We start from the raw sequence: 288,358 nt of genomic DNA, 5'->3' as shown, positions 1-288,358 counted from the left end.
TTCGTCGCGGGGCATGATGGAAATTAGTATGGTTTGGTTTACCGACGAAGCCAACTTTCATTTCGATGGGTTCGTCAATAAGCAATATTGGCGCATTTGGGGGACTGAGAATCCGAATTTCACGATCAAGAAGTCTCTTCACCCTCAAAGAGTGTCTGTGTGGTGTGCAATATCCAGTAACGGAATAATCGGTACGATATTCCTTGATGGCACGGAGACCACCGAAAGGTACGCGAAGGTTTTGGAAGATGATTTCATCCCCTTTATCCAAAATGACTCTGATTTCGACACGATGTGGTTCATACAAGACAGGGCTCGATCCATCGAAGCAGGAGAGTTTTTTATGCCCTGTACGAGCGTTTTGGGGACCTCATTCTGGCTCTAAGGTACCTAGAGGCTACTGGCATGGGCCTCGATTGGCCGCCATTTCTCCGGATCTGAAGACATCCGACTCCTTTTTGTGGGGCTATATTAAAGGCAAGGTGTACAGAAATAAACCCAAAACCAATGCTGAATTAGAAAAGCGATAAAGGAGGTCATCGACAGCATCAGTGTTCCGACACTTCAGTGGGTCATGCAGAATTTCGCTATTCGTCTGCGCCACATCATCGCCGATGATAGCAGGCATATCGAACCTGTCATAACCTAACCCGAATATCCGTAGTAACATTTACATATGGAATAATGTGTTTGCGCGCCGTAGTTTGTAACTAATTTACGTTTTTTCATATAGTTCAATAATCGTCACCCTATAGATTGTCATGCTGAAACATAGGGTGCTCCGTGTCTGGACGAACTCTTAGAATTCATGTTTTCAGTTTTCCGTGGTTAGGAACCCGCTGTTTCTCATGCACTAACATACGAGCAGTTACGTGACACAACGACATATCACGCACAATTCGTAGCCCTCTAGCCGCACAGAGATACAACTTGTGGCAATGAAGTGGAAAAGTCGACCGAGTAGTATGCATGACATGTAATAACCGATACTGAGAGGAGAATAAAAAATTTGGAGCAATTACTTTTCAGCATGTCCTTGTATAACGTCGCGTTAAAGACCTATGTATTATTTAATTTTGGAATTTCCGTATAATTTATGGTGTAATGAAGTTAAGATATTAAAAAATGATAGTAAATGGAATCATTAAGGTCTTCAAAATGGTTTACTAACATCACTATTGTTTAAGATGAGATGCATCTCCATACAGAAATCAGTATTTCAGTTGTAAGTAAAAGTAAATATGTTCCATTAAGTTTCGGGTGTGTAGCCGCAAGAATTCTCCTACTTCTTCTAATATTTCGGCTGTATAACGTTCAGTCATCTTCAGAGTGAGCCGCAATATGTTTGTTTGCCAAATGCAAGATAACATTAATTTCAGATACAATGATTTCCCGCAATACGTCATTAACGAATAAAGTTATCCGAAAAAGAGTTTCCCCAACTTCAACTAAGATATACAAGTAAGTATTTACACAGGGTGGTCAGAAAAAGACTGAAAAGCTTGAAAGGGTGTTGCAGCGTAGGATGTACTGAGAAATATCTGTTCAGGAAAAAATCCGATCCGTTGCGTCATTTCCGAGTTAATTAGCAATGAAATTAGCCAGACAGACAGCTGGGCACGCAAATTAAATCGTCCCGCCAGATACAATTAGTGTCAATTTTTCTCATAGGGTATAGGATATGGCATGTGACTGCTCAGCCCTCAGGTGGGGTACGATCATTACTAACGTCCTTCGTCCAATTGTTGTATCGCCCTCTTGTCTGAGTTTAGGAAACCAAACGAAGAACATATTTGGTGACACTGTCTCCGATGGGCTGCTTGAACTTTCGCGCGCAAAGGTCTGACTGGCTAACGGTAATGCTGATTGACTCGGAAACGGCACGACATATCGAATTATTTTCTTAACAGTTATTTCTAAGCACAACCAACCCTGCAACACCGTTACAAGCTTTACAGACCGTTTTTGACCTCTATGGGTCGTCGGGTGCATTTTCTCTGGTATTTCGGCAGATTTCTGCAATTTTGTTTCTGAAACGTGTAGCTGGAATCAGCCTAAACAAATAATAATCACCACGTTTTTCTTCCGAACCGCCGAGTCGACAGAAAGAGTCGGTTTATTTCCCATTATAAACAAAATTATGTTTAAATCGGAGTTTTATCGCCCATTCGAGAGAGCGGTCCCGAAATAGTCTAGTGCTCTAGGTTTATCGAAATGTATTAACAGGAACAGTAAAATACGAAGAACAATCGGTACTCCACCAGCGACTGAGCAGCACGTCTGCATGGCAGCAGCAGTCAGCGGGAGCCAGGGCGGTGCTGTTGCTGCCGGAGTATTAGGGCCTAGTTATTTCGCGTGTTTTACTGTTCCTGTTAATACATGTCGATAAAACGATTATCGCACTAGACTAACTGGGACCGCTCTGTCGAATGGGCACATAAAATTTCAATTCTAAAATCATTTTGTTTCCAACGCGAAACAAACTGACGCTTTCCGTCGACACTGGGCGTTGCACGAAAGACGTGATGAGCAGTATGTGTTTGGGCTGACTCCAGCTACACGTTGTAACAACGAAATTACAAATATCTGCCAAAAAATCAGAGATAATGCGCCTGACGACTCTTAGGCGACATACCCTCAATACATGATGCGTCCAGATTTAGATAAAATGAGGTACGGAGAGAATCACCTTTCCAAGAAATCGACGTCACTTGAAGCTGCCATAAGTCTGCTAACCATTTTTATAAAAGAATGTTGGAAAATTAGGGTTTAACGTCCTGTCAACAACTAGGTCATCACAGTCATTAGGGACGGAACACAATCTCAGAATTATCCAAGGAGGGAGATGGAAATCAGCCCTTGCCCATTCGAATAATCCATTCCGACATTGCCTCATTTGTCTGGAGTGATTTAGTGAAATCTTGAAAAAGATGAATGTAGATGGCCGAACACGGATTTGGACCATCGTCCTCTCGAATACGATCCCTTTTGATCCTCTCGGGTAGCTGCACGCGTTAGGACGTCGCTTCCGGTATTCGGGGATGTGGCCGACCCCTAAACGAATCCACTCGGAGGATTGACGATGAGAGCCGGTGTACCGACCAACCTAGGTGTGGTATCCAGATGGTTTAGCAGGTCTGACTTGGTGAATACCGGGCTGATACCTACGTTACAGAATTCGTAAACATTTCGAGTAAGCGTTATCACGCTTTCACATGGGATAACGCTAGACACAGACAGATGAGTTATACGAATTCCGTCTCGGAGCGGAACGGATGGGGACAGGAAGGATATCTGTCCACCCACTACCACTAAAAATGCACTCCATCGTCAGGCCACGAGTGGCCTACCGGGACCATCCGACCGCCGTGTAGAGGATGCGGATAGGAGGGGCGTGGGGTCAGCACACCGCTCTCCCGGTCGTTATGATGGTATTCTTGACCGAAACCGCCACTGTTTGGTCGAGTAGCTCCTCAATTGGCATCACGAGCCTGAGTGCACCCCGAAAAAAGGCAACAGCGCATAGCGGCCTGGATGGTTACCCATCCAAATGCCGACCACGCCCGACAGCGCGTAACTTCGGTGATCTCACGGGAACCGGTGTATCCACTGCGGAAAGGCCGTTGCTCACCCACTACCACTAACATTGCCAAATCAAGAATAATACGCCTAAAGCGTGAAGATATGGGTAAGACCAGGAAAATGGAGTAGTACGATACCCCTTGTGGTGCGGGCATGTAGACTGCGCGTAAATGCGGCCCTTTCGCAACCACAATTATGGAAGGTATCAAAAAGAGACATGACGTAACTACTACTACTTTGATTCGAATGTCATCATTATTCACAAAAAAAAGAAAATCGCTCTAAGGAAATAGGGCGAGCTCTTGGAAATACTCTCTTAGTTGTTCCTGCATGAGCGAGGAGACAGAATTACTTGTAAGGGAAGAGTTGTCACCCGGGGGGTGCTGATTAGACTCGCCACGCGGGTAGACTGGAGGGCGGTGCCCATCGATTGCGCCGGCCGTGCGATCGTTACACGAGTAAGCTGGCTCGCCTCGCTTGCGAATCACCTCTCCCTCAAAACTCCGTACCCGTCCTTTGTGCACAACGTGATCATCAGCAGAGGTCAGTTCAAAAAATTCGGGAACTTTGTTCAAAAAAATTTTTTCTGCGCTTACCTTTCACTTATTATGCATGTTCTCCTTCGAAATACTCTCCTCCACAACTGATACACCGTTCTCAACGCCGTTTCCACTTCTAGGAGCTTGCTGTATCGCGCGAAGCGCCGACTGCGAATTTCCTTTTATCTCGTCTGTCATTACAAATCTTCAACATTTCAACTGGGTTCTCAACTTTGGAAATAAAAAAGTTAGCAGGGGCCAGGTATGGAGAGTACGGAGTTGAAGGCAGCACAGTGATTTCACAGACGAAAATCTTTCTGGTCTTGACTCATGAGCCGTGGGACGACTCTTTACAAGATGCTGTGTCAGGATTACATGACATAATCCAACTGAAATATTACTTTCTTCTGCAATCTCTTGGACAGTCGGTCTTCGATTGGTACGCTCAATTTCATCAACATTCCTGACATGAGCGTCGTCGGTAGAAGTCGAAGGTCATCATTATCTTCCGTCCGGCCGATTTTAAACCGTGTGAACCAATCGTAACACCGAGTATGATTTAAGCAGTCATCACCGTTAGCTTTCTGCAACATTTGGTGTGTCTCTGTAAAAGTTTTCTTGAGTGTCACGTAAAATTTAATGCAGACGCGTTGCTCCGCAACTCTGCCATCTCGAAACTTGCAAAATATGTGACACAACGCTCTACTCAATGCAGCAATGAACAATAACTAACAGACATACAACAATGAAACTTCCGGCACTTACACAGTAAACACAAACTTCTGCAGGGATGCCAACCACATTTCGTTCCATCACACCATTGGCGCAAAATTACCAATGTTCCGGAATTTTTTTTAACAGACCTCGTACACGCGTTAATGTCGAACCACATGACTCCTCTTGTCTCTCACTTATTTAACTTACTTCTACAAAAACAAGGTAGCAAATTGAGCGTAGTGGAGTGGGGGTGGTACGTGGGTGCATAGTAATGTGGCGTCGAGTTTCAAAGTACACTGTTTTTTATAGTGTTACCAGTACGAACAATCAGCTTACATACAGCTTGGTAAAAAACAACCAGATAACAAAATCAGAGCAAAATTTACTAAATAATCTTACATCGCAAATGCCATTTTCAGGAGCTACGGTCATCAAAAGACAGCTAAACAGCGATAATCGCGCGGAGAATTTCTTCCGTAAATGAAAGAGTTTTGACGCAGTGAATAATGTTCACAACAAGACGACACTTTTCGAGACCGTGCGCCAATAATCTCTCCGACGATGTCAATTCTGTAGCGATGTTGGAAGTCGGTATTTCGAACATTTGCTGTAAAGAAGGTGACATGTGAATAAAATAATTTTTAAAATTTAATTTCTCTTTATCTTGTCACCCCCGTCTTAGTTCACAATTAATGTTCTACTATAATTTATAGCACAAAAGTTCATTCGTGCTCTTTGTGCATTACCATAAATTAAACATGTGTCCTTTAGATTTCATCACTCGTTACATTGCACCTTACAGTGTCACATGTCGAGTATCATACTGCAATGGCGTTTCTACAGTACAGCTTACTATCTTAACGAATTAATGGCATTACGGTACTTTTAGTGCAACTGATTTAATAATCAAGCTTTACCCAGTAAACTTCACAGAACATTTGCGTCTAAGTAACCAGCAGTTGATACGAATGGTAGGATTTCTCAAGTTTGAATTTTCAGTTAAAATCATTATCTTCATCTAATTTAATTTGTAATTGAGCTCTTCAGCATAACAGGTATTAACTGGTGCAAGTTGGTTGAAATGCACGCACTTCCTTACGCTCGTGGCTTATTGGTTGTCCTCTTACATCTGTAACTCCACATCGATACACATCCAACCTATTGTTCTGTGGTTAATTTTGTTCTGTCCAACGTCTCTTATCCAGCTCTCACCTTTTTAACAGTTTAATTTTCTCCTCGCTGTGTGCAACTAATTATTGCCACATAATTTTTACGTGTAACCATTTTCTAATCTTGGCCATAGTGTAAGTTCTAATGACAAACACTAAGAAATTGCCTGATTCTTTAGTTATGTCACTTCTTGGGATGATAAATACTGAAGAACAGTACGAATTACGTTCAGATCTTGGGTATGCTGGAAATACCACATAGAGCAGAAAACTTTTCCATTTGCGTAATTGTACTCTCCTCCAGACAAACTGTAAAGTTCCATACAAACGATACAAAGCAATAAAAGTGTATTTGTATGATTGTTTAATGCAGTTAGGTCGAAGAACCGATTCGCAGCAATCACAGATTTTTCAACGATAAGGATGTCTACACAGCTGATTCCGAATGGGTCCGTGACCAAACAGCGGATTTCTATCGTAGACAAATTGAACAGTTGGTAGAACATTCGACCGCTGTGTACAGAGACTTGGTGTTTGTTTTGGGAAATGATCTCATATATCTGTGTTGGATGGAAGAGTAGTGGAGCAGTCAATAAAAGTTCCTTAGTCTGCCGTAATAACGTGTAATTTACTTCTTAAAGTTGATTGCAAAGCTAAAATGGATAGAAGATAAAGTGTCCTTCTGTGGGGTGGCTCTTTTTTGGCCCTTTTTTATAATTTTTCTTTTGCTTCTTCCCCCCCCCCCCCCCCCCCATACACACACACACACACACAGACTTTGTTGCCATTCCATATAGCAATAAGCTGTGTGAAATTATTTGGATTTCGTAGGATAAGGAGAAGAGGTTCCCCTGGGCCTTCAAAATCCGAGATCCATAAAAATAAAACCATCATCTTCACAAAATATTGCTTCTGCATAAAAAAATTCATTCATTTCCCAATTCAAGCAGTTTTTTATCTCGTTTTCTTATCTGAATGCGTTCTCATTTCCTAGATCACGCTGATTGGTTAATGTGACCGTACAGCGGCCCCAGAGAGGTAGAGAAAGAGAGAGAGCAGCCTGACTCGAGCCGTTCCCTTTCGACAAACTCAGAACACCGCAGTAGCGTTTCTTCGTCTTCGGTTCGTTTACGGGAGATGTTGGACCCAATTTTCTTGCCTTTCATGGCAAGACATTCTTGGCTTACATTTCAGCAAGATAATGCCCGCCCGCATACCGTGAGAGGTTCCACTGCTAGTTTTCGTTCTTACCAATTTCGGCTCCAGTCGGATAATTCCTTCGTGGTGCGTCGCTTTTTTTTTTCTTAAAGTGTATATCGAAGTGTGGTTCTCTCCCCCTTTTGCAGCCATAGCTTCGTTTGCGGATTTCAGATTTCTTTCGAAGCTTTATAAATATCAAGTTGCCGTTTATGGTATCTCTCGTATGCATCTAAAGAAACTGAAAAATCGTGTATCGTACTTGGTTCCTGAGTCTGTCGCCTTTACAGTCCTTGATCCTAAGGTCCATAAGTAGAAAATATTAAGAGTTCAAGTATGAATCGAAAAAATCCCGGAAATCGTCAATCGTGGTATCGAACAGTTTGTTACCAAAGACTATTTTTACCAGGGTTAATTTGAGAGACAAATTTCCCAGAAAGATTTTTTGCAGTGACGTGACAATGGAGATTTCATCAGCGCTCTACACCTAGTCAGTAAAGTGAAAGTTGTAATTTACGAAGAGGCGAAGAATCACTAAGAACAATAATAAGTTATTTATAAGAATCGAGAAATAGGGGCAGTACGTGCTTCAGGTTGTATCCAATTATTGCTGTGGGTTTAAAGGGCACAAAAAAAGAGACTTGATCAAAGATAAGTATCTGTAAAAGAAAATGTGATTTCCTCATTTTAGGCTCACAATCATAGTACTTTATAGACTAATGTTATAGACTGAATTATTACAGTTAATACAACGAATTTCATAATTAAGTTAAAATTAATTAATCAGTCACTTCTTTGAAATATTTCAGACATAAAAAGTAAATGAAATTTTTATCCGTTTTTTTCCATTTCATGAGTATGCACATAGGGATACTACTTCTCTTGTCCCTATAGAGACCAAATTACACGCGACTCATTTTTGCGTGCAATTGAATCAAACGAGGCGGTACCACAGCGAAAAAACGAAACTTGAAAAATAAGTCGCTAGCGAACAGTCCCGTATCGTAATCGAGCCATCTTTCAAGACAATTGGCTGGTTGTCTTCTTCAAATATGCTTGTCATAATCAACAAAAGGTGATTTAGACAAGTTCGTTTTGATATATGAGCATTTCTATCATAGTCCCGAACGCCAGATAGATATGTAGCCTTACATATTATCCGTCTCTGAAGGTTTCTTATAACTTATATGAATCCTACACATTCGAGCCGTACTCTGGTATATATAATAAATGTAACTGATAAGTAACTTCCCCCTTAATAGAACTGCCTATTTCCTATACAATCTGAATAAAACGAAATCTGCCACGTTATTTTACATACTGAATTGTTCCATTAAGTAGTTAGTAGTAGCGGGTATTTCCATGAGATGACAGACTGACATTGAATTCCGTGAAAGGGAAAGATAACTACGTTTATATGTTTAGTAATCAACAGCTCTACATGTATTTCTTACATTTAAAGATAACTGTTATTTTTCAGCCCTGGTAAGAAACTGGTCAAAATATGACTGTCCTGTTGGACTATTTCCGACTACATCTGTGAATAAGTACGCCAAGAGTAACATCTACATCTGCAGAAAATACTGTGCTTTGTGAAAATAAATATCAAAACAAAAGGAAATAGTAAAAATTAAGTGTTGACAAAGGCCTCCGTGGTCTACAGCTTATCAAAACTCGAAAAAACATCTTTTTTTACGACAGATAACTACTATGAAAATACTTTTGTTCTAAAATTATCGTTCTTGGAAGTCTAGTTCGATCATGCTCATTTAGGATTCCATCCGTTTATTTAAACACCCTGCGTTGAATGTAGTTTATTAGACCCAGTTATAAAAATAACTCCTCAACTATCCTCTGGCGTAGAAAGCTAGAGATAAAGGCAGTGAGGATTCAGTCCCTGTATCAAGGGAATTTGAAACCGAATATGTAAAGAGCAATGGCTTTGGCGTCCATTAGGCAAATGTACTGCAGTTCTTTCAAGTCAATGTTTCGCTAATTCCATACATAATTTTCCAAAACACGATGCTGACGATTAATTATAGTTCGTGAGAAGCATTCATGCATATTGACACAATCCACATTTAGAATAATCCGGATAAAACTGTCAAAGAATCTCTTTTCTGTAATTGTCATGTTCTGGTGTTTCACACAAAAGAACATCTTAATATACTTGTTTCTATTCGTACCCAAGAAACTAGATTTGAATGTTTTATGATCAGAATGGTCTCGAAAGAATGATCGGGGGAAAATTTAAATGTAACATTGAAGAAGAATATACTAACAATATTTAGAGCTTTAATTCCCTGACTGATCGCAGTGGAGATACGACATCGAACCTTATGTTTCGAAAGTTAAACAGATGAAAGACATGATTATCTGAATCTTAAAATTTACATTCAACTATCAAGCATGATGTAAATTTCAATTTTTATATTTAGACATTTTTACAAGTTATAAACGTAATTGTCTATACGACTGGTGTGTAGTACAAACGCTGAAATTAATAAAGTTGAGAATTTGCGTCATGGAAATAGCAAACACGCTAAGCTTCAGGTATTAGTAGATTATAATATATTTTGGCCTGTTGATGTAGAGTTGAAAGAAAAACAGTTGAAATGCGTTGAGTGGAACCTGCAAAATCGTTGCTTCTCCTTCAACAGCAAGGTAAGAGACTCGTCTCGGCGTAAGAAAATAAAAATCATACCTGCGGGATGTTGAGGTCTACAATGGAAAATGTGAAGCTTCACCTGATCTACCAAGCTAGAGGGCGGCGTAGTTTAGGCACTCAACTCGCATTCGGGGGAAACAAAATTCAGATTCTCGTCTGACTGTTTCCCTTTAGGTGTTTTTGGTTTCCTTAACTCACTTCGCAGGAATGACAAGATCGCTCCTGTGATCAGAATGCGGCCAAGTACCTTTCCTACCCTTCTTCCACACAACCTTGAGCACCATCTCTAATCATACAATCGTGAAAGGGACGTTAAACCAAATTCTTCCTTTTATTCGTTTAATTTTCGTCTGAATATAGGGCCTATGTCACTCATTTCCATATGTTGGAAACGTTCGCTAAATAAATACAGCTTCTTATGTATAAAACGATTGCATGAAAAATACTTCTTACCTGTTTACACTATTAAAGTGTTAGACAAATATCCACTTTCGATCAAAAAAAAATCCAAGTAAATTAATCATATTTTTATGACTGATTGCCAAATACTGTCTCGTTTTGCCATACCTTCTGGGCGAGAATAAATTTCATTTGCACGAAAGAAAGAAGAGAGTTTGCTGTCAGCGAAGTACTTTTTACGAAATTTTAATTTTCAGTCATTCTGCTTCATAGACTAAGGAAAAAAATGTAAATCTGGTTTAGTTATCTATGTTATGGATTCAAGCCTGTTTAATAACAACAGGAAAATACTACGTTGCAAAGAAAACAAAAGCCATTCAGTGAACTTTTTTGCTAAATTAAATTTGTATTTAAATATTTTTCGGCATTATTTTTCTTTATTATGTCACACAACGTACAGATATGACAAACCAATATCCATAAATAATATTTACAACTGTTCTGTTGGTGGAACGACAGCTTACTGATTGCATATAACATGGAACTGTAGCAATCTGCACATGTAGCACATTTCGTAAGCAGTAAATCCACGAGATTTCGGCGAACAACTCTTGACAGATGCATACCGAAACTATGCACTGCAAAATGTCAGCATTCAGAAATATTTCCTCCTCGAAAATAAACAACTTTACTGAAATGTCTTTATATTTTTCGATAATTTTTTATGTCTGCTATATATTTTAAAGACGTTCGTAGTGCTACTGTAAGTAGTATTCAAGTATCGGCTGATTTTCGATTTACTGGGTGTTCAGTAATTCCTGTTACAAACATCTAGGACTTGTAGAGGAAAGTTAGTACATAATACTTTGAATAGGAACCACTTACTGTTTCTGTTATATGACGGGTTCAGTTCAGATGTTTAACTCATCCACTTCTGCTTGAGGAATTGAATTAGGCGTGACGCCGTACAACGATTAGGTAACAATTCGAAAGGAAACATAATGAAACATCCATTTATCACTTAAACACATTTTTTGTATTAACACTTAAACATTGCGTGTTTACATTATTCCAAAAGAAAAAAGAACCCAGTATACTGTTCGTACAGAGCAGTATTGATTCATTACTATAGCGGCTCTAGGTGGCGACTACCAACGTTGCTACGAAGCATGTTCTGGTACACACTCTCCATCCCACCTGGAGTCTCTTCATTTTCTGGTACAGCGGCCACAGTTCGTGCCGGCATATCTTCTTCTCTCTCTACAGGAGTCTCATAAATTAAACTTTGCATGTGACCCCACAAGAAGTAGTCCACAGGAATTAAATCCGTTGATCGTGACGGCCACGTGGTTGGACCATATCGGCCTATTCATTTTTCACCAAATCATGAGTTGAGATGTCTCCGAACCTCACGTGACAAGTGAGGTGGTGCACCATCTCGCAGCAAAGCAGACATTCAGTCATGTCAGGTGACTGTCTGTCCTTGTACACATCATCCTGTCAACTCTATTACATACAAGGACAAGCATCTCTGAGACTTTTCTCTTTCCCTCAGCAGACGTGAACGCGTTACGCATCCGAATTGAAACCGTCGTAGAACGGAAATTGTATGTTTCTGGACATGGGTTCCTATTCAAAATATTATTTGCTCACTTCCCTCTACAAGCCATAGAAGTCTGTGACGGGAATTTCCGGACACCCTGTGTAATTTATAACGTGTCCTACAAAAAATATCGTGGGTTGTTCTTAGTGATGGCTTGTAAATATACTGTCTTCCAGAAGTTCAAAATAATCAAGAATTATTAAATTGAGATCCGATTATCCGCCTTGTTTCATCTAAAATACGTTCACATTTTTCAGTATCGAGTTTTTTGATACGTCTTTTTCATGCACTTAAGCTTGAAGTTTGCCACTCTAACGGCCACAAGAAATGTTTATCTTCAACACTGTAATTACTATTGATTACAGCAATTTCTTTAGTAGTCCACGTAATTATTGGGGAATAAATGTTTTGAATGCTATGAAATTTCTTTGTAGAAGTAATTTCAGTCCTTCACAACTAGTATATTCCAATGTTGTAGTGACAGCCACTGTTGCTCATGTTGATCCGACATGATGCTAGTAGTGAACTGACTTCAAAGTGGCATCCTTTGATGAGCACATTAGTCGTCTTGCAACGGTACTCGGTCTCATTCACTACCTATTTTTCACGTGGCTGATCTGCAAAGGGGGTTGGTATTGAACGGTTGCACTTGCGCCCCTAATACTGAGTCATGTATTGGCTAGCATTTGAACAGCAGTGAATTGAATACACCATTGTCTATACCACAACCTTGCGCAAAATGACGTATAGTAGACAAGTTTAGATTGAAATTTATTTATTTAAAAAAAAACACTTCTAACTTTGCGACCATGCATATTAAAGGTTGCCGGCCGGAGTGGCCTTGCGGTTCTAGGCGCTGCTGTCTAGCGGTCGCAGGTTCGAATCCTGCCTCGGGCATGGGTGTGTGTGATGTCCTTAGGTTAGCTAGGTTTAATTAGTTCTAGGTTCTAGGCGACAGAGAACCTCAGAAGTTAAGTCGCATAGTGCTCAGAGCCATATTAAAGGTCACAAATAAATCCGATCTGCATAAATGATAATCGGTGAAATTCGTACACATGGTTTATTGTCTCGCACCTACATACTTTCACGTTGTTCCTTCACAATTTATTCGCATACACTGGCGTCCATGCTTACACTCGCGGCACTTTGCAGCTCCGAGCTTACGACCACAACGGACAACGACCAAAAGCCACAATTTTACGCTCATATCCCCAGTCCTGAGTCGGGTCACGTGACACTACATTAATCAAAATAATTCCTAAACATGGCCATAATTCGTTTACAATTTTAGAAGATTTAAATACTTAAACCTAAATGCATTATATAATTTTACACACATTTATCACCAAATAAGTTTATAATTCGTTGCAATCTAAAAGAACAAAACACTATGCAACGGAACTACGAACGCATATCAAAACACAAAACAAGTATTTTCATGTTCATTTTGCATTACACTATTTTCACTCTGTATTTAATACATAATTTTATTCTTAAGCACGGAAAATTAAAATCTATACTTATTTATGTCACGCTATCAGATTTACATAATTAGGAATAACTCAATGTTTTGTCACAGTTTCACCCCTCTCCCTTCATTTAATGACGTCTTTGCACGAAATATGAGGCATACAAATACTTGTTTGGCACTACAAAGATCGAATCTGAATGGTGTCTTCATAATAAATGACTTATTTTGCAGTTGTTCTAAACATATTTATAACTTAATTCTACTATGACACGTTCTGATTAAAGTACACCAGCCCAACATATTATTTCTGCTGCTGTGCTTTAAATTTAAATTACGAATTATTTGGAAGAGCTCGTTTCCGTATGACTTCTATTTCAATGATTAGGTACCCAGCAAATCCAAGGACTCACATTAGAAGCGAACCCTACATTATTTACTTTAGTGCAAAGTCATGCACAATAATTATACGCAATTATATAACCAAGTAATTTAAACCATCTGAAACTGCTGAATGCTGCCTTCTCTTTATCAAGGAAAGATGAGTCTGTAAATGTATTGACTTGTGTTTGTGCCTTTCACATCCCATCCATTTTTCCATAGCAGATATTTCCATTACCAGCAAAGCTGCTGTATGGCCATATTATCCCCCCTTACCTTACAGTCTTTCCTTTATCACATAAGCTGTCTACAAGCAGCTGCTGACACTAGGATACTAATTTCAACAAAGATTCTGAGTTATTATGGGACTCCGTTCTTTGTAAGACGTGAAAGAGACAATGTTTTGAATAATTATTGTCAGCTCTAATAATTGTGTAGACATTTCTAACGGTCATTCAAGGGTCATTAGGAAGTCGCTCTGTTGAAGGTACATTTTCTTAGCGACCTGTAGAAAGACGTATCAATAATGTACATGAATCTGTCTGCGTGATACTGTCAGTTCTTCTGATACGAGTGGGTTGAAACAGGGGGAACTCCCTTGGCTTCTCTGTTGTTTTCCCTGATCGAGTACTCAAGATTCAGCTACTTTAAGACTTTACTCTGTTCGATGCTGAATTATACTCGATATTGAGGGTACTGTAACAGATGAGATGTACTGTGATTTCTAAATTCCTCGTCTGTTCCGACTCCCGAAGTGCCATTAACTCTCTACAACACTTGTACCCAGCCAATAAAGTAGTCCAGAATATCCAGGAGTGCAGGGCACATGGGTATTAAGATAAACGAAATGGAAGATTTAGTAACGAGGGGCAGTTGCGATATCAGAGAGATCATTGTGTTATCCCCCAAAGTGCTATCACCTCACTGTCGTGGTGGAGAGTTATACGTAGATGGTAAGAAGAGCGACTGGAGATGACAGACAATAAGCTGCGTCCGGTAAAGTTAACAGTTTAGCATGGCGTGCTTCATTCGACCCATGAAGATGGGATGAGGTCCTTCTCGCTCGACTTCGCACAGGACACAACCCTATGGCGCATGATTTTTTGCTCCAGTGGGAGGACACTTCAATGCGTGGTGCTTGTGGCGTACAGCTCAAAATGCACCACATATTAGTTGTCTGTGTTTTATATTTAGACAATAGGGCACCAGATAATTTACCTACAGATTTTCCCTCTAATTTATCTATTTTAAGAGTCTGTGGAGTGCCCGACTTTTCCCCTAAAATCTTAGGGAGAAATTTTCAATGGTTATCAGCGTGACTGGTTCAACCACGTATTTTGTAGATGATCAGTAACAAATCCTTGTGCAATTATTGTATTTCACCTCTTGTCTTACTTACGTTTTGGTTGACAGTTTTAGAACCTCTGACCACTTTAACGTGGTCTTAGGGGATGTGAAACAGTGTGATTGTGGGAGTGACCGTGGGTGAGATCGAGAGAGTGTGAATGCAATTTTATGTCAGAGCGCCTCTTGCTTCATTCATCACATTATCATCGCTTTAACCAGATTCGTTTCTACCAATTTTCGTAAGGTGTAAGGGGTCCATAGGCCCTTACTATAACTTTGCACTTAGCACAGGTCGATAGGGCGAACAATCGATTGTGACGTGTTGAGAGAGCGAGTGTCGAGATGCGCCAGTGTGGTTGGCGGGTATATATGTGTGAAGGCCATTGTTGAAATACAGGGTCTTTAACCGAGAAGGGTGTCACCATCGCCGTGGTTAGAACCCTAAGTAATAGATTAATATGGGAAAGTGAAGAAGTATCTCTATGAAAGTGATCAGTGACGTTACTAGTGCCGATATTTGGTTTCGCGTCTACCGCGCCGGCCTAACCTTGGTTTGCAGTGTTGGATGCAGTGATAGATTAGCGTGTGACGATAATGGAAAATGAAGAAATCCTGTGCTGAGATTAGCCGTAATTACATACGTATGACGAAGGCAGTGGCTGTCTCCTTTTTGTGTTTTGAGAAGAATATAAGTTCGTAATTAGTAAAACTGTATTGGTGTTCCTCATTACCAGACATTCAGTATTATAGTATTGAACAGAACGAACTGGAAAGTAACAACTTCCGTAGCAGTCAATTCCGATTACCAGCCCCATTAGGTTCACGGTCATGTTAATAATAAATATTGGGCTGCTATTCGATCAGATCAGGTCGGGATATAAATCGGAGGTGTTACAAAGGGCACCCCCTAAACAGCTAACATGCACACAGAGATTTCTTTCGAAAAACGTCTGTTCAGCACATCTTTAGCCTTGCTTAAATTATATAAGAATTCTTTAGAATATCGCTACATCTACAGCTGAACTCAGCGTAGTACCGAAAGGTGTGTAGTGTAGAGTACTCGGTGTATCAGAATTATTTTTCTCCTTACTATTTCATTCAAGGATGGTGAGTGTAAAGAAGATTTTCGATATCACTCTACATAACCCCGAATTTAAATTGCCCTCGTGGCCACTACACGAGATATAAACTATAGAAATGAGATGTGGACTCTCGAAATTTCTGTCCTATGGCGTCTCTCAATGGACATTGTTAAGAGTTCCTCTAACACTCCAGCGATGATTACACTAACATATCACCTGCAAGTATTTTCACAAGGCGCTGTTCATCTTCCGATATTCTTCAGTTTTATAACATTATTTATCGATGTGGCCCTTCTTCCCTCTGTGCCTCGGGGTCATCTGTGTACGCCCTCAGAGAACTACAAAACTACATTTGTCAGATGGTTTGTATATCTAATGAACAGTAACGAGCTTCCGAAACACAGCAAGACGCCACTTTCGCTTCTGAAGATGTCTTCTTGTTACGAATGTGTTACTGGGTTCCGTGTGTTGTCAACATACTTAACGTAAGACATTCCTTTTGATGGACTAGGTATCTCGTAAATGAGCCTGTTAGTTATTATTTTCTTCTAGCAGTCTCGTCTCAACACAACTATTAAACTGCGAATAATCGTTTCAATTAGACACATACGTTTATAACAAGCTGTTAGCATGGGGACATCACAGAATTTCTGATTTTTTATGTGACTGGGTGTGATAAAGGTTCCGGTGAAAGTTCAAGTATTTATTTATTTGGTGCATACTGTCCCTATTTCGCTGCAATACAAAACGTACTACCCTTCTTTGAGCTTTTTCAATGTTCTCCGTCAATCCTATCTGGTAAGAATCCCATAATGCACAGCAGTACTTCAGACGACGACGGAAAAGTGTAGTGTAGGCAGTCTCTTTAATACCCCTTTTACGTATTCCAAGTGGTCTTCTATTAAAACGCAGTTTTTGGTCACCTCCCGCACAACGTAAATGAGATAGTTCCAGTTTAAAGTGTCCGTAGTTGTAGATTATAGGTATTTAGTTGAACTAGCAACCTATAGATTTGTGTGATAGCCGCGCGGAGTGGCCGTGCGGTTTGAGGCGCCTTGTCACGGACTGCGCTGCCCCTCCCGCCGGAGGTTGAGTCCTCCCTCTGGCATGGGTGCGTGTGTTGTTCTTAGCATAAGTTAAAGTAGTGTGTAAGTCTAGGGACCGATGACCTCAGCAGTTTGGCCCCTTAGGAATTCACACACATTTTTGAACAATTGTGTGATTTATCGTGTAACCGAAATTTAACGGATTCCTTTCAGTACATCTGCTAAAAATCTCAGAGGGCTGCTCAGATTGTCTCTTAAATGTTTATACAGAGTAAGAATAAGACAGGGCCTATAACACACTCCTTGGGAAAGTCGAATATCACGTCTGTTTTACTCAATGACTTTCTGCCAGTTACTACGAACTGGGCCCATACTGACAGGGAATCACGAATTCAATGGGTCAACTCAGACTATACTCCAAAGACACGTAACTTTATTGGAAGTAGATTGTGAGGAACATGTCAAAAGCCTTCTGGAAATCTAGAAATATGGAAGCAGTTTAAGATCCCCTGTCGATAGCACACATTACTGCGTGTGAATAAAGAGCTTGTTGTGTTTCGCAACAACAATACTTTCTGAACCCGTGATATATGTCAATAGGTCGCATTCGTATCTACAACGCGGTTTGAAAATACAATGATATTTGAAGAATAACAGTTCTAATGTTGAAACGTCCTGGCAGATTAAAACTGTGTGCCAGACCGAGACTCGAACTCGGGACCTTTGCCTTTCGCGGGCAAGTACTCTACCAACTGAGCTACCCAAGCACGACTCACGCCCCGTCCTCACAGCTTTACTTCTGCCAGTACCTCGTCTCCTACCTTCCAAACTTTACAGAAGCTCTCCTGTGAGGACGGGGCGTGAGTCGTGCTTGGGTAGCTCAGTTGGTATGCCGGCACGGTAGCTCAGCGTGTTCGGTCGGAGGGCTAGCTGCCCTCTGTAATAAAAAAAAAAAAAACTGAGTTAATGGATCACCAACGAACTAAATCGGGTGTCTTTCGACGTCCGCCCAGAGCAGATACAACGAACGAAAACGGACAAAATGAAATTACAAAAAAAAAGTTGGTAGAGCACTTGCCCGCGAAAGGCCGAGTTCAAGTCTCGGTCCGGCACACAGTTTTAATCTGCCAGGAAGTGTCATATCAGCACACACACTCCGCTGCCGAGTGAAAATCTCATTCTGGAGTTCTAATGTTGGTTTATACATCTTACCACTACTTAGTTTAAAAGATTTAAACCTTGTGGAAAGTTAAAAAAATTAAACCAAAATATAGTAAGAGAATAGAAAGAATAGAAAATAAAAAAAAGTAAGGGTTAGGTTCCCATCGCAGTCGTCGTTTGTTGTGGCATTGGTATATACATCGAGTCTACACCCGACGGTTAGTTGCCTACATATTGTCGTTTTTTCCACTGATATGCTGTTCTGTAGATGTGCCCTAGGCTTTGACTATCTGGAATTCCTGCTCGCAGAGCCGTTTTTAGAATGACTAAGCAGATGCAGGACGGCAGTGGTAGGTAGTAGTTTTGCTTTATCTACGCGGCTCCACTGGTCATGGTTTGTTAATTTCCTTCTGTCTTAATTGCTGCCGCCACCGCTAAATGAACACAAGAGCTAAGAATATGAAGTGTGAACTGAGTCCTCCCTCGGCCATTGGTGTGTGTGTTGTCCTTAGCGTAAGTTAGTTTAAGTTAGATTAAGTAGTAGTGTGTAAGCGTAGGAACCGATGGCCTCAGCAGTTTGGTCCCACATGACCTTGTCACAAATTTCAAAAAAAAAAAAAAAAAAAAAAAAATTCTGTGATCTGAGGTAAGGGGAAAATTTGAGATTACTGATAACAAGTCCTGGGTGATTCTTGAAGATGTTGCTGAAACGAGGGAAACGTATTTCCCTAAAGCAAGACACGATGGAATTACTATTGGTAATAAAATCTTACCGGCGTCGATAATTTAAAGCAGTCGTCTGTATGTCATTTCACCATTTATAAGGGGACGTGATGTACACACACCTTACCTTAGCGGCAAATATCGATCGATGTAACACTATTATTACCTCTCTGTATTTGTATTCTATTATCAGTTTTCCAACGCATTCTATTACGTATCACAGTTGATATTTTAGGCATACTGGGCAGGTCTAGTTGTTCTGTGTAGCCTGCCAATGTGGCCGCGCGGTTGTAGGCGCTTCAGTCTGGAACCGCGAGACCGCTACGGTCGCATTTTCGAATCCTGCCTCGGGCATGGATGTGTGTGATGTCCTTAGGCTAGTTAGGTTTAAGTAGTTCTAAGTTCTAGGAGACTGATGACCTCAGATGTTAAGTTCCATAGTGCTCAGAGCCATTTTTGTTCTGTGTAATGATCTGTCCTGCCTTTCGCACAGGGAACAAGTTTCATGAAGCTACATAATGAATTATGATCACCGTCATTAGAGGTGTCCTAATCGATCCGTAAAAGGAACGGTTTGTCTGTACCAATTAAAGTAGTTACCTATTCGATATCATATTAGTTGTGATCACAGTCAATGAAGATTACTAACAGAACAATCGAAAGAAACAATGTACCTATAACAATGAACTAGATTCCCTATTATCAAGTAAATGCTTAAAAATCTTGTACTAACTCTTCAATGTCAATGCTCTGGCATTGGTAGGGCAATGCACAAAATAAATTAACGATATGTCAGCGAAGTACTGGTAATTCAGGAATGATTTCAGTAGTTCTTATACTCTTCTGTTAGAGGACGTATGGGACAAACAAAAACAATTTGAATAAAATTATCTCATTAATGGAAACAGACCAGAAAGTTAAAAAGAGCCAAAGGCAAAATTCGTTCTATAATAAACTTTGTAAACATATCTATTTTCATGAACAGAACATAGTATAGTACAATAGTTCGCTCATTTTTCTCCTATAATTTTTGACTGAAAGAGTGGTGTAGGTCACTTGCCAATAGTGTCAACACTGTACTAACCGTTTCGCCCCTAACCATAGTATGAATTTTTTTATGGCACAGATGAGCTGTTTTTGAAAACAGTTGAAGCATATGCAGAGAATCAGTCTGGCAAACAAATAATGGCTGTAGAAAACTGGATCTTATTCATATTCACATCCGCTTTCTCCCTGCACCAGATCACGAGTTTTACATCTGGTTTAACTCTGTGGTGGTATCTAACGGTTTTTTGCCGCGTAGTTGATCTTCTAAACAGCATTCCATACGAACATACTAGTTTTGACTTTGCCTTATGCTGCTCCCACCCTAGGTAGTTGGGCTATGCGCGGTTCTATTTAAAAAGAATAGCTCGCTGTAGTGTTAGGGTCGAGCCGCGCACACCTGCTTTCATGCCCTGTATCTAACTCGCTGCAAATTATGATCTGTAGCTTTGACCCTGCAGTCAAACAGTCTATGCATTGACTAGAATTGTAAATTAATGAAATATAATACACAGAAACGTAAAATAAAAGATAAATCAATAATTTAGTAAGAAGGTTTCTCTTCTCCAACGTCTGTAATTGGTGTAGACGGCAGAGATTCATGTTGAACAACTTTTATTTGATGAAGTGAAGCTCAAATAAACGGAAATTTGTCGGAGGATAATTATGTATAATACAAACAGAAAATACCGTTATCAAATGCTGTAATGTTAAGTTGAGAGCATTGCGAGAATCGGAGCAAAATCTCCAAACTAAATAAACATCGCAGATATGCGAAAACTAAGTCCATTTCGTGGTTACAATACACGAAACCATCACCAGCACAGATAACTCAAGAGTTAAGCATTACGATTTACAAAACATACGCAATACAAAGAATAGTAACTCATACTCCGTCTGTTCATAGTTCTGTAATACAAGTGGAATAAGTTACAGTTCTATACTGCAGCACATTCAGACTTCTCGAAATATAAAATCCCTTCAGAAGTTAAAGCATGGAAACGGCCATTCACCACCGCAGCCAGTCACTTACACGACCAGAAGCTCAATTTAGAACCGGTAGGTCTGCTTTTCAAGAACTCAATATAAAGTGTCCAGCATCCTTGAGCTATTCACTCGAAGAATTTCAGTCGCCATTTGACTAATGTAGTGTTCCAATACTGTCTGCACTTCCATTGATTGAAGGCTGTCGGCATCAAAATTACATTGTTCTTAAGTTCTACAGACATGATCTAAAGCAACTTCACCACTTCCCAGACTAAACTAATGTATTATAACAATATTTAAATAAAGAAATGTTATAATAATTCAGTCACACTTAGAACATCTACAATGAATGTAAATAATGATTTGTTCGTAAATAAATGAGCCAGCATTGTTGTGCAAGTGTGTTTACATTAACTAACAATAGGCTGTCACTAAAAAGTGTTTAAACAATTATTTATGCCTGTCTGACGAAAGCGTCTTTTGGCATTCTTAGCAATAGTACTGTCAGCTAACACAGGTGGCTGACCACATTCCAGTACTGTCTGCTCTTCCATTGACTGAAGGCTGTCGGCATCAAAATTACATCGATCTTAAGTTCTACAGACTCCCCGTACTGTGATTTACCCACATTCGGCCACCATGGTTTTTTAGTAGTACTTGCAAACAACATTTAAATGAAGTTACTGGCAAAATAGTAACTGTTCATTAAATAAATAAACACGTATGACAAAATGTGAGGTATTCTTGCTACAATCATTTTCTGTGTTACTGTGGGGAATATAATGTTCTGACAAAGATTTTCATAATGAAAAAGATATAAAAACTGTTGTAAATCGATAAATAAAACAGATACATATATGTAGCTTTCAGGAATGATAGCTGTAGCACAGTGTTATCATCAGAGACATCGTTTGTGAAAATCACATGAAGCGTTTAAAAGTTGTTAATTCAAAGGTTCGTTGTGTATATGTTGAAAAACTGTAAAATATTAACTTCTGTAATTTTAAAGATATTGAAATATTGTTGTATCACTGGATGCGCCTTATTTACCTGAGATCGCCGATTTATTCAGATTTGCTTTAATACTTGAATGAGAATTATTATAATTTATCTAAGAGAATATAATAATTCCAATCCCAAAGAAAGCAGGTGTTGACAGATGTGAAAATTACCGAAGTATCAGTTTAATAAGTCACAGCTGCAAAATATTAACGCGAATTCTTTACAGACGAATGTCAAAACTGGTAGAAGCCGACCTCGGCGAAGATCAGTTTGGATTCCGTAGAAATATTGGAACACGTGAGGCAATACTGACCCTACGACTTATCTTAGAAAATATATTAAGGAAAGGCGAACCTACATTTCTAGCATTTGTAGACTTAGAGAAGGCTTTTGACAATGTTGACTGGAATACTCTCTTTCAAATTCTAAAGGTGGCAGGGGTAAAATACAGGGAGCGAAAGGCTATTTACAATTTGTACAGAAACCAGATGGCAGTTATAAGAGTCGAGGGGCATGAAAGGGAAGCAGTGGTTGGGAAGGGAGTGAGACAGGGTTGTAGCCTATCCCCGATGTTATTCAAATGGTTCAAATGGCTCTGAGCACTATGGGACTCAACATCTTAGGTCATAAGTCCCCTAGAACTTAGAACTACTTAAACCTAACTAACCTAAGGACATCACACACATCCATGCCCGAGGCAGGATTCGAACCTGCGACCGTAGCAGTCCCGCGGTTCCGGACTGCAGCGCCAGAACCGCTAGACCACCGCGGCCGGCACGATGTTATTCAATCTGTATGTTGAGCAAGCAGTAAAGGAAACAAAAGAAAAATTCGGAGTAGGTATTAAAGTCCATGGAGAAGAAATAAAAACTTTGAGGTTCGCCGATGACATTGTAATTCTGTCAGAGACAGCAAAGGACATGGAAGAGCAGTTGAACGCAATGGACAGTGTCTTGAAAGGAGGATATAAGATGAACATCAACAAAAGCAAAACGAGGACAATGGAATGTAGTCGAATTAAGTCGGGTGATGCTGAGGGAATTAGATTAGGAAATGAAACACTTAAAGTAGTAAAGGAGTTTTTCTATTTGGGGAGCAAAATAACTAATGATGGTCGAAGTAGAGAGGATACAAAATGTAGGCTGGAAATGGCAAGGAAAGCGTTTCTGAAGAAGAGAAATTTGTTAACATCGAGTATAGATTTAAGTGTCAGGAAGTCGTTTCTGGAAGTATTTGTATGGAGTGTAGCCATGTATGGAAGTGAAACATGGACGATAAATAGTTTGGACAAAAAGAGAATAGAAGCTTTCGAAATGTGGTGCTACAGAAGAATGCTGAAGATTAGATGGGTAGATCACGTAACTAATGAGGAGGTATTGAATAGGATTGGGGAGAAGAGAAGTTCGTGGCACAACTTGACTAGAAGAAGGGATCGGTTGGTAGGACATGTCCTGAGGCATCAAGGGATCATAAATTTAGCATTGGAGGGTAGCGTGGAGGGTAAAAATCGCAGAGGGAGACCAAGAGATGAATACACTAAGCAGATTCAGAAGGATGTAGGTTGCAGTAGGTACTGGGAGATGAAGGGGCTTGCACAGGGTAGATTAGCATGGAGAGCTGCATGAAACCAGTCTCAGAACTGAAGACCACAACAACAACATACACTCCTGGAAATTGAAATAAGAACACCGTGAATTCATTGTCCCAGGAAGGGGAAACTTTATTGACACATTCCTGGGGTCAGATACATCACATGATCACACTGACAGAACCACAGGCACATAGACACAGGCAACAGAGCATGCACAATGTCGGCACTAGTACAGTGTATATCCACCTTTCGCAGCAATGCAGGCTGCTATTCTCCCATGGAGACGATCGTAGAGATGCTGGATGTAGTCCTGTGGAACGGCTTGCCATGCCATTTCCACCTGGCGCCTCAGTTGGACCAGCGTTCGCGCTGGACGTGCAGACCGCGTGAGACGACGCTTCATCCAGTCCCAAACATGCTCAATGGGGGACAGATCCGGAGATCTTGCTGGCCAGGGTAGTTGACTTACACCTTCTAGAGCACGTTGGGTGGCACGGGATACATGCGGACGTGCATTGTCCTGTTGGAACAGCAAGTTCCCTTGCCGGTCTAGGAGTGGTAGATCGATGGGTTCAATGACGGTTTGGAAGTACCGTGCACTATTCAGTGTCCCCTCGACGATCACCAGTGGTGTACGGCCAGTGTAGGAGATCGCTCCCCACACCATGATGCCGGGTGTTGGCCCTGTGTGCCTCGGTCGTATGCAGTCCTGATTGTGGCGCTCACCTGCACGGCGCCAAACACGCATACGACCATCATTGGCACCAAGGCAGAAGCGACTCTCATCGCTGAAGACGACACGTCTCCATTCGTCCCTCCATTCACGCCTGTCGCGACACCACTGGAGGCGGGCTACACGATGTTGGGGCGTGAGCGGAAGACGGCCTAACGGTGTGCGGGACCGTAGCCCAGCTTCATGGAGACGGTTGCGAATGGTCCTCGCCGATACCCCAGAAGCAACAGTGTCCCTAATTTGCTGGGAAGTGGCGCTGCGGTCCCCTACGGCACTGCGTAGGATTTTACGGTCTTGGCGTGCATCCGTGCGTCGCTGCGGTCCTGTCCCAGGTCGACGGGCACGTGCACCTTCCGCCGACCACTGGCGACAACATCGATGTACTGTGGAGACCCCACGCCCCACGTGTTGAGCAATTCGGCGGTACGTCCACCCGGCCTCCCGCATGCCCACTATACGCCCTCGCTCAAAGTCCGTCAACTGCACATACGGTTCACGTCCACGCTGTCGCGGCATGCTACCAGTGTTAAAGACTGCGATGGAGCTCCGTATGCCACGGCAAACTGGCTGACACTGACGGCGGCGGTGCACAAATGCTGCGCAGCTAGCGCCATTCGACGGCCAACACCGCGGTTCCTGGTGTGTCCGCTGTGCCGTGCGTGTGATCATTGCTTGTACAGCCCTCTCGCAGTGTCCGGAGCAAGTATGGTGGGTCTGACACACCGGTGTCAATGTGTTTTTTTTTCCATTTCCAGGAGTGTACATAAGAGTTGTAATTTAGCCATCTTTCAGCTTATATCATACTCTGTCATGTTTCGTGCATCTCCTGAACAAAGTCCTCAGAAGTCCCCGTACTGGGATTCACCCACATCCGGCCACGCTGCTGGTCTTTGTACCTGGCTCACCTAGCCGGACCATCCGCGAAGCGCCCTCGGTGCTGGGGCCTCACAGCTAGTCCTCAGCCGCACGTACATATTCACTTCCCCTTATACCAAAGCCAGGGGACCGATGATCTTGCTATTTGGTCCCCTCCCCCAAATCAACCAACTAACCAACCAAATCCAGGAGGCCAAATTGCTCGCACACATACGCGTAACGTTACATCTCCTCGCTGGCAAACGTGTAGCACCCATTTGCTACTGGAACAGAGCGACACGATTTTCGTTTTTCTTTGCCTTTGTTACTTCCGTTATGCATATGACCAAGGGCAGTCTTATTACGGCAGGCCACTGGCATGACTTACATATAACTCCTCTTCCATTACGATTAAATATTCTTCACCCAAACTAAATAGATAGAAGAAGGTGCTAGTAACGACAGACAGAAAGTATCTGCATGTCTCATTTCGTTTAGATGGTACATGCAACATTTAAAGAAAGATATAGGCTCTGAATTGAAGATTACTACATAAACAAATTTTCTGTAAGCGATAACATGCGGTAAAGTATTATGTGGTACTCAGCAGCGATAATCTTCTAAATACTTCTTTCATGAGTTTGGTATTTTAACCACAGTTACAAGTTACATCTCCAGGAAAAAAATACAACACCTCAAGGGCTATGTTCAGCGGTACCAGGGAAAAATATGCGTATAATCTGGGGTTCCAGTTTTAGTGATATTTGTCACAGTCATCGGCGATCGTATGGTGCTCAGGAGGCTGCACCCTCTGCTTTCACTTAACAAGCCGTAACTGTTCTGAATTAGAGGTGAACAGTGTTTGCAACATTCAGTTTAGAGTACAACCATGCCCCACCAACGAGTACGTACTCCTATTCAACAGCTTCAGCCATTCAACTGCGGTCACATTGTGCGCCTGCGGGAAGCTGGCGGGATGTGTCGATTGCTCCACATGTTGGGCACAATATGTCGTCGGTGAATCGCTGCTTGCAGCAGTAGTCTGTGGAATATTGACACATCTGTAGACCAGGCTCTGGACACCCGCTTATTACAGCCGCAAGTCAAGATTCGACGAATTGTGCGAACAGCGCAAGCCGACCAAACATCATCCAGGAACGAAATAAGGGGCATATGTTGCATTTTCTGTGTCATCAGGTAACATTGAGAACCGTCTAACTGCAGTACAATTACGATCGAGTGCCTCTGACAGGCTGCCACTGATACCATGACTCCGCCAAGCATGGCGACCCTAATGTTGTGGAAGAGTTGGCTGGAGAATGGAATAGCGCTGTGTTGTCTTCATTGATGAGAATAGGTTCTGTCTGTATGCGAGCGATGGATATAGACCTAGTGAGCTGCCTATTCCGGAGTGCATTCGACTGTGGCACACATGTCCCATCATAGGCTTTATGGTGTGGGGGGCACATTTGGTGTACCTGCTGGACCAACTAAGGCGCACTGTTAAAATGCACAGGCTATTATCCCCGCTCTACTTTAATTTCTTGGACGGGAAGGGGATGCACCTTTTCAGCAGGACAATGCGCGTCCACATTCGGCTGCAACGCAAAGTGCTCTTTGTGGTGTGAAACTTTCCTTGCTACCAAGATCATCAGAGTTCTCACCAACTGAACATGTATGGGACATGATGTAGCAGGAACTTACCCATTCTCCCAGGCCTGCAAGAACCACTGCGACATTGCAACCAAAGGCGCAAGATGCTTGGGACATCCTATCGCAAGATATCCTTTGACACCTTTATAGACGTTTCCATGAGAGAATACAAGCCTGCGTTGCCGCCAGAAGGAGGTACACTGTGTATTGATGCGACTGTTTGGGCATCCTGTACTGAGACATGTGTGTTTCATTCGGTCCGAATTTGTTATGCGCATATACTCTTACAATGATGAACTACTTATCACCACACTTGTCAGTAAAATGACCTACTCCCTGACAGTGTTAAATTTTTTCCCGGCAGTGTATGTATATTCTTTCGCGGAATTTGAAATTGGTTAGCAGAAGGGACTCCTGTGTCCACACTAACAAAAATTATAAAATAATTGCCTCACTCCTTGTAATTAACAGTAACTGTAATCAGAATGTGGTGAATGATGCTGTTAAAAGAATTGGACGCCGTTAATATAAAATGCCTGACAGACATCAAAACAAAATCTTCAAAAATTCTATGAAATGTACATACATACTGTACCTGTTAGCAAACAAAATATTTTTATTGTTCTGCAAACACACCTGTACATTGTTAGCACGGTCGAATCTTGCTTTTAATCAAGTAAAACATTTTGTAAACTAACTCTCGTCACGTCTTCACGATATAGCACACAAATGAGCCGTAGATAGCGTAACTAATTAACGTCGAGTTCACTGGAGACCATCAGCTGGGCAAGGCTGGGGCAGCGGCCAACGATCGAACGCTCCCTTTTTGGATGCGGATGACACTTAGTTTTCTTTTTTCTGCCTTTGTTGTTCTTTAACCAACTTTATCGTACCCTGTCTCTTTTGGCACCAACCGTTTCTTTCCTCTTACTTGCATTCAGAAGGGAATTTCTTATGCTGTAGGTAAATTAAGAGCTATTATCTCATTAGTTCGCCTTCAGGAGAATGTTTGGACCGAAATATATTATCTTTTTACCCATTCGGGCTTCAGGAGATAATCTCAGCAGACATTGTCAACACCCTATTTCCAATGTAGCAACGTTTTTCAAGATCCGCTTGTTTCTGTAGTATATGGCCAGACCAATCAGTGTTTGATAAATCTTCTGAAGGAAGGTGATTTCTCTAGTCATTCGACATTTTTAATAGATAATTTCAGTCTCAATAAAATTAAGGAAACCGTTTGTCAAGGACCAGAAATATTTTGCACGTAGTTCTGTGATCAGGAAGTTCTCACGGATCCTTAAGCCGATCCTAAGAAATTAAGAAATGAATTAAGAAAAGCGAATAAATGTTTGAAATACATTCTCTTCGGTAACATGTATAGCTTTGGGCAGTAAGATCAGAGTCTGGCTGACGTCGAGTTCATTACAGACAATGCGTTGCCTCAGTTAGAACACTACCGAAGGGGAAATCGCCATGGCTTTGATGAAGGAACATTCCCAGCGTTAACCTGAAGTGATTCAGCAAATTCACGGAAAACACAAATTTCGATTAACATAAGGGAATTTGAACATTTGTTCTCCAAAGCGCGCTTTTATCGAAGTCCATTATCTCGCTCGTTACGTCGCTGGGAAATCCACGGCTGAAGTACACTACAGGCCATTAAAATTGCTACACCACGAAGATGACGTGCTACAGATGCGAAATTTAACCGACAGGAAGAAGATACTGTGATATGCAAATGATTAGCTTTTCAGAGCATTCACACAAGGGTGGCGCCGGTGGCGACACATACAACGTGCTGACATGAGGAAAGTTTCCAGCCGAGTTCTCATACACAAACAGCAGTTGACCGGCGTTGCCTGGTGAAACGTTGTTGTGATGCCTCGTGTAAAGAGAGAAATGGGTACCATCACGTTTCCGACTTTGATAAAGGTCGGATTGTAGCCTATCGCGATTGCTGTTTATCGTATCGCGACATTGCTGCTCCCGTTGTTCGAGATCCAATGACTGTTAGCAGAATATGGAATCGGTGTGTTCAGGAGGGTAATACGGAACTCCGTGCCGGATCTCAACGGCTGTCGAGATGACAGGCCTCTTATCCGCATGGCTGTAACGGATCGTGCAGCCAAGTCTCGATCCCTGAGTCAACAGATGGGGACGTTTGCAAGACAACAACCATCTGCACGTGCAGTTCGACGACGTCTGCAGCAGCATGGACTATCAGCTCGGAGACCGAAGCTGCGGTTACCCTTGACGCTGCGTCACAGACAGGAGCACCTGCGATGGTGTACTCAACGACGAACCTAGGTGCACGAATGGCAAAACGTCGGATGAATCCAGGTTCTGTTTACAGTATCATCATGGTCCCATCCGTGTTTTGGCGACATCGCGGTGAACGCACATTGGAAGCGTGTATTCGTGATCGCCATACTGGTGTATCAGCCGACGTGATGGTATGGGGTGCCATTGGTTACACGCCTAGGTCACCTCTTGTCCGCATTGACGGCACTTTGAACAGTGGACGTTACATTTCAGATGTGTTACGACCCGTGGCTCTACCCTTCATTCGATCCCAGCGAAACCCTACATTTCAGCAGGATAATGCACGACCACGTGTTGCAGGTCCTGTACGGGCCTTTCTGGATACAGAAAATGTTCGACTGCTGCCCTGGCCAGCACATTCTCCAGATCACTCGCCAATAGAAAACGTCTGCTCAATGGTGACCGAGCAACTGGCTCGTCACAATACGTCAGTCACTACTCTTGATGAACTGTGGTATTGTGTTGAAGCTGCATGGGCAGCTGTACCTGTACACGCCATCCAAGCTCTGTTTTACTCAATGCTCAGGCGTATTAAGGCCGTTATTACGGCCAGAGGTGGTCGTTCTGGGTACTGATTTCTCAGGATCTATGCACCCAAATTGCATAAAAATGTAATCATGTGTCAGTTCTAGTATAATATATTTGTCCAATGAATACCCGTTTATCATCAGCATTTCTTCTTGGTGTAGCAATTTTAATGGCCAGTAGTGTATTTTAAATGATCAAGTGTAAGAGCCGAAGTACATGTTGAACCAGAAACGGAAGATGCGCATCCCCTGATCTGAAATGTATTCTCACTGGGAAGGTCTTCGTATAAATACAGTTGTGTCGACGGGCGGTGGACTCACGTTATCAGATAGGTGATTTACTGAGAGCACAGCGGAGGTGACAGTAGTGGGTGTCTTTGTGGCGCGCGCTGTCGACGATTAAGTGGAGATCTTGCCCGCGACGTAGCGAAATTCTAGAAGGTGAGCGCGTTATGAAAGGTACACCCTGTTGTAAAGCTCCCGCCCGGTATTGGGGCGGGAGCGAAAAAAGCCAGCTGCGAGGCCGGGAATAAGCTACGGGCGGCGGTGCACGCCTTTCGCAGAGGATTTCCGCGATTTTTATCGCGGCCGCCAGGCGAGGCGCGGACGCAAAAAGAAGGCGGTGGAGCCGTGCTCCGGGCTGCGGGTTCTGGACTCGCTCTGTCTCTCTCTGCGGACCACACACAGCGCGGCCGCGGCTGCAGCCGCAGCCACACCTCCTCAAATAAAACGACGGCCTCTCTTATTATAACGGCCCGGATTTATATGATCTCTCCAGCGCGCTCCTCAGCCTTTAGTTACTGTTATTTATTTGTACCTCTTCGGTAACCGTAATATGTTTATTGCGACGATTATCTGGCTAAAGGAGACACGCGCTATTAAAATTTTGTGATCATTGTTACTCTTAGGCCTCGATTAGTCCTTTTTCTCGTTAGATTCTCTCGAGAGCGTTGTCGGAATATCTCTCACGTATGGTGGCGGAGACCCAGACTAAAAAGGAATGAAAAAAGATCAAACAAAAGTCTGAAAAGGGTCTCGTCCTCATCTTTCCCTCGTTATCGGTGCTGTATGCAACGACGCGATAGATGAATAATGGATGTTCGTTTCATATTGCTGGAATGATCCACAGGCGCGGGGAAACGGAAGACTAACAGATGGGTACGAATTGGTTGTCGACATATTAAAGCTGTTACCACTGCATCCCGCGCTGCCAGCGGCGCTGTAGTTACCAGAGAAAATTTGGAGGCACTCGACAAACCTTGAGACGAATCTTTATCCTCCCTGCCAGCTTTTTACTGCTCGTGCAGAGTTTACTTTCCCTTAGGTAATACAACAGAGCTTACTCCGAATTTCCTTTTTTTTTTTTTTTCAAAGGAAATCACAGTGTAAGTAGTGTATACTGGCAGTGGCTTTATTATTTCCTTCTGCACATGAGTTTCTGCTCTAATATTTTCGTCTACCAACTGGAACCTCATAATAGCAAAAAACTGAGTCTGTGATAATATATTTTTACTTGTTTATTGGTTAGAAGGCAAATAGCAGTATTTGGCTTCAGTAATTCGGTTATCAGCGTTAGCTTGGGTCCACGAAAATAGTTTTTTCAGTTCACTGTAATTGTTACCATTTTCAATCAAACGACATAAAATACTGTGTTAATATACAACGTCATTATTTTGGTATGTAGGTAGTGAAATGAACCAAAGAGGTATAGCCAAAATACTTAAAAATTAAAAGTCAGTGAAACAAATTCAAATACTGTTCAGTTTACGTTTTTTTATTTAAATTGCTTACTTAATGTTACAATGTAAGCTTAGTTACACAATATAGTATACTCACTACGCAAAGGAGAAAACTGGCTTTATAGGCGATACATTGTAGCACCTACTTAGGTGTGTGAAATCCATACAATGTTAGATTAACGGAGCTATAGATCGTGTAGCATCTTTGGCTCCCAGAAGCGCTTCAAAATTCTGAAAGTTCAGGCGCTTGAAGAAAGAAATTTGATACTCGTACATCGTGAAAACTTATTTCGAAAACTCTAAGAACTGGTCGAGAAAACAGAATCTATCTATGCACATCACCTGGATCCTTTCAACATATTTTTTCCGAAGAGAGCATGAAGATAAAATAAGACTGCAAAAAAATCGTACAGGAATACACAAGCAGTCTGTTTTCTGACGGTCCATCCTTGAATGGAAAATTTTCAAAATAAATCATATATTTACATAAAATACGATATTGTCATTGTGCAAATGTTGCAACTTTGTGAACTGTTTTTCCTACAGCTAGCTAAGTAGTAGTTGATAGATTCAGTGTAGAACGTCGTCTTTAGAAGCTTTTCATTCATTTCTCAAAAATGGCTTGTGATGAAAATGGAATTTCCACCAAGACACTTCAAACGGTTACAGCATTCCAATCAATCCCTTGTAACAATTTCGTGAGTACTCTTCTTTGGTTTCTGTTGTTCGTTTATCAAGCTTCCAAATATAGATAACATAAGAACAAAATAAACCTTTAGTGAAGGGAACAATTGCTTTTAATATGACACTGCCTTACTAGTCAAGCTCCTATTGGAGATAGAATGTTATTTCCCCTCCTAAGAAACAAGAACTCACTCACCCAGTCTGTTTTAAGTGGGAAAATTTGTTATGTATCACTGCCAGAGTGCGTTAGAAGAAAATTCCTGGGTCTCAGAATACGTAGTTTCAGAGTGAACCAACTGAATTACTGACTCACTCTCAGCTTCGAAAACGGCACAATTAAGGTTATTTGTAACGGAGGTATTTGGAGACATTGATTGTGAACCATAATGTTATTATTACTTAACATTTGACTCACTAATTAGTCGAAAATGCAATGTGAAACATGCTAGCGGCATAATAGAGCAGCAAATTAAAATTCATGTTCACAGACTTTCTCATGTATTGCTTGATCCTCATTTTACATTTCGTATTCTGCCCAATTTAGAAATTTGTGGTAAGGTCTTATGGGAACAAACTGCTGAGGTCCCTAAGCTTACACGCTAGTTAATCTAACTTAAACTAACTTACGCTAAGGACAACACACACACTCATGCCCGAGGGAGGACTCGAACCTCCGACGGGGGGAGCCGCGCGGACCGTGACAAGGCGCCCTAGACCGCTCGGCTACCGCCCCCGGCGGTTCTTCGGAGGGGGCAGGAAAGATGTTGCACAGTCACGCCAAATGCCTCAAACGTCGTATGTAGTATCCGTGTAAAAGCCGGCTTGATGCTCACTCTAATGTTAAACGCAAGCCCCATTGGGACTCGTATTCCGATATATTGAACAGCGATGTTAGTGATCAGCACTTTAGCATTCCGCATGTAATAGACAATACATCAATAGATCAAATATTAACCAAATTCGAAGCAAGAAAGAAGAAAGAAACGTACACTGCATTTTTCGGACTATAATTTAATTTGTTCTAACCGCTGTGGCAGTATGAAGCAAAGAGTCTAGAAAGAGAGCAATGCTATATTTGCAACACAAAACAGTATAACTTTTTATCGCAGCCGTATGTTTCGCACATCGGCCAAAAAAGTCTCAGTGCCATGCCACCTTATGTTATTCTGCTTACACATCCCAATCCTATGCAGCAAAAGTGAACTTAGTTTACACACATTTAGTATATATTGATACCGTCAGTAAAATGGCAAAGCACTTGGCTGTTATTCAGGATGAGCCGGGTTCAGATCCGAGGAAGCGTTTTCTGAAGATCTCTTGAATGTCTCGTAAGCTTCGGGACGGAGGAACTGTTTGTGTAAAAATGACAGCCCAGATTACAAATAGGCCAACTAATCGTTACAATTTCAAAAGTGAAATTTTGTCTCTAATAACACAGTTCACAAAAGAGTATTAGAGAAAGTAGAACAAATATTAACTCATGGTAATATTCATGCATCTGCTTCTTAAGTGAAAATATTTGTCTCTTTCAGAACGACGAAGTCAGCGACGGGATTCGTGCTCCTCTAGTCGAAGAAATGGAAACAGCAAGCGGAAATAGTACTTAGAATTTTCATATACACATTTATTACAGCCTCTGAAGTAAAAAAATTAAGACATGTAACGAGAGAAGATAACCAGCAAAAGTCGTTGCTCCGCACTTTAAAAAAATTATGTTTTCATGTGACTGCGTTGTGGTTCGGCTTAGAAATTTCATTTATATCCGAGCTTCACAAACACTAAGGTTGCTCAAAATGCATTTACCCCATAAGGAGATGGAATCATAGCAGAAATTCATAAAGAGTATTTTCTGTAGAATAGAGCGGATAACATTGGTGACGTAGCCGACAAGTACATGCCGACAGTACATGCGCAGTATGATTTGTGTGAAGCATAATAAAAATTATAGCTGATGCTATTGGACCAACACGTTCTAATTAGGCGTCGAACCCACTTTCCAAATAGTTGATATGAGCGAACTAATAGTTAGCTGAAAATAAGACCGCAATCGATGGAAGGAAGAAACTATTCGAAATATCACTGTACTCGAATCAAACTTGAATGAGAATCATAACATGGCACTCATCAGGAAGAGTGTGACTAAGTATAAAAAAAATTGTTGAAATCTTGGAAAGATTAGTGTAACTCCTTGTAGAGTGTTAGCCTATTAATTATGATATTATTCTTGAAGAATCAAGTTTGTCAAGATCGCTAGTAACTCTTTTTATTACTATTACCGGTTTCGACGGATCTACGCTGTCATCGTTGAATCTTATAATATCATTAGATATAGATTTTTTTACTACACTGAAAGTCACACAGTGATGTTGTATCAAACTGTAATAAAAACTGACAGATAACATTAACATGTCACAAATGAAATACCATACAATCAAAATTTATAATATGTTCTGTTGATATCCCAGCATACACTAATCGCTTGACACCACAAAGTCGCCATTGTGGTATCATGTAATTAGTGTATGCTGGGACATTAGCACATTATGTTGTATGTTTTAATTGCGTGGTATTTTATTTGTGACATTCTGATGTTCCCTGGCAGCTTTTATTATAGTTTGACGGAATATCACTATGTGACTTTCAGTGTTATGGAAACCATATACGGGTCTAATAATGTTACAAGATCCGATGATGACAGCGTAGATCTGTGAAGCGCATTTGCTCTGGTGTTCCGGCAGAGATTTGAAATTTCGTTTTCAAACTGTGTACCTAGAGTCAGCCCATGCAAATACTGCTCATTGCGTCTTTGCTGTGACGCCTGTTATAGATGGAAAGCGTCAGTTTGTTTCCTGTCCCAAACAAAACTACTATCAAAGTGGGATTTTGCATGCCCATTTGATAGAGTGGTCCCGATCCCACATTTGTACTGTGATAATCGTTTTATCAATATGTAATAACAGAGACAGTAAAACATGAAGAATAACCAGTACTGCAGCACTAACAGCACTGTCCTGGTCCGCGCTGACTACTACCGCCGTACACAGCGCTGTTGAGTCGCTGCTGGAGTACTAGCTATTCGTAACGTTTTAGTGTCACTGTTAATACATCTCAACAAAACAGATATCACAACATACTGAATTAGGACCGCACTATCGAATGGATACGTAAAATCTTGCTTTAAAAATCATTTTGTTTATAGCGGGAATCAAACCAACACATCCCGTCGACAACGGGTGTCGTATGAATGACATGATCAGTAGTATCCGTTTCGGCTCATTAAAGCTAGACCTTGCAAAAACGGAACTGAAAATATCTGCCGAAACTCCAGAAAATATGCGCCTGATGACGCTTAGGAGAGATACCCAGGATATACAGGGTGTTTAAAAGTCTTTGACTCAGACGTCTACGGGTGATAGATCACTTCATGGGGCAAAACTTTCGTTAGAGACAAAATGTTTGCTGACGCTTCCTAGCGAAGCTAGGTATCCTGTTGAGTTGGCCATGGTCCTGAGAGACTGCACGCTGAAGCTTGCATTTATCTTGCGTGTTGCCTATAATCTAGTCATATGCTCCATATGAAAGGGGTCAGGCTGAGCAAAATACAAGTTCCACATTCGCTTCTACAATATCTCTCTCCATTTAGAGACACTCGTTCTTAAGACCTTATTGTTGGAAATCACTCTCTGACGCAGTAAATCTAATTAGTGGACCCTGCTAGTTCAGTGAAATCTCGTCGTCTAAGCGTCAGCGAATATAAAAGGACGCTTAGTGTAGCCGCGAAGCATTAACAAACATTTTGTCTCTAACAGAAGTGGTCACCCGTGCCCCATGACATGACCTGTAACTCATATACGTTTGATGCCAAGACTTTGTAGCACCCCGTATATATAGCTGTTTTTAAATGTGTCAAAGCAGTAGATGAAACAAAAAATAAAATATAAATTTAAGATATGGTGTTTCCTATCGAGTAGTAACGAAACAGTACTTAAATATAATCTTAATTAATTATTTGTACCGTGTTAAGTGAATAGAAAAGAAAATTAGAACGTTAGAATTTAAAGTCTCGTCGATGTCGATGTCTTTAGGGGTGGAGCGTAACCTCGAAATGGATGGCGTCCTTGATCATGCACCATTCGTAGAAATTGGTCATTGCGGTTATTTGAGAAGTATAACCCTGCCTCAACATGGAATTTCAATAGAATAAAACAAAGTGACTGTAAGATGGTTCTGGGGAATTGTGTACGCTTAAGGACTTCCCCAGTAGCAGCGCAACTTCCATAGCATCATAAGCTGCTTTGCTTGGCCTTTTTATGTTTGCAAACACAGCCGTTCCCTGAAATAAATTACCCGCCTTGATTCACTTACGACATAAACGGAGGCGTGTCTTACATACTCGGTATATGACACACGTCTAGCGAATGGAGGAATGTAGTGAAGATCATGAAACATGTCAGCTATTTTTGCGATAATTAATTAATTATTTTATGTATTGTACTGCTGTTTAAAGGGATAATTCCTTGAATTCGCGTGGGAAATTGGCCATTGGTCATGATACCTTCAGTCAACGGCAAATAGGCTGTCGTTCCAACTCATTCATTCTTTCATAAAATCGATTGGTTCCCCATAAAAACTGTTTTGCTGATGAGCTTCCTACAGGATACTACGGCTCATTCCCCACATGTACGCATTTATCTCTTCGCTAATGACAACTACTCATATTTTGAGACTGTACATTATACATGTCGTTAAATGTATAAGTCGGGATGTACGTGAGTTATTCGGTTCGAAGCAAGTGTTTCGTATCCTGCGTCATCACCATCTTCAAAACCTATTCTGAATTCAGTTCATGGGGCGTGCGGTGGTAATTGCACGAACACCATCTGCAGCTCCGTTGGTTTGGGAGGAATCACTACGCTGCGGTGCTGGATGTAAGAATCCCGTTCGAGGCTGTGGTCTCCAGAACAGATGACGACTCAATTATCCTGGCAGTACTATAAAAACTGGAGAGAGGAGACGAGGATATTTGTTTTCAACTGTATTTCAGTATCCATCGTAGTATTTGTCTCATGTGATTTAAGAAAGTTGTCTATTAACCTAAATCCTGAGGATGGACGGGATTTCAAACCCAACTCCTCCACAATGTGAGTCCTGTGTGTCAGTAACAGATATCCAAAAACGAACTTCACTAAAATATTCTAAAATTATATTTCACATATATACGACACATAGGCTAAAATAGCGATAGGTAAAAATTTTGATGCTACTCGTCCAAAGGGTACTGTGTAGAGGAACTTGACCAGCTTCGCATAATAATTAATTACGGAGTGTGTGCATAAATTCAACTGGCGTCAGTATTAGCATTTGGGGCTTATGTGAGCAAAAACTCAGCAGTGAAGTTTAAGGGATATCTATCCAACAGCCAGAAAGATCCGTTCAATATCTATTTATCTTACACATTTTACGTCTGCTGTGAACAGAAAATGAAATGTTAACGATTGCTGTCCCAGTATGACATTTTGATTTGAACTTTGAATAATACATGAACAACTTCTAAGCAAAGTTCAGTTATAAAGTAGATCACTCGAACAATTACATTAATGTGACGTCTAGAAAACATTTTAATTGCTTAGGAATGTAACCATGTATACCGCATATCAAGAAACAGAATGTTAAAAACAATGCAGATATATAAGGAGAAAAACCAAACCAAATATCTAGTCCAATCTACTATTCCAAGATAGTAACACTTATTCTTTGAATACTGCGTTCATATTTTTGTATAGTTTTAGAGGTTTAGACCTTGCAAGATAAGGGAACGAGAGAGAGGATGGACGATTGCTTGCGAGGATTACTTTGTTGTTCTTTTCTTTCCCCATTGGGCTACATGCAACAATCAGGTCATACAATATACATGCTTGCTTAAATCCCTGTTCATAAAGCAAAAGTTAGTCCACTTGAGAATCGAGGTGGCGTGAGCAGATGAGAAGTATCTGGAAGCCACCATGAGAATCGCCGAATGCTGCCTGTGTCCCACGTTTGGTATGTATAGACAAATCGTGTGCTAATGAGCTGTGTGGAGATAAAATCTGAAAAAAATTGACATTACGGCAAATGTAAACAGTTACCATCATTTTATAGCAACGATTACTCTTCGCAAGGTGTACGCTTATTTAAGACCGCAGCAACATTTTAGAGGGAATCTTTCGAATAATTTTTACACGTACTTACGACATGTGAAGGCTTTAAAATCTTGTTGGCAATAAGACACTTAACAGTCACGTTTGCTACTTTCCCATGTTTACAAATTTTGAGCAGTTCTTATGTTAAACTTCCGTCGCAGATTATTAACTGCATTTGTGATATCACATCCCCAGAATCTATTTGTGGCATTCGTTAGCCAAACGTTTCACAATTCCACTGCAAACCTCAGCAGTTTATCTTACTTGTTCAGCTGTTGGGAAAGGACTACATGTTCTCGACTAAATCTGTGCGACAAACACTAAAATAAGGGTGTTCGGAAATTCCCAAACTTCTGGGACTTGTAAAGAGGAGACAGTATATAATACTTTAAATAGGAACCCAAGTCCGGAAACATACCGTTCCCATTCTACGAAGATTTCAATTCAGATCTGTAATGCGTCTACGTCTGCTGAGGGAAAGAGAAAAATTCAACTAGGAGTACGAGATCACTAGTTCAATCTTCAGTAAGGTTCATTTGGAAGTGTTGTCTTAACAGTTACGACAGGAAATATATTAGCTGCTAATGACTCACCACGCGCATCAGGAGGGCGACGGAAAATGAGTGTCCGGGAAGAGGAGACATCAGCCTTGTGTGGGATGTAGCTATTACACTTCACAAAATAGACATCGTCGACATTAAAAAAAAAATGTTCACAATAAACTATTAACTTGCACCAAGAACACTGAATGAAAAATGGCGCGCCAGAGTTATCACAAAGGTTCCCAGCGTTAAGATCGAAGATGAACTCATTGGCAACTGCAAAACGTACAGGACGTCCCGCTAGGTACACACTCTTCAAGAAAGCATATAGAATCATATTGATGCAATGGGCCAATGTGAACTTGTGGAATCTGATGGCAATCAGCCGAATGCGAAACATTCGGTCGTGGGGCTTAACGTGAAGCTGATTATCCTTTAAGGCATAGTTACTGTTAGAGCGATAATATGGTTTATAGGCTCGGAAAAAACAAACATCCAGAGGCTACATTTGTCCATTGGTTATAGGTGGTATGAACTGCAATGCCTCACACTTTTCAGGAGAGATTGTTTGCTCTATGATTTTTATACCCCGACCAGCTATCAACCAAAAGCAAATTATTTTCACCAGTTATTGATCAAAAGCAGCGCTCATACCATAGTTGTAGTTCTCTTACGTCCATTTTTCCACTCTTGCTTGACGTGACGTAAATATTCCCTACTGCGCTTGCAAGATCACACACACGAGATAGAATCGTATGGGGTGTGGCACATCCAACTTCTCGCAGCACAATAAATAAATTTCCAGCCAATTTACCGTCCAGATTAATAATCATTATTATTTTATACGGATACGTTGAGGCATTGATGTCACTTGATCGTGATACAACTCTCTCGGTAACTCTAATTTCCAGCGCTCCTTTCATATTTATTTCTTCTTCAAACCCCGACTGGTCGCAGCTGAAATAAATTCCTTGCTGAATGATGGGGCAGTTTGTTTATCTCACCTATACATTTTCACGCCGCTTCCGTGGTTTGCTGTGCGTCGTCAAGTTGACGCTATATTTGAAAATTCGTTATCCAACGTCTTCCAGTTCTGTAGCACTGTTTGAAGTTACGCAACCATCCACTGCTTCCCTTGAAAACATTGTAATCTATTTTGCGCGCTATCTGATGTGCATATCGTAGTAGGTAGCTATCATGCACATCCTGTAAATTGTGTCGAGCATCCTTGAAACGCGTGAACACCAGTTTTTGTAACAAGTGCGCCTTGTCCTCCTTGAATATCCGTAGTTTTCCGTACGCACCACACGGCCTTATTGTCGAAGACTTATTCGAAGTCTGTTCATAATTGTTCGATTTTTTTTCTATGTTGAGGATGATCTTCCAAGTAATTATTTTTAGTAACCGTTCCTTGGACAAAAAGTGTCCTTTACTACGTTTCACTGAGACGGTATTTCTGGTTCCCTGTCCGACATGGATGATGAACTATATGTCTCGACATCTATTTCATTATCACTTTCACTTGTTAAGCACGTATCGTCATCACTGTACTCCTCACGTACACTGTCCGCACAGTCGATCGTATACGACACCACACATTCATGTACACCTGCGTCCGCATGGCTACTGTGCAAGTCACACTTTAGTGCCTGACAGATGATTCATCGAACCAACTTCACAATAATTCTGTTACTCCATTCTCGAACGGTACGCGGAAAAAACGAACTTCTGTATCTTTTCATGAGAGCTCTGCTTTTCTTACTTTATGATGATCGTTTCTCCCTATGTAGGTCGGCGTCAACAAAATATTTTCGCATTCGGAGAAGAATGTTGGCGATCGAAATTTCGTTAGAAGATCCCACCGCAACGAGAAACGCCTTTGTTTTAATGATGTCCACCCCAAATCCTGTATCATGTCCGTGACACTCTCTCCCCTATTCCTCGATAATACAAAACGTGCTGCCCTTCTTTGAACGTTCTCGATGTACTCCGTTAATCCTATCTCGTAATGATCCCATACTGCGCCGTAGTTCTCCAAATGAGGATGATAAGCGTAGTATAGGTAGTCTCTGTAATAGATCTGTTGCATCTTCTAAGTGTTGTGAAAATAAAACACAGTCTTTGGTTCGTCTACTCCACAAAGTTTTCTAAGTGTTCTTTCCAATTTAGGTTGTTCATAATTGTGATTCCCAGGTATTTAGATGAATTTACGACTTGATTTATCTTGTAACCGAAGTTAAACATTTTCCTTTTAGTATTCATGCGCCGGCCGGTGTGGTCATGCGGTTCTAGGCGCTGCAGTCTGGAACCGCGTGACCGCTACGGTCGCAGGTTCGAATCCTGCCTCGGGCATGGATGTGTGTGGTGTCCTTAGTTCTAGGGGACTGATGACCACAGATGTTAAGTCCCATAGTGCTCAGAGCCATTTAGTATTCATGCGGGCAATTTCATAGGTTTCATTGTGTAGGGTCAATCCAATTCTCACACCATACAGATATCTTACCTAAATCGTTTTGCAGTTGGTTTTGATCTTCTGATGACTTTACTAGACAATAAACGAAAGCATCATCTGCAAACAGGTGCTCAGGTTGTCTCCTAAATCGTTTATATAGATAATGGACAACAGAGGTCTCAGGCGCTGCAGTCATGGACTGTGCGGCTGGTCCCGGTGGAGGTTCGAGTCCTCCCTCAGGCATGGGTGTGTGTGTTTGTCATTAGGATAATTTAGGTTAAGTAGTGTGTAAGCTTAGGGACTGATGACCTTAGCAGTTAAGTCCCATAAGATTTCACACACATTTGAACATTTTCTTTTTTTTTTTTTTTTTTTTTTTTTTGACGGCAGTAGGTGTATAACACTACCCTGGGAACCGCCAGAAATCACTTCTGTTTAACTCGCTGACTTTCCATCAGTTACTACGAACTGTGATCTCTCTTTCAGGAAGCCACGAATTCAGTCGCATAACTGAGACGATATTTCATAAGCACGCATTTTGATGGCAATCTGGTCGCGCGGTACGGTGCCAAAAGCTTTCTGGAAATCTAGGAATACGGAATCAATTTGAAATCCTTTGTCGATAGCACCCAGCACTTCCTGTGAGTAGAGTTAGTTGTGTTTCACAAGAACAATGTTTTCTAAATCCATATTGACTATGTGTGAACAGACCGATCTCTTCGGAGTTATAATGTTCTAATATAGAAAATGTTCCAAAATACTGCTACATATTGACTTAATGACATGGGCCTGTAATTTAGTGGATTACCCGTACTTCCTTTTTTGAACATTGGTGTGGCCTGTGTAGCTTTCTAATCATCGGGTACGGATCTTCTGTCGAGCGAACGGTTGTATATGATTGTTAAGTATGGAGTTATTGCATCAGCATACTCTGAAAGGAACCTAACTGGTATACAATCTGAATCGAAAGACTTGCTTTTATTAAGTGATTTAAGTTGCCTCACTACTCCCAGGATATCTACTTCTAAGTTCCTCATACTGGCAGCTGTTCTTGGCTCGAATTCTGGAATATTTACTTTGTCTTCTTTGGTGAAGGAATTTCGGAAAGACGTGTTTAGTAACTCTGCTTTAGCAGCATTGTCATCGATAGTACTTCCACTGCTGCAGCGCAGTTAAGGCATTTATTGTGTCTTGCCACTAGGATACTTTACATACGGCCGGTTTCTCTTTGGATTTTCTGCCAGGTTTCGAGACAAAGTGTCGTTGTGGAAACTGCTGTAAGCATCTCGCATTGAAGTTCGCGCTCAATTTCGAGCTCCCGTAATAGATGGCAGTCTTGGGTGTTTTACGTTCCTTTAAATTTGGCATGCTTGTTGCGACAGTGTTCTCACTTGTTTTATGTTCCACGGAGGATCAGCCCCACTCAACTGCTGTCGATACTATTTCTCTGAATTCAAACCCCACTTACATTGTTAGTTTGAAAGGGGATGGAGATTGTCTCTCAGGAAGGCGTCAAGGGAATTTGTATTTGATTTTTTAATAAACATGTTTTTCGTTTATTTTGGGTGGATTTGGGAGTTACGATATTCAATTCAGCTACGACAATCCTGCGTACACTAGTCCATGTATCCGTTTTTATGCTCGTTATTATGTCAGGATTATATGTTGCTAAGAGGTCAAGTGTATTTTCACAAATGGAAATGAAATGCAGTGGAAATGAGAGAATGGCATTGTTGGTCGGGAGGCCCCATCTGGGGAATTCGGCCGCCACGAACAAGTCTTATTGAGTTGAGGCCACATTGGGTGAAGTGCGTGCCGGTGATGAAGATGAAATGATGAGAAGGACAACACAACACCCAGTCCACGAGCGGAGAAAATCTCTAATCCAGCCGGGAATCGAACCCGGGCCCGCTGCACGGGAGGTAAGCACTTTACCACCCAGCTAAGCAGGCGGTCTTTCACAACTGTTTACTGCCGGCCGGAGTGGCCGTGCGGTTCTAGGCGCTGCAGTCTGGAACCGCGAGACCGCTACGGTCGCAGGTTCGAATCCTGCCTCGGGCATGGATGTGTGTGATGTACTTAGTTTAGTTAGGTTTAACTAGTTCTAAGTTCTAGGGGACTAATGACCTCAGAAGTTGAGTTCCATAGTTCTCAGAGCCATTTGAACCATTTTTGAACCACAACTGTTTACTATACGAGAGGGCTCATGAAATAATTCCTCGAAATAATTTTCAGAAAATGCGTTCAGCACAATTTGGATGATGTTCAATGCGTACCTCTGGATTTCAATATGTATTTTCGCCAACATATCGAGGGTAAACTGAAGTCACCAGCAACTGTAATTATATGAATCAGGTAGGTGTTTGCAATTAGACTCAGGTTTTCTTTGAACCTCTCAGCAATTGTATAGAGACCCTCTAACCTAAAACACCACCCAGTCTACGCCACACAGCAGCCGCTACCCGAGTAGCTGCCTCCTGCGTGTAGGGGCCTCCTGACGACTCAGCGGAACCCGAAACCCAACCACCCTATGGCGCAAGTCGAGGAATGCGCAGCCTGCACGGTCGCAGAACCGTCGGAGCCTCTGATTCAGACCTTCCACTCGGCTCTGTACCAGAGGTCCACAATCGGTCCTGTCGACTACGCTGCAAATGGTGAGCTCTGCTTTCATCTCGCAAGTAAGGCTGGCCGCCTTATCACTTCTGATAGCAGCTCGAAACGAGAGGCTCACATCATTGGTATCAACATGAGCCACTGCCTGCAGTTGGCTGCACCCTGTACTGTGCATGGCTTCGGGGAAGACCCATTCCACATCTGGAATGTCTCCACCCGGTGTGCACACAGAACGCACACTGGCTTTCTTCCCATCCTTGGTAGCCATGCCCCTAAAATGCCCCATAACGCGCCTAACATTGAGACTCCCAGCTACCATTAATCACACCCTCTGGGACTGCCCGGATCTTGAAAGCTGAGTAGCGACAAGCGACTGTATCTGGCTGAGGGACTTTGTCAGCCACAGATAACACCAGGAACCTGCTTGTCAGACTAACCAGGGAAGCTTTACGTTCGGCCTCTGTGAAGTCTTTTTGCAGCCTCCCGCGTCTCGAGGCGACCTACGACTCGCCCATGGATGAGGGGTCAACCGCAATGCGCGAGCTGGAAATTTTTGTAACTTTGTGGTAAGTTACCATGGGACCAATATTGTGGTTGCATAGTAGACAATATGTGGGCCTCCGAGTGCCGTAAACATATTTGGCCTTTTGCGACCTCGCACTCAAGGGGTTCCTTGTCACAACTGGTTGTCCTGGTATGCAAAACGGTAGACCGAGCGACATGTACTACGTCAGTCCATCACCTGATGTCACATAACGTCTGCCACGCTACGAGACAGAGGAAAATCTGGTCGGTGCACTAGAAATTGAAGAGACACCAGCTGGGACGGAGCGTGTTTACTAGAACAAGCTCGGTAGCCACAATGTCTGTAACACCGTTGATGGTCACCACATCGAGCTGCTGTTGTAAAGTATCAGTACTCTTCTGTACATACACTATGTTGGGTTCTTTTTTGTTTCGGAATATTGGAAACACGTCATGTTTAAGTGTTAATACAAAAAAACTGCGCTTACGTGATAAATGGATATTTCGTTATGTTTCCTTTCGAATTGTTACCTAATAATTTTACTGCGTCACGCCTAACACAATTCCTCAAGCAGAAGAGGATGATTCAAATACCTGAATTGAAACTGTCGTTTCTGGAAATGTGTTCCCACTCAAAAAATTATGCAGTTACTTCCCTCAGCAAGTCTTAAAAGTTTGTAAAGGGAATTTCCGAACAAGCTGTATAACAAAACAGCCGCTTAGAAATAGGATATTTAAACTGAATAGTGAGAAGTAATTGGAGAAATTTGCAGCTGTGCAACGCTAATGCTGATTTGCAGTGGAATACTTACTAGTAGGTTAGTTTACTAGAAAGTAGTTGGGTGGATGGAAGGAAAATTAGATTATATCGCCCCGTCGACGACGAGGGGTGGTGCAAAACCTTGAACTGGACAAAAATGGCAATGCACATCAGCCATGTAGATTTCAATGGGCAATGCCCTCATCCTAGAGAGGACATTTATGACCTTAATCTGAATGACCAAACGTAGATTTGAACAACGTTCCTCCCGAATGTGTCTTCATCGTCTCAGTCGCTCAACCACCTCAGTCGGTGTGTATCCAGATGGAAATAACCATCATGTTGGACAGTATTCTTGGGTGCCTTATGTGTTCCCTCCTCTCGTCATGTGAGGGCACGTCCAGAATTGTCGAGCATGATCGTTTTTGATGGTCCAGATATTAAGGTGTTGGGAGGCATAATGTAGTATGGATGTACAGAGCTCCAAAACTTTGAACACATTATTGTGACACTGTACTCCTTCCCCACGTTCGTCTTTTGCAGGGGTGAATTTGGCCCTGACTTCATTCTTACGAATGGCAATGCGTGAACGCATCGAAAAGGGCAGGTGGAATAGCTCTTGAAAAGAGAAGATATACGGCGAACGGACTGGTCTGCCCGTTGCATCGACTTAAATCCCATCTAGCGTGTGTGGGATGCGATGGGGAGAGGCACAGTAGCACGTCCACATGCAGCAATTGTCAACCGCGCTGGTGGAGAAACGGAACGCACAACTACAAGAACTGCTTACCACACTTGTTCCCAGCATGCAAACACGTTACAGAGCATAAATCGCCACCCTCGTTGATCGCAAACTCTATTGGAAACCATGTCCCGCCGTTTGTAGTGTCCATGGAACCATCATGAGTCGTAGTGACTTGAGTGTAATTATTATCCTAGAATAAAAAGTCAGTTATGTTCGTCTCATTCGTAGACATGGCAGTGTACCAGTATCCAAAAGCTATGAATGGGTAGAGAAAACAAATGAGCCTTAAGAACAGACTGAGAATATGAAGATTCTCTACACAAGATGTGTCAACTGTGTTCGAGTAGGAAACAGAGACAAGGACAGCCCGAGCTACAGCTACGCACACTTTAATTTGCCCAGTTTTACAATAATGTAAGGTGCCTCCTTTGGGACAAACAGTTATCACAGAAGGCAAAACTAAACATCCTAGTACCTATTATATTCCCATTGTGACCTACTCACTGGGGATCTGTACTCTGACACACACAGACACACACACACACATATACACACACACACACACACACACACACACACAGGGAGATAGAGAGAGAATAACTAAATCCAAGCAGCTGAAATGAAATTTATTTCTTCTACGCTGAGGCGAACTGAAAATGATGAGACAAGGAATAAAAGGGTCTGTATGGATGCGGGTGTTAAGCTCAGTACACCGTAAAAATTCTTCCAGTCTAGATGAAGGTAGTATGGTCATGTGAAACAGGTGGAGGAAACCAGGGTAGCCAAGAAATTCCTTGAAATTACTGTAAATGGGAAAAGGCATGTTGGACGTCCAAACAGCATATTTGTCTACATGGTTAAGAAAGGCATCGACTACAGCGGATTTCTTTAGAATACGCTCATGAGGAAGAGCTGTACAAGGACAGAAAAAATTGGAAGAGGCTCGTCACCAGAACCCAGCAAACTGGAGCTGTGACTTGAGGATGATGATGACTTGTACTATCATCTTTTTTTACGTAATGCGAGTGCGACAACCACACACTCTCTGATCCTCGCGCCGTGGTAGACAGCGACCTACTGCCTAAGAGCGCAGTGTTCCCGGCGTTGGTCGTTCGCGACGTTGCCAAACGATAAGTGGGGAGTGACTTGCGAGCTGAGGTCGCTATACCAAAGGCCTACAAGAAAAAGAAACAAAATATTTTTAACTAACTTCAGCTGTGAAATATCTGCTGGGTCAAAACGGAACTGCACTCTTCTCCCGTAACGAGTTTCCATTGTGGTTGGGTGCTGGTGGATCGACTGGTGTTGCAAAGTGCCTGACACACGTAGGTGGGCTGCGGCTAGTAGGGTATCAGGCTGGCGGCACTGCTCTGGATAATGTTGCAGTGTCTGCGGTTGAGACGTGGTAGGTGTTCTGCATCTGGTGGAGACCTACATTTTATTGTTTTCTGCACTTAGGTAGGCTGGCTTACACCAGTCGATGGCCGATACTGTGTCCACCCCTTTAATGCGGAGAGCAATTGTCCTACCAATGAGCCCCATATCTGTGTACGGATCTTGGTAGGGCAGCTCCAGCGATCTCTGCAGTGGCATACGTTGGTGGAAAACCTGCCTCGTCGTAGACAGATCTCTGAATACAAAATTATCGTGTTTTTCTTTCTTCATAGTTTCACTCGGTCGCATAACGTCCATTTTCATCCAGAGTTTCACAACGAAATCCTGAGTAGAGCTCGGAGGGCCGGGATGTGGTTTGAAAAACTTTACTAGTAGAAGCAGAGGTTCACCATACTACGGCTCCGCTGGCCAGGCCTTCGGGTATTATTTTAATGCATTACGCAATGCCAACACTACTACTGGGAGAGTGTCAATTCACGAGTCCGTCGTATGGCACGTAATGACGCCTTCAAGAAACGGTGTTGGCTCTCCACAAAGCCGGTTTTGACTGTTTGATGCTTCAAAGACCTTGTCATGTGTATCCCGTACAGCTGAGTCACTGACCGAAATATCTGCGCCTCTCACTCCCGACCATGATCGGAAGTCATTTGCGGTGGACGTCTAAAACGTGAAATCCAACAGCAGGTACACACGCGCGCCACACTCCCGGCAGTTTGTGGTCCTAGTAGGAATACCTACGGCCATCTGATCTATCTGCCGGTCAAAGTGAGGCATTACCGGTAGTTACGAGAAACCAGAAGTGGTAGTACCAGTCCAGCTGAACGTGTTGAAATTGTGCCTACATAATGTCAAAGCTTCCGAGTAGAGCTCGTATGTGCCATGTTACTTTGCACTTCTGCAGTGACAGCAGGTCTGAGTCCACCTACTACAATCCTTTTGCATTTCGGCTCACATAACGCTGAGACGCTATTGCCCACGTAGCGCGGATACCCGGGTGGCTGAGTCCATCAAGAGAGTCGAAAACCCTTAGCCGTAGAGTGGCAGGCACGTACGACCGCTGTCGGTCTGTTGACTCATCGCAGTGTATCAGCTCCTCAGTGCCTGGCAGCAGCACACGACGCAAGTGCAGGACCATTTTGCCTTTCAGAATATCCTTCAACTCCTCGTTGTTATTTTGCGCTGAGGACATTTTAGCGAGATCTACAATGCAGAAACAGTTTTCACTCTAGATAAAGCGTCAGCGATGTCGGTTTTCGACCTCCTTACATGCCTATTGTCTGCTGAAAATTTTGAAATACACTACTGGCCATTAAAATTGCAACACCACGCAGATAACGTGCTACAGACGCGAAATTTAACCGACAGAACGAAGATGCTGTGATATGCAAATGATTAGCTTTTCAGAGCATTCCGCCGCCCGGAGTGGCCGAGCGGTTAAAGGCGCTACAGTCTGGGACCGCACGACCGCTACGGTCGCAGGTTCGAATCCTGCCTCGGGCATGGATGTGTGTGATGTCCTTAGGTTAGTTAGGTTTCAGTAGTTCTAAGTTCTAGGGGACTTATGACCACAGCAGTTGATTCCCATAGTGCTCAGAGCCAATTGAACCATTTTTTTCAGAGCATTCACACAAGGTTGGCGCCGGTGGCGACACCTACAACGTGCTGACATGAGGCAAGTTTCCAACCGATTTCTCATACACAAACAGCAGTTGACCGGAGTTGCCTGGTGAAACGTTGTTGTGATGCCTCGTTTCCGACTTTGATAAAGGACGGATTGTAGCCAACCGCAATCGCGGCTTATCGCATCGCGACATTGCTGCTCGCGTTGGTCGAGATCCAATGACTGTTAGCAGAATATGGAATCGGTGGGTTCAGGAGGGTAATACGGAACGCCGTGCTGGATCCCAACGGCCTCGTATCACTAGCAGTCGAGATGACAGGCATCTTATCCGCATGGCTGTAAAGGATCGTGCAGCCACGTCTCGATCCCTGAGTCAGCAGATGGGGACGTTTGCAAGACAACAACAATCTGCACGAACAGTTCGACGACGTTTGCAGCAGCATGGACTATCAGCTCGGAGACCATGGCTGCGGTTATCCTTGACGCTGCGTCACAGACAGGAGCGCCTGCGATGGTGTACTCAACGACGAACCTGGGTGCACTAATGGCAAAACATCATTTTTTCGGATGAATCCAGGTTCTCTTTACAGCATCATGATGGTCGCATCCGTGTTTGGTGACATCGCGGTGAACGCACATTGGAAGCGTGTATTCGTCATCGCCATACTGGAGTATCACCTGGCGTGATGGAATGGGCTTCCATTGGTTACACGTCTCGGTCACCTCTTGTTCGCATTGACGGCACTTTGAACAGTGGACGTTACATTTCAGATGTGTTACGACCCGTGGCTCTACCCTTCATTCGATACCTGCGAAACCCTACATTTCAGGAGGATAATGCACGACCGCATGTTGCAGGTCCTGTACAGCACATGTCGCGTAGACTGTGTGATGGAGTGCGGTCTCGTCAATTATATACGCCGAGTGCTTGCTACCTACCGTGTCAACTCGTCGAGAAGAGATGTTGCCATCAATCCCATCTCAGGCGGTCGTTGTACTAAACACCAGTGGAGCGGTAACGCCAGTTACTCTGTCTGCATCCTGGATTATCCGGCAGTGACGAAATAGCTTTCTATGTGTGCAAACTACAGTGACGAACAATCCGTCCAGAGGGCTGGTGCCTCGCGATTCACTTGCGCTTCTGGGACAGTCTTCGAGGCCACGCGGGCTTTCAGAAAATGGTTCAAATGGCTCTAAGCACTATGGGACTTAACATCTGAGGTCATCAGTCCCCCACACTTAGAACTACTTAAACCTAACTAACATAAGGACATCACACACATCTATGCCCGAAACAGGATTCGAACCAGTGATCGTAGTAGCAGCGCTGTTTCGGACTGAAGCGCCTAGAACCGCTCGGCCACAGCGGCCGGCGGGGCTTTCAGACCGTGGTGTTTCCGACCCTTCTGTATGTGCGGCAGGTGCTGTGAGACTTCCGACCAACCAGTTACACACCGTGCGTTTTGCAACGGGAACCTCTCCCGCTGCTGATTTTTCAGTTCACCAGCAGAAACTGTGTTGTCACTGTCAGTCATGCAGTGCTCTTCGCCCACAGCCGTCGTTTCCGTATAGTTTCGCAGGTCTAAGCTGCTTCAATTCTATACACTGCGAGTACTTTAAATAATTATAACAACGAAAGGGAAGCTGTGTCTTCTCAAGGATAGTCATTGCTACCAGGTGCACGGAAAATGTGATGAGTATACGAAATCTTTGTTTAGAAATGGCAAATGGCAAAATCATGGCTGAGCAGCAACATTCTTGTCCACCTGGGAATCAGATGTGTGAATTAAGAAACGAATGCATAACTCCACAAAAAGAATGCTTGTTTACAAAATTTTTAGATGGGAGTTTCAAGATTTGGAAGATAGAGGTTTGGATTTCGTCACAAATATGGCAAATTATGAAAACTCAAGACTGAATTTTATAAAGCGAAGAGGGAAACTATTAGGAAGACCCAGAACCCTGACACTAGTTGGATGATTCAACAGAAACAAGACATTTTGAAGTTAACTGAGGGTAATAGTTTACAGAAAACTGATGGTGAGTCTGTCCTTAACAAAACAATCTCTCGGTTGGGAAGGAGCGGAAAAAATCCTGCGTGAAAATGGAACTGTTCTTATGGAAGGAATATTTCACAGTTGTTAGAAACAATTCAAGCTGCTGGACACCATACACGTTGACACTAGAAGCACAGAAGAAGAGACGAAGGTATTTTCTGTTTCGTTTGCTTTGCCGCTAGACAAAAATATGTAAGACTTTTTTCTGAATTGAAAACTAAGATGACTTGGTTTTCACCGAAAGCTGCAATGCTGGACCTCGAAATGGCTAAAATTAAAGGTAGGAAAACTATGAAAACAGTGTTCCCCGAAACATCTCTTTCCGGTTGCAATTTTCACTTCAACCAAAGTCTGTACAAGAAGATACAAGAAATTTGACTGGCGGGGAAATAAAAGGATAGCAAAGTAATCCGATTGTTTTCCCGTATGTGTGTTGTTGTGGCGTATCTTCCACCAAGCAGTATTGATGGAGCGTGGATGGCTAAAATGGAGGAAATGCCCAGTGGATAAAAGTCAACAAATATGCAGTGTATATGGTCAATCAACGGATGGAAGATCCTAGTATACCGATTCAAATGTGGAATGTTTTTAACCAGCGGGGCAGGGCCACAAACGCTGTCGAAGGAAATGAAACTTTTCAATAAATCAAAAGTATCTGAACGTATACGTTCTGGTAAATATACTAAAGGAAGAAACAGTGAACGCTGCATTTGGAATTAAGAAAGGTTCCACTGGCCCTCCTCTTCAAAAAACAATGAAAAGAAGCGTAGATCTTCACAAAATATTAAAAGACATTATAAGAATATATAATGAGTCGGGGGATTTAAGACGATATTTAAAATCTCTGGCTCTCTTCCAAAAATTTCAGTGAGAAATTAAAATTCGTAAAATCCGTAAAATAGATAAGGAGTTCAATCATTTGCTGTAGTAAAGTTGTAGAAAGAATAAAGGTAGCCGGCCGCGGTGGCCGAGCGGTTCTAGGCGCTCAGTCCTGAACCGCGCGACTGCTACGGTCGCAGGTTCGAATCCTGCCTCGGGCATGGATGTGTGTGATGTCCTTAGGATAGTTAGGTTTAAGTAGTTCTAAGTTCTAGGGGGCTGATGACCTCAGATGTTAAGTCCCATAGTGCTCAGAGCCATTTGAACCAATAAAGGTAAAAATTTAAAATAGTAAAAAATTATAAAAATATTTAACTATGGTTGTGTACTGTGTGCGTAGCTAGTCTAAACCTGGATAAAATTTAAACGAATGTTCTTATTACAAAACGGTCGGCAGAACCATTCCCATTGCTGTGGCTTCCTTTGACGGTTGGAAAACCCAAGACTAAAATACCTGTGGTCCGAAACACCACGTTAATGTCACGGTACAGAAAACCCACAGTCGGAAAGCCCACGACACTGTCTGAGGTTGTGGTGGCATGTAACAAGACTCGTCGGACTTGGAAGCTGCAGCAGAGTCACGCTCGGGTCCCGTGTACCGCTGGTGTTGGCGGCTGCCATGCGACGGGCAGGCGATGTTCAAAGTGTCTGCACATTCGCTTCCCTGGTTGCACGACTGCGGCAACCCTTGAAGTTGCACCGTAGGTAATCCCTCCCCTTCGGGTCGTTTTCGTAGCTGCTGTTGTTGGTGTTGTAGCGCGACCATTTCCACGTGCTGCCGCTGCTGATCGCACTGCTGCTGCTGTTGTATCAGTTGCGGCTTGTGCAGTAATTGTTACTGCAGTCATTTCGTTCGTACTTGTTATTTTTCTATCTGTTCAATGATACTTTTGTCGGGGTCAGCACTTGAGGGTACTTCATGAACATTAAACTACGCCTGGAGATAAGACTCGTTCGTAGAACAACAAGTAAATAACTACTGTCGCCTAAACTATCGACGTTCCGCTGAATATTTAACGTGACGCGCGTCCGAGAACCGCACACACTACTGCCGCCTCCCACTGCGGCAACTGGCGATGTACTGACTCCCGGAGATCGTGGTCTTTCCCGCGTTGGCCGATCGTTACATTCCCGACGGACTGGTGTGGAGTTACCCGCGAATTAATGTCGCTACAGATATGAGGAATCGCTGGCACTGGGTTGTATCTTCCATACCTGTTCAGTAAAATAAGAAAGTACAACGCTACACTTAACGCGCATTACGGAGCGACGCGGTGCAGCAATTAACAACCTTGTCCCATATTCGGGAGGAGCGGAGATAAAAATACGAGTCCAAACATCGGAATTCAGGTACTCCTTGTTTTCGCTAAAGCGCTTGAGACAAATTTCAAGACGGTTCTTTCGCAAACGACACCTTCTTGTCCTTGTCCGCCTCTAATGACTCGTCGTCAACAGAACATTAAATCCGAATTATTCCTCTACATTACGGCTTCTGCTCTCCTGAAAGTATTGTTACTATCTGAAGAGTAATTATTTTTCTAGCTCTATTTTCCAATATCTCAATATTAATAACCGACAGCATTTCAGATTATGTCATATTTGAGAGAACACGTGAAGATCTGTATTAGGTAAGTAATTAAGAAGAGTACGCTGATTACGTTGTTGTAAATGTGTTCGCAGTGACAAGCTGAAGAACGACGCTTCTGTTTAAGCTATGTCCATTAATCGCTGCACTCGTGGCCGCACGCAGCTGCTTTATCGCAATATGTGAAGCACGTGCCCCACGATGAGTCTATCACATAAAACAGGTAGGAGACACCCAGCAGAAAGCGGAGCATCTCTGAACTAGGCTGAAGACTTAACGCCGCTGACGTTCAAGAGTAAGTAACATTACGTTCGAGTCGTTCCTGACAAGTAGTAGCATCTAGAAAAAAAGTTATATCTTCACAATGGAAATCTCGTTCGGCACATTATCTACGTCTACATCTACGTATATTTTCCGAATGCCGCTGTACGGCGTGTGGTGGAGGGTACACTTTACCACTACTAGTCATTTTTTTTCTTGTGCCATTCGCAAAAAGAGTGAGGGAATGATGATTATCTATATGGTGAGGGACCGATGATTATCTACATTTTATGCCTTCAGTGCGAGCCCTAATTTCTTTTATCCTCGTAGTCCTTGGGCGAAATGTACGTTGACGACAACAGAATCGTTCTGCAGTCAACTTCGAATTCCGGTTCTCTAAATTTTCGCAATAGTTTTCCTCGAAAAAAAAAAAAAAATCTCCTTCCCTCCAGGAATTCCTATTTGAGTTACCTACCGTCCCTAAACTGCTTCGATGTCCTCCTTCAATCCGACTTGGCACCGATCGCAAAAACTCGAACAGTACTCAATAGTGGGTCGCACTAGTGTGCTATATGCAGTCTCCTTTATAGATGAACATTATTTTCCTAAAATTCTTCCAATAATCCGAAGCTGACCATTTGCTTTCCCTGCTACAATCCTTACAAACTCGTTCTATTTCATAACGCTTTGCGAAGTTACGCCGTGATATTTAAGCAATGTGAGTGTGTCAGGCAGTACACTACTAATGCTGCATTCAAATATTACTGATATGTTTTCCCCACTTAGCTCCATTAACTTACAGTTTTCTGTATTTAGAGCTAGTTCTCATTCATCAAACCACCTAGAAATTTTGTCTAAGTCATCTCGTACGCTCCTACAGTCACTCAACTACGACGTCTTCCCGTACACCACAGCATCATCAGCAAACAGCCACAGATTGCCGCTCACCTTGTCCGCCAGATCATATATGTACATAGAGATAACAGTGGTCATACCACACGTCCCTGGGGCACTCCTGACAATACGCTTATCTCTGATGAAGATGCGCTATCGAAGACAAAGTGCTGTCTTCTGTTACGTCTTCGAGCCACTCACATATCTAGGAACCCATTACGTCATTTTTAATGTCCGTGCTCCTCCCGCCGCATTAAAGCAAGATTAAACGATGCCTGTAAATGAATAGATAGGGGAAACCTTCAAACAGAGCGAGTTTAGTTGCTTCAAGTGATAAAGCAAAAAATTTATTTATATATTGTTAATATTTACCTAAGGTTTTTTTTACCTGGTAATATTATGGTTTTAAAGCCTACCCATATATAAGATAGTCTTGGTAAGCTCACCAGACAAAATGTAAGTCACTCACTTCAAAAAGCACAAGTGTCGCTTCGGGGTGCTTTTGACAAATTTGTGCCCCTGCCAGAATCCAACATTTCCAACTCATCAATAGGTATACCTTCGCGAAAGAATAAGGTGGTCTCCGTAGAATATTCGGGTGCTACAATAAAAATCATACGAAAATCAGGTAAAGAGAAATGCGTAACACCTCCTGTAAGAATACTATGTTCGCACATGAATCATAAACGAACTGACGCAGCGAAGGTAATAGCAATTCGGATTCCACGTGATTAACATTTAACGAAAGGAACGTGTCAGCTTGGGTCATTGACCACAGCTATTCAGGGACGTACAGAACGTATCGAGCAGAATTAGGTAAACAGATGGGCGTTAAGGTCCATTGCAGAGTCAACAGATGAATCAGACACCAGAGGAACAGAACCATCATCGCAAATTTTTCTCTTGGATTTCTTACGTGCCACCCCACGGTCAGGCTGTGTACGCTGTTTCTGTCGGCTACGTGGCGTGACTGTCTCTGCAGACGGAGGTGCAGGAGGGTTATTAGTCAGAGCTTCCTGCCCCTCAGAACAGGGGTCATGTAATGCAGGTCAAGGCACTAAGGCGGAAGCATTCTGTGGAACCACCAATGCAACAGGTGGTACTTTTTTGTTAATTTTATTCTCCTCCGGAGCTGCTGTAGGTGGGAAATTCAGGCTAAGACGGAGGAGTAGGAGGACATTGCCACGTCCCAGACCGTAACGGGAGACACGGGCAGCTTAGAATGAGCCACTTCGCGAGAAGGAGGGATGCTGGAGGTAACTTCTTCGACACTCATCGTAACACGGACGGGAAGTATAGTATCTTCGAGAGGAGCAGAGGACACAATCGATTTGGAAGAGGTTGGGGCAGAAGAAGGCAGAGCCAAATCCTCACCTTCACCATCGATAGTACGACGTCGCTTATCTGTCACTGTAGACCAAAGTGTCCTCTTTCATTACATAGGAAGCAGGTTCCCTCTTGACCAGTATACATGACACGAACGCAGTAGCTACACACTTTTAAATTTGATGGAATATTGCGTTTGACATGCATTTCCACGGAACGAATTCCCCTATAACACTGTAATCTGTTTTGAGTAGACCAACGTTCACGACGGACGTTTTTCACGTTACCACAAGGAGTCAATATGTCCTTTTAGAAAGTTGCCATATACCTCTGGCGCGAGGTTGAAAACTCGAACATTGGTATAGTCAATTTCAGCATCTGCGAGTGACAGCATACTAACGGAATTATCACGATACTTGAACGGGACTTGAGCTCCATGTCGCGACAGTAATCTTTCGACGTGAATGGGATCCATAAATTTCGCGTAAAACAAATACTCGTCTGCGTCAAAATAAGCGGTAGCGGTATGGACCTGATCAGAATTCACATGAATGGTATCGACAAGCCAATCGTGGATTTATACAGACCAGTGCTGCACGTGTCGCGTTGTTTTATCGAAAGTGAAGCTCACAGAACCTTTTCGTGGATTACACGGGGAAACCTGGTAGCCACAGCGGAGCAGCAGACGCCGCTGCAAGCATACACAAAGACCGAGCGGAGGCGCTACGACTCAGTTGGCAGACAGAACAACACTAACGAGGAAAACTTCACACAAGCGACGCTGCGGCAAGTGAAATAAACGAGAATCTTCCCGCTCGGCGCTCGAAGCGGAACTATCACTAGGACACAGTGGTTCACACAACTGCATGGGTTACCTTGGCAAGCCTCCTTCCTCGATCTAAATTCTCACTGTAACCCAAGTCTACTTTAAATTCCCCCTTACACACGAACAGAATTGCTGAGGCCCTCCATATTTTGGTATAGCACCTCAACATCGGACTTAAATGGGGGATCCAGCCCGAAACCAAGGTACAGGTACTTATACAAATGACATGACACAATTTCAGAGACTTTACTGGCTCATACAGATATTATTTTATGCATATAGACTGAAGCGACGGTTGAACATTTGTACCAACGCCGGGCATCGAACACGGGTCTCCTGCTTACTGCACTACTTGCTAGGCATAAAATCATGCCTGTATGAGACCAGTAAAGTAGCTGACATTGTGTCATTTCAAAACTATGAGAGTAATTAAACCTTAAAAACATACGTTATTTAGACAATATTCTCTAGACAACCTAAGGAATGCGCTTTTTCTGTTCTTCAGCTGTGAATCCGAGTATACACGAGCACATGCATATGATATTAAGGGGGCATGGACGTCATGAGGGCACAAACAATGATTTTTTAAATTTAATACAATTCTTCCTGACTCTAAAAATAAATACTTTATGTATAGTACCTTATCATTTTCGTGTTTAAATGCCTTTCTATATAACAGATTCAGAGCGTGAATGCCTAGCTGTCTCACTACACCACGAAACCTTGCTTACAGTGCCTCGTTATTTAATTTTGGCGCCGTTATTTCCATAGCAGTCATTTGTATTATATCCTTCAAGAACATATCGACTGTACTATGAGCAGGGATTTATTGTAGTCGATCTTTTTGTGTCGATGCAGTTGGATCACTTGAGTTTACTTATGTTTTTCGAATGCGTTCGTCTTGTAAACTTGTTGTTGTGACTGCGTATTTGAACCATTTTACATCGTAAAATGCCAGGAACGAAGAAGTTTACCAACAGTCATAAATTTCACAGGAATCGACACAAGCGTATTGTTGAAAATCGTAAAAATGAAGGAACTGTTACGCCGCAGCGAAGTGATATTAGGCCTAACAGTTCGCCAGGCAGTGCTTAGACGCAAATTGAAATATCTTAACGAAAATGAACAAGATTATGGTGTTGCAGCTGTTGAAAATAAAGGTTAAATTTTAATTAATAAGTGCAAGCTTTCAGAATTGCTTTTGTCTTTTGCTAAATATAAATACTGTAATAGTAAAAAATCCCTTAAGTGTTCTGAGGACTTAAGTAAGAGAAGAGGCATGTACAGAAAAATTTTACTGGATTGTCAAGTGTGTAAGGTAAAGAAAAATACAATGACGTCTCCTGTAGCGTGCACAAAATATAGTGAGAAGAATATACGTATTGCTGATGCAATGAGGTGTATTACGAAGGGAAGGAAAGCAGTCCAGATAGTCTATGCTATGATGGATTTCCCACTACCGCCTGTCAAATTTGAGAGGTGTTATAAGCGTTTTCGTAGGAAGTCAGTGAGGCATCTATGCAGAGTGCATGGAAAGAAACTGTAGATATTTGTCAATCTACTGATATTGCTGCTCTACTTGGACGGTTCTCGGCACAAGAGAGGCCTCACATCGCTGCATAGAACTGTCACAGTTACCTCTGTATATACAGTCAAAGAGCTGTATCACGAAACTGTGCAAATAAGATAAATGAACACAAATGTGACAAAAAACTTTGAAGGTTTCAGTGGTGGAATGGAAAGCAAGGGGGCAGTATGTATTTTTAATGTATCAGCTAAACGTGGTGTGAGATACACTCATTACCTTGGCGATAGTGACTCTAAAGGCTTAAAAAGTGTTGTGGCTATTAAACCATATGGTGAAACTGAAATTAAAACAATGAAATATATAGGACATGAGCAGATGAGAATGGGGGCAAGACTTAAGAAATTCTACAAGCAGATGATAGGGAAAAAATGGTCTGATTGCTAAGCAACTGGTGGCAAGGCAGATACACCATATCAGAAACAGAAAACCTCATAGAATATTATGGTCTAGCCATTAGTAGAAATAGAGAAAATGTCGGAGAGACGAGAAAAACAATTTGAGCAACTCTGTTTGCACGGAATATCCGCTCATGAGCATCCACAGCATGGTCTCTGCCCAAAAGGAAACACTTCATTGTGCAAGCATAATAGGTGTGAAGCAAATGGACGAAAACATACACATGCGCATTCCATGCCGAAACTGTTGCGGCAGACCTAAAGCCAATATATAGAGATATTTCAGATTCTAAACTTCTGGAAAAATGTTTACATGGAAAACCACAGAATCCGAATGAAAGTTTCAATAGTAGCATTTTGAAACTCTTGCCAACAACTGCGTTTGTTGGCATATCAGCTTTGGAGATTGGTTTGATGGACGCCCTAGTATGTTTTAATGAAGGGGTAACAAGCAGGTTATAAACCATGAGCATACTAGGCATCAAGACAAGGGACAACATGAAAAGTGGGCTGCTACGAGCGGACAGGGAAAGCGTCGTTGAAGCTGAAAAAGTTGCTGAAAACTTGAGAAAGGAGGACAGGAAAACAAAGAAAAGAATGAAAATTAAAGAAGATGAAAAGGAGTTGGAATGTTTTGACATGTTATCACTGAGAAGGAAACGATATGCAAATCTTTAGTTTCTGTTTCCCGTAAGCAACGTTTTTGCGCACTTGCGTATCATTATCTCATGGAATATTAAAGCTACAAAAACAAAATTTGCCTTGAATAATAATATTCCTCCCGCCTACACAGTGAACCACATTATTCAACAATGTGTTAAATATTTTAAACTGGAGCATGTCATGTGTTCTTAAACTATAACGAAAAGCAACTGGTTTCTAAAAAAAACATTATTTAAACAATACACAGAACGACAAACTGGTAGATATTCCTGGTTTACTGTTTCAAGAAATTAATAATTAAAAGAATAAAATTTGTTTTGACTTTTTATTTAATAGTATGGAAGTAAAGTGCACCTAAAACTTGAGCGTAGTTAAGTCCGTAAGATAAAAATGAATATTCACTCCACTATGAATTCAACAGTTTACATCTTTTTTCACAGAGAGGTCACAGTATACTAACTATCTGTTTAAAAGTTTAATTCCTATATCTATTAAAGGTCTTCAGTTATTAAATTTCTGAACACGTAAAAACTACAGGCCATGATGTCCAGGTGCCGTTAATGTTGCAGATTTGTGTTGTGTCAGAATGTACCACCAGAGAGAAGTGAATATGCTGCAGCAGCACAGGCTACAATGGCCACATCCTAAAGTATCACGCATCTTGCACTTATCTGCCAATTCAAGACACAACGTATCACATGTATCATTCCGTTAGGGAGATTTCGTGTGGATTCTATGAGCCCAGGCATGCTTTTAGCGATTATGCTGAAATGTCAGGGAAGCATTAATCCCAATTATTGGCATGGAGTTCCTAAAAAAAGCCAGCTGACACGTTCCTCGAACTCTTGACTCTCGAGCGTAACCTGCAAACTAATCGTCAAACACCCTTTCGGCTAGTGCTAAAGATTTCCGTTGCAGCCCAGGCACAGAGACAAGTGACAGCTGTACCTGTCTGAACAACGTCACCATCGGCGTGTGGAGCAGTGGAGAATTGGTAATGGAGTAATGACGTACGGTATATGAGGTGGCATTAAGAGTATCGTGTGTCGATCTGTTTCATATCTGGTGAACGATAATCATCAAAGTGTTTTATGATAATGGCAAAATACTATAAATATAGAATGGCAGTCTACGGCCGTTATCCTGGTTTTAGACCGAATCATTACCTTTGATCCACGGTAATACCGTAACAAATGTTGATGGTGTTAGGACAGCAACCAGCCACAAATTTACTTTCAGTTCCTTTATTCAAAGGGTACCGTTACCGGTTTCGAATCGTTGTGATTCATCCTCAGACGGTTTACACGCTTTCTTTATGACATGTGGTGTGTTTTTTACAGATTTATTATCCTAAAATATAAATAATACATAATTATAAACACGCCACACACAAATGGTTGCGTAACAGATTTTCGTTGCAAGTGACTTACGTGAAACGTCGGTTTGGAGTGTTTGTTTTCATAACATTCGTCCAACAGATGTGAATACATTCCCACTGCATTCTTATTGTTGCACACGTAAATTTTTCTCACTGAACACTTTATATTTGTCACTGAGAAGATTTAGACCACGCACCAAATGTTTTGATACATACAAAGAGCTTAAAAACATATGAGTATCAAAGATGCTATGATATATCGTAACATTTGACGATGATGTCCTATGTTTGGAAAGGATCACATATTCATTTACGCAACTGTAATGCCTTTTACGCTAGTACACAGACATTTAATTTTTGAGTTGATATTGTTACATGATCTATAAAGTTTTTTATGAGTACTGTGTAGGTAAAATAGTATATTATTTAATTACATTTAGCTTCATGAAAATTATAGTAACATATAAATTTGCTACTTGATCTGCAAATAGGCGTACTAATATTATTTGCGTTGGAGGTTGGAAAATAATGTACGGGAGAGTAGCATATTTGGCTTCTGTGGTACACTGATTTGGCTTGAAGTGACTGCTGTGAAGTAGATCTGTGGTTTTTGTCTGCATTTTATTGTGGAGTTTTTGAATATTGTGGGTTTATATCCATTACTATGAGGAACTTTTAATTACATTGATTTCATTTTGTTGGTCTGTGTCACTCATTGGTACTTTTTTAATTCGGTGTAGCATCGTTCTGAAATAGGCCATTTTTTGTTGGCGGAGGTGGCAAGATGATAGAAAAACTCCACAACAAAATGCAGACAAAAACCACAGATCCATTTCACAGCAGTCAATTCAAGCCATATCAGTGTGCCACAGAAGCCAAACCTAAATATGCTACTCTCCCATACATAGGCCCACTTTCTTACCAAATAGCAAACTTATTTAAAAAGAAAAATATCACAATCAGCTTTTCCACAAATAACAAATGTCAACAAAAAGTAACCCATGATGTAAATACCTCCAAGAGTCCCTACCGTAAATCAGGAATATACAAACTCAAATGCGATACATGCCCAAAATTCTACATTGGCCAGACAGGCAGAAGTTTTGAAATTAGATTAAAGAACACATTGATGGTTTAAGACTTGGTAACTTGAACAAATCCACATTTGCAGCCCATATTGCTGAAGAAAACCATTCAGTGGGAAACATTGAGGACAACTTAAAAATTTTACATCTAGCAGAAAAAGGAGCCACTATGAATATATTAGAAGAAATACACACACACAAAAACAATACCGCAGACTATATCCTTAATGACCAAACAGAGTTATCTAACACCCCTTTCCTGAAAAATTTCAAAAAATTATTTTCCAACCTCCAAAGCAAATAATATTAGTACGCCTATCTGCAGATCAAGTAGCAAATTTATAGGTTACTATAATTCTCATGATGCTAAATGTAATTAAATAATATACTATTTTACCTACACACTACTATATATATAATTAATGTAACAACATCAACTCAAAAATTCAATGTCTCTGTACTAGTGTAAAAGGCATTGCAGACGCGTAAATGAATATATGATCCTTTCCAAACATAGGACATCATCGACAAATGTCACTATATATCATAGCATCTTTGATACTCATATGTTTTTAAGCTCTTTGTATGTTCAATGGTTCAAATGGCTCTGAGCACTATGCGACTTAACTGCTGAGGTCATCAGTCGCCTAGAACTTAGAACTAATTAAACCTAACTAACCTAAGGACATCACACACATCCATGCCCGAGGCAGGATTCGAACCTGCGACCGTAGCGGTCACGCGGTTCCAAACTGAAGCGCTAGAACCGCAAGGCCACACCGGCCGGCGCTCTTTGTATGTATCAAAACATGTGGTGCGTGGTCTAAATCTTCTCAGTGACAAATATAAAGTGTTCAGTGAGAAAAATTTACGTGTGCAACAATAAGAATGCAGTGGGAATGTATTCACTTCTGTTGGACGAATGTTATGAAAACAAACATTCCAAACCGACGTTTCACGTAAGTCACTTGCAACGAAAATCTGTAACGCAACCATTTGTGTGTGGCGTGTTTATAATTATGTATTATTTATATTTTAGGACAATTAATCTGTAAGAAACACACCACATGTCATAAAGAAAGCGTGTAAACCGTCTGGGGATGAATCACAACGATTCGAAACCGGTAACGGTACCCTTTGAAAAAAGGAATTGAAAGTAGATTTGTGGCTGGTTGCTGTCCTAACACCATCAACATTTGTCTTCAAACTACAGCCACAGTCTCCATCATGTCATCATATGACAAAATTGCTACACCGTAACATTTTAAATAATAACACGTGCCCTTCTTCGTTACACCAGGCGTGTACTTTCTCTTATTCTGTACCATCGTAATAATATACATGTCCACAAGGAGAAGCTCATTTTATCGTAGGTGAAGAAAGTTATGTCGAAGTATCGGACTACGTTGCTCAAAGCCCCCACCTGAACCTCATCAAATATCTCAGAACTAAAGTATGTGTAGAATTTCAGTTGCGTTCGAGATTAATTCGTCAGAAAAACAAGAAATACCTTTCCAGTATGCTTCAGGAAGAATAGAAAAGAATTCATTTCAAGTTCTAACAAAAGGCAGCCTTACATTTTATTAGACAGACTGCTTATGTCTTGAAACTGTCAGTGGTGTCCGAAGAGTTTAAACACATGCGTACATTGTGCTTTCATCCTGCCTATATTCCTGTTATCGATTCTCCAATCCGGTGGCACAGTGACTCTGTAACAGAATACATTTATTTACAACCAAAAATCGGTTTTCCATTTTATACAGATGTGATAAAAGTTAATTTTCTGTAATAGATACTGACAACCGGTTAAATTATAGACGGCTGCGGTGCTGCAGAGTGAGCTCTCCTACCGTGCGGTTTAAGGCGCTGCAGTCTGGAACCGCAAGACCGCTACGGTCGCAGGTTCGAATACTGCCTCGGGCATGGATGTTTTTGATGTCCTTAGGTTAGTGAGGTTTAACTAGTTCTAAGTTCTAGGGGACTAATGACCTCAGCAGTTGAGTCCCATAGTGCTCAGAGCCATTTTTTTGAGCTCTCCTACCGCCGTTTAACGTGACTGCAGATTTGTCAGGCGTTGTACTCGGCGTCAGTATCACAGACGAGTGAAGGACGAGCAAGATACTACGCCAGCGCATTTAGTCGCTGCCATTTCGAGGGTAGCACGCGGATGGGACATTTCATCTCCAAGGTTCAGCAGATACTGAGTGTCTCACGCACCAAGGGAAAAGGGTTTAGTGTGAACACATCGATTCTAAGCAAAACCAGCAATGACAGAATCAGCTGCCGTGGACAACGATGTATTGGTGACAGCAGGTATACGGGCAAGAAAATCACTCGCAAATTCGTTGCTGGATAACCCACAACTGCTGAATAGGCATACCATCTAGAAAAATATCCTCGTTCGGTACAGATGTCGCTTCCTCACACGCATACCTCTGATGACCTCAAATAACAGGGCACAGAAATTAACATTGTCACAGGACCACTACCGATGAATATTCTAAGCGTTAGGATCGCCTGGGATAATGAGTCATGGTGCACGTTGATGCACGCTAATGGTTTGGTACGAGTGCTTCGAAAATCGCCGGAGGGTTTGCACAGTGCTAGCCAGCAGATCACGGTTCAGGTGTTCTCGAATGCGAAATGTTGTCGTCTCCCGTGGCCGAGTGACGCTATCTGATCATACGAATTCGTTTCTTGGTCTACAGCTCCTCCCAAGGGACCGAAACCTTGAACAAGATAAAGCAAAACCACATAGTTCAACATAAGTGTCAGACTGGTTTGAGGAACATTCCATGGTCATGAGAGTTCTTATGTAGCCACTGAGGACACCTGACCTCAGTCTTGTTGAGCTCATCTAGGCTGTCACTGAGCGAGATGTGCTTACCTTGGCTCAGCCAATATCAGGTAATTGATAGGTCGTGAATTAGTATGGCTCCTCCATTTTCTATGTTTTGTGTATTAAGAGACACGACGTCCTGTCACCTACTGTCTAGGAGTCTCCAGTCCGATTTATCGTAAGCGGAAACAAGTACCCAAACGGTAACATCTTGTCCTATCGCGCTTAGCTGCTTAAGGAATTCTGTGTAAGTAAGAAATCATGAATTCCTCTGAAAGTTTTTGAGGGTTTGAGGGAAAAGGCACAAGAATTACATCAGGGAATAGGCTCTCAACATTCATACCATTAGTATTTCTTGTTATAAGTTTAGTAGTTTCAATAAAGACAACTTTGCGGATGTGCAGCAACGCCTTGTAGCGGGTGTGAAGCGTACGCGATGGAATGCCGATATCGGTCATGATCATTGTTTCTCTTGTCTCTGATGTGGTGATTTTACTGTCATTCTTCCTATAAGTGGCGTGCAGCTAGATGTTACTCGACTGTCATCGATTTGCCTCTAACAATGCTTCGTTGACTTTCAGCCTTTATTATCTTGTCAGAAGAAGATGAAAACTAGTGTCCTAGTGAATTCTGTTGCATCTACAAAGTGTACTTATATCAGAAACCGAGAGAACGACGTAGTACAGAGTGTTTCGCACACGACACAAGTGTTGTGTCAGGAGTCGTGCAGGTATCAAAACTGGAGAGGAAGGCTCCGAGCACAATATACACACTGGCCCGTTCTTCGGACTTTGGATGGTGGTATATCTGTTCTACTCAAAGTAGACGTAGTTAGGAGCCTTAGAAAGAGCTTACGAAAGATCTTTGCTCCATTTAGCAAATCAGACTGAGGTTTCTGCAAAATCTGCTCATAAAGTAGTCCACGAACTCAAACTGCCTTCACTTTGTAAAGCTTCAGTTTATCGATTGACCAGTTTCCATCTGTTGTTCCGCGTCAATACTGTCAGAGCAAACATCACCAATGCGTCTATGACACTATTACAAAACTAGTTTCTCTCATCAAAAACATCTCTCAGTAGCCTAATACGAGGACACATTGACGGTGCCCCATAGAAAATAATGTAGATATTTTCATTAGTTGGTGGTTCGCTGAAAACTGATTACAATATATTGCCTACATATCTAAACAAACTTATGGTTCGGTCGAAAAAGATCTGTCCAGTGTTTCGAGTTCTATTAACTGCAGAATCCATTCTTCTTTTCAAATAATGCAGAGGCTCTTATTGTAACTGATGGCTGTCGGTAGTCCATCCGCAACTATTGTGCAAGCTCATGTACCTTAACTGAAGAAGCTATGCTTCGACAGAAAGAAAGGTCGTTTCAGGATAAACATCTCCATCATGCACGGACTGGGGCAGCCAACTGCAATACTTAGGCCTAGCTGCAGTATCTGAAATTATTTTGTAAGGATTCAGTGTGAGTCTGTGCACAGTTGGACTTTGTCGTGCTCATCTAAAGTGCGTGGGCAGTACCTAGTGTGTTGCCGAAATGTAGGGTCTTAGAGGGACCCTTTGCCGTTTTACTCACGCACAAGTCAGTGTTGGATCTCCTTACGACCACGCCACTGAAAGGCGCGAAACAGGAGGGCTGAAAACGCAAAAATATTCTTTGCTGCTTCAGATCACGTTCAAATTTCGTAGAATGGTTTTGAAGTGGCCGTGAAGGTTCCACCCTGCATACCAGAGCAAAAGTTGTGCTCGCACTACACTCGAAAATGTCCAGACCGCGTTCAGTGGGGTTGCCCACGATGTCCTTAGAGTAGTGTTGAATTGCCTGGGGAATGTCAGCACTGTCGAAAGTTGCAAGAACGTGGTCCTGTTGTCTGTCGCACTGCGAATTATCGTTTTCTACCGCGAAATGTGTGGAAATCAACATCCCAAGGGCAAGTGCGGTTTCACTTACGTCATTTAGGTCCCCTCCTGAAGCATTTTCATTCTATTCTGAGTGGCACTGTGTCTGAAGTGTTTTCGTCAGCCTCCCATTAAAAAACCACATGATTTCAACGGTGGGTGTCGCGGTTCTGACCCCCATCGCACAGGCCGTAAAATAAGGGAAGAAATGTGGTAAGACCTTAAAATCGTGTGGCATGTCCACGATGGCGTTGAACAGAATTTAGCTGAAATTTCTTGTCAATGTAACATCATTAATCCACCTTACATCTCACATGAACTTCAGAGCCGGCGGCCTTTTTCCGCATGTATTGCTGTTTGAAGCGTCGCCGTGCCTCAGAATGACGGCACAGGGCGTCACCCTTTTGCATAATTACAGAGGAAGGTTACAGGCACCGTTGAGACAAATTTCAAACTTACGGGTGGCAATAGGAGACAATTACGGGATTTCGAAAAAATAATTCTCTAATTTAATCACTTATTTACTTATTTATTATTATTTATTTAGTTTTGCGCTATGTATCTCACAAACTCTACCATAAAGTGTTTTCTATGACTTTGAAGGAAGGAAGTCTAGAGTTTAACGTCCTGACGATATAGAGGTCATTAGAGACAGAGCGCTATCTCGGATGGTCAAGGAAATGGGCCGTACCCTTTCAAGGGAACCATCCCGCTATTCGCCTTGACTGATTTAGGGAATCAAAGAAAACCTTAACCGTGGTCCTCCCACATGAGAGTCCAGTGTGCTAACGATTGCGTACCTCGCTGGTTACATGATTTGGGGCATCTGAATCCCCTGGGTGTAAACGATAACTGTTTACAACGTACTACTGTGATGTAGGGAACTTCGAGGCGAACTGTTTGACGTCAGACACTTTCGGTCTATCAAGTCAGAAACAACCTCAAATTGGCCAAAAAAAGCTACTGTGCAAGCGCGCCGCGCGTGATTTATAATCTTCCCTCGCACTCCTACACTTCCGGCTTTGTCGTGCACTTAAAAATTGTAAAACTGAAATTTACGCATATTTTACGTCAAAATTTTGTGAATTTGAAGAGTGTAAAATTAACAAACAAATCAATATGTTTCTGTGACTTTTTTAATCACGTGACTACTGTGCATGTCAAGGCTAAGTTTAGATCGAATTGGAAAAGTAATCAGTTTTTGCATAAGGTCTTCAAAAGTCTTTCCTTTCATTACATTCATAGAAAAAGTTGCCGATGTTAGCGCAAACTGCTGACGGAGGGGGCAAGGGGGGACCGGGGAGGGGGGGGGGGGGGGTAAAAAATTCACTTGGTGCGCAAACGCTGTAGCTTAGGTGCCTATTGAAAGCCAATTTGAGGTTGTTTCCAGCTTTTCATTTCAGCTTTACAGAGTTTCCCGTCTTTTAGAGATTATTGCTGGGTCAGTAATTAATCCTTTATTTCGATTTTCGTTTAATTTCAAAGAGGTTTAGTGTATTTTGAAGTCATGGTATTTATCTAAGGACGTATAAAATGGCAGCTATCAACGGGAGACTGCCGTAGCCCTCTCAAAATCTCGTTAATTTCTCGAAATGAGTGCAAGTGCTAGACCTCTTATTCTACCGACCATTGTCCGTGAAGCACAAGAACAATGGCTGTTGGCGAAACTAGGCTGCCTCCTCTTCTCTAATGGGCTCGGGGTGGGCGCTGGACGCGGCGCTAAACAGCACGAGCAGAGCACGCAACGGGGCAGCAGTGCGCTCGACACGCTGATTTAGAGGGCTGCGCCCGCGCCACACGGATTAACACGCATTACCCTTAATTGCTGGCTGATGGACGGTTGCGTGGCAGATACGGCCAGGCAGTTCCCGTGACGTAGTGCCAACCCGTCTTCAGCGCCAGCCCTGGGCGAGGTCGGCGCCGGCCCCCGTGCAGGGCTGCTGCCTGCCTGCACATCACTTGAGCGCGGAAAAAAATGTGCTTTCCAGTGCAGGACCCCACTTTTATTGACCGTGTGAAACCGAGCTCAATATCCAATTAGTATTTGAAAGTGAAATGCCACCATGAAACACGGTTTGCAAAGCCCATTACGTCTTCAGCTGCTTGTGGTGTGCCTCTGCTGGATTGGAAACTGTTGGTGAGGTTCCGATACTTGCTTGGCTCTCCTTTTCTCGAGCCAAAGTAAGTGTTAACCAGAAATATCCAAGTACAATGCGTTTGCCTCATCGGCAGCACCATTTGTATGTGCACCGTTCGTATTTTACGTGCAAACACAGTCACCCTTAAATAACCTCGCAATGGATCGAAACTGATGGTTCATATTTGGTCCACAAGTCCAGCGGAACTTGGTCTAAGATAAGTTTGAAGCATTTGAAAAATTGTGCTTCATTCGGATTTACGTCAAAAAACACGTTATTCTGGGGGGTTTTTGATGCGCACCGTTTCTATATAAACTTGTACTAATCGTCAGGAACTTTGAACGAAGGTAAATAAATGATTTTTTTTATCCAGTAAACTTTAACCGTAGTCGGGATACGATGGTTTAATGTCGAACTAAATGTAGCACGTAAAATTCGTTCTTACGTGAATTGAATGCACGCAAACGATTTTAAGTGAATAAAAAATTAAAGAACGCATTCTTACGATAAAATTGAAAACTCTGTTTCAAAAATCTAGCTTGATTGGGATTTTATGAGCAAAAAGCACGTTTTTTTAGGTGTTTTTACCCGCACCAGCCCTATGTAGCATACTTGCGTGAATCGGTTCAGATTTGAAAGGTAGATAAATGTATATAATTAATGGTCATCCTGTTGTTCCGTGAAAACTTTATCCGTTGCCACGATATAAGCAACGTGCTTCAAAAGATAATGAGAAAACCTGTACCGGATCAGTCGTCGCGCGAGTCAACAAAAATCTATGCCGGTTGATACGCTATAGCGGTCTAACGTCTAAATTTTTGTAGAATAAAAGTTGGGAACCAGAATGAAAAATGCTCCTATCGTAGCACAAAAAGGTGAATGCAGGATAGGATTAAACATTTTCCGTAACTACTCGCAGCTCAGATACCTTTCTCACTGCCTCTGAAAGTCCCATATACTTACGGTATATCGTATTTTAATAATTCCACGTAGATTCTTCCACTTTTCTATTCTAATAACAATAAATCTTTAAACATTCATAATACAAGTAAATCACTCAACGAACTTTTAAACTGATACAATTAATTTATTGTCTCTGTAGCCATTAATTAATTTCTACTGAGACTTAAGGAGTTTCACATAACTGCATACGCTTCACATCCATGCCAGAACAGACGTTAATTAACGTATCTGTGCTCTAGCCAGCACAAAAGGTAACTTCAGATTTCAACTTCACGTTCCAGCCTTTTCAGTCGTACCTTCAACGGAACTCCATCTTCGGGATTTATAAATCTACTCAAAACCTCCACTTCACTCTCAACAGGACGCATCCAATATTCGGCCCTCTCAGCTCGACGTAACACTTCACACATTTTGCAAAAGCTTTTCCACCGTGCATGCTACACTGCCTTTTCAAATTGCGACCCAGCAGCTCTCCAAAATTATCTTTGTCCCAAATTCATCTCAGTCAAAACTTTGTCGCCTGTCAAAATTGGTTATGAGATATGAACACTCACAATTACTGCTTCTGTTCCCTCTAACATCTGTACCAAAACCTGAAGTACGTTACCCTCAACTTCAAGTTTTGAAAATGGCCATGATAGTAGGTAACATATTCAAATGTCCATCTATGTCACATGAAACCTTAATAGCTAGGCGTGGCACCAAGATCTAAGGGAAACAAGAACAATACTTCTCCAACATAATATACGGCGAATTCCGATCCGTTGATAAATTTTATGTCTGCAAGAACCCATTAGCAAAGTTTACATTTATCAAGAGAGACCCTTATCTTCAGATCCGAGGGTTGAAAAGCTACCTGCCAGAAAATCTTCCATGCGTAGCGTTCTGCTTCACAGAAACCTTAATCGTCCGTCTCCGATGCTGGTAAAAACTCCTCCACTTACCACGTTCAGTCCACAAAATTTCACTCTGTCACAAATTACCAGCGGCGTTGTTAATCCCTGACAATTGTAAATAGTGTTTCACAGTCTCCATACCTTCGGACATTCATTCCTTACCATAAAAGTGACGCAGTTTTCATGGTCTTGGATAATAGACAATTTTTTTCCACTTGCTGCAGCTCTTTTGTGACGCATCAACTAATTTCTTTCCATGGGTCGTACGGCCTCTTAGCCGCTGTGTTTGGCTGGAAGGATTGAAGGAACCAGAGGCTAGTACATTAGTATCCGCCAACAGCCACAGCCACATACATAGTTTCCCGTGTCCCACCATGTGGAGGCGGGCCATACCAGTATCCCTTTTTTCTTGCCTGTCATTCATATCTTTGTTTTATTGTCTGCAGCTTCATTTACCTTGTGAATAGTATAAAAATGGGGAGATCTGAAAATATAAAGTAAATATTAGGTTAAGAAGAAAAGAACAGATAACAAGAAAAATTGAGAACTGTTAGATCCGTAACCTTAATACTACTACAATCTTTGAATAACATTATAATTTTGTCTAAAGTGCTGAGAAGTATTTTATCCTTACAGACATGGTTTCTCAATATTGCTTAAGAATTATAGAAAGACAGGCTCACAATTTAATCTTTCTTTACAAATATTGTTAGCGATAGTGTTTTGTAACAACGCGTATGCAATAGTTACCCTACTTTGAATCTAAAAGTGTACATTTCTTAGCGATATATGCGGTAGACGCATAAATTATATTCTGCAGATACGCTGCGCTAAATTACTATGTTCCCTGCTTACTTTACATTTTATAGATGTACAGAATTGAATTGCAGTAGTATGAACTTTTATATTACTATGCGTTTTTTGTTTTTGTTTTTTAGTAGCAGAACATTTCCAATTATAATATCTTCAATAACAGATCTTCAGTACTAAGTTACAATGTTTTATAGTTCAGTCTTTGATTTTATATTATTCTCCACTTTGTGGTATCTATTCTAGTCATTCTTTATTAAACTACGTCGTCGAAAATTATTAATCATCAACTTTAACACAATGTCTGTTAGTGTGTTAAATCTTCCCCTTTGTTCAATGTTTATGACTATATTTTATAACCTGTCATCTGCAGATAATTTGACGTCGTTTGCTTGTCTTGTGTCCCTGTAATTTCTACAGTGTAGAACCATATGCTCAGGGGATCATTTTTCCCCATATCTTGTAATTTCACTTCTATCAGCGTTTAAATCCAGAGTCTGTTTAAACGTCGTCAGTGCAGTTACATACTTGTTCCCAGCATGTATGTTGCTGATAAAATGGAAATGCGATGCTGCATCAAAAAGTTTACTGACGTCACGAAACACAGCATCAGTTTGTCCTCTGCTACCTACAACCTTAAGGATGATGTGACCGATAGAGGCGTACTGTGTTCATTGCCGGTGCAGTCCGTATTGATTCTTACAGAGGAGCTGTTCAGTCTCTAAAGTCGACATCATACACTGAGACGCATCTTGTTGTATAATTCTACGGCCGGCTGGAGTGGCCTAGCGGTTAAAGGCGCTACAGTCTGGAACCGCACGACCGCTACGGTCGCAGGTTCGAATCCTGCCTCGGGCATGGATGTGTGTGATGTCCTTAGGTTAGTTAGGTTTAAGTAGTTCTAAGTAGGGGACTTATGACCACAGCAGTTGAGTCCCATAGTGCTCAGAGCCATTTGAACCATTTTTTTGTATAATTCTACAATAATTTGAGGTTACCGATATAGGTCTATATTTTTCACATTTATCGTGTGAACTTTCAACTATAGAGATATTGCAAAAATATTAACTGTAAAATACTTTTTGCTCATAGTTGAGCGAAATTTGAAGCACCAATTTTTGAAACTTTATTAAGAGTGGTACAAAAAAATTTAATTTATCACTAGGAACATTTGTGTTCTTTCCTGGATGTTCAATTGTCATTTTTTATTATTTCCTGACGTCCTTTACAAGCAAATAGCTTTCACATTCGTAAATTCAAACCACTAGTGCTGTCGAAACAGTAAATAAACAACTACCTCTTGGTAACACTACTGCCTTATTAGGTAGAGATCTTGGCTACAAGTATTATCTACGGAATGAGTATGTGATTTACATGTGGGATCAAACAGCTTGTGTCCCATTCAAGGTGGTGATGCGAATAACAGATGAATCGTTAACAGAGGACTACCAATACGTTATAGAATCTCCATAAAAATAACACTGTGCTCAGATGGCCAACAGATTGAAGGCAGAACCAAAATTAGTTATTGGAAGCAAAAGCGATAAAAATGTCAAGCTTACTTAAAGATATGCAGTTTACTTTCAGGGACTACTTTTCCCCAATATGATGAAGTTGCTCTTGATTTTGAATCCTATTAACAAGTTTTTTAATCAATAAAAGTTATGCTTCACATACGCCCGTGAGAGATAAAATCTATTTATTCTTTTTGTTTGTCAAGCCGTAAACGTTCTCACAGCAAGCTGTAATCTGGTACTTGTTGAAATAATCCTGAGTGTTTCACTAAATTGGCATATAAGTGGCAAAATAATGAGCAATCGCATTATGTGATATTTTCGATTACTTATAACTGAAAAGCAACTTCACAGAACAAATCTGAAGTTACTATCATAGCCATGGTTTTCACTTGTACATAAATGTAGCCGAGAATTGCTGACAAAGTTTACGTAAGTTACAAATAAGTAGACAAAGAAAGTACGTTTCAGGGCTTTTCTCTTTGATTCGACTGAATCTGTATGCACAGTCCAAGCTTGAAATTTATTTTGAGAAATGCACTCGAAAACTGTAAAATCGTCCATGTCAATAGAGAATCCTGTTCAAATCTGTTACATATTGATTTACAGAATGAAACATCCATTACTTATAACCTGGGAAAGCTCTGTGAACAAATCCCATTTCACCCACACCGTCTGCTTTTTACTGGGCACGAGCTCAACATTTCGCTGAGTTGTACGCCGGCATTTCTAATTTCGCAGTCTCAGCGAGCGTCCATCGCGCACGCTCGATCAGGCCAAACGAGAGCCCCAGGGACAATATTTCACTCACGGTCAGCAGCCCGTGGAGAAAGCACTCCACAGATTAGTTCCGTGCCAAAGTGGCCCCTATTGCGGCTGTCTCACACAACGCCTTCCATAAACCCTTCTGGTTGAACTAGTAGCCACGCTGTTTCGAATTAAAAGGAAATCAACCATTATTAACGTTACGTTCAATAAAAATTCTCCGCGGGAGCCGTCCCCCTGCGCCGTCTGAAAATATTTGTCGCAGGGTTGCACGCTCGAGCGGCGCGCACTCCCCCGGCTCGCAATGAACTCGTATCTGAGAGGCGCAGCGATCCGGTGTCAGCTCGATTAGTTTTAATGAAACGAACAAGTGAATCACATTCCACCCACCGACACCGTGTCCCGAAAGTTGGCTGTCGGTGCGAATAGGCCTTCACGCACAGAAGATCCTTTCATTATATTTCATTTACCACAGACGCACTCTGTAAGCGTTACTAGATATGAATCTAACATTGCTTAAACATTTCTTATGAATTCAGAAATGTATTCCGGAGCAAGGAAACGTATTGGGATGATGGCTATAGTGAAGAAATTTAGCAAGAGGTGACTAAAGTCATACATCTTCATTTACTCAGTCATGCATCATTTTTTTCTCTTTATGAGATACGATTCTGACATTTCCTATTGTTATGAAGTTAGACTCAAAATAGGAGTGTAATTTAACAGTCTTACACTAAACCTCTGCTTCTTTCGTGAGAACGAATTTTACTTTTGCGGGAGTATTTATATGAGGGTTTAAAAGAATTGAGATATTACATTACGGTTGTTTTCTATATCTCGGAAGAAGTTGTCACGTCCTTGAACTACTTATCTTATAATGAGTTATTGTCACTTTAGGTACACAGGGTCTGGTCGGTAACAATAACTATCTCATCACGTACACGCAGACGTGTGGGCGCATAGTGGCAACGATGAATTCAGTAGTGACAACAACAAAGATACGACTAGGTTTCGTTGGGTATATTTCGAGTATGGTCGTGCAGTTTTTAAGGAAGTTGAATGTAGATTCTGATGCAGTCTCTTTTAGACTACAGTTATAGGGCCTTTGGCCCATACCAGTTCGATGTGACTGAGGATACTAAAACAAAAATCACTGACACTGTGCTATAATTGTGGCGGATGGGGATTTAAATGGGAATCGTGGGAAGAAACGCGACATTGTTTTCTGGGAAACCCTCTTGGAACAATTTAGGGGTTATCGGTATTTGAAGTAAAGGTATACTTTGCATAAATTCAATGTTCTCTAATATAAATGTCGCGTAGGGTTCATGCTAATAGCAAGGAAAAAAAGTAGGGGTCCGCATGGATGCTTGATGGAATAATTTTTCCCTTTACTCTTCACCACCAGCTCTACAGTGCTCCGCGCAATACATAAGGAGAAATAATGTAAAAATTGCAACAAATAGCGATGTCACTGATGGATCAATAGGTATTGAGAGTTCGAGGAAGATGAGTAATGAGAAAACGAGACAAACTGTCGGTGTTTGGATGAGGGCGGAATGGGAGCTCCCTATGGCCGTTACATCATTTACGCCACTCCGTGGACATCTTTTCAACCCTAAGATTACCCTGCATGGATGTTGTTCGCAATATAGGTTATGGAGAAGTTCATTGTACCGAGTGGTCCGTCCTCGAGCGCAAGCAGTGAAACCATCAAGCCAGAAAAAAAGAAGAAGTAGGTAGTTCAAATGCAATATACTGATACTTATCCATCTTATGTTATTTTGGGTGCGATGACAAAACATGTCCACTCCCCGAGTGTGATAAATGTCGTGAAAAATTCGGTAACGTGCAATGAATCTCAGTAACTTGAATCGACTTTTGTCAACAAAACAGTCCTCTCTGTTAAGTAATGATGTGAATCCTTTTGATCGGTTCTTGGAACAAAATAAAAAGCAAATGAAGCTAACGACTACGTCGGTACATATTTCGCAAAAAGTACAAAATGTTAGCCGAATATGTAGTAAAGGCCAAAAGATCGTATGCTGTATCAGAAACGTTATTAACACCTTATAGTAAGAAAATGGTAAAAAGAGCCCTTGTTTCAAAAGCTGCTACTGAAATTGTAAAAATTCCTCTCTCTACTGGCACAATTAGCCGCTGTGTAAGATATACGTACAGTTACATCGAAGATATTCTGAAGGAAACAATAAAGAGCAATCGTAAGTTATCAATTCAAATCGATGAGTCCACCGATACTGACGGTCAGGCACAACTTTTTTTCCTGCACAAGGTATGTTTAAGGGAATGTTCTTACAAGTAATTTTTTGCAAAGAACTTCGCTAACGAAGAAATATTTCGTGTGAGTAATGAATATTTGGTCTGTAATGAATTAACGTGGGAGGACAGATAGGGCCGCGTCTATGAAACGCCGAGTGAAAGGATATGTGGGTAAAGTACGCGAAGTAAATCCGAACGTCAGAAGCGAGCATTTTATCATTCACCGCGAAGCTATAGTTGCTAAGTCTTTGCGGACTCCTCTGAAAATTGTGATGGACGAATTAGTAAAAGATGTGAACTTCATCAAATCAAGGCCCCTGAATATGCGGTTTCTTAATGTTTTGCATCGTCCGCCCCCGGTAGCTGAGTGGACGCCGGCACGGTAGCTCAGCATGTTCGGTCAAAGGGTATTGCTGCCCTCTGTAATAAAAAATCTGAGTTAATTGATCAACAAGGAACTTAAATGGATGTCTTACGACGTCCGCCCCGAGCAGATGCAACGAACCAAAGCGAACGAAGCAGGTTAAAAAAAAAAAAAAATAGTGGTCAGCGCGACTAACTGTAATCCTAAGGGCCCGGGTTCGATTCCCGGCTGGGTCGGAGATTTTCTCCGCTCAGGGACTGGGTGTTGTGTTGTCCTAATCGTCATCATTTCACCCCCATCGATGCGCAAGTAGCCGAAGTGGCGTCAAATCGAAAGACTTGCACCCGGCGAACGGTCTACCCGACGGGAGGCCCTAGTCACACGATGACAATGTTTTGTGTCAAGAAATAGGGCCACAGCACACTACACTTCTGTTACACACACAGAAAAGTACGATGGTTATCTCGAGGTAAGGGTTAACGCAAATGTTTGAACTTAGAGATGAGATACCCGAATTTTTTACTATTGAGGTGTAGGAGTATACGGATTTACTTGCAGATGATGAATAGGTATCTAAGTTGGTATATCCTTCGTATACTTTCGTACAAGTAAATGAACTAAACACAAATATGAAATGTAGAAACGAAAATATTCTGACTAGTATGGATAATATTTAAGGATTTATTAATAAGTTAAATTTGTGTATACAGGCAATAGAAAACGGATTGTGTTTGTGTTCCCAGCTGTATAGTCTCTTACTGACGATAATAAGATGTTGATGGACTCGCGCAAGTGGAGGCGGAGAGCAAGGAGTTTGCCTGAACAACCTATGATGACTGAGCAGCTCCACGGTCCCAGGCTCAAACTGTAGATCACCTGGGTAGAAAGCCGACAGCAGCTGAAGTAGGACCACAGATGGCCCACTGGTTGGAGGGCACTAAGGCAGCAGAATCAGATTCAGAGCAAACAACAGGGCCAAAGCTCTCGGTGGTGATATCCAGAGTTGGGGGCTATCTGATCCATGCAGACTCGTAGACCGTTCTAGGTCCTCCCTCAGTTCTGGTGGCTGTCAGTCTGCACACTTCTGTCCAGAAATGTGTAGTACTTGTACAGACTTAGCTCGTCCCCGTTTTGCCAAGGCATCGGTTTCCATCACGTTATCAACAACAGATCCGTTGCTCGAGCGTGAAGCAAACAGTTCACCATGGCTACAGGGCTCTGCCTTTCTGCTGTCTTAATAATATTACGACTCTGGTCTCTCTGCAGAGTTGGGCGAAGTGGTAACTGCCCGAAGCAGGTTGCTGGTGAAGTAACTATGCCTGACTGGCCCCAGTTTGGCCTGTTTCAATGTAGCTGTTGCATTTGCCGTGGTGACCCTTTATTTTATTCAGCCGTGCCACGTAAAATAGTGGCACAGCAACTATTGTGAGCCATTCATTTAGAAATTCGAGTGCAGCAATGCCAGTGGTCTTTGTTTCATTCTGAGAATTTCCAACTACGATCGTTAAAATATTGTCTGCACTTCTAGCACTGCTTGCTCTGACCATAAGTCTCTGGTCAAGAAGACTGACACGCAGACAGAGACTTATGGGCAGCACATCGTTATAGTCATGGTAACTCCCATGATCACGCCACAGTAGCCTTTCCATCATAGCTACAGGCTATGAAGAACTTGTACAGAGCTTCAGGACACTTATTCTCCCAGGATGATTAATGAAGTGTGCGTGTGTGTCAATATCTACATGCCAAGTCAGCACATTGACACAATTAACTACGTCTGCCTACATGCCGAAAGCTCGACAGTCTATCACTTACCTCATAGTCAAGTTTTACCAACACGATCTCGTCAGTCTGACGGCAACTGACCATGCGTTGTATCAGCTTGGATTTACCATTTGGCAGAGTCTCTATGACAGTTAACAGCATCTCTGAACTGAGGCGATCTGCTACAGAAGAGGGTGCAAAAACTCCCTGTCGCTCCGACATATCATGTATATTCTGATCTAAAGTGAATGCTACACCAAATTGGCATTGCAATTTAGGTAACATTGTAGGTCTTACAATTTTAATAGGATATCGGTGAAATGCTGTCTTATGATCATTCATTACGTTGAGAGTGAGTTTCTGCGTTGTATTCTCTCTGAGAAATTAATTTTCCTTTAGTGTGTATACAGGGTGAACCTTAACTCCATTAACGAAATTTCGGAGGCTGTTCAAGGATACTGCCTGAGTGGTTTGGTATGGGGTTCCCGTGGTCTCTGGCAGCTCGTTACAGAGTAATAATGAAATTATGATTTGTCTGCAGTACAATAGTGAAAAAAACCTGTAATATGCAGTCACGAAATTATCCTGTGTATCACTCTTAAGGTACAACTAACAGTGCGGGAGAAACAAAACGAAGTAAAGTAGGCAGTATTGTTGTCAAGAGCAGATACCGTCTGGCCTGAAGGTCTAGTGGTAAAGCTGGCTGGCTGGCTCTGAGCACTATGCGACTTAACTTCTGAGGTCATCAGTAGCCTAGAACTTAGAACTAATTAAACCTAACTAACCTGAGGACATCACACACATCCATGCCCGAGGCAGCGGCCGCTCGGTTCCAGACTGTAGCGCCTAGAACCGCACGGCCACTCCCGCCGGCTAGTGGTAAAGCGCATGCATGGGTACAGAGAGGTGGCGGGATCGAATCCGAGTCGGACTTCGGAAATTTTCAGTCGGTCTTTCATCCAGCCTTCACCTCTCAACGACGTAAGGAGTCAATAGGAACGGCACGTGGTTCAGATTCCGCACTAAAGTGTAGTTCCCCTTCCCCTGTTGGATAACGCGGGTAAATTAGGGACACGCAAGTCCAATTGAGAGATTTGTACGGGTCAATTGCGTCACACGAAATAATCATCGAGACAACTATCGTGAGTGAATGGTGTCTCCAAACAATACATACTGCTCATAATGTCAACATTTCCACAGTCGCTCAGATATTTTCTGTCTAATATGGACACAAAGGTAAAGATCGGTAAGAAATCAAACGAAATGTCATCACTATGTAATGAGCCACCCGGGTATCACGAGTTGCTTATGTCAAAATACTCAAACGTCACAGAACAGCCTCCAAAATTTTCCCTGCAGAACGCACCGTCACGAGTAGAATACAGCTTTAGGAATTGTTATAAAGTGAAGTTTGTAAATGAACACATTCATATGAGATATTGGCAAATAAGGTTTCGTTTCATGTGAGGGGATCAGTTGCATAAAGGTAAAGAATCGTCTGTTAGTGTTCGTTAAGTTAGAAGTAGATAAATGAGCTGAAGAAACGTATAGCGATGTATCTGGAGTTCAAAGGCCAAAACGGAGAGCTGTGAGCTATCGGGCGGGAGCAGAATTGTGGGGCAGGGTGCGGCGGTCCCCTTCTGGTGGCCGCTGGCACAGTTTAATTTAGGGGGACACGCTGACAGACTATTCGTTCCAGCACAAGAAACAGCGCCGGAAAAACTATGCAAAGTGCTGATTGAGAAAATGTGCTCCGCCAATATCCCTCCCCTGCATGCGCCATTAGCCACGCATTCTCGCCTTATCAACTGTTGCACGTCCGCAGCCGCGCGCACTGCCCGTAAATTTTAGCACTGCCCTCCTCCTCGCCTTTTCCCCCATGAAGGGGAATTTTTTTCGAATTGTAGGGTAGGTTCGGTCTTAAAACACTATCTGGAAGGAAACGTGTCTTCGTTGAACGCGTCTGCCGCATCAGAAAAGCTCACACTGCAATAATTAGTTTAGTAACTTGCCACGTTAGAATATTCATACGTGTGCCTGGTGTATGTCTTTTACATTAACTGTGAAACCTATTAATGATGGAAAAGAAGCCCTACCCGCCAGGAAAGCTGTGTGTGCTAAAGCGCATCTTCCGGGTCGGGTAGTGCGCTGTCCCGGATCGAGTCCGCCCGGTGGATTAACAGCGAGGTTCGATGTGTCGACCAGCCTGGATGTGGTTTTTAGGCGGTTTCCCACATCTCACATGGTGAATATCGGACTAGTACCCAAGTCCCGCTTTAGTTACACGATTTGTGAACCCATCGAATATTCAGTAATATTCCGTAGCACCACATTTCAAAAACACCTAACCTCCTCTTGTCTCAACAGTTTATCGTCCACGATTTGACTTCCATGAATAGTTAAGCTCCAGACGTATATCTCCTAACACTTAAATTTATATTCGGTTCCAACAACTAACCATTTTGCAGAAACACTTTCCTTCCCACTGATAGTCCGAATTTTATTTCCTCTGTGCTTCTCCGATCGTCAGTGTCTTTCTCTGCCCAAATGCCAAAACTAGTCAACTACTTCTAATGTATTATTTCCTAATCTAATCCTCTTAGCACCACCTGATTTAATTCGACCAAATTCCATTACCTTTGCCGAGCTAGGTAGCCGAGCGGTCTTGGGCGCCTTGTACAGGTTCGCGCGCACGGCTCCCCGTGTCTGAGTTTCGAGTCCTCCCTCGGGCACGGGTGTGTGTGTTGTCCTTGGCGTCTAGTTAGTTTGATCCCTTTAGACCTTGCCAGAAATTTCCGATTTTTCCATTACCCTTGTTTTATTTTTGTTTATATTTGCCTTGCAACATCGTTTCAAGAAACTATCCATAGCTTTCAACCGATATTCCAAGTTCTTTGGTGTCTCTGACAGAATTATAATGTCATCAGCAAACCTCAAAGTTTTTATTTCGTCTTCCTGATCTTCAGTTTCCTATCCAAATTTCTCCAGGTTGCCTCTACTGGTTACTCCGTATACATATTGAATAACATTTGAGGTAGGCTACGAATCTGTGTCACTCATTTCCCAACTGCTGATTCTCTTTTATGATCTTCGGCTCTTATAGTTACAGTCTGCTTGATGTGCAAGTTGTAGATAATTTTTCTCTTCTCGTAGTTCATCCCTGCTACGTTCAGAATTTCAAAGTGTGTTTCCTAGTCAGCATTGTCAATCACACTGGTTCCGGTTGAAGAGGAAATTTTCCAAAAACATTACCTTTTGCCAGTGAGCACACCAGAGACAGGCTTCATATGCCTACTTCTGCCTGAGTATTTATGACTTCTGGGTAATGGAAACCTACACAGAGCTGTGTATGCACAAGTCCGTCCGACAGAAGGCGGCGTCGAAGTATCGATGCAGACAGGCGCACGCCCGTTGCCGTCCTGCAGCGTCTAGCTAATACTGTTAACGAAGGATTACGGGACGTTACGTCTATATGGACAAGATTTAACAGTACCAGCTCTGCTACCCTCTCCGGCGGGCGCTGTTGAAGAACAAAAATCAATACACGGAGGACCTACTTCCTAGAGATAAATCACGCTGATATTACATCGTTTGAAGTCAAAGAGGCAAACTAGCAGTTTTTTCACATTTCAAACTCATGTGGAGACTCTTCACTACCTGATCTTGTAGTACTGATCTTTCTATTCACATTAGGCTTGGCGACGCTGGATCTTTCTCTGTAATCATCATCATTTATTACTTTTGAATGCATTATGGGAACAGCAGTGATCAATGTCTTATAAATAATTACTATTAAAAACAGTCTTGATCACGATTTATTTAACAAGGTGACCGGTTTCGACCACTACTGTGGTCATCTTGAGACCACTGAGTAGGAACCTCTTTCTGTTGGAGAATCACTAGTAGTGATTCTCCAACAGAAAGAGGTTCCTACTCAATGGTCTCAAGATGACCACAGTAGTGGTCGAAACCGGTCACCTTCTTAAATAAATCGTGATCAAGACTGTTTTTAATAGTAATTATCATCATTTATACCTAGCGCGGTGGTGCAACGCTGGAACACTTAACTTGCATTTTGAAGAAAGACAGTTCAAATCCCATTCCTACGTTCAGGTTTAGTTTTTCCATTGTTTCCCTAAATCTATGATGGCAAATTCCATGTTGATTTCTTTGGAAAAGATTGACAGACTTCTTTCTCACACCTTACTCGATTCGATCTTAGATGAATAGCATTTCTACCGTCTTTTCGCTGTTGCACTTTTTACACACGCTAATCTTGAACTGAAGACGACTGACTGAACGACCGGTGGAGAATTACCCTTGTTTTCCACTTGTTTGCTGTCAACTTCAGCAAGTGGACGTGCTTCTTAACTTCAGTACCTCCATTGTGTGCTAATACGGGGCAGTCAGTATCAGCTTTGTGTTACTTTTTAATGTCATCTTCACGTGGATGGTACAGTGTGATACGTTTGTAAATAGTTCTTGAGGAGAGGAACTGGACTATCGAATAAAATATATATGGTCCTCTTAAGAAACGACGTACTTGCTGTTCATACCTTTGCAACGAACGAAGTTACAAGAAAGGCAGTCATGCTAGTTAATGTCCTCCTCGTAGCTAAACAACATTTGCTTGCTACATTTTTTTTATTTTTATTTATTTTTTTTTTATTTTTACTATGGGCAAGAGGTTATTTGGTGTGGTTATGATAAATGGGATATTTTGTATAATGATAATGATAGGACAACAAAAGGTAATAGCAAACATTTCGAATAATATTTGACAACTTGGTCATTTTTAAGCCTTATTTGTATCATCTTAAATTGTGGAATTGTTATAGAAAAGAATATTCGAGTTATATAGAAGCTGCTGTTCAGGGGCAGAGAGGCAATTCATTAAAGTAGCGGGCTCTGTGCATAGCGAGCGGGGGAATGAAAAACGTGGGAGTAGATGCAACTATAGACAAGTGTTTGGAAGATATATCTGTTGTGACTGGAAGTGGACCACAAACTGTTGTCTAACGCTGGAGAGCTCGGTAATTTTTCTGAGATGCTGAAGTAGATCATTCCATCGAATCCTATGAATCAGGAAGAGTCTGAGATAGTGCTTATTGTACCTTGTAGTATGAGAGGAGTTTCCTGTGATGCTTCTGGCTGCTAATTAACGATATTTTACGCATTAATATTCACCTATTTCCCAACAGAACGACAAATTCACTAATTAGTGTAATACTTCTTCCTTTATTCCGTGTGCGTTACAGGTGTTGCTTGGAACGATTTTGTTAAATACCATTGGATGTGATTCCTCATTTTAAAACTAATCTTAAGGACGCTGACGGGCCACAATAGCTCAAGCACTATTCGATAGTCTGATCATTAAATGAGGAAAGATCGGTACAGCTGCATCTCTAGCATCGATACTTGCGATTCATAAGTGATCGTTTCAGCTATTGTATAAACTGTGTGGTTTCAACAGTAATGGCTACGTCTCATTCGAAGTAAAGCAATCAGAAAAATTCATTATGCGGTGTATACTCCCTCGGTGAATGCTGTCATGTACTTTAGAGAAGTCAGTGTCGGATAGACCGTCAATGACAGAGCACCTCGCGTTCCTGCTGCTAATAAGGTGAGTATACCGTTCATTTGTAACATATTTTTACGAGCTTCCAGCAGGAGCGTCTTATTTACAGACAGCTGTGTAGTTACTAGTTTATTTTTGTTATTTCTTGCGTGTTCGAGTGCTTACTACGCACAACCTTTTATTTTAATAACAGTGTAGCGTACAGTACCGCTGTTGTTATCGACCCTCGTATCGTACAAGCTTTTGTTTGTTTTTGTTAGTGTAGTTCATTGTCGGTTAGACCATCAGTAAGAGAGCTCATAGAATTCATGCTGCTAATAAGGCGAGTACACCAGAGGAGCGATTTCATTAATGGATACGAACTGTGACTGCTGTGTGCAGATGCGAGATGAGTTGGTGACCCTTCGTTCACAGCTCCAGGCTGTGTTGGCTTCTATCACACAGCTGAGGCTGTTGCCAAGGTGCATCACTATGGGGGGGCCGAAGGGGGAGGGGGCGGACTCGGGGATGCGAGGGACGTCGAGCACGTCCCACATGTCCCCCGATCGGTCCACTGCTGTGGCCACCTTGGGTACTGCCTGCACTGAGGTTGACCCTTCACCTGTGGTAGAGTGCAAGATCATTCCAAAGTCTGGCAGGCAGCGAAAAACTTTCCAAGGGGCCAAGTGTAGGGTCTCCTCAGTTCGTTTGACGAACAGGTTCCAGGAGTTATCTGTGGCTGACGAAGTCTCTAAGCCGGATGCAGTCACCCACCGTGTTCCAGAAGAAGCTTCTCGGCCCGCAAGGTCTGGGCATTCACAGATGGTGGGTTTGCTGGTAGTTGGGAGCTCCAACATTAGGCGCGCAATAGGGCTCCTTAGGAACATGGATGCCATGGAGGGGAAGGAAGCCAGTGTGCACTCCGTGTGCATACTGGGGGGAGTCATTCCGGATGTGGAAAGGATGCTTCCGGATGCCACGAAGTGTACAGGGTGCAGCCAACTGCAGGTGGTGGCTCATGTCAGTACCAATAACATGTGTCGCTTTGGATAGGAGAAGATTCTCTCTGGTTTCGAGCGGCCAGCGGAAATGCTAATGACTGACAGTCCTGCTTGCGAGATTAAGGCGGAGCTTACCATCTGCACCATCTTTGATAGAACCGACTGTGGTCCTACGGTGCAGAGCCGAGTGGAGGGTCTGAATCAGAGGCTCAGGCGGTTCTGTGACCGTGTAGGCTGCAGATCCCTTAACTTAGGCCATCAGGTGGTGGGTTACCGGATTCCGCTTAGTAGGTCAGGAGGGCTGTGTGGAAGGGACTGGGCGTTTTTTTTTGGGGGGGGGGGGGGGGTTAGAGGGTCTCAGGAAACCACGGAAAGGGGTCCGTCTAAAGGGGGGAGGGGAAAAACACAGTAAGGTAGTTGTAGAAACGACGGGTGTTGTAGTTGTAATTTGTCGTAGCTGTGTTGGGAGAGAACCAGAGCTCCAAGCCCTAAGAGAAAGCACTGAAGCTCAAATAGTTATAGGTACCGAAAGCTTGCTAAAGCCGGAAATAAGTTCAGCCGAAATTTTTTCAAACGACCTAACAATGTTCAGAAAGGATAGATTAAATACAGTTGGTGACGGAGTATTTATTGCTGTCAGAAAAAGTTTACCTTGCAGTGTAGTTGAAGTAGATAGTTCCTGCGAAATAGTATTGGCAGAGGTTATACTTGACAATGGGACTAAACTATTAATTGAATCGCTTTACCGTCACCCCCGATTAAGAAGATATAGTTGCTGAACAGTTCAAAGAAAACTTGAGTCTCATTTCAAATTGGTACCCCACTCATACAATTATAGTCGGTGGTGACTTCAATCTACCCTTGATATACTGGAAAAATTACACGTTTAAAGTCAGCGGCAGGCATAAAACGTTATCTGAAATAGCACTGATTGCTTTCTCAGGAAATTATTTTGAACAATCAGTTCATGAGCCCACTCGAAGCGTAAATGGTTGCGAAAGCATGCTTGACCTCTTAGCAACAAATAGTCCTGGACAAATAGGGGACCGAGCGAGATGGCGCAGTGGTTAGCACACTGGACTCGCATTCGGGAGGACGATGGTTCAATCCCGCGTCCGGCCATCCTGATTTAGGTTTTCCGTGATTTCCCTAAATCGCTCCAGGCAAATGCCGGGATGGTTCCTTTCAAAGGGAACGGCCGACTTCCTTCCCCTTCCTTCCCTAGTCCGATGAGATAGATGACCTCGCTGTCTGGTCTTCTCCCCCAAAAAACAACAACAACAAATAGGGAGTATCGTGACGAATACAGGAATTAGCGACAAGGCTGCTCGCCTGAATACCGTAACACCTACAACCATTAAAAAGAAACGCAAAACATCCACCTAAAGAAGCTGATAAAAATCCTCTTACCGCCTTTTTAAGAGACAATCTGTACTCCTTCCAATTTCTTGATGTAAGCGTAGAAAAGATGTGGAATGGTTTCAAAGAGATATTATCGACGGCAATTGAGAGATATATACCACATAAATTAATAAGTGATGGTACTGATCCCTCGTGGTACACAAAACGGGTCAGATCGTTGTTGCAGAAGCAACGAAAAAAGCATGCCAAATTTAAAAGAACGCAAAACTCCAAGATTGGCAAAGTTTTGCAGAAGTTCGAGATATAGCGCGTACTTCAATGCAAGATCTTTTTAATAATTTCCACAGCGAAACTATGTCTCGTAATCTGGCAGAAAACCCAAGGAGATTCTGGTTATACATAATGCACGCCAGTGGAAAGACGCAATCAGTACCTTCACTGCGCGATAACAACGGTGAAGTAACTGATAACAGTGCTACTAAAGCAGAGTTATTAAACACGGTTTTCCGAAACTCCTTCACCAAAGAAGACGAAGTAAATATTCCTGAATTCCAATGAAGAACAACTGCCAAGATGAGAAATATAGAAGCAGATATCCTCGGTGTAACAAAGCAGCTTAAATCGCTTAAAAAGCCAAGGCCGCCGATCCAGATTCTACACCAGTCCTTTAAGAGTATGCTGATACAATACCTCCATATTTAGTAATTATATACAACCGCTCGCTCGCTCACAGAAGGATCCGTACCTAAAGACTGGAAAACTGGCTAAGACACACCAATACCCAAAAAGAGAAGTAGCAGTAATCCGCTGAATTACAGGACCATATCACAAACGTCGATTTGCAGTAGGGTTTTGGGACATATACGGTGTTCGAACATCATGAAGTACCTCGAAGAGAACGATTTATTGTTACATACTCAGCACGGATTCAGAAAATATCGTTCTTATGAAACACCACTAGCTCTTTATACTCATGAAGTAATAAGTGCTATCGACAGGGGATGTTAAATTTATTCCATATTTTTAGATTTCCAGAAGCCTTTCGACACGGTTCCTCATACGCATCTTCTAACCAAACTGCGTACCTATGGAGTATCGCCTCAGTTGTGCGACTGGATTCGTGATTTCCTGTCAGAAAGGTTACAGTTCGTAGTAATAGACGGAAAGTCATCGAGTGAAACAGAAGTAATATCCGGCGTTCCCCAAGGAAGTATTATAGGTCCTCTATTATTACTCATCTACACTCATGCTCATAAATTAAGTATAATTGCATAATGTGGTGCCACACAATGTAACAGTACAAAAAACTGGCGCTAATAGCGTAGGAACATAGGGAACACACACGACACAGATCCGTAAGTGCACGGTATTGGTGATAAGTTGAGAAAACCGTCCCAAAACACATGTGCTACAAAATGCTACTGTTTCCTGCACATGTACCCCGACGTCAATATGGGATATGATCACCATGCACACGTACACAGGCCGCACAACGGATTGGTTTACTCTGAAACAGGTGGTCGAGCAGCTGCTCGGGTATGTCTTCTCTTTCTTGCACCAGTGCCTGTCGGAACTCCTGAAGTGTCGTAGGGGTTTGAAGACGTGCAGCGATTTGTCGACCGAGAGCATCCCAGACGTGCTCGATGGGGTTTAGGTCTGGAGAACAAGCAGGCCACTCCATTCGCCTGATATCGTCTGTTTCAAGGTACTCCTCCACGATGGCAGCTCGGTGGGGCCGTGCGTTATCATCCATTAGGAGGAAGGTGGGACCCACAGCAATCCTGAAAAGGTGGACATACTTGTGCAAACTGACGTCCCGATACACATGACCTGTTACAGTTCCTCTGTCAAAGACATGCAGGGGTGTACGTGCACCAATCATAATCCCACCTCACACCATCAAATCACGACCTCCTTACAGGTCCCTTTCAAGAACATTAAGGGGTTGGTACCTGGTTGCTGGTTCACGCCAGATGAAAACCCGGCGAGAATCACTGTTCGGAGTATACCTGGACCCGTCCGTGAACATAACCTGGGACCACTGATCCAATGACCATGTATTATGTTCTTGACACCAAGCTTTAAGGGCTCTCCTGTGACCAGGGGTCAGTGGAATGCACCTTGCAGGTCTCCGAGCAAATAAACCATGTCTGTTCAGTCGTCTGTAGACTGTGAGTCTGGGGACAACTGTTCCAGTGGCTGCGGTAAGACCCCGAGTAAGGCTACCTGCAGTACTCCGTGGCCGTCTGCGGGCACTGATGGTGAGATATCGGTCTTCTTGTGGTGTTTTACACTGTGGACGTCCCGTACTGTAGCGCCTGGACACGTTTCCTGTCTGCTGGAATTGTTGCCATAATCGTGAGATCACACTTTGTGGCACACGGAGGGCCCGTGCTACGACCTGCTGTGTTTGACCAGCCTCCAGTCGCCCTAGTATTCTATCCCTCATAACGTCATCAACATGTGTTCTTTGAGCCATTTTCAACTCAATCACCATTAGCAAGTCTCAAAACGTCTGCACACTTACTCGCTGCACCGTACTCTGCCATGCACCAACACACCTCTGCGTATGTGGACTACTGCCAGCGCCACCGAGCGACGACCGCAGGTCAAATGCACCGCGTGGTCATACCCTGAGATGATTTAAACCCGCAAACCGCCCACCAGAGCGCTGTTTCACCATGTATCATCATTATTCTTAATTTATTAGCATGAGTGTATATAAACGACATAGGAGACAATCTGAGTAGCCCTCTTAGATTGTTTGAAGATGATGCTGTTATTTACCGTCCTGTAAAGTCATCAGATGACCAAAATGAATTGCAAAATGATTTAGATGAGATACCTGTACGGTGTGAAAAGTGCTAACTGAACCTCAATAAAGAAAAGTGTGAAGTTATTCACATGAGTACTAAAAGAAATCCGTTAAATTTCGATTAGGCGATATGTCACACAAATCTGAAGACTGTAAATTCAACTAAATACTTAGGGATTACAATTACAAATAACCTAAATTGGACCGATCATATAGATCATGGTGTGGGTAGAGCAAACCAAAGACTGCGATTCATTGGCAGAACACTTAGAAGGTGCAACAGGTGTACTACAGAAACTATTTACACCACGCTCTTCGGCTCTGTTCTGGAGTATTGCTTGCGGTGTGGGATCCGCATCAGGTGGGACTGGCGGATTACAACGAAAAAGTTCAAAGAAGGGCAACTCGTTTTGTATTATCGTGAAATAGGGGAGATAGTGCCACAGACATGATACGTGACTTGGAGAGGCAATCATTAAAACAAAGGCATTTATCGTTGCGACGGGATCTTCTCATGAAATTTCAATCACCACTTTTCTCCTCCGATTGCAAAAACATGCTGTTGGCACCCACCTACGTGGGAAGAAATGATCATCACGATAAAATAAGAGAAATCAGGGCTCGCACAGAGAAATTTAAGTCCTCGTTTTTCCCTCGCGCCTTTCGAGAGTGGAACGGTAGAAATACAGCTTGAAGGTGGTTCATTGAACCCTCTGCCAGGCACTTTATTGGAAATAGCAGAGTAATCACGTAGATGTAGATGTAGAATAATACACTCGTAGAATCACTAATACTTGTCATACTTGATTATGGCGGTGCTGGTTATCAAGGATTTTGATCTTCTCATGTAGCGTAACGTGCAACGTAGTAGACTGAGAGATGGAGAAGTGGGCCAAACCCTGATCGACTCCATGTGGTCGATTAAGGAACGTTGGCTCAGTGTGGTTTTTATGCAGTTTCCCACGCTCTTTTAGGAAAATGATATGCTGATCCCTGTCTTCCGTCTCAGAGGATACGATAAACAAACGATTAGAACACCATAACATAAGATCCAATGTTTATTTGATTGACAGACAGATAGCGCACACACCTAACTTCTATCAGTTTAGCTTGACGACTCTAACGTAAGAAGACCATCCACCCATAAAGTTAAATATTAAACAAAATTTGCCAAAAACTGAAAATGCAGACCTCATACTAGACGGGAAAAAACCGAAGAATGAAGATTCTTCAAGAAATTTCGTATGACAATTCACATCGGTTGGAACTGACGTTGAAAGCCTGTGTGCGACATAGTTGTGACGTTTTCGTTTTATACCATATAACTCCTGCCTACGAACAACTAACATGGCTAAATGCCGATAAACGTAGAGATTGTTATATGACGTGTTTGCTCTATTGTCTTCTCAGTCATTGCACTCCCTCTTATTTATCTGCATCTCTTACACTGTTACATGAATTGCACTGCATAAATACTCGTTCTCAACAATTTTAAGTCTTTCTATACCATTACACAGCACTATCACCTTCTCAAAATGATGTTCTGTTCAGGAACCGACTTTCAAAAGGTATTTCTCAAAATCTCAGTGAAATTACTTTTCTTTCAAAGTTCAAAAGACAACTAATTGTCCACCATTTCTACATTCCATATACTCGCCTGGAGCTCACTCTTGTCAATACTCTCTTCCCTACGTCTTTTCCCTCCTCCTTGTCACAGATTCCACTATTTATTTTCATTAGTTTCTGTCCAAGGCATCATACAATAGTAACAAGACAATTATTGAGCAAAACTGTAATTGACACTATTAAAACTAACTTAGCGTATCCGAGTCAATATATTAACACCATATTAAATAATACTATAATATGTCATGCGGTAAAAAAAATTGTGTCCAACAAGGTTTTCAGCTGATCAGATACCAAAATTAGTTCAGAAAATAGCAGCCTCAATAACTCTGTTATCTGCTGAAACCGAGTCGTCTGCGCTGCACGGTTCATCCAAATTTCTGAAAAAATCATGTGAGGTCATCTTGTAGTCTGGCATATGCTTAGCGCCCATCAGTACTAATGAAGTCACATGTATTCAGAATTTCTTTACATCGGTTTACGCCTGTCCTTCGGTGATTCAGGACTTTCAAAGGCGTATAAGAGAGTTCAAAAGCTCCCGAAAATTTCTTCTTCGGATTGTTTCATGAACCCACTGGAGACGAGTCCCACCGCAGTCCTCTATTGAATGTCTGATCTTTCTTCATAGCCATTATCACTGTCGTTTTCTGTCTTTTCCTCTTTCATTATCCCTTCGTTTATTGATGATACTAGACACGGCTTCAGATGTGCTAAACTAATCAAGACTAATGTTACTCTTTATGCCTTCCTTTATTATTATTATTATTGACGATAAATATTATGTTATTATTTCTGGTGTTAATTATAATTGCTTTCATAATAATTATTCAGATGTGCATAACTATGCATAGAAATTGTGAATGTTCTGCAATATTTCATGGTATGTGTTATTCCTGGTTCGATGTAACAGACGCTCTTAAGGCCCTAATCTGGTTAGGCTAAATAAACGACAAGTAAATAAATAATTTCCCCATTCTAAATATTTGGCCCAACTTTCCTGAGTTTATCCCTCTACTTCTCTGTATGTTGCTTTGTGTTCTGATGCACCGCTACCTACAGATTCCATGGCATGGTTAATAAATGGTTGCGTCTACAGTTACCGCTGTTAATTTCGTTATTTCTCCAGGGTGTATGTATTATTACTTCTACTTCCTACTTCATTTTAAAAAATGGTTCAAATGGCTCTGAGCACTATGGGACTTAACATCTTAGGTCATCAGTCCCCTAGAACTTAGAACTACTTAAACCTAACTAACCTAAGGACATCACACACACATCCATGCCCGAGGCAGGATTCGAACCTGCGACCGTAGCGGTCGCGCGGTTCCAGACTGAAGCGTCTAGAACCGCTCGGCTACACCTGCCGGCCTACTTCATTTTAAGTACTTTTTTTCAACGTTCTGCTGATTAAATGGTATATATCCTTATGTCACATTTTTGCTCTCCTCTGTCGTAGCATAATGATTATTTTTAACTTACCTTATCTTCTCGAACATACTCTTATTGTTCCTTTTGTGAAATTTCATTCTCCGTCTGTTCGGTTAACTTGCCTTTTTACACTTCAAATCACTCTTGCAGTTCTTCTACTCTAAGATCCGAGCTCCCCTCCCCTTTTTCCTTTTTTCCGTTTACTGTGTCCTACACACATATTTCTCCGACTGGTTTTTTCGATGTTACCACTTCTTCCCACAGTATAGCAACTATTAATCTTAACGTTCACTCTTCGATGAACAGTTGTCTTCTTCCTTTAAACACTTCAAATAATTGCTGCGGTTTTTCTCCTACCAGATTGGAACTATTATCTCTTTTTCGTTTATTGTGTCCAATAAGCATGCTTCTCCTACTAATTTACTTGATGTTACTATCTCTCACATTACGCTGTTTCACGCTCTACATTCCGCTTCTCATTTACATGTTTAGAATAGTAACAGTTTTATTGGTGCAATCCACTCAGAAGAAGAAATATGGCAGTGCTGCCTTCCAATGACAAACCGATGCGGAAAGCAGTCTTACGAGTTGGAGGTTAAAACATCTAAGGAAAGAGCAGAGGTGACACAAATAACAGACGAACATTAAGTGGGAATTATTTTCCGCTTCTTTAAATGATCTGGTGACTTGGGGAGAATGAACTCATGGGATGAGAGGTTGTCCCAGGCTTTCACTCTAATACTCAGGGCATCAACATTAAGGAGAAGAAGCCTTCTCGGTTTAGACATGTGTCAGTCCATATCCACTGACAGTAGGAAAGAAGTTCCATTTGGGAGAAGCGTAATATGTTGCTGGGTTAACATTCCGCATATAAATATTCTCTAAGTATGTTTCGTATTATATACGGAGCCAATTCTGGCTAACATCATAAGCCATAGAGCATGCTTCCGTACTATAAATGATCCTTCCCAGAATCATTTGTTCCAAGATTGTTAGATTTACTTCTTGTCTCAAGCCTCCACCTTTTACGGTCGGGTTCATCTGATAAAGCGAACACAGCTCTTATTCTTAGCCTTCTGAATATGCGATTCCCAGTCCCGTCGTTTGTCAGCGGAAAACCTCAGATATATCACGGAGTCACCACACTGCCAGACCACACAGCACAAGAGGTGATTTGACGGTCGAGGACACCGAATTTTTTTCGGGGGTCATTGGTGATTACTCAAGTGGAACTCTATTCCCATACAGTTGCGAAGGTTATTTTGCAATTTGCATGCTAAAAATTAAGATTTCTGACGTTGGTCACTGTTTAAAAGACGCTTAGTCGCAATTATTTTCTCTGACGCATTGCTGGCGACAATAACGAGATAAACTGGATTCAGCAGTCCACTACACAGTATTTTGGGAACGAGCCAAGAGCAAAAATTGCGCTGAATCAGTTACATTAGTGACGTTACGAGTTCTGTTGTCATAACTGGCCAGATTTAGGAGATGAGAACGACGAAGAATGGATCTCTAATGAAACGCCTACAATAAATCTTTGTATATTGTATGTAGCAGTGTAAGGGGAATTATGGGAAAAGTTGGGTAATTTTTCGCTTTCTTCGTTTCATATCATCAATGAACAAGCAAAAATTAAAATGAAATGAGCCTCAGACGGGGACTGACATAAACCGAAGAGCCAAAGAAAGTGGTACACATGCCTAATATCGTGTAGGGCCCCCGCGAGCACGCAGAAGTGCCGCAACACGACGTGGCATAGACTCGACTAATGTTTGATGTAGTGCTGGAGGGAAATGACACCATGAATCCTGCAGAGCTGTCCATAGATCCGCAAGAGTACGAAGGGTGGACATCTCTTCTGAACAGTACGTTGCAAGGCGTCCCATATATCCTCAATAATGTTCATGTCTGGGGAGTTTGGTGGCCAGCGGAAGTGTTTAAACTCAGAAGAGTGTTCCTGGAGCCACTCTGTAGCAATTCTGGACGTGTGGGGTGTCGCATTACCCTGCTGGAATTGCCCAAGTCAGTCGGAATGCATAATCGAGATGAATGGATGCAGTTATCAGACAGGATGCTTCGTAGGTGTCACCTGTCAGAATCGTATCTAGGCGTATCACGGGTCCATATCACTCGAACTGCACACGTACTATACCATTACTCCTCCACCAGGTTGAAAATTCCCCTGATGACATGCAAGTTCCATGGATTCATGAGGTTGTCTCCGTACCCGTACATGTCCACCGCTCGATGCAATTTGAAACGAGACTCATCCGACCAGGCAACATGTTTCCAGTCAATAACAGTCCAAGTAGTGATGAAGAGTAGGCTGGAGTTCAAGACTTTAGTCCGGAAGAATCAATACGCAAAGAAGTGGTATACGGAAGTACTGAGGAATGACGAGATACGTTTGAAGTTATCTAACGCTATAGATACAGCAATAAGGAATAGCGCATTAGGAAGTACAGCTGAAGAGGAATGGACATCTCTAAAAAGGGCCATCACAGAAGTTGGGAAGGAAAAGATAGGTACAAAGAAGGTAGCTGCGAAGAAACCATGGGTAACAGAAGAAATACTTCAGTTGACTGATGAAAGGAGGAAGTACAAACATGTTCCGGGAAAATCAGGAATACAGAAATACAAGTCGCTGAGGAATGAAATAAATAGGAAGTGCAGGGAAGCTAAGACTAAATGGCTGCAGGAAAAATGTGAAGACATCGAAAAAGATATGATTGTCGGAAGGACAGACTCAGCATACAGGAAAGTCAAAACAACCTTTGGTGACATTAAAAGCAACGGTGGTAACATTAAGAGTGCAACGGGAATTCCACTGTTAAATGCAGAGGAGAGAGCAGATAGGTGGAAAGAATACATTGAAAGCCTCTATGAGGGTGAAGAATTGTCTGATGTGATAGAAGAAGAAACAGGAGTCGATTTAGAAGAGATAGGGGATCCAGTATTAGAATCGGAATTTAAAAGAGCTTTGGAGGACTTACGGTCAAATAAGGCAGAAGGGACAGATAACATTCCATCAGAATTTCTATAATCATTGGGGGAAGTGGCAACAAAACGACTATTCACGTTGATGTGTAGAATATATGAGTCTGGCGATATACCGTCTGACTTTCGGAAAAGCATCATCCACACAATTCCGAAGACGGCAAGAGCTGACAAGTGCGAGAATTATCGCACAATCAGCTTAACAGCTCATGCATCGAAGCTGCTTACAAGAATAATATACAGAAGAATGGAAAAGAGAATTGAGAATGCGCTGGTGACGATCAGTTTGGCTTTAGGAAAAGTAAAGGGACGAGAGAGGCAATTCTGACGTTACGGCTAATAATGGAAGCAAGGCTAAAGAAAAATCAAGACACTTTCATAGGATTTGTCGACCTGGAAAAAGTGTTCGACAATATAAAATGGTGCAAGCTGTTCGAGATTCTGAAAAAAGTAGGGGTAAGCTATAGGGGGAGACGGGTCATATACAGGGTTATTACAAATGATTGAAGCGATTTCACAGCTCTACAATAACTTTATTATTTGAGATATTTTCACAATGCTTTGCACACACATACAAAAACTCAAAAAGTGTTTTTAGGCATTCACAAATGTTCGATATGTGCCCCTTTAGTGATTCGGCAGACATCAAGCCGATAATCAAGTTTCTCCCACACTCGACGCAGCATGTCCCCATCAATGAGTTCGAAAGCATCGTTGATACGAGCTCGCAGTTCTGGCACGTTTCTTGGTAGAGGAGGTTTAAACGCTGAATCTTTCACATAACCACACAGAAAGAAATCGCATGGGGTTAAGTCGGGAGAGCGTGGAGGCCATGACATGAATTGCTGATCATGATCTCCACCACGACCGATCCATCGGTTTTCCAATCTCCTGTTTAAGAAATGCCGAACATCATGATGGAAGTGCGGTGGAGCACCATCCTGTTGAAAGATGAAGTCGGCGCTGTCGGTCTCCAGTTGTGGCATGAGCCAATTTTCCAGCATGTCCAGATACACGTGTCCTGTAACGTTTTTTTCGCAGAAGAAAAAGGGGCCGTAAACTTCAAACCGTGAGATTGCACAAAACACGTTAACTTTTGGTGAATTGCGAATTTGCTGCACGAATGCGTGAGGATTCTCTACCGCCCAGTTTCGCACATTGTGTCTGTTCACTTCACCATTAAGAAAAAATGTTGCTTCATCACTGGAAACAAGTTTCGCACTGAACGCATCCTCTTCCATGAGCTGTTGCAATCGCGCCGAAAATTAAAAGCGTTTGACTTTGTCATCGGGTGTCAGGGCTTGTAGCAATTGTAAACGGTAAGGCTTCTGCTTTAGCCTTTTCCGTAAGATTTTCCAAACCGTCGGCTGTTGTACGTTTAGCTCCCTGCTTGCTTAATTCGTCCACTTCCGTGGGCTACGCGTGAAACTTGCCCGCACGCGTTCAACCGTTTCTTCGCTCACTGCAGGCCGACCCGTTGATTTCCCCTTACAGAGGCATCCAGAAGTTTTAAACTGCGCATACCATCACCGAATGGAGTTAGCAGTTGGTGGATCTTTGTTGAACTTCGTCCTGAAGTGTCGTTGCACTGTTATGACTGATGTGAGTGCATTTCAGGCACGACATACGCTTTCTCGGCTCCTGTCGCCATTTTGTCTCACTGCGCTCTCGAACGCTCTAGCGGCAGAAACCTGAAGTGCGGCTTCAGCCGAACAAAACTTTATGAGTTTTTCTACGTATCTGTAGTGTGTCGTGACCATATGTCAATGAATGGAGCTACAGTGAATTTATGAAATCGCTTCAATCATTTGTAATAGCCCTGTACAATATGTACAACAACCAAGAGGCAATAATAAGAGTGGACGATCAAGAACGAAGTGCTCGTATTAAGAAGGGTGTAAGACAAGGCTGTAGCCTTTCGCCCCTACTCTTCAATCTGTACATCGAGGAAGCAATGATGGAAATAAAAGAAAGGTTCAGGAGTGGAATTAAAATACAAGGTGAATGGATATCAATGATACGATTCGCTGATGACATTGCTATCCTGAGTACACAGTATGGTTCGAGAGCAAATCGGAGAAAGACGAAGGTAATGAGAAGTAGTAGAAATGAGAACAGCGAGAAACTTAACATCAGGATCGATGGTCACGAAGTCAATGAAGTTACGGAATTCTGCTACCTATGCAGTAAAATAACCAATGACGGTCGGAGCAAGAAGGACATTAAAAGCAGACTCGCTATGGCAAAAAAGGCATTTCTGGCCAAGAAAAGTCTACTAATATTAAATACCGGCCTTAATTTGAGGAAGAAATTTCTGAGGATGTACGTCTGGAGTACAGCATTGTATGGTAGTGAAACATGGACTGTGGGAAAACCGGAACAGAAGAGAATCGAAGCATTTGAGATGTGGTGCTATAGACGAATGTTGAAAATTAGGTGGACTGATAAGGTAAGGAATGAGGAGGTTCTAGTCAGAATCGGAGAGGAAAGGAATATGTGGAAAACACTGATAAGGAGAAGGGACAGGATGATAGGACATCTGCTAACACATGAGGGAATGACTTCCATGGTACTAGAGGGAGCTGTAGAGGGCAAAAACTGTAGAGGAAGACAGAGATTGGAATACGTCAAGCAAATAATTGAGGACGTAGGTTGCAAGTGCTACTCTGAGATGAACAGGTTAGCACAGGAAATGAATTCGTGGCGGGCTGCATCAAACCAGTCAGTAGACTGCAATGGTACACGAGTGAGCCTTCAGCTCCGGAAGCCCATATCGATGATGTCTCATTGAATGGTTCGCATGCTGACACTTGTTGATGTTCCAGCACTGAAATCTGCAGCAGTCTGCGGAAGGGTTTCACTTCTGTCACGTTGAACGATTCTCTTCAGTCGTCGTTGGTTCCGTTCTTTCCGGCAGCAGCCATGTCGGAGATTTAATGTTTTATCGGATTCCTGATATTGAAGGTACACTCGTGAAATAGTCGTACGGGAAAATCCGCACTCCATCGCTACCTCGGAGATGCTGTGTCCCATCGCTCGTGCGCCGACTATAACATCACGTTCAGTCTCATTTAAATCTTGATAACCTGCCATTGTAGCAGCATTAACCGATCTAACAACTGCGCCAGACACTTGTCTCACATAGGCATTGCCGACCGCAACGCTGTATTCTGCCTATTTACATATTATCTCTGTATTTGAATACAGATACTTATACCAGTTTCTTTGGCGCTTCAGTGTGGGAACAGATCGGACATTGCTCTCTGCTTTAGAAGTTTCGATGTATCACAGGATGTTCAGCCCGATGTCCAGATTTAAGAAATACCAATGTGAAAGTAAATAAAACAACATTTCGTTATAATTTTTAATTGATGGAAATCCAGCTTAAAGCTCAAAATCGCAAAAAGAGTTGCGCTGTGTAAATAAGAAATTGAAAAATTAGTCTAAATTATAGGAAAATATTATAATTTTAAAAGCGTCAAATGGCAGCACCTAATCCAATGTAATAGTTACACCACGAATAAAGATTTTTGATTGTTCTTGTTTTCCTTTTGCATTTATCCCGTGCCTATATGGGGTCGACTTGTTAACTACTGGAAATGACATTGTTAATGACAGAGGATTGCCGGATGCTCTTCCTGTAAACACATCTTTATACCACCCGCCGCGATGGAATTTGTGTATCCCATCTGTCTGCGTCTAGTATTACCCACGGGAAAGTGAGTGAACGTTTTCCAAAAGTTTGAGAATCGTGTAACTGAGGCGGGGCGTGGGTGCCGGCCTGTTATTCACCCAGTTGGAGGTGGGAATCCGCCTAAAAACCACATCCAGGCTGGAGGACACACCGACCTTTCGTCATTAAACCGTCAAGGGGATTGGATCCGCCTTTCCGAAGACCGGAATCGGGATGCTAACACTAGATGCTGTCCGGGCTGGTAGGGAGATCATCGTTTGAAGAAGCTAATAAACTTACGAAGATAAAACATTGACTACCTAACTTAAAAAAGATGCGAAGTAACAGCCTGAATTTTGTGACGCAATTATCCAATGAAAATCGTTACAAGAATTCGGAATGATGACAAACTTCCTCAAGAGTGAAATAATCTGGGAACTGTAAGCATTTCCAGAATGAGATTTTCACTCTGCAGCGGAGTGTACGCAGATATGAAACTTCCTGGCAGATTAAAACTGTGTGCCCGACCGAGACTCGAACTCGGGACCTTTTTAATCTGCCAGGAAGTTTCATATCAGCGTACACTCCGCTGCAGAGTGAAAATCTCATTCTGGAAACATCCCCCAGTCTGTGGCTAAGCCATGTCTCCGCAGTATCCTTTCTTTCAGGAGTGCTAGTTCTGCAAGGTTCGCAGGAGAACTTCTGTAAAGTTTGGAAGGTAGGATACGAGATACTGGCAGAAGTAAAGCTGTGAGGACCGGGCGTGGGTCGTGCTTCGGTAGTTCAGATGGTCGCAGTCTGCGTTCGGCAGGGCAGCAGTGCGCACCGCGCTCGGCCGTCCACGCCGCTGCGCGCGCCGAGTGTTTGTTTACTTCCTCGTCACAGCGCTTCTCAGTCGAACAAGCTGTAATGGCCAGCTCTTACAGGAAGAACACTCTTAAGTTCACCTTCTCAAATGAATACGCACGACCCAAAGCACTGGCCGTCGAACGCTTCCTACGCGAAGACGTGAAGATCCCGCGTGACGAACTCATCGGCATACACCTATCGATCATTAGCAGCGTCGTTTATGTTAAGATGACTTCCGACGCTGCCTGCAACGAGATCATTCAAAGGACGCGACATGGACTAAAATTTCGGCACTCCGACGGAAACGTCGACCCTGTGGATGTTGACCATGCAGGACTTGGCCTCCGGACGATCCGTGTATTCGAACTGCCTTTCGAGGTGACTGAAGATGAAGTCATCGCGGCGCTAAGCCCGTTCGGAAAAGTCCAGAGCCACGTAGCCGAGACATAGGCACAGTTTACGACGTATCCGGTGCTTAATGGTGTGCGACAAGTCCGAATCGATCTCAAACGGCACGTTCCATCGTACATTTCTATCGGCGGCTGCCGTGCGGTGGTCATTTACGACGGACAACCTCGAACATGTTCCGGTTGTGGCAAAGAAGGCAACGTCCGTAATGAATGCCTGCAACGCCGCATCACACAACTAAGGCCCGACGATACGAACACCGACAGAACCACGACCACCCTTCCAGTCACCTATGCGGCGACACTGCACGTCCAGCCCTCACAAGGCGCCGTTCATGAGCGACTCTCTGGTCCGATACACCCGGAGGCGTCCCAGCACCTTGACACCGGCGATGCCGCCCGTGAACATGTCCAACAGCCGGACACACCCACGCTATAAGATCACAAGGATACCAATGAGAGTGTTCTGGAGAATGAAGACCGCGTCATAGCACCCGCGGCTTTTGTACCGGAACGACGTGAATCTCTTCCTTCCTCAGACACCGAAACTCATTGCCGAAAGCAGAAGTCGCCCAAACGACGAAAAAAACGCCGCAAGACATCAGACTCGACCATTGAGCCCCCTCCGCAGGACGAAGAGATGCCACATCACTCCGACGGAGAACACGATAACACTTTCTCCTCTGCCACGGAGACGCGTCATCCACAAGACGGTGAACTGTCCAACAGAGATAGTGCGCAAGCCCCGCGCCCAGAAGCCATGGAACATAGCACGCCTGTTGTCACCGACGCCATTGAGCCGACTCGGCCAGCGCTGCCACCTCTCGCAGATGTCATACCTGTCGGACACCTTTCATGGGCGGATGACACGGATTTCCCACCTCCATCTGATGCGGAAATGAGATCTGTTTCTCCGTTAGACCAAAACTAAAATTGGGGAAGTTTCTACGGCGAATCCTGCGACTTCTATGGACTTCCAGCATCCACCACAACAATCTTCACCAGCTACGACCCCATCAGCAGCACGGATCTCCCATCAGGCGTACCGAATAGCTACTATCAATACTAATAATATCGGCTCCCACGCTAAACTTCAACTGCTCCGTGACACGCTAAGAGCAGCGGACATCGACATCGCCCTGTTACAAGAACTGAGGACAGCGACTTGGACTGGGTGTTATGGATATGAGACGTACGCCGCCCCTGCAGCTATGGAACACACAGGCGCAGCCATCCTCCTCCGAGAAGGAATTGCAGTTTCCGATGTCGCATACCTCCCAACAGCGCGAGGGGTGGCCATAACAGTTGAAGGACTCAAAATCATAAATCTCTACGCCCCATCGGGCACTGATAAACGGAGGGATCGCTCCCAGTTCTACGCAGAAGATATCACGCCTTTATTCCTCGGTCGATACGATCATCTCATCGTAGGTGGAGATTTCAACTGTGTTCTCGAGCGCACAGACCAATACCCCCATTTCACCACTTCGCTTCCTCGTCCGCCGCCTTCGTCTCCTCGACACTTGGCGAGTGGTAAACGGCAACCGCCCGGGGTATACACATATCGCGAGCCACTCCGCCAGCCGACTTGATAGAGTATACATCTCTCACGCTCTAAAATCAGTTCTCCTCGACGCGGAACGTTGGCCGTCTGCCTTTTCGGATCATGACATCTATATCTGTACCATGAACCTACGTCGACAATCTATATGGCGCAGTGCAGGACCTTGGAAACTCAATGTCGCGCTATTTCCCGACCCTGAATGTCGACAACAGGTCACCGACGCGTGTCACACCTGTGTTCAACGCATTATGCGTTACGAGACCACACTGCAGTGGTGGTTGCTGTGCGCCAAACCGGCCATCCGACGCACATTGACACACTATGGCAGAGCCAAAGCCAGGTGGAATCACCATACAACTGATTTCTACTATAGCGCTCTACGTGAACTCATGGATCATCCTCCATCCCCGGATCGCCTCAAAGAAGCTCAACGCATCAAGGCAAAGATTTTATCCTTGACCAGATGCCGTCTAGAGGGAGCCATTGTTCGAGCCCGCAGCCAAGACAGAATTAATTGTGAAGAACCTTCTGTAGCATCATATTGTTCAAAATGTTCGTCGACGCCGACAGGCTTTAATGACACCTTTAAACTTACCTGATGGACGACGGCTGATTTCGCAAGCTACCATTGCGGATGCATTCACAACGCACTATAGACTTTTCTATCAAGAAGTACCTGCCGGAGCAGAGGCCATTGCTGAGGTTGCCCATGAGACACTTGGTACTCTAAACGCAGCAGCTGCAACCCTCCTGACTGCTGAAGTGACCACCGACGACGTCCAAGGAGCTGTGGCCAAGGGGTCTCTGAATCGATCTCCCGGCCCGGATGGTTTACCTCTCGAATTTTACAGAACCTTCCAAGAATTGATGATGCCACGATGGAGGGACATGTACCGGGAACTTTTGTCCGGCGCGGCGAACCCGCCACCAATGTTCATGGAAGGCTTACTTGTACCAGTCCCGAAACCCGCAGGAGGAACGCGGCTCGACAGTTATCGGCCGATCACGTTACTCAATTCGGACTTCAAGATTTTCACACGCCTTCTGGCAGTGCGACTCAAACATGTCTTACAGGACATTGTTTCCCACGAACAAACATCCTTAGGCGGCGATCGTAATATACAGACGGCCCTCAGTGAATATCGAGATGTGTTCGCTGTGGCAACACACTCGCGACTGCCAGGCGCTTTAATCTCCATCGACTTCAAACAAGCGTTTGACCGCGTCAATCATGCATTCCTCAACGCAGTGATGGACCGAATGGCAATTCCCCCGACGTTCACGCAAGTGATTATGCGGCTCCTTCATGGAGCAACGTCCAGACTTCTCGTCAACCGCAGACTTACAGAACCTATACGGATTGAATGCTCAGTACGGCAGGGTTGCCCTTTGTCGACGGTACTTTATGCCATTGCGATGGAACCACTCATTTGCGGATTACGGCGACGTTTGACAGGTATTCCACTCCGGGATCATATGTTCCGCTGCGGAGCTTACGCGGACGACTTGGCCCTCGTCGTACGTTCAGCGGCTGAAGTACAAGCTGCGATGCAGTGGATTACCCGTTACAGTGCAGGGGCAGGGAGCGCTAGGAACGTGGCAAAATCATGCGCCATGAAGATCTGCCGCGGCCTTCCCGCAGACAGCGTAGTTCCATTTCAACTGGTGGACACCATTCGTTGTCTCGGATTGGTGTACACGCGAGACATTCGCCGCACCTCGGCGATCAATTTTCGGGCGCTGCTGCAACGCATCCCGGCCAACATACAAAATCACATAGTACGCCCGCTGAATATGTGCCAGAGAGTCACCTTCGTCAATACCCATCTGGCAGCTCGGATACCCCATATAGCGCAGATTCTGCCCATCACTGCGACAATGGCGGCCAGGTTACAGGCGGCATTCGGCTATTTCATTTGTTCTGGACACATCTTCAAAGTCCAGTATGAAGCTCTCACCTTACCGAAGCGGGATGGTGGCCTCGATCTGGTTAATGTGAGAGCCAGGACAACGGCACTTTACACCAATACTATGCTCCGGTTATGGAAAAGCCAAAATGCTAGTTTTACTGGAATGTTGACCACCGAGCTCGCGCCTGTTTCGAGACGCCCACAGACGTCTTTGGCACAAATCCCACCTCCGATGTCACATATCGGCCGTTTCTTTTTGGAGTACAGCTACATATGCACCGAGCTCCCCAGGACCAGGAAGACGACCACCCGCGACATCTACCGTCTTCTCCGAAAGTCTCCACCCCGCAACCCCGTCGAAACACGTCACCCCCAGGTTTCATGGCCTACAGTTTGGAAAACGATCCACCAACCATGTCACACCACTGACACCACCTCTATGTGGTACCTTCTCGTCAACGGCAAGTATACTACAAGACAGAAACTGCATCGCATCGCACTGGTGGACTCACCCCTGTGCCTCAAGTGCAATGTCGAAGATACAGATTTACATCGTTTTGAGTGTGGACCAGCAGCAGCTGTCTGGATCCTCGTACAGAAGATTGTGGCTTTCTACCTCCGAGTACCACCACATCACGTTTCTCCCACTATGATGATATATCCCGACACGACCTACTTTCCATCGGCTAAGTGGCACGCCATCACATGGATCAGTGGCATGGCTGTCAACTACCTCTTCCGGGACAACATCGTCGATCCGGCGGACTTTTGGACACGCCTCCAAGTACATCACCACACCCTTCGCCGGCATCGACACTATCGGGCCACTTTCGCGAACTATTTACAGAGTATTGTCACCAACCCGCCTCAAAGCTGGAATCTCAACGAACCGTGCCAGCCAAGGCTGGACGATCCCAAGTTCCCCTTCAATGGTTAATGATAGAATGCATTTTGTTCTGCTGGCGCGCCAAAGTGAAGCATGGCGCGGAAAGTATTCCTATTTTATTTCAGTTCTCTTTTCTCCTCCTCTTCTAAGTTTTTTTTTTCTCCTTACACATGTTTATCCTTTTCACACATAGCTCTCTATCTGCAGCCTATTTGTTTTCTTTCTCTTGTGCTCCTCAAAAAAAAAAAAAAAAAAAATTGCTGCTGATGGTGAGACTGTACACTCATTTATGTTAACAAAAACCATACAAATACAAAAGAAGGCCGTTTCGGAAATATGGCTACCTTTTATGTTTTACGTTTTCAAAGGATATTGTTATATTTATGAAGAACGTCGTCTTTTATTTTCATACCCAAGAGGTTTTTATTTGTTTTCTTAAAAAAAAAAAAAAAAAAAAAAAAAGATGGTAGAGCACTTGCCCGCGAAAGGCAAAGGTCCCGAGTTCGAGTCTCGGTCGGGCACACAATTTTAATCTGCCAGGAAGTTTGATGTAAGCATTTCCTTCGTAAAATTATATTTTCTCTTTTAACAGATGCAGCGGTCTACGTGTTATTCTGGCTAGGTTCTTCCATCAGGTTCCCGTGTTTTTACAACTAACGTGTTGTCAACATCATGCCGATGTAGGGCACTTAATAATTTACCGCCTTCTGGTTGGGACGATAGGTATCAAACGCAAATCGCTCCAGCGGGCATTCGAAGGAGCTCTCACGGTTCAACATATTCATCAGGAACAACTTCAGGTCTCAAGACTTTCTATGACAGCTTCTGAACGCACTAATCGTAAATCGGCGCATATTTTCACACATTACGCTTTTCATCATCACCAAGAGTTGCTTGGTTCATCCAGTAAAAATACTTCCGCGTAATGACATGTGATGGTTACTAAACTGAGTTAAGTTACTTAATTAGTTCGTTTTACGTTCCATGGATCATTTGTACTATTAATCGTAATGATGTGGATTTTACATTCAGCCACTTACAATATATTTTTCTTTTTTCATCGTACAAATGTGAGTTAGTAATTCCTGCCTACCAACTTTCACACATTACATAAATAGAAATTCTTTTACGGAATAGAAGGAGCTGTCAAGGACAAGTTTTTCAATTTATTTTCAAATTTAACCTCTCTGTCCATCATACAGTTTGTATCATTGGGTACATGATCCAAAATTTTTGTGGCAGCACTGTGCACCCGTTTTTGTGCTGAAGACAATCTTAACGCGGAATAATGAATGACTTTTTTTCTTGTGGCACTGTAATAATCTAAGTTATTGTTTCTTTTGCAGTATAATGTGTTATTTAGAGCAAACTCCATGAGGGAATAAATGTACTGTGAAACAATACACAAAATATGTAACTTTAGAAACAGATGTCTGCAAGATATAAGCAGCACATATTATTCATGCAGCAGGTTTTTGTGCAATGAAAAACTTCCTTTCTTAAAGATGAGTTATACCTGAAGATTATTACGTGCTACAATACTGAATCAAAATATGCAAAATATGTTAACTTATGATTTGTCCCTCCTACAGATTTGCAATGATTCGAAGTGCAGCGTGGCGGAACTGAGTTATTTTATGAGTTGATATATGTGCATTTTCCAGTTTAAATGCTCAACAATATAGATATTTAAAAATTTCGAAGTTTGCAACTTATGATTTACTCACCACGTCTTAAATTTATTATTTGTGCAGATCCCTTAGATCAGCATGACTGAGTATGCTGCGCCTTTTCGAAATTGAGAATGAGACCAGTTACAACAAATTACTCAATAATACTCTTAAGAAAATTACTTACTATTTCTTCTTTTTCTGTATGTCTATTTGGACTGAATATAATACTAGTATAAACTGCAAAAGGAACTAATTCTTCTTTTTGTTTATTAGATGGAAAGTCGTTTATATGCGGAAGAAAAAATTGTATCCCTGAGAATGAGCGTTTTGCAACCCCATTAGTGATTTTTGCCCCCACTCAGGAGATTCTCCCGTGTTTACATTGGTTAAATAATTTGCGTTCTTCTATTAGATAAGACGTTATCCATTGCTTCGCTATACCGTCGATTCCACAACGTTCTTGTAGTACTAAACTAGCGACTCAGGTAGAAGATGTGTTATTTAACCACATTTGCAGCGAGCACTTCTGTACATGCGTGGCATTGCGGTACCGTCTGTCGTTTGCGAAACTTAAGAGATTGGCGCGAAATGACTTTGTGCGCCTTATCTGAGGCTCAGAGATGGTGAGCAGAAGCTATCAGGTGGCACAAGTGGAGCAGATGCAGGCGTTACCGTGGGAGGTCCGACGACAATAGCAGAACCCTCAGCAGCGTTGATCTTATATCTTCATGAAAGATCAGATGGCTGGCGGCCGACAAAGGCGCCACAAAGCACGGCCTGGAGTGTGACATGGTCCGCCGGTCGCCAAAGCCTGCGGCCAGGTAGCGGTGGCCACACTGCGCAGCCTTCAGCTCTCTAACCGCCCGCTCCCCGAGTCACAACACTGTACGCCGACAGATGGCCTGCTTTAGACTCGTGTCCACGTTTGCAGACGTTGGGGGAATGCGCGACGGGGAATATAGCCGCCCGTGCTACATGCCTTTCTTTGATCCATTTCTGTATCGTCTTTTCCATCACTCATGCTTGACAGATCACGTTCCATACCGATGCCAGGAAAGTCAGGTTTCCGCAAATTTCATTCTTATCCAGGTTTAAAGGCAAATTTTCATATGATTCTTCTAAGGAGCCGTAAATAGTTACCAGCATTCAATTCTCGCAACCACAATATACGCTCAGGTATGTGCTGAAATAGGAGACTATTGCAGAACCATCAGTTTAATAAGTCATGGCGCAAAACACTATTATGAGTTAGTTACAGAAGAATCGAAAGTGTGGTAAAAGCTGATCCCGGGAATGAGCAATATGAGTTTTGGAAGAATATGGGAACACTCGAATCAGTACTGACCCTATAACTTACCTTAGAAGATAAAGTGAAGAAAGGCAGACATATGTTTCGACGCTGTTGACTGGAATACACTCTTTAAAATTCTGAAGATATCAGGAATAAAATATAGCGCGAAAGTTGGTCTACTGCCTGTATAAAAATTAAAGTGCTGTTGTAAATTCGGAGCTCATGTCAGGAAAGCGGTAGTCGATAAAGTAATGGGACGGGGTTGTAGTCCGTCCTCCACGCTATTCGATCCGCACATTGAGCGCGCAGTAAATGAAACCACGATCAAACCAGGAAAGTAAGTTAAATTTCAGTGAGAGAAAATACAAAAGGTAAGCTTTGCTGATGACATTGCAATAATGTCACATATGTCAAAAAAGTTGTAGTACAAGTTTAATGGAATAGACGTTGTCTCGAAAATAGCGTAAAACTTCAGTGTTAACAAAATTAAACGAAGGAAAATGAATTGTATCCAAATTATAGCAAGTGATGCCTAGGAAATTAGTTAGGAATGAAACATTAGAAGTAGTAATTTGGATTTGCTGCTTGGGAAGCAAAATACTTGACGATGACCGAGGTAGGGAAGATATAAAACGTCGACTGGCAACAGTAAAAACAGAATTTCTGAAATGAGAAATTTATTAACATCATATGTAAATTTAAACATTCAGAAATAATTTGTGAAGATATCTGTGTGGTATGTAGGCTTGTGCGGAAGTGAAACATAGACGCTAAACTGTTGAGACAAGAAGAGATTAGATGCTTCTGAAATGTGGTACAAATGGAGATTGTTGAAAATTAGATGAACAGATCGGATAACTAATGAAGAGATATTCAGTCGAACTGAGGAGAATCTAAATTTATAGCACAAATTGACTAAAAGGAGAGACTGGCTGACAGGCTTCAAGAAATCGCCAGTTGGGGAGTTGGAAGGTAAAAAATTGCAGTAGAATATCAAGGCTTTACTATAATAGTCAGATACAAATGGACATACACTATGTGATCAAAAGTATCCGGACACTTGGCTGAAAATGACTTACAAGTTGGTGGCGCCTTCCATCACTAATGCTGGAATTCAATATGGCGTTCGCCCACCCTTAGCCTTGATGACAGCTTCCACTCTCGCCGGCATACGTTCAATCAGGTGCTCGAAGGTTTCTTGGGGAATGTCAGCCCATTCTCTTCAGTTGTCGTTGGTCTAGTTCTTGCAGGATCTTTTTCCGACAGCAGCGATGTCAGGGATTTGATGTTTTACCGAATTCCTGATATTCAACGTACACTCGTGAAAGGGTCGTACGGGAAAATCTCCACTTCATCGCTACCTCGGAAATACTGTGTCTCATTTCTCGTACGCCGACTGTAACACCAAGTTCAAACTCACTTAAATCTTGATAACCTGCCAGTGCAGCAGCTGTGACCGATGTAACAACTGCGCCAGACACTTGTTTCCGACCGCAGCGCCGTATTCTGCCTGCTTACATATATCTGTATTTGAATACACATGCCTGTACCAATTTCCTTGGAGCTTCAGTGTAAATACACTGACAGAAAAAAGTGTAATAACAAGAAGTTAATAATGTAGATTAAAAAAATTTCGAGAATGCATCTGTGTAGGTAACATATTCAGGTCATTAACATTGCAAGACCATAGCCTAATGTAAGCTTGAGATAAGCTATTACATTTGTGAAATGCTGCTACATTAATAACAGGCGTAACCGCCAGAACGCAGATGTGTATGCACTGTATTGTACAGGTGCCGGATGTCAGTTTGTGGGATGGGGTTCTATGCCTGTTACACTTGGTCGGTCAATACAGGTACGGTAAATGCCGGCTGTGAATGACACTGGAGTTGTCGTCTGATGATGTCCCATATGTGTTCCATTGGAGATAGGTCTGGGGCTCGAGCAGGCCAAGGTAAAACGACGATACCGTCTAGAGCATGCTGGGTTACAACAGCGGTATTTGACCAAGCGTTATCGTGTTGGAAAACACCCCCTGGAATGTTGTTCATGGATGGCAACATAACAGTGCTCTTGATATCATCCGAAATCTCACCCTAGAACATAACTCCAGATGTAAGCCCAGTGTGTCTAGCGCACAGACAGGTTAGTTACAGCTTTTCAACTAGCCTCCTTCTAACCTACACACAGCCATCAATGGCACCGAGGCAAAACCAGCTTTCATCAGAAAACACAAAAGATCTCCACCCTGCCCTCCAACAAGCTCTTGCTTGACACCACTGAAGTCGCAAATGGCAGTAGTTTGCGGTCAGTGGAAAGTACGCTACAGGGCGTCTGGCTCGGAGCTGTCCTTGAAATAAGCAATGTATAACCAGCCGTCCGGTCAATGTGCTGCCAGCTGATGCCCAAATTGCTGCTTCAACGGGATTAGTCGAGCGGTCTAGGCGCTACAGTCATGGACTGTGCGGCTGGTCCCGGCGGAGGTTCGAGTCCTCCCTTGGGCATGGGTGTGTGTGTTTGTCCTTAGGATAATTTAGGTTAAGTAGTGTTTAAGCTTAGGAACTGATGACCTTAGCAGTTAAGTCCCATAAGATTTCACACACATTTGAACATTTTTTTGCTGCGTCAAATGGAGTATGATGTGCCAGAGCCGTACGCCGCAGACGATGGTAATCTCTCTCGGTAGTGCCACTTGGCAATGCGGGTACCTGTCTTCCTACGACCGTTCATTCTCGTGATCACCGCTGCCAACAGTTTGTAGAGCGGCTACAGTCCTTCCAAGCCTTACTGCAAGATCGCAGAAGGAATATCCAGTTTCATGTAGTCCTATAACAAGACCTCGTTCAAACTAAGTGAGGTGTTTATAATGGCGTCTTAGTTCACTTAAATGCATTCTTGACTAACGTCAACTCACCACGTCCAGCCTCAAAGGTAATTAACGTTCACTACCGTTAGAGCGCGTATATTTAAAGCAAACCTGAAACGTGTCTTCATAGTGACGCTACTAACGCCACTCTTACGTGACTGGCGTGAAATTTTAATAGAACTCATTTTTCAGATATAGAAACACACACTGCAAAGCGGGAGATCCGTGTTCAAATGTTCGTCGTGTTCCTTTTTTTTCTACAAAATTATAAACTGTCCTTCCGATCATTGACGTCCCTGCTCTCTTTCTGTAGTCTTGCCGACTGTCATACTATACATCAGTTATAGAATATTTATTTGTTTATTTATTTATTGTTCCGTGGGACCAAATTAAGGAGAAGTCTCCATGGTCATGGAACGAGTCAATACATGAAATTATAACACGATATTAGAAACAGATAAAATGAAATATAAAAAATATATATTCAGGTGACAAGTCGTAAGATTAAATAAAGAAAGTCAACAATGTAACAGTGGAATTTGCTTAATTTTTTAGCTCTTCCAGGAGCTCCTCGACAGAATAGAAGGAGTGAGCCATGAGGAAACTCTTAAGTTTAGACTTAAAAGAGTTTGGGCTACTGCTAAGATTTTTGAGTTCTTGTGGTAGCTTATTGAAAATGGATGCAGCAGAATACTGCACTCCTTTCTGCACAAGAGTCAAGGAAGTGCATTCGACATGCAGATTTGATTTCTGCCTAATATTAACTGAGTGAAAGCTGCTAACTCTTGGGAATAGGCTAATATTGCTAACAACAAACGACATTAAAGAAAATATATACTGTGAGGGCAATGTCAGAATTCCCAGACTATTGAATAGGGGTCGACAAGAGGTTCTCGAACTTACACCACATATAGCTCGAACAGCCCGTTTTTGAGCCAAAAATACCCTTTTTGAATCAGAAGAATTACCCCAAAAAATAATACCATACGACATAAGCGTATGAAAATATGCGAAGTAGACTACTTTTCGTGTTGAAGTGTCACTTATTTCAGATACTGTTCTAATGGTAAATAAAGCAGCATTTAGTTTCTGAACATGATCCTGGAGATGGGCTTTCCACAACAGCTTACTATCTATCCGAACGCCTAGCAACTTGAACTGTTCCGTCTCGCTTATAATATGCCCATTCTGTCTGATCAAAATATCGGTTCTTGTTGAATTGTGAGTTAAAAACTGTAAAAACTGAGTCTTACTGTGATTTAGCATCAAATTATTTTCCACAAGCCACAAACTTATTTCATGAACTACATTATTTGATACTGTTTCAATATTACACACAAGATCCTTCAGTACCAAGCTGGTGTCATCAGCAAACAGTAACATTTTTGAATCACCTGTAATACTAGAAGGCATATCATTTATATAAATAAGAAACAGCAGTGGCCCCAGCACCGACCCTTGGGGAACGCCCCACTTAACAGTGCCCCTTTGGGACTGAACATCACTACCACTCTCAATATTGCGGAGAATTACCTTCTGCTTTCTGTTCTTAAAGTAAGAGGCGAACCAATTGTAAGCTACTCTTACTCCATAATGGTCCAACTTCTGCAGTAATATTTTGTGGTCAACACAGTCAAAAGCCTTCGTTAAATCAAAGAAAACACCTAGCGTTCGCAACCTTTTATTTAATCCGTCCAAAACCTCACAGAGAAAAGAGAATATAGCATTTTCAGTTGTTAAACCGTTTCTAAAACGAGACTGAACATTTGACAGCAAATTATGCGAATTTAAATGCTCCAGTAACCTTGTATATACAACCTTCTCGATAACTTTAGAAAACACCGATGGCATAGAAATAAGTCTAAAATTGTCAACACTATCAATGTCTCCCTTTTTATAAAGTGGCTTCACTACCGAGTACTTTAATCGGTCAGGCAACCGACCACTCCTAAAGGAAAAGTTACAGCTATGGCTAAGTACTGGGCTAACACACATAGAACAATACTTCAGTATTCTGCTAGATACCCCGTCATATCCATGGGAGTTCTTGGTCTTTAGTGATTTAATTATTAACTCAATCTCCCTCTTGTCAGTATCATGGAGGAGCATTTCAGGTAACAGTCTCGGAACACTTTTTTCTAAGAGCGCTATATGATTCACTGTTGGGACTAGGTTTCTATTTATTTCACCTGCTATATTCAGAAAGTGATTATTAAATACTGTACATATATGCGACTTATCAGTAACACGGACATTCCCACTACGCACTGATTCTATATCCTCATCCTGTCTCCGCAGACCAGCCACTTCCTTTACGACTGACCATATGGTTTTAATTTTATCCTGAGACTTAGCTATTCTATCTGCATACCACATACTTTTTGCCTTCCTAATAACTTTTTTAAGCACCTTACAATACTGTTTGTAATGGGCTGCTGCATTTAGATTTTGACTGTTTCTAACGTTTTGATATAATTGCCACTTTGTTCTACAAGATATACTTATCCCTCTAGTCAGCCACACAGGCTGCCTGTTTGTGCTAGTACCCTGTTTTGAACGTTCTAACGAAGGCAACTTTCAAAGAGCACGAGAAAAGTCTTGAGAAAAGCATTATACACTCCTGGAAATGGAAAAAAGAACACATTGACACCGGTGTGTCAGACCCACCATACTTGCTCCGGACACTGCGAGAGGGCTGTACAAGCAATGATCACACGCACGGCACAGCGGACACACCAGGAACCGCGGTGTTGGCCGTCGAATGGCGCTAGCTGCGCAGCATTTGTGCACCGCCGCCGTCAGTGTCAGCCAGTTTGCCGTGGCATACGGAGCTCCATCGCAGTCTTTAACACTGGTAGCATGCCGCGACAGCGTGGACGTGAACCGTATGTGCAGTTGACGGACTTTGAGAGAGGGCGTATAGTGGGCATGCGGGAGGCCGGGTGGACATACCGCCGAATTGCTCAACACGTGGGGCGTGAGGTCTCCACAGTACATCGATGTTGTCGCCAGTGGTCGGCGGAAGGTGCACGTGCCCGTCGACCTGGGACCGGACCGCAGCGACGCACGGATGCACGCCAAGACCGTAGGATCCTACGCAGTGCCGTAGGGGACCGCACCGCCACTTCCCAGCAAATTAGGGACACTGTTGCTCCTGGGGTATCGGCGAGGACCATTCGCAACCGTCTCCATGAAGCTGGGCTACGGTCCCGCACACCGTTAGGCCGTCTTCCGCTCACGCCCCAACATCGTGCAGCCCGCCTCCAGTGGTGTCGCGACAGGCGTGAATGGAGGGACGAATGGAGACGTGTCGTCTTCAGCGATGAGAGTCGCTTCTGCCTTGGTGCCAATGATGGTCGTATGCGTGTTTGGCGCCGTGCAGGTGAGCGCCACAATCAGGACTGCATACGACCGAGGCACACAGGGCCAACACCCGGCATCATGGTGTGGGGAGCGATCTCCTACACTGGCCGTACACCACTGGTGATCGTCGAGGGGACACTGAATAGTGCACGGTACATCCAAACCGTCATCGAACACATCGTTCTACCATTCCTAGACCGGCAAGGGAACTTGCTGTTCCAACAGGACAATGCACGTCCGCATGTATCCCTTGCCACCCAACGTGCTCTAGAAGGTGTAAGTCAACTACCCTGGCCAGCAAGATCTCCGGATCTGTCCCCCATTGAGCATGTTTGGGACTGGATGAAGCGTCGTCTCACGCGGTCTGCACGTCCAGCACGAACGACGGTCCAACTGATGCGCCAGGTGGAAATGGCATGGCAAGCCGTTCCACAGGACTACATCCAGCATCTCTACGATCGTCTCCATGGGAGAATAGCAGCCTGCATTGCTGCGAAAGGTGGATATACACTGTACTAGTGCCGACATTGTGCATGCTCTGTTGCCTGTGTCTATGTGCCTGTGGTTCTGTCAGTGTGATCATGTGATGTATCTGACCCCAGGAATGTGTCAATAAAGTTTCCTCTTCCTGGGACAATGAATTCACGGTGTTCTTATTTCAATTTCCAGGAGTGTATTTATCGTCTACTGTATCAGCGCTATAAAGATCTTGCCACTCTTGATCCTTGATAAGTTTTACAAAGGTCTCTACAGCAACTGGATAAGCTTTCCTAAACAGTTGATGACTATATTTAACACGTGTTGCAGCACAAAAATCTTTTAGAGTTAAAATTTGTGCATCATGATCTGAAAGGTCATTCACCTTTTTGCTAACAGAACGCCCTTCTAGTAATGAGAAATGAACAAAAATGTTGTCTATGGTTGTTCTGCTGTTCCCTTGCACTCTCGTTGGAAAGAATATGGTTTGCATAAGATTATATGAATTAAGGAGGTCTACCAGCATCGTCTTCCTTGCACAATTACTTATACAATTAATATTTAAGTCACCACATGTAACTAACTTTTTGTATTTCCTATAAAGTGAACGAAGAACCTCCTCTAGCTTTAGCAAAAATGTTGTGAAATCGGAGTCTGGGGATCTATAAATAACAACAGTTAGAAGTTTAGCTCCATTAAATTTAACCACACCAGCATAACATTCAAACACCTTTTCAGTGCAGTACTTTGAAACATCAATTGACTCAAATGGGATGCCGTTTTTCACATACATGGCTACTCCCCCACACCGCAAAGAGCTCCTCGAAAAGCTGCCAGCCAACCTGTATCCTGGTAAAGGAAGTCTGAATTATCTCCTTATTTAAGAAGTATTCAGATATAACAATAATTTCAGAATCAACATCTATAAGCAGTTCAGTAACTTTATCTCTAATATCTTGTATATTTTTATGAAATATACTAATTCCCTCATTACTCGGATACCTAGGCTTTGTCAAAGGTGGTTCCTTTGTTAGAGAGACTTCCCTTAAGCAGGAATACCTATCAGCTGACTTCAATCTAAAAAAGGTGCAGCTCTAACACCCACTACTGCAGGAATTTTCCCATGAGTGATCCCACCAACCCCACCTGTACTGTCACCCATAAGCTTTGCCAATCTCCCCTTCCCATACTTGTTGAGGTGCAGGCCATGTCTAGTGAAACTCGTCCTGCTGATAGACTCCACCGACACCATTGAAATGTGACCCATGCTTTCTGTCATCAGCGCGCCCCCAAGTCTCATGTTATTACACCTGACGGCTGTATTAAGATGAGGCCGATCGTGACGCTGAAACAGTTCCACGAAATGCACATTCGTGTTGCCAGTATGAGTGGCTATCTTTTCCAGGTCACCATCTATGTCATACTCCCCATCCCTATCAATACTATTACCAGCGCCACCCACAATCACTACCTGATCCCTACATAACCCCCCTATGTTAATAGTCACCTGAGCCAATCCTGCACTAGGCTTCACACTGCTGGTGACCTGGTACTCACTCCCCAACACTTCCTGCAACTGCTGGCCTACACCTCTGCCATGAGAACTACCTAACAGCAGAACCTTCTTCTTCGTCTTCGACTTTGCAACTGTTCTAGCCACCGTAACTACTGAGGTCTGCTGCATACTTCCTACATCTACAGCTACTAGAGATGCCTCTCCACTAGACTCTGACAGTTGGTCATTGTAAACACCAATAGTAAAACTATCTGAAAATCTTCTTCTCCTATCAGATCTCTTGCCAACAGCCAGCTCCCATTCCCCAACCCCCTTCTCCCTCCTCATCCTATCTAGCTCCTCCTGTGCGTTTTTCAACTGCACCTGAAGGGCACAGATCTTACGCTCCTGCTCCTCTATCAACTTACTCTTGCTACATAACCTGCAGTTCGAGGAGAGGATCTCACCAGAATGCCCACTGGCTTCCCCACTGCATTCCCCCCCGTGAAAATACTTCGAACAAGTCTCACACCGCAATCCACTACTCACGAACCTACGGCAAAGCCCACACTTCTCACTCATGGTAAAATTTTACTTTTTCTAAGTTCCGCTACTACAATAAGAAGATGTTAAAAACCTGACTACAATAATCACAAATTTACTCTACAAGGGAAGTAACTACTATTATTAACAGTATTAATAAACAACAAATGTGAAAATAACAAAAGACTAATACAGAAAGAGAATCAAACGTCTAATGACACAGTAACGAAGCTGAAAACAGTTCCCGAAAGGTTCTTCTGAAATGATTTCACCACAAAACACAAAAAAAAAAAACGATTGAAGACTACTAAAGTTCCTAAATAAACCACTATACACAAACAATTAATTAGTACTATGCTTTCGATGCGCCGCTACAGTTGCAACTGGTCAGCGCGGAATGTAAACACAGGTAAGAGGCTACGTTGCTCGATACGAAACACTGACAAATATCAGGTCACAACACAAGAAAGGCAGAGGTGAATGAAGAAACCACTAAAAAGTCAAAAAATGGTTCAGATGGCTCTGAGCACTATGGGACTTAACATCTGTGGTCATCAGTCCCCTAGAACTTAGAACTACTTAAACCTAACTAACCTAAGGACATCACACACATCCATGCCCGAGGCAGGATTCGAACCTGCGACCGTAGCAGTCGCGCGGTTCTGGACTGAGCGCCTAGAACCGCTAGACCACCGCGGCCGGCACTAATAAGTCACTTATATAGTAAATATTATCACAAAAACCGTTATAATACGTATCTGAAACCTAAAAATATATAAAAACTTAGAGAGCGATCTCACACACAGTGTACTTGGCGAAGTTGATGCTAAATTGAGCAGGTTACACATGCTTCTTGCTCGGGACGTCACACGAAAGATCATGTGATAAGAATATATTATCGTCGCAAGTCGACAAGAGTGATGAATAGTGAGAGCAAGTGAGATGCCGCATAGACTTTTCCCAGAAACAAAAACAACAAATAAACGGATGTGAACCATGTTATAACAAGGGAATTCAAGAGTCAAAACTTCCAAAATGGAACGCAGGAGTCACAACATGTGGTAGAACAAATAGGAGGCACGTACGTCTTGAGGCTTATCGCCTTGCAATCACGGAGTCCCAGTGTCGAGTACTAGTGAAAACACACAAGATGTTGGAATCAACTTTCATTACAGGTCCCTTCCTCACACCTCGCTGATGCAGACGGACGTTACACCACGACACAGACACAAATCTGAGTACAACGAACAAACACGTCGATGATCAGACAAACAGCTCATAATTTTGTGGAAAAAATGATAAGAGTATGAGGGAGATTTGAATAGGTATCTCCCGCTTTGTAGTCCAACGCCATGACTACACAACTACGAAGCCGTGGCTCTGCTGAGTCGCTCGATGTTGCATATCTTGAACTTTGGACTGTTCATTGTTTCAATTTTGTGGCGGGGGGGGGGGGGGGGGAGGAAAGGCGTGCGTGATGGAGACTTTCCCTTGCAAGTAGCATAGTTTATTTAAAAACAACTATTTTTCTCTTTCCAACATTCGTAACCATATTCATCTGGAGGACAATCCAGTCCAGATATGAGACAATTTTTAGTATTGTACAAGGGCTAGTTCAAAATACGGAAACACAACAAACGCAATACATTATATTGCCCAATACCGTGTAGGATTACGGTTGGCAAACAAAAAAGATTCCACTCGCCTCTGAATGGATAAACACAGGTCCCGAATGGTATTCAAAGCGAATCTTATACTAATCTTCCTTCAAAATAGTGGCAGTTGCAGGCAATGATAATCGAGGTGGATAGCGACCACGCACCCCTCTCTCCAAAGTTGACCACAAAGGATCAATTTAATATTCATGAATCGCGAGGAAAAGCTGGTGCTTGACTGTTAAGTGATAAGTAATGTGCTGCGTGTAGAAATAATAATGTAGAAATGTTGATGTTTAGTAAGTTATTCTTTCTCTTTTCCTTGAAACAGAAAGGGAAAGCTGCTTTTACATGGGGAATCTACCTTACACCATATCTGATTCCGATAACAAGTTTTCCAGAAGAATGAGAAGTGAAAATTCGAATATAAATATTAGATATGGCTGTGTTCCTAGGTAAGAAATAGTTAATGATCTACATAAAACGAAAAAAGAACAATGTAATTTGGTAAGGAATGCAATGACAAATTATGATACCGTATTCATGTGCTTTTAATTTGCAAGATAACAGACAGTGTAAAGTTTTTGATCGTACCCCCTGAATGTAGAAAAAACAAGGACATTAATATAAGTGAAATGAATATTTTTCCTCTCAATAAGCATGAACCATTTACCACAAGTTTCATTATTTACTACATTAGCAGACAATTCTTCATCAAGGGACCATTCTACAAGGTATCGGTCACTAGTTGTATGATCACTGAAGTTAATATCTTCCACTACTCCCCATATATTGTATGAGAAGTGAATGGTTCCCCGGGTCGACATATTGCACGGAGTTTAACCTGGTTCAAGCCCTCGTATCTAGCAGACGTTTCGGCACGGTAATTTTAAGCCGTCACTTTTTGTGTCACGTCTTTGGCGCAGGTCATTCTCGGGAGCACCTCTCCGAGTTAGGTAGCTGACTCAGACGAGCGGTTTCACTTATTAAACGGCCACCACACGAGCCCCATAAATGAAGCAGCACAGCACGACAGGATGCTTTCTCGTGCTGTTGCTGGCACTCGACTTCGTATACCAGTTTTCACAACGACCTGCTAAAATGTCACGGCCGAGCTGTAAAATGCTATATATTCTATATTTTATGTCCTTTCTAGGTTTCTACGTTCTCGAAGAAAATCGTGTAGGCTCGTATGAAGGACATGTTCCTGGCACAGATCAACAAACGCTGCAATTAAATCAGTCTCTGTTGCGTAAATGCGGACCAAAACCAATGCTGGTAGTCCTACTTGAATGACTGGGCACTAGTAGTAAAGACTGTAGTTAAAAACGCTTTAGGTAACAAAACACACATAATTTATCCTAGATCGTTAAGATATATTAATAGCTATGTAAACAAACGACAATAGTCTTAAGCCTGAGTGATCCTACGACTCATCATACAATGGGAATTATCCAAAAGAAAAACACATTTTCCAGAAAGCTGCTTTGGCTGTTGTCATGTAATTTAATTGTATCTGTATCAAATATACTGTCGTATTTCCTATAAAAATCGTACGGTAGAAACTTCTAGGAGTGAAGTATTGCTTTTCAAAGCTTTTTCAATTACCCTCCAGGTCTTCACTGTGTGGATCTCACTGAAATGCTTATATTATCAGGGCAAAGAACGTAAACAGTGATGCACAAGAAGAGCCTCCAGACCTGCAGCTGCAAGAGAGCTATGGTTCAATTTAACAACTGTTGAAAAGAAAATAAAGTATACTGGTACAGATATGTTCTCTTCTTCCAATTGAATTTATAGGATGACCAATCGAAAAGTAACACTCCATATAGAACAATTACTATTGAATTCGTTAATATTTTACAAGATTCTAAATTAATTTAACTAGAGTGGTTACTCAGAATTATCGCACTTACTCCTACCGGATTTGGTGGACGGTGATCGGATTTTGCTTAAGATATTCGCACTTAGGGCATCATTTGAAGGTTTGGGGTGTAGGACGGCTTCTTAATGGGCATCTTTGTCACTTCCGTGTCGGATACTGTGAAGCAGAAGGAGCATTTTTTTAGCATTAGCTATGATGTTGCGTTTAGTTTGAATAATACCAATAAAATGAGTTTATGTATCCACTCGAGTTTATTCCAGACTTGGCATCCAGTTTAAACTTCTCCGATAGAAACCGAGCGAGGTGGCGTAGTGGTTTGCACACTGGACTCACATCCGGGAGGTCGACGGTTCAAATTCGCGTTCGATCAGCCTGATTCAGGTTTCCCGTGATTTCCCAAAATCGTTCTAGGCAATTGCTGGGATGATTCCTTGCAAAGGGCACGTCCGGTCTCTTATCCCACACTTCAATAATACCGAGCTTTTGCTTCGGCTCTAACGAACTTGATACCGACAGAACTTTAAACCCTGATCTTGCTACTATCCATTTTCTTAGGTAGAAGTTTTTGTTCAGATCCTTTATGTTGCCCTCGAAATAAAGAGACAATATCGAGTCCTATGTCAGTCTGCTCAATGTAAATCATCCAGTATCTCGTCCCGAGCAAGAAGCATGTGTAACCTGCTCAATTTAGCATCAACTTCGCCAAGTACACGCTTCTACAAATAAAAGTTTGAGTGAAGTTAAGGGTGGTGTTTACACGGTTAAATTATTGCCGAACAAATAGCGTCCATCTCCTGACTGAAACTGTGTCGTCTGTTCCCTTTCTCATCTGATTCCTTCCTAAAAATGCTCAAGTACGAAATGGTTACTATTAATGGAAACAAACTTATTGGTCTTCTTACAATTTGAACAGTTTTTCACGGACATGTTCGTTGCTCTCATGCGATGAAAATATCACTTTTATTTAATATTTTAGTGAATATTAAGAAGTGAAGTGAAAACATCTGGTGGTGTTCTGGTTCGTGTTAGAGAAAGAGCACTAACTTTTCTTGGAAGAACTGGAAAGGTAGATTTCCATAGCCGTGTTGGGGAAACCTACTCTGTATTTTTCTAAAATAAGTTGGAGATATCGTCCAAAACTCTGAAATGAATTGTAAATTAATATTTGTGCTATTCAACCCCACAGTATCCTTCGACTATCCTACCTACGAGCATCGTTTTGTAATATTCTAAAGGTTAATTCTTTTAAATCATGACAGTAAGTAAATATAATGATAGTGGCTGAAACTTGTACGTGACACACATCCCTAAATGTGACTGACAAAGAAAACTTAGGGTTTTCACCTAAGTCACGATGGGCGGAGTTACTTCTCAGCTGTTTTAAAAATTACCTCTTTAGCCGAGGTCGCTAAAGCACGCCTGTGCTATGACGCTTGACTCGGAGGTAAGGCGGTTAGAATTCTGATGGTGGATGAAATTTTCGCTGTCAGTATCTGGTCAGCAAAGGGAGGAGAGGTGGTGGCGTTAAGTTCCTGATCCCTAGCCTTGCACCAACGTCCTCGATTAAATTCCAAGTAATCTCTCCTGCATATGACTGCTGATGTTGATCCGTCGGTAGGATGAGGTTAAACTCGGAAACCCCCTTGGTATTATTCGAGAGGAAAAGGCTACGTGTAGGCACCGGATTTCATCTTCTTCCATCTCTTATCATCATCATACAAGATAAAAATACACCATACACGCATCCATTGCAATCATCTACACTCTACAAATGCACATTCGACACGATTCTTAGATATGCGCAAGGAAAGGAGCCAAAGTGAGCGGAACCGGCCGGATAGCCGCGCCCGTTAACGCCACCGCTTCCGGGACGGGGAGGTATGCAGCCACGGGTCGAATTCGCCCGGCGGATTAACGATGGAGTGTCGGTGTACTGGCCAGCTTGGATGTGGTTTTTAAGCAGGTTCCCACATCCCTCTAGGTGAATACCGTGCTAGTTCCCATGTTCCGTATCAGCTGCAAGTTATGCAAAAATTCCTAGTACTTCCACACAAAATTTGCTCTACAGTAAGACAGACTAGGTATGTTGATTCTCTTATGGGATTGAAAGGGGGAGGGGGGAGGTAGTAGTGGTGGTGGTGGTGAATAAGATATTACATCTACATCCACACAGATACTCCGCAAGCCACCGTACGATGTGTGGCAGAGGGTACCCTGTACCACTACTAGTCATTTCCTTTCCTGTTCCACTCGCAAGTAGAATGAGGGAAAAACAACTATCTATATGCCTCCGCACGAGCCCTAATTTCTCTTATCTTCATGGTCCTTACACGAAATGTACTTTGGTGACAGCCGAATCATTCTGCAGGCAGTTCCTCTAAATTTTCTCAGTACTTTCCTCGAAAAGAACGTCGCCTTCCCTCCAAGGATTCCCAGTTCCCGCGTGTTGATCCAAACTGCCAGCAAGAAATCTAGTAGCCTCTGAACTGCTTCAATGTCTTCCCTTAATCCGACCTGGTGAGGATCCCAAACTCTCGATCAGTACTCAAGAATGGTTCGCACTAGTTTCCTATATGTGGTCTCCTTTACAGATGAACCACATTTTCCTAAAATTTTCCCAATAAATCGAAGTCGGCCATTCGCCTTCCATTTCATATCGCTTAGTGACGTTACGCCTAGATATTTAATCGACGTGACGTGAATAATGCTGTGCTCCAACTTTCTGGATTTGTTTTTCCTGCCGGCCGGGATGGCCGAGCGGTTCTAGGTGCTACAGTTTGGAACGGCGCGACCGCTATGGTGGCAGGTTCGAATCCTGTCTCGGGCATGGATGTGTGTGATGTCCTTAGGATAGTTAGATTTAAGTAGTTCTGAGTTCTAGGGGACTGATGACCTCAGAAGTTAAGTCCCATAGTGCTCAGAGCCATTTGAACCATTTGTTTTTCCTGCTCATATGCATTATATTATATTTTTCTGCATTTAGAGCTAACTGCCATTTATCACATCCACTATAAATTTTCTCTAACTGATCTTGTATCATCCTACAGCCACTCAACACCTTCCCGTACACCACAGCATCATCAGAAGACAGCCACAGATTGCTGCTCACTCTGTCCGTTAGATCATTTATGTATACAGAAAATAACAGCGGTTCTATCACAGTCCCCTTGTACACACCTGACGATACCCTTGTCTCTCGGAAACACTTCTCGTCGATGATAATGTACTGGGTTCTGTTACTTAAGAAGTCTTCGAGCCACTAATATATCTGGGAACCTATTCCGTACACTCATACCTTCGTTAACAGTCCGCAGTGTGGCACCGTGTCAAATGCTTTCGGAAACCGTCTTGACTCGTGGACAGAAACCTTTCTGTCTGAAGGAAATTCCAAGAATTCTGCAGCAAGCCGATGTTAATAATATTGGCCTGCTATTTTTTGGGTCAGTTCTTTTAACCTTTTCGTATTTAAAGAAGTAAATTGCGCTTTTTTCCACTCGCTTGTGATTTTGCCGTGGACGAGAAGTTCCCAATAAATGCAAGCCAAGTAAGGGACCGTTGTCGTAGAGTACTCTTTGTTAAAGCGAATTGGGATATCATCCGGAACAGACGACTTACTTGTTTTCAACTCTTTCAGTTGGTTCTCTACGTCAGGGATGTCTGTTAGTACGTCGTCCATACAGGAGTATGTGAGATCGTCAAACAACGGTATGTTTGGACTATTCTCCTGCGTGAACGAGTTCTTAAATGCCAAATTTAGAACTTCGGCTTTCATTTTGATGTCTTCTACTGCAAAACCGGACTGGTCGACGAATCACTCGGTTGAAGCCTTAGATAAGCTTAGCGATTTTACGTGGGACCAGGATTTTCTCTGGTTCTCAGAAAGGTCTTTTGCTAAGGTACGACGGCGGTAGTTGCTGCACGCTTTGCGCATCGATCTTCCTACAAACTCACGAATCTCTACTAACTTTTGCCTACTGTCATTTCCGCGTTCTCTTTTAAACCGAGAGTACGACAGCCTTTGTTTCCTCATCATTTTCCAAATTTCGTTGTTAAGCCTTTTCCACCCTAAATCCACTTACTCGGAACGTACAATTTACAGTCCGTTTAAACTTTACTTCTACTTTTCCTGTACGTTTATCATACTGGAACTAAATGATGTCAGCTCACTATCTAAACGGGACTCTAACAACTGCTTATCTGTTTTTCTAGGAGAAATAATCTCCCAGTCTTCTTCATTGACATATTAACTCTAGCACCAGTCGTCGCTATGGTGACATCATGATCACTAATCGCTGTCTCTGTACTGACGCCGTCGCTAAGGTCAGGACTGCTTGTCTAAAATATTTCCATTGGGTGTGGGTTCTCGAACTAGCTGCTCAAGACAGTTTCGGAAAAAGTAATTCGCAAAACTGTCTGTTTGCGCCTGTAATGAATCCACAGAGGTCCCAGGCTTTCCTCTCCTCCCACTAATATTGTGTAATATGGGTGTGTCCGCACTACTGGCGTAGACTTCCTTTGAATAATCTAGAACTGTTCCAGTGAATTGGGGTTGCTGGTAAAATCGTCCAACAATTAATATGATTACACCTAGACCTGTAATACACGACCAGATAACGTCACTGTTACACTTAAATTCGACCTTAATAGAAACAATACTTTTGTCAACTGCACTGAACACTCTTCCCCCTACGACATCTAGTCTGCCTTTCCGATATATTTTCTATCACTCGCTGAATACGTCAGGGCTTCCTGCTTCTGGTTTCAAGCAGTTATCGGCCCCTAGTATGTTCTGAGTTCGAGAAATTTCCTGGAGGGCAGTAAATCCGGGAAATTTATTACTATGCAAATGAAATCCCTCCAATGCTATTTGAGACAAAGACAGACTGTCTGTTTTCAACACTATATAATAAAACATATATAAGACACTTGTAAAAATACTACTCATCTACCGGCTTGAGCTGCCCCGTCCCTGTAACACAAAAGCCCCCCCCCCCCCCAAAATCAGTAGCGGTTTCTGTCACCCAATTTTGGTTGCTCCTCCAGCATACTTCCTCGATACTGCGCCACTCCGCTACTCTACTGCCCTCCTCTAGTGCTCGATACACTATTATTCCATTATCGTGTTACTCTGTTACTCCATTACTGACTTGATACTGTCCATGAATGACCATTAATACTCTTATTGAGGGCCTTTTCCCACTCGGATCAGGTTGCACACGACCTGCTTCGTTCTCTTTTTGGTACATTTCGTATATATGCGATCGACTTAATTTAAGTCTAATAGCTAAGAATCGTAGTTTGTTGCTTCCTATCACGAGCGTGACTTCGACCTTCGCCTTACTTGGCGATTTCATAAGTCGTAGCCACGTGCAGGCGCCTGGACCCACATTAAAGAGATAACTCGCTTCCAGCTGTGTCCAGAGCGTTATCTGTAACAAACACCTTGGTCACCCGCGTGGCTCTTCACGTGCGCACGTGCATGCCTGCCAGCAAGTTTCTTACAAATATGTTCCACCTCTTCCATGAATTTAACTATAATAGTCTCCGGTCATGACATTACAGAAAAAAATAAGAGTTTAGGTATCCAAAATGCTGAATTCTATGCAGATTATTGAAGATATTGATACTTGACGCCCCAATCACCCTTCTAGAGGGAAAACATTACAGTTTGAAAGAGAGGTTTTAATATGTTTCTTTGCGAAATGAACCAGCTACTGGCCGCAACAACTTCAGTAACGATAACGCTTGGGATTGGCAGGACTGCCGCTATATTGTGTGTTTGAACCATTAGGATCTCCAAACCCAATTTAAACTCGGAAACCAATTCTCACTGTCACTTGATGGTTCCTTCTTTACAAGGAGAAGTTTTTCAACATAAACTTCTCCCACATAAATTTTCTTGTGTCACTTTAAATACGCATCAACACGTTCACCGTGATAAATGCCAGTATTCAAGAAATACGTATTTCTTCTCCAAATATCCTTATTTCTTTAATTTTATCTATTGACCTATGTATTTAAGAAGTACATTTTGTTACGGTGTAAAGTCAGCACCGGCACGCAAGTGGGGAACGACAGAGAAGAGACTACTGTGAAAAGAGGTCAGCCAATCGCACTCTGACAGACCTCCCTCCAGGATGACAACGCGACAGCAGCGGCTCCTACGTGAAGAGGACATATACGACGAGCCCGATTTGTAACGGCCCACTTCCATAGCAGCCTCAACGTTAACTACACTACTAGCCATTAAAACTGCTACACCAAGAAGAAATGCAGATGATAAACGGGTATTCATTGGACAAATATATTATACGAGAACTGACATGTCATTACATTTCCACTCAATTTGGGTGCATAGATCCTGAGAAATCAGTACCCAGAACAACCACCTCTGGCCGTAACAACGGCCTTGATACGCCTGGGCATTGAATCAAACAGAGCTTGGATGGCGTGTACAGGTACAGCTGCTCATGCAGCTTCAACACGATACCACAGTTCATCAAGAGTAGTGACTGGCGTATTGTGACGAGCCAGTTGCTCGGCCACCATTGACGAGACGTTTTCAGTTGCTGAGAGAGCTGCAGAATGTGCTGGGCAGCACAGCAGTCGAATATTTTCTGTATCCAGAAAGGCCCGTAAAAGGCCTGCAACATGCGGTCGTGCATTATCCTCCTGAAATGTAGGGTTTCGCAGGGATCGAATAAAGGGTAGAGCCGAGTGTCGTAACACATCTGAAATGTAACGTCCACTGTTCAAAGTGCCGTCAATGTGAACAAGAGTTGAGCGAGACGCGTAACCTATGGCACCCCATACCATCACACCGGGTGATACGCCAGTATGGCGATGGCGAATACACACTTCCAATGTCCGTTCACCGCTATCTCGCCAAACACGGATGCGACCATCATGATGCTGTAAACAGAACCTGGATTCATCCGAAAAAATGACGTTTTGCCATTCGTGCACCCAGGTTCATCGTTGGGTATACCATCGCAGGCGCTCCCGTCCGTGATGCAGCGTCAAGGGTAACCGCAGCCATGGTCTCCGAGCTGATAGTCCATGCTGCTGCAAACATCGTCGAACTGTTCGTGCAGATGGTTGTTGTCTTGCAAACGTCCCCATCTGTTGACTCACGGATCGAGACGTGGCTGCACGATCCGTTACAGCCATGCGGATAAGACGCCTGTCATCTCGACTGCTAGTGATACGAGGTCGTTGGGACCCAGCACGGTGCTCCGTATTACCCTCCTGAACCCACCGATTTCATATTCTGCGAACAGTCATTGGATCTCGACCAACGCGAGCAGCAATGACGCGATACGATAAACCGTAATCGCGATAGGCTACAATCCGACCTTTATCAAAGTCGGAAACGTGAGAGTAGGCATTTCTCCTCCTTACACGAAGCATCACAACAACGTTTCACCAGGCAACGCCGGTCATTTGCTATTTGTGTAGAAATCGGTTGGAAACATTTATCATGTCAGCACGTTGTAGGTGTCGCCACCGGCGCCAACCTTGTGTGAATGCTCTGAAAAGCTAATCATTTGCACATCACAGCATCTTCTTCCTGTCGGTTAAATTTCGCGTCTGTAGCAAGTCATCTTGTTTGTGTAGCAATTTTAATGGCCAGTAGTGTACTTTGTTAGCCGACGCATCGTAGCCTCTTGATTAGTACTCTCTACCTAGCACACACTTATGTTTGTCTATTCTGAAGAAGACTATTTTGTATGTCGCCCTTTGCTTGCGACACATGTATCAACCTTAAGTATTTGTACTTGTCTTGTTGCAATAAAACTCATTAATACGAACTGTTTGTCTAACTAACAGAGTTATTTTATATATAATATGTAATTTACTTCTATGAACAGTTGCTGTAGCAGAAAATAACACAATCTGTACGTGTTTGTGCAAGGTAGAGTAATTGAGATAATATAGAAATACTTAAACTGCAAACCGTGGCAGCTAAGTACTCGAGGGAAGAGATTGGAAATTGTGGAACTGCTGAGGAACGAGGCTAATGTGATCGAATAAACGTAATGGAGCAAGAGAGCAAGAGGGGGATGGGGAGGGAGGGAGTGAGAGGGAAATGACGTGAGTGATTGAAAAAAATGAAAATAAGCAGAAGATGTAAGCCTTCGCTTCATAGTTTCGCAGAGAGAAATGGCCTTACTTGTCCAGTTTGAGGAATGGGATAGATGCGGTTTGTAGATATGGCAGAACAAAGTGCTTCAACTTTTTCTTAAATTCCACAGGATGTTAAATTGTAGATAGACTGAAAGATAACCTGTTCCAAATGCGTGCATAAAAAATGAAGAGGTTGTTTGAAAAGTGTTTAGTGTTATTGATGTTTATAGCTATGATGCTAGAAAACGGAGAACTTGTGTTGCGATTATGATGACGCGATAGGTACTTCAAAATGGCTCTGAGCACTATGGGACTTAACATCTATGGTCATCAGTCTCCTAGAACTTAGAACTACTTAAACCTAACTAACCTAAGGACATCACACAACACCCAGTCATCACGCGATAGGTACTTGATCTGGAATCCGAGGTTCTGAGAGGTCTGCAAACTGATGAAGCAGATGTAGTGTACAGCAGTCATCCCAATTGCGCGGATGTTGCAAACGTGACTGACAGAAGCGTTCATGGTTATATCTAACAGTCTAGAGTTATGGCTACACATGCTCTGTCATATTACAATGTTTGTAACTTTAATAGTGGCAACTATTTATTTACAGCTCGAACAAAATAGATACGAGTTTCAAAGTTTTACTGACCTTCAAAGCAGTCACCAGAATTGTGTATTGCCAGCGATGTGGAAGTCGTACGATACTCTTAACAGTGCCAGTTGTGTTGACAGTTCGAGCGGCGCGGTCTATTGTCCGACGAATTTGTAGCAGTTCTGAAGTGAATGCCGTGAAGTGTTTCCTTCACTTTAGAAATCGAATTGATTTCACGATGTCTTAAGTCAGGGGAGTGCAGTAGGTGGTATAGCACTTAACAGCACCATCAGTCAAACAAATCAGTAACAGTTTGCACTGTACGTGCTTGAGCATTGTCCTGCAAAATGATGGTCAGGTCCTGCAGAAAGTGTCTATGCTGTTAAATTTTGGAACACAACCTACGACCAGTTTAGGGCACAGCGACTGCAGGTTCCCTGGGTATAGCTGACGTGACGAGTTTGAGCACCCTTAGGCTGGTGCAAACACGCGAAACCGCCGTTTTACCATCTCTAGCGTGAGAAAGTTCCGGAATTTTATACTTCTAATGTTATCAACCGACCGTAGTAGTCAGCAGAATCGGCTCTGTGACGCTAAATCTGAGCCAATGAACGGCGAGACAGCAAATACAATGTACCAACCTCTGATTAATTAATTGGCATGCAGTAAGCGCTAGTTGAGGAGTATTGGCAGGCTTCCCCTGCGTTTTGGTGTATTCGGGGAAATTCTTGCTCGTCACTGTGGCGAAAGTTGCGAATTCTCCCCTCCAAATCGCCGGTTTTCGGGAGTGGAAAGGAACGTAGAAGACATTAAAAATGGCGTTTTAAATCTTATGGGACTTAACTGCTAAGGTCATCAGTCCCTAAGCTTACACACTACTTAACCTAAATTATCCTAAGGACAAACAAACACACCCATGCCCGAGGGACTACTCGAACCTCCGCCGGGACCAGCCGCACATTCCATGACTGCAGCGCCTTAGACCGCTCGGCTAATAGAAGAGATCAAGAGACGATCTGGAGACGCATGGCTGTGAGGTTATATAAAGAAAGAGGTGCCCGGTTGTAGCCCGGCGTACTTTGCTGAGTCTCGACTAAGTGACGCTTTTTATGGTTATTGCTGCCTTTGGTCTGAGCAGCTTACGATTTGCTTCTTCAGTGGTTTCACTTATTTGGATCTTCCATCCATTTTTAACTTGCGTTTGTGAGCTGCACAGATTTAGAAAGCCAATAGTGGTTCTGTATCAATTGTTCCATATAGTTTGAGGTACCTAACAGTTATTAATAGTACATTATGTGCCAATTGAGCTTCACTGAAGCACTCATTTTTTGTATTTTTGAATACATGAACATGTATTCCAGCGTTGAACTAACTTTGTTAATAAGTCAACTCCGATTTACATAAAATTTCGAGTTTAGCAAATTTATTTCGAGATCCACTATATACGTGAACTTCACTTCAGACATAAATACGTGGACTGATTTTTAATTTCTGTTTAAATAATTAATTGTAACTTATTTAATTGTGTTACAGACTTGAGGAAAATAAACTCATACATTAAAGTTAGGGATGTTTTCAGTTTTGTCCGACAACTCTCATAGTGAGGCATCCCTATTTAAAAACAAAAATATGAGGGGTTTCTTCTGCATAATTAAACTGTGCTTTCGCTGTGGAGGCGTTCCACTGTAAAACAGGTGCCCCTACTTGGAATATTTAATGTGTGCTGTATGAAATTTACTTCATTTTATATAAAAAATGATGAATGAGAATTGCTCTCCTTTGTATTTACCACAGTGTTTAGATTGTACAGAGTTTCAATTGCTGTAACTGGCACAGTTTGTTGGTTTAATGTTGTACAAGGAGTAACCTAGCTTCTATAGCGCTTCTGTGCTGAGTAGGTAACTGTGGTAGGCAGTTTGCACATTCAGCTGTTGAGCCCCAGCAAGTCACTGCACACACCCACAACAGGCAACAAAATTTCACTCAATAAACACAACTGTTTCTGTTCACTCTGCCACTCACTTTAAAAGTCGCTTTGTTGTTCCAATGGATGCTTTTGTACATCTTGGGATTGGCTTCTAACAGGATTGTGTACAACTCAAAGAATATTATACGCCTGTCCTAACCATCTAATAGGCCTGGACTAAAATAGGACAATTTGATTTCAATTTCAGCTTTCTCTATACCCTTTGTTGGATTGTCCTTGCCGTTTTACACTCCTCGGACACTTTTGTTTAAAATTTAGTTAGTGACTGCACAGAATATCACGCAACAACTTTAAGATTCTCTTCTGTAATAACAGACATTGGCCTACCTGAATGAGGAAGCTCCTGAAATCGCTAATTCAATTTGTGAATGCGTCGTTCAGATGGAAGTTGGAGTTTGGAAAACGTTCCAAAAACAAATCAAGAGCATTACTGTAATTCTGGTCAGGTTTCCACCATGTTTGTATAACATATAACGCTATTCTGTGGTTACCTTTCTGCTCATTGTTTCTCAGGTAACAACAAACATAGCCTCAAACTGTTAGTGTCAGCTGACTTACGGGTAGTATGCACTACTGAGTTTTGCAAATGACTGCCACATTGCTAGGTAAAACAAAGTCTTAAGATTGCTAGTGATAACTGGTTTGTGGACCGTCCTGTATATGTAGGTCCTTTTTTTTTTAAGCTTTAGCTTACAGCAATTAAATATCTCAAAAATACTTATCTTACGAAGAAATTGTTCCATGCGAAAAGCTAAATTTTCAAGAGGACATCCGTCTTTGCTAAAACTGGCCACATTTTAACCTCCCTCCTCACCCCGCTCCCAGTCATCCTACCCGCAGCCCCCAGACGCTACCCCCCACATTCCCCCCATGTCCACATTTTATTGTCAAAAGGGGTCCCAGCATTTTTATTGCAGATTCAGATTCTGTACTAAAAAATATCTATATTTCACAAGATACAGTTTTTTTCAGTGTGGGAGGTGGCACTGTAATCAACAAACTTCAAGTTTTATGATGTTTACAGTTAAGAACTGATCCATATGATTTTAGATTACATTTACAATAAGACTGTTAGCCTTTTTGTTTTGAAAAGTTGATAGTTTTGTTAAGAATTAATTTAGTTTTCCAAATTTGATTGAACAGTCAAACGTTTACACTTAGACATTTAAACCATGGCAAATAACATGCTTTTAACGTAGCGTAGTTTTCTGTTCCCTTCGGGATTGGGTTCTGTGAGTCCCCACACCATCGGGGTGCTTGATTTCGGTGAGTCCCCGTGAATGTCACCACCACGGCGATCGATTTCGATGTGTACTTAACCTCTAACCGCCGTAACTCTCGCCCCGGCCGCTACGCGGCTACCGGCGGAATAAAACCCACAACCATTGCAAGGAAAAATCTGCATAATAATAGTGGCAGACGCATCTGTCGTGGATACATACATACCGAGTGAACTCCCATACGCACGCCTCACTGCTCAGCACCCCACCATGTGGGACGCTCCACCACAGCGCCGGAGCTTTTATAATCATGAACACTGACCGAACGACTCGGCACCACACCTCGAGGGAGATTTTTTTCTGGCATATCTGAAATAAAGAATGTATTATCTGCAGAAGTAAAAATTGAAATAATTTTGATTTATCGCGAGGCTGCGAGAAATCTGAACGCTAATTGCCGGCCGTGGTGGACGAGCGGTTCTAGGCGCTTCAGTCTGGAACCACGCGACCGCTAAGGTCGCAGGTTCGAATCCTGCCTCGGGCATGGATGTGTGTGATGTCACTAGGTTAGTTAGGTTTAAGTAGTTCTAACAATAAGTTCTAGGGGACTGATGACCTCAGATGTTAAGTCCCATAGTGCTCAGAGCCATTTGAACCATTTTTTTTAACGCTAATCGGAAATTTGTGGTAAGTTCTATGGGACCAAACTGCTGAGGTCATCGGTCCCTAGGCTTATATACTACTTAATCTGACTTAAACTAACTTACGCTAAGGACAACACACACATCCATCCCCGAGGGAGGACTCGATCCTCAGACGGGGGGAAGCCATGCGAACTGTGGCAAGGCGCCCTGGACCGCACGGCTACCCCGCGCGGCTCTGAACGCTACTTTTGCTCTATCTGCCGAACTTTTTGCTGATACGCCACGATCTCGTACGACTATTTATCGTTTTGTAAAACAATTTACTACCTGAAAAAAGAACTCGTAGAGCAACTGTTACAGGAACAGCAACAGTAAAATTGCAATACTAGTTGCAGTGGATCATAATCCACGTGCTAGTACCCGACAAATATCTCACCAGTCGCGAATTGCTTACACAAAATGTCACTAACACCATCCCTACCATACCTCTACGTATCAATAACTTCATGAGAATGATTTTCAGAATCGAATGGGGTTTCGCAATGAGGTACTAATGCAATTATAAAGATACTGCAATTGGTTCAAATGGTTCAAATGGCTCTTTGCACTATGGGACTAAACTTCTAAGGTCATCAGTCATCTAGAACTTAGAGCTAATTAAACCTAATTCACCTAAGGACATCACACACAACCATGCCCGAGGCAGGATTCGAACCTGCGACCGTAGCGGTCGCGCGGTTCCAGATTGTAGCGCCTAGAACCGCTCGGCCACCCCGGCCGGCTATACTGCAATTCTTTTGTCGAGTAATAATCTCTGACGAGTCAACTTCTACCAATCATGACGAAGTTAATCGTCATAACATGCATTACTGAAGTGTTGAAAACCAGTACTGGATACGTGAAGTTGATCATCAGCGTTCTTGGTCTATTAACGTTTGATGCGGTGTCATAGGCGAAAAACTAATCGACCTTTCGTTTATAGAAATCACACTGTAAGCAGAAATACTTTGGAACTTATTGCAAGATGAGTTACCGATTCATTTGGAAGATGTACCACTCGTAGTGCGGCAGAAAATGTAGTTTCAACATGATAGATGTCCGGCATATTATTCCTCAATAGCCCAAGAAGCATGAAATGGAGATTTCAGTAGTCGCTGGTTCGATAGAGGTGGTCCGGCAAAGTGGCCTTCCAGATCGACTGACGTTACGTCAGCGGATTTTTTCTTCTGGAATCACCTAGCAAACAAAGTATATGCAGAAGTACCAACTACTCGACAGAACATGACAGAACACATCAGAAATATTTAAGCAAATATCACACTAAACATGCTTTTAAGATGTGCACATGAATTCCAAACACGAATTAGTAAATGTATCGGAATGGGGAGTCGTCATTCTGAGCAATTGTTGTGAGGGACTCACCGAAATCAAGGACCCCGATGGCAAGAGGCAAGATAACTCACCGAAGTAAAGCACCCAGATGGCGAGACATAAGAGGACCCCGAAAAGCAAGCACTCCAACGGGAAAAAACAACTATTACGTCCAACTCATTGTCTCTAGATCACGCTAAATGTGCTTTATCAAACAGACATCTAAATGTCCAAACGAAAAGTTTTCCTGTAAAATCGAATTTGCAAAACTAAATTAAATTTTTAACAAAAATATCAACAGTTAGAGTAAAAAGTTTATACTTTTATCGCAAATGTAACGTAAAACCAACTGAGTTTGTTCCTAATCGCAAAAGCTGGAAAGATTGAATTTTGTAGATCATAGCGCCATTATAACATGTTTCGGGTAAGCCCTAGGATTAGAACTTGAATTTTCAGTAAAAATACCGGTTCCCATTTGAAAACAAAATGTTGAAGGTGTCAAGTCTTAGAACAGGCAGCTATCCCCTTTGAAAATATTAACTTTTCATTTGTAACGGTTTTTTCGTACGATGGGTATTTTTCGAGATATTTAGTTTTTCCAAACACTCTCCATATAAATAAGGTAAAAGGTGGAGAACTAGAAATTAAATAATAATAATAAATCAAGTGACTAATATGAGGAATAAAACTGACAGTAGCTTTGCCTTTTCCTTCGGTTATTTTAGATAATCTCCGGAAAAATCTGCACGAGGAAAAACGCATCCGTGGATTTGTTTCGAACGAAAAGGCGCATGTCTGGGTACAATCATGGTGCCGTAGGCAATCGCAAACATTTTTCACTGAAAGTACTGACCGTCTTGTGCCACAGTGGGATAAGTGTATTTATAGTCATGGTGATTACTTCTGAAATAATAAACAGTTAACTTACTTTCTTTCCCACCTGTCTTGTTTTCATTTGACTGTCCCTCATATCAAAAAGAACAGCGTACAGCGTTTGGAGTCATTTACTATTAATTTGAATCAAATTTCTATGTTAATTGTAAAGAATACTGGAAAGAGTATTTAACTAGAAGTTAACGTATGCTGTGGTGGAGATTTTGTTTAATTGTTAAATCGCCAGAGATCAAGCGGCGGTAGTTCCACAAAAAAAATTTTATAGGGAAGAAAGGATTGTGCTACATAGGAGCTTTGGTTCAGCACGTGTGAAAATAAAACCTACCTAACCTACAGCCGTAAAATAAAATCCTGATCTATTCATTTAGTAGCTGTTTTGTCTATATAATAAACCATTAATGGTATGCCAAGGAAGTTTGAATCCATATTTTCATAAAATCAACAGTAGTACTTAATAAAAATCTAACTCGAGGGAGAAGAGAGAAAGTACAAAGATAAAATACAGTTTTTAACGAGGCTTTCGGTTAAAAATAATTAAGAAACGCAGCCAGATTCTTAAAATTCGACGGTATGCGCTAAGGGATGAATGATGCCTTGGTAAAAGAAAATATTGAGTCACGTAAAATAGAATCATATCCTCACAATATATCAGTGATATATCTTAGAAAGTTGAACATTCTCCCATTCATAGTATCTCTGAACAGCTAGTTAGTAGGTCTTAGTCACCTTCACTCGTGGGATAACAAAACAAAGCAGAGTTATCCAAATTTTCGTTCTATTTTAAAAGGGGAAAGTTTTATCGTCACACTACTATGCGATATAGTATACGACATTGAAACAGTAGGGCAACTATATAAACCAAAGTATTTGCGATTTATAATAACCGAATCAGAGATGCCAGTTGTTCCGATGTCATTAAAATACTATACGTGATCTTTGCCCGTATACAATAAATATCCTTTTGCTTTCCATGAAAGCCCATAAAGGGCATGGTTAAGAAAATTGGAGAGAGGTCAGTTTCAGCTCATAGGCATTTTAGCATATCAATACGATACTATCACCAAGTCTGACCGACTAATTGTTACTACGTGTATATGCGATAATTGTGCACTGTTACGTGGGAAAATCTTATTAAACTGTGCCATGGCTTACCACGGACCATTATCACACACACACGGCAATAAATGGAAGTACCAGACACTATTCTTTCGAAACAGAGTAGATTCGCCGCGGCTTTGTCGGCAGTTACATTCAGTATCATTTTGTTTCGGAGGGCCACGTATTTATCGCTGTAAGAGATCGTAAATTAGACCTAAGCTCAGCTGATAGCTTAAAGAACTCTGGCATAAGGAAAAGTCAGTTTCCAAATACGTTGATGAGGACTAACTTTAAATTCATGTCATTCGATGCCATCAATCCACTGCTATTTATGGACCGAGTTTGACATAAACCTGGAAGGAATTGCTGAGCGTTCTTTGTAAACAGGCGGGAGAGTAATGGCGGTCTAAAAGCAATCTGAGTCGTAAGATACAAACATCCATTGCCTGAGGCAGTTATAAGGAAGAAACTCAAGTGAATACACAAATAATATCAGAAAAATGAAGGAACTGTCCTGGAATTTTTAAACTTTGTTACTAAAAGAGTTCTGTTACAATGTCACAAATGAAAAATTAATGAAGACGAAAGTAATGCACATCTGTTCAATAAATTTTAGGACGGACACATAAAAAGAATGAGAAGCTGAGACTCTAGCAGTGAGCTATGAAACTCTTCTCTACAACTCTAAAAACGGGAGACACTTTCTCTACTGCATAAGAGAAAACGGTACTTGAACCCCTTCAGATTTGTAAAGGGATTCGTTAAAGCTGCACTAACGATGACTTAGACAAACACTCTTTTATAAAATGAATGTTGAAACTTTATGTTTAAATTTTACGCAATATATGAGCCACTTGTCGAAATCGTTGTAACATTGACGCAGATATCCACATGGAACATATACTGAGGATCTATAGCAGATTTAAGGAGGACTTACCACTAAACGTGTGCTACTGCTGACAATGTACGCTGGGGCTAAAATTTCATTTTGCCCTATACAGATATTTGCCATCGACTGCATACTGTTGATCTGCAAGTCAGGCGATACGTACAGTGTTTTCCGCTCACCCGATAGCAGCAATGGACATTGTTAACATGAAGTCAGAGCCACCTTCAGCGAACCATGGATCAGTAATCCCTCTCTGATCCTGACGATTTACTGTTCAGTTCAGAGTGACTCGACATGAACGATACTCTACAGGGAACAGGGAACTCCTTTGGAAATAGGTATCTCCTATGGATTGTATCAATATATCAGGTTGTCTCAAAAACGCACTGGCTATGGTACAAGAGTGACTCCTGTGTAACCAATTCCAAGATTACAGAGAGCTCGATGGCCTTAGTTCCTGCCAGTACAATTATAGAATATGCACATTAGATGACGACGCTATTAATGAGACGTTATGTTTAGTACATACTTGTTCGCTGGAAAATGTAACTGGATGTTGGTGTACTACTGACAACGTATACTGACATGTTAAATTAGCTCCGACGCTTCAAAATTGGATAGCCAACTCCTTCTGCTATGCAGCTTCAAAAATTATAACGATGTTTATGCCGAACAGTGGAATGAGGATGAAAACAGACCAAAAGTAAATGATTCGAGCAGTCTTTTGGTACATACATAAACGATTTTGAAAACGATGCGTGAACCGAAACTATGTGATCTCTCTGGTGTGCTCGGAGTGACTGATTAATTGTATGTTTCCGGCTGTTCTACTGAGCTGTCCTCTCCATTTTATGCACAATACTTCCTGAACTCGCTGAGTCCAGGCAGCGAAGCCACACAACAGCAGGACTCGCAGCTTAATAAGGGGAGTCGAAATATAGTGCATAAAATGGAAACAACAACTCGGTAGGACATCAGGATGCACGCAATTAAACTGAAATCATATTCATACCACGAATGAGGCATATTTCAATAATCGGTATACAAGTTATTTGATTTAAGTAATTAAGTATTCTGTGTTGTCCTCATGCGCTGCAACCAGAACCTCTGAACACAGTGGCACTGACTGGAGAAGGCCTGAGTATTCTACAGTGTCGGTGTCAACAAACTGGTCTCTCCTTGAGAGAAATGTGTTCATCACTAGGGTGACTAAGTTGGGAATAAGTGTGTAGACATAAAGAATAAAGATGTGGAATGTTATTAAAGCTTGTTTTATTTAATAAGCTGTGCGAGTTTTCACATAAAAAATTCCAAGGTATTGCTTTTCAGCACGCCCTCGTAAATTCCCTTACCCTCATTTAAAATACAGATCAGGTCAGCCTATAGACTGGCTGCTGCCCTCTCGGTATTATATAAAGGGCACTTGATAGAAATATCCCTTACCTTCACTAGAAACAGCCGGCCGGTGTGGCCGTGCGGTTGTAGGCGCTTCAGTCTGGAACCGCGTGACCGGTACGGTCGCAGGTTCGAATCCTGCCTCGGGCATGGATGTGTGTGATGTCCTTAGGTTAGTTACGTTTAAGTAGTTCTAAGTCTAGGGGACTGATGACCACAGATGTTAAGTCCCATAGTACTCAGAGCCATTTTTCACTAGAAACTTCGCAGCATGGTCGGTCCTCACGTCGCACTTGAGTCACAGCGTGCGGTCCGGATGCCTCCTTGGGTGCGGCACCTGCCATTTTATTTCTCCGGCTCTCCCGAAGGCTGCCTAGAGAGCATATAGTCCACATTAACAAACATCATAAATGATTTCTTTAGTCCAAGTATTTTCTCAGAGTACTTAAGCATGCACGAGATGTGCCCTTAAAAAGTAAAGGTAATGCGAAGGGTATTGAAACCTTCACGCAGGGTTCACTATTGTCTGCATTCTCAAAGACATTTGAATCAGTCATGGGTTACATGCATTAATACAATCTCTATAACGAGGTACATTTTGGTTTCCGAAGTGGGAGAAATACAATATCGCCCATTAAGGATTCACGAAATTGGTACTTCAAGCGCCTGACAAGGATGACTGTCTTATACTTGTCCAAGGATCCTGACTCTGTTCCCTGTTAAGTTTAGATTAGGTTAGATTCAGTTTTCCTACCATAGGCCTAAAAAATTAGATGATTCTCGTGGGTGTGGAACATGTCAGAAAGTATAATATAAAAAAATGAAACATTTGAATATAATACTTACTATCCTGATCATTTGTCAGGAGATTGTCGAAATAGGTGAATACAATGCGCTAATCTGGACCAGCTAATATTTACAGAATTAACACGCTGTCAGAATGGAACATTGTTATGCACTATTCATAAATTTATCATATAAAATACCTATTCTTTACTGTTGTGACCAAGTGCTGTCAAAACTGAAATCTAACAGACACTTTTACTTAAGCTGGCTTAACAGTCTCTGTTAAAATTTTCATCTATAGAGTATAAGGAGATACCTATCGAAAAGTATTTCAAACTCTGTTCAAACCGAGATTTATCTGAAACCAAGTCTTTAATGGTTGCTAACAATTCATTGAAATGTGTATTCCTGAATATCGGACCCTTTTTTGGACCAAGGTAAGTGATTTTAGATCTTTATGTAGAGTGTTCTAATTCCTGGTATTGATACTATGCATTGAGCTATTGGTTGGAAATGAAGATATATTACTTGCAACAAATTTCATTCAGGAATAAATATACTGAGAAACAGTGATGAGAATACTAAGTTCCTTGAACAGCTTTCTACACGATGTTCGTGAATTTACACCACAAATGATTCTCATTACACGCTTTTGCACCCTAAAAACTTTTGCTCCGTTTGATGAGTTATCCCAGAATATGATCCTGTATGACATAATAGAGTGAAAGTAAGCAAAGTATACAAGTTTTTTATATTTGTATCTCCTACATCTGGCATCATTCTCACTACAAATACAGACTTGTTTAGGTGCTTAAGCAATTCTGTGGTATGCCCTCCCCAACTGACTTTATTACCGAGTTGTAATTTCAGAAATTTAACACAGTCAACCTCTTCTATCTGCATGTCTTCATACACTCCTGGAAATGGAAAAAAGAACACATTGACACCGGTGTGTCAGACCCACCATACTTGCTCCGGACACTGCGAGAGGGCTGTACAAGCAATGATCACACGCACGGCACAGCGGACACACCAGGAACCGCGGTGTTGGCCGTCGAATGGCGCTAGCTGCGCAGCATTTGTGCACCGCCGCCGTCAGTGTCAGCCAGTTTGCCGTGGCATACGGAGCTCCATCGCAGTCTTTAACACTGGTAGCATGCCGCGACAGAGTGGACGTGAACTGTATGTGCAGTTGACGGACTTTGAGCGAGGGCGTATAGTGGGCATGCGGGAGGCCGGGTGGACGCACCGCCGAATTGCTCAACACGTGGGGCGTGAGGTCTCCACAGTACTTCGATGTTGTCGCCAGTGGCCGGCGGAAGGTGCACGTGCCCGTCGACCTGGGACCGGACCGCAGCGACGCACGGATGCACGCCAAGACCGTAGGATCCTACGCAGTGCCTTAGGGGACCGCACCGCCACTTCCCAGCAAATTAGGGACACTGTTGCTCCTGGGGTATCGGCGAGGACCATTCGCAACCGTCTCCATGAAGCTGGGCTATGGTCCCGCATACCGTTAGGCCGTCTTCCGCTCACGCCCCAACATCGTGCAGCCCGCCTCCAGTGGTGTCGCGACAGGCGTGAATGGAGGGATGAATGGAGATGTGTCGTCTTCAGCGATGAGAGTCGCTTCTGCCTTGGTGCCAATGATGGTCGTATGCATGTTTGGCGCCGTGCAGGTGAGCGCCACAATCAGGACTGCATACGACCGAGGCACGCAGGGCCAACACCCGGCATCATGGTGTGGGGAGCGATCTCCTACACTGGCCGTACACCACTGGTGATCGTCGAGGGGACACTGAATAGTGCACGGTACATTCAAACCGTCATCGAACCCATCGTTCTACCATTCCTAGACCGGCAAGGGAACTTGCTGTTCCAACAGGACAATGCACGTCCGCATGTATCCCGTGCCACCCAACGTGCTCTAGAAGGTGTAAGTCAACTACCCTGGCCAGCAAGATCTCCGGATCTGTCCCCCATTGAGCATGTTTGGGACTGGATGAAGCGTCGTCTCGCGCGGTCTGCACGTCCAGCACGAACGCTGGTCCAACTGAGGCGCCAGGTGGAAATGGCATGGCAAGCCGTTCCACAGGACTACATCCAGCATCTCTACGATCGTCTCCATGGGAGAATAGCAGCCTGCATTGTGGCGAAAGGCTGATATACACTGTACTAGTGCCGACATTGTGCATGCTCTGTTGCCTGTGTCTATGTGCCTGTGGTTCTGTCAGTGTGATCATGTGATGTATCTGACCCCAGGAATGTGTCAATAAAGTTTCCCCTTCCTGGGACAATGAATTCACGGTGTTCTTATTTCAATTTCCAGGAGTGTATGTTATACACATGCTGGAAGGAAATCTCTGACAGGTTCTGAACTGTATGTAGTGGGTCTCCTCAAGTTTAATGACAGTGAATTAGCTTTAAACCATTTGTTAATATCAGTGGAAATTTGATTAGCAGCTATTTCTAAATCTGTACTTGACTTGCTACTTATTGCAACGTTTGTATCATCTGTAAACAGAAAAACGTAGCATCTGGCAATGTAGCAGACGAGAGGTCATTAATGTACACAAGAAAAAGCAATGGATCCAAATGGAGCCTTGAACACCACATGTAATTAATTTCCAATCAGATGAAGACTGACTGCTTACTGCACAGGTATTTTGCAACGACACCTTTTGTTTCCTGTTATATAGATACGACCCAAACCATTTCGCAGCATAATATTCTAATTTGCTTAAGAGAATGCTGTGTTTCACACAGTCAAAGGCTTTTGACAGGTCACAGAAAATGCCAGTAACCTCTAATTTATTATGTAATGAAGTAAGTACATTCTCACTGTAAGTGTAAATAGCTTTCTCTATATCAGAACCCTTAAGAAATCCAAACTGTGATTTGGACAATATATTATTTTCAGTCAGATGCTTAAGGAGACGCTTGAACACTAGCTTTTCAAATATTTTTGAGAAAGCCGGCAAAAGTTAAATTGGTCGATAGTTTGATGGTATTCCCCTTCTTTTAAAGAGTCTTAACTTCAGCATATTTTAAACAGTGTGGAAATGTTCCGCTGATAGAAGATTGATTAAACAAATAACTTAAGATAGAACTCAACTCTCATGAGCATTCTTTGATTAACTTCGTTGATATGTTTTCATACCCACTGGAATACTTAGATTTTGAGGATTTTACGATGGATGCTACTTCGTTGGGAGACGTGAGTGTCATTTCCATTTTACTCAAGCTATTTTTAAAGACTGGTTCAGATACTCCATTGCACTGTCCACTGAAACTGATACCCCCAAGCTGTCAGTAACAGAAATGAACTACCTGTTTAAGAGGTATGCTAAACTACATGCATTTTTTACCAAAGTCTCATTTATTTTTAGAGCTATCTGTTCCTCTTCCTTTTCCCCACCTGTCTCTGTCTTCACTATATCCCATGCAGTCTTTATTTTGTTGGCTGATGTAATTAACTTTATCTCATAATCAAGCTACTTCGATTTCTTGATTACTTGCTTCAATATCTTACAGTATTCTTTGTAATGCATTCAATTCTAACATCAAAACTGTTCCTAGATAGTAGACACAGTCTCCTTTTTGTCCCACATGATATCTTTATTCCTTGTGTAATCCATGGTTTACTTTTTGACTTCTGTGTGATTTGACTTACCTTTAGGGGAAAACAATTTTCAAAAGAGGAGGTAACTTTATTAATGAATGCTTTGTATTTTCCATTTGAGTCAGAAGTATTGTAAACATCAATCCAATTCATATCTCTGAGCAATTTCCTGAATTTCTCAATTTTTTACTTATTTATTACCCTCCTGTACTCAGATTTAATATATTTTTTATCCTGACAAGTTTCAAAATTTAACACAAGATGCTGCATGTCATGAACAGATAGCCAATTTACTATTGGTTTTGTGATATGACTTTTTTCCCTAGATTTGTCTACAAAGATATTATCAATAGCAGTTTCAGAGCATTTGCATATCCTATCTGCAAAGTTCACAGTAGGAACTAAATTGAATGATAGTGTTACTGACTGCAATAGGTGTTCACTGACAGATCTTTCCAATAAATCCACATTAAAATCGCCAGCAACCACTATTTCTTTGTTTTTTACTATGAAATGGGACAACAAAGCTTCTAGATTTTTTATGAGTAGGTTAAAATTTCCTGAAGGTGATCTGTATATACGTACTATTATAAAGGACTTATTATGAAATACTACTTGTAATGCACAAGCTTGTAAGTGCTGCTCTGAGCAAAATTTATTGATATCACTATTCTTCAACTCAAAACAGTTTCTGACAAATGTGGCAACTCCTCCTTTCTTCTCTATTTTCTCTACAGAAGTAAGAAGCTAACTTGAATCCTTTAACATTAAACATATCTATACTAGTGGTCACATGATGTTCAGAGAGGCATATTATATGAACTGGTTTGCTCAACTCTAATTCTTCGACACAAATAAGCAACTCATTAAGTTTACCCCTTAATCTTCAGATATTCTGATGCAATAAGGAAAACTTATTTTGTGCACTGACTGAATTACAACTGGACTTAACAATTTTTGAGTTTTTCTAGTTTCATTCAGAGGCTGCGTGCATGAATTGTGTACATCAAAATTTGCTTTCTGGCTGCCTGTTTTATCAATTTGAATGTCCTTTTCAGTCTGTTTCTGAACATCTTCTGTTTCTGCCCTCCTTACCCTAAAAAACTGATGATCTGTCACTTGCAACCACTGGTACTTTACCACTTGTGAGAGTTCCCCCCCCCCCCCCCCCTTTAAGTTATTTGCTATTAGCCCAGACACTTTCTGATAGAGTCAACAGGAACGACACTGATATGAGACCCCATACCTGATACAAGGAGCCGTTGCATCTCTAAATTAACTCTCCTAACAGAAGAATTTAAATGAGGCTGGTCATGCAGCCTTAGGACAGACAAAAGCCCAACACCAGTATGTCTCTTTGCTGAAACTACTAAACAAGCTAGAAAAAATGGTTCAAATGGCTCTAAGCACTATGGGACTTAACAGCTGAGGTCATCAGTCCCCTAGAACTTAGAACTACTTAAACCTAACTAACCTAAGGACATCACATACATCCATGATCGAGGCAGAATTCGAACCTGCGACAGTAGCGGTCGCGCTGTTCCAGACTAAAGCGCCTAGAACCGCTCGGCGACACCTTCCGGCTAAACAAGCTAGAAGAGCTAGATGTAATAGATATAGCAAACGAGTGAATTCAGTCCTACTGTAAAACAGGGTGCGGAAGACAGTAATATTAACACACTTGCTGATGATAAATTTTTAGTAAAACGGTTGTCAGACAAGAAACATATAAACATAGGAATTAATCATGGCAGTGTATTGGATCCCGTTCTGTTAATACACATAATGACTTTAAAGACAGTATAAGACATCGAGAAAAAGTTCTCTTTGGTGATGACAACAACAATATGGTCACTAATAAAGACTCCAACTCTTATTAGAGAAAGCAAGTTTAATCTCTAGGGTGTTTGCCATTGGGCTGCATGTAATAACTTAACAGTGAACATAAAGAAATTAAAAGGCTTGCAGTTCAGTATAAAGAGGGAACACGTTAAGCGCAGGTGTAACAAGCACAAGGTTTTCAGCGGTGAATGTTGATTGTCAGTTAACGTGGAAAGAGCACATAAAGATATTTCAAAAAGAATGTCATCTGCATGTTTTGCTCTTAGGGTTCGATCATCTGTTTGTAACAGCCAGTGTCTTTTGGTGACATGCTATTCTTAAGTACACACAGCTCTTTTCTGGGGACCGGAGACAAAAACATGGATACAATTTTTAAACTGCAGAAAAGGGCCGTAATTAGGACTATAACAGCTATAAATAGTAGTCGGACTTATTGCAGTGAACTGCTTAAAAAAATGGGTATCCATACTGCAAAAAGTGAGTGCATGGACCAATCTGTTGCGCATATCGGGGAGAACATTACTAAGTATTTCACTAATAGTCATATACAGAATCGCGGAACAAGAATCAGTTGGGACTTACGTTTATCAAGGAAACACAAACACTCAAAACAGTGTTTTCTATCAGGGCATAAAACTGTATAATAAATTGCCAAAGGAGATGAAACAGATTAGTAAAATACTTATGTTTAAAGAGGCTGTTAAAATGTTCTTCATTACTAATGCATACTACACACTCAAAGATTACTTGGAGCATTCAGAGTAGTGATTAATAATGAAAGGAATGATTACATCACTTTCTCACATTATCATACAGTAATGGTTTTGCAAGAAAATCATTTGCCAAGATTTATAATCAATGATAGTAATATCTTGTCATTCTCCTGAATTCAGTATCTCGCTCATCACGAAGGGACGCTGATTCAGTTTGTCAGGTGGAGTGAGGGAACGACATGAAAACGGAACTGGGAAACAGTGGAATGTTCACCGCCTTTGAGTCAGTTATCCAAATGGACTGGAGTTAGTGCAAGGGGTACAGCAGCAGTTTCGTGGTTCCGGAGTCATCAATTTTTGTATGCAGCGCTGAGGAGTAAAACTGTGTTTGTATCAAAGGACTTTGTACGATAGGGACCAACTGAATGAAACAGTGCAATTGTCAAGACGCTTACCTCACATTCGGGAGGATGGATCTTGCTCTATCCGGATATCCTGATTCAGTTTGTCCTTAATTTTCGCAAGTCACCTCAGGCAAATGGCGTGATGGTTCCTTCACCAAGCAGCAGCTGATCACATGTTCTATCATCTTAAAGAATACTCAAATTTTCTTTGTGGATGTACATTTTAAGCTATTTATTTTCATTGCATTATGATGACAAATCCTGTATCACTGGAAGATGATCCCTGGATGAACTAATGAATGAATAAAACGTGCCCTTGTACGCATAGAATGACACTTCCTTTCCCTATTTTTTAATGTGTAGTGGGCATAGAGACTTTTAGACTGTTTTATCTGTTGAGAACTAGTTATGGATTGTCCCCAGAACACTCATGGCGTCGGAACATTGACGGAATTTCAGTACTTCGTCTCATCTCTTCTGGTTTATGCTGAGAACCGCTTAGAGTTCAGAATCGAATATTCTGAATTAAATGGGGCACCGATTTCTGAGCAAACCGTCAGGAAAATGACGCAACGACCGTTGGTTTGCCCCCCTTCGATCTTAAGTCCCGAAAGAATGCTCACTTAAGGTTCTTCGTTATTAAACATTTTCATTAATGTCTTATTTCTAAAATGGGTTTAAACATCTCTAGTGGCTGAACACCTTCGTGCTCGCATTAATTTCTGGGCTTTAAATATAGGACATCAGATTCTGCAGTGTCAACAGTGTGCCTTCAACATTACGAACATCGCCTGTGCTCACAGCGTTTCTCGAGTTTCCGTAGTGTGCGAGAGCCACACAGAAGACTGTTTCTGTACTTTAATCAATTTTAAACTTCTTACTTCATTGAGAAAGCGGTCAGTCGTCGAGGAGAGTATCACTCAAAATTCGTATATCATTTGAATCAAATACAAACTTAGAATTTTATATTTTAACGTGAGCCTTCTGTTCTGCCTAGGAATCTCTTGGTCTCAACTGCCTCGAGTGTATTGTGAGCTATCCACCCATATCACCCTGATGGTTATCATCGCACATTTACCCTTAGATTCACGTGCAGGAAGAGAAACGATTCCACCATTTGGATTGCAGGCTTTTTCGGATTCCCAATTTCACGTGTGCCATATTGAATGGGTCATCATGTAATTTAGGCGAACCCTTGGATACAAAAAAGTTAGTCCCCTCAAAAGTGACTGCACTTATACATTCACATGGCTTAGGTTACAGAAACCTTCAACAATTTCGGGGGATCGCGTCGTGGAATAGTACGTTCCGTACATTCTAGTCATGCTTCTACAGTTTTCGATACTAGTAGTTTACTTGTCCCGGTTTCGATTTGTGTTTCACTTATGTGTCTCACATTAGCTTTCTTTCTCATTTTTTTTGGGGGGGGGGGGGTGTTCACTGATGAGGATATCTAATAGAATTGTTGAGACATTGTTTTGTAGTTCACTGTGCTATCGAAAATCTGTGTAAGTACTAACTTGGTTGATAGATTATGTAAAAGGGGCTGGAAAAGTATATATTAACAGCAGCGGCCTGTGCAATTGTTAGCATTATATGGACTTGCAAATCTTTCGTACCATACTGGTTTTATATCAGTTCCTCGTTTCTGTTAAAATACGCTAGAATACGTCACGAGGCTTTGATGAACATCACTTACATTTATGGATACCTCCGACAACGCTAAATCACTTCGTCGTATACCAGAACCATCACCTTCAGAACTGATACTCCAGTTTGGGGAAGAGTTTATACTCGGAGATTTAGATCCAAATTTTCAAATTTACGCTAAATAATTTCGTGTTATCGCTATATTAGCTTCTTTAAAATGGCACAGCCGATTTTTTCTACATATAGTTTCCTTCTTTTCGTTCATGAGATCTGGTTCCTAGGACAGGCTGCAGTCCTAGGAATAATATCTTCTCAAGCATTTCGTTGATCTATGTGCACATTTCTATGCACACAGACCCATTGCTTAAAGTCTGCGGTAGCAGCATTCATCAAAAACATATGCGCCCAATACGGTCTTACACAAAAGGGATTCAGAGTTACGTCAATGACCTATAACAGGTCAGTTTCTAGTATGTCTTGAGAGAGAAACCACTAGGTATACAGAATTATTTGGGGAAAGTAATGAAAAATAAGACGAATGACGAATGGAAAGCTGTGTCTTGCGAGAGAAACCACTGTGCATATAAACTGATTTGGGGAAAGTAATCAAAAACAAGACGAAAGGAAAACAAAGCTAACTCCATAAATAATTTCCTTCTTCAGTGGTCTGAACCTGCACCCACTTACAGTTCATGAAGTTCGGCCACATTTCTCGTTACAGAAGCCGATCACGTGATTAAAGGGACGAGACTGCAGGCCGTCAGATAGCATCACATTTCGGGCCTTGTGAACTCGGCCAGATGGCTGCGTTCCTTCGGAACGGGCCAGTGTTAACTGGATGGCCCAATGAGCGAGAGAGTCCGTATGGGGCGGCTGTCAGCAATGAAGATAAGTGAGGCGGCGCGGCGCAGCTCATCAGTCAGCGCGCTACAATGGTCAGACAGAAGCGCCTGGCCTATCTGCCATCGCCGCTACCGGCCGCCGCCAGCGCAGCCGCCGAGCGGGCCGTGTCACAATGCGACGTAGCGGCTCCGTCGCCGTCACAACATAGTCCGCGAATGTTATCTGCCCGAAATCGCTCTCCAGTCGGGCGACGATTAATCGTCTCCGGCAGCGGTCACACCTCGCGTGCACCATAGTTCCATCATTATGCCACGACCGTGTAAAACACGTGATACATTTCACAGATCGTCGCCCGTGAAACAGGCGTCCCAAGTCTTCTCTACTTAAGATTATCTCAGCGACTGCCTGTGCTGAAATGCGGATAGCCATATCAAACCGTGTTACGTATTTTTAGGTTTGAAAACCTATACATTGACATTGTCAGCACATTGAAGCACTCCCTGCACTATTCAAATCAGTTCCATATTCTCTGTTGATCTTCAACAACAGTGTAAACTCCTGGGCAGCTTCATCGGCTTCCTCCTAGTGGAGGTGTTCTGAGATTTTCTAGCCCCTGTTGGGCAAAAAAAAAAAAATGGCTCTAAGCACTATGGGACTTAACATCTGAGGTCATCAGTCCCCTAGAACTTAGAACTACTTAAACCTAACTAACCTAAGGACATCACACACATCCATGCCCGAGGCAGGATTCGAACCTGCGACCGTAGTGGTCACGCGGTTCCAGACTGAAGTGCCTAGAACCGCTCGGCCACATCGCCCGGCCCCCTGTTGGGCAACTGTGCGTCAATTACTTATCTGTATTGCCCAGGTGACTGTAATGAGTGTTAGTACAGTGTATTGTTAAACTTGTGTTTCTGTGAAAACACAGAGAATGCGAGGAAGGAAGCGCCTGAGGTGCCATCTCTTCCTTAATAATACCAATGGGCTCAAAGAGCTCAACATCCCCATGCCACGGACAAACAAGCATCCTTAGTATCATACGTCCTTATTTCATGACACGCCGTGGAGATTTTTAGACAGTACTCAGAATATTTGAGCACAAGGAATTCCCACCGCTCTTCTACGCAGTTAGACAAATTATGTCGAAGGACATGTTTCTTTCTCATCACCAGTATTGTAGGAGACCGTTTACAAATTGAGTGTTATCGTTCTGTTCAAAGTATCTGCTTCGTTGATTCCCCTTCAGAACACTACAAAATTGAAGTATAGTCGTCGTCCTTCGTTGCAACTAATAAGAACGCCCATAAACCGCCGGCCGCTGTGGCGGAGCGGGTCTAGGCGCTTCAGTCCGGAACCGCGCTGCTGCTACGGCCGCAGGTTCGAATCCTGCCTCGGGCATGGATGTGTGTGATGTCGTTAGGTTAGTTAGGTTTAAGTAGTTCTAACTCTAGGGGAATGATGACCTCAGATGTGAAGTCCCATAGTGGTTAGAGCCATTGGAACCATTGGCCCATAAACCGTAATATTTTGTATGATGCCATCTATTATTATTCCTCTTCAGCATCTGAAGACAACGAGCTGTGGTTTCAGCAGTCAACAAGTTCTGCAGTTCATCGACAGATGGCAGTATATGTCTTTCCTATGTTCTAGAGGACTGTATACGGTTTATTGTAATAGCTTAGACGAAACCAAACAGCCAAAGGCAAAAAGTTTACGTTTAACGTCCCAATACTAAAGTGATTGTGGACAACCGATTAGCGCCATTATAGGTAACCAAATCGGACGCGACAGCGTTAAAAGAACGGAATTAGCGTGTAGTTAATCTGGGAAAGTATGAAAAACCTAGTTCTGGACGACCGGACCTGAATTTGCACAACGCCGCACCAGAACAAAAATCCAAAGCCATAACTTTTACACCACGACGCTCATTTGTAATCAAAAGGTATATTGTTTCATAGAATCGAATTTCCTTCAGTTTTTTAGCGTTTTCATGTAGGCTATATTTCAAATTCTAACCCAGATAGTAACTAATGTCGAGGAGATCCGAAATACAGGGTTATAAAATTTTAATTCCGCATTTAGGAGATAAAACGTGACGAATGAGATATCACTGATTAATCAAAGTAAGCAATCATTACTTTATTTAGCACCGAGCATTTCGTACTTAAGTTGAATAATATGACAGATACATTGATGAGCCAAAACATAATGCCCACTGCCCACCGCGAGGTTAAATGTCTCCTGGTGGCGTTGCGGACACGTGAAGCAGTAAGAAGAGAACTGGTTCAAATGGCTCTGAGCACTATGGGACTTTACATCTGAGGTCATCAGTCCCATAGAACTTAGAACTACCTAAACCTAACTAACCTAAGGACAGCACACACATCCATGCCCGAAGCAGGATTCGCACCTGCGACCGTAGCGGTGTCGCAGTTCCAGACTGAAGCGCCTGGAACTGCCCAGCCACAACGCCCGGCTAGAATAGAATATAAGAAGAAGGGAGTCGAATGGACAGTCATTATAGCGAAGAAGGGAGCAGAATGGACAGTCATTATAGCGAAGATACGGGCCGCAAATGCGGAAATCCGCTGATATAAGCGGTTTTGACAAAGTGCACATTGTTGTGGGCTACAGCTGGAAACGAGAATAAAAAATCTGAACCCGCGAAGCTGGTCGCCTGTTGGCGTATTGCTGTCGTGAACACCAATGATAAGTAGTTGACGGAAATTGAAATAACGAATAGGCCGTATGGTATTGGACGACCACGCCTCATCACAGTACGTAGAGGTCGGAGGATCCCCCACTGTGTAATCCAGGATAGGCAGTGATCTGTGGAAGGTCTGACGACACAGCACAACGCTGGTGCAGGCACAAGTGTTTCAGAGCACACCGTTCATAGGACTTTATTCAACATGGAGCTCCACATCACACAATCTCCAGTGTTCAAAAATTGTTCAAATGGCTCTGAGCATTATGGGACTTTACTTCTGAGGTCATCAGTCCCCTAGAACTTAGAACTACTTAAACCTAAATAACCTAAGGACATCACACACACCCATGGCCGAGGCAGGATTCGAACCTGCGACCGTAGCGGTAGCGCGGGCCCAAACTGTAGCGCCTAGTACCGCTCGGCCACCCCGGCCGGCTCCAATGTTCCTGCGTTGTCCTAACGACATCGTCAGTTGTTTGCAGTGGGCTCAGCATCACTGGCTTTTCACGGTGGATTGATAGAAATGTGTCTCTATTCGAATGCATCGCATTTCTTGTTACGCTGGGTCGATGGATGGGTCGTTCCACGCCGTCATCCAGCTGAATGGCGGCGCGAAACATACACCGTGCCAGAGATGAAGGGTGGTGAGAGCACAATTACGGTATGGGTACACTGAGTTGGGCTTACATGGGATCTGTGGTGGTAACCGAAGGTATCATGACAGCAGTGACCTACGTAAACATTATTGCGGATCACCTGCATCGTTTCATGCTCGAAGTCTTTCCATACGGTGATGACATCTTCCGATAGGATAATTGATCGTATTGCAATGACAGAATCGTGCTACAGTGGCATGAGGGGCATTATAGTGAACTCACATCGATGTCTTGGCCAGCATATGTGCCTGATGTAAACCCACTGTAATCCATATCGGGTGCCAGCTGTGAGGCTGTAAACCACCATCCCGTAATTTGCGGGAATTTCTTGACCTGTGGGTAGACATCTGGTGCCACATATTTCTGGAATCCTGTCAGAGACGTTTAGAATCCATTCCATGCATAATTTCTGTTGTACTTTGTTTGAAAAGTGGAACAACAGGCTATTAAACAGGTGATTATAATATTATGGCTTATACCGCTGGTAGCAGATGACACACTACACTATTCCCAGACTTGCTTTTAATTCTCTTTGTTTTCGATATTCGACAGTAGTGACAAAATTCGCCAGTACTGCTTAAAAATGATTATTAGCAAGTCCTACAACGCTTTCAAGGTTAATAAGCTAGTCTAAAAGCGACATTAATCTTCATTGACCTTAAATGATGAATTATGAATAAAATTATATTAATCTCTCATGGTTCCCTAGAAACGCAACATAGAACAGCGTCATATTAAACCCAAATACTCTTTAAGAAAAAAAAGGAAAACAACACATCACGAAGGAATTATTCGAATCAAACAGAAATAGGAAGTTGTGATGTACATGTAATGACAAACAAGTGATCACAATTTCACAAAAGAACTGAATGATTTATTCAGGAGAAAGATATTCGCTGACTGAGCAAGTCATTAACCTTTGGTCCTTATGCAAGCAGTTCTTCTGCTCGGCTTGGTAATGATGGATAAAGTTGTTGGATGTCCTCCTAAGGGATATCATGTCCAATTCTGTTCAATTGGCGGGTTTATCGTAAAAGTCCCGAGCTGGTTGGAGAGCCCTGCCCACAATGCTCCAGACATTCTCACTTGCGGAGAGATCCGGCGACCTTGCTGGCCAAGGTAGGGTTTGGCAAGCACGAAGACAAGCAGTGGAAACTCTTGCCGTGTGCAGGCGTGTACTATCTTGCTCAAATGTAAGCCCAGAATGGTCTCATATGAAGGGCAACAAAATGGGGAGTAGAACATTGTCGACGTACCGATGTGCAGTAAGGGCACAGCGGATAACTACCAAAGGTGTCCTGTTATGAAATGAAATGGCACCCAAGACCATCATTCCTGGCTGTCGGGCCGTCTCCAGACACTTCTTCGCTGGTCATCTGGGTTGAATTCGAAGCACGACTCATCACTGAAGGCAGTCCTACTCCAGTTAGTGAGATTCCAGGCAGAAGACGACAGTAGTGGAATACCAAACAGACTGTCGCCCGCTATACGGGCCGACAACCGTGCCAAACTGAAGAATTTTTTGCGTAAGGGCCAGAGGTGGACGAACACGTTATTGACTTGCTCAGTCTGTGAAGTTGTCTCTCTAAGAATTTCCGCCTGATTCGGATAATTCCTTCGTGATACGTCGTTTTTTTTATTACAGTGTATTTCTAATGAATTGTGATGTCAGTGTTAGAGAAGGAAAGTAAGAAGCAACATTGTTCACACGTATGTAAATGTGAATTAGTATGCCATGAAAAGACACTCATCTTGCTCTATGAAACATTACATTGTACTGCATGTTGATTCCGTGTCTATAATGCTGTGTTAATCGAACTAAATGTGTTGTGACTTGGCGAGACAGCCAAGCCACTAGGAGGAAGCCGAAAGGCACGCGTTTAAGCTCACGCAGGCTGGCGTGAGGTCTCGAACAGAAAAGTAATTGAGACTAGCAAATAAAGTACGAAGCTGCTGGAATACTTAACTTTAATCCATAAGTGGTGAACATAGCTCTTGACGGTACATGCATCACAAGATAAATAGCAATTGATAATGGCGCCTTGCTAGGTCGTAGCAAATGACGTAGCTGAAGGCTATGCTAACTATCGTCTCGGCAAATGAGAACGTAATTTGTCAGTGAACCATCGCTAGCAAAGTCGGCTGTACAACTGGGGCGAGTGCTAGGAAATCTCTCTAGACCTGCCGTGTGGCGGCGCTCGGTCTGCAATCACTGATAGTGGCGACACGCGGGTCCGACGTATACTAGCGGACCGCGGCCGATTTAAAGGCTACCACCTAGCAAGTGTGGTGTCTGGTGATGACACCACAAAATGTGCATATAATTCCGTAGAGTTAGTCACTGATTCATATTACGATACAATCCAGAAACTGCATTTCGTAACTCTTTAAAAAGACGAAAATACTAATAACAATGTTCGTTACTGTGCATGTTAACACGTGCAGTCCACTAATCTCCAAGTAACTGTCTCCATTATTAGGATACTTACCATAGTGAAGATTCACTTTTATCAAGCCTTCGTACCGAGCGAGGTGGCGCAGTGGTTAGCACACTGGACTCGCATTCGGGAGGACGACGGTTCAATCCCGCGTCTGGCCATCCTGATTTAGGTTTTCCGTGATTTCCTTAAATCGCTCCAGGCAAATGCCGGGATGGTTCCTTTGAAAGGGCACGGCCGACTTCCTTCCCCGTCCTTCCCTAAACCAATGAGACCGATGACCTAGCAGTTTGGTCTCTTCCCTCAAAACAGCCCAGCCCCAGCCCAAGCCTTCGTGGTGAAAATTTATTCACATGTGGTGATAAGAGGTTTGTTGTCTGCTTGAAGATGGCCACTGAAATGTTATTCATCGTGAACGTTACCACCACCAACCGGCCAATTATTCACTCACTGTCTCGTTGCCGTACACGTCATAGATTTGTTGGTGAAAATTTGCAGCTGTCATATTGCCTGTGTTTTCCAAATTAACCACTGGCTGAATCTTATGTATGACAGCTGCTTCCATTCTAGAATGAGATTTTCACTCTGCAGCGGAGTGTGCGCCGATATGAAACTTCCTGGCAGATTAAAACTGTGTGCCTGACCGAGACTCGAACTCGGGACCTTTGCCTTTCGCGGGCAAGTGCTCTACCAACTGAGCTACCGAAGCACGACTCACGGCCGGTACTCACAGCTTTACTTCTGCCAGTACCTCGTCTCCTACCTTCCAAACTTTACAGAAGTTTGCAGGGTAGGAGACGAGGTACAGGCGGAAGTAAAGCTGTGAGGAGAAGTCGTGAGTCGTGCTTGAGTAGCTCAGATGGTAGAGCACTTGCCCGCGAAAGGATACGACTTCCTTATTGTAGTGGCTTTCACAAAACTATTTTGGAACACTTCTACAACATCGGGAAGTCAAGTGATGTCGTGTTACAAGCTGTTGTCACATCTTGCGTATTTTTAAACGTTCATCATGTAATTCGTTAGTAAAATTTACGATAATTCACTATAAATTTAAATCATTTTAACGTGTTTATCTGTGAACTTTTAAATACATTTAAGAGAAATTTTGATAGATTCATTGATTTTATACCACACATTATTTATCTTTATTTATCTGCATTTGACGTAGAGAAGCCATAATCATAATATACACAGTGTCCTTTAACATTTAACCACAAAATAATTATTATTGCCGACATCTCCAGATCCTGCCGTATCGGCGACTGGTTATATCTGCAAAGTAGTTTTTACTGTTGATATCCGCGTCCGCGCACTCTTACGCTATTACTACTCCGTAGAATCTCACAGCTGGGTGGAAATAACATTTTTCTCTTCAGACTTTACACTTCCTTGTCCATTTATACAGCTCGATACGTCTGGTGTGATTTCAGAGTATTCTGTATACTACCTTCTAATTTCTGTGGAGGATATTTTCCATTGGTATGCATCTAACACACTTGCTACCTTTGCTTGATGCACGCACAAAATGGCAACTGTAGAGCATTTTTCCATAATTCATCATTCAAATATATTTTGCCGGTGAAGAATCGTACATATATAAGAAATACTGCAACTTCTCTTGTTGTACCACAACAGCAATGTGGTCAAACCATTATAGACAAGTGCCATCATGCTAAAAAGATGAACCAACATTGAGAGAAATCGGGGATCAGGGCAGTACACCTGATTTATGTTTCGTGTTAATGCTATTAACTAATGCAGTAATCATCACTGCACTGAACATACGTATACATCTGTCCACAAACTGCTACATGAACCGGAATGATTTTTAGCAGCTGCAGTCTCCTGCAGAAATCAGGTGTTGTTGATCAAGTGTATACAAGACGAAAGTAATGGGCTCCAGCTTAAGACAACAGACATTTATTTCACGATTTTCTAAAATTATTTCCAATTAGCACTTTATCGAATCAGTGAGAAAGGAACACGTCGGAACTTATTTTGAATTTAAAGAATACACTGCCTTACAAAAACGTGAATCACACGGAAAACGTGGTCAAATGTCAACTTCATTTCGTAGAAGTGCAAACACAGGCAGGTATGTAAATGATTGGAGCTACAGTCCTCTGTGACAGATAGAACGGCCAACAGAATGCATTTGTATTGTTGGTATTTATTGTTATTGGAGGGCTGATAGGGTAGTCTATACATGGGGTGTCGGGGGTCAGTAGCGACAGACGTTAAATGATCACTGCGAAGGAAACAGAGATGCCGCTTACTCGTGTGAAGCAACATTATCAGCACTTGGTAGTGTTTGAAAGGGCCCTCATTGTGGGTCTCAATTTGACAGAATGGTCGACTCGAGCAATCTCCAGAACTGTGGGGCATTCAGATGTGACAGTGGTCCAAGGTTGGACTATATGGGAATGTGAATGCAGAATACACACGTCGTCAAGCTTCAGTCGACCACGTCGGACAGCCACAAGGAAGTATTTTGCATCAGGCCCATCGTAACCCCTTCACATCTGCACCTGCTATCCGAGAAGAAATAATGGACTCCCTACAACATTCTATGTCATCCCGCATTATTGCTCGGAGACTTGCAGCAACCCGACCATGAAATTACCATCTCATGCGTAGGCTGCCGGTAGCACCACAAAACAAACTGCATTCGCAGTGTTGCCGTGACAGGTGCACATCGACTGCTGAGAGCCGGCCGCGGTGGTCTAGCGGTTCTAGGCGTTCAGTCCGGAGCCGCGCGACTGCTACGGTCGCAGGTTCGAATCCTGCCTCGGGCATGGATGTGTGTGATTTCCTTAGGTTAGTTAGGTTTAAGTAGTTCTAAGTTCTAGGGGACTGATGACCATAGATGTTAAGTCCCATAGTGCTCAGAACCATTTGAACCATTTGCTTTGACTGCTGAGACATGGCGTCACATTGTGTTCAGTGATGAATAGCGGTTGTGGACTGTATCAGACACCCATCGTCAGTTACGTCTCACGCGACAGTATCGTGGTGCCATTTTTCAACATGACAATGTCTGTCCAAATTTCACGTGTCTCTCTGATCTGTCTACGTGATGCTGAGGTACTCCCATGGCCATCTGTCCTCACAGAACGTTTGTGTGACCAACTCGGACGTAAACTCCGTTCCAGTGCCAGGACCCTGGCTATCAAGAACCAGTTACAACAGTTGTGGCCCATCTCGCCACAGGAGAGGATACAACCAACGGCTTCATGACACCCTTCCCAACCGAATCAATTCATGAATCTATGCCACAGGGAGCGCAACGTCATACCGATAAGTGGGCTCATACTACCAAGTTATTTGTAAATTTGACTATATTGTTGTCACTGAAATAATATTACACACCCTCTCAACCTGGGAAGTTTCATTTCGTTTCTACATCCACATCTAATCAGATACTCCGCAAACTATCGTATGGTGCGTGGCGGAGGGTACCACGTACCACTACTAGTTAATCCCTCCCTTGTTTCCTTCGTAAATAGAGCGAGGGAAAAAGACTACCTATATGCCTGCGTACGATCCCAAATTTCTCGTATCTCATCTCCCAGGCCCTTATTCGCATTGTTTTTTGGTGGAAGTAGAATCGTTCGGTAGTCATCTTCAAATGCCGGTTCTCTAAATTTTCTCAGTAGTGTTCATCGAAAAGAACGCCGTCTTCCCTTCAGGGAGTCCCATTTGAGTTGCCGAAGCATCTCCGTAACACGTGTTGTTTGAACATACCGGTAACAAATCAGCCCTCTGCCCCTGAACTGCTTTGATGTATTCCTTCAGTCCGACCTGGTACAGATCCCAAACACTCGAGCAGTACTCAAGAATAGGTCGCACCAGCGTTCTACATGCGGCCTACTTTGCATGTGAACCACTGTATCCTAAAATTCCCCCAAAGAACCGAAGTTGACCATGTCGCTTTGCAGCGTCACCCCCCACCCCCCCACCCACTGCTATTTAAACGACTTCACCGTGCCAGGCAGGAAACTACTAATACTTCACCCCTTCTGGTTTCTTCACTTTTTTTCTTTTTTTGCAGGCGCTGTAGTAGAGAACATCACGTCCCGAGATAGAACACATGAGCTCTCATCAATAGACTAACAGTAGTTCATATTCTGCAGTAGATAATAATACACTTCTACTTTCTGTGTCGCTTGACTATCTCTAACGTGATCTTGCTACTTCGATTCGGCTGTTGCGTGGATTGAGTTTCACGGAAACGACCTTAGTGTCTGCAGTGAACCCCGAGTGAGCCACATTTAAACTCAGTCAGTCATGTCACATGCGTCTGAATTCCGTCTACTCTTGCAGTTGACGACGCATAGCTATGTGTCTTAAATAATATGTTTGGTATCTCGTAGTAAAGCCCGTGGCAAATGCTCATATGCAGTGAAATATATTTATTTATAGCGGGGGAATACAGCCTAACTTCGACCATACTCCATACAACTCTGAATCACTGTTATTATTTCTTGCTGAAAATTATCCAGAACCACGTTTCTAACAACAGCACAGATAATACCTGTCCTGTGTGGCTGTCGACAATGTATAGGCTTGCAACGTTCCATTACCAAGTTAGCGGTCCTTCCATCCTGCTTCCATAGCGCTGGATGGTGAAAAATTTGTTATCTCCGGATGTTCATCACCTGCGCGTGAAATTTCTGTTAGCCTCATAACATAGACAATATTTTCAAAAAAAATGTTGCACGAAATATTGTGGAAGGAATGTCAATTTAGAGAAATCAGAGTTAAGAAATATTGAAATCGTCTAGTGTTAAGTAGCCCTAATTTCTAATAAATTTTAGCTGTCAATATGGCCAATCATTAGAACACATGATCCATATTATGGAGTACAGCGGTTTAAATCACCTTCTAGAGGTCCATATTTACGTTCTGCATGATTTCCATAATGCGGTTAATGCTACTACCGCGGTGGTTCGTTTGAAAAGAGCACGGCATTTTTCCGAGTATGTATTCCTCCTGCAGTGGCCTCGTCATTGATGCGACTTAAGACGCTAACCTTCCTTCATTTTCTTTCTAAATCAACTAATAATAATTTCGTATGGATCAACGTCTTTGCGCTTGCATTACAGTTGGACTTAACTTACGCGACTTGCGAGTTCTTAATCTATCCAGTAACACTACCATGGAAAGTGGGACTAGAGTCCTGGCAGTTCACATCTTTGAGAGGAGAGGGCTAGGTTAAAGGCAGAATGAAATAATCCGTGGTCTGATAAGTTCAATATGCTACTTTTCGGATTTCAGGCGCGCACTTACCGTTTGACCTCTAGGTCCGAACTGAATCAGCCGATGCCTCAGTTACATGTGGGACCACGATAATGATCGTCAAGTATTTATTGCTTTAATTCAGTGTAGTATGTACACAGTTAACTGTAGGGGTATGTCCTCTGAACAACATGTTATAAATTAAAGCCCCCACCTAGTTTTTCTGTTTGTATGTGAAAGCTAATTTTAGAAACAACTGTACGGATTTTGATACGGTTTTCGCTAATAGATAGCCTGATTCATGAGGAAGCTTTGTGTACATAATTTATTACCACTACACCAGAAAAGGAGTCAAGAGGTAGATACTTAGTACCAGCCGTGTTCGGGCACCGCGCGACTGCTACGGTCGCAGGTTCGAATCCTGCCTCGGGCATGGATGTGTGTGACGTCCTTAGGTTAATTAGGTTTAAGTAGTTCTAAGTTCTAGTGGACTGATGACCTCAGCAGTTAAGTCCAATAGTGCTCAGAGCCATTTGAACCATTTGAACCAGCCTTGCGTAGCTCAAGCAGTTCTATACTTAATCTACACTGCGGAACAAGAGAAGGTGAAGCATCGAAGGGGAGGAGCAAACGAAATGAAGCTTCCCAGGCTGAGAGGATGTGTGACGTTATTTCAGTGATTAAAAAACTAAGTCAAATTTGCGAAGAACTTCGCAGTATGGACCCATTTAACAGTGCACCGCCTCTGGCCTAGATAAATGCACTGACTTGGTTGGGAAGAGTGTCATAAAGCTGTTGCATCCTCTCCCGAAGCAATCTGGTTGACACCTGTATTAACTGGTCTTTGATATCCAGCATACTGGCACTGTAACAGAGTAGACCTCCTGGTTGTGACATACGTGTTCTACCGGGGACAGATCTTTATCTCTTTCTAGCCACGTGAGTGCCTCAACGTCACGGAGGTAGTTCACAGAGACGTGTGCCGTCCGTGGACGAGCGTTCTACTGTTGATCCTCGCACCACGAAACTGTCGTATGAGACGCTCGAGGATGCAAAATGATCGTGACGTACCGTCGTGCCGTCACAGTTCTCTGAATCACTTGCACCCCTGACATGAAGTCATATCCGATGGTTCACCGCTGTGGTTTTTCAAAACATTTTAAGAATGGGACTTCTACCCAGGTCACCTCCACACTCGACGAGTTGTGGCGGACGTTCCGACCGCGGAGTTTGCGATCCACTACGCTAATGTGTTGTTTCCGACCGCGAATATTTTAGCCGTGGATTTTCAAACTATTTGACCGATAAGAACATCATAATGAATTTTGAATGGGTCCACCTTTTTGCAACTACATAATTCGTATTTTGCTTCAATATACAAATGTGCTGTTAAAGTTAGGATATTCTGAGTGAGCTTTTTTCTTTCATTTTTCAAAAATACATGTATATTGATTATATTTAGGTTAGGAAATATGTTACATAAGATGTTGTTCCTATTTAAATTGTATTGTGCCTTATTTTTTATTTCACACTGCGTGTATCTTGTGACTGCCAACCGAAATTAGTCACAAGTCTAAATTAGTACACCATATCGTCTGCAAACAATAAGAAATGATAGGATATCGTCTGCACTGAATTTTTGTTTATAAACCACCCTTTAAGACACGTATTCCGGCAAAATCGTTTCATCGCCCCTCCCTTTTGTTTTTGGTGTTACCATTAATGTATTGGGCTTGTTCTGAGCTGTGACTGATTTGTATTTGCGCGCCGTAAGTACTTTTTTTGTTTTTGTGTTGCTGACCTGTGGACATCATAAAAATCATGAAATTTTGGATCTGAGAACTATTTGGTGTGGTTTGTTATTCATTGGATTATGGTGCGTATTTTAACAGCGTTTACCCACATACTCTCCTGCACATTTGTGAAACCTGCGTCATGTATTGCTGTGGGTTGGACACACTTTTCGCTGTATAACTTACGTTTCTGATGTGCTGTTGCCTGTCGTTTATTTCATTATTTTGTTTTGGTTTGATGGCAGTGAACTTTGATTCTGTTCGTTTTGCTTTCATTTTGTTTGTATATTGGTGTGTGTGTGTGTGTGTGTGTGTGTGTGTGTGTGTGTGTGTGTAGGTCGGTGGGTGGGTTGGTTATTGCCTCATAGTTCGTTTAGAGTGCTGGATAGTGTTTTGTTACAGAGAAATGTTTGGTCATTGATGACTTTCTTGCCCTGTGTGCTAGCATTTTGGATGTGGTAATTTTCTTCCGTTGTTAAAAAATTGCACGTATGAATAGTTTGTTTTACGAATTGGAGGTATGTTTCTATGTCACTAGGGTGGTGGTTGTTTTAATGAGGTCATTTGCGTGTGTGGAATATGTGTTGCCACTTTTCAGTACTCTTAAACTCATGAAATTTCTACATGTATGTACAGTGTATACTGGATCACAGTATTCGCAGGTTAGCTGGTACACACCTGCATTGTTGAATTTATCTACTGTGGTATTTGGTATTTTTAATATTTTCTGCAGTGTGTTGTTTGTTTTATATGCCGCCTGTGTATCTTGATTTCTCATAACGTTTCCTGTCTGTGTGTTATTTTGTTGTCGAACATCAGTGTTTGGCATGGCTTCCTGTTTGTGGATTCTGCATCTTGTGTGCGTCGTGTGTTCTCTGTTCTGTGGCTGTTACCCGTGTTTTGCTGTGATACTGCTGTGTTCGGTGTCAGTTTTCTTTTCATTTATAGTTCAATTTGTCAATAGCGCTTATTTTGTAACTATTTTCTGTGGCAGTCTATCTGATTACGTTTCGTTCAATCTGTATAGGAGGTATTTGAGGCTGGACCATGTGTGAGCTGGTTTCCCATGTTGTGAATAACAGTGCTTGTTGATGTATGTTTCCTGTGTACTGATAACCGGTGTTTGCGTTTCTTGTTTTCTATTGTGAAATCCAGGAAATACCTTTCTTTTCTATTTTATTTTCTAGGGAGAAGTGTATTTTTGGGTGAGCAGTATTGATGTTTGTGTGCGAATGTGCTATCGAATAATACCCAATAAAAGACACACACAGACACACAACCACACACAATAAACAGAATGAAAGCAAACGAAACAAACAGAAAATTCGCGGCCATCAATCCAAAATGAAACAGTGAAGCAAAGGACATTAAAAAGCACTTCAGGAACGTAAGTTGTACATTGAAAAGTGTCTCCAGGCCACACCAACGTAAGACGATGCAGGTTCCACATATCTGCGGGCGGATACCTTAACAAATGCTTTTAAAGTACGAAACATAATGAAATGAATATCAAACCACGTCAAATAGTTCTCCATACCAAAGCTTCACAATTCTTAGCGATGCCCACACTTAAGCCTAACTACAGGAATAAAACAAAAACACTTTTAGCATACAAATACAAATCAGCCACAGCTCAGGACAAACCAAACAGAGCATTGATGAGGCCAAGAAAAGGAGGAGGGGGAGGGGAGAATATGCAATGATTTTCACAGGAATATATGTTTTAAGGGTTGGATTATAAATAAGAATTCAGTGCTGACGATATACTAACATCCCTTACGTTAGCAGATAACGTGGTGTAGTAATTAAGAGCCGGCCGCTGTGGCCGAGCGTTTCTAGGCGCTTCAGCCCGGAACCGCGTGACTGCTACAGATTACAAAGTGAAATAAATAACTTTAAAAAAAAACGTCAAATCCAGTCTCCCACAAAGCCAAAACAAAATACCAACACAAAAGAACCCCAGGGCGCCACTATTTTACCAAACAATAACAAGCCTGATGGTTCGATCAGACCTGTGTAGGTCTTCAGAACTGCACCATCATATCTATTAGCCCAACACATGCACAGTTATCTACAAAAAAGCTACACTTATACAAATAACAGAAGTTTAGAAAACACTAACGACCTAATTGACTAGATGAAAGATATGAATATACCCAACACAGCTACACCACTCTCATTTCATGCGTATGTTTGACATTGCATCAGTCGCTCGGGGAGACCTGAAGGTTATATTAATCTTGAGGAATCAAGTTTTCCAATATCGCTACCAGTTCTACTTGCTAGCTGGTGACGGTGAAAATACAATAAGAAAACACTCTTTTGGAGCTTTCAGAAGAACCACCCTTCAAGTAGTGTTGTCTTCACAAGTCCCATCAAGACCACAGCAGACCACAGCAAGTGTAAAAAGAACCAAGCTATTCGTTCCACTTGCCTAAGCAGGAGGAAGTGTATTATGATCATACTGTGTCCCTGTAATGTAGGATTGTGACACTAAGACGATGCTTCTGTTGGGTATAAAAATGGTCCATAGTCCAAGAGCTAGTCAAAACACTTGACCCTATCTCTGTATCACCAATAGAACCTGAGGTATGAGAACAGGAAAATACTGTTTTTATGCGCGGCGTTTTGGAATATATGAGGCACATATGATGTCGCATGCACACCGATTATTTATTATTACTTTCGACACAATTATCTGGCTATTTCTGAGTTATTACTATGTTATTCATCTTGAAGAGATTTGATACTGGCATCTGAATAGTTGAATCGTTTTGGTTTCAAGAAATTTTACCCATGCCTCCTATTTGTTACCGACATCCCTTAGATAACTCATACGCCTAGCGCGTTCAAGTTTCATATAGCACTGACATCTTATATATCTTCCACAGGGGACACTCAAACGGTAAACGAAAGGTGTCGATCCGTACGTGATGGACAGTTGTGCAATGTGTATCATTAAATTTTGACCACCTTCCTGATCCTATGTTTCTAGTCTACTTCCTTTAGGCAGCAATGAACTATGTACTGTTGTGATGAGGGGGTAGTAGTAGAATTTTCAGGTGTCTCACCACAGGCCTACTGCCAGCGTTTCGGTCTTTAATGACACTCGAAATATCGTGTCGACAGACCAAAAGTATTAGTCCACGATGCCCCGCCGATGCTCAAGAGGAATTAGGTGTGGTGAACGCAGGAGCCAAGTAAAAATATGAATTTCGCTCTGTGATTTCCGGAACAATCCAGCGGAAGTAGTTCTGCAGCCGCGCGTTCTATCGTGTGTAGTAAACTCTTTCACTCACCGTTCGGTGACTTCTTCTGCAGCATGCACGCCTGCCTTGAAGAGACGACTAATGTTTTTATAGCAAGAAAAGCTACAAGAAAAATTAGCCGCTCTAGACGTGTCGACAGGCTGCAATAAATGATTTGTAGTTCCATATCTGGCTAACTACCAAATGAGAGAAGATCACAGAATGAAAACTCTGGTATATTATCACTTTTAAGTACAACTTTGTGTCGGCAAGTCCGTGCTAAATACAGTTTGAAATGTGACTTTCACGCGACGAACAGTTTAAGGTATTCATAATGACCTGTTACCAAAAATACACACGGACTGTCTGTGGATTCAAAGCTCGCTGAATACTCTTCAAACATCCTTCTGAACTCTTGCAGAATGACTCTGACCGGGACGTAAGAAAACTAAGGTAATCTAATGTTGAAGATCTATGGAATAATTTGCAAATGTGTTTGGCTGCAATATCTGAAAAAAAATTACAAAATCGTATCTCCAATATGCCAAAAGTTTTTGCAGCTGCTCCGATGGTAAATTGTGATAGTCTGATGAGGATAAAATATAAACCATATTGTATTGTACTTAATGACAGAGAGAAAGAATATTTATTTGGTTTGTTTATTTAGTTTCTACGATTTGCTGGTACACTGAAATAAGCTATACAGTTTTTATGGTGAGTGAACGAAAACTTATATGGATTCATGAGAGAACACGCCTTTGTTTTAGCCCTGACTTACAGTCAATAACTCTTGGTTTATACAACTTTTTTAGTTATCATACAGTGATTTCATGGTATTCAACAGTTTTCTACAATCATCCATAACAGTACAAACTCAATAATGCGCATCACGAGCACCCTTACCAATCATCCACACAGTGCTGGTAAGTAAGTGCGTGACACACAACGCTGCGGGAATGAGTCTTCAATAACTCTCACGAGCACTCTGCTAATTCAGTTAAAAGGCTGGGTTCGAGGTAATGATTAGACGAGCTTGATTAGTTGGACTAACCTGGCCATGATGAAGCAACTGCGCCTGGCAGGAGAAGCTGTGCGTGTGTGAAGGCGCGCCTCCTGAAGCTGGGGCGCCCGAGGCTGTCCGGAAGCCAAGCCACTTTTCTCTGACACTCCCAGCAGCGCCTTCTTGTCACGCACTTACCCGTGAGTGCCGAGTCTAACGCGCTGCTCTTCCCAAGATCAACTTTGCTTAACAAAGTGGCTCAGACTGCTTCGCTGTAGTGCCCGTGAGGTTCTGGTAATCTTGAAGCAAGTTTGCTCTTCGGCTCGCGCGCGCTTGTGTGTGTGCGTGTGGGGTGTGTGTGTGTGTGTGTGTGTGTGTGTGTGTGTGTGTGTGTGTGTGTGTAGGTTTCAATGATCACAGTCAAGTGGAAGATTTAAAGAAAGTGTTCTTCATCTGTAAAGGAGAAAGCGTATAGGACACTAGATTGATCTATTCTTGAGTATTGCTCGAGTATTTGGGATCCACACCAGGTCAGATTAAAGAAAGACATGGAAGCAATTGAGAGGCGGGCTGCTAGATTTCTTACCAATAGATTCAAACAACACGCAAGTGTTTCGGAGATTCTTTGGGAACTCAAATGAGAGGAAGGCGACGTTCTTTTGGAGGAACTCCACTGAGAAATTTAGAGAACCGGCAGTTAAAGCTGACTGCAAAACGATCCCACTGCCACCATCGTACGTTTCGCATAAAGACCACCATAGTACGATACGAGAAATTAGGGTTCATACGGTGGCATGTTGACAGTCTGCAACAGGAAAGGAAACGACTAGTAATGGTAGCTTGCGGAGTATTCCTGTAGATGTAGATCGTAATTAATGCACTGAATCAGAGTTAAATTCTCCAGCCACGCTTACTTTTCGAGTAATTCTTATCAACTCATTCCAGCACCACTGCTCCCAATGTCCATTTAAAACTCTTTTTCACAAAATTTGATGATATTTAATTGAATTTTTCAGCTAGTCACATAGCTATGAAGCAATACTGTACGAGAGAGAGCAACGAGTTTTTTTTAAAAAAAGAATGGTTCTACATTGGATGATATAATGAGAAAGAAGTTTTAATACTCACCCTATTTCGTGAATGCATTTCTGGTTACAAACTTCTCCTTCTCCAGGGGAACATGTAAAGTTCCTGGTTTATCGAACATTAATGAAGATACTTGTTACATTTTCATAGTATTTTCTTTTAGTTCCCATCCAGGCACGGAAAGTAATGAAATTTATACATCAGTTTTCTGCACATAACAAGAGAGTGTCTTCTTTCGAACACAGAGTTCATAAAACACAGAGTTCATAAAACATTCCAAATGCAGCTTCAGTTCAAACTACAGTTTTCAACACAATTGAGTTGTACTTGGCGCACATTCTGTCCACAGCACAAACACTAACTTACAACTTCGTGTCTCGAAGAAAAACTGTACCATTCCAACCTGTGACAAAGACTAATTACTTTTGGCACATATGACAAATGATACCTTATGGCATTAAGTTCTACTTTGGACTAGAACCAGCAACTGCTCAAATGAACTTTCGTACATGATTTTCTGTAAACAAGAGTGAACAGTTCAAAGAAAATATACATCTTGAGATAAGTCAAATTTATAAAACTAAAAACCATTGTATAATGTTGTGCATTATTGGGAAGCAAAGTTGAAACTTATTGGCAGATTAAAACTGCGTGCCGGACCGAGACTCGAACTCGGGACCAGCACACAGTTTTAATATGCCAGGAAGTTTCATATCAGCGCACACTCCGCTGCAGAGTGAAAATCTCATTCTGGAAACATCCTCCAGGCTTCGGCTAAGTCATGTCTCCGCAATATCCTTTCTTTCAGGAGTGCTAGTTCTGCAAGGTTCGCAGGAGAGCTTCTGTAAAGTTTGGAATGTAGGAGACGAGGTATTGGCAGAAGTAAAGCTGTGAGGACGGGGCGTGGGTCATGCTTGGTTAGCTTAGATGGTAGAATACTTGCCCGCGTAAGGCAAAGGTCCCGAGTTCGAGTCTCGTTCCATTACACAGTTTTAATTTGCCAGGAAGTTTCATATCAGCGAACACCCCGCTGCAGAGTGAAAATCTCATTCTGGTTCAAATGGTTCAAATGGCTCTGAGCACTATGGGACTTAATTTCTGAGTTCATCAGTGCCCTATAACTTAGAACTACTTAAACCTAACTAACCATCACACACAACCATGCCCGAAGCAGGATTAGAACCTGCGACCGTAGCGGTCACGCGGTTCTAGACTGTAGCGCCTAGAACCGCTCGGCCATCCCATCCGGCATCTCATTCTGGAAGCAGATTTGTAAAATTTGCAATGTATGCCAAGTAGCCGAAGTAATAAACATTTCATATTTTATTTCACATTGCCTTCTTTTTAATGAAAAACAGAGTTTGCTTCCAAAACATTACAAAAATTCTTCATTTAATGCATAATAAAATGTTAAGAGAAAGTTTCTAACTGAAATATTCTAAACTGGGAAATATGTGCCATTAATAGTCAAATAAAGCAGATGGAATTTATAGGACAATTAATTTCTTTTAAAATCAAAAACGGAAATACTGTTCCAAACCATGAAAGGAAAAATTGGAGAAGTATGAAATTTAAATAACCATTTCCATAAAATACACGGATCTCATAGGCTTCCCTCTTGTACTTCAGACTTGGAATTTTAAGTATAACGTAGCTGCAAAAAATGGGATCACAAATTTCGTCATACAGGATTCTTTGTATTGTAATCTACTTTGGAATGTTTCTATGATATTGAATACGTGGAAATTGTCGACACAGCCCTGAACTTTGGGGCAGTTGGCAACTTTGATCTACTACTGCTGAAAACATTTTTGTTCAAAAAATGGGGCCACTCAATTTATTAATTAAAATTTAACTAGATCTCATGAAATAAAAAAAGATTTATAAATTTCAAACAAACATGTAAATGATTCAAAAATTTAAAAACCTCTCACACACCTATATCTATATTAATTTATACACTGAAACGCCAAAGGAACTGGTATAGGCATATGTATTCAAATACAGAGATACATAAACAGGCAAAATACGGCACTATGGTAGGAAAAACTTATATAAGACAACAAGTGTCTGGTGCAGTTGTTAGATTGGTTACTGCTGCTACAATAGCAGGTTATCAATATTTAAGTGAGTTTCAACATGGTGTTGTAGTCGGCGTACGACCGATGGGACACACCATCTCTGAGGTATCGATGAAGTGGAGATTTTCTCATATGATCATTTCACGAGCGTACATTGAATATCAGGAATCCGATAAAACATCAAATCTCCGATGTCACTGTAGCCGGAAAAAGTTCCTGCTAGAACGGGTTCAATGGCGAATGAAGAAAATCATTAAACGTGACAGAAGTGCAACTCTTCAGCAAACTGCTGCAGATTTCGGTGCTGGGCCATCAATGTGTGTTAGCGTGCGAACCATTCAACTAACAAGGGAACCTCCCCATCACACCTCTCTCAGATTTAGTTATAAGTTGGCACAGGGGATAGGCCTTGAAAAACTGAACACAGATCAATCGAAAAAACAGGAAGAAGTTGTGTGGAACTATGAAAAAAATAAGCAAAATATACAAACTGAGCAGTCCATGTGAAAGATAAGCAACATCACAGGAAATTGGGAGCCCAGGAGCGCCGTAGTCCCGTGGTTAGCGTGAGCAGCTGCGAAACGAGAGGTCCTTGGTTGAAGTCTTCCCTCAAGTGAAAAGTTTAATTTTTTATTTTCAGACAATTATCACAGTTCAGGCACTCACACATAATCAACTTCGCTCTCCAAAATTCCAGGACATGTTCAGATTTGCTTGGACACATGCGGCATTTGACGGTCTACGCACGGAAAAATTTGAAAGCGTTAAAAACATACGTTTTGACAGAACACGGAAAACTGTGCGACTGTGAAACTGTTGCATTCATTTGTTGCAGTTTATGTGACAAACTCTTATGTTTTCATCACTTTTGTGGGAGTGATTATCACATCCACAAGAAAACCTAAATCGGGCGAGGTAGAAGAATCTTTTTACCCATTCGCCAAGTGTACAAGTTAGGTGGGTCGACAACATATTCCTGTCATGTGACGCACATGCCGTCACCAGTGTTGTATAGAATATATCAGACGTCTTTTCCTGTGGAGGAATCGGTTGACCTATGACCCTGCAATCAAATGTTTTCGGTTCCCATTGGAGAGGCACGTCCTTTCGTCTACTAATCGAACGATTTTGCGGTGCGGTCCCAAACACAAGCACTAAACTTATTACAGTGAACAGAGACGTCAATGAACGAACGGACAGATCATAACTTTGCGAAAATAAAGAAAGAATAATTCTTCACGCGAGGGCAGACTTGAACCAAGGACCTTTTTTTTTTTTTTTTTTTTTTTAAGAAGGTGGGGGAGGGCGCGGAAGGCAGAGCGATCAGGGGTCGTAACCCGAGGCCTGGTCGCAGTGTCCCCCTCGTCCGTCAAGGAATCAGGGATGGGAAGGGGAAATCTTTTGTGGGAATTATTGTTTATTTATTTATTTTTATTTACTGTTTTAATACATTCTTAATGTGGTTTTACTTTATACCACAACAAAAATAAATGTATCTAGCACCGCATCGTGCTCTGAGAAAAAGAAAACAATATCTCGGCACGTTCCTACACCGAGGTAATGTATATGGGGAAAACGAAAAAAAAGTGCTTCATGCAGGATACAGAAGGGTGTGTCGCTACTCTCCTTACGCTTCATCATCCAGGTACGTCTTCACGTATATCATGTTGTTCCACCGAGAATCGAACTTAGTCATGTCAGCTCACTCAATGGGTATCTTCTCCTACCTGTTGATGATCCAGCTGCGTGGAGGGTCGCGTAGGGCACTCCCTAAGTAATTAGAAAAATACTGTCTGTATTTTGGGTTCCGTACGATCTTGCAATGACGTTCTTGTAGGTAGTTCCAAAAGTCTAATACATCTTTAGGTCCATCGTGAAATAAGTAGTGTACCGCATGCGCACGGATCCACGTGACAGCGTTGGTCTTGGCGCGCGGGAAATACTGTTGATCCGGAAATAGTAGAAACCGAGGTGTAATGTGTTCCGGAGTCACTCGTAGAAAATACGACAAAATTTGTCGCACCAAGCGCCATACGTCTGCCGCGCCACATGTGAGACGGTGTTCGTCCGTGTCTGGTATCCCGCAGTCTACGCAGAGAGGCGATTCCGCCATGTTTATCTTGTGGAGGCGTGAGCGGGTGATCTGTTTACCATTGACTGTGATGTACCATGTGTATCGGACGGCTGTGTCCAGTGGAATTGCGTGAATCGTCTTCCAAACCACCTTCCAATTAACCTGAGGGCTTTTCGTCTCCACGATGTTTGGTGGGCGCCTCTGCTGTAGGACATGATATATATCCCGCTCCGACGCCTGTTTCGTCGGTGGTACTGCGATACGGAAATAGCTGTGTTCAATGTAAAAGTTCCCGAAGTAGTAGAAGGGTGGGGGTATGTCTTGCGTCGTCAGTGGGGGCATAATGGACGGCGGAGCTAAGGACTCCAACAGCAAACCTGTCAAACTTTCCGGGTGGTGGCGCCACAGCTTGATGTGTGAGCTGACATACAGGGACACAGCTCTGTCGTGGACATGGACTAGGCCAAGACCTCCCCTTTCTGGGGGAAGGGTCAGTGACTCATAACTGACTTTGAAGAGCATGCCTGTACTGACGTAGGCTCCGAATGCCGCTAATAGACGTCGAGCCATCAGTAACGGTATTGGGAGAACACGCGCTATGTGTGGAAGGCGCGATGCGATGTAAACATTAACGAAGTGTGTCCTTTGGAGAATGTCGAGGGTCCGCAGACGAAGGTTGAAGATCTGGACCCGAATTTGTTGTAATAAGCGGCGGTAGTTAAGAGTCGCGGTGCGCCGTATGTCGTCGTGAAACTCTATCCCGAGACGTTTGATAGTGCCACGAAGCTGTAGGGGTTCGACACACGCTGGGGTCAACCCGTCTCCTATGGCCATGGCGACCGATTTTGCGACGTTGAGACAGCTGCCGGAAGCCACACCGTACGTGGTAATCCATTCTAGTGCTCTGTTGACATCATCGCGATTGCGGAACACGAGAACCAGGTCGTCTGCATATGCTGTACAGCGAAATGTGACGTCACGTAGGGTAAGACCGGTGAGGCGTTGACGGAGACCACAGAGGAGCGGTTCCAGTGCCAGAGCATGTACGTAGTATCGTCGACAAGGGGCAGCCTTGACGGACGGAGCGGAAAATCGGGAGGGACTGCGAGAGACGCCCGTTAACGAGCACTTTGGAAGTCGCTCCTCGGAGTAGGCGCATCACGACGGCTGTGAATTGCTGTGGGTACTGCATGTGCTGGAGAACGGACGTTAGGTATGCGTGATCCACTCTATCAAACGCTTGGCTAAAATCTAGTGATGCCAGCGCTCCCGGGACGCGGCGTGCCCTGGCTAGGGCTATTAAGTCACGGTATCGACACAGTGCTGTGTGGATGTTGTTGATACCCCCTAGGGAAGTCTGATCTGGCGAGATGACGTAAGGTAGGGTCGGTCGTAGACGGTTTGCTAATAGTCTGGTGAATATCTTCATGTCGCAGTTGACGAGTGTTAGCGGACGGTAATCTTGTATTCGAGCCCCACCTTTAGGCTTGTGAACCGGTATAATTATTCCTTCTACGAAGGTCGCAGGGAGCGGCACCGCGGGGGACATAAGCTCCAGACAGATGTCTGTTAACTTGGGAGCCAGTAAATACTGAAAAGTTTTATAAAACTCCACAGGGAGCCCGTCGGGGCCAGGAGACTTATTCGCCGCTCCTTTACCGATGGCGTCGATAACGTCGTCTTCCGTAATGTCGTTCAATAATTCAGTTTGTAAATCCTGTGGGACAATGCCGTAAACCAGTTGTGAGACTGCTGTCACCGTCATCGGGTCGGAACATTGAGCAAAATAAAGTCGTGCGTAATGGTCGAAGAAGGCTGCAGCAATATCGCGTTGTGTGGTGTGATGAAGGCCGTCCTCAGTGGTGATGGCATGTATCAGCGCCCGTCTTCGCAGTGTACGTTCTCGGATGACGTGGTACATGGTGGGTCGTTCCGTTGCGAGTCTGTCTTGTGTCCGCGCTCGGACGATCGTCCCTTCGAGGTGTCGGCGCATATGGGCTACGATCTGTGCTTTCGCACGATGAACTGTCAGCTATCGTTCCGGTGTGGGTGGCAAGGAGGCGCATTCGCGAAGGACGGTGAAATAAAAATCAAGGGTCTACCGCCTCCAAGCAGCAGTCTCACGACCATACGTAATAAAGGTTCGCCGTAGGGCCGGCTTGGCGCAGGTTAACCACCAACTAATCGACGTAGGATACGCTGGGAGGCGGCGGACGCACAAACTCCACGTGTCTTCGATGGCGCGTCGACAATCCGGAGAAGCGAGATGAGCAAGGTTTAATTTCCAGGGATGTCGGCTGCGCCACACCCGTTGGCGACGAAGGGTGACGGCACATATATAGGCCTCGTGATCAGAGAAGGCTACTGGCCACACCTCCGCGTCACTCACCGTTGCCGCGAGAGAACGGGAGACGTAAATCCTATCGATGCGACTAGACGAGTGACTCGTGAAATTGGTGTATCCCGGTCTATTTCCTCGGACATGTTCCCATGTATCTACTAGCTGGAGATCGCCGATGAGTGTCCCAAGTTCGGGGCACGGTGAATGGCGTGGCAGCTGATCTTTAGGTGCTTGGGTGCAATTGAAATCGCCCCCTAATATCAAGTCATCGTGCCTGCCCTGAAAAAGCGGTGCTATTCCTTCTGCGAAGAAGAGCGATCGGTCACGACGGCGATTCGTTCCGGAAGGGGCGTACACATTGATAAACCGGACGCCTTGCGCCGTTACGGCCATTCCTCTAGCGTCGGGGAGATATCGGACTTCGTCCGCCTCGAGGCCCTCTCTGAGGAGAATGGCGACTCCACTGTTGGTTGGCGAGGCGTGGGACACATGAGCCATATAACCATACATACCAGGGAAATCTTCGACGAAGACTTCTTGGAGAAAGACAATGTCAACGTCTGCTGCATTGAGCATGTCTTGGAGCAGCGACAACTTCGTATGTGTCCGAATGGTGTTAATGTTGATGGTCGTTAAGCGATAGGTTTGTAGATCGTCTCCTGCGGTGGGGGCTGCCGTCAGTGTCGCCGTAAAAGGTGGGGCCTGTGATCTACTGGCCGCGTCCGCGCCGTCATCTGTTGCTACTCGGGAGGGGCCGAGGTGTGGGAGGAGAGACTCCTCTCTTCATCCACCACAGCGGCCGTAGAATCGTCTTCAATGTCATCCGCCCAAGGTCCGCAAGTTAACGGTGGCTGCGGCAGAACACTTGTGGGCTGAGTGACTAAGGGTGAATCCGCAGTTGTTTCCGGTTGTGTACCAACGGCGGGCGCTGTGCTGGCCATCCGTTTGTCCGAGGGAGCGGAAACGGATTTGTCAAAATCAGACAAAGTGACAGGTGAGGGCGATCTCGTGTCATCCATTCTCCTCGTCGTTTCGTCGGCCGTCCGGTCGTCAACTGGAGAAGACGTCCGCTGGAGGCAATCGTCTGAGGGTGTGCGACGTCGCTTTTCATGTTTTCTCGGTGACCTTTGTTTGCGGACGTGGGTTTCTGAGTCCGAAAGAGTTTGTGGTTCCCGTATAGCATCCCCCTCAGGGAGAAAGGCAGAGGTCGGTACAACCCTAGCGTCGAGTTCCATTCTCTCGTCCGAATCTTCTTGTGGAGTCGATGGGCGGCGTTCTTCAACCCCTGCAGACACCGTAATGGTGTTGGTCAATCCAGGACCGGCGACAGGTGCGCATTCTAACGCTTCCTGTCTTCCGGGGGGGTTGTCGTCTGTCATGACGGTCGATCGTGTCACCTCTGCGTAATTGAGGGGGAGGGCGGTGAGCGTAGGAGGTGGTGTCGTGTCATGCAATGGAAGTTGTGTAATCCGACGTTGAATACACGCCGAGCGGACATGACCCTCCTGGCCGCAACCAGAACAAGTACGAGGTTGGCCGTCGTACATTATTATTGCTCGACAGCCGCCTATGACTAAGTAGGACGGCACATGTTTCTTTAATTCAATTTTCACTTGTCGGACGCCGTTGAGGACTTGGTACGTCTCGAAGGTGTTCCATTTTTCGGCCACGTGGCTAATGACCGTCCCATAAGGGCGGAAAGCTGAGGTAACGACGTCCGGTGGTACTTCGAAAGGGAGTTCGAAGACTCTTAGTGTGCGTTTCCCTAGTCCAGCATGGTCAACAGTAACCTCTCCGATGTGACCATCGGAGTGTTTGAACTTGAGAGTGTTCGCGCATCTGTTCACAACTGCGTGACATAACTCGTCATCGACCATCTTGACGTAAACGACGCTGCTTGTGATGGATAGGTGGATACCGATGATGTGCTGTGTTGGTATTTGAACTTCGTCACGGATAAATCGTTCGACTTCAAAGGCTCGTGGTCGTGCGTAGTCGGGCCGGAAGATGATCTTGATGGTAGCTTTTCTGTATGAATGAGCCATGGCGACTCAGCGTTAACGGACGCGAGTATTAGCTGCGGCGAGGAAGTAAACAAACTACGCGCGCTCGCGACTCTGCCGACGGGACCGCGACACTGCGGACGGGACGTAAACAAGACGTCCTCGCCGCTCACCGGCCGAAAGCAGACTGGACCTTTCGTTCCGCAGCTGCTCACGCTATCCACGGGACCACGGCGCTCCTATTCTTAAACTCTCCTTGATATTACCTATATAGCACATGGACTATTCAGTTTGTATATTTTGCTTATTTTTTTTCGTAGTTCCACACAACTTCTTCCTGTTTTCTCGATTTATCTCTGTTCAGTTTTTCAAGACGTATCCACTGTGCCAACTTATAACTAAAACTGATGGGGGTGCGATGGGGAGGTTCCCTTGTAAGTATCATCGACATGGGCTTTCAGAGATGTACCCTTGATTATTGCACGACAAAAAAGCGTTACTCTTCGCCTGGGCCCATCAACACTGACATTGGACTGTTGATGCCCCTGAAACATGTTGCCTGGCCAGATGAGTCTCCTTTCAAATTGTATCGAGCAGATGGACATGCACAGGTAAGGAGACAACCTTATGTCATCACGGGATTGTTTAAGCTGGTGGAGGGTCTGTAATGGTGTGGGACGTTTGCAGTTGGACTGGTATGGGACCCCTGATACATCTACGTCCATTGTGCATTCTGACGGACTTGGGCAATTCCAGCAGGACAACGTGACATCCCAAACAGCCAGAATTGCTACAAAGTGGCTCCAGAAACACTCTTCGGAGTTTAAATGCTTTCACTCCCCACCAGACTCGCTAGACATGAACATTATTGTGCATATCTGGGATGTCTTGCAACATGCTGTTCAAAAGAGATCATCAACCCCTCGTACTCTTACAGATTTATGGACAGTTCTGCTGGATTCATGGTGTCAGCTCCCTGCAGCACTATTTCAGACATTAGTTGAGTCCATTCCATGTCATGTTGTGGCACTTCGGTGTGCTCTCAAGGACCCTACTCAATATTGGGCATATGTATCAGTTTCTTTGGGTCTTCAGTGTATATTTCTATTAGAAATATCTAAAATATGTGAGGTAAATTACGCAAAAATCAAATTAAATACGGTATACCTTTTCGATTATTAATAAAGAATCATTAAAATAATTTGTTAACATCTTTGTAATCCCTACATTTTCATTATAATAATTTTGTTTTCAGCTAATTCCTCTCCACACATAATTGCTAATGTATGAGTTAAATCTAAAAATCATTCTTCCAAATAAATTCCATTGGTTTCTCTATACATTGTTTAATCATTCAGCAATTTTTTCACCTTCTCTTGAATTATGTCTAACAGAAATTTATCTGAAAAATAACCACCAGCGATTCCCTTTTATGAAATATTTATATTTATTACCTCAATTGATTTCATTTTATTTGTATTATTATCAGAATATAATGCACCTTAAATATCTAATACATTCACATAATTTATTAAATATAGGAAAGAAAAAATGTAAAAATAATGAGTTGTGCAATGTGGAATTCATAAATTAATATTCTCAATTTTTTAAAACTTTATTTTTCAATAAATAAATTTCTGTTTTTCATTTTTAAAATTTTAATTTTTAACTACAGTTATTGGTAACACTCTTATTAAACTTTTTTCCTGACAAGTAAGTATGCCAAAAAACAGTATTAAATTATTAGTGAAGTACAATTAAATTTTTTTATATAGTAGTACTAACTTTCAATATACAAATACTAAATATGATGAAACAATTTCTGTAGAACTCAATAATGAATTTAAAATTATATTGTCAAGAAGATTTAATAAACTTATAGATGAACATCATTTTCAAATAAAATACAAAGATATAAACAACTGTAAGGTTTAAAATTTAGAAATCACTAATCGTTAACTGTGGCTACAGTTTGTGATTTTCTTAAAAGTTATTTAACTCTAAACGAACCTCCAATTATTGGAAATTAGAACATTTCAAAAGCTATTATAAATTAAGAAGGAAAATTTAATTATATTTACAGTTAATCACATAATAAGAAGCAAACAAATATATAAGAAAAGGTTCTAAACGATTATCTTATTCTCTAATTGAAAATGACCATGAAATGTTTAAAAATGACATAAACCCAGACAAAATTATAAAAGTGATTGACATTTTCCCTTTTCATAAACTATATTTAGAAAACAAAAACATAGAAAAACATTTAACCATTACTGATACGAAAAAAAATTAAAAAGATTACAAACTATAAAATTGGAAAGTAATATAAATTCAACTACACTTAATCATTTTTTAAATGAGGCAAAACAATATATTATGAAAGCAGTGAAAACAAAATTTAAAATTATTTAATAGCTTTAAAATAAATTATGTTTTTTATGAAACATAATATAGGCAATTAATTAAGTTATGGAATATGGACATCAAACCCAAAGCTAAGGGATTACTACAGAAAAAGGTATGACTAAAAAATTTAAGAGATGGAAATTACTTATTTTAATAAAAATTGCTATTTTCCTAACTCATGGTTGTCATTGGACATTAAATAAAATTATTGCAATATATTTAGCAATAAATAGATATGTTCCTGTATTAGGGTTCATCTTATACTGAGCTACATGAAAAATAAAAGGAGAACAAGCTTGTAGTAATGTAAGAACTAATGATCAATATTGTTTTCTGTGGTCTATAGCTTCTACATTAAACCTAGTAAATAGGCAGAAATGTAAAAACCCAGATAATACAAATAATTATAAGGAGTTTGATAAGAGCTTGAAGAAAAAATATATTTTATTTTAGTTTCTGTTGAAATTGACTATATTCCAGAAACTGAGAGTAATATTAACATATCTATTAATGTTTACTCTTTTGATGAAAAATGTCAAGCATCTTTATTGAAATTAACAGTTATAGAAAATTTATTACATTTGAAAAAAGAAACTTGTTGACATTACTGTTGGATAAAAGAGTTATCTGAACATGTTTCAGTAAAACTAATAAAAATGGGAAACAAAAATTTATTTGTAATTTATTACATTTTAAAAACAAAGAAAAATTAGATGACACCAAAATAATTGTTTATTCAATAAACCAGTAAAAGTAAAACTAGAAGAAAAAGGTTAACATATAAAATTTCAAAAGTCTAAATTTACCCAAAACATTCATTTGGATAATTATTCAGATTTTCAAAGTATATTATTAACACTGGATAACTGTTGACCCCATCCCAAAAATTCCTTTGTTATAAAATATCAACAACACAAACCAAGTGGTTTTTGTTATTTTACTGAATTCACAAAATATACTGAAAATATAAAATATAATACATTATGAATTCCAGTTCTTTATTGGACTAAATTGTCACAAAACGTTTGTAGAATATATTTAAAAAAAGTTAAATTTACGGGAAATTTATGTTGAAACTGAACAATTGAAACTGCTAATGTCTGAAGGCCAATAGAGACATAATTAATCCAAAATTTGTTCCTTATGTAGAAAACATTTTACAAAATGTAATGAGAAAGTTGGTCATCACGATCATTTGACTGGAAAATACATGAAACCAATATGTAATAATTGTAATTTACAATTAAACATGTTAATTATTCACCAATTTATTTCATAATTTATCAGAATATGATTCTTATTTATTTGTAAAAGAAGTCAATTATCATAAAATATTAGGGTCATTTTATAAGTAATGCTCCACACTTTTTTTCAGAACATATTTATTGTTAAAAGCCAGAATTTGGTGACAATATACATCAACATGTCCTGCTGTGTCCTATTCTTCTACGTAGTCTCCATCATGTTCGATGGCCATACGCAAACATTGTGGAAGAGCATGTATTCCCTGCTGATAAAAGCTCTTGGCTTGCACGGGTAGCCATGTTTTCACTACGTGAGTGACACTCTCATCATCTTCAATGTGCGCCTTCCGTACAGAATCTTTAAGGGTCCCAAACAGATGGAAGTTCGCGGGTGCCAGGTCTAGACTGTAGGGTGGATGAGGCAATCATGTCGAACTCCATTTGACCATGTGTTCCTGGGTTTGCAGACTTGTTTGTGGGTGTGCATCATCATGTTGGAGCAAGATTTCTGCTGGATTCTTTTGTGATCATCGAACATATCGGAAACGGTTCTTGAGTTTATTCAGAGTCTTCACGTATGCCTCTGAATTGATGGTTGACCCTCTTGGCATCACATCCACGAGAAGGACGCCATCGCAATACCAGAAGACTGTCATCATGGCTTTACTGGCAGAGGCGTTGCCTTGAATTCCTTCTTTTGTGGTGAATAATGATGATGCCACTCCATGGACTGCCTGTTGGTTCCCAGCACAAAGTGGTGCACGCAGCTTTTGTCACCCTCAACAGGGACCCATATGGAAGACCTGCTATATCCACCCACTAAGGAGCTCCTACTCCAGTCCCGTCACCAGCCTCTCCCACCCCATGAGAGGCTGGGCCGCCTGTGAAAGCAGCCATCTTATATACCAGCTCTGGTACAACCATTGCACAGCATTTTACATTGGTGTGACATCCAACCAGCTGTCAACCAGAATGAATGGCCACCGCCAAACAGTTGCCGAAAAAAAGGTGGACCACCCAGTGGCATAACATGCAGTGGAGCACAAAATACGAAATTCCAATGGTTGCTTCATAAACCATGCCATCTGGATCCTCCCCACCACCATCAGCTATTCTGAGCTGTGCTGCGAGCGCGCGTGCGCAAGTGTGTGTGTGTGTGTGTGTGTGTGTGTGTGTGTGTGTGTGTGTGTGTGCGCGCGCGGGCATTTGGGTGTGGGTGTAGACACAGCATCCCCTGTCCCAGTACTCCTGCCCAGTATATGTCAGCTAGTTGTGTGCTGCCGTCTCACACCCCAATCTGTGAAATCACATCCCCTGCTGCCTGCCAACAGCCCCTTAGCGAGCCCACAGACGGCTCCCCACTCTCCCACGAGCAGCCCCTGCCTCCCATCTCTCTCCATCTCTCACCCTGTCCCACCCTGCACCCCCACCTCACTACAGTACACTCACTGTGGGTCCTGCAAGAGTTGGCGGTCTATTGAGCACAAATTAGGGAGACAGGCATGGTGCATGTGAGTGAGTGTGTATGTTTGTGTGCATGTTTCTCCTACAAGCTTGAGATGGGAATTTCATTCTGAAAGCTAGCAAAGGAAAGCTCTGTACCTTTCGTTTGTGTACCTGTCGAGGATGCAGTGCCTCTGCCTTTCGGTAAGTCAACTCTTTTATACTTAAATAATTCATTAACATACAATATGTTTTAAAGGAAACATTAAAAAGGTTATTTGATAAGTCTATGAAAATGTTAATTAATGCAAACATACATTACATTACATAAAAAAAAAAAAAAAAAAAAAAAAAATCGTAGAGGGAGACCAAGAGATGAATACACTAAGCAGATTCAGAAGGATGTAGGTTGCAGTAGGTACTGGGAGATGAAAAAGCTTGCACAGGATAGAGTAGCATGGAGAGCTGCATCAAACCAGTCTCAGGACTGAAGACCACAACAACAACAACATTACATATTGAGAATTATGATAAATTTTTTTCTGATTTTATTGAAGTTATGAATTTGAAAGATGAATATCATGGTTGAGAATATAGCTTTAACATAAAGAACACGTAATTGGTTTATTTTTCAATGGAAAACATAAATATAATAAATGTTACTTTTAAAAAATTTAAAAAAGTATTAGATTTTTAAAAATGAAAAAATTGTAATTTTATTAACTTTCAGAAAAATGAGAAAATAAAAATTTTTGTTAGATTTTAAAAATGAAAATATTTATTAGATTTGTTTTAAAATGGAGAATAAAAAGAAAGTCATGTGTGAGATTTTTAAATTTTTTAATCTTTTCATATTTGGCTAAAATTTATGTTTTCTGAGCTTTTATTTCATGATATTTGGGTAAATTTTAATTACCAAATTGAGTTGAAATGCTCCATTTTTTAACCAAAAGGTTTTCAGCAGTAGTATATGGAAATTGCCGACTGCCCCAAAATTTGGCGACGCATTGGCAACTTCCATCTGCTGTAATGGATACTTCAGCCTTACAGCTGACTTACTTTGGCTATCATCAATCATTAATTGCCATGCCGAGACCTTCGAACCGTATCTCGTTAGCTACGTAGTTGATGCGAATGGAAGAGTTTCTGAACCCATCTATATCTCGTGTCTTTTTCGTGTATTTATTATTATTATTATTGTGATTATTATTGTTATTATGATTTCATTACATTGTATAATGCATTTACGTCTGCAAGTCATTAACTACTGTCGTACTTCTAGACATAAAAGTCATGCAACGACGAGAGACAACATGTGGACTGTGAAATACTGACACAGCTACTGAAAACAGAAAGGAGTTGTTAACCCTCGAGCGGTCGGGAGGGGCACTTTGTACACATGAAAAGAATAGGTTTCCTTATGTCCCAAGGTAAGTCATGTTGATGAAAATCACAGGTTAATCTTAGTTTATTTCAACAAGGAGAAAATAAACTTATGTTATATGAGCTAAACGACTGTTTTAGTAAAAAATAATGAAATAAATTTTCACTATAACTCACTGTTGCCAAGGACAAGTGTTAAAGAGACAGTAACGTCGCATTCGAAGCATTAAGCAGTTGCATCAGATCTCGGCCAGCTGATTATTCGATCACTAATTACCTCGTAGACAACTGACTCGATGTGGGATTATGTTGCTAGTTCGTAACTGGGGTCATTTTTTTGAACTGATAGTAAATTTTTTTCTCACCATGCTCGCTTTGTATTTTATATTACTGCTACTCCCTTGGACGTGCGAGAACGCAATTTATAACTGCGTTACCTGAAGCAATACTGAAGGAATGGGTATAGGTCTGCAGTTGTGAAACAAAAATAGAACCGCACAAAATCATTTTATTTTTGATTGGCGCGCTTTATGCACAGGCGCCGCCGCTTGAAGGTTAATAAATAATGGGCCTCAGTGATACGAGATTCATCGGAATTGCTTTGGGGAGAGATCTGTAGTCGCCTGCAGCCTCGATCATACAGGCATGCATCGCACGCAAGAAATTGAAGTCATGGAGAAGTACGGAGCTGTCGCTCAGCAGACAACAAGGCGCTCGTAGCCATTTCCATCGGTGCGTCACTCCCGTGGCAGAGATCCACGCGGTTGGTCAGGGTGGCTGACAGGTTTACGAATGCTGTCAAGGCTAATGAAAGGTCTCATCATCGGCCTTGGAGATATCAAAGCCTACATCTTGGAAGTTCTGCACTTGCCCCAATGCTCTATCAAGAATCCAACAGTCCACCAACTTCCCGAACCTGTTATCTTCGCGCCGACGCAGTATTGCATTAATCGCATTTGCGTGCGTTCCGTTACCGAGAGCTGTACCGAGATGAACCTGCGCCCCTCCTTCCAGAAAGCGACAAAACTACATTTATCCATTTTTACATAGTTTTAGCTAGTTTTATAGCAGTTTTAATAAAATAAATCATTACTGAAAAACATTACTTAAGTGAACTACATTTATGTAAAATGAGGCACACAAGTCAACTAACCACTGTATCAGGGGAGATCAAGAAATTTCCGTTCGAAGGCCGTTTATTCCAGAATCGATATGCCAATCAGGCAAAACCGCCGTGAGCATCCCATTGATTCGCCACGTTGAAGATACGTGTTTGGTAAAACACCGTGTCCTACTGCGTGAACAATTTGGAAGTTGCCTGCTGTACATCCTCGTCCGACAGCAATCGTCGACCCTTCAAGGCCTTTTTTAAGGGACGATAGGCATATTAATCGCATGGGGAGAGATCGGAGCTATGGGGCTCGTGGTAACGTGTCTCCCACTTGAGCTGGAGTAACTTCTGCGTTACGACATTTGCGATATGGGCATCGGTGTTACCACGAATCTGCTGCAGCCCTTGTCGTAGCTTCCCCCCATGGTGGATGTCTACCGATGTTTGTCATTCGGCAGCCAAGAAAGGAATAACAACAACACGTTGGTCCTGTTTGGACGCATTTGGTAGTAACGTCGCCATAGTTCACGTTTCCGCATTTACCGCATGCACGCCGGAAAGACACGAATGCCACACTTGTCTGTATCTAGGTGCTAATATACCCACATCGAAATCGCGTTACCTTGCCTATTCACTGTAGCAATGCCCTCAAACGGAAATTCTGATCGACACTTATAGTAAATAAATCACCTGTAGTTTATATTTTATAGAAAAATTAAAGTAAAACGGCATCGTATTGTTTATGGTTTCACTTTACACTAGTTTTAGTATGAGGTATATCAAAGAACTGATATAAGAACCATAGTAGGCAATGTGGATAGTAGACACTGTGGATAAAAAGCTCACCAACAAACCATTAGCAATTTTCCAACACAGAAATTTATCATCAAGATTGGGGACGGATTCACTGCATTGTGTAGACAAAAAAATTTAAAATCGTGCTGTCCTATCTGAGGAAACATTTACAAATGCAAAAGACCTGGCGATAACTCATACAATTGCTTGATGAATATCAAATCCATCACATTGCCATCATATGCCGTCCACAGAAGGAAATCCACGAATTACAAATCCGTAGAAAATCCTCCGCAAGCTACCGTATGGTTCATGGCGATGGTAACCCCGTACCATTACCTGTCTTTTCCTTTCCTACTCCACTCGCAAATAGAGCGAGGGAAAAACGACTGTCTGTGTGCTTCCGTATGTCCCCTTACTTCTCGTATATCTTCATGGTCCTGGTCCGAAATGTTTGTTGCTGGCAGTAGAATAGTTCTGCAGTCAGCTTCAAATACCAGTTCTCTACAATTTCTCAATAGTTGTACAAAACATTTTCGGACTTGTTACTATATCAGTTCAGGGTAAAACCTCGAGCTTTCGACAATTACCTCCATCGTCTTCTTCAGGAGCAACTGACTTTCAAAACTGCTGCAGTGGTGGCGTTATATAGACCAAAGGCGGCTTCTGATTGGTCGGTAATAATATCATGCTGTCGCAGATGATGTCAACGTCTGCGCTGGTAGCGCCACCACTCCCGCCATAGCATAAACATTGCGACTGATATCTCTAGGTCCCCTCTGCATCAAGAGCTCGCTTCCATGCAACGCTAAGACCATACCACAGTCACGTTTGAAGATTTCTTCTTACATTCTTGCTTGTGCAGGCTCTTTAATTGCAGAATCCTAGTATGAAGGAGCCTGGGACAACATTTTTGTTTCATCAATCAATATTTTATGTTTGTTTGTGAGGCTGTGCTCAGCAACTCCAGATTTCTCCAGTTCTCGATTTTTAGTACAATATTTGACGGAAAGAAGTTTTGTCCCAGTCTCCTACAGATTAGGATTTTGTAATTAAGGAGACTGTAGAAATAAGAATGTGTGATAAAATCTTAAACCGTGACAGCAGATATAATCTTAGATGTGCAGAGAAGAGCCAGAGATTTTAGTCGCAATGCTTACGCTACGGCGGGAGCAGTGGTACCACCAGAGCAAACGTTGACATTATCTGCAACAGTATGGCGTAATTACCGGCCAATCAGAAGCCGTCTTTGAGCTATATAAGGCCGTCACAAGAGCAGTTTTGATGGTCAGTTGCACCTGAGGAAGACGATGAGGATAGTCGTCGAAAACTCGAGATTTTACCCGGAACTGACGCAGCAAGAAGTCCGAGAACGTTTTATACAACAGTACAGTCGCGAAAGACTTCGTTCTCATTTCTCAATAGTGTTGCTGGAAACGAATGTCACCTTCCTCCAGGGATTGCCATTTGAGTTCCAGAAGCATCTCCATAATACTTGCGTGTTGTTCGAACCTACTGGTAACAAATCCAGCAGCCCGCCTTTGAACTGCTTCCTTTGATCTAACCTGGTACGTATTCCAAACACTCTAGCAGTACTCAAGAATAGATTGCACTACCGTCCTATATGCAGTGTTCTTTACAGTTGAACCACACTTTTCTAAAATTCTCCCAAAACTGACCATTGGCCTTCCCTACAGCAAGCCTCACAAGCTCATTTCATTCCATATCACTTTGCAACGTGACGCCCACATATTTAAACGACGTGACTGTGTTAAGCTGGACACTACTACTGCTGTACTCGAACATTCTGGGTTTGTTTTTCCTATTCATCTGCATTAAATTTAATTTTTCTACCTTTAGGACTAGCAGAAATTCTTCACAGCAACTAGAAATTTTCTCCAAGTCATCTTGTATCATCTTACAGTCACTCAACTTCGACACTTTCCCGTTCGCCATAGCATCATTAGCAAACAACAGCAGATTGCTACTCACCGCGACCGCTAGATTATTTATTTATATAGAAAATAATGGCGGTCCTTTCACACTTCCGTGGGGCACTCCTGATGATACCCTTGCCTCTGATGAACACTCCCCGTCGAGGATAACATACTGGATCCCATTACTGTAGAAGTCTTCGAGACACTCACACATCTGGAAATCTATTCCTTATGCTCGTACCCTGCTTAAAAATCTGCAGTGGTGTGATGTGTCAAACGCTTCCCGGATACCTAGGAATATGGAATCTGCCTGTTGCCTTTCATCCATTGTTCGCAGTATATCACTTGAGAAAAGAGTAAGCCGGGTTTCACATGAGGGATGCTTTCTGAAACCGTGATGGTGCGTGGTGGACAGAAAATTTTCGGTCTCAAGGAAATGTGTTATATTGTAAGTCATAATATGCTCTAGAGGTCTGCATTAAAACGATGTTAATGCCATCGGCCTGTAATTTTGCGGGGCCGTTCTTTTTCTCTTGCTATACACAGGAGTCAGCTGCGCTTTTTTCCGGTCGCTCAGGTCTTTGCGCTGGGAGAGGGATTGACGATAAAAGCAAGCTAAGTAAGGGGCCAGTGCGGTAGAGTATTCCTTGTGAAACCGAATTGGGTTTCCTTCTGCACCTAGCAACTTATTTGTTTTCACTATTTTAGTTGTCTTTCTACGCCGGGGATGCTCACTACTGTGTCATCCACACAGGACTCTATGCCATGGCCAAACGACGGTAAATCTGTACGATTATCCCGCATGAACGATTTCTAAAACGCATAATTTAAGACCTCGGCTTTCGTTTTGCCATCTTTGGCTGAAGTCGATTACCGGGTTTAGAGGGAGTTATTGCATGCGTATGCACATGTCAAACACATTCAAATATATTTAACATTTTCACACATACACTACTGGCCATTAAAATTGCTACACCACGAAAATGACGAAAATGACGTGCTACAGACGCTAAATTTAACCGACAGGAAGAAGATGCTGTGATATGCAAATGATTAACTTTTCAGAGCATTCACACAAGGTTGGCGCCGGTGGCGACATCTACAACGTGCTGACGTGAGGAAAATTTCCAACCGATTTCTCATACACAAACAGCAGTTGACCGGCGTTACCTGATGAAACGTTGTTGTGATGCCTCGTGTAAGGATGAGAAATGCGTACAATCACGTTTCCGACTTTGATAAAGGTCGGATTGCAGCCTATCGCGATTGCGGTTTATCTTATCGCGACATTGCTGCTCGCGTTAGTCGAGATCCAATGACTGTTAGCAGAATATGGAATCGGTGGCTTCAGGAGGGTAATACGGAACGCCGAGCAAGATCCCAACGGCCTCGTATCACTAGCAGTCGAGATGACAGACATCTGATCCGCATGGCTGTAACGGATCGTGCAGCTACGTCTCGATCCTTGAGTCAACAGATGGGGACGTTTGAAAGACAACAACGATCTGCACGAGCAGTTCGACGATGTTTGCAGCAGCATGGACTATCAGCTCAGAGACCATGGCTGCGGTTACCCTTGACGCTGCATCACAGACAGGAGCGCGTGCGATGGTGTACTCAACGACGAACCTGGGTGCACGAATGGCAAAACGTCATTTTTTTCGGATGAATCCAGGTTCTGTTTACAGCATCATGATGGTTGCATCCGTGTTAGGCGACATCGCGGTGAACGCACATTGGAAGCGTGTATTCGTCATCGCCATACTGGCGTATCACGCGGCGTGATGGTATGGGGTGCCATTGGTTACACGTCTCCGTCACCTCTAGTTCCCATTGACAGCACTTTGAACAGAGGACGTTACATTTCAGATGTGTTACGACCCGTGGCACTACTCTTCATTCGATCCCTGCGAAATCCTACATTTCAGCAGGATAATGCACGACCGCGTGTTGCAGGTCCTGTACGGGCGTGTTTTAGTTTTAGCGAATCAAAATTTACGAATTATTTATCGGTAACCATTTTCCACTCAAAAATGAGAACATCGACTTTCTTGAATTACAGCGCCAACTACCAAGAATCAAAACAAATGTTTAAGACAAAATGTATGTAGTTTTTTTATGCAGAATCTGATTCTGCGATAAAAAATTGGGGATTTCCATTTGAAATTTTAAAGTTGCCTCCCACACCACCCTCAGGGGGCTGGGGTGGCGGGCTAATTTTAGCAGCAGCAGATGTCCCCCTCGAAAATAATCAACTTTGGATTCTACACATTATTTCGTGTGAAGCTTATTTCTCGAATTATTCTAGTTTGTCAACTTAAAATTATGCCCAGTATGTAGACCGATCTACTTCTTCAGTCTAGAGATGGCTTCTTCCCTTAATTTTGAGGTATAACTCAAACAGCGGAGCCTGGACGTGAAATCAAGGAGTTGGCCGACAGCCCTCGCCTAGGTAGGTAGTGTCTTGTGCCCCACGGGTTCAATGTGCCCCCCTCGGGCTCTAAAGTGTATTTCTGAAGTTAGTAGTTTGTGGCCTTAAGTAATCAGTCATGTTACTTCTCCAATACGGAAAGTGCATTCCCAAGAACCAGTGGAATTGTGTTTAATCACTTTCCGGTTTTCTAGGCGAGTGTCGCGTGTATGTGAGCGTGTCCGTAGCCGGTAGATACTGCTCTAACATATCGCAGAGCCAGTAGCTAACTGGAGGATGGTGTTTTACGTAGTGAACAAGGACTTACCGAAGTTTAATAGAAGCCAATAAACTACTTTTTTTAGTGGAAATTCGAATGTTCAAATGTGTGTGAATCCTAAGGGACCAAAGTGCTGAGGCCATCAAAAAACAAAAAAGGGTGTGAAATCTTATGGGACTTAACTGCTAAGGTTATCAGTCCCTAAGCTTACACACTACTTAACTTAAATTATCCTAAGGACAAACCGAGCGAGGTGGCGCAGTGGTTAGCACACTGGACTCGCATTCGGAAGGACGACGGTTCAATCCCGCGTCCGGCCATCCCGATTTAGGTTTTCCGTGATTTCCCTAAATCGCTCCAGGCACATGCCGGGATGGTTCCTCTGAAAAGGCACGGCCGACTTCCTTCCCTAATCCGATGAGACCGATGACCTCGCTGTTTGGTCTCTTCTCCCCAAACAATCCAATCCAATCCTAAGGACCAACACACACAACCATGCCCGAGGGAGGACTCGAACCTCCGCCGGGACCAGCCGCACAGTCCCTGACTGCAGCGCCCTAGACCACTCAGCTAATCCCGCGCGCCGGCCGAAGTGGCCGAGCGGTTCTAGGCGCTACAGTCTGGAACCGCGCGAGCGCTACGGTCGCAGGTTCGAGTTCTCTCTCGGGCATGGATGTGTGTGATGTCCTTAGGTTAGTTAGGTTTAAGTAGTTCTAAGTCTAGGGGACAGATGACCTCAGATGTTAAGTCCCATAGTGCTCAGAGCCATTTCAACCATTTTAATCCAACGCGGCGCTGAGGTCATCGGTCCCTAGACTTACAAACTACTTTAACTAACTTATGCTAAGAATAACACACACACACACACAAACCCATGCCCGAGGGAAGACTCGGAACCTCCGGCGGGAGGGGCCGCGCAATCCGTGACACGTCGCCTCAAACTGCGCGGGCACTCCACGCGGCTGCCGTGGAAATTCGAGAGTGATGCTTTGCGTGATATTTTCCCTTATTAGCGGCGATTTGTAATGTGGAGAGCCGGAAGTTGTTACGAGTCATTTGGAGTCGATGTAGAAATTGAAAGTTGTGTACATATTGCAGTTCAGTGGCTAGACCTCGGAATCTTGGATTGCTATAGGGCTTCTATTATTTCCATTGGAGTACTGAGAAGTTTAACCGTGTCTCGCGGGTGAAAGCTAGGCTGTCGATCCATATTTAGACTGGTTTGGTAGCGTAACAGAGCAGAGAATTAATTCCGGTCCGCCGATAATGTTTCCGACTAAATCCGCAAAACAGTACATCGCGTAATTTGTCTCGCTCGCCGCATGTCGAAATAGGTGCGATGATTCAGCAACTGCTGTGAATGTGACTTAGCTCGACCCCACGAAAGCTCGGAGTCACATACGAAAGACATATTTCAAAAAATAGTTCGGAGCACGATGGGACTTAACATCTGTGGTCATCAGTCCCCTAGACTTAGAACTACTTGAACCTAACTAACCTAAGGACATCACTCACATCCATGACCGAAGCAGGATTCGAACCTGCGACCGTAGCAGTCGCGCGGTTCCGCACTGAAGCGCCTAGAACAGCTCGGCCACCGGCCGGCTTTTTGATTGATATTTCTTGTCTTAAAGCCCATTCTCTCTAATACCTTCATCCCCCCTACCTTCCTATCATTAAATACAAGAACTTCATCATAAGCTGCAATCCTGGAAATTATAGCAGATGAAAATGTGGTTTAAGAGCATCGTTTCCATATGAGTAAATATAGAGGCTCATTTGGATTCTGCGATTTTCCATGAAAATACTTCTTTAAAAGTTCAGGGCCTGCCAGAGAGCTGTAAGTGGGCTTGAAACATCCAGAATACAATTTGGTAGTCTCTCCTTCTGAATTTGGAGTTTTTTACCCCTCTGAGCCTGCACATATTTACACCAGCTAGTGTGGCACAGATGATGAATCGGATGTTTATGTGTTGACACCATGTGGAAATATATAGCCCCTACTGCACTTTACATGTCACTTACACTGGATAGGATCTGTCTGATAGTCTTGCCATAATACAATTGGGGAGCGTCCATCATCTTCTTTCTGAGTCTGTTGAGTCCATCAATGCCCTTTCCATTTTTCAACTTTTTGCCCTGCATATGACGGAGAAGTTTCCTCAGTCTAGAGCCCATTCTCTTCAGGATGTGTCCATAGTGGTCTAGATGTGTCCCATGAAAGTTACTTGAAAATAATCCACGGAATCATTGTTCACGGAGCTAGTATTGAAGTGTTGCTTCTAGAAGTGGGCGTGGCAGAAAGATCACATCACTCATTTAATTATACACTACTGGCCATTAAAATTGCTACACCACGAAGATGGCGTGCTACAGACGCGAAATTTAAGCGACAGGAAGAAGATGCTGTGATATGCAAATGATTATCTTTTCAGAGCATTCACACAAGGTTGGCACCGGTGGCGACACCTACAACGTGCTGACCGATTTCTCATACACAAACAGCAGTTGACCGGCGTTGCCTGGTGAAACATTGTTGTGATGCCTCGAATAAGGAGAAGAAATGCGTACCATCACGTTTCCGACTTTGATAAAGGCCGGATTGTACCCTATCGCGATTGCGGTTTATCGTATCGCGACATTGTTGCTCGCGTTTGTCGAGATCCAATGACTGTTAGCAGAATATGGGGACATTTGCAAGACAACAACCATCTGCACGAAAAATTCGACGACGTTTGCAGCAGCATGGACTATCAGCTCAGAGACCATGGCTGCGGTTACCCTTGACGCTGCATCACAGACAGGAGCGCATGCGATGGTGTACTCAACGACGAACCTAGGTTCACGATTGGCAAAATGTCATTTTTTTCGGATGAATCTAGGTTCTGTTTACATCATCATGATGGTGGCATCCGTGTTTGGCGACATCGTGGTGAACGCACATTGGAAGCGTGTATTCGTCATCGCGATACTGGCGTATCACCCAGCGTGATAGTATGGGGCGCCATTGGTTACAAGTCTCGGTCACCTCTTGTCCGCATTGACACCACTTTGAACAGTGGACGTTACATTTCAGATGTGTTACGACCCGTGGCACTACTCTTCATTCGATCCCTGCGAAATCCTACATTTCAGCAGGATAATGCACGACCGCGTGTTGCAGGTCCTGTACGGGCCTTTCTGGATACAGAAAATGTTCGACTGCTGCCCTGGCCAGCACATTCTCCAGATCTCTCACCAACTGAAAACTTCTGGTCAATGATGGCCGAGCAGCTGTCTCGTCACAATACACCCGTCACTACTCTTGATAAACTGTGGTATCGTGTTGAAGCTGCATGGGCAGCTGTACCCGTACACGCCATCCAAGCTCTGTTTGACTCAATGCCCAGGCGTATCAAGGCCGTTATTACGGCCAGAGGTGCTTGTTCTGGATACTGACTTCTCAGGATCTATGCACCAAAATTGCGTGAAATTTAATCATATGTCAGTTCTACACTCCTGGAAATGGAAAAAAGAACACATTGACACCGGTGTGTCAGACCCACCATACTTGCTCCGGACACTGCGAGAGGGCTGTACAAGCAATGATCACACGCACGGCACAGCGGACACACCAGGAACCGCGGTGTTGGCCGTCGAATGGCGCTAGCTGCGCAGCATTTGTGCACCGCCGCCGTCAGTGTCAGCCAGTTTGCCGTGGCATACGGAGCTCCATCGCAGTCTTTAACACTGGTAGCATGCCGCGACAGCGTGGACGTGAACCGTATGTGCAGTTGACGGACTTTGAGCGAGGGCGTACAGTGGGCATGCGGGAGGCCGGGTGGACGTACCGCCGAATTGCTCAACACGTGGGGCGTGAGGTCTCCACAGTACATCGATGTTGTCGCCAGTGGTCGGCGGAAGGTGCACGTGCCCGTCGACCTGGGACCGGACCGCAGCGACGCACGGATGCACGCCAAGACCGTAGGATCCTACGCAGTGCCGTAGGGGACCGCATCGCCACTTCCCAGCAAATTAGGGACACTGTTGCTCCTGTGGTATCGGCGAGGACCATTCGCAACCGTCTCCATGAAGCTGGGCTACGGTCCCGCACACCGTTAGGCCGTCTTCCGCTCACGCCCCAACATCGTGCAGCCCGCCTCCAGTGGTGTCGCGACAGGCGTGAATGGAGGGACGAATGGAGACGTGTCGTCTTCAGCGATGAGAGTCACTTCTGCCTTGGTGCCAATGATGGTCGTATGCGTGTTTGGCGCCGTGCAGGTGAGCGCCACAATCAGGACTGCATACGACCGAGGCACACAGGGCCAACACCCAGCATCATGGTGTGGGGAGCGATCTCCTACACTGGCCGTACACCACTGGTGATCGTCGAGGGGACACTGAATAGTGCACGGTACATCCAAACCGTCATCGAACCCATCGTTCTACCATTCCTAGACCGGCAAGGGAACTTGCTGTTCCAACAGGACAATGCACGTCCGCATGTATCCCGTGCCACCCAACGTGCTCTAGAAGGTGTAAGTCAACTACCCTGGCCAGCAAGATCTCCGGATCTGTCCCCCATTGAGCATGTTTGGGACTGGATGAAGCGTCGTCTCACGCGGTCTGCACGTCCAGCACGAACGCTGGTCCAACTGAGGCGCCAGGTGGAAATGGCATGGCAAGCCGTTCCACAGGACTACATCCAGCATCTCTACGATCGTCTCCATGAGAGAATAGCAGCCTGCATTGCTGCGAAAGGTGGATATACACTGTACTAGTGCCGACATTGTGCATGCTCTGTTGCCTGTGTCTATGTGCCTGTGGTTCTGTCAGTGTGATCATGTGATGTATCTGACCCCAGGAATGTGTCAATCAAGTTTCCCCTTCCTGGGACAATGAATTCACGGTGTTCTTATTTCAATTTCCAGGAGTGTAGTATAATATATTTGTCCAATGAATACCCGTTTATCATCTGCATTTCTTCCTGGCGTAGCAATTTTAAAGGCCAGTAGTGTATTACAAGTGCTTCGGATGTGATTTCGTCACTGAAGCTCTGGAAACTTGTTCCCCGTGAGTTTTATTAATAAATAAAATATAAATTGAAAATTGAGTTTTTCGATCAATTTCATGACATTAATGTTCTGATATAGCTTACTGGCATAATCCGTTGGCCGTTTCCGCAGTCAGTCTCTGCTCCATCTCTCTGAGGAAACAGGATACAACCAAACGAATCTTGTGTGGTAGGAAGGTGGGAGAAAGCAAAAGACAGAAGAAACAATGTTTCCGTTAACACAAAACCGGTGGAGTGAAAGTAAGACAAAGTAAGTGCCCAGTAATTACCGCGCAGGAACCTGGACTCGGAGGGGCTTCAGCTGCCTCCACGGCTGCAGCAGCTACTGTCGTCGTAATTGAACATGCGCAGCGCGATTACGCTTGCCTAAGCCGAGCACGGAGCCTGGTGTGCGTTTACTGAGTGATACGTCGGGGCGGGCGCCAACAAGTGCGTATTGTTTATCACGTTCAGGCGCGGCGTGGGCACTTAATTCTGAGCGGAAAGCCGCATTAAAAGTGCGGGGCGTGCCGTATCGAGCCCCGCGCCGCCGACCGCCGCCTCATCTCCATGTGCGGTCACGTCCGCCAGAAGTAGATATCACCGCCATGCCTCACTTCACCCCTCACAATTTATGGCACAAATTTTGGCTCACGGATAAAAGCGAAATACGGTTTTATGGCGGGCGTTCCTTTAGAGCTGTCGGAATACCTTGTGAATCGCTTACCCGTATTTTGCGTCTTTGTGGTCGCGCGTGGGATAGCGTCGCAACCTCGCAATGTAGAAATACCCTGTCCGGAGTTTCCGCTTAGTATTCCTATCGCTAAACGTGCTTCATCATACCAGAATCTGCTAAAATTATCTCGCGTGGAACCTTACTTATTCACTTCACGCGTTAAATAATGCATTCCGGATTATTTGATACGCCGAGAGAGTGGATATAGCAAAGGAAACGAAAAAAAAAATATTTATTGATCTATTAGGAAGGTGTAAAATGTTGTCAATTTATGATGGTGTAAAATATTGCCAATTTAAGATTGCCAGAGCAAAAATACACTTCTTGAAAAAGTGGTGAGTAATGAGAAATAGAATGCCGCTTCAATAAAAAACATTGCAAGTAGCTGCTTAATAAATAATTCCATATCGCTTCGTAATTAAATATTTAGTAATCACTTATGCTGATAATTTCTATTGTTATCATACACTGAGGTGACAGAAGTCATGAAATACCTCCTCACATCGTGTCGTACCTTTTTTTTGCCCGACGTGCTGCAGCAACTCGAAGTGGTATGGATTCAACATGTCGTTGGAAGTACGCTGCAGAAATATTGAGCCATTCTGCATCTGTAGCCGTCCATAATTTCGAAAGTGTTGCCGGTGCAGGATTTTGTGCACGAACTGACCTCTCGATTATGTCCCATAAATGTTCGGTGGGGTGCATGTCGGGCAGTCTCTGTGGCCAAGTCATTCGCTCGAACTGACCACAATGTTCAAAACAATCACGGTCAGTTGTAACCCGGTGACAGCGCGTAGTCTGAGCCCTAAAAACCCCATGGTTGTCTCCAGTTACCATTCCGCGTTCAAAGTCTGCTAATTCCCATCGTGCGGCCACGATGGTGTCGGAAACCTTATCGCATGAATCATCTGAGTACAAATGACAAATTCACTAATGCGCTGCCCTTTTATACCTTGTATACGCGATGCTGTCGCCATCTGCATATGTGCTCACTATCCCATGACTTTTGTCACCTCCGCGTATTTATTATTATTGCAGTAACTTTTGTCAAAACATTGACAAAAAATAAAAACATAGTCACAAACAAGTATTTAATTTACACACTGACAGATACCTACTACAAGACATCTGTCAATCTGGCAACAGTGCCAACTCATCATAAATATTTTTGTCGGAAGGCAGTTATTTAATTCAAACCAGATACCAAGTATAAATAAAAGACGACTTGAACTTTTTGTTTTACTTTATACTCAGAAGTAGCGTTTGTTGACAGAGACTGGTATATGGTTCAAAATGGCTCTGAGGACTATGGGACTTAACATCTATGGTCATCAGTCCCCTAGAACTTAGAACTACTTAAACCTAACTAACCTAAGGACAGCACACAACACCCAGCCATCACGAGGCAGAGAAAATCCCCGACCCCGCCGGGAATCGAACCCGGGAACCCGGGCGTGGGAAGCGAGAACGCTACCGCACGACCACGAGATGCGGGCACTGGTATATGGTCTTGCATCACACAAGTATTGGTTGAAGCCGGCTGCTGTGACTGAGCGGTTCTAGGCGCTTAAGCCTGGAACCGCGCTGCTGCTACGGTCGCAGGTTCGTATCCTGCCTCGGGCATGGATGGGTGTGATGTCCTTACGTTAGTTAGGTTTAAGTAGTTCTACGTCTAGAGCACTGATGACCTCAGGTGTTTAGTGCTTAGAGCCATTTGAACCATTTGTATTGGTTGAACAACTGTATAAAAACATACTGGGTGTTCCTGGAGGAATGGTCAGTATTCAGGGACATGACAGGAACGATCATTTGAAGCAGGAACACGTTTAATGTATATTGTTATTTACTTTGCGTACTATTCAATAAATTGTGAGGTTTACACGCATACAACAAATTAGTAAACATTATTAGATGCGTTTCATGCAGTCTCAGTTGAAAAATACGTATTTTTAACACATTCACATTACAGCTGAACCACTTCAACAATGTTTTGCTGTTCCTGCACAGATTGTTCAACTACATTTTCGGAAGAAAAATGCGAACTTGGAAGCATATCTGATCCACCCACTGCGCCAAATAATATGGCAAACACTCTAGGATCAGGAATACGACATTTCGGAAAGCGAAGACGGTATTCTTCGATAGCAGCAGGGGCACCATCATCGCAGAAGCCGTAAACATACACTACATCTGCATATTCTTCATTAACGTAGATGTATAGCATTATAGCCAGCCTGTGTACATAGTTAACGGATGTTTCTCTCTGATACACCCTCTGTCTCTCGCAGTACTTCACCCACAACACACCATGGAGAACTGAGCGTTCGACGTGTTAGTTTAATGGCAGAAAAGTTCCGAGCAAAGAGGTTGAAAATAACGAGGTAGGTTGGGCTAGAGTAAGAAATCAAAGTCGGCCGCGGTGGTCTCGCGATTCTAGGCGCGCAGTCCGGAACCGTGCGACTGCTACGGTCGCAGGTTCGAATCCTGCCTCGGGCATGGATGTGTGTGATGTCCTTAGGTTAGTTAGGTTTAAGTAGTTCTAAGTTCTAGGGGACTGATGACCACAGCAGTTGAGTCCCATAGTGCTCAGAGCCATTTGAACCATTTTTTTGAAGAAATCAAAGACGCTGGGTGGGTAATAGATATAAATGAATATAAGTATTCGCCGTTAGCCCAAAAACAAATGTACATTAAATTTGTTCTACCTGGAAACCATTCGGAAAAGGGCTTATGTTTATTTGAAGTTTTGTGCTTCAAATGAACGTTCCTGTCATATCCCTGAATATTGATCATTCCTCCTGGAACACCCTGTATACGTAATAGCGAATCGAATATGGATGTCACTTATAACCGGTCAACTTTCATTACATTATCTGCACCCTTGATTAAACATTCTTCACTGCAATATTCGGTTTCACGCAGACACGTTTCACATTGCATGTTTCTCTTTCTCACCCATCCCTAATTTTAGTCCGTTCAAACATTTTCAAGTAGATCAACCTAGGTTACCTTCATTTGATGAAACTCTGAAAGCTTCAGTCACTATTGATATTTTTGGTTCACACTGCCTGGATTTACTGGGTAACTACTCTTACTTCAGTCTTCATATAATTGATTCATAGGCTACAGTCTTGTCTCAGTTCACCTCACTAATGATAGGACGTTAGCTCATAAGTAAACAACTAAACATCCGTCTCCTCTATTAGTGCATTTTCATAATCGACTACGAAGATTTGACTTTGGAATGTAAACTGGTTAAAAAAAACTATATCGATAGTCATCAAAGGGAATTACTGATTTTGGTATCGTAGAAACATAACTGCTTGATGAAACTGAAAATGCACCGACAGATAACACGAAGAAAGAAATATGCTAAAAAAAAGAAAAGAAATTGACGGAGGTATAAACTGTTCCGATACCATTAGAAGATAAGACTTCTTTTAGTGCCGATCGTTTGTACTCAATGAAATACGAACGTTGCAAGAAACGCGTAAACGAGTGCAGGACGATCTCCAAGTGTTTAATTAACACGGCTGACTCTCTTTCGGGAACTTAAAAGCTGTGGCATGCTCCTTACAATTTGATTACGTCTAAACCTGTTCCTCAGCTTTTCTCATTAAATATCGTATATGCTGCAGACATTCCTTGGGAAGCGAAGAGCGATACAGTCATTTTTTATCCCTCAGAGTCGTCCTGTCTCGTTTGGAACTAAGGTGGCCAGTGCAAACCGGTCCCCAAGGTATAAATTTATACGCCCGAGGTGCTACATTATGTAAAATAAGGAAATCGTGTTCTCGATGTCTGCCTCCGTGTCGAAATGAGATCTTAATAATTCCATTCTGTGTACAGCATACAACATAAATAGGCTCCGTTTAACCAAGATTTGTGATTTGCCAATCATAAACCTGCGTGGGATTCGGATGAAGAAGAAAGTTTCCTGCCACTCAGATCAAGGAATAATTGAACCTCTGAAAGTCGCTTACCGTCAAGCGATACATACCGCAACTTTGATGGACTTTACCTTTAGGGGATAGGTTAATGATACGCCAACCAAAGCTGGGAAAATTTTTGTTTTATTCCCGTTCTTAAGATCCTTCGTAGCAACCTGCTTCCAAATATTTTATTTAGCTCGGTGTCACTCAGCAATATATGAACAAATAGTTATAGGTACGGAAAGCTGGCTAAAGCCGGAAACAAGTTCATCCGAATTTTTTTTTTTAATGACCTAGTAGTGTTCAGAAAGTATACACTGAATACAGTTGGTGGTGGAGTATTTATTGCTGTCAGAAGTAGCTTACCTTGTAGTGAAATGTAGATAGTTCCTGCGAAATTGTGCGGGTTAGAGGTTATACTTGACAATAGGACTAAACTATTAATTGGATCGTTTTACCGACCCCCCGATTTAGAAGATAAGGTTGCTGAACAGTTCAAAGAAAACTTGAGTCTCATTTCAAATAGTTACGCTACTCATACAATTATAATCGATGGTGACTTCAATCTACCCTCGATATGCTGGAAAAATTATACGTTCAAAGCAGGCGGCAGGCATAAAAGTTCATCCGAAATTGTACTGAACGCTTTCTCAGAAAGTTATTTTGAACAATTATTTGATGAGCCCACTCGAAGCGTAAATGGTTCCGAAAGCATACCTGACCTGTTAGCAGCCAATAATCCTGGACAAATAAGGAGTATCATGACGAATACAGGGATTAGCAACCACAAGACAGTTGCTGCTAGGCTGAATACCGTAACACACCCAACCACTCAAAAGATACGCAAAGTGCATCTACTTGAGAAAGCTGATAAAAATGCTCTTAACGCCTTTTTTAAGAGACAGTTTCCACTTCTTCCGATCTGATCATGTAACGTAGAAAAGATGTGGAATGATTTCAAAGAGATAGTATCGACGGCAATTGAGAGATATATACCACATAAATTAATAAGTGATGGTACTGATCCCTCGTGGTACACAAAACGGGTCAGATCACTGTTGCAGAAGCAACGAAAAAAGCGTCCCAAATTTAAAAGGATGCAAAACTCCAAGATTGGTAAAGTTTTGCAGAAGTTCGAGATATAGCGCGTACTTCAATGCGAGATGCTTTTTATAATTTCCACAACGAAACTCCGTCTCGGAATCTGGCAGAAAACCCAAAGAGATTATGGTCATACATAAAACTCACCAGTGGCAAGACGCAATCAATACCTTCACTACGCGATAACAACGGTGAAGTCACTGATGCCAATGCCACTAAAGCAGAGTTATTAAACACGGTTTTCCGAAACTCCTTCACCAAAGAAGACGAAGTAATATTCCTAAATCCCAATCAAGAACAACTGCCAAGATGAGAAACATAGGAGTAGATGTCCTCGGCGCAGAAAGTAGCTTAAATCGCTTAATAAAGGAAAGGCATCCGGTCCAGATTGCATACCAGTCAGGTTCATTTCAGAGTATGCTCATACAATAGCTTCATACTCAGCAAATATATACAACCACTCGCTCACAGAAAGATTCGTACCTAAAGAATGGAAAACTGCTAAAGTCAGACTAATACTCAAAAAGGGAAGTAGGACTAATCCGCTGAATTGTAGGCTCTTAGCACTAACGTTGATTTCCAGTAGGGTTTTGGAACGTATACTGTGTTCGAACATTATGAATTACCTCGAAGGAATTGATTTTTGACACATAGTCAGGAGGGATATAGAAAATATCGTTCTTGTGAAACACAACTAACTCTTTATACTCATGAAATAATGAGTGCTATCGACAGGGGAACTCAAATTGATTCCATATTTCTGGATTTCCAGAAGGCTTTCGACACCGTTCCTCATAAGCGTCTTGTAACCAAACTGCGTGCTTATGGAATATACTGTAGCCTCAGTTGTGTGACTGGAGTAATGATTTCCTGTCCAGTTCGTGGTAATAGACGGAAAGTCATCGAGTAAAACAGAAGTAATATCCGGTGTTCCCCAAGGAAGTATTATAGGCCCTTTATTGTTCCTCATCTATATTAACGACGTAGGAGACAATCTGAATAGCCCTCTTCGTCTTGTAAAGTCATCAGATTACCAAAACGAATTGCAAAATGATTTAGATAAAATATCTGTATGGTGCGAAAAATTGCAATTGACCCCGAATAAGGAAAAGTGTGAAGTTATTCACATGTGTACTAAAAGATTTCCGCTAAATTTCGATTACGCTATTAGCCACACAAATCTGAAGGCTGTAAATTCAACTAAATACTTAGGGATTAGAGTTACAAATAATGTAAACTGGAACGATCACATAGATGACGTTGTGGGTAGACCAAACCAAAGACTGCGATTCATTGGCAGAACACTTAGAATGTGCAACAGGTCGACAAAAGAGACAGCGTACACCACGCTTGTCCGCCCTATTCTGGAGTAATGCTGCGCGGTGTGGGATCCGCATCAGGTGGGACTGACGGATGACATCGAAAAAGTTCAAAGAATGGTAGCTCGATCTGTATTATCGTGAAATAGAGGAGACTGTGCCACAGACATAATAGGTGAATTGGATTGGTGTTTTTCATTGCGGCGGGACCTTCCCATGAAATTTAAATCATCAGTTTTCTCCTCCGATTGCGAAAGCATTCTACTGGCACCCATCTTCATAGGGAGAAATGATCACGATTAAATAAGAGAAATCAGGGCTCGTACATAGATATTTAAGTGCCCGTTTTTCCCGCGCACCGTTAGCGAGTGGAACGGTAGAAAGACAGCTTGAAGGTGCTTCATTGAACCCTTTGCCAGGCACTTCATAGTCAATAGCAGAGTAATCACGTAGATGTAGATGTAGAATCATGCAGCGTAACAACTGACCAAGTGAAATGGCGCAGTGCTCAGCATACTGGACTCGCATTCGACGGGACGGCGGTTCAAATCTACTTGTGCCTACACGGGTTTTGATTTTCCATAGTTTTCCTAAATCACTCCAGCCAAATTCTCGTATGGTTACTTTTAAGAGGCAAGGCAAATTTCCTTCCTCATCCTTGAGACGACAGATCCGAGTTTGTGCTATGACCTCCTTGTCGATGAGATGTTAAACCCTACTCTTCCTTCGTTTCTTCGATAACAATTGACATTGCGCCCAAAGCACTTCCTGATGCCACAACGCCACTCAAACTACACTAAGAGAGCAAGTCTTGCATGCTTACGCAGTACACTTCTTTAGAAATCTAGAAATGCCTTTGTGTGCTAGGTGGAAAATTTCATTCATAGCTAAACAAACGCCTCTTAGGTAGAAAATGTCTCAGAGAAGACAGAACTAAAGCGTCCAGCGGATAGGCTCTGCTCTACTGACTGTAAAAAGCTCCGATTCATTTCGAAAGTAATGTAAAGCTTGTTAAATGTGACATGTTAAAACTGTGTTCCGGACAGGAATTCGGAGCTGAAACCTGACTTTCGTAGGCAGTTTTTACAAACTGAGCCACCGAAGCAAGGCTGTCGAATCGTCTCCTACTTTCAACTAAAAATCGCTTCCTCTCCATCACTTATGAATACCACAAAGACTCCTGTAATGTTGTGTGACTAGTGCCTCCGGAAAAATTATTTTAACTTTATCATTATAATCAACATAACGCAATACAGTCGACTTAGTCGATTTCTGATTATGGTCACTCGTTACGTAGGTAATCAATTTGAGTCATGTTATTGGTAGAATTTGTAGTCACAGTTATTTGACCCAAGGTGGTTCATTGGTAATGGCGTGCATTTGCTGATAACCCCATTGTGCATAAAAGTCCTAGATTAAATCGCAAACATATCTGCACTGTCTCATGGTTTCTTATGATAATTCGTAGACGACGGTACTTACGTTCCGTATTACTCAAGAGGAGACGGGAATACACGTTAATGCCGAGATTCACCAATATGCTACTCACTGTCGACATAATCAACAGCACAAACATGACAGTACACTCAGCAAACACTCATGGTGATTGTTTACACTGAACAGTTATGTTTACGATAAAACAATAATACTTCGCAGAAGAAAGGCATCTACACATACTAAAAAAAGAAAAACTATTCATACAGAACACTGAAAATCCCGTAGAGGAATCCCAGCCAATAATGACACGCAGCACTAACTTTTTTCTAAGCATGCATACAGTCCATACTTACAACATTCCCTGTATTACCACCCTGAAATTACATTTAATTCAAACTAATAACTTAACCCTTTCTTCCACAAGTCGTGCTTGGATGGCTGATTAAAAACTGCCTGATAAATGCAGATGAGCGAATTCGACACCTAGTCTAGCACGCAGTGTCACCTCGTCCCATATAAACACCACAACTTACACAAGGACAAAAATTACGGGATTCAACTCATAATATGTCTCCCGTAAGATTGAGATCAGATAGAAATTCTGAAGTGATACCGACATCGGTAGTGTCAGATAAACATTTAGTTCACTTCCGCAGTGGCTGGAGTACTAGAACTTTACAAAACGTACAAGATTTTGTTGAAGCTGCCCACGGGAAGCGGGATCATTGACCACTACATAGATCGGGAATAATGAGTAATTAAACTACTGGTCAATAGTTTACGCTACTCACCAGTCCGCAATTATGAAAAGTCAATGAGTTCTCGAGACTATTTTGTGCACAGCCTCTCTCTTCGCTTCGTTAGTTGCCGAACTCTGCAGAACTGCCTCCACCAGTGGCAATAACATACGAACCTCAAAATACTGCCGGTGTTCTGTCACTTTTAATGTAAATTCATCAAATTCGCCGATAAACCGAGCAATATGGCATAATGGTTAAGGCACTGTAGGAGCGGAGAACAGATCCCGTACTAGTCATCCATACATAAATTTTCCATTTGCAACTTCAAATGTTCAAATGTGTGTGAAATCTTATGCGACTCATCTACTAAGGTCATCAGTCCCTAAGCTTACACATTACTTAACATAAATTATCCTAAGGACAAACACACACACCCATGCCCGAGGGAGGACTCGAACCTCCGCCGGGACCAGCTGCACAGTCCATGACTGCAGCGCTCGGCTAAACCCGAGCGGATCTAATGCGACTCCCGGGATGGTTCCTCTGAAAAGAGAACTCGGCCAATTTTCTTCCCCAGGGTTGTGCTCTAATGACCTATTCGTTGACGAAACATAAATTCTAATCTTTCTTTCTTTCCGTCCAATCTCTAAAACAATCCTTATTAGGAAAGATCTGATCACAGCCTATATAGAAGGCTTAAATTCTTGACACTTACTTATAGTTACCGTCTCATAGAGAGTCCATTCAACACAAAAAGTAGAAGATTGTCTCTTCTCTTAAACCATAAGAGATGTTGGGATAAGAATTATCTCCTAAATATTCCGTCATATTAGCGATCGTCATTATTTTCCTAAAGGAAGATCGGTTCTTTTTTCCGGACAGGCCGTGTGGCTGTGTGGTGGTTTTAGGTTCAATTCCCGGCTGATGCAAATTTTTAAGCAGGTTCTACCAGCCCATCTGTGAAATTTAAAATACATAATGATAGGAAAAATCATTAGCGCTCGAAATTGGGAATCGCTGGCTCGAGTCACGTTTCGCTCATTACTTTTGCATTTTTTTTTCCTTCAGTTCGAATACTTGTGTCATTTAAATATTTAAATTAATCAAATATATGGCAATTAATAGATATCTAATTGTTATTGTATGAAAATGCACGTTCTTACTTCTAATTACATATCCCACACAAAAATCCAGTTTTTATTACAAATGTAAATTCGTAATTACTGATCTTTTATAAAAGATTGTTCAAATTTTAAAAAAATAATAAATTCAATTCTTTTTCATCCTTAGGTATTTTACCCTTCAGTAATACATTCCTCGGACATGCACCTTTGTTTACAATTTTTCTAGGTCTAGGAATTGAACCTGCATTACGCATTACACACGCATTCTACTGCACAACCACAGGGCTTCTCGAGAAAAGTCAACCTTGCTTTAGCTTATTAAACACAGTCGGAAAACTTCAAAATCGATTTTCCCGTTACATTTTGAGAGTTGTATCTAAATGCTTCTGAAAAGTGATATTTCAGTTCTAATCTTCTCGCGTCACACATATAAAAAAATACACAAATCCGATGGCCACGTGGTCCCGTTGTTAGATGCATTTACTTGAAGTTAGGTCAAGTGAAGCTACAGAGCCAATCAAGTATCCGCATTCCTCTGGTGTGTCTATCAGACATGGTCATCTGTCAGTGGAGTTGAGGGCTATCATGCTAAACGTACTGATTTAGAAGGGTACAGTAAGGTAGCGAAGTCCTGCACACAACATGTTGGGAGCCTCCAGTATCGTTCGTCTGTGAGGGATGGTGACGTAATGTTGGCTCTGAGCACTATGGGACTCAACTGCTGAGGTCATTAGTCCCCTAGAACTTAGAACTAGTTAAACCTAACTAACCTAAGGACATCACGAACATCCATGCCCGAGGCAGGATTCGAACCTGCGACCGTAGCGGTCTTGCGGTTCCAAACTGCAGCGCCTTTAACCGCACGGCCACTTCGGCAGGTGGTGATGTAATGTTGTTCCACTTTATTACATATAAACCTTTCTCATATGAGGGCAACTGACGTCAACTGCAGTCTGTCGACCAAAGGGATCAATCACATCACGTACTTTTAAATGTTGCTTTGTTGGAATTCTGGGGCGCTGCTGAATCTCGTAACGATTCTATTATGGAACAGTGTAATGTTTTTCAAAATTTGATTTAGAAAATATTTAGTAACATAGATCAAAAGGTATAAAATGGACAACTTTGAAGGGTAAAAAGGTACCTAGGAGAGTTTCACACGGACCAACAAGAAACATGCCACTAGCGAAAATTTTGGGAAGCAGTTACAAGTTCGAATATTATAAATTCTTATTAAATGCGAAACCTATTGTTAATGAAATAGAGATAAGCTGATAAAGTTAACAATACACAAAGATTTACCAAACTAAATTTTGGTGTTTCCGCTGTTAATTTAACTTAGAAAACGAGCTATTTCGAATCAGTCAGGAATTATCTCGAGGCTGAAGGGTGGTGAGACCGACGCCACGGAAGCCATTCTTCGTCAGAAGGTAGAGAAGAGGTATCAGTCACAGGGGTTGGCGGTGTTGGTGTTGGATGTTGAAGACCCACGCCACTGAGAGGTGCCGTTGACGACAGCGACTGCTGGAGCAGCCAACATTGCTGCTGCGCCACGCCGTATACTTTTATACATCAGTTGAAAAAATTACGAGTAATTAACACTTGTTTTAACTGGAATATTGTCGTACCTACTGCTGTCAGTATATGAGTTGAAGATGGCTGCCACCCACATAACAAAGTAGAAGAGTGCAACGCCATCACCGATGAAATCGTAAAAATTCAGCATGGACGGAAATTAAAAGTGAATAGTTGAACTGCTCAGAGTCGAGTACATGGTAGATCGGGTTTTTTGTTGTCACCTTCAAAGTTTTCAGAATGCATCTGCTTGGTCATTCATGAAAGTTACTGGTGGATTTCTGATGATCATATCTGCCTTCAAAGAGAATAAACGTAATTTCAGTGCTATCTTCCGAAATGCTCTGTTTTTCTAACATATTATCTGACAGTGACCAGAGGAAACGTACGGTTTCTGCAGACGTCTGTGCACCGAAAACGGCGGTGATAAGATATCACAAGCAAGTGAATTGAAGCGATACCAGGTGACCAGCACATTACATCAGTAGTGACTTAATTCAGTTTATTCATCTACATCCCTCAAGAAACCGACGCTACCATATTTACTTTCCAATGTATTTTAACTCCCTTTTTCAAGAAACTAATCCGGTTTCTATAATGAAACAAATTATTCGATACATCTAAGAAAATTTAATGTGTCAGTTTGTTGAGGTAATGCTGAGGGAGCTTACTCTTTCTGCAAAATGAGAGCTGCTTTTCATCGTTGTTGCATTGCCTATGTATAGTGCTCAGTGTTCGATCACGGGTGGAGGAATCATCATTATTTCATATAATTATTAGGCCTAATTCGAGTTTTAAACTAAAGTTAACTACAATAAACATTGCAAATGTGCTAAAAGTATTACACGGGGGTTTCGTTCTGATCATCTGTCGCTAGCGAGGAGATTATTTATAGCATCTCTGCACGCGAGGGGGTGGGGCACGTTTTTATTACGTCATCAGGTCAGCGCACCGCTCCACCGCCTACGACAATATGAGCGATACGCCGTGATAGTTGACGAAAGAAAACCAAACTAAAAAAAAGTCCCATAGCCAAGATAAGCATTAATATCGTCAAAGAATCAGGGACGGCTTTGTTACAATTGCCCTGTGGAAACCGAATTTCGTGATATTATCTCCTTGCCAGAAGGGTGCAGTGTTCCAACATGACGCCTAGATAGACATGTGACTTGGATCGCGATGCGAAAGTTTGAGTCCCTAGGCTTATTGTAAAGTAAATTCGTACGGCATTAATAGCTGGGAGACTCCGAAGGACAGGTTCAGCTGGCTAATTGGAAAGATTATTCTTACCTTTGCGCTCGCACACGCCTTTCCATCGCTAAATACGAGAACTGTCTGGGTAGGTGTATTTTTTAAGTGCAGATTATTGCAGTGTGTGTGTGTGTGTGTGTGTGTGTGTGTGTGTGTAGTGTCGTAGTGTCATATTCGTGTTGGAGGTTTGAGAGAGAAGGGAGAGGGTGAAACCCTGAGTCGTGACATAGCTCCATGAGGACCGCCGAGCTTAACGTCCTCATTCGCCGGACGGTTCATCACCGACAGTGTTGCATGCCCTTACTTCATAGAACACTGTGGAGACGCCTGGAATTTATTCCAGGACATTGGCGCAAAAACGTGTGATCGGGGAGTTTACGAGTTTACACCATCATCCCTCCTGTGCTTTCTGCCGTAAGGAAAGTTGACAATACGCGGCGTACCAGGACCGTCCTCCAACCAAATGCCGGCCACTCTCATTGGTGCAAAACTTCAGTGATCTGACGGGAACCGGTGTATCCAACTTGTAACGTCGTTGACGCCCACAGTTACTGATGCCCACTCGAGCTGCTTACCACACACATGAGCACAAGGTGCCGTTCCTGCAGTGGTTTGGCTGTGACATCCCTCGATGACAGACACAGTAGGTGGAGGGTGGTGCGTGACCGGCAGCCGTGGTGGACTGTGGTAGAGCTCCCACCATTTCCTGATTTTTCTATCCCTAACTGACAGCGGCTCAGGCTACAATTCAGACATCGATATCGACAAAGCCCGCGTTTGAAGATGCTAACAAGACACTACGGCCAGAGTTAGCAGTTGCTCACGACAAGTGAAGTGGTGTCCACAGAGTGTGACATTGCCGGAAAACTGATGGAGGAAACGTGCACTCGGATACATACTGGATTTCTACACAAGATGATTTAGCTTTTAAGTCCAATAACATGGCTTTTGATGCGTGAACATTCTGGTTAAAGTACTGTGTGCTGTTTTGAATTCGGGAGGACAATAGCTCGCGCGGACAGGTTGTGAACTAACGCGCTTGCACTCTCACTTATTTCAGTGGTAAGAAATCAAAATATTCGTCAAGCTCAGTAACGAACACTGGCATTTCCAACGGAGTACTAAAAGCTTGTTCCCAACAAATAAGTAGGATTCTCAGCCGGATATGTAGTAGCCCATTGAAACAGGGCATTTCTCCAGATAGACTGAAATACGCTATTGTTAAACCATTGCATAAAAAAGGAGATAGGACTGATGCTAACAACTACCGCCCAAACTCACTTCTGACAGCTTTATCCAAAATTCTTGAAAGAGTAATGTATTCGAAAAGTAGCATCACATATTTGTAAAAATGAAGTACTAACAAAATGTCAGTTTGGTTTTCAGAAAGGCTTTCCCACAAAAAATGCTATATATGCTTTCACTGGTCAAATATTAAATGCATTGAATAACCGAACATCACCCATTGGGATATTTTGTGATCTCTCAAAGGTTTTTGATTGTGTGAATCATGAAATTCTTCTAGATAAGCTTAAGTATTGTGGTATGAGTGGGACAGTGCACAAATGGTTTAATTCATAATTAACTGGAAGAAGGCAGAAGGTTGAAATTAACAGTACAGATAGTCTACAAAAACCACCAGGGTCCTCTAACTGTGGAGGTATCAAGAATGGTGTCCCACAGGTTTCCATCTTGGGTTCCTTACTGTTCTTAATATATATTAACGACTTACCACACACTATTCATGCAGATGAAAAGCTAGTTCTTTTTGCTGATGACACAAGGATAGTAATCACACCCAACAAGGAAGAATCAGCTGAGGAAATTGTAAATAATGTCTTTCAGAAAATCATTTAATGGTTCTCTGCAAATGAACTCTCGCTAAATTTTGTGAAAACACAGTTTATACAATTCTGTACAGTAAATGGCATAACACAATTGATAATTATAGACTATGAACAGAAATCTGTTGCTAAGACAGAACACTCAAAATTTTTTGATGAGAAATTGATTTGAAAGAAACACATCGATGAACTACTGAAACTGTTAGGTTCAGCTACTTACGCTATTTGGGTTATTGCAAATTTTGGTGATAAACATATCAGTAAATTGGCCTACTACGCCTATTTTCATTCACTGCTTTCATATGCCATCATATTTTGGGGAAATTCATCATTAAGAGAGAAAGTATTAATTGTACAAAAGCGTGTAATCAGAATAATAGCTGGAGCCCATGCAAGATCAACTCGCAGACATTTATTTAAGGAACTCGGGATATTCACAGTACCTTCGCAACACATATATTCACTTAGGATATTTATCATTAATAATCCATTTCAATACAAAAATAACAGCAAAGTGCATAGCTACAACACTAGAAGAAAGGATGATCTTGACTATTCTGGATTAAATCTCACTTTGGAACAGAAAGGGGTGAATTATGCTGCCACAAAAATCTTTGGTCATTTGACAAATAGTATTAAAAGTCTGACAGATAGCCAACCAACATTTAAAAGCAAATTAAAAGAGTTTCTGAATGACAACTCCTACTCAGTAGATGCATTCTTAGATATGAAGTAGTAACTGCAAAAATAAATAAATAAATAAATAAAAATAAAAAATGAAAAAGGAAAAAGGAAAAAAGAAAAATTGATTAATTATTTTGTGTAAAGAAACCTTATGTTAAAGTGACACGTTCCACATCTTTACAAAATGTCGTATTCATGATATATGGAACAAGGATTAATATATGAATGTATGTATGTACACTTCACTGACGTTAGCATGCAGGGCCATAAACAGCATAAGTTTCACATGTTTCGTGACCACCCAAGCAATTTACTCATTATTATTGTTTGGAAGTTATAAAGAGGCTCCCCATCTAGCCCCTAAGCTGACTTAATGAGAGGTGATTTCAAGTGGTGGACGCCACCAAAGCATGAGCGTGAATTGTTGACTATTGTCAATGACGATGGTATGACATTATCTCTGGATTCTGAGAATTTTTGTAAGGATCCGTAATGTTGTTCAGTTGCCTCATTCAGTTCATCCAACCTGGTTTCAAATGAAAAATGCTTAAGTTTGCACAGTTATCAGAGTCACCACAGGAGTTAGGTCGCGTTCTGCGCTTAAAGTGATGAGTTCTTGCAAGAGTTAAAGACAGTTTCAGAAAAAAAGAAGAAAGTTCACTATAGATCGAGAAGAAAGGGCACCATTTACACGGTCTCCTGTTCAAATGTAGAGCCAGACAGTTTCATGGGTGTCAAACTAAGGATCCATTCCAGTCCTAGTGGTAGTCTGTACAACATACCCACCACTATTACACGATGTCAAAAGCAAAGTACCCTTGGAAGGCACCGTGCCTTCTTCTCTGGAAATCTGCAATAAGGGTGGAAGTGCTTATGGTAGGTCACCAGGTAAAACCTATTACCGTACAAGTGAGTGTGATTCCTTTTACACAGCGTAGCAAGTAGCTAGGGCCTACTTTTTTGTTATTCTCTGGACAGATGAAGGTGGCTTGATGGCGTACGCGATAGTGTACTCTGTGGTATCTTAGTTATTCTATAGCAAACTAGCAGCAACTAAGAAGCGTCTGTAGTTCGTACAGGGTGGGACAAATAAAAGTGGCCCAGAGAACAGAATCCCAGGATACAAAGAAACAAAGCAGAGGAAAGGAATTACAGTACTATCTTGACTATAGCAGATGTTGAAAGTGACCACCATTCATCTCTTGGTACTTCTGGGTCCTGGTCAGCAAGTTGTTGAAGGCGGATCGAAAATGGACTGCTGAAATTACAGCACTTTCATCCGAAATGTTCTGCTGCATTTCTTGAAGTCTGTAACGGTGAAAGGGTACAGTACCGCCCGACATTGAAAATAGGTACAACATACTTCATTATTTTTGTCAGAACAACACATTTTTTTGGTAAAATAACTCAATTTCAATTAATACAGCGAAGCCGGATACCAGTGTGGGAAAGAATGACAATTTATTTATTTAATTGATCACATGTGCACTCCCACAAAGTAAATCCCTACATCCAGTTTGGTGAGATCTGTGAAATGAATGAATGTATGGTCGTCTGCTAACCGCAGGTAGTGAATGTGAATATATGATCATCTTTGAGTCGATCCTTTGGCCACCTTTGGTGGGACCAAAGAGATGAAATTTACCAGAGCTTTGAGCGCCTGAAATGTGGCTGACCAATACGATAGCAAGGTGCTTCCCCCACCTCGACAGAGATGGGAGAGGACCTAGAGAACGGCCACGTTTCAGCACTCTGCCGCTGGATCTTGTGCTGTTAAGACCTGTTTTAGTTGTGCTCCGTAATGACGAAAGAGTGGAGACATGGTATGCATGTGGAATATTTAAGAGTAGTTTGAAATAATAATTTCTCTATTTCAGGAACTTTTGTGGGAAGAATTAAATGTCAGGCAGGTAATATTAAAGGGATTGTAGAAATCTTCGGAAGTGACCAACGGTCACAATGAAACCATGTGTAGCAATAAGTTGAAATACTTCCGTGTGCTTAAGTTAAGCTGAATTACTAGCGTGTGTACAATAAGTTGAAATATTTAAGAAATAGCGTGTGTACCATAAGTTGAAATATTTAAGAAATGGCGTGTGCAGGACTTGAAATTAGAGACGAGTACTTCCACGTGGTGAGTACTGTGTGAGTCTCAGTCTGTGTATGAGACAAAGGATAAAGAGAAGTACTCGTCCATGGTATCAGTTGAGGACTCGCGTGTGTGATGAATACGTTCTTAATATTACCTTGCGTAATATAATTCCGTGTGACGCTAGATTCAAACTCTGAGAGAGAAGCAAGGTGAGTCGGCCGTGTATCCAGCAACGCCACATGGCTTGCATTGCACAGGAAGATGTGCATATATCTCCAGAGTTCATAGTAGGAAAGTAGAATTACGAAGTGGGGCAGTGTCGTGCGGAACTGGGATAAATATTAATTGAAGTGGGAAAGCTGAAAGTGATAATGTTGTGACTATTCTCGGTGTAGTATTTCATGTTGTAGTGTGGTGTATGTCATGTAATTTGGGTATGTGTGGTTTGCATGGGAGAGTAGCGAGGTAGTTTCAAAAGATTAGTGGGTTATGCTTGTTCCTTCGGTACCGCTCGGTCTGGAGGAAAGTTTAGTGATGATGGTTGTGAGAGTCGAAGTGTGAGGTATAATAAAAGATCCACCATCCTATCCAGAAAGTGCACTGTAGCGTTAAAAATAATTACGAGACCATAATATAGAGATTCACTATTGTAAAGCCATGCCCACTGGGCGGAATTTCTCATGTGTTATTGTTGTAGGTTGTAGAATTTGTGTGTTTAGGTTAGAGAATTTATCGGAATAAATAAGATAGTGAAAAGAAAAAGATTGGTGGACATTTCCTTCGAATTGTATGTTGTCATAATGTCCCGAATTTATAGTGTGTGCGCCATTCATATTCAGTGCGGTGGCCACGTGTTAACAAAAGCCGTTAAATAAAAGACAAAAAGAAAATGTGGTATTGCCAGTGCGTAGTGTACAGTCAGAGTTCTGTAAATTACTGATAGTCAGATGCGTGTTTCCGTTGCGTATTAATCATATAGGAGGATAACTTGTAACTTAAGTGTGAGTACTAGAGTTCACGTTACTCGATAAGTAAGAATGAATACACTCGCTTGGCAGACCACTCATCTTGCAGGCCTGACTGCTTGATGCCACAGTATGAGCAAGGTATGTGGGTGCCTCTCAATAGAACGCTCTCCACTGCGCCGCGGACAAACAGAAATTATTCGAAATGAAAGCAGCTGTCAAAAGGTCAATGAGAGATTCTTTTAACGAATTTAAAAGCAATATTTTATCTGCAGATTCTAAAAATAACCCCAAAAGATTTTGGTCGTACGTAAAATCTATGAACGCTACAAATAATTCAATATATTCTCTTGCTGACAGTACGGGTAATATAACGGATGATGATAAACAGAAGGCCGAAATTCTAAACCTAGCTTTCAAAAACTCGTTTACGGTAGAGGCCTGCAGCGCCATTCCCTCTTTCAACTATCGAACAAACGCAAGGATGGCTGGCATAGTGTTTAGTGTATCTGAGAATATAAAACATTTAAGATCCTTCGACGCCGGAAGGGCATCTGGCCCAGACTGTACAAATATAGCACCATTCTTATCCACCACTATCTGTCAGAGATCATTGGAACAGCGGAAAGTTCCACGGGACTGGAAGAAGGCCCAGGTCATAGCAATCTATAAAAAGGGTAGAAAATCGGATGCACATAATTACCGGCCAAGATCGGTGACATCAATTTGTTGTAGAATCACGGAAAACATTTTGTGTTCAGACATAGTGACCGTTATAGACTCTGAGAAGCTCATCTGCAGAAACCAGCACGGTTTTAGGAAACAGCGGTCATGCGAGACATAGCTGGGCCTCTTTGTGCATGATATACAACAGACTCTAGATACTGGCTCCCAGGTTGATGCCATATTTCTCGATTCAGTTCCGCATTGTCACTTGCTCCAAAAAGTGCGCGCTTACCGTCTATCCGATAACATATGCGGTTGGATAGAAAGTTTTCTGACAGACAGAGAGCAGAATGTCGTCCTGAATGGGGTGACTTCAACAGAAACCAGCGTAACTTCAGGTGTGCCCCAGGTCAGAGTAATAGGTCCGCTGCTTTTTACGATTTACGTAAACGATCTAGTTGATGGTACTGACAGCGGCATTAGACTGTTTGTCGATGATGCTGTAGTCTACAGGAAAGTAGTATCACACGAAAGTTGTGAACAAATCAACGAGAATTTGCAGAAAATAAATCCGTGGTGTAATGACAGGCAGTTATCTCTCAATATCAGTGGTAACATCCGTCAAGTATTTGGGTGTGACTATTCGAAATGATCTCAAATGAAATGATCAGATTACACAAGTAACGGGCAAGGCGAACTCTAGATTGCGGTTTATTGGTAGAATCCTGAAACGATGCACTTCTTCAACAAAGGAAATTGCTCACAATACGTTAGTTCGTCCAGTCTTAGAGTATTGTTCGTCCGTATGGGACCCTTACCAGTTGGGTCTCATTCAAGAGATTGAAAAGGTCCAAAGAAGAGTGGCAAGATTCGTGACTGGTACATTTAGCTATCACGAGAGTGTTACAAATCTCATAGAAAGTTTGAAGTGAGATACACTTGCAGATAGACGACGCGCTAAACGAAAGGAGCTGCTCAAATGGTTCAAATGGCTCTGAGCACTATGGGACTTAACATCTATGGTCATCAGTCCCCTAGTACTTAGAACTACTTAAACCTAACTACCCTAAGGACATCACACAACACCCAGTCATCACGAGGCAGAGAAAATCCCTGACCCCGCCGGGAATCGAACCCGGGAACCCGGGAACCCGGGCGTGGCAAGCGAGATCGCTACCGCACGACCACGAGCTGCGGACGAAAGGAGCTGCTCACTAAATTCCGAAACCCGATCTTCGCCAAGGATGTAGAGCTTATATTATTACCACCAACTCTTTCAGATCGCACAATGATCACCATTAAAAGATAAGGGAAATTAGAGCCCGTACTGAGGCGTTCCCTTGTGCGATCCTCGAGTGGAACAGAGGAGGGGGGGGGGGAGGGGGGGGGGGGAAATATGACTTTCCCGCGAATTGTGCTCTCCGCCACACACCACTTGGTGGCTAGCGGAGTATATATGTAGATGTAGATGCATTTTTAAAACTATACGTTTCTTGAGGAAAACTCAAATTGCGATTTGTAGTGCTATATGGTAAATGTGTACTGTTCTAAAATTTTTCCTACAAAACCCCTCTGTTCCAAATTACAAATCAATAATTTTTAATAATACCTGAACTACCTGATGACAGTTCCAGTTTTGTTATAAATACTGTTTGTTTTTAAGTAACAGACAAGAGGAGAAGTACGTAGAACGAAAAAATTCCATAGGATATGCGGCCCTTTTATATCCACTGTTCCGGCCTAACATCAAGCGCCGGCCGCACGGGATTAGCCGAGCGGTCTAGGGCGCAGCATGGACTGTGCGGCTGGTCACGGCGGAGGTTCGAGTCCTCCATCGGGCATGGGTGTGCGTGTTTGTCCTTAGGATAATTTAGGTTAAGTAGTGTTTAAGCTTAGGGACTGATGACCTTAGCAGTTAAGTCCCATAAGGTTTCACACACATTTGAACAACAACATCAAGCGCCGGCACGTCGACCCGAAACGGTGGAGCAGAGAAGGCTATGAGACGAACTCAGCCAATAGTACGCTGACTAGGATGACACAACGACAGGAGCGGCACCTGTACGAGGAGAATATAAGCGCCGCTGCAGCGAGCGTCGGCCGCACTAGAAGAGCTTCACTGGAAGACGAGCCGTGATCCAAACGATTTAGCTGTGACTTGTGATCTATTAACAGCTTGCATGGAAATTGTATATATCGATGGACATTCATTATTTGCACGTCGCCAATTGCTTGCGACACCTGCTGTAAAAAGGTAAAGTTAAGTATTGTCAATTTAATTTACTGTAATAAAATCCCTTAATAAGATTTGCTTGAATTGTTGTCTAGCTGTCCGAGAAAACTGCTTCCTAGGCACCCTATATTAGACGAGTGGGCAGGATCCCACACCCACATTCAGTTTCTAGATGGTTCACCGCTTTCGGTTTCTGGGGTACTTTAGTAAGGTACCATCTCATATACAGAGTAAGCAATTGAAACGAGGTAACGCGCAATAGTTATCCAACACATCTGACGTACTAATAAAGGGGTTACGAATTCAACTGAACAAAGGCACTAGAAAAACTACCGTAATCTACGCTCACTTACGATAGTCTACAGTAGCCTAAAGAAGTTGTGCAACTCCATTAGCAATATAATCTTGCTGAGTGACACCTCTCTTTATAATGCCATCTCGTGACACCATATCCGTTCATAGAGGGGTTAGTTGTAGATATACTCTAGGTAAATTTGTTCCGGAATAATAGTTGACTTCCACCACATTTCAATAATAGTTCTCCATACAGGATAATGGGCATGCACCAGTTATAGTCTCAGTGTTAATCGTTGCTTTAAAATATCACATTAAGGGAATGTGCAGTTAGGCTTTTTGGTTACTGCTGAAGGAGTTCCCCACTGGCTAGATGCAGTCGTTTTGATGACATCGAATGTTTCTTTCTGGTCGAATTTTGTTTCCATGGAAGGTTTTACTGGCGTGAGTGCGGCAGAATTTCGACTCTGCTGAAGAATACATAAAAATATGTGCTTCATAGGCAATTACACAACCTATACAGGTAACCAAAAGAGGGACATAGTGCCAGCAGAGATTATATAATGCTAGAAATGTAGTTACGTAAAAACAGAAAAAAACATTAAGTCCAAAAATATTCTCAACTGTAGCATTGTTCTCTACGAGTTCATTGAGAGGGTAAGACATTTTTCCACGCAACTCTTCCATTTTGAACCGCTTCTTCAGCGAACTGTTTGATATTTGTAAGCGAGGAAGTGACGACGGATATCAAATAACAGTAGATACAGGTAATAAGCCCGTGTTTCTGTATCTAAATGAAACTGGTCGCAGTAGCTACATGGCCCTGGTTCGGGCATCTGACCTCCTGGTACAAATACATCACTGGAAGGGGCCACATAATGCGTCATGTCTCGGAAACTGGCAAAGCACAGAGACGGGGTTCTATAGACACGTAGATACAACGCTCTTGTTAAGCAGGCTTTGTCCAATGAGGCTCAAATGGCTCTCAGCACTACGGGACTTAACATCTGAGGTCATCAGTCCCCTAGAACTTAGAACTACTTAAACCCAACTAACCTAAGGTCATCACACACATCCATGCCCGAGGCAGGATTCCAACCTGCGACCGTGGCGGTCGCGCGGTTGCAGACTGAAGCGCCTAGAAGCGCTCGGCCACAGCCGCCGGCGTCCAATGAGGAGGTCACTGTACATGTTGAACGCAGCTGTAAGGTAACGCGAACATCTGTTAATTCTTATGTTTCCAACAACTGCTGTTCCCCAGTCCACGTCGTACCAAAAGGCCGAACGATCCCTAAGACGTCTAACGAGGACGGGCAGTTCAAGAGCCTCTCTACTCACATCGCTGTCGAATCCGAACCCAAGTACAGTGTTTGGACAAAAAATGTGGAAACACTGCGAGAAATGCATGCTTGAACAAAAATGAAGACGGCAGCTTGCCCTATTGCATGTGACCATGAGCGGCACCTGTGTAATGTCCTTAATACGTTACAAATGTCAGTCGTGGTCATTCTAATGTTCTCTGTAGCTGTGAGTCCATTATGTCACAGTTAAGTGAATTCGAACTTGGGCAGATTGTTTGTGCTCGTGTGGTGGGCTCTTCCGTAAACAAGAGAGCCGAAATGTATGGTGTTTCAGGAAGCACCTTCTCCAAGATCCATACCGTATACAAGGAAAGCGGGAAAACATCATTTGCCTAGTCACAGCGCGGAAGAAAATGTGTGCTGAGTGCTCGTGACAGACGGTAATTTAAGAGGACTGTGACGAAAAATAAGAGGAGGAAAACTGCAAAAGTCACTGCAGAACTGTATGTCGCACCAAAACACGAAGGGAGCTCAATAAGCATTGAATTGCAGGGCGAGATGGAATTTCAAAACCAATCATCAGTGAAGAAAATGCCCGAAACAGGAAAAGAAGGTGCCGAAGACATAAAAACAGGGTTTTTGAGCAATGGAAGAAAGTCATTTGGTCGGTTGTGTTTTCTTTTGCACTGTTTCCAACATCTAGCCGAGTTTACGTTCCAAGAGCGAAACGTGTCGGAGGTTCGGTGATTCTTTGGGCAGCCATATCGTGGTATTCCATGGGCCCCATGAGTACTCTGTAAGGTCGCATTACTGCCAAGGATTAAGTAAGCAATTTAGCTGATCAGGTTCATCCCATCGAGCAATAATTGTTCCCCAGTGGTCACTGTTAAAACAACTCGCATTATCCATGACTGGTCTTGTGTGCACGAGGATGAATTGTTTCACCTTTCCTGGCCACGACGGTCACCAGATCTCAATACTATTGAGCCTCTGTGGTCTACTTCGGAGAACAGGGTACGTGGTGGCTATCCACCTCCATCATAGGTACAAGAACTTGCCGCTGTATTGTAGGAAGAACGGTGTAAGATTACACGGAAAATCGTACAGGACCCGTATTTCTACATCCAGAAATGTTTAGTAGCTGTTTTAAGTGCCAACGGGTTTCTACTCAATGTTGTACATGGTTATGTGTTTTATTTGTAGTGTTAGCTATTTCAGTCTACTTCCTGTATTTCTCAAAGTTAACTCTTTATTCAGCACGGTTTAGTGACTCTGACCGAGCTCACAAATAAGCTCAATGAGTAAAATATGAATCACTGATCGCTTTGAAGTGGCGTGGATGTTATGTATCTGATACCAGGCAGCCATGTGGTCCTTCACCGCCGACGTAGGTCACGGCAGTCAAGTAGTGTGTATGTGTATATGAAGACGGTATCTGTCCATTCGGACATGTCCGAAAGAATCTTCATATATATATATTGTTAAGGCTCACCGGCCTTTGACCATCTTCTTCTGTGCAGATGCACAAACAGTGCCCGAACTCTTACGGGAATCGGTAGTAAAGCCGCGAGTAATGAGTATAATGGGCAGGGGCACTATGAATATAGTGTGGGGCGATAAGTTGAGAATGTGGGTCTCACGGGAGGCGTGCCAGAGATAAGTCCCTGCAATCGCACTATGCTCTGTGTCCTCGGTGGCTCAGATGGATAGAGCGTCTACATGTAAGCAGGAGATCCCGGATTCGAGTCCCCGTCGGGGCACACATTTTCAACTGCCCCGTTGACTTATATCAACACCTGTATGCAGCCAGGGCTATTCATTTCATAGTGTGTATGTGCCAGTCAGTTGATGAAGTCAATGCAATAAAATTGTCCTTCGTGGAGACGAGACAGAATGACAGAACAGAGTTATCGTGTTTAGACAGTGCCCGCGAATCTGCCGTGATGAAGTTGCCCGATTTGTTGATGTATCAACGTGGTATGTCCAACGCGCTTACAGGGGTGGCTTACCACTCGCAACCATTTACTATGGCATAAGAACAGTGATCGTGAAAAGATGTAACTATCAGGAATCGGTGACGAGCGACACCCCTAATCAATGACACTGTGTTTCAGACCGGACAGGGATTGCTCTGTCAGTGAATAGAGGTCCATCTCAACCAGTTTCCGTGTGAATATTGTGAAAGGAGCTGCATACAATGGACATTTGGTGTCTGAAACCTCACAAAATGCCATTTCTGACGGCGGAACATAAAACTGGGGCCAAATAACACCGAAACTTGAGGATAGTTAACTGGAGATATGCAGTGTGGTCCGAGAAGTAGCGATTTTTCTTCTTTATAAGTGATGCAAGGGGTAGAGTATACTGTTGGTCCAGTGAGTCGTATAACACGCCATGTTGAAAGGTATAGTTTACTCTCTAGATGATTCTGCGATGTTTTGGTTGTGCTTTTCGTACCATAAATTGGGTCCACTTACTCAAGCTTCCGGGAATATAAACCTATATGTTTATTTCAACATGCTCGGAAATGAAGTGTTGATCTTTTTCATTTTTATTTACTTTTTTTCATCTGCATCCTGAATCTTATGTACATCCTCCCGTCTTCCATGGTGACAACAGCTCTTTTCACAGGGCTCCAGTCACACGTTTGTTGTCTGATGTACGCTTAGGCGCGCTGTCGTTCCTCGCCTGTCAGCTAAATCATCCCATATTAATACCGCAGAATATACCTGGGAGTATTTGGAAAGAAACGTAGACATCAACATTCCTGCAGTTTGGTAGCTCTGCGGTGTCTAATCGTCTATGAATTGCTTCCAGCAGGATGTGGTAGACCTGAGGAAACTTACGCTGTCTGTGCGTCGCCAGATTGAAGTCATTATCAACGCTTCAGACAGCATTAGATTGTTTTAGCGACATGACTCCTGTGGACGATTAATAGTTTGCCTGATCATTTCATTTCACTGCGCAGAGTATACACAAAGATGGAACTTCTCACTGCTTTTTCACATGCGTGCGCTCAGGTTAAGGACCGTAAAAATGAGCTCTGCTTCGCAACACATCAGCTCTCTACAAGAGCTTCGAGATGCATTGCAGCTGGCCGTTGCTGTTTCAACATATTTTGTGAGGAAATTTACACAATCAAACAAAACATTAGATCACAATGTTTCATTTACTATTACCTGCATTAGTCCTGTTCCCCACTGTTTTCGTTAGTTTCTTCGGAAACTGTTAAGAAAGTGACACATGTTCATATAACATTTTTCGTTCAGAGTCGCTGAAACTGTAATTCCTGAAAGCATGTACCTTTTATGCTGACGCACCCTGTAGCCACACCATTCAATTATTATAGATCGTAGTAGTAATAGTGGGTCCATTCTGAATCATAGTCCAGTAAGATGTAGCAGTAGTTCTCAAACTGTGGGTGAACATCTTTAGGGAGCAGAAGGAACGATGTTCCTAAAATTCAGTACTGTAATTCTTCTTCCTGATTTCTTAAAATGTATTTAAAATTGTAGTAATTCCCAAAAGAGATACGTTTATTGAAGACACGTTAATTCTTGCCAATGGGGAAATAATGTGCATTAAAAAAAGTGTCGTGGTGTAAGAAGTGACTACAGTACTGCGAACCGCTCTCGTTACAATTGATCTTCGACGAGATTGTAAACGTAATGAAATCAAAGCAAAACATAAAATCTTTTAATTACTAATTATTGTAGTTTCTAGACGACGCGTGTAGTTTGGTCGTGGTGAGTAAGTAAGCTGTTGCTTGCATGATTTTAAAGTAAATGAAAAATGAATTTAGGGCATGTGCAGATGGATTAAAACGTGTGGATTTAATGGAAGGTTGCAAACTAACGTGAAGGGCGTGCGTAGACCTTTAGACATGTCAAAGGGAGCGTCAGGTTCAGTACAGTAAGAAAGATGTCGATTGAAACCGACACACTTAGAGCTGAGCTATTGTTCAATGTCGCCGTCATACAATTGAACGAGGACACTAGGATGGTATCCCATAAAGTAACACTAAATTTTTGTGGCTGATAAAAGAGATCGTCTTCTTACCGCAGCCGTGCGGTTCTAGGCACTGCAGCCCGGAACCGAGCGACCGCTACGGTCGCAGGTTCGAATCCTGCCTCGGGCATGGATGTGTGTGATGTCCTTAGGTTAGTTAGGTTTAATTAGTTCTAAGTTCTAGGCTACTGATGACCTCAGAAGTTAAGTCGCACAGTGCTCACAGCCATTTTTTTCTTACCGCAAATGACCCGCGGCGACCGCTTTTTCTTCACGTAATCCATACCGATAGCGTTGAGCGCTGTCTGTATATTCTTTAATTTATTTTCATTAAGGACAAATAAATAAATAATGGCCGCATGTTCTATCGAAGGTATTTAAAATTCCTCTTTACAACTTCTAAAGTGCGTATTTATTTTCACACGTTCTTTTCGTTTCTTTAATTTAAAATATCGTAACTGGTTGCATTTTTGTCTCATTTTCTGGAAATGTCGTCTACCTGCTCATTTTCCAGACGTTCCTGCGTTTGGCTCTGGTGTTTTCGGTATAATTCCACGTTAGTTTGCAGTGTTACACATTTTATGAACTGAAATGCAACACAACATGAATCTCAATAGCGTCTGTTCACGTGTAGCCACGGACCGTAAATAAACACTAATGGGGCTATGGCTTTTCGTAATAAGCCAAAGAAATGAGTGTCGCACGCAGGAATGCCTGGAAAATATGCAATTAGACGTAGTTTCCAGATATAACCGGAAATCATACAAAAATGCTACCACTAACGTTTCAAATCAATAAAAAGTAATACTTATGGTAATATGAATAAGTATATTTAGTATAGTTTCAAAGACGGAAGTTAAATACCTTTAATAATTGTAAAGCAACTACAGAAACTACGGTACCACAAATGAAGAAATTGTGTACTCTGTTTATGACTAGGATGCAGAAACTGAGAGACTGATTAACTCAATTCGCGGATATTCTTGAAGTGCCACATGCCCACTCATCTCGGGAGATGGAATTCCCGATGCGTCTGGCTCCATCTCGGGTCGGGCGTCATAACCAAGATGCAATTTATCATGGTATCAAGCTGCTATCTGACTCCATCTCTCCAGCGTGGCAGCTGCTTCCTTTTCGGTTAATCGTCAGTACAGTAGTATTAAGCTGTCAGCTGCTGGTACTTCAGTAGTAACTCTCGTCGAATTTCACTGTCTGCTTCTTCAGCATTGTATTTCGCGCTATCTGAATAGTTCAGAATGAAATGGGACAATGTCGTTGCTAAGCAACTACATTTCCACTGTAATAGTTTTAGAACAGCAGGATCACATATTTGTATCGCTAGTTCGTCACGTAGTTCTCTCTACACTCTAAACAGGGCGTATTCCAGCGTTTCTGACCACCTTTCTTCCATCAAGTGCAGGGGAGAGAGAGTTGTATATTGCAACCGAGCGAGGTGGCGCAGTGGTTAGCACACTGGACTCGCATTCGGGAGGACGACGGCTCAATCCCGTCTCCAGCCATTTCCGTGATTTCCCTAAATCGTTTCAGGCAAATGCCGGGATGGTTCCTTTGAAAGGGCACGGCCGATTTCCTTCCCAATCCTTCCCTAACCCGAGCTTGCGCTCCGTCTCTAATGACCTCGTTGTCGACGGGACATTAAACACTAACCACCACCACCAGTTGCATATTGTAACTCTGTTCAGACTATCAAAAAATGGCTCTGAGCACTACGGGACTTAACTTCTGAGGTCATCAGTGCCCTAGACCTGAGAGCTACTTAAACCAACTAACCTAAGGACATCACACACACCCATGCCCGAGGCAGGATTCGAACCTGCGACCGTAGCGGTCACGCTGTTCCAGACTGTAGCGCCTAGAACCACTCGGCCACCCAGGCCGGCGTTCAGACTTTCATCTTTAGCAAGCTTTGTAACAGAAGTTTAATATATTTTCTTACTCCATTTTGAAATAATAGCATTCACTTTACGTGTGCTATAGTCTTTTTCTGAAATTACAAAGATTACTCCTGAAAAGTAAGCTTTTTAGAAATGTGAAAACCGTTCCAACGTACAACATGGTCATGCACCTAGGAACAAATATTCTGTTCGAATTTAAAAGTGTTGCAGTCGAATAAATCTTGTCAATACTGTTTTTAATAGTCTATGTGTTACATTATAACTCTACTACATACCAATGATCAGTAAGTAAAATCATATTAAGAAGAATATTATTAAAAATCAATTGCAAGTTGAAAACATTTTGAAATAGAAACTGTTATCAGCTAGCACAAGTTGCCGTTAGTGATGCAGGAAAAATCGTTAAGACATTAAAGATACTAAGGTAATTTACAAATATCACTTGTTTCATGGAAAGAGACCTTCCGTTACAAGGTAAAGGATGATTCACGAGTGACGAAGATCGGCTTAACCATTCACACACCTTGCGACCAAAGAGGTAAAAATCACACAGAGCCAAGTCCGGACTGTAGGGAGGATGAGGAACAATTTTCCAACCCATTTTCCTGATTTTCTCCTGCGTCGTAAGCGCTGTATGGGGCTTGGCATTGTCATGGTATAGTCTGATGAGCTCACCCTGAAACTGTGGTCTGTGGTTCTTGATGGCACGTCGCAGCTTTTCCAGTGACAAACAGTAATGGTCCCGGTTAAATGTGGAGCCAGATTTCCAAAAGTCAATGAAAATGACACCACACTCGTCCCAGCAGAAGGAGGCCATCACTTTTCGGCCTGCTGTTCGTGAAAGTCTTAGGGTCTTCTTCCGAGGGGAGCCCGGATGACGCCACTCCATGGATTGGGTTTTGCTCTCAGGTTCGCACAAAAACAACAATGTTTCATCCTGGGTAATGACGCCGTCAAAACAGTGTTTCCACTCTTCAGTAAAGGTCTTCATTAGATCCTCGCACACATTCTTCCTCATCATTTTCATTTCTCTTGTCAATAAACTAGGCACCCAACGTGAACAGATTTTTCTGTACCCTAGTGACTGCGCCAGTGATACCACACTACCCAATGACAAGCGAGTCATTTCAGCAAGCTGTCATGTCGTCACACATTTTCGATGATTTGATCAATGGTCTCCTTATTCACATCACTCACTGCCGTCGATGGACTTCCGCATCGTGGATTGTCCAGTAGAGAGAAATCACCTTCTTTAAACCTCTGCAACCACCGCTGGATACTGCTGCGATCCACTGTGTCCTCCCCATAAACAGGGAGCAACTTCCTGTGAATCGATGTGGCAGAGTCATCGCCGGTCTTGAAGAGGAACTCCATCATCGGCCGTTGTCGCAACTTGACATATATTTCGCGGTCCATTACGGCTCACCCGTCAATAAAAGAAAATACTTTTATATACCAACTTATAGCTAAATGTTCCAAGTATGTTCACAAAAAATTTAATTCTCCTCCTACAAAAAAATAAAAAAATTAGAGACGACTGTGCAAAACTTTTTGAACCCCCTTTGCAGATTTAATATATTATACAGCACTTAAATATGACCCGGCCGGTCACCCGAGGGCGCTAATGCGCTGCTTCCTGGACTCGAGTAGGCGCAAAGGCCCCAGATCGAAAGCACCTGGCGGATTACCGACGAGGGCTGGTGTGCCGGCCAGCCTGGATGTGGTTTTTAGGCGGTTTTCCACATCCTACTAGGTGAATACTGGGCTGGTCCCCACGCCCGCCTCAGTTACACAACTCCCAGACAGTTGAAAATGTTCGCACTCTTCCATGGCTTACACTAGATGCAGACAGCTGGGGTACACTAATTCTGTCCTGGGGGGTATGGAGTAGCGACAGGAAGAGCATCTGGCAACCCTCCGCCACTAACATCGCCAAATCCATAGTAACTAGGCTGACCCCACGTTGAAGTGGGACAAAGGCCCAAAGACAATGATGTTATAGAGCACTTAAATATGCAGAACCCAAAATATGTACAAACACTATACAAAGCGCAACCTTACATCCCAACCCACAAAAATAGTAGAAAATGCCGGAAAATTGCTTATAACAGTCTCTATTTTCAGTCCGATCACTAGACTGACTCATCGACCAGGAAACATCATTTACCTCAAGGTACGCTATTCTCCAAGTACAATACTCTCCCCCACGTGTAAGGGGCGATCAGGAAGTTGCCGTTTGAGGGCGTTGCTGCAGCGTGTATGCAACGAAGCGTGACTCCGATGCAGGTATTTAAGTACCGACATTTAAGTACCTACATTTAGGGATTAATGTGGCATCCGTGTCTTTCCGACGTGCGTGGTTTAAATGAGGAAATATGAACTACGGCGACGTTATTACCAAATGCGTCCAGACAGGAACAACGTGCTGTCGTTCTTTTCTTATTTGCTGAAGGACAAACACCAGTAGATATCCATCGGAGAATGAAGAATGTGTATGAGGCAGCATGCCATTCGAAATCCACCGTTGTAGGATGGCGCGCCAAGTTCCGTGCTGGTGGCGATACGACACAAGACGCCTGTCGATCTGGGAGGCCAGCTGAAGTTACGCTAGCTCAAGTGGGAGACACTCGAGCACTCACTCTATAGTTCTGAGCTCTCCCCATGCGATTGTCGTGCCCTCAGTCCCTTAACCCTAGGACTCACTCTGGGGTCATAGGTGACCCCAATCATCTTTACTATGGATAAAATAACATTTATATTTCTTGTAAAAATCCATAATTTTATGACTTTTACCACACAGTATTGTAGTTCTCTCACAAAAATTTTTAGAGAGCTTGGCGCAACATTTAAATCAATAATTAACAAAAACTACTGTTGGGGTCAATTATGACCCCAGATAGATTATATGTAACATTCATAGAATGTATAGATTATCAACTATCAATCTCTTTCTTAGGTATTTTGAGTTGGTAACACTGAATTCAGGTGTTATTCAGGTGTTACTCAGAACTAACCTCAAACTGGAAGTTCGTTTGTACGTTTGTTGTACGTTTGTTGTTGCAGTGTAATTTCAGCACGGATGGAATACGTTTTGCTCCTGGCTATAGTGTAGAACAAGCTATGGAAGACTTATTTCGTAGCAGTAGTGATTCAGAAGGTAGTGACGCCGAAGATGATGGAACAGAGACACAGGTAGACCAAAGTGATGAAATTTGTTTACATGAATTAGAAGAAAATGATATTCTTGCTGAAAATGATGACAGTGGAGAAGATGAAGGTGCAGTACTGGTAAGCAGGGGTCGGAATATTGCATGGAATACAAAAGAACCATCAACTCGTAGATTTCCAATCCGCAACATACAACTATTTTCAGCAGGTATTCCTAGTACAGTTAGTGTTAGCTCAGCTGTTGACTGTTTCAGGCAGTTTATTACTAATGAATTGCTGGATATAATAGTTCAGTTCACAAATCAACGAGGAAATGAATTGAAAGTCTCTGGAAAATTACTTGACTGGCGTGATACAGACAGATGCGAGCTTCTTTCATTTTTAGGCTTGCTGATTCTGTATGGCGTACAGAAGAGCCGGGGGAAACCTATTGACGAATTTTGGGACTCTGAATATGGCACTCCTCTATTCCGTGCTACTATATCGAGGAGGCGATATCAGGACATTCTGCGTTCACTTCGTTTTGACGACCGCATCACAAGACTTGAAAGGAAAGAAAGGACTGGAAATAAGGCTGAAGCTGTACAGGAAATATCTGATCTGTTTGCCGTGCAATGTCAAACATCATTTATACCTTCCAGCAACATTACTGTTGATGAACATCTTTCCGTATACAGAGGTCGGTGCAGTTTCAAGGTCTACATTCCTTCAAAGCCAGGAAACTATGGCATCAAGATATGATGCGCAGTGGACTGTGAACATGGTTATCTGACAAATCTTCAAATGTACACTGGAAGGAGTGGTGATGTGAGAGAAGTGAATCAAGGCAAGAGAGTGGTCTTAGACTTAGTGCGTCATCTGGCTGGCAGTGGTAGGAATATTACCACTGACAATTTTTTCACGAGCTATGACCTTGGCCAAGTATTGTTGAAAATGAAGTTGACACTTGTAGGTACTCTACGTTCTACAAGAAAAGAAGTCCCAAAAGAGTTTTTGCCTTCGAAAACTAGGGAAGAATGCACCACCAGATTTGCATACAGTGGTAAAACCCTATTAGTTTCGTATATTCCAAAAAGATATAAGGCTGTGCTACTCCTGTCAACACAACATCAATCATTTGAAGTGCCCAAAGAAAACAACTTGAAACGAAAACCAGAAGTAGTGTTCTATTACAACTCAACAAAATCAGGTGTTGATACGCTAGATCAAATGAGCTCTTACTATTCTGTGAAAAAGGGTACAAAACGTTGGCCATTAGCAGTATTTTATGATCTTGTCGATCTAGCTGCACTCAATGCCTACAGACTCTTCTGTGTTGCTGTTGAAAAAACAGAGAGACGTCTTTTTCTAATGAAGTTGGCCAAAGAAATGGCAAAACCCCAAGTGGAACGTCGTTTGAGTTTACCACAAGCAAGGAACAAGGATATTATTAGCAGTATCAAACGGTGTGAATTTGATGATCTGTTAGACAATGGACATCCAGACGTAATACCCGACAATCAGAAGAGAAAGCGAGGCAGATGCTCCATTTGCCCCCGATCAAAGGACACAAAATACAGTTCAACATGCAAAAAGTGTAACAAATTTGTTTACAAGGAACATCCTGAAATAGTTACTACTTGCAAAATATGTGCAGATGACTATGGTACGGATTCCGGTTAGAATTATGTTTCCTGTTGAGTTGTTCATCACATTTTCTGTAAATTTGAAGCCATTGTGAAACATTTATGAGTGAAACAAATTATGACTTAGAGTAATATTGTAACTTCTGATATGTAATTACTCTGCCATATGTAATTTAATTCTACTATGTACATACCAGTTAAAAAAGCTGTGAAATGTGTCTAAATAATAAATAAAATGTAAACAAACAGTATTAAACGACAGTACGTTGTTCTCTGAATGATTAGTACACACAGTCAATTATATATTGATTGGGGTCGTGTATGACCCCAGATGGAGTACTAGGGAAATTTTAGCAGAGTGAGTCCTAGGGCTAAAAAAGGCCTTGAAGGGTCGACGTTTCGTGTTGAAGAAGATGTGCAACAGGCAGTTACGGACTAGTTAACGCAGCAGGACTCGGTGTTTTACCAAACGGGTATCTTTAACCTGGTATGTCCGTGGAATGACTGCCTCAATGCTCATGACGATTTTCCCTGACTGGCATACTGAGTATGGACGTTAGGCCTTCAAACGAAAACTTTTTTATCGCTTGTTATAAGTCAAGTCCGTTAGCTGGTTGGTCTGATTTCAGTGCACCCAACGTCGAGGTTATTAGTGCTACATTGCTGTTGTTGTTATTGTGGTGGTGGTGATGGAAGCGTTGGTAGTTGTCATCAGTCTGAAGATTAGTTTGCTGCAGCTGAGCGCCCCCTCCCCCCCCCCATCCACCCCACCCCCCCCCCCTCCACACACACACACACAAACACACACACTTCCCCCAATACTAAACCGGTGATCTCTTGATGTCTGAGAATGGGTCCTATCAACCGAACCCTTCTTTTAGTGAAACTTAGGCCTCAAATTCCCTTTCTCCGCAATTTATTCTGTACCTACTCCTTAGTTACATCTTCTACCTAGCTAATCTTCAGCAATCTTCTGCAGCACCACATTTTAAAAACTTGTATTCGCTTCTTGTGTGAACTATTTATCGTCAACAATTCACTTCCCTACAAGGCTAAACTCCAGACAAATAGCTGCAGAAAACATTACCCAACAATTATATGTATATTTGATATTAAAGAAGTCTCTTCTTCAGAAGCTCTTTTGTCGCCATTCCAGTGTACATTTTATATCCTCTCTACTACGGCCATCATCAGTTATTTTAGTGCCCAAATAAAAAAAACTCATCTACTACTTTTAGTGTCTCGTTTCCTACTGTAAATACCTCACAATGAGCTGGTTTAATTTTACTACATAACATTACCATATTTGCTTTTGCTAATGGTCATCTGATAACTTCCTCTCAAGACACTTCTCATCATGATCAACCGCTGTTCCAAATCCATTGCTGTCTCTGATAGAATTACATTTTCATCGGCAAACCGTAAAATTTTTATTTCTCCTCCGTGAATTTTAATTTCTTCTGCAAGATTTCTTTGGTTTCCTTTACTGCATGCTCCATGTGCAGATTGAGTAACATTGAGGATAGGTTACAAACCTGACTCACTTTCTTCTCAATTACTACTCCCCTTTCATGCCCCTCAACCCTTTATAACTGCTGTTTGGTTTCTGTACAACCTTTCGTTCCCTCTATATTACCATTGCTACCTTCAGAGTTTCAAATAGTGTATTCCAGTAAATACTGTGAAAAGCTTTCTCCGAATTTACAAACGCTATGAGTGTAGGTTTGATTTTCCTTGACCTACTGTATGTTCTAGGATAAGTCGTAGGGTCAGTCTTGCCTCACGTGTTCTTACGTTTCTCTGGAATCCTAACTGATTTTCCCTGAGGTGGGCTTCCACTACTTTTTCCATTATTCAATAATTAATTCGCGTTACTATTTTGCAACCATGTCTTATTAAACAGACAGTTTGGTAATATTCACACCTGTCAGCACCCGCTTTCTTTTGACCTGGAATTATTACATTATTCGTAAAGTCTGAGGGTATTTCAGCTATTTTATCCATCCTGTACACCAAGTGGAACAGTTCTGTCATGACTGGCTCTTGCAACGATATCAGTAGTTCTAAGCGCAAGGCGTCAACTCCACAGTTTTGTTTCGGCTTAGATCTTTCAGGATTCTGCCAAATGGTCCTCGCAGTATCGTATCACCTATTTTATCTTCATCTACCTACTCTTGCCATTCTGTAATATTGCCTTAAGCTCAGTTCCCTTGTATTGTCCCTCTAAATGCTCCTTCCACATTTCAACTTTCCCTTCTTTAGTTGGTACTGGTTTTCCGTTCCAGTACTTGATACTCATTACGTTGTTTCTCTTTTCTGCAAAGGTCGCTTTAACTTTCCGGTAGGCGGTATCTATCCTCCCCAATAGCTATATGTGATTCTATATCCTTGTATTTTTCCTCTAGCTAATCTTCCTTAGTCAGTTTTCACTTCCGGTCAGTCTCATGTTTTAGGTGTTTGTATGCCCTTTCGCCTGCGTCTTTTGCTGCATTTTTAAATTATCTCCTTTCATCAATTAAATTCAATGACCCCTGTGATATTCAAGGATTTCTACTAGGACTTCTCTTTTTACCTATTTGACGTCTGCTGCCTTCGGTATTTCGTCTCTCAATGTTACCCATTCGTCTTCTACTGTATTCCATTTCCCTGTTTCAGTTAATCAGTTTATGCTCTCTCTGAAACTGTCAACAACGTCTGGTTCTTTTAAATTTTGCAGGTCATATCTTTTAAATTTCCTACCTTTTTGCAGTTTCGTCAGTTTTAATCTACAGTCCATATCCAATAAAGTGTGGTCCGAGTCTACATCTGCCACTCGAAATGTCTCACAGTCAGAAAGTTGTTTCAGAAATCACTGTCTTACAATTGTGTAATCAGTAACACCTTCCGCTGTCTCAAGGTCTCTTCCACGTATACAACATTCTTTCGTGGTTCTTAAACTACGTGTTAGCGATGATTACATTACGCTTCGTACAAAACTGTAACAGGCGGTTTCCTGTGCCATTCCTTCCTCCCACTTCTTGTTCACATACTCGTATAATTTTTTTCTCTCTCCATTTTTCTACTATCGAACTGCTAATCGGCATATAAACTTGCACTAATGTAGTGGGTGATGGCTTCGTGACTGTCTAGGAAATAATAATGCGTTCACTATGCTGTTCGTAGTAGCTTACCCGCATTCCTATTTTCTGATTGATTATTAAACCTACTCCTGCATTATCTGTATTTGATTTTGTTTCAGTAATACTGTACGCACCTGATCTGACCTGAAGACCTCCTCATCCTGCGACCTAATATAACTAATTCCTAATATACCTAACTTCAACCTATCACTTTCTCTTTTTAAATTTTCTAACATACCTATCCGATTAAGGGATTTAACATTTCACTCTCCGACCCGTAGAACATCAGTTTTGTTTTTCCTGATGACGACGCCCTCCTGAGTAGTTCCGCCCTGAGATCCGAAAGGAGGAAATTTAACCTCCGGAATACTTTACCCGAGAGGATGACATCATCATTTAACCATACAGTAGAGCTACATGCCCTCTGGAAAAATAGCGGCTGTAGATTCCCCTTGCTTTCAGCAAGGTCATGTTTGATGTTACCAGACTAGATTAGTCAATCATCCTCAATGTAGCCCTCGCAACTACCGAAAATGCTGCTGCCCTGCCCATGTTCAGGAAAAACACGTTTGTCTCGCCTCTCAAATGATACCCCTCCGTTGTGGTTGAAACTAAGCCTTTAATTATTTTTATCGTTTAAACACGGACCTACAGAATTTTCCCTGACAAAAACAACTCAGACTTAACCTATTCATTTAGTAACCTCAATAAACAAGCTCAGCGCAGTCTGACTGCTATACAGTGACAACAACATCCAATAATTAACACAAAGAATGGCCCTGTATTGCAAGAAATTGTAACAATAGCCCATTCTTTTTCAGAAGTCACTTACCTCACAGAAAATCTTCGTAACACCAACTACAGGAATTACAGCAAGTAGCAACAACAGCCAGCTAAATAAAAAGATTCTAACTACTATAGACTCTAACTTCTAGGAGACATATGGTTAGCAAAAGAAAGATTTTTTTGAAGAGGAAACAATGTATTTACGAAATTTTAGCTTATTCATGTGACATCCTGACATCCAGTTCTAAAAATTATGTAGTTGTTAATAATTCCACTGCCCAAATATTACCAATCAAACATTCATCATCCTACACTTCCTTGCGTCTCACTTTACAATGCATGTCCTACTAACACAAGGTCTCCACTAAGACAAACATGTCCATACACTTCTTTATCCACTCGCTAACTGCTAGTCCGTCCAATCACAGAATCTCTTGGCGAGGGTGCAGAGCTCTGTCAGCGCTATTAACACAGTCTATAGCGCTGCCAACATACAAACAGGCTTCTTACATGGTTGCACCTACATCACTGCTATGTATATCATTCATCTGTGCAAGCCACACCAACACGGCGAGGTCCATAAGCCTCTGCTTATTTTAGACCAGATTACTTGACTTTTCAATGGCATACCACAACTCTTTCTAAACATAATTGCATCTCGTCTCTGGAGTTCATTGAGGATATATAATCAGTTGGACAGATAAACGGAACAACACTCTGCTTCTTCTGCTCTGCTCAGCTTTTTCCGTTGCCCTCGTTCAGCTTCTGCACAGAGTCTGCATGGTTTTTAACGGAATTGGCCTGAACACTTTAAGACGTGGTCGCATACCCTAGGCGCTTCAGTCTGGAACCGCGAGACCGCTACGGTCGCATGTTCGAATCCTGCCACGGGCATGTATGTGTGTGATGACCTTAGGTCAGTTACGTTTAAGTAGTTCTAAGTTCTAGGGGACTGATGACCTCAGATGTTAAGTCCCATAGTGCTCAGAGCCATTTTTGGATACCCTACCTGTTGCCATTGCGTAACACCCAGCACGCCACGGGAAGTGTGTAGCCCAATTGTCTGCGTGTTTGTGATTCATGTGAAAGTGTGCGAAACTTTTCGAATCATGTAACAGGCGGAACTTAGGTACCATCCAGGTATTCACGTACTGTGATGTTGGAAACCGCCTAAAAACCACATCCACGCTGGTCGCCACACCGACCCTGGTCGTTATTCGATACGTTTCAGGCACATCTCCTCATCTCGAAAGGGGCTCCGTAACACGCCCGACTATGTGGGCAGGTTTAGACTCCACGCCGTTAAAGGTATAATATGTTTTGTCACTTTAAGCGTTAGATGTGCAGACTCAGAAGAGGGCGTGTCCAGGTTGGGAAAAATTTGGCAACTGAAGCGAGGTTTAGCAGCCAAAGAGTTTGTTTAAAGTTAACTTATTATACAGGGTGTCTCATACCTTTTCGGTCAATTTCAAACAGATGATGGCGGGTCCACAACAGATTATATTCAGACAGGGAACCAATGGTCGGAAATGCATTTTTATTGTGAATGGGTGTACACAGCGTACACCACCTAACAACAACGAAGCTCACAGTAATTTGTTCAAAGTGACGACCGCCAGTCTCATCCCATGTATTGCAACGGTGCATGCAGTTCTGCCGCACTCTCGCAACGATCTTGGGTGTCTGTGGGTACACTGGAATAGTCAGAGGATGATGAACAGCATACATCCCTGTCCACCGCACAGATATACTGTACACAACTTAGCTCATAGCATTTGTGTCATGTGAGGACCGCATGAATCGCACCGGCACATTAACCTGTGCCGCACGCACACCACTATTCCTGGTGTCAGCTGTCTATGGCATCAGACACAGTAACGCACCTCACCATGGACTCATTGCAAGCTGTCTGATCTAAAGGATAACTGACACCAGGGATAGTGGTGTACGTACCGGTGCGATTCATGCGGTCATCATATGACACATGTGCCATGAGCTAAGTTGTGTACAGTATGTCTGTTTGGCGGTTGTACTCTGTTTATGACCCTCTGTCTGTTCCAGTGTACAACAGGCACCCTAGATCTTTGCTAGAATGCAGCAGAACAACGTTATCTGTAGCAATACATGCGTTGAGACGGGCAGTTGTCGCTTTGAACAATTACTATGAACTACGCTGTTGTTACGCGGTGCATAACCACTGTCTCAATATAATCAGTTGTAGACCCTCTGCCACTTGCTTCAGTTTGACCCAAAAGTTTTGAGACACCCTGTATTCAGTAGACGGAATACATATGGGTGCTCATAGGCCTATGAGGCCGTCTGACAGTCATGATGGTTAGAGAAAATATTAACTCCGGTGTCGGAACAACGTCCGAGAAAGAAAGAAAGTAAGAAAGAATTCTCGTCATTGATAGATGAAAAACGGACCAAAGCGAGCTTGTAAGCAGATCACAGGAACAAACAGCCATCGCTGAAGCGACGATCCTACTCGGCATATAGGCTACAGCGCATTGTACTTGAACATTACATGAAAATATTAAAACGAAAAATTATAGCTAAACTAAAATGTTTAAATATGAGTTAGACGGGCAAGGCGACCTGCACTTAGAATGAGCTCCACATCCCTTACTTCATCTGCATAAGTCCGTCTCTAATTACGCTCTGCTTGACGGAACGTTAGCCGCTAGGCTCAAGAGCTAATAACTTCTGCGCCTTCTCACAAATCTGCTCTTAAGTTCAGTAAACTGCCTGGAAATAAACCAGCACTGCATGCCACGTTATCTAAAATATGTGTGCATAATCGTTAACTGCCCCACTGTCGACCAGATCCTTTTACGGAGCTACAAACTTTTAATGGCTTCTCTCGATACGGCTACTATCCACATGATGATCCCCTTAGTTCAGCTGATCAGTTCCATGAATCCCGTCCTTCCTCCTGTAACTCTTCATCGTACAGTTTTCCTCGAACCTCTACGTCGTAATATAAACTTCCTCTTCGAAAGTCAAGGACTATGATTGATAGGTTAAGTGCAGCCAGACATAAGTATATTCAGTGACCGACCTGTTTTCAGAAACTATAAAGTCAAGTATTAATTACTAAACTAAACTGAAGCGTTACACTGTTAGTTTGCAACCACCAGCATATTTCTGCTTAATACCTAATTTTCTGTACGTCACGATCACTTTTAAGTAACACGGGGATACGAGTATTTGAATCTCTCATGAGTTTAATTAGCGTTGACAACGAGGTTATTAGGGACGTAACACAGACTTGGGTAGGGCCAGAATGCGGAGGAACATTTCCTTACCGAATGATATATCGTGACATTCGCGCTGACGCGAACCACAAAGAACCTAAAGTAGATGAAAATTGTTCAAATGGCTCTAAGCACTATGGGACTTAACATCTGAGGACATCAGTCCCCTTGACTTAGAATTACTTAAACCTAACTAACCTAAGGACGTCACACACATCCATGCCCGAGGCAGGATTCGAATCTGTGACCGTAGCAGCCACGTACTTCCCTACTGAAGCGCCTAGAACCGCGCGATCACAACGGCCGGCTCTAAAGTAGATGAACAGATTGTGACTGGAACCACGTTTTCTCTAGTTGGAGTCCGTTGCACCACATCCCGTTTAAACTTAGTGATAAGTAATTTATCGTAATCAATACGAAATAATTCCTCAAAACAAGGAAGGAATCTTTTTTTTAAAAAACAAAAGAAAAAACAGGAATCAGCATGCTGCATCGTTTTCATTCAGATGAGTTTCTTGATACTTGGGTAGATACATGTTTACCGAATGTAGTGAAATATTGTTGCTTTTCGGTATTCGTTCAGCAAACTTTTATATAATATCGCTTCTTGTTCTAAATTCATCGTTGTCGTTAATCCCTCATTACATGAGAGAAGATTATTCCCACTGCTTTCCTGCTACTCAATCGGATATCTCTCTCTCTCTTCTCTATGTAGAGAGCGGTAGAATAGGGGAGAGTGTTGTACGTAGAAGATAGTGTACCTAGTAACACATAATGTTTATTGATTGATCGAGTGACTGATTTTTGAATCACATGAATCAATGCGTACTAGAGACCACCGTTAGCAGTTTCGGTCAATTTCTACAGTTTTGTTGTTGTTGGACGGGAGGTTGTGTTTTGTGCAAAATGGCTCTGAGCACTATGGGACTCAACTTCTGAGGTCATTAGTCACCTAGAACTTAGAACTAGTTAAACCTAACTTACCTAAGGACATCACACACATCCATGCCCGAGGCAGGATTCGAACCTGCGACCGTAGCGGTCTCGCGGTTCCAGACTGCAGCGCCTAGAACCGCACGGCTACTTCGGCCGGCCGTTTTGTGCAGCATTTGTAAATATTTCGAGTGCTTCACATTTAAGAGCTGCATGACACAGGACGTTCGGACATTCCTGTTACAAGCTTCGAGAACTTGTAGAGGGGAGTGAGTACATAATATTTTGTAAAGGAACCCATGTCTGGAATCGTACCGTTTCCGTTCTACGACGGATTCAATTCGGATGTTTAACTCATCTACTTCTGCTTGAGGAACTGAGCTAGGCGTGACGGAGTGCATAATATTAGGTAACAATTCGAAAAGAAACATATCGAAACATCCATTTATCACCTAAGCACATATGTTTGTATTAACGCTTAAGTATTACTTGTTTATGTTATTCCAAAACAAAAAAAGAACCCAGCATACTGTATGTACAGAACACTACTGATACATTATAACAGCCGCTCCATGTGATGGCCACCAACGTTGTTGCAGACATTGTACCTACGAAGCATGTTCTGGTACACACTATCCACCCCACCTCGTGCCTCTTCAGTTTCTGGTGCAACGGCCAGAACCTGTGTCAGCAGATGTTCCTCTCTGTACAAGAGTCTCGGAGCAAGGCAGATGTTACGGGACGTCAGGTGACCGTCTGATATAGTGCACGTCATCCTATCTACCCTATGGCATACCAAGACAAGCAACTCTAAGGCTTTTCTCTTTCTCTCAACACACGTGGACGCGTTACACATTTAAACTGAAGCCTTCCTAGAAAGGAAATGGTATGTTTCCGGACATGGGTTCCTATTCAAAATATTATGTACTCACTCCCCTCTACAAATCCTAGGAGTCTGTAACGGGAATTTCCGAACAACCTGTATATTAAGTCTGTTTGGAATATGCTGTTAATTCTCCAATTATAGATTTTTATGGCAATTAGAAATGGGATATTTTTAAAACCAGTTATATAACATGCAAACAGGTAAGCCATAATTCGCCGGTGGTGCACCATCTTGTACCTTGAAGCAGAAGGCGTTTTACCATGGAACATGTGATATTTGTAGATTAACTGAGTTTAGTTATGCCTTAATAATATACCTTTCTTGAAAATTGAAATTCGTGTCAGCTTCTAATTGTTTCAGTACCAAAATGTATTTAATTTGTAACTGGTCTTTGAGAAAACTTCTGCTTAATTCGATTTCACTTATTGATTATAGCGTAACAGATAGACGACTAAATGAAGTACTCACAAGATCTTCTCTACTGAAACATTTTTAAATTTCGGTAGGATATTTGTTCCTAGGTACATGGCCATGTTGTACCTTGGAACATGTTTTCGCATGCGGAAAAATCTTAATTTTCCGGACTAATTTTCGTAATCTCGGAAAAAGACTGCAACACATAAAAAGTGAATTCCATCTTTTGAAAATGTAATAAGAAAATATATTAATCTTCTGTGACATGCCTGGCTTGAAGCGAAAGTCTGAAAAGTGTTCCAAGCTACAATACTCTCTCCTACTTGGTACGTCATACAAAGCTACAAGTGCCTTCATACGGATTGGAGGCGAAGTGCATAGGTAGGACAACGAATGAAATGTATCTCGTCTATTTCTATGTCTCATCTAGAATATAGCGACCAAAGCACTCGTAGGATTTTTTTATTTTCTTCCGGCCTTATTGGCACCACACCATACTTTCTCCTTCTTTCCTGTTCTGTGACCCACTAACTGGTAATAGAAACCGTTACTACTATTCTGTTATCAGCCACGAGAGTTGTACAGATATATCAGCGTCGAAAACCTTGTGCTCCGGAAAAGAATCTATGTTATTTATGTAGTACCAACAGTAGGATGAAATGTTACGCATTTAAGCAAAAAAAAAAAAACCCTCATGGAATTCCCTTTGAAACGAACGTGCAACTATCGTATAGACGACAAGAGTAGTCTCTGAAATGATATCAGTCGTCACTATAGCAACGACTCAGGAGGGCGCCCCACGGCCTCTCAGAGGAATACAGTATCCCCGCACTTGCCTCCGAACGTCACGTCTCGTTGGACTTCAACTTTCACTGTAAAACGGATAAACAAAGTCTGTCCAACAAGCAATCAACAGAAGGAAAGAAGCTGACTCACCGTCTGCAATTAGCCGTAGTGACAGCTCCACAAGCTACTGATACAAGCCGTTGCACATGAGTGCATTCCGAATGTTTCTCCCGAGGATTGTTTTCGGAACCTCTGTGATCGGAGGCGAGTGCTGGCGTTTGCGTAGCATTTGCCACGGTTCCTATCAATCCCATGGTAAGACATGCCGACAAAACCAACGTCCGGTTGCCTCCCAGTTCATTGTCAGGACGAGTAAATTGCTTCGCAGATAACTACTGTTGGGTTGGTGCCCGTACGAACCACCGGAAAACTTCACCGAAACAGATGTATCATTACCCATCAGCTGTTTATCAGCCTTCGTTGTTCGGCATCGTCGCAGTTCTACCTTTCTCTGTTCATACACAGTGACGAAAACAAAGCATTACAGTATGGAGCATCATTCAACTATTAAATTTCATGGAGATGTTCATCACATTCCAAGTAATACATGATTAAACACTAATTCCATTAGAAACTGCCGTCCACGATCAACATCAGTATGAGGTGTGACTCCACGGGCTCGTATGCACTCTTCTTGTCATATCCAATGGCTCCCCACACTACGATATCAGAAGTTGAAAAGGTACAGGATTCGAGAATCACTGCTGCCTGTGGTCTTCCACCAGCATATCTACTGACACACTGGCATCGATATGACCACCACAAACAGAAGTGAGACACTCGATGTCTCACTCGCTTCTGCCTCGACACCATGTATCTCACTGTTGTTTGTGGTGCAGTGTCAGCAGTAACCGACGCATGACAACTCAAGATCTCAACCCAGCTTCCAGTAATCTGTTCCCGACAATTCGAGGTGACACAGTACCAGTTGTTGTCACTTAGCTACTCGTCCGAGCCAGTCGAATAAACCCACGATCTTCTCGTGATGTATTCATTCTATTCATCTTGCCAAACTGTTGTCTTGAGTCCATTTCCTCACAATTCATTATGCAGTCATTGCACTAAAGCAAATTGTCTGTACAATATGTCGATATGATGCTCCCATGTCCATCACGGCAACGATTTAACCTTCTTCAGTATCCGAAAGATAGTTTTGAGCCGTAGGTGCATTTCTTCTGAACATGCTACGTTGCGATCTCCTCCTTAGTTCCAGGGTCGCTAGGCACATCCACTAATGATCATACATATACACTATTCTTCATCTGTAGCAATTCTTTTCGTCTGTACCGAAAATATCGGACGTATCGTATGAGGATAAAATTTCAATCAACTTTTCCCACAGGCACGCCAATACTGGAGTACCAGTTTGGTACTGTTCAGTCAACTTGTCCATAGTGTAATATTTTCCATTTCAGTCGCTGTATGGTTACCACCAGGTCAAAGTCGTGTGTTGATAGACTGCACAATGTTCCTCTTCTTTCACAGATACTTCAGATATTAGATAAATATGTCAAGATGTTGAAGCAATATTTAAAATATGGGATATTAAACACAGGGGTGAGCATTTTTCTTTACTTTTTGCGGATCAACATATTGATGCTGTTTTGTTCTCATTGGAAGTAACCGTTTATTTTCTTTAAGGTGGTCAACAGCTTATGGAAAAAGCAGTTGAGTGATACCACGTTTACCAGTCTTGGAATCTTTGAATTGGTTGTAGTCTCTCTCTTCGGCGATATGGTAATAGTAAGACCGGCGACCACTGACAGAGCCTAGTTGCACTTCCTCTGTAGGTTGTGACGCAAGCATCGAATGTTCATGTGTGACATATACCACAAGTGAAAATAAAATTAGTACGACACTTCTCGAAACGTCACGTTATCTTAACACTGCCACCTGGTTGGAAACACAAGAGCTTTTCAAAATCACATGATTAGTCGCAAACAGCCGTGTGTCGTAATTGTTCATCCTCATATTTAGCAAATTTTCTGATAGTTCTTACGAAGCATTTGACTAAGAACAATAAGAAGCATTATCACATTGTATTCCTCTTATCGAGAGGTATCGACCGCCATGAAAAAGTAGACCACATTTAGAGGAAAAGATTTCTCCAATTTTTCGGTTAATAAAATAAGTATTCATGTGAAACATAAGGCAAACTACCTCACGCTTTGCTCACAACCGCTTCCCGAAAATCCTGCTTCACTATCTTGAAACTTTTATGAAATAGAAGAGGTAGTAACGCTCCGTGGTAAGCGTGTATAACTTTCTCAAAACAAGAATTATTTATTTTTTTAAAAAAATCGGCACATCTATGACTGTCATAGTTTCGGTCACTGACAGTTCTTCGTATTTAATGCACGGGCGTACTGAAAGGTGGAAAGAACAAAAGCAAACAGTGGCTACCTCATTTCTTGTAGAACAGATTACCAAGCTAACGTGTACATTAATCTGTTTAAAGAAAGGCTGAGCCAGACACAGCTTACCACGGTTCCTTTTTCTCCACTGACTTACCTTAAGCGAAAGTACTTTGAGACTTTCCTTCCTTTCATCCGTTTTTCAAGAAACGGAGTTATAGCTTTGCTTTCTGACGACGTATGTTACTTCTCTGTCGAGTTGGTGTATAAAGTGCCTGGTAGCCGCTCTCTAGCTGTGTATCATAAATTCAAATGAAATCACCGATAAGGCTCGTCCAGTGGTTAATAAACTGAATTTACGATAGAGACAGAGGAGAACCAAATACTCTCCGTACTCTGCGGTTTCCCTACGTAACTTCGGGCCTGGATGGCCCCTCCAAACCGATCACAACTGAGTACAAGCTAGGTATTTACCCGTATGAATCCGTGGTATGTTTCCAACAACCTCGATATCGATAAGGCGTAGTTGTAGCTCGATTGATGCACTCCATTTAATGAAACTGTTGGTCGTATATGAGTCTGTAAGGAATATGTGTATGAAACAACATGTCTGTTATCGAGCTATAGACAGAAGATTCTACGCATGGGATAGAAACGGAATCCTTTTGTTTCTGTATGAGACTTCATTATGGTACGAGGAGTACTGAAAAGTAATGCCTCAGAATTTTTTATATGAAAACTATTTAAAATTCTTTTAATAAAACAATCTTTATCAACGTTCTACACCTTCATTCATCATGTTTACATATTTGTAGTCCTCTGCCCCTGGATAGCTCCTAATTGTAGCGTCTAAGATAGTTGTGTGAAACTTCGTTACTGAGGCGTGGCGCCCTATACCGCTCCTGTCTGGAGCCTGTGCGTCGGGAGAATGACTCATGCGTGCACAGTGACAGAAGGTCTGAAGCGGGTTCAGTCGAGTATGTAGTTCTAGTTTTCATCGGCTAGAGGACAGTAACGGACAGAGACATTCAAGAAACAGTTCAAGAGAATGTTTTTGTGAATTGTTCTGCTTATTTCTTGAAGGCTTTATTGTTTATTTATGTTTGTATAGTTTTGTATATGCTTTTAGTAACGTGAATGATGCGTGAATATGGTATAAAGTAAATATGTAGATTCTTGTCCTACTGACGAACGTTATACGACGGGGAATTTTGAATCATAATGTGTTAAGTAAGTTTTAAAGGAAAGCTAATTCGAGTGCAAATGACAATAGTTAATAACGTAAAGTATAAACAAAACATCAGAGTGTTAAATATTTATTTCGGGAAAAAATACAATTCGAAAGTGTGTTATTTGTTGATTGGCTAGTCATGAAATGCGCGGACTAACGTGGGAGAATAATTTTTGCTATTGGCCTTAAACAAAACTGACCAATCAGAACGGAGTATTCTTCACGCGTCTTTTCTCTTGGAGATATAGAACGCTTACAGCAGTCTAAGTGGTCGGAGCCCAGCCTTTCAATGGTACGGTCGTGTTTAGTATGAGCTCCGAAGGAAGTTATAATTTGTCGGTTTTAGTTGTGTTACATGTTTCAAAAGTGTTTTAAAGTGAAGCCTATTTATTCCGGCGTGTTTTTTTTAGAAAGCACGGATTTTTTAAGTAATATTGTGTATGAGAAAAGACAGTAATTCAGCGTCACATATTGAGCAGATCGGTGATTAAAAACTTGAGTGCATTGGGTACCGGTAAACTTAATAGTATGGCGAGCATTTTCGTTTAGAACAAACCGTGCTTAGTGACTGTTCCGATTTCGGGAAATACATTACCATGAACTTGGTAACGTGAATAAAAGGTTTTGTGCAGGACTGTTAAGATTAGCACGGGTTTGGCAGTGAAGTTGTACATTATCAAGGTTCAGAATATACCGAAGTTTTGCCAGTATTTCCACCTTTCATTCAAAATTAAGACCTTTTACCGATTCTTGGAAAAGATACGTTGTATGCAACCTGGTGCGAGTTGCAGTACGGTAGGTTTCTGGTCTGCTTTCCTACCGGCGATCTGCTGCAATGACTTCACAGGTAGGTGCAAGGTAATGGACGAAAGGAACCGCGCCGCCGCACTACGTCAGTCAGATAAAAAAAAGTGTACTGTAATCGAGTTTTGGATTCTAACAGTTCGACCACGCATGTATCATCCTCTCCTTCAGCATGACAATACCAGATCACACATGTGGGCTGTGACGTCTGCAACAATCCGACGCCTTGGGATCACCGTCGCCGATCATCTTCCATACAGTTACAACTTGGCCCCATCATTTTCATCTGTTTCCAAAAGGTAAAGAATACTTTTATAGCGATGGATCGGTGCAAGCAGAGGTGAGGTTGTGACTCTGTGAACAAAGTCAACCGTTCTATCAAGAAAGTGGTTCTCCGTTGGGGGAAATGTGTTTATCGCTAGGATGGCTATGCTGAGAAATAAGTATCTAGACTTGATGAATAAATATGTAGAATGTAAATCAAGTTTGTTTTATTTAAAAAAGCTTTAAGAGTTTTCACATAAAAATTTGGAGCATTCCTTTTCAGCACGCCCTCGTATGATTATCACTATCGTCGTTAGTCATATCTGGGCCCTACTGCGTCACGCGATGTACGACATGGGGTATGTTCAGAGTTTTGCTTTAGCTTTCCTTTGTGTCCATATTACTTTCTTTCTCTTCGAATGGGCTCTTTTCTGCTCGTCCCACCCCTTAGGTTTTTCTGCCAGACCAACTATCCAGTCGTGAATTATCTGCCCAAATATTCTCCTGTCTCGTACATGAAGTTGTGTTATTCCTGCTTATTTCAAGCCATTTTTACTGTACTGATTAATTTTATTGTTTAAATTTTCGGTTTATTACGAGTTTTCTAGAATTCCACCACATGTTTAGTTTATCTGATTGTTTCAATTATTTTAATATGGCCATAGAATTTCAGCCTGCGTTTTCTCATTTACGTGTAGATACATTTTTCAAATTATTTATTTGCTCTTAGTTTGTACGTTCCTTCTTCAGTATAATTTGAACCTAAAATTTTCCTGATCGCATTTCTTTCTCTGTGTTAGATTCCTTCAGTGCCTCTCATTTTGTCTCTGTCCTATTGTTTGATGACTTTGTTGAAGTATCTCAGTTTGATGAATTTTGAAGATGTGTCTTTCCTTACAAGTGTCTATCGTAAGCCAGAAACCTATTTCCATTTTGTGACAACGAAGTCTGTAACCAGTCTTTCCTAGGCGGTCTCTTGAATGGTTTCGTGTAAATATTTGAACCTCTACCGACTTTCCCATACTTTGTTCTTAAGAACTCGGGTATCAGGTTTTTCTTGGATATGTATTTTGTTTCTTCAAACGATATTTGGAGCCCTGCTCTTTCTGTCCTTTCTACGTCTACATTCACACTTCGCAAACCACTGTGAAGTGCATGGCAGCGCTTACGTCTCACTGCACCAGTTATTAGGGCTTTTTCCCGTTCCATTCACGTATGTAGCACAAAATTTTGGTCTCCACAGCGAACTAAACTTATGGTAGCCTAGGATAATGCTAAAGTACATTTTCCTTGAAATCTGAGGCGTATCTTCAGAAAGTTCAGAAATTATGAAAGTACGATTCCCTCGCACAAGTTCGTCAACATGTTGTACACATTCGTCAGTCACACCTGAATGACTTCTTCGAGCACATTCAACACGTACAGTTATGCGATCATACTTGAATTTTCAGCACCACTCCCTTACAGCACCATCGCTCATAACTCCATCCTCATACACATGACACCGTAGATGATGAATCTAGGTGCCATTGATTCCTTCTAATTGCAGGAAACCAAGGACAGAACGCACCTCACAACTGACGGGAGACGCAGCAAAACCGCCGGCCGCTGTGGCAGAGCGGTTCTAGGCACTTCAGTCCGGAACCGCACTGCTGTTACGGTCGCAGGTCAGCTGTTAAGTCCCATAGTGCTTAGAGCCATTTGAGCATCAAAACAGTCCGTTTAATCCTTTTTTGATTACAAACTGAAGAACGAAACAGAGCTGACAGACACAGTGTGACCGTTATGGCCTGCTTTTCCAACCACACAAGCCCCATGAAAATACGTGTACTTGCTTGTTTTCAATGACTAATAGGAGGTCAGCCTGTGAATAGCCTTTACATAAATGGACATTTCCATTTCTAGTGTACCTTCACAGGTTCAATAGGAAAGATAATATCTGTAAGTATGGTCATACAAAAACCCCTGAACGTATCATCTTCAACTGTGGCTCCTATAAGGAATTAGGGAGCCAATCGAAACTAAGCAACCACTATATGAGACTTTCAAGAAAATTGTAATGATAAACGATGATACGCAATGTCGCTAATCACTTCCTGGCATGAAAAACACAAATTTGCCAGAGTACAACAATAGAAAATGAGCGTGTGCGGTCATTGTCACCAGACAGATTTCACAGAACCACATCAGCTTCACTCCAGAACACGCTGTTCCACTTTGCGACGGTGACTAGGAAGTGCTCGTTGGAGGGAAGTTCATAACACATGAATTGTAACACAGTGTTGCAAAGAGCAAAGTCTAGCCCTGTTGTTTAGAGACAAGTGTAAAGGTTCACGTACTTTTAAATCTTATCAGTCTAGCACCCATTCCTTTTTTAAACTATTTTTAGCCAATACATACTCATATATTTTCTCAGCTAACATTGGAACCGATACACAGCATTTTTTTAACATTACACAATCATTATTGCTAATAACATTCTGTTATTATTATTATTAGTAGTAGTAGTGGTAGTAGTAGTAGTATAGTAGTATTATTTGTTCCAGTACTCTGAGACACAACTTTGTAATTAATTACAACAGTAGCAACTTCAAAAAATGTTGAAACCTGTTATAGAAACAGAAAGAGTAGGTCCAAAGTAGTAATAAATAATTAAATAAAATAAAGTCCAGTAACATATAAAAGAAGTTATGAGGAATTTGGAAAGTGTGAGAGAGGTAATCCATGAGACGGTCCGTGGGTGATATTTAGATAGCTTAGTCAGTGACAACATTTACCGGGTAGTAAAAGTCCGGTTTCCAGTTGTGGTTCACCACTCGCTTCTAACCTGTCAAGATGTTTCAAAGCAGCACACATTTCACTGGTGAGTGACATATTCGTCCTGGAGAAAAGTAGTTTTTCTTAGATACTTCACAATGCTCATATGACACCGGTAGTTTCTTAATTAAATGATTCTGTGATGTCGTGGATTATTTATTAGAAATATCACCACCCATTAAATCACAATGAAGACTGAAAACGTTACCAACAAAAATGAGGGATGCGTTTACATAAAACATTGCGACTTCCTGAGCATTCATCGCCGAACTGTTCCTTCAGTATCCTCTGTACTCTGCCCACTTTAGTTCTTCTCGAACCTTGCTCAGTCTTGTCCTTTTTAGTCCATGCCACACGTTCATTTCTCATCATCGGTGTGTGGCATCATTTATTTACTGAACGTGAAAACTTTTTTTCTGGCAACAATTTGGTCCTGTACCATTTTATGAAGGCATGTTACTTAAAAATATACTCAGAGACTAGGGTTTCGTTGATGTTACTAGCAATAACTCACGTCGCTTGTCTCTGTATCTATTTCACGGCTGCAACGAAGGCAGGAAGAGAAACTATCCCTAGTTGTCTCAGTAATCTTTTTCTGTTCCAAATCCCTCTGAGGTACCTACCGCCGCTTACATATGACTGGTAGACACTGGGTGCAAGATAGCCGGTCTGTTAATTGTATTGTTATTCGCGACGAATTTCTGCAGCACAGACCAAAATACCATTGTTACCACGTCCTTCTACCGCCACCGGAGCTGAGTGTCCAGTGTGGTTGACTGCCATGCGGGGGACCCAAATTCGAAACCCAAAATTGTCAGGGATTTTTCGTTGCTGGGAGAATTGGTATGGAGTGTACTCAGCCTCGTGAGGCCAGCTGAGGATCTACTCGACCGATTAGCAGCGTTTCCAAGGTCAAGAACACAACAACGACCGGGAGAGCGGTGTGCTGACCACATGACCCTCCATACTGTATACGATGACGCCATTGGCAGAGGATGACTCGGCGGTCAGTCGAGATCGACTGGCCCGTCTGACATGGGACTTAACTTTACTTTTACCATTCCTGTACACTTTCCATCAGTATTCTTAAAGGATCACATTAATAGTTAGTATCATTTTCTTTCGTAGCTATTTTTAAGTACACTGAAGCGCCAAAGAAATTGGTGTAGACACGCGTATTCAAATACAGAGGTATGTAAACAGTCAGAATACAGTGCTGCGATAAACAACGCCTACAAAAGACAAAAAGTGTCTGGCGCAGTTGTTAGATCGGTTACTGCTGCTGCAATGGCAGGTTATCAAGATTTACGCGAGTTTTAACGAGATGTTATAGTCAGCGCATGAGTGATGGGACACAGCATCTCCGAGGTAGCGATGAAGTTGGGAATTTCCCGTGCGACCACTTCATGAGTGTACCGTGAATATGAGGAATTCGATAAAACATCAAATCTCCGACATCGCTGCGGCCGGAAAAAGAGCTTGCAAGTACGGGACCAAAGACGACTAAAGAGAATCGTTCACCGTAACAAAAGTGCAACTCTTCTGCAAATTGCTGCATGTTTCAATTTTAGGCCATTAACAATAATTTGGTCCTGTACCCTTGATGAGTGCACGACACAAAGCTTTACGCCTCGCCGAGGCCCGTCAACACCGACATTGGACTGTTGATGACTGGAAACATGATGCCTGGTCGGACGAGTCTCGTTTCAAATTGTATCGAGTGGATGGACGTATACGGGTATGGAGATAACCTCATTAATCCATAGACCCTGAATGTCAGCAGGGGACTGTTCATGCTAGTGGAGGCTCTGTAATGGTATGGGGCATGTGCAGTTGCATTGATATGGGACACCTGATAGTCTAGATACGTCTCTGACAGGTGACACGTACGTAAGTATCCTGTCTGATCACCTGCACCCATTCATGTCCGTTGTGCATTCCGACGGACTTACGCAACTCCAGCATACAATGCGACACCCCACACGCGCAAAATTGCTACAAAGTGGCTCCAGGAGCACTCTCTGAGTTTAAATACTTCCGCTGGCCACCATACACCCCAGACATGAACATTATTGGGCATATTTGTTTATTTATTTATTTACTCGTCTAGCTCCGTAGGGCCAAACTGAGGAGCAGATCTCCAAGGTGATGGAACGTGTCAGTACATGAAATTACAAAATAAAAGTAATAATAGATAAAATAAAATGTTTATGAACCCAAAAAAGTCACGCCATAAGTTTAAGTAAACGCAATCGACAATACAACATAAGAATCAGCTTATTTTTTCAAGGAACTCCTCAACAGAATAGAAGGAGTTGCACATGAGGAAACTCTTCAGTTTCGATTAGAAAGTGCGTGGATTACTGCAAAGATTTTTTAATTCTTGTGGTAGCTTATTGAAAATGGATTAGTATATATACCGAGAGGGCAATGTCAAAATACCCAGACTAGTGAATGGGGGTCGACAAGAGGTTCTCAAACTTACACCACTTATTGCCCGAACTGCCCGTTTCTGAACCAAAAATATCCTTTCAGAATGGGAATTGTTACTCCAAACTATAATACCATACTAAATAAGCAAATGAAAATAAGCAAGGCAGACTAATTTTCGTGTCAAATGATAACTTATTTCAGATACGATTCGAATAGTAAACATGGCAGCTTGAAGTCTTTGAACAAGATCCTGGACGTCGGCTTTCCACGACAGTTAACTATCTATGTGAACACCTAGAAATTTGAAGGGTTCAGTTTCACTAATCATATGCCCATTTTGTCAAATTAAAACGTCGGGTTTTGTTGAATTGCGTGTTATAAACTGTAAAAACTGTGTCTTACTGTGGTTTAGTGTTAGTTTATTTTCTACAAACCATGAACTCATGTCATGAACTGCGCTATTTGAAATAGGACCAGTGTTGCACACAACATCCTTTACTCCCAATTTAGTGCTACAAGCAAACAGAAATATTTTAGAATGACCTGTAATACTAGAGAGCATATCACTCAGACCCCACATCACAGCCATTCTCAACACTGTGAATAATAACCTTTTGCTGTCTGTTGTTAAAGAGGTGAACCAATTGTGAGCTACTCCCCATATTCCATAGTGTTCCAACTTCTGGAGCAATATTTTGTGATCAACACAATCAAACGCCTTAATTCAATCAAAAAATATGCATAGCGCTTGAAACCTTTTGTTTAATTCATTCAGTACCTTGCAGAGAAAATGGAATATAGCATTTTCAGTTGTTAAACGACTTCTAGAGCCGAACTGTACATTTGATGGCAAATTATGTGATATAAAATAATCAATTATCCTTACATACACAGCCTTTACAACAACTTTAGCAAACATTTATGTCATAGAAATAGGCCTAAAATTGTCTGCATTATCCCTTTCTCCTGTTTTATAAAGCGGCTTTACAAATGAGTACTTTAATCGTTCAGGAAACTGACCATTTCTGGGATGCCTTGCAATGTGCTGATCAGAAGAGATCTCCAGCCCCTCGTAGTCTTAGGATTTATGAATAGCCATGTAGGATTCATGTTGTCAGTTCCCTCCAGCAGTACTTCAGACATTAGCCGAGTCCATGCCACGTCATGTTGCGACACTTCTGCGTGCTCGCGGGGGCTCTACACGATATTAGGCAGGTGTACCAGTATCTCTGACTCTTCAGTGTACATTGAAGTTACCTTCTTTGCAGTATGCTGCTATGATCTCTCTTCCAGTTCTTATGAAAAAAGCCTGTACATCCAGAGGTTTCCGATAGCAATATCGCTGAACAATGTTGAAACTCTTATAGGACGTAATCAATTTTCTTCGTTCGAACGTAATTTCAAACATGTCCTACCCACTAACTTGAAACAAATAGGCACCGTATTGAGTGCCATGCTGAATACATTATATTTATCTTATTCAAGGTAGTTCGGAGTATTCTGCTTAGACGGGAAACGTCAGTCCATGCATCACACTGCGAAAGGTTATGAATGTAATTCATCTACCAGTCTGAACGTGTTTTTGTTCGGTAGAATATAACTTGTCCTCGCTCAGAAATACCTCTGTAGATTTATTTACAGTCTGTTACGCAAATGCAGAGGGTGTACAACCTTTGCGATTTTCTGGAACTTCCTCTGCAGGCACTGCATTTCGCTGCACTGGCCAGTATCCTGCCTTGTCTATTATATCGTGAATACTAACGGGCCAATAAAGCAACACAGCGGGATGTCCGACGCTATCTTCCCGCAGGATGAATATTCAGGCTGTGCGCGTTCTGTTTCTCAGCAGGGATGCGTGGGTGCGTGCTGAGCAGGGAAGCGATCCCTCACGTATATCACCTGGCATTACATCATTGGAACGTATGCTAGAAATACTACCGGCCACCTCATACCATCTTACATGACATAAGCAGTAATCTTTTTCATAACTAGATCTCCACCGTGCGTCTTGTGTCTCAGATTTTACCATCAGCATCTTGAATATTTGCTCAGTGGGCACTACACACCGCCATTGCAGCTTCGTCAGCACATGTATAGCCTAATGAAGTCTTACAGGAAGAAATGAGCTCTGTACAAATTCCACACTGGTCAAATCGTAGCACCTCTGGTGGCATTAACATATCGCAATGATGAGACGCCGGAATTATACAAAATGTTTAAAAAGAAGTGTAGTATATTGCTACAAGAGGTAGTATCAGTCAAAACTAGACGAAAGTTCCTTTAATTACACATCCGGACACCAATACCTGTTGATGTGTGGACCGTTTTGCTTGTGACGACCAACGTGCAGTATTTACAGCTGAGGCAGGATTCACATGAGATGGCACAGTAAATTACCCCAATACACACGTGTGACAGATGTAAACCATCGATCAGTCATGGAGATCAGGCATCAAGATCGCTTCAGCATCAGTGTATTGTAAGTAGGCTGTTTAGGTTTTTATATTGGTAACGCCACGTAGCGCTCTATATGAAAATCACTGGCTGTGCTGTGTGCAGTCTGTGGCTGGTTTGCATTGTTGTTGGCTATTGTAGTGTTGGGCAGTTGGATGTGAACAGCGTGTAGCGTTGTGCAGTTGGAGGTGAGCCGCCAGCAGTGGTGGATGTGGGGAGAGAGATGGCGGAGTTTTGAGAGCGGATGATCTGGACGTGTGTCCATCAGAGAGAGTAAATTTGTAAGACTGGATGTCATGAACTGATATATATATTATGACTTTTGAACATTATTAAGGTAAATACATTGTTTGTTCTTTATCAAAATCTTTCATTTGCTAATTATGCCTATCAGTAGTTAGTGCCTTCAGTAGTTAGAATCTTTTATTTAGCTGGCAGTAGTGGCGCTCGCTGTAATGCAGTAGTTTGAGTAACGAAGATTTTTGTGAGGCAAGTGAGTCATGAAAGGTATAGGTTATTGTTAGTCAGGGCCATTCTTTTGTAGGGATATTTGAAAGTCAGATTGCGTTGCGCTAAAAATATTGTGTGTCAGTTTAGTGTTGTTCAGAATAAGTAAAGAGAGTAATGTCTGAGTACGTTCAGTTTTGCTCAGCTGTTTGAAAAGCAAATAATGTAAGAGGTTTATCAACACAGTCATTCATTAATTTTTCTAAGGGGACGTTTCAGTACGAGCAGAAATAGTCGGTGACAGATTCCTAGAACGATACGCTTTAGCAAATAGGAAGACAGGTGCTTTGAACCACCGATGTCTGCTCGATGTATCACCAGCACTACTGGAGAACGTTATTCTTGTAGAAAGACAACGACAGTGGTTTATGCACGATGGGGCACAACTCTATTTTCTAAGGAAAGTGCGACAGAACGTCACTGTAACCTTTAAGGGCGATGGAGGTCCGGTAGCATGACCTCCCCGTTCACAGGACCTGAATCAGTTGGATTTCTGGCTATGTGGAGATTTTAAGATATTGGTGTCCGCCCAGGCCTTCGAAAACATGCAGACGTTGCAGGTGCCTGTGATCATCGCATGCGGCGCAGTCCGAGTGTACCAGTTGTATATGAAAGAGAACATGATTCACTGGAAAGAAGGGTAGAAGGACGACGCATGGTAGCCATATGCAGCACCGCCTATTGTGTCAACTTCACGTACCAGACAGATGGGAATGAACGCCCAGATTGGTCCACAACTCAGTAGTTATTTGTTTGTGGATATATCATTATGGGAACTTTTCTTACACTTTTGACCAGTACTACCTACTTAGGAGTGTGTGTCTTTTTTTAGAAAAACCCTGTATTCACACTGTTTCGAGATCCCGGTCCATTTATTTGCAGTTAAACTTATTAATAAGTACGTAGTTGTTCAGTTGTGTTCCAGTTTTTGGATTGGAAAACTGGAATACATTCCATTTCGACATAGTGGACAAATAACATTGATGTCTCTAGGTGGTTCGAATGAAGTCATTCATATCATACAAATATAGCATTTCATTGGCTCTCCAGTTTCTTCCTCTCAATCTCAGTTGAAAACAATTTACCAATCTTCAGATTTCATTTTTTTATGCACAGTACCTTGTATCCTGTTCTTTCATGTGATAACTCCTACAACTACTTCAGCTAGTAACTGAATTCTTTAATTACGCTTTTAATTTTGGGAACAATAGCCATTTTCCGTATCTGTTTTATACCTCTTGCAATAATATAACACGTAAGATAAAGTGATATTAAAAAGCTGTAACAGTCACACTTTCTTTATTAAAACAACTTATCTGGTCATATCTGGTTGCAGGACTGAGCCTATATTCAGGTGGCAGCACATTTTTCCTTTTATCCGTACGTTAAGTTAATGACATTATCAGAACATTCGTTGTACATCAATGAAATATTTTTCAATTAATTGTTCACTGTCGAATATCACATTAGGCTACATATTTTAAAATAAAATTTATCAGAGAAAAATCTTGAATTTCCTTATGACCACTCTATACTATTTTTTACAGTTTCACTTTTTTTTATTTTGATGCTGTTTTGCTTAGAGGTCATTTTAGTCAGTTTTGCGAGATTAAATAACCTCGTTAAAGGGCTGAATGTATAAATAATGTCTAAATGTCACAGTCAACCTCCAAGAAACAGTGTAGTACCTACTTTAGGATATTCATGTGCAGCTTGTAAACTTGTCATTCACCATCGCATGGAGTCCCAGACGTCCATTACTGCGTGCATGCCTTAAATGAGCAATGTAGGTGCGAATTTATGGTTAGACAGTAATCCAGAAAAGTTCGATGTGGATGAATTCTAGCCATCTAGGCGGAAAGTCAACAGAAAAAATTCAAAGCCCTTTCCAAACGACGGCCGGAGTGGTCGAGCGGTTGTAGGCGCTACAGTCTGGAACCGCGCGACCGCTACGGTCGCAGGTTCGAATCCTGCCTCGGGCATGGATGTGTGTGATGTCCTTAGGTTAGTTAGGTTTAAGTAGTTCTAAGTTCTAGGGGCCTGATGACCTTAGAAGTTAAGTGCCATAGTGCTCAGAGCCATTTGAACCAATCTTTCCATACCAGCAAACAACGACATTACCCCGGTGACATGCTGCACTGATATGAATGATTATTACCCCAGTGAGCGATGCATCGTGTCCATGATAGGGGAGCACATAACCACTTTGCATGTGGCACTGTATAACAGGCACAGATGTACCAGAGAATGTACACTACTAATACGAATACACCACAAAACATGACGTCGCCAGTACGTTACACTGGCGTCAACTCGAGTGGTGTGCTCACTTTCAAGAGAATAGGGTTTCAGTGCTTATTCATAGAACTTCACATCCACATGTGTAACTGTTGTGCACGTAGAACCAAGCTTCAAAAATGACTTGTGCACAGTGACAAGGGGATCAGCCTTGTATATGAGGCCTGCAGGCTTCACGACATCACATACTGAGCAAATGAGGATTTCCCAGGACGGCACACTGCGGATGAACTAGAATTTTAGCCGACATAGCAAAGGAAATATGTGCAAAAAGGAATATCACTGTTGGCTAGTATATCGCTGCACTTGTATTTGATAAATCAATGTATGCAGAACTTAAGCTGGGAATGGAGTTGCATTTCAGTCAAGTTATGAAAGCAGCTTGTCTTCCACTGAAAACAAAGAAGAAGTCCACCTCAAGGTTTTAAAAACATTCGGCCAATTATCCCTGATGACAGCTAAAACAGCCTCAAAAGGGAAACAAATTAAATGGCTACTCTCCTACAACTGCACAGCACATCAAGTGGAATCCTTTCGTTCATAATCCCAGCTCTGGTGGGAGTTTCTGCGATTGTCTCCTTAGCAAGCGATGCTGCAGCTATTGCCAGAACAGTAAAAAATCCGGGAAACTTACGCCATCAGTTAAAAAATAAATAAAAAGACGTAATAGGTTCGTGGAATCGTTGTATACTGGGAAAGGACTATATTTAAAACTGCACAGGAAACTACCTAAGCTACATGGAAATCTGATTATTGTGGAATTGTAACTTTAGACGTTAAGGTAGGACCTGGAACTCACTAGGTGGCACATTTTAGACTAAGAATCCGAAACAGAGTTTACTACTTTGATTCATTCAGCGCTTACGGCTGTCAGAAGTATTACAGCATTAATTTACTGGTGACTACGTAATCTACAATCTTCAGTGCTGCAAGGACTTCAATACATACCTGAATGATTACCTATGTCGCATGTTCATTCTAACAGCTATAGGAAAGGAGACATAGAAACGATACTCACACACAGTTCGTCAGTTGAGCTCGAGGAGCGGTGCCATATACTCTGGCTTTAAAAGATCGATCATTGGGACTATGTGGGAATTACTGCCCACCAATCACATTAAGCCAAAGAGGTAGAAGTACTGGGTTGACAGGTTTAGAAATATGAAACATTATTCCTGATATCACAGCATCAAACTGCGATTTACATCTGGGTAGTGGTAAACTTGTGCAAATACTCTATGGTACATACAACACTGATGATGTAAACGTATGTTAGAAACAGGCTACACCTGGTGAAACGTGTCACTCTGTTCTGGACTGACTTGTTTCATTTTTATATTTTTATTTAATTGATTCATTTACGGATATAAGACATTCAGGTACCGAATAAATAAATCAATGCTGATCATGAGTAACCTCAGTGAGTTTAGCGATTAAACTGTTATTTTCTGTTCTGTTCCACACTTACAGGGTAACTATTACATATGAAATTTTCTGCAGCGTAGTTTACAAGAACACCGCTGTTAGTAATCTAGAGGCATATGGGAGTCCATTATTACACCTCCTTAGGCTGAAGACTACAAAGACAAGGATTGTTTGGTGTGTGCATTTGATAATGTGCAACTTCCATTAAACTGGATAACAAATAAATGACTTTTATTTAACAAAAACAATATCTCATGTCTTGTCACTTCACAACTTCCCCCTAGCACTCCCACCAACCCCACCCCCAGAACCCCCTGCCTCATGCAGCCACCCTCCGTGAGTTACGCTACTACTGGTTGAAATCTACCCCCACCACTGTCCCCCTGGCTGCAACTATATATGCCGTCATCTCAGTCCACATTTCACATCAGGTTGTTCATAACATTTGTGCATGTCATTAACATTGTCAGCATCACCATTATGAAGAGATCCAGGAGCAGCAGAAGCAGTGGTAGCACCAATAAAAGCAGTAGTGGCAAGAAATGCAATCATTTTGAGGGTTATGGGGATGACAGAATACCGCCACTTCTTTGTAATGAAGACATATTTGAAGTTTTCATTATGTGTGTTACAGATGAAGATCCTACACATTAAGCACCAGCTATTTTTTATTCATGTGTGTTTACATCTACACTCCTGGAAATGGAAAAAAGAACACATTGACACCGGTGTGTCAGACCCACCATACTTGCTCCGGACACTGCGAGAGGGCTGTACAAGCAATGATCACACGCACGGCACAGCGGACACACCAGGAACCGCGGTGTTGGCCGTCGAATGGCGCTAGCTGCGCAGCATTTGTGCACCGCCGCCGTCAGTGTCAGCCAGTTTGCCGTGGCATACGGAGCTCCATCGCAGTCTTTAACACTGGTAGCATGCCGCGACAGCGTGGACGTGAACCGTATGTGCAGTTGACGGACTTTGAGCGAGGGCGTATAGTGGGCATGCGGGAGGCCGGGTGGACGTACCGCCGAATTGCTCAACACGTGGGGCGTGAGGTCTCTACAGTACATCGATGTTGTCGCCAGTGGTCGGCGGAAGGTGCACGTGCCCGTCGACCTGGGACCGGACCGCAGCGACGCACGGATGCACGCCAAGACCGTAGGATCCTACGCAGTGCCGTAGGGGACCGCACCGCCACTTCCCAGCAAATTAGGGACACTGTTGCTCCTGGGGTATCGGCGAGGACCATTCGCAACCGTCTCCATGAAGCTGGGCTACGGTCCCGCACACGGTTAGGCCGTCTTCCGCTCACGCCCCAACATCGTGCAGCCCGCCTCCAGTGGTGTCGCGACAGGCGTGAATGGAGGGACGAATGGAGACGTGTCGTCTTCAGCGATGAGAGTCGCTTCTGCCTTGGTGCCAATGATGGTCGTATGCGTGTTTGGCGCCGTGCAGGTGAGCGCCACAATCAGGACTGCATACGACCGAGGCACACAGGGCCAACACCCGGCATCATGGTGTGGGGAGCGATCTCCTACACTGGCCGTACACCACTGGTGATCGTCGAGGGGACACTGAATAGTGCACGGTACATCCAAACCGTCATCGAACCCATCGTTCTACCATTCCTAGACCGGCAAGGGAACTTGCTGTTCCAACAGGACAATGCACGTCCGCATGTATCCCGTGCCACCCAACGTGCTCTAGAAGGTGTAAGTCAACTACCCTGGCCAGCAAGATCTCCGGATCTGTCCCCCATTGAGCATGTTTGGGACTGGATGAAGCGTCGTCTCACGCGGTCTGCACGTCCAGCACGAACGCTGGTCCAACTAAGGCGCCAGGTGGAAATGGCATGGCAAGCCGTTCCACAGGACTACATCCAGCATCTCTACGATCGTCTCCATGGGAGAATAGCAGCCTGCATTGCTGCGAAAGGTGGATATACACTGTACTAGTGCCGACATTGTGCATGCTCTGTTGCCTGTGTCTATGTGCCTGTGGTTCTGTCAGTGTGATCATGTGATGTATCTGACCCCAGGAATGTGTCAATAAAGTTTCCCCTTCCTGGGACAATGAATTCACGGTGTTCTTATTTCAATTTCCAGGAGTGTATATAAATTATCGATACTTAGAGGCGGTTCTTGTTGTTTTAGGAATACTGAATAATGATGATTTGAGTGCAAGCCCTGTAGGTGTGGCCACACCACTTCAGGACCCTGATAATTTTTATGTCTGTATCGCAACACCAAGAAGGAGTTATGTAGCATAAATGACAGTTGGTAGGCATGTTTCTACGTCTAAAAGATGCTGTCTATTCCAGTTTGCTTTAAATATACTCTGTAACGGTCGTGAGCATTAGTTACCTTTGAGATTGGACGTGGTGAGTTGATGTTAGACAAGAGTGCCTGTAAGACGACGAAAATGCCTTTATCAATAGCTCACTGAATTTGAACGAGGTAGTGTAACAGGGCTACGAGTAGCTGGATGCTACTTCTGCGACATTTCGGAAAGTTTTGGCACTAATATAACCACTGCACATGACTGCCGGCAGCTGTAGTTACTAGAATGTAGATGCGCAAGAAGACTAGGTTCTGGATGGCCACGTGGCACTGCCAAGAGGAAGACCATAGTGCTCAATGTATGCATCTGCAGCGGCAATTTGAGCAGCAGTTGCATCCTCACTGACGCAACGAACTGTTACAAGTCCGTTACCTCAGGGACAGCTCCCAGACAGACGTCCTGTAGCGTGCATTCCACTGACCCTAAATCACCACTTTTTGCGACTTCAGTGGTGTCAAGCGAGAACTCATTTGACGGCAGGGTGGAGGTCTGTTGTGTTTTCTGATGAAAGCTGGTTCTGCCTCAGTGCCAATGATGGCCGTGTGTTGGTTAGAAGGAGCCCAATTTGGACCTGCACCTGTCTGCGTGCTAGACACACTGAATCTACACCTGGAGTTATGTTTTCCAACTGGGTAACACTCGTCCACATGCCGCTGTTGTAAATCAACATGTTCAACAGAGCGTCGACATGTTGCCTTGGCCTACTCGATCACCAGATCTGTCTCCAATGGAGCACATATGGGACATCGTCGGAAGACAACTTCAGCGTCATCCACAAACAGCATTACCTGTCCCTGTATTAACCGACCAAGTGCAACAGGCATGGACCTCCATCCCACAAACTGACATCCAGCACCAGTACAACACATGGATAACTGGTTGCATGCTTGCATTCAACATTCTGGTGGTTATACTGGTTGCTAATGTACCAGCATTTCACATTTGCCGTGGTTTATTTGCGCTTACGTTAACCTGTGATCTTCCAATCTTAATCACTTAAATATGTACCTAGACAAATGTATTCCCGAAATTTCATTACTCTAAACGAGTAATTTTTTGTGTTGAGACTTTTTCCTTCAGTATATGAACACTACTGGCCATTAAAAATGCTACACCAAGAAGAAATGCAGATGATAAACGGGTATTCATTGGACAAATATATTATACTAGAACTTACATGTGATTACATTTCCACGCAATTTGGGTGCATAGATCCTGAGAAATCAGTACCCAGAACAACCACCTCTGGCCATAATAACGGCCTTGATACGCCTGGGCATTGAGTCAAACAGAACTTGGATGGCGCGTACAGGTACAGCTGCCCATGCAGCTTCAACACGATACCACAGTTCATCAGGAGTAGTGACTGGCGTATTATGACGAGCCAGTTGATCGGCCACCATTGACCAGACTTTTTCAATTGGTGAGAGATCTGGAGAATGTGCTGGCGAGGGCAGCAGTCGACCATTTTCTGTATCCAGAAAGGCCCGTACAAGACCTGATACATGCGGTCTTGCATTATCCTGCTGAAATGTAGGGTTTCGCAGGGATCGAATGAAGGGTAGAGCCACCGGTCGTAACACATCTGAAATGTAACGTCCACCGATCAAAGTGCCGTCAATGTGAACAAGAGGTGACCGAGACTTGTAACCAGTGGCACCCCATACCATCACGCCGGATGATACGCCAGTACGGCGATGACGAATACACGCTTCCAATTTGCGTTCACCGTGATGTCGCCATACACGGATGCGATCATCATGATGCTGTAAACAGAACCTGGATTCATCTGAGAAAATGACGTTGTGCCATTCGTGCACCTAGGTTCGCCGTTGAGTACACCATCGCAGGCGCTCCTGTCTGTGATGCAGCGTCAAGGGTAACCGCACCATGGTCTCCGAGCTGATAGTCCACGCTGCTGCAAACGTCGTCGAACTGTTCGTGCAGATGGTTTTTGTCTTGCAAACGTCCCCATCTGTTGACTCAGGGATCGCGACGTGGCTGCACGATCCGTTACAGCCATGTGGATAAGATGCCGGTCATCCCGACTGCTAGTGTTACGAGGCCGTTGGGATCCAGCGCGGCGTTCCGTATTACCCTCCTAAACCCACCGCTTCCGTTTTCTGCTAACAGTCATTGGATCTAGGCGACCTCTACGGTCGCAGGTTCGAATCCTGCCTCGGGCATGGTTGTGTGTGATGTCCTTAGGTTAGTTAGGTTTAAGTAGTTCTAAGTTCTAGGGGACTGATGACCTCGGAAGTTTAGTCCCATACTGCTCAGAGCCATTTGAACCATTTTGAATGCTGTTCATGAATGGCAGCACAACAGGTCTAAACACCAGACTGACTTAGAAACTTGCGTTTAGGATGCATGGGATAACCTCGAGAGTACTCCTGTTGTTATACGAAATCACACCCCACACCGTAATTGCAGGTGTAGGTCCAGTGTGTCTAGCACGCAGACAGGTTGGTTGCAGTCCAAAACTGGCCTCCTTCTAACCAACAAATGGCCGTCACTGACACCGAGGCAGAACCAGCTTTGATCAGAAAACACAACAGACCTCCACCATGCACTTCAATGAGCTCTCGCTTGAAACCACTGAACGGCGGTGGTTTGGGGTCAGTGGAAAGCACGCTATAGGGCGTCTGTCACGGAGATGTCCCTGAAGTAACTGACTTGAAACAGTTCATTGTGTCACTGCAATGTCAACTGCTGCTCAGATTGCATCTGCATATCCAGTATGTTGCGTCACTAGTGACTTATCCAGAGCACAGTCTTCTTGTTACCGTACGCTCTCGTGAATACCACTACCAGCAATCATGTACAGTGACTATATTCCTGCCAAGTCTTTCTGCAATATTGCATTGGGAACATCTAGCTTCTCGTAGTCCTGTAACACGACCTCGTTTAAGCTCAGCAAGCTGTTGATATGGCGTCTTTGTCGCTTAAAAGGCATTCTTGACTAACATCAGCTCGCTACGTCCAGTCTCAAAGGTAAATAACGCTCACGACCGTTACAGCGTGTATTTAAAGCAAACCTGATTTGCATCCTCATAGTGACGTTACTAGCTTGCGCGATATTGGAATACACATCTTTCAGGTGTAGAAAAACGTCTACCAACTTTAGTTTATGTCGCCCAACTTCTTCTTGGTGCTGCGATTTTTTTTTCCATCAGTGTATGTGAAGATATTTTTCTATCACCAGTCACAGTGAAGGAAAAGATTCTTTCCCATTCTTTCCGCATCGCAAATATGCACTTGGACAACACTTTCTTAAGCATCCTATAGAAAGAAGTGCACTATTCAGTAGGTTTCATTTTCAATAGGCTTCCAGCAGAAGTTACAAAAATGTGTGATTCGCCCCAGGTATTCATATCCAAGTCGAGCGGTTACCTCGTCGCACATTCCTTCCATTCTTTGCGGGAGCTCAACGTAATAAATTTTTTGTGTTTTTTATTGGTTTCGCGTACTAAGGAGCACATGAAATTATTTATGTCTCCTTTCTTCCCTCCTTTCTTTATTTCCACTAGTTTTGCATTATTTTCCAATGTTCTTCTCATCTTTATTCTGCCCTCATTGCACCTGTCTGTTTCTTGGTTTTCTGCTAAAAGTCGCCGGCCGAAGTGGCCGTGCGGTTAAAGACGCTGCAGTCTGGAACCGCAAGACCGCTACGGTCGCAGGTTCGAATCCTGCCTCTGGCATGGATGTTTGTGATGTCCTTCGGTTAGTTAGGTTTAACTAGTTCCAAGGTCTAGGGGACTAATGACCTCAGCAGTTGAGTCCCATAGTGCTCAGAGCCATTTGAACCATTTGCTAAAAGTCCTCGAAACTTTTTTATTTTTGCTCTGAACTTCTTTCTTCCCCCTACGTCTTCTTATATTATTTCCGATTTCCTAAGGCCTGCTTTAAGTTTTTTGATCCACATTTCTCATGATTTTCTGTTTCCGTTAAAAAATTCCAAAATTCTTTCTGTTCCCATTATTTGTCCATAGAATACAACTCTTCTCTTCCTCATTGTATGTAGTGTTCGTTCATTTTTTAGTATACTTCTTTTTTACTTCTTAATTTCCCTTTTCCATTGTCATATTTTGGTCCCAAGATTTTCCTGATTATCTTCCTTTCCTTCTTTTCTGTTTCTTCTAATTGTTTGGCTGTATTTAACGAAGGACATTCTGAAGCTTAAAGGAATTCAGGTATAATGACAGTGTTGTAGTACCAGAGTTTTGCATTTATGTTAATATATTTATTGTGACAAAGGTTTTTAGTTAATTGAAAAACCTATTCCATGTCCCTTACCCTTGGTAAGTTATCGTCTTTGTCCAAATAATTTTCTTGTATTATTTCACCTACATATTTACATGTAGCCTTCTTTATTCTTCCATAATCAACTTCATTGTGTTTCAGAGCCTCCTTCGCACCTGACATGTACTATGTTCTTTCGTACGCAGCTCGTGGTCGTGCGGTAGCGTTCTCGCTTCCCGGGTTCGATTCCCGGCGGGGTCAGGGATTTTCTCTGCCTCGTGATGACTGGGTGTTGTGTGCTGTCCTTAGGTTAGTTAGGTTTAAATAGTTCTAAGTTCTAGGGGACTGATGACCATAGCTGTTAAGTCCCATTGTGCTCAGAGCCATATGTTTTTTTCAAAAGATATACATAGACCTGCTTTTGAAGCTGTCTCCTGTAGAAGATTTATCTGCTTTATTACATCTTCTACAGATTCGGATAAAATGTTAAGATTGGCTGCAAAAGCGAAACATTCAATGCTCGCCTTTTCTCCCGATTAAGATTTATTTGAATTCTTCTTCTTCTGTTATTTTCCTCCATTCCACGATTACATTCTCTAGTCCACGACTTCACAGCAGTGGGGACAATCCAGCTCCTTGTCTTACACCAGTTTTGACCTCAAAAGCGTTGGTGATTTCATTCTTCTGTTCAAAAATTTTCTAATCAGCTCTGTAAACTATGCACTGACACTTTCCATGAACTATATCTCTGGCTCCACGGAACTTGAGAGATAAACTAACGAATAAATAAAAAAAAAAAAAGCTGCAGCAAGTTCCTATAACGAACACTCGACATTGCCTCAGTCGCAGCTTATCTCCCTAGTGCTCGGCGACGCCGTATTGAATCGGAAGAAAGCTTCTTGGAGAGTTATAACGCGGTGATGGGGCCACCGGCCGGCACGGATAGGGATTCAGTTTCCCCTACAGTGACGAACGACGCGGCGACGCGGCGACCAGAGCGCGTACAGCGCTGTGCGGCTACGGCTCCCGAGATAAGCTGCGCAGTCGTCGGGCCACGTGATTGATCGGACAGGCTATGAAAACGTTTTGTTAGTTGGCGTGTCCGGCACCCAATAACACGTCTATCAGATAGGCGGCCGGCTGCTGCCAATGAGGTCGGGTTTCCCGTCCTGGGGGACGCCTCCCTTCCTTCGCCAAATAGACACTGGGACACCGCTCTCTGCATTGCGTCGCTCAAAAATCCTGCCAGCGACTCGGTCTGTAGGACCGCACCGCTTACACTTTTTGGTTTGGTTTTTAGGAAAAAGTGGTTGTAGCTTTGTTCCGTGGTCGTAAATCGTAGGCGGTTTTTTGTGAGCCCCGTTCCACGGAAAGGTTGAACACAGCCGAGGGGTAGGGGGAGCAGAAGGGCGGTAGGACGAACACGAGAGGGAGAGGACTCTCCTCGTTTCCTCTCCCTCCTTTTTTTTCCTTTTTCGCCTCCTCTCCTTTTTCTCTGTCTTTTTTTTTTCTTTTCCGTCTAAAATGCCGACATTGTAATATGTAGCGATGATGAGGTAGAAGGCAATTGGTTGCCAGGGAGAGGGATGGGAATGGGCCGAGCGCGCGTGCAAGAGAGAAACAGAGGCCGAAAGAAAGGGAGGGAGAGATGGAGAGCGAGCGAGAGAGAGAGGGGGAGAGAGCGAGAGAGAGGGAACAGGGACCGCGACTTGGGTGGTCCAGGCTGGCCGTGTTATTAGAATACGCCGCGCCACAAAACGGACGGAAATTACCGCACATCACTAGCATTTTATATTTCTTTTCCTCTCCTGGGAATCTTTGCTCTTTATTCGGTTACGGATTGTTTAATTCTGAGTAAACTGGTGGTACAAAGGCGGCAGCCGAGTAAGGACCGGTCGCCGGTGCCTTTGTCGTTGGCGCATTCCCCCCCGCCCACAGAACCTGACCCGCAGCGAGTTGCGTGCGCGGCCCGCTGTTGAAGATATCCTTTATCGAGAGAGAGGAGCCGCGCTCGGAATTCTGCATATCGGTTCCGAGCCCGGTGCCCAGCTGTAGCGGCCGGCCTATTCCTCTTAGGCTCAAATTACAGTCATCGGTGGCCCGGCGGCGCGTCGTTCTCCCACATCGTGACTGAGCCACGTTCTCGATTTTTCCCGCAGGCTGTGATGTGGGGTACTTCCCGTATCGCCATAAAGGCGGCTTTGTGCTCGCCTTTACCGAAAGAGCTTAACACATTACAGAGAATGTAGGTAACGACAAATGAGCCACATATTGCTGGTTTGGAAAAAGAAAGACGTTAATTAATGCTTAGGTGAATCCAATAGATATTTTTATGTATCGACAAATGCTTTCCCTGGCCTCTGTAGTCAATTAGTTAGTACTACTATGAAAGATCAGCTGCGCGATGACGTACCGTCACAATCTGGAACATGTCTGCTTCCGGGAGTTACATAAGTATGATTAACCCTTAAACAACTAAATGCTTATAATTTACCGACAATTAAGTTCAAAAACAATCAATATTTAAGACGAAAAACATAGAAGTAGATACATCGTTCATTTGCACCATACGTTCCTGTACATCATATTTAAAAATACATCTGTCTACAGAAGATTTCACCAAGGAGGAAAGGTTTTAACGTTCATCTGAAAATTGCATCGCAGGTCTTTCTTTTTTCTTATTGTTTCTTTTCTTTCCTTTTACCACTCAGGAAATGAGAAAAGATTTTACAGCATACTAAATTAACACATAATTTTCAAGATTACAGAAGTGTAATCTTGGTTCTGTTTCCCCACGATACTGTATATTTCGTCGTTAATCTTACGCTGAAACCGAACTTGAGTAACAAAATTCGTTAATAAATAAGTATATTGTAAAGGTGTTGTTACTTTGTGTAGCTGTATAAGCAGGAATTTATGGTACGACAAACGGCATTATACTTACTATACTTCCATGCTGCACAGCCTTTGTGTCTAAATGTCGAATTAATCAAAATTGTCAGTTTTGAATACATAATGAAATTGGTGTGTTGTTTTATGCAAAACATTTTTATTTTAGTTAAAATTATCGTTAATGTGAATATTTAAAAATTTGGGTGGAACTTAAATTAATAGAAATGTCGAACAGTTTGATAAATTGTTGTTGCAACAGTTTTTAATTATTTCAGTAATTATTCATTGTTTACTGCATTATGCTTCCTCGCTCGCGCTAACTCAACTTTCTGTCTCAATCTACCGTTAGATTCCTGTTATTTACTCACATTGCCACTTCATACACTCAAATCATTTTAATATTGTTTGACATACTAAAATGTAACTATGTTGTAAAGAAGGTACTGTATGCGTGAAACCATGGTTCGAAATAATCAGATCATGTTAAAGAAATAAATTAAAAATAAAATACGCTGTTGGTAACATGCAATAATTTCTGTTGTTAGTAGATCAGTTCGCCATCCTGGAGATAGATTTTTTTTTTTTTAATTTTCTTACAGGGTGAATTATTAGTCCTTTAAGTGGCCAGTTCTGATCAGCGGTTCTGAAGTTCCGAGTGCAATTTAGTGCCAACAGATTTTTTTTGCACACTCATTCACATATTAATTACTATTGCCAACAATTAGGGAGCAGCTTGAAAGATGTCTAGGTTTTGCTTTTGTAGTCCTGGTCAATAATTTCTGTATCATTGTGATACGTTTATTTTGAGTTTCGGAGTTAATGATAAACTGTAGGTCACCCTATATGTGGCTGAGTAAATCAAATTAAAAGTGAGAGGAAAGTCATTGTAATACGTTCATTTTGAGTATCGGGGTTAGTGATAAAATGTAGGGCTCCCTATATGTGGCTGGGTAAAAGGGGAAAGTCATTGTAACACGTTCATTTTGAGTTTTGGGTTAATAATAAACTGTCGGTGTCCCTACATGTGGCTGGGTAAATCATTTCAAAGTCAGAGGAAAGTCAGCTACACCACTTTCAATATGACCACGCCAATCAAAGTCTTGCCCCTTCAAAAACTCTTCAGTTAACGGCAGATTTACTTACTCAGCAAGATCATCATTTCCATTCATTACTTTCCTACAATCACAATATGCAGTGGCATTGTTTACATACGGTACGGTATGCTGATACAGTCAACACCTCTTTACAGTAATTTAACCATATAAATGAGTTATGAACATTACATAATGAAAAAACCTACAAAGATTGTTCTTTCGAAAATTTCTGCACTGTTGGCAAAAGAGATGTTAGTACAGATAGCTGATGAACCTAAAAAAATGTAGCAGAGCCTCGATGCGTGTAACTAGATTAATCGAGTGAAATATTTGGCTGATTTAATTACAGTCAAGCAATGTACTGGGGCTTACACAAAACCTCTCTTTAATTAAATTACTATTTGACATTCTTCACAAATATTTTTTTGAGATTTTCTAGGGAACCTATTACTTTTCACAATATCTTGTCGGTAAACACGCCTATAGATAGTTCCTTTTTCCAGCAGCAATCTGGACGTCAGTCTCTGATGATTAATTAAGAGCATGTAGGGCGTACACTTTCATTGCACACAGTAGTTACGGACAAAAACTGAGTTTCCGATAAACCAAAATAAGAATTAACTTAGAATTCCCCTTTTAAACTGCTAAGAACTTCTGCCACAATGATTCGTGACCAACAACATACAAGACAGCAGAACATGTACCGTGAAATTAGTATACGAAAATAGGAACTGAGCCTTATGTTCCTAGACATATGCATGCAATGTGAGTACGATCAGTAACATTGAACGATAAATATAGAGACATACGTCAGAGCTGCATTTACTGGGTATGCGAAGGCTCCAACTGACACATTACTACCCAAAACAATAGCATTTTGTGTTTACAAGAGGTTTACTTACGCACTGCAATTTTTAATAAGTCTGCGACATAAGGTAAAAGAACGTACATAATTACTTCACTGCTTTTTATTGCCCTATCTCTTTACAGATTGTTTTGAAATGTGAGCCTGGAGTAAGACAGCAAGAATGACTTGGAAATACAAGTACTAAATCGATAAAATTAGAAAAGTTAATTACGTAAAGGTTTGTGAAAACAGATGCCCACAAGTATGAACATCTCAGTCCATCGGTATGGTGTCCACATTGGCACAGAATTCAGTGTTACGTCAAACTGACTTTGTAAGTAACCACCAAACGCAATGAAACCATGTGCTGGCATGCGCCGTCAGAGGGAGAATACAGTAGCAGCATGTGAGTTCCAAATGGGAAAAGTGATTGGTGTCCAGGAATTGTGTTTTTCATACCTTGTTATTTTGACTCGCATGGAGAATATAATCTCTCTCTCTCTCTCTCTCTCTCTCTCTCTCTGTGTGTGTGTGTGTGTGTGTGTGTGTGTGTGTGTGGAACCAATAGATAGAATAGGGTTCTGTACTTCGCAGTGACGGATGGGTCATGCATCACGTAGTGCGATAAACTTATAAAAGGGAGAAGGAAAGATGATTAGGGTGCGACGACCGGTCGACTAGGTCATAGGTCATTAGAGACTGAGAGCGAGCTTATATTCGGGAAGAATGAGAAAGGGAATCGGATGTGCCCTATTTAAAGGAACCATCATTGCATGGCCTGACAGGAATTTGAGCTCTTGTCCTTCCTAATACGAGTGTAGTGCCTTACATCAGTCGCAGGATGGCTTGTTGCTGTAGCACGGTGACGGAAGTGGACCTGTTTGCGTCGATGGTTTGACGCCTTATGCTGCAGACTGGAATGGTGGTAATCTGGTGCCAATGCCTTAAAGTCAGTTATGTAACCACGGAGAACTTAGACGACTGAATCACAATGTCAACCACACTCTCAGAATATGGACCGCAGAGTTCTACTTCTAGGATACTTCGTCTCACACGTATCTAGAAATGAATTGCCTCAATAAATAATTCTCAGAGGAAGACAAAGCGAATGGCATTCCGATTTTATACCACAGATGGATTCAAATCCACAAACGGCTTTTTTAGATTAGATTTTTCATGTTTTCTATAAATCACTGCAGATGAAACATCATTTCAGTACTTCAAAGAAGAACATTTGCAAATTCTTCTCCATCTATGTTAGTGTCCACTCAAACCATCTGGGTACGAACGGCTCCTGTGCTATGACGAAGACAGAAGAAGAATATCTATGAGTAACAGAATTTCCTTCTCACTTTTATTTACTTCTTGCATCCGTTCTACATTTTTGTATTAGAGTTGTCCTTAGTTTTCCTAGTGTTTCAAGTCTGTTATCGGGTTAGGAGTAAGCCAAATATGTATGACTGGCTGTAAATGACGCATTTATTTACATTTAATGACACTACAAAGGACACACTTTTTTTTTTATTATACATCTGAAATATTAGTTATTCATTTACTTATGTGACCCAGAAAATGAAATCTTGATCAATAAAAACACTCTTCGCTAACCCGAAAACAAAGAAGCCTTTGCATGTTTAAGCACCTGCCTGACACTTTCCTAAATAATAAAAGATATTTTAAAAATCTCTAAAAAATGAAGATTATCATCTGCGAATATTTTTCATTCTGGCCTTTCCTTGCGCTGGAGAAAACTGGCAATGAGAGGAACTGATGTTTATAAAGAAAATCTTGAAAGAAATAACGATTTCTTAGAACGCATTCTTGATACTTCTTGGAGAAGTCGCTTCCAAAGGAAGCAGCACACAACGACATGATGTAGTACTGCTTTCTCCTCGAATGTTCGATCGCTGGGGTTGACGCTGCATCTTTGGCTGTTGCCAAAATTTGTTACTCTTGCGTTTACTTTGATGCCAGCTTCCGTCTGGAAGCTTCAAGCACGTCATTTATCTCTCCAAAGAACGTAGGCCTCTGCGTCCTAAAGAACATTCTAAAGTTTTCTTTTGAAAATTTGTCATACATTCTTGCATTTCGCAATACTAAAGGACGAATTGTCTGTGTAGTGTAGCTTTATCCATGATCTAAACCCAACATAATTACAAAATTTTAATGCTATCCCAGAAACAATCATGGACACTTCCAGGAAAAAAAAGCAGGAGAAACACGACAAATGCCACAATAAGAAGTTGTGGAAAAAAGACAAACGTTTGCGTGTATCATGAAGGGAGACTCTCGTAAGGGACTGCAAATAAAGTTTGGCCCCACAATACAAAAATTTTCCTCGATGGACACAAAAATACATACCAGTTTACAAGTACAGGGCATACAAATATATGCAACTTAATACTGACAAGGAATCGCAATATTCTGATAAATTCAGTACACGGGTAAACAAGGACAATCTTTTTCGAACTATATACAAAACATCTCAGTATACAGTACCAGATAAGCCATACAAAGCGTACAAATCACATTTGCATTAAACAATCTATTTAGTGGCAGAAAAATGACTCAATGATTCTCCAAAAATTTATACAGAGAGCGAAATTGATATAACTGGAGATTAAAAATTTTCATTAAACGTGTTAAATATGTTATATGCTAATATTGAGTACCCGATAATACTTTGAAACCTAATTTGCGACGACTTTTTAAGAAATTTCTTTGTGTAGGGATGTGACTTTTCTATTCCTCGGTTTAAGTTAAATATCTCATTTTCCATTAGTAACTGGACAAAAAAACACCATGCACTGAGGTTACAATCTGGTGATTCACACCTCCGTAGAAGGCCAAATGGCATTTACCTCCAATGCAGAAGATGCTAGTTACATGACTCGGAAGCTTTGGGGAAAATATAAGAACTGCAGGTCTTGAAATAAAGGAGTAATTGTTTGTAGTACCTAATAAAAAAGCCATTAATACTAACGAGAAAACAACAAAGGTATTTGGCGTTGTGGAGGTAAAACTGCTGTAAAATATCTGTTAAAATATTGACTACTGTCATCAAAATAGCAAACGAAAAAGCTGGAATTCGGTCAACGTTTGTAAAAACTTTTGTAATACTCAACGAATATATGTGACAACATGTAGCAATACAGAAACATTATCGAATGTACAGTAGATAGTATATGTATATACATCTTTTTACAGCAAATATACAGCATAGTCTGGGTTATCTCAGAGCAGATATGTGCAGTTCATATAGATATAAATATTCATACAATATTCATTTTGACCATGTTTTGCACGTTTATTTACATGCTTAACAGGTTAAGTAGCAAACGCTATAGTACGTGTGTAGTCTGAAGTAGGCGCTGCCGGAAATATCTAGTGAAAAATAGATCTATAACGTCTTACTGCTGCAACACAGACTAATTTGTATACAGTGCTGAAAATGCTACAGAGCTGTAATACACTGACGCAAGATACCTGGTGAAAGGATCATTCTGCTGCTGGAACACCGTGAAGTTTATTCAGCAAAAAATTAGTATAATCGCTAAATTGTGGCATTTTATTGTGATATTTTTCTGAAGCTACATTCTAGCGTCTTTCGACATTCATCCAAGGAAAAATAAATGACAAATCTGATTCTCAATTTAAACTTTCCAATATTACTTCGACATAATGTCAGTGTGAAACATCATCATACAGCGAAACAAGTAACACATTGTCCCTCTGGAAAGGATACACTATGTTTAAATTGGTTTTATTACGGCTGCGGCAAGTATAATTAGATGCAGAGGTTTTAGTAATTACCTTCCTCTACTGCGACATACTTACACAGCACAGTGCTAGGAAGCAGAGTACACTCGAGGCGCCGAAATCGATAGGATTAAGGAAACAATATTCTCACCTTAAGATTGCGACCAAAGGGGCTGCTGAAATATTGTGTCAAAATGACTCTATGATCCGACTGCGGACCCGACAAGAATATAATATGATACGTTCCGTTATTTACACAGCAGGTATTCGTATTTTTCTTATGTTTCATTCCTTACTTACAGGAAAAGTAAAAAAAAAAAGTATAGAAATGCGTATTCGTTACGGAAGTGCGCGGAATCAGGCCCGTCCGATGTCTGAGGCAACGTTCATTTCAGCAATTTCAGCAAAAATATGTAAACAACTCAGTTATGTGATCAGATGAATGTCATATACGTATCTAGTCTCTTTTGCAAGGAGTCCATTCCATCTGTCGACGGAATGCCTAACTTTAACTTTATTTCATCATTCGCTTAGAATTTTGATGTTGGTGATGAACAGTAAACAGGATTTTAAAGACGTCGAAAGGACGTTGAATCATAATTTTCCTTGTTTTTTTCTTTACAGTGAATTTACGGTGAACTGTTGTTTCCATGTTTTCTGGCATGTTTGAACAGTGTGTTCGTACCGATATGTTCCACTGAGGAGAAAAAAAGCTACCAGTAGTTAGCTGAAAAACAGCGTTTTATATTTACAGTGTAGTCTGCTTCACTTCACAGATAGTTTGACATAGGGGAAGAGACATGTAGTTCTAACTGCTCTAGTTCTCTTCTGATGCCTTTTAATGTTGACATCGAAAATTATTTTACATAGACAGTTCTTCATGGTTAATAAGTGACAACAATTAACGAAGTAAGTCTAGGAAAAATGCACGAGTGACATATAAAAGCATCTAACAAAAACAATGTATTTTCCTTATCTTAATATAGGAACGTTCAATAAGTAATACAACACTTTTTTCTGAAAGCAGGTTGGTTTTTTCGAGATTCCAATACACCATATTATTCCCCACTCTTCTGGCTGCAAACCTCTATTTTTCAACATAATCTCCGTTGAATGCGACGGACTTAATTCGCATTACTGGGAGGACGTCGATTTGCAGTTGGGTTTTGGAACATATACTGTATTCGAACATTATGAAGTACCTCGAAGAAAACGATTTATTGACACATAGTCAGCATGGTTTCAGAAAATATCGTTCTAGTGAAACACAACTAGCTCTTTATACTCTTGAAGTAATAAGTGCTATCGACAGGGGATGTCAAATTGATTCCATATTTTTACATTTCCAGAAAGCTTTCGACACCGTTCCTCACAAGCGTCTTCTAACCAAACTGCGTGCCTACGGAGTATCGCCTTAGTTGTGCGACTGGATTCGTGATTTCCTGTCAGAAAGGTCACAATTTCGTAGTAATAGACGGAAAGTCATCGAGTAAAACAGAAGTAACATCCGGCGTTCCCCAAGGAAGTGTTATAGGCCCTCTATTGTTCCTGATCTATATTAACGACATAGGAGACAAACTGAGTAGCCGTCGTAGATTGTTTGTAGATGATGCTGTCATTTACCGTCTTGTAAAGTCATCAGATGATCAAAACGAGTTGCAAAATGATTTAGATAAGATACCTGTATGGTGCGAAAAGTGGCAGTTGACCTAGAATAAAGAAAAGTGTGAAGTTATTCACATGAGTATTAAGTGAAATCAGCTAAATTTCGATTATGCGATAAGTCACACAAATCTGAAGGTTGTAAATTCAACTAAATACTTAGGGATTACAATTACAAATAACCTAAATTGGAACGATCACATAGATAATACTGTGGGTAGAGCACACCAACGACTGTGATTCACTGGCAGAACACTTAGAAGGAGTAACCGGTCTACTAAAGAGACTGCTTACACCACGCTTGTCCGCCCTATTTTGGAGTATTGCTGTGCGGTGTGGGATCCGCATCAGGTGGGACTGACGGATGACATCGAAAAAGTACAAAGAAGGGCAGCTCGTTTTGTATTATAGCAAAATAGGGGAGATAGTGTCACAGACATGATACGTGAATTGGAGTGGCAATCATTAAAACAAAGGCATTTTTCGTTGCGACGGGATCTTCTCATGAAATTTAAATCATCAGTTTTCTCCTCCGATTGCGAAAACATTCTGTTGGCACGCACCTACATAGGGAGAAATGATCATCACGATAAAATAAGAGAAATCAGGGCTCGCACAGAAAAATTTAAGTGTTCGTTTTCCCGCGTACCGTTCGCGAATGTAACGGTAGAGAGACAGCTTAAAGGTGGTTCATTGAAGCCTCTTCCAGGAACTTTATTGTGAATAGCAGAGTAATCACGTAAATGTAGATGTAGACGTTTGTGCCAGCATGGTACCACTCTACTGGTAGACTTCAGAGCCAACGTCTTGCTGTATCAATAATATCCCCATCATCCACGTACTACTTCCCACGGAGTGCCTCCTCCTTTGGGAGGAAGGTGTGTGATCAGGGCTGTGGGGTAGATGCAGAACGTCCAATGAAGTTTTGTGAGCTCCTCTCTAGTGCGCAAATCTGTGTGAGGCGTTGCGTTGTCGTGGAGAAGGAGAAGTTCATTTGAATTTTTGTGGTAACGAACTCGCTGAAGTCGTTAATTCAGTTTCCTTAGGGTAGCACAATACACTTCAGAGTTGATCGTTGCACCATGAGGAAGAACATCAAACAGAGTAACACCTTCAGAGTCTCAGAGGACCGTCGCCTTTACCGGCTGAGGGTGCAGCTATGAAATTTTTCTTCGGAGGAGAGCTGGTGTGGCGGTTCGAAGTGATGAATCTCTGTTTCAACACTTGTGACAATGTTGCACAAAAAATTGTAACGATCAGCCTCGTAATGCGCCTCCACTTGACATACGGTCTGTCGTTGCTCTTTATTGTCTCCTGTTACGCGGCGAGGAACCCTGTGGGCAGACACCTTTGAGTACCCTAACTCGTGGACGAGTGTGCCAGCACTACCAGCAGAGACGTCTAGTTAAGCAGCGAGATGTTTGATAGGGATCCGTCGATCACCTCGAAAGAGAGTACCCGTTAGTTCCAATATTTCAGGAGTCAAGCTGTGTGCGGCCAGCGAACACGTTGGAGGTCTGCGCGACCGTCTTGCTGTGATGATAGCCGCCTCGCCCAACGACTCACCGTGCTTTTATTCACTGCCAATTCACCGTAGACATTCTGTGACACTCTGGTTTTCCGCCAAAAGAAACTCAATGCCAGCTCTCTGCTTGAAAGGCACCCCCGTTGCAGACGCCATTTTGAAGGCTACATATGGCGCCGCCACCTAACGCAACTCCGTGCAACTATAGGAGCTTCAGCGGGAATATTCCACGATGTCGCAAAACAAATTCCGCACCTTTGCAACTGAAACTAAACGAAAAGAAAAATGTGTTGCATTTCTTATTGCACACCCTTGTATACTGAGTTCTTTGACAGTAAAGACAAAAATTTAACGTTCTTGGAAGACTGTTAAGAAACGTTATCACTATATAAGGTGACGTAACGGTCATCATTGACAGTTTCTGAAACGATAAAAGTTATAAAAACGAATCTTAATATTTTTAAGGTTACAATTTTTATAATTTTTCAAATATTTTAGCAGCTTATTCTTGTTACCAGCGACAAGTGCCGATCGCATTCACCATTTTACAAACTATTCTCATATGGAACGGCTTAAGCATCTAATATGGAAGTGAATTCTGTCAATAACCTACGGAAGTATTGAAGGATGTGCAATGAAAAAGAAATTAACGGTAGAAAGACCCGTGGTCCCGGTAACCTTATAACAGAGCAGTTTTATATTAATGTTTTCTACAAGCATTTTTCACTTTGGATAGGCTCTGTTAGATTATAAAGTAAAGTTCACCTTCTAACGCTTGTTCTCCTATAAACACAACAAACTTCGCAGAGTTGCGTACTGATCAACACATGGTATGGTGTCCCAGGACGCTAAAACATGACTTTAACATTTGTGCCAGTAATGCCTTCTAGGTTGTTGATCACCTCGGCTGAAGTCTCAGACACAAACCATTTCACACCAACTCACAAAAAGACTTCCATCACGCCTTATCTGTTACTCGAGCTGCCCACTAAATACTACCACAATGACTGATCCAGCCTTTCACACATCCTTTGCTTAACATAGTACTTGACATTTTCTGTACTTGTGCTCAGTAAAGGAAACACTGTTTACCTTACAACTGACGCGACAGAAGAACTAGACTGGTGAGCGTTGGGTCGGACATAAGTGAAACTCCCGTAATCAGCTTAAAACCCAAACGCCCCCAGGCCTCCCCAAGGGTGCGTTATTAAATTAAATCGTAATGATCTGCCGGAGATAATGATAAGGACAGCGGCTGTCGTGCGACAGCCGGTGAAGTCATCACTGCCATTGGAGCAGAGGAGTGTCATTAAGAAGCGCGGCATTGTCTGCCGGGCCTCCGCCGTAAACAATAACAAAAAAACGACCGCTCGACGTTAAGCACCCACTGCCAGGAAGCGCTGCTTGCCAATAGCTCCACCTCCTTATAAATGGCCCGTGTTCCTTCGGCTACACATGCCCGCTGTAAAAACCAGCCGCCGACTACCTTATAAAATTTAGGACACGAATCCTACAGCCGTCTATTCTTTCTTCGAAAAATTCGCGTATTATTCCCTGAACTACAACCTATTCTGGAAACAGGGGCCGCACTCACTTATGTACTCATACAATAGCATTCAGCTTAGGTATGTATGAATGATATCTTACAAGTTAAACGTGACTAGTTCAAACCGAGATAATTGTAAATTAGGTCCAAAATAATATTCCACATCTGGTACTCCACTTATAGAGTATCTGTTGTATTATACACAGAAGAATACATATTTTCTCATCTAAATATTACCAAGTCGCTGCGATCGACACTATTTTCCTTGTCACTCATTAGAACCCAACAACTGTTATAAATTTTGTAGGCATTCCTGGAACATATTGGAACACGCAGGAAAAGCTCCTATTCTTTCCAAAGCTAAATGTGTCAATAATGTTACAGTGTTATAGTTACGAGTGCACAGTTTTGAAACACGGAAAGGAAGAGAGTTACGTTTTTAATGTCGCGTCGACGACGAGGGCATCAGCGACGGAGCACACGCTCTGACTGGGAAAGGATGGGGAAGGAAATCGGCTGTGCACTTTCGAATGAACCATCCCGACATTCACCTTAAGTGATGTAGGCAAATCACGGAACACCTAACTCTGTGTGTTGCGACAGGGATTTGAGTAACCTTCCTTCTCAATACGACTCCATTCTGTCTTACTGTCATATGTCCTCACTTTGCCAGATACGGCACAAACATTTGTGATCATGCCTGGTCATCAGCAAACGATCTCGCGTTGACAGTGGTTGGACCATTATCTCTTTCCCACCTCTACAAAGACAGTGATCATTTATTCAGCCATTAAGAAAAGAACTTGTAGCCTGTGGGTAGGAAGCCATTGTGTTAGGGGTTGTTAGCGTTTGTTATCGACCTGTGCTATTATGGTTGATATGAGATTTGAAGAAATTAAAAGGAATTGGAACATCGCCGAACTCTGAATTTGGTACATTAACGTAATGGACTGCTTGGCTGATTAACATCGAAACGTTTATCTCATGACCTTATCTTCCGTAGCATTTTCCAATAACCACAGCTCATTTATACGAAGTACTTTACGTTTATATATTTATTAGCGTACACTCATTGTACCATATCTTCTTAATAGTGGAAGTGAGTAAAGTAGCGTAGTTCGTAAGACAGTACAGCCGATTGCAAATCCCAGCTGGTCTTCTTCGTTCAAGTATTCAATAGTTACCTTAAATTACTTCATAGGAATGCTGAGATAGCTCTTTCGAGAATTTGAGATTCGATGGCTACCTACGTACTCCATCTCTGTTAACATTGATATCGATGAGACGTTAATTTTAAATTCTACGTTTCTTCTGAATGATAAGAATTATGTATTTTGCGTGCGACATTCCGTCCAGAGCCTAACGGTATAATTATCTGATAATTAGGACTGTGCTACCTATTACAGCCACAATATTCTTATGCCAATAAATGTCTTTGCTGGGAACACCTAAATAACGGATATAACTGTCCACTCCAGTAAAGAAGAAAGTACCGAATTTTCTTATAGCAACTATACAAGGTGGTCAGAAAAAGTCTGAAAAGCTTGTAAGGGCGTTGCAGGAGCATCGAAGTTGGCCAATCAGACCTTCCACACTCAAATTCAAGCGACCAGTCAGATAAAAGCAGTGTCACTTTTTCTCATAGCACAGATGATAGCGCACGAGACTACTCAGCCTTTGCTCGGGTTAATCCCTACTACCGTCCCACGTCCAATTATTGTGTTATTCAGTTTTAGTTAGCCAAATGAAGAACATGTTTAGCGGTACCTTCTCTAGCGCGCAACGACTTGATTGGCTAACTTCAGTGCTAATTAACTAAGAAATGGCGCAACGTATCTGTTGTGACCAGGTGAAACTACAAACGTACGACCACAGCTGTGGGTTCTTTGATTGCTCTGGGAGAAGGCCCATCATACTAGAACACATGAAATATTGCTCCGCTTTATTTAATAAATGTATAAAATATTGTATTAACTTAGATACACTTCTTTGCCACAAGACTGTTGTATAATTTACAGCTGTCACTGACTAGCAATTATTAACAAACTGTTTTCTTGCAGTACAAATGCAACATTTACGACAGTGCCCATTCATCTGAAGCTTTAACTACAAGTTGGTCCTACACTATGTTGACTGCTGTAGTTGAAGTCTCGAACTAGGCAGAGCACTTGCTTGCATGCTTGACGTTATCTTGACTTCAGCGTTAGGGCGCTGCTATGCTAATGGGGAGGCGTCTTCTTCTGGAGTGCCTTCCATTGTTTTTTTATTAATTGCAGCGATCCCTCGCTCATGTCTGTGGCATCGATTCGCGCTGCTTACTAAGGCGTGGCACCGCGACCTCTGGACAATACCACAGTATCGAAGTGTTTTATTAACAATTATTTCTCAGCACAACATTCCCATCAACACTCTTACAAACTTTTCGAACAATCTCTGAACGCCCTGTATTATTAACACAATGTGTTTGCATAGTTCATCTTCCTTTTCCTTACTCCATCAGCAGTTTACCAAAAAAATTATAATTTACTCCATAAAATTATAATTTATTCCATTTTCAGAACGCGAATTAGCAGTTGTTATTCTCTGAATGATAACAACGCTGTCAAAGCTCTCATCCTCAATTAACGGCACTGATATCACATCTGGATTGCGGTTACGATGCGGATGTGTACTTCTAATGGAAGACATCAACCTGTAGCTGAATATTTTTCTCATATTTTGACAATAGTCGTGTCTTTTAATGATATAATGTTAAGTGACGGCCAACTGACTATGGGCACTTCGACTTTTTAAACGTTTTGCTCTGTTGGATGAAGAATATATTTCAGTGTGCTAGACAGCTACAAAATAATTGTAGTGCCAATAACAATATAACCAGAGACACAAGGAAACACTATGATTTATTGGCTTCCTGTCTTAAAGTTGAACGAAAGTATTGATGAGTTTCAGAATGCGCTAATATTCTTTATACCCTCAAATTTCATATAGATGTTCATGATCGCCGTAAACTCAAAACAACAAGACCTTGAAGAGGTCAAATGAGCCTGATTACGGTACTCGTCAAAACATAAGTATTAATCGTATTTTTTGATTGTTTTTTTTTCTCTTTTCTGTTTTTTTTTTCATTTTAAATACTTTTTGCAGTATATTTAGTGTGTGTTTATTGTGGGTTTGCCTGAACATTGAATTTCCGAAATCGTTTTATAGATCTGACTTTTGTTTAAAGACGAAAATCAACGTTTGTAACGAATTGTGTACATACGAGCGTATTTTTAAAATACATTTAGCTATGAATAGCCACATTAGTGTCTTTTTTCCTTTCACACAATGGAAGATTATCAACTTCTGTGTTAGGTTTCGGAAATATCTCCAGTTGTTTGTGACGAACGTTTGTTTACATTCGTCTGATCATTTAGAATAAATTTGCGTCTGAAGTTACTGAACTTGCGGTAATAACGAATTTAACTCAGTAGCGGTAGTTTTATTCCCTTTTTAGTAGAGTAAACTTATTACAATTCATAATATTCCTTTATTTTTTCATGTTTATGCGTTTTTGATTCCTATAAATATTGTTTTATCATGAGTGGACTCTATAGGAGCTCTCATAGGAAACTGAGTAGTGGATGCATTTTGGGAGCTGTAATAAATGGTTTTATTTGACAATGTAGTGGGGAGGTCTCTGGGTGGAGCGCTGTGGCCATCTTCTGAAATTGGAAAATATGTATCAGAAATAGATTAACAGATGAGCAGAAAGGTAGGATCTGTGCCCTTCAGGCACATTAGGGTCAAAACCAGGAGAGAGCTGTTGACGATGAGGGAAAGTAGCGGTGAGGGGGGGGGGGGGGGTGTTGAAGACTGGGAGTTGGTAGGAGGGCTAGCAGAAGGACGTACTCTGACAGCTTTGTTGTGGCTGCAGCAACAGGTTTCAGCTGCCCGAATTGATGATTGATGGGAGAGGAGCCTCAAGATGATGTAGGAGTGGGATACACGCAGCAGACTTTTACCGTGATTAGGAAGGTTAGGAATAGCATTAATGTTAGGAAGAAGAGAGTAGTGCTACGTTAGCAGTCATTGCAGAGGTGTGGGCACCCAATTACAGGAGAAATTAGGGGAGGAGCATCAGTTCATCAGCATTACCAAGCAATGTGCTGGACTGGATTAGGTGATCGAGAGTTTAGGAGCTTTATGTAAGACTTTCACAAAAGATGATCTGGTAGTAATAATGGCTGGGGCGGGAAACAGCTTGGACAGGGACGGGACACACAACACATGTGGTAACTCGAGTAAGATACCTTCCCTAATTGTTTCGGAGGCATGATCGGCCTCGTCTTGGCAGTGCTATAAGAGTGTCACTACGGAGCTGTACATGGTGCAGATGACTACTGGCCAGGCGCACATTGTACTGGTGCCATTCGGGACTATTGAGAGATAGGGCTACATTAGGTACGGTATGCACCTCAAATGGTTTAGGAAAGGGAGGTTAGTGGAGTCGATCACCGAGAGTATAGTGTGTGGGTGTGGAACTACACAAGGTCAAATACCCGTTATCATGATTAGGAGAACTACGTCTTTTTTAAATTCTTCTGCACCCTGTATGCGGGAAAGAGAATATACCTCGCTGGAGTGCACAGGCAACACAGAAATTTGCTCAGAATTATCTACTATCCATCAAAACGTGCAGTCCATCAAAAATAAATTGCACCAAACTGAAGTTGAATTGCAGCTTTTGAGCAGCATGATAGTATGCATTACAGGGCACTGATGCAGAGATGGTGAATTGCAGCATATACAGAGTCCGCCAGAAAAATGTATACACTTTTTGTCACGCTCTATCGAGATAACGATATTGTCGTTCGATTTGAGTTACGAGTGTGTTGTAGTATGGTCTTCGACTCAACAGATGTTAGTACTTTCATCTCGGTATTGAGAAAACAAGATGGTTGGAGCACGCTTGACATGCGAGCAGCGAAAATGCACTACTGGCTATTAAAATTGCTACACCAAGAAGAATGGCAGATGATAAACGGGTATTCACTGGACATATATATTATACTAGAACTGACATGTGATTACATTTTCACGCAATTTGGGTGCATAGATCCTGAGGAATCAGTACCCAGAACAACCACCTCTGGCCATAATAACGGCTTTGATACGCCTTGGCATTGAGTCAAACAGAGCTTGTATGGCGTGTACAGGTACAGCTGCCCATGCAACTTTAACACTGTACCACAGTTCATCAAGAGTAGTGATGGCGTATTGTGACGAGCGAGTTGCTCGGCCACCATTGACCAGACGTTTTCAATTGGTGAGAGATCTGGAGAATGTTCTGGCCAGGGCAGGAGTCCAACATTTTCTGTATCCAGAAAGGCCCGCTACATGCGGTCGTGCATTATCCTACTGAAATGTATGGTTTCGCAGGGATCAAATGAAGGGTAGAGCCACGGGTCGTAACACATCTGAAATGTAACGTCCACAGTCCAAAGTGTCGTCAATGCGAACAAGAGGTGACCGAGACTTGTAACCAATGCCACCCCATACCATCAAGCCGGGTGATTCGCCAGTATGGCGATGACGAATACACGCTTCCAATGTGCGCTCACCACGATGTCGCCAAACACGGATGCGACCATCATGATGCTGTAAACAGAACCTGGATTCATCCGGAAAAATGACGTTTTGCCACTCGTGCACCCAGGTTCGTCGTTGAGTACACCGTCGCAGGCGCTCCTGTCTGTGATGCAGCGTCAAGGGTAACCGCAGCCATGGTCTCCGAGCTGATAGTCCATGCTGCTGCAAACGTGGTCGAACTGTTCGTGCAGATGGTTGTTGTCTTGCAAACGTCCCCATCTGTTGACTCAGGGATCGAGACGTGGCTGCACGATCCGTTACAGCCATGCGGGTAAGATGCCTGTCATCTCGACTGCTAGTGATGCGAGGCCGTTGGGATCCAGCACGACGTTCCGTATTACCCTCGTGAACCCACCGATTCCATATTCTGCTAACAGTCATTGAATCCCGACTAACGCGAGCAACAATGTCGCGATACGATAAACCGCAAACGCGATAGGCTACAATCCGACCTTTATCAATGTCGGAAACGTGATGGTACGCATTTCTCCTCCTTACACGAGGCATCACAACAACATTTCCCCAGGCAACGCCGGTCAATTGCTGTTTGTGTATGAGAAATCGGTTGGAAACTTTCCTCATGTCAGTACGTTGTAGGTGTCGCCACCAATGCCAAACTTGTGTGTATACTCTGAAAAGCTAATCATTTGCATATCACAGCGTCTTCTTCCTGTCGGTTAAATTTCGCGTCTGTAGCACGTTATCTTCGTGTGTAGCAATTCTAATGGCCAGTAGTGTATATTGTGAAGTGGATATTCAAGTTTGATAATACCGCTGAAGTGCAATGTCAGCGCAGGTGGAAGTTTGAAACAGAGCCGCCAACCCACCTAACAATTAAACGCATCATTGACAAGTCTGAATTGCATCGAACGATTTGTGATATTCGCAAACGAAGATTAGGAAGACAGCGTACAGTTACTTGTCCTGCTACGTCGTCTCTCGTGTTGGAAACGTTTATTAATTCTCCACAGAAGTCTTCTACGCAATGTGCACGTGAAGCTGGGGTTAGCAGTACAAGTGTACAAAGAATTCTGAAAACTGCAAAGTGGAAAGTTTGCATACCACGTTTACTGCACACTATTAATGATGACGACAATGATCGCCGAATACAATTTTGCGAAAGGTATCAGCGAATAGTAACTGGTGACGAATAATTTGTGACGAAGGTAGGTTTGAGTGACGAGACACAATTTAAACTTAATGGAACCGTGTATCGGCATAACAGTATGTACCGGGCACCGAAAAATCCGCATGTTTATATGGATAAAGCGGTCAATCTAACAGGGTTTCATGTGGGGTGTGGACTACCATCTAGGGGCTTAGTAGGACCCTTTTTCTTTGATGCTACTCGCACTGGAGAACTGTACCTGGAAATGTTACGCACATAAATTTTTCCAGGTATACGTGCACTTTATGGAGCTGATGAAGAGGTCTTCTACCAACAGGGCGCCACCATACTACCACCTAGCCGTACGAGCTTTCCTGGATGACAATTTTCCGGGACATTGGATTGGACGAAGAAGGCCCATTGAGTTCCCTCCACGGTCGCCAGATCTAACACCTATGGACTTTTACTTGTGGGCAACTGTGAAAGATAATGTCCCTCGACGTAAGTCGCGCACGCTGGAGGAACTTCGCCAGGAGATTACAGCGACATGAGCAGCTATCTTCACTGCAACATTGACTGACGTAGTTGCGTTGACCGCTCGTCGTTCCGTTATGTGTATAGCCGACAACGGTGAACATTTGAACATTCTGAACTTTTAAGGTAACCATGTGCTAAACTGAAGGTTGTACGACATGTTTTTTTTTTTTTTTTTTTTTTTTTTTTTTTTTAAAGCGAGCCGTACCTTTGATAGTACTCAAGGAACTGTGGCTTAGGGCAGTGCGTTTCCAAAGAACTGAGAAATTGGGACTTCCTAATGCCCGCAGTTACCCATCTATTTTCCTTAGCTGCTGCAGTAGAAAAGCTATTTTTGGAAATGTTTCGTCAAAAATTAAATTAAACAGTTTGTAGAATTTAGAGAATTTAGCTTCTACATTGCTTTCCATATGCATTTCATCCTAGGTTTGATTTGCAAGTGCCCTAGAAAAAGTATGTTTCTTATGAATATAATAAAATCCTTTTGTAGGCCTGCAGTTTTGCAGGTTTCACAGAGCCTGTCTTCAGCTTCATTGTCTGAGAGTAAGGCAATCATCGAAGAAAAACTGGTACGTTGCATATGTGTACACAACCTCTTTAACGAAGCATAGTTTGGTTTCGGAAATAGGAAAAGTACAATACTGGTCATTGCAGAGTTGACAAAAGTGGTACTGGTCTCCAATTTCTGTATCATTGTAATACGTACATTTTGGTTTCGGAGTTAATGATAAACTGTAGGTCTCCCTATATGTGGCTGAGTAAATCAATTTCAAAGTCAGAGGAAAGTCATTGTAATATGTTCATTTGGAGTATAGGAATTAATGTTAAAATGTAGGTCTTCCTGTATGTGGCTGGGTAAAAGAGGAAAATCATTGTAATACGTTCAATTTGAGCTTCGGTGTTAATAATAAACTGTAGGTGTCCCTATATGTGGCCGGGTGAATCAATGCAAAAGTCAGAGGAAAGTCAGCTACACCACTTTCAATATGACCACGCCAGTCAAAGTCCTGCCCCGTTCAAACCAACAATGATTTCATTTCCCGCATTATACGGGAAATGAAATCATTGTGGTTTGGGAACCTTCGTAAAACACATGTAGCACTCACAAAATGACTACACAGCAAGCACAATGATGTTGCTTTCCACGAAAGAGCTTAAAATTAGGAAGGTACTACAACAATTAAACAATAAGGAATCAGAAGGCATAAATGAGACACCTGTCTCTGTTCTAAAAGCGTACACAGATAGCACACAAGGCCCATTAACAAACGTAAAAAAAAGAGTCCTTTAACTGGTGTTTTCTCAAAGTATGTAAGGCATACACGAGTGGTGCCTTCACTAACGAAACGTAATGCGGAAAACACTGAAAGCTAGGGGCCAGTTACAAGGCTGTCTTCATTCCAACCTGAAGCAATCACCGAAGAAAAGCTGATAAGTTGCATAAGTGTAGACAACCTCTTTAACGAAGCATAGAGTGGTTTCGGAAATAGGAAAAGTACAATATTGACCATTGCAGAGTTCACAAAAGGCACTGTGGAGCATAAGGCACTATTGAGCAACCTAGAAGCGATAGGTGTAAGAGGAACAGTGAATGAATGGTTTCATTCTTACTTGGAGAATAATCTCAACTCTTAGCTATTGGATTCCTTTCTGTGGATCGAAGGTACAAAATATGGACAAGGCCACAATAACTATAAATAGTTGTCACGCTCATTATAAAGAGCTATTTAAAAAACTGGGCATCCTCACTGCACCAAGTGAGGACATCTACCAATCTGTGGTTTATGTCGAGAAAAAGTATGGATCTGCTTACACTTTATATTACCTACTAGTTTTCGTTGTAGTTTATTACATGTAGAAAATCCAGTTTTTACTTTGTGATTTTTGAAAATATTTGCAATCTTCTGTGATACATTGGCAATGTATGGGATACTACTTATACATTTGTTTTTTTTTTTCTTTTTCTTCTGTGGTGTAGTTTGTACCTGGGTTTTTCTTCACTTTGTTCAGGATTGTGTCAACCATGGAAGCATTGTAAACATTGGTAACTGCAATTTTTTTCTCTCTGTTTATTTCTTGTTGGCTGACGGCCTTGCCTCAGTGGTAACACCGCTTCCCGTCAGATCACCGAAGTTAAGCATGATCCATACTCAGACTCTGGAATATACAAGGTAACATGCCAGGAATGCTCCATGTTCTACCTAGGACAAACAGCCCGAAATTTCAAAACCAGGTGCACAGAGCACATAAAAGCCCACACACATGACACACACACTACATCAGCCATAGCGACACATATGCATAATACACGACACCCATTTGGAAAAACAGAGCAAAATGTCAAAGTACTCCACCCACTAAATAAAGGACGTAAAATGGATTTGCTAAAAGAACTAGAGATATATTCACATTACAGAAAATATGAAGATAAAATACTAAACGAAAATCTTTAAAGTGAATCAGTGAATTTCTTCAGATGTTTCGATAGTTTACTTAAATAAAAATAGTAACAGATAGAAATAAGCACAACTGTAAAATCGATGTAAGTAAATTATGATCCAAATTGTTAAGGTAAATAACCTCTGTGCAAAAGCAAACCATACTCTGTAGAAGACCTATAATGTCATCTCGGTTGACTACTTGTAGGGACAACTTTGTAACTGTTTTGTTTATGTAAAATGTTTTCGATTTTTAAAAGTGTACAACAAGTTGTGTATTGTGTTTAGTGTGTGTGAGACTCTGCACAAACGGACCATAAGGAAACGGCAAGTATAAATTCTTCTAAATCTTGCCACTAACTTCACAAAAAGATAGACAACCAACTAAAAATCGCGTGTTTTCGTACATATTGCAGTAAAGTCAACGAAATGAAGCACACTCTCACACATCGACAACATCGCATTGAAATGGCATAACAAACACAAAAACGCACTTGAAAATAGGAATCATTTCCCGAAACGCGTCACGCCAAAAATAAAATAAAGACAATCGTTATTGGTAGCAGATGAGTTATTTATAAGCAAACCTATTGATCAACTAACTGTACAGAATTTACCAATGACGCGTACTTTATATCAGAGTTTCCAGGCTCTTGTTGGAACTTAGGGAGAATCTAACAGCTTCGTAAGATATTTTATAACCTTTACACGTGTTTCTTAAGACAATTCGAGATATTTTGCATTATTTAAAAGAAAAAATCTGACCTTTAATAACATAGTGAAATACTGGTATTTGTTGCGAGGTGGAGCAAATTACTTTCTGTCTCATTGATAGCTACTTAAATTGTATTTCCTGAATGAATCAATTTCTACAGGTTTTCTAAAGTGAGCAAAAATGGGTTAATTATACCGATGAGGCAAGCATCATGACCACACACTTAACAGCGTGTTGGTCAACCTTAGGAACGTAATACTGCAGCGATTCTGCTTGGCATAGATTTGTTAAGTTCTTGGTAGGTTTTCGGAGATATATGGCACTACATATCTAACAACAGTTCACTCAGTTCCCTTAACTTACGGGCCTGTGGTTTCTGGGTGTGAGATGGAGAGCGATAACGTTCCAGATGTGTTCCATCTGGTTCTGATCAGGCAAATTTAGTGGCCAAGACATCAACGTCAGTTCAATTCGATACCCTTAAAACCACAGCACCACAATCCTGGCCTTTTGACGCCGTTAGTTATCCCGCTGAACGATTCCACCACCGTCGTGCAGATATCAAGCACAGTAGGATGCAAATGGTCCGCAATGGTGATCTCGTTGTCCACAGGCGTAATGGTTTCTTCGAATACTACCACAGGTCCCATTGAAACACATAGCATAATACTGCCCCAATTCGCTTGCGATGTCGCGAGTTGCACATTTCGAGCACCTGTTTACTTGCATGAAAACGTATGCGAACAAGACCATCGACCTGGTGTAACAAGAAACATGATTCATCAGATCAGACGACACCTTACCACTGACGCTTGATTGAATCTAGATGATCCGGTGCCAACTGGAATCAAAATTAACAGTTTTGTTGCGTCACCATGGGAACATGTAAAGATAATGGTTTCATGGTCCTCTAACCACTCACGACTGCAGCACGCGAACAGATGACCAGCTTCGCCGCTTCTGAAATATCCGTTCCCAGGCGCCGAGTCATAACCTTTTGTCAAAGTCACTTATGTCAGTAGGTTTCCTCATTTGCGTCCCCTGTAGTTGCTAGAAAGATTTCACCATTCTGTATTTTGCTAACTGATGTTTCAGTTCCCCACGGAAGTGCGGCCTGGCAACGAATCAAACAGCTCTTCCCCAAAGCCTTTACATACTTAACAGAGGTGTTGAAATATATAGAAGTCATGCGAAAATAACTGATGTTTTGTAAAATAAACTTTTTGGGACAATTTTTATGATTATTTAAAACTTTTAGATGATTTTATATTACATTATTATATGATCACTGATGATAATAATTCTGTTATGGTGATGCTGGTGGAGCATGAAAACGAATATGGTCATGATGGAGATGGAATGATGAACATTATTATGGAGTTTTCTGGAAGCGTACGTAGCGACTGAAAGTCAGTGACCGGGACGATTCCCCACTCGTTACTGCTCCGCTTACGTTACCGCATTACGTGCCGTTCAGTCTGGCATCGAACAGTTGCCATAGTGTTAGGGCTCCTCGGTATATGTAATATGACTCATGTAAATCAAGTCATGTAATGCTCGGTGGAAGTAAGATGTATTGCGCAAGTACACGCATTGCTTGGAAAAGATCTGTCGAACAGTTGGCTACAATTGAAGTTGGGTATGAATTAGGACACATTTATACTTAAAGATTATGGTCTCAAACTGTGAATTTGTTAAAATATCGAGCTGTGCTAACTGAATAAAGTAGGATATCAACCTATATGCTTAAATTATGACACTGTTGAAATTCTTTAAAATTTTGTAAGTAGGCTGTTTAGGTTTTTATATTGGTAATGCCACGTAGCGCTCTGTATGAAAATCACTGGCTGTGCTCTGTGCAGTCTGTGGCTGATTGGCATTGTTGTAATATTCGCTATTGTAGTGTTGGGCAGTTGGAGGTGAACAGCGCGTAGCGTTGTGCAGTTGGAGGTGAGCCGCCAGCAGTGGTGGATGTGGGGAAAGAGATGGCGGAGTTTTGAGAGCGGATGATCTGGACGTGTGTCCATCAGAGACAGTAAATTTGTAAGACTGGAAGTCATGAACTGATATATATATTATGACTTTTGAACACTAATAAGGTAAATACATTGTTTGTTCTCTATCAAAATCTTTCATTTGATAACTATGCCTATCAGTAGTTAGTGTCTTCAGTAGTTAGAATCTTTTATTTAGCTGGCAGTATTGGCGCTCGCTGTATTGCAGTAGTTCGAGTAACGAAGATTTTTGTGAGGTAAGTCATTCATGAAAGGTGTAGGTCATTGTTAGTCAGGGCCATTCTTTTGTAGGGATTATTGAAAGTCAGATTGCGTTGTGCTAAAAATATTGTGTGTCAGTTTATTGATGATCTGAATAAGTAAAAAGAGAAATGTCTGTGCACGTCAGTTTTGCTCAGCTGAAAATCAAATAACGTAAGGGGTTTATCAGCACAATCATTCATAAATTTTTCTAAGGGGACGTTTCAATTTAAAGTGTCATATTTGTGTATTTGTCTTAGGATGATGATCTTGAAATGTGGGAGAAAATCGGTGACATCAGATTTCCCCAAAATTGTAAATAGTGTGGGGGCTGGTCATACATTTGAATGCTAACAGAAAAAGTCATTGTTTTCAACGCACTGCAATTTTACGCGTTAATACTGCAGAGACACGTTCCTTACAATATAACGTAGACTTCGTATGTAGCAATAGTTTATTTGTTTATATAATTCTCTACAGTATTTTTAAACATTACGTCTATGTATGTCTTTGGATAACGACGTAGAAAAGTGGGAGAAAACTGTAACAAATCATCCTAAAACTGTAATTAGCAGTGGTAGGTTGTCTTGGACTAGAGTGAATAGGAGGCGAAGGGGAGAGGGTGGAAACCTGTTTTCCCACCAGTTTACGTCATCCTATTGTCCTAGCTTGAAGGGGGAGGGCGACCTTGATTTTGAGGCCAGAACCGTAATTGTGGATGGGCGATCCTGGAGGCGTTATGTTGTCACTCAGTTGTTATCAGGTTACATATTGACCTTGAATTTACCCTTGATGCTTCCAAAGAAGCTTGGGTGGGGTATCAGATTACATTGTCATCAGACAGCGTATACTAGGTCTACAGACATGTACAGTCGTGGACAAAACGAGCGAGACCCCTCGCCTTTTCGTTATGCTGATCCGCACAGCTTTAAAGTCTACACAGCATGACAGGCAAGGTGACGAAGTGCTACCAACATACTATGCACAGGCGTGAAATTGAAAAACTATCCGAACTATGTCAGACTGTTTCCAATCTTGTGTAAGACTATATTAATGCTGATTAATGTGTTAAACACAACACGTAAATATAAGATATAAATGAAAGAAGAGACGCTAATTAGTATGAACTGTACTAATAAAAATGAATTTCAGCTTATCGAGATAACAGAACTGTTTTAGTAATACAAAGTACCCCAGATCATTACGAATTAGCAAAATAATATACGTATTCGGCCGGCGAAACTGTCTGCGTCAGCGTTCAGAGTAGTCATACTGGATTACCGTTGCTGACCTACCATGAAAGTGTGCAAATTTAGCAATGCGTGAAGATTCATAACGAAATTCAGTTAAAAATCATTCAGTGCCACATTTAAGTCAATTCAGTTATTGACAGAAGAGGAAAAAGTAGGCGGTAACAAGTATGAAATTCTACGTGAGTTCCATATTGACATACACAGGGCGCCGGTACAGAACAAAGGTAGCAACAAAACGTATTGGGGGCGCGAGTTTTCTTAAATTTGCTTTACTGATAGTCTAAGAGTGGGACGGTAGAGAAATAGTCCGAAGTTGGTTCGATGAACCCTCTGCCAGGCACGTAAGTCTGGATTGCAAGGAAATCCTGTAGATGTAGTCATGTAGATGTAACAACGAAATTATGTTGTAACTGCGAATGTGAGTTACATTTGATCTGAACATCAAAGTTGTTTGCTGTTTATTTATTTCTTGTTCATTATTTTCAGCCATAGACAGACACCTAGGTGCGTTAAATTGATACTGAAATAAAGTGCCATGCGTGGACCAATAACAATAAACTCTTAACTACTTGATATAGTACTGCAGTATCTGCCAGCGTCTTCAGAAGTGGATATCGCATACGACGTTCCTGGGGTGTTTATAAGTGGCTATTGCAGAAGACATCGAACAAAATTTGAATGTAGCTTCGCAAAATTCCCATGATCAAACGATTTGAGTTGCTAGCGAACACAGTTTGCCCTCACAAGACAGTATATACTATCATTATACGTGAGGTGAAAAGGGTTTAGCTGGGTGCGGTGGCCGAGCGGCTCATTTTTTTCCATCTTGTTCGTTGTGTTTGGTCGTCGCAGGCGTCGCAAGACATCCGTTAAAGTTCGTTTGTTGAACCTTCCACTCAGTTTTTTTTTTTTTTTTTACAGCGGCCAACCAGCTCTCTGACCGCACACGCTGAGCTAGCGTGCCGGCGTTGTAGACGATTCAGTGACGAACCGCGCGGCTGCTTCAATCGCAGGTTGGAATCCTACCACGAACATGGGTGTGAGTGATGTCCTTAGGTTAGGAGGGTTTAAGTAGTTCTAGGTCTAGTGGACTAATGACCTAAGCAATTTGGTCGCATAGTTCTTAGAGACATTTTTTGTCCTTTCGTGTAAATTTTCTTTACATAAATTGCGTTGACATAGGAGCTCACTTTTTTACACGACCAAGGGACCATATACCGCAGGAAGTGTGATACATTTCCGCTTATTATATCTACCCGTACTCGAGGTAAATAGGTTTTAAGGGCTTGATAGACAGATAGATTTAGGTGACGAAAATAG

Source organism: Schistocerca serialis, chromosome 3 (genome assembly GCF_023864345.2).
Source record: "Schistocerca serialis cubense isolate TAMUIC-IGC-003099 chromosome 3, iqSchSeri2.2, whole genome shotgun sequence".
NCBI lineage: Eukaryota > Metazoa > Arthropoda > Insecta > Orthoptera > Acrididae > Schistocerca > Schistocerca serialis.
This window is presented reverse-complemented; position numbering follows the sequence as displayed.